The sequence below is a fragment of the Peromyscus eremicus genome, chromosome 1 (assembly GCF_949786415.1).
Source record: "Peromyscus eremicus chromosome 1, PerEre_H2_v1, whole genome shotgun sequence".
NCBI lineage: Eukaryota > Metazoa > Chordata > Mammalia > Rodentia > Cricetidae > Peromyscus > Peromyscus eremicus.
The window spans coordinates 63,020,354-63,306,551 of record NC_081416.1 but is presented as its reverse complement, the minus strand read 5'-3'; the positions used below and the strand labels follow the sequence as shown (position 1 = coordinate 63,306,551).

The 286,198-nt window shown below is 48.4% G+C and overlaps 2 protein-coding genes and 1 long non-coding RNA gene across 5 annotated transcripts; 1 reads left to right on the top strand and 2 right to left on the bottom strand.

Moving 5' to 3' along the window:
• Positions 1-81,328: 81,328 nt before the first annotated feature.
• On the top strand, positions 81,329-276,165 carry Inpp5a (inositol polyphosphate-5-phosphatase A). 3 transcript variants are annotated; one of them, XM_059264992.1, is made up of 16 exons: positions 81,329-81,462; positions 140,140-140,181; positions 170,599-170,699; positions 177,148-177,235; positions 206,434-206,497; positions 213,525-213,628; positions 221,263-221,315; positions 222,702-222,821; positions 237,896-237,980; positions 256,123-256,218; positions 256,310-256,384; positions 264,165-264,238; positions 271,264-271,375; positions 273,827-273,895; positions 274,691-274,778; positions 274,862-276,165. In XM_059264992.1, exons 1-15 carry the CDS (start codon positions 81,388-81,390, stop codon positions 274,769-274,771), a joined length of 1,239 nt encoding a protein of 412 aa, XP_059120975.1. In that variant the 5' UTR covers positions 81,329-81,387; the 3' UTR covers positions 274,772-274,778; positions 274,862-276,165. The 3 variants fall into 3 exon arrangements, with proteins under 3 accessions (XP_059120975.1, XP_059120978.1, XP_059120984.1); XM_059264995.1 differs by lacking the exon at positions 81,329-81,462 and adding an exon at positions 132,646-132,659; XM_059265001.1 differs by lacking the exons at positions 81,329-81,462; positions 140,140-140,181 and adding an exon at positions 150,058-150,204.
• On the bottom strand, positions 140,260-149,923 carry LOC131912697 (uncharacterized). The gene is made up of 4 exons (XR_009379688.1): positions 149,613-149,923; positions 144,285-144,686; positions 142,515-142,743; positions 140,260-140,356 (listed from the first exon to the last, which is right to left on the bottom strand). It is a non-coding gene; the product is annotated as an uncharacterized LOC131912697 (long non-coding RNA).
• A 1,823-nt stretch (positions 276,166-277,988) lies between the features above and the next one.
• On the bottom strand, positions 277,989-279,155 carry Nkx6-2 (NK6 homeobox 2). Its single transcript, XM_059250229.1, has 3 exons — positions 278,750-279,155; positions 278,497-278,669; positions 277,989-278,307 (listed from the first exon to the last, which is right to left on the bottom strand). The coding sequence occupies exons 1-3, from the start codon at positions 279,153-279,155 to the stop codon at positions 278,053-278,055; spliced, it is 834 nt and encodes a 277-aa protein (XP_059106212.1). The 3' UTR covers positions 277,989-278,052.
• Positions 279,156-286,198: the final 7,043 nt, after the last annotated feature.

The window sequence follows — 286,198 nt, the reverse complement described above, 5'->3', positions numbered from 1 at the left end:
TAAGCCTGGAGCAACCAATTAGAGGAACTTCTAATTTGTGAATGAACCCAGACCATTAGGTGAATGTCAATGCTGGAGGGGATGGAAAGGGAAACTGAGCCCCACAGTGTAGTCAGTTAGCTCCTAGGAATGGTTAAGCTGACCCTGGCTCCTCCCCTTCTGCCTCGTTGTCTCAGAAAACCGACTGCCACATCAAGGGGCCTGGGACTCAGGAGGTTACCCTCACCTCCACAGCAGAACAGTTGGGATGTGTGTCCCCACTTCAGCCCCTGGGCACAGGCCTCTTGGAGACAGTGCAACTGCTGAGGTCACTGTCTTAGGACAGCACTCACTGCTGGCCCTAGTGGTGGGAAAGGAAGTGGCTAGGCCTGGCCTGAACGAGCCCATCTGGTTTTCTTCTCTGGCCAGGAGTCTAAAGGAGCCTGGGCCTGCCACAACCCAGAAGCTTCCAAGATGCTCTGCAGGCCAAGGCAGGCCCCTCCCACTCCCCAGGCAGGACCTGAAGTCACACCAACAGTCAGCCACTTGCTGGCTGAGGCTCTGAGCCACATTGACCTCTCAGGACCTCCTTGCTTTTCCTGTGAGATATGACAGGGACTGGCCATGGGGATCTTAAGCACAGAGAATCTGTACCCATGCAGCACAGGGGGCCACTGGCCCAGGACTCTAAGTTGCCTCCTTCCTGGCACCAGTCCCAGGGCCTCTATACAGGCCTGGCCTGCAAAAGCTGTGTGTAGAAACCTGGGAGCCTCAGTCCCCAGCCCCTTGCCAGACATGGCCCAGAACAGACCAGAGCCTCCCCTTCTTCCTTCCTTCCTTCCTCCCTTCCTCCTTCCCTCCCTCCTTCCCTTTCCTTCCTTCCTTCCTTCCTTCCTTCCTTCCTTCCTTCCTTCCTTCCTTCCTTCCTCCCTTCCTCCTTCCCTCCCTCCTTCCCTTTCTTTCTTTCTTTCCTTCCTTCCTTCCTCCCTTCCTCCTTCCCTCCCTCCTTCCCTTTCTTTCCTTCCTTCCTTCCTTCCTTCCTTCCTTCCTTCCTTCCTTCCTTCCTTCCTTCCTTCCTTCCTTCCTCCAGGCCCTCCCACCTCCCATTCCCTGCCTCTGTCTATGATGTGTGTGTGCATGCTCTTTTTGAGACAGCATCTCACCATGTAGCCCTAGCTGTCCTGAAACTCCCTATATAGACCAGGCTACCTTCAAACTCACAAAGATTTACCTATCTTTGCTTCTCTAGTGCTGGAATTAAAAGCATGTACCCAGTCCTCTTCCTGTGTTTTCGAGTCAGGTCTCTTTATGTAGTTCAGACTGGCCTAGGACTTGCTACATAACCCAGACTGGCCTGGAACTTAGGATCTTCCTGGCCCTGCCAATCAAGTGCAAGGATTATAGACATCAGACAGCATACTCTTAGCCCCAGAGCCTCTCTGTCTGCTCCTAAGGCTACCCCAGTCTCCATTCCTACCAGCCCCAAAGCCTTGTGGGTAATGAGGCTAAGTTCAGAAGAACTCAAGGGTGCTGGCAGTTGTCAGAAGGGATCTTAAGACTGGGTGTGGTGGCGCACACCTTAAATCCCAGCACCCAGGAGGCAGAGGTAGGTGGATCTCTGGGAGTTTGGCACCAGTCTAGTCTATAATAAGAGACTGTTTCAAAACAAACAAGCAAGCAAACAAGCAGACAGACAGACGGAACTGGAAAGACCCTGCAGGTACCCAGGTGCCACGGCAGACATCAAATGAAACCGCCTAATGGCAGCATCCTGCCCTGCCCTTTGTTCCAGGCACTGTCCCCAGACCACCATGCGGTAAGCACCCCTCCCATTCTTACATCACCCCTTCACTCTCCATCTGCAAGGCTCATTAATGGCCTCATGTCCAGGACACTCTCTTGGGAGGCTCATTGCCAATGAAAGCCCTGTGCCTTTGAAGTCTCCGGACTCATGCCAGCACTGTCCACCCCTAGACTCACAGCCCCTGCATGGCCTCTAAGCTCTGCTCAGTAGCAGCAAAAACACCACAGCCTCTATCAGCTGCACTGCCAGCCAAGAACCCCCGCAGATCCCTCCCGGTCCCCAGCTCTCAGCATCCTTGTTTGTGTGCTCAGAGTAGGAGAAAGGCCTAGTGGGACTCTCTGTAGGAGACCCTGAAGATCATAGGCCCTAGTTACAGGATGCTGCTATCCAGAGGAGGAGGAGGAGGAGGAGGAGACAGGAGATCAAATGGGCTGTGTCAGTGACGTCAGAGAGGCCTGGCTAACTCAGGGTGTCTCTGCCATCCACGGCCTCAGAAAGGTGTATCAGGCAGAGTTGTAAATAAACCAGGACTGCCCCTGCTGAAGCCTCCCAGTGTGCAGGTGTGAGGGTCAACCCCTTCTGGGAATCCTTTTCTGTGACCCTGAAAAAGCCTGTATGAGCTCAGGAGCACTATCCTCATTTCATCCTCACTGGAGAAGCCAAGGCACAAGGACCATGCAGGAAACATGTGAGGCTGCACCCAGGCAGGGGTTAGGCCTGGCTGTGCAGGCATCTTTGGAGAGGGGACCTAAGACTTAGGGTCATGGGATCATGCCTACCAATCCCCTACCCCAGGAGACCCAGTCCAAGAAAGGGTAGGTCAGGTAGCAGGTTCTCAGGAGGACCACAGTGGGTGAGTCCAGGTGCATCGCAGGGACCGAAGCTAGATTCAAGCTTTCCTCTCCTTCAGCCAACATCACTCCTGCTCACTCATTAGGCTGCCGAGGCCTCAGCCAGGCCATCATAGACATGATGCTCATGCCACACCCCAGCTACCAGTTCTCTACCCAGTTCTCTGCTCACCATTCCTTGCCTGGCCTCAAAGTCTCTCTTGACTCCACACAAGGATCTAAGACCTCTGAGGCCTCTCACCGGAGGATTGGAGGCCCCCTCCTCCCACATGCAATTAGAAATGAAAACAGTGCTAAGACATAAAATACGAGAAGGAAGGTCAAAGTTCTGATCTCTCCCACAGTGTCAACTTGGGTGACTTTTCTGCAATAACAAATACCGAATCTGTACTAAAACAGTACCTCCTGGCCAAGCAACTTCTAAGGGACCCTCCAACTGACTCCTAACTGGCTGAGACCACTGTGCCCATCACCAGGGTGGGAACCTGGGCCCCTTCAATAGCTCTCTTAAAAATGCCACCCAGAGGCTCAGCCCTGGCACTAGAATTAGTCCTATCTAGTCACATCTCTCTATTCTGACTCCTTCCAGGTCAGGGGCTGACCACAGACAATAGAGGTAGCCCTAGAAAGACTGACTCTGCAGGACCCAAGACCAAGGGTGGGAGAGTCCCATCCCAAAGGCACGGCTTAGGCTAGTCACTACCTTGTGCCAGCTGGTGGTCTTTGTCAGGGGAGTACTCACTAGACTGAAGGCTCTTTTCCCCACCGGAAGAGAATGTGTGCACAGGGAGAGAACACACTTGACTCCACAATAGAGCCATGGCCTTGGGATAAAGGCCGTGCATCCCATCCTGACACTGGCCAGTCCTGCCCAGGCTCCACTGTGTGTCCCATGCAGCTGGACAAGCTCCCTGGTTCTCTGAGCACACCCAGACAGGCATGACCAGGGCTTTGTGCAATTCTTGGTCTCATATGATCAGATCTTCCAGTGTACACTGAAGCCAGAGAGCAGTTTCCCTGTGAGATCCAGCTGCTGTCGGACATTGGTATGCTAGGCAGAAAGACTGCTTTTCTCTCCAGCCACCTTCAAGGCACCCAAGGCCACCCCCAGGCTGTCAGAGGCATGTATCAACCCCTGAGCTTAGAGCTTCTTTCAAGTGGAGACAAAGCAAGGCTGCAGTCTGAAGGACCCCAGGGGACAACCTGATAGACCCAGCCCTCAACTATCTGTCTCAGAACCGGGCTTGAGCAGAAAAGTGAGGCTGCTGGCCTGCTGTCCCTCTAGCTTAGGCTAGAGGTGAGAAAGGGGTAGCCCTGGCAGAGGCTCAGTGCTGGGCTGGCTGCTCATCTCACACTGAGTGTCCCCCCCAAAGCCGATCTCTGCCCGACGCACGTCTGCTACCTGAGGGCTTAGATAAACCGCTGAAAGTGGAGAAAGACCCTGGGGGCCAGCCCCTCCCACAGCCCAGCCCAGCCCTCCCCGCAGGCCATCATGCCCCAGATACACTTCTGGAAATACACTCACAATTAAATGGAAGGGCCGAGAGCGCTGCCCGCAGAGGAGAGCAATGCAATTACACAACATCTCATTACTGTGCTCCCAGCGGCCCAGGAGGACACTTGCCCGCCAAGGCTGGACAGGAGCGGTCCAGATTGCCTGTGGCTTCCAGGCCCAAGAGTTTCCTGGCTGGAAGCAAGGGAAGAACAGGGCCCCACTGGCCTCTCCCCAGGAAGATGACCTGAAGCAGCCTGCATACCCTCAAGTCTTTAAATAAGGGATACTCTCCCAGGCTGGCCATGAATTAATGCATAGGGTGTGGGGACCCTGGGAACGAAGCCCTCTTCCATTTCCTGGATTCATTCAGAAGAACCTATCTGACAACATAGAGAGACAACATGCTGAGAGAACTTCCAAAGCAAGGAGGGTGACTCCTGTAGGAGGTACCTAGGTTTCAGTGGGGTGCAGAGGCCGAGAGGAGGGGTTGAAGCACAAGGTGACCCTGGGGTGCAGGGCTTGGTATGGATGATGCAGACAGCTGGGTAGTTCAGCAACGGTGTTACTAACCAGATGCCTGGCATCCTTTTGCTCTACCTGGATAGGAATTGTGGGTAGGTGAGGAGAATCTCTTTCCAGGAAGCCTGGCCTCTTGTGTGCCTGAGAGGTTGCGGGTGAACTGGCAGACCCAGAGCATTCAAGCTCTAATCCCTGAGAGCCACAGGCCTATCGCTCTAGGCTTCAGCAAGCCACAGGCTCATGACTCAAGGCACTCAGGCCAGAGGTTTATTGCTTCGGCCTCTAAGTACCAGTGGCTCCATCACTTGGCAGTGGTGGCATTCCTTGGTTTCCAGCAGTAGTTGACAACAGCAAGCAGCAGCTGGAGGTACCTTCTAATGTTACAGCTTTCATACACACGTCAGGTGCTGGGATCCTGTGTTACAGCCTTCATACACACGTCAGGAGTTGGGATCCTGTGTTACAGCCTTCATACACATGTCAGGTGCTGGGATCCTGTATTACAGCCTTCATACACACGTCAGGTGCTGGGATCCTGTGTTACAGCCTTCATACACACGTCAGGTGCTGGGATCCTGTGTTACAGCCTTCATACACACGTCAGGAGCTGGGATCCCGTGCTCTTCAGTGGTAAGTGTTACGGCTTTCAGGCAGAAAGAGTTGGACTCCTCAGCCCTTGACAGAAGCCAGTGTTGTTCCTCTCAGGCCTGGGGTATTAAGGAACTGTTACAGCTCTTAGGGCCTAGAGTGTGGAGACTGTAGTGAAGCTGTTCCCTTTATCTCTGTCTTGGAGATTAGCAACTGTGATGACCCACAGGAAACCCTCAGGAGAGGGTTAGCTCTCCTCGTGAAAGGGGTGGAAGGGTGAAGAGACTTACAAGCCTCACCGTACTCACAAAGCTCATGGGAATGACATCATCTCCACTGCGGAGGCTCCTCCATCCTGACTGCTGTGAAATAAAAGGAAAATAATTGATTAGGGGCATTTCTAGGGGTGCAGCTGACTAGTTGCCTGCTAATAGCCATGGCATTTCTCAGTGATACAGCTGCTTGTGAGTTGCCTGTGCTCCTGTAAGTTACCCTAATACAATTATTAGTTCACCAAGTGGGACTTGGACACACTCTTTTCTTTGGTCTATTGGTGACCCAGATAAAGTCCTGTCACAGAGATCCTGGAGTCCACTGTGACCAGGGCCCACAGTTTCTCATCTTTTCACAGCCTTTGTTGCCTCCATCACTTCTGCCCCGGCTGCTCTCTGGAATTCTTCAGATGCCCGTTTGTTGCCACTGCCACCATTGGCACCCCTGGAGCAGTGGCAACTGCTGCCTTCACCTCTGCTGACACCTTCCTTTCTTCGTGGTACCAGCCCAGCCCACTCTGTTAATGATGGAAATCAAAAGTAGGCAAGAAAAGACAAGTGGAGAGCAGTTTTGTTTTGGGGGGAGGGGCGGGAGGACTTATTATTACAAAATCAGGGTGCAGCACAAGAGGGTGTCCTTAAGCTAGCTCACAAAGTGAGACAAACAGCTTGCTTATATAACCAGAAAAGGGGTGCGTCAAGTGTGTCTACTCCAGTTACAGCAAATGCAAGCAAAGGATAATGATTATACCAGTCATGGCACAGTCCCTCACGCAAATAAACAGCACTTATACCAATTACCGTAGTCCCCCATGCAAATGAAGAGCTGCATTTACACCAATCATGCCATAGTCCCTCATTCAAATAAGAAACCATGCCTACATCAATCACATCAGTCTCTTATGCAAATGAAGGGCACAATTCCTCATGCAGAATGAGAAATTGCTCTTAAATCAATCATAGCTGTCAGTCCATTATGGCAATGAAGAACTGTGCTTACATTAGTCACAAGCCTCTGCTGGGTCACCAGGGCAAGTACTTGTCTTAGGGTTTCTATTGCTGTGATGAAACACAATGACCAAAAGCAACTCAGGGAGGGAAGGGTTTATTTTGCTTGCACATCTACATCACAGTCAATCATTAAACGAAGTTGGGGCAGGAACTCAAGGCAGGAACCTGGAGGCAGGAACTGAAGCAGAGGCCATGGAGGAACTGTACTTACTGGCTTGTACTTCATGGCTTGCTTGGTTGCTTTCTTACACCATCTAGGACCACCTGCCCAAGGGTAGCACTGCCCCAGTAAGCTGGACCCATACACATCAATGATTAATCAAGAAAATGCACTAAAGACTTGCCTACAGGCAAATTTTATGGCAGTATTTTCTCAATTGAGATTCCCTCTTTCCAAATGAATCTAGATTCTGTCCAGTTGACATAAAACTAACCAACACAATTGACTTTTAGTCATCTTGACATGCAAACACATCACTATTAAACCATAACCTTTCCTTTTTCATTTGTCCCCAAGATGTCATGTTAATATTAATACCACAATATAAAACATTATGACTTCTGAAAGTCTTGGTCTTTAAAAATTCAAATACTTGCTGGGTGTGGTGGTGCATGCCTTAAATTCTAGTACTCTGGAGGCTGAGGCAGGTTTGAGGCCAGACTGATCAACAGCCAAGCCTACAGAGTGAGATACTGTCTTAAAAATAAAACAAGGCAAAAATAAATCTGAGTTCCAGATAACCTGGTCAGTTCTACCTCTTTGACTCTGGCATCTTCAGCATACATAATTTGTTTCACAGGCTCAAGCTGGTTCTACTTCACAGCTGCTACTGTCTTTGGTGGTCATCCCATGGTATTGGTGTCTCTGAAATGCTGGAGTCTCCATCGCAACTGGGCTGCACCTTCACCAGTAGACTCTCCTGGGTTCTCTTTAGGAATCCTGGTCCTGCAAATGTCCTCTGTACCCAACATGATTCAAAGCTTCATCTTTTATCTATGACCCTTTCAATTCTGGGGCTTCTATTGTAACTGATGCTGCACCTTTACCAATGGCCTCTCCTGACCTCTCATTATGTCAAGCCTCAACTTCTCGCCACAATCCCTTTATACCTTCAAAAATTCTACCTGAGAAGCTCTTACATATTACCAAGTTCAGCTGCTAGCATACAGTATAGTCTCAGGCCCTTCTGGACCACAGTTTCTTTGTGCTAATCCTGAGGAAATACTCTAAAAGATTCTCAGTGATACTACTGTCATCATCATCATTGTCTTCTTGTTCTTCTTCTTGTTCTCCTCCTCTTCCTCTCCTCCTCCTCCTCCTCCTCCTCCTCCTTCTTTTTTGAGACAGGGTTTCTCTGTGTAACAGCCCTGGCTCTCTTGGAACTCTCTTTGTAGAGCAGGCTGGCCTCAAACTCACAGAGATCTGGCTGCCCTACCTCCTGAGTGTTGGGATTAAAGACATGTGCCACCACTCCTGATTGCCACTGTGTTCTTAATCACCACTAACTTCTTAGCTCCAGCTAACCAGCATCAATTATTCCATCAAAGCAAATATTTCACCTTAGTGATTCTGGTCTCTTGTTAATCACAGTCCCAGTTGAGCAGATCCACAGATTATCAACTTGAAATGTCACTCACATGGCCCCAGTAAAGTCTTTATTTCCCTCTGAAATGTCACACACCAGACCTCTACTATCCACATTGCTCTCAATATGCTTATCTTCCAAGCTCCCACAGAACAGCCCACTGGTCTCTGAGAACTCAATGGTTTGTACAGTCTGATGTTCAGATGTCACCACAATCCTCCCCAAAATACATGGTCAGGTCTGACACATCAATATCCCACTCCTGGTACCAATTTTTGCCTTAGGGTTTCTACTGCTGTGAAGTGACACCATGACATGGCAACTGTTATAAAGGAAAGCATTTAATTGGGTTTGCTTACATTCAGAGGTTTAGTCCCTTATTGTCAGGGCAGGAAGCATGGCAGCACATAGGCAGACATGGTGCTGGAGAGGTAGCTGAGAGTTCTACAACCAGATCAGCCAGCAGCAGGAAGAGAGAGTAAGCCATTGAGCCTGGTTTGAGCTTCTGAAACCTGAAAGCGCACTCCCAGTGACATACTTCCTCTAATAAAGCCACATGTACTCCAACAAGGCCACAGGTCCTAATCCTTTCAAATAGTGTCACTCCCTATGAGCCTATGGGGGTCATTTTTATTCAAACTGTCACAGGAAAGAAGGGTTTATTTTTCTTACACTTCCAGATCATAGTCCATCATCAAAGGAAGTCAGGGCAGGAATTCAAGGCAGGAACTGATGTAGAGGCCATGGAGGAATGATGCTTACTGGCTTGATCAGCCTGCTTTTTTTTTTTTTTTAAATACCATCCAGGACTATCTTCCTAGGGGTGGCACACACATGTCAATGATTAATGAAGAAAACACACCAAAGACTAGCCTACAGGCAAACTCTATAGAGGTATATTCTCAACTGGGAGTTCCTCTTCCCAAAAGAATCTAGCTTGTGTCAAGTTGACACAAAATTAACCAACTTGGTATGGGTGGAAGAGGCTAAAGAATCATCTAGAGTTTGCTGAGGCTTGTGGTGGCCAAAAAGTCCAGTGCAAAGTGCTGGAAACAGCTGGAGCTGCACCTTCAGGCATTGACATTATGGTTTGGCAGCAAGCAGCTACAGTTACTGAGTAGCTTCCTCCTTGCATCTGTGGGGGGTTCAAAGCATCTGGTGCCAGCATGTGGGCAGTCTAGCTGGCTGCTTGACTGATAGTCCTTTGCTCAAGTCAGCAAGGGCACCAAGAACTAGTTAGACCCCCATCCCTTGACTTATAAAGCTTATTTAAGGAAAAGATAAACATCAGCAGGGGTGCTTACCACAAAGACCATACATTAACAGTAACAGTGATTTAACATTATTCAATACTGCCATAATGATGTTTAACTCTTGCTCCAGAACACCCAGGGAGAAATGGGTCCTTTAAGTCTGTCTTGAAGGGACTAGTGTTCACATTTTATCCCACATACAAGTGTGGCTATGATCCTTTGTGCAACCTATCCCTTTGTGTGCCTAAAACAAAAGGAGGAAAGGAAGAGGGAGAAGGAGATAGATGAGGGGAAGGGAGCTCTGGAGGGCACCTAGGGCTGCAGGTACTTCCTTGGCTGGAAGAGGCAACGGCTTTGGCAGCATTGGGTAGAGGAGGCCTCTCTGAGCCTGCTGACCTCATACCAGTCCCTCGTCCTCTGAGATTCTTCCTGCCTCACAGATAGGGTTGGTAGCATGGTTAGGCAGGTGGGGCTATCTCCGAACTACAAGTATCTCAGAAAGTTCTGTAGATTTGGCACATGTCCTGTGCTGTGGAATAATCCTCTTGTACACTGTAAAGATTTGTCACTCAAATTGGTTTAATAAAACACTGATTGGCCAGTAGCCAGGCAGGAAGTACAGGCAGGACAACCAAACTAAGGATGATGGGAAGGAGAAGGACAGAGTCAGGAGTTGCCAGCCAGATGCAGAAGGAGCAGGAGATGAACCATGCCATGCTAAAAAGGTACCACCACGTGGCAGAGCATAAATAAGGAATATGAGTTAACTTATAAAGTAAGAGTTAGTTAGTAACAAGCCTGAGCTATTGGCTGAGCCTTTACAATTTGTATAAGCTCTGTGTGTTTATTTGGGAATAGGCAGTTGGGACAGGAAACATCTGATTATAGTCCTGGGCCACTGACATTCTTGTTTATGGCCCTTTGGCCAGAAGTTGTCAATCTAGGCCCTATTAGCCACGTGAGGCCAGGTCAGCTCTTATATCAAACCTGGACTAGCAGGCCCAGGGGTCTAGAGGGTTCCCTTAGCCTGCTCACATCAGGCTGATCTCTGACCTCTTTGTTTGCTAGACATTTGCTCAGATGAGCACACACTTCAAAGTTTTCCCATAAAATAATGTTTCCTGACTTACTTAATGATAAACTGACTTATTGATATTATAAAAAAATGTGTAAAATAGAAGAAAACATAAAAACACTCCAAAAAAATTAAGAGCTGTCAAGGACTATAGCAATATAATAGCTATGACCTTCTGGCCTGCCTTTGACCTTGTAGCCTTCCTTGAGTATATTTGCTATTCAGGTCTCCTTCTGGCTAGCTCATGTTTGCCTCATGCTATGGTGGTGATAGGAAAAGGCAGAGTCCCCCCAAACCACCCTGATACTCCTGCCCCAGGAAGGAAGCTGGCAAAACTGTAACAGGCAAGACCAGACACCAGCACAGCCTCCCTCTGTGATAGTTCAGGCTTTCAGAGAAAGTCAGGCCCGTGTCCAGCCAAGCTGTTTCCCGCCTGGCCATCGAGGAGAACATTGGAATGAAGTGAGATTGCACAAAGAGTTGGTAAGCGGGCAACCTGAGGTGACTACTGAAGCAGAAAGCCAAGCTAGCACTAAAGCCCCAAGGCAGAAAGAGCTATTAACTAACTACTAGGGCAGAGAGCTGTGAGTGAGGCCACAGTAGTGGAGAGGGGATCCTTGTAAGGCTGAAAGGCTCAGTCACGATGAGCAGAGGGCTCTGTATGTAGGATGTGAGTCTCGCCAGGCAGCCTGACTGCAAACATCATCTATCTGTGATCTGACTTTCTTCAGGTCCCTGCGCTCTGGAGCGAGTTTGTCACCAAGGGAAATTGGTTGTTGGTTAGAAAACTATGTGAATGAGCCTTTGGGAAAGTCTAGGCACAGTCTAAACAGGAGAGTCCAAGAGGCCTCAGTAAAGGGGGCATCCGGCAGGGCCAGTGAATCGCTCAGGAGGGCTTGAGACTAGGGAGGGGAGCAACTGTGACCAGCTATATCTGGTTTCACCTTAGTGGCTCTGTGACCAGAGAGTGACATTTCATTTATTTCTGTTGCTTCTTCCTGCTCTTTCTCCATTCCTCTGGGACATTTGTCTTCTTATTGGTGTCAGAGTTTTGCATCTGTTGCAAATATTCCCTCCTCTTTGTCACTTGGCTGTTAATCTACTGAAAGAATTTTTGAACGTCCCTCTATGTGAAAATCACAACCGCTTAAATTTATCTATACTTTTCTCTGATGATTCTTCTTTAGGCTTATGCTTAGAAGTTTGTATCAGGCTGAGTGTAGTGGGATAATCCCAGCACTTGGGAGTCTGAATCGGGAAGATTGTGAGTTCAAGGCCAACATGGGCTACATAATGAGACTGTGCCTCAAAAAACAAGGGTTGGGGATGTAGCTTAGTGGTAGAGTGCTTGCAGAGTTTATGTATGTGAACATTTTCCCCTTGTAACATCATTTTTTTTCTTTTCTTTTTCTTTAATCCAGCTGGTATTGATTTATATGAATACTTGGAAAAGATATAACTTTGTTTTCTCTAAATAATGAACTATCCCATAATTATCTAAATCATCCCAGAGATAGCCCCTGCACATAACTTGTGCAGCAGAGTTCTGGTGGAAGGCACTTTGCATTGCAGATAATAAAAGCTGAGCCTATAGAAGGCAGGAGGACAGAGCTGATCCCCAGGCTGGGGGAGAATGAGGAGTAGCCCTGGGGCCTAGGCTGAGGAAGCCAGGAGAGCTCTGGGAGTATAGAACAGTGTGAACTGTTCAGGGGACTCCTATGTGGGCTGAAGTCCATACTGAACAGCCAGCACATCCAAAGTGGCCTGGAGGGGACACAGCAGTGTCAGAAGGCTGCCTGCCCCCCTCCTTTCCCAGTTCCCTCTGTTAGCAAACCAACTCTGCATGCAGCCCACACAAGGGCCTGTTGGCCACCACAGGGTAGGACTGGGATTTCACCCAGCACCCTGCTAATCTATAATTTAAATGGATTTAAAACTTAGGAGTTGTAAAATCTTTATAATTCTGAAGTGAAAAAATCAATTAAGTCAGAATTCTTTATCTTGCTGAGCTAAGCAAGCAACATGAAAGACAGACCCAGCAGCACCAAGCAGGACAGATAGAGCCAAGGAGAAACAAGTTTGCTCTCAGGGAAGGAGCCAGAGGATCAACACTTGACCAAACCAGGCAAAGAAGCACACAGAAGTTCCACTCAAAACAAGGCACAGTGGACATGATAGGCCGCTGCTTCCAGAAATAGTCAGATAAGGTGCAAAACGATACCCAAGGTACCTGGGAGCTATGCAAGCAACAAAGGTTGCAGACAGGCAGACCCCTTGCAGACAAACTACCTGTCCCAGATGTTACCGATGTTACCACACCATCATCTCCACTACCACCCAGCCACCCACTTACCCATAACCCACCCTCCAATACTGGCTGAGCACTGGTTTGGCCTGACAAGGCTCCTCTTCTAGAAAGAGAAACCACTAGAACTTCCAGTGCTTGCTCCAGCTGAATAGCTAGCCTGGGAGCCCAAGGCTCCAGCACAGCCCTGGCTTTCCTGGTCTTGAACTCACAGACATCATCCTGCTTCTGCCTCCCAAGTGCTGAGATTAAAGGTGTGCTGTAGCTAGAGTTTTCCTGCCTGGCCCACAGTCGGGACAAATCTTTGTCACCCGCCAGTCCCACAGCCGCTCAGACCCAACCAAGTAAACACAGAGACTTATATTGCTTACAGACTGTATGGCCGTGGCAGGCTTCTTGTTAACTGTTCTTATAGCTTAAATTAATCCATTTCCATAAATCTATACCTTGCCACGTGGCTCGTGGCTTACCGGCATCTTCACATGCTGCTTGTCCTGGTGGCGGCTGGCAGTGACTCCTTCTGCCTTCCTGTTCTTTCTTTTCTCCTCTCTGTTAGTCCTGCCTATACTTCCTGCCTAGTCACTGGCCAATCAGTGTTTTATTTATTGACCAATCAGAGCAACACATTTGCCATACAGAACATCCCACAGCAGTATGCGCCACCACACCCCACATATTTAATTATTTTATTATTGTGTGTATTCCTGTGTACATGTGTGAGTGTGTGCACACATGTGCCCTAGCAGGCTTGTTGGGGTCAGAGAATAACTCTTTGGAGATGGTTTTCTCTTCCCCTTTATGTGGGAACTAGAACCCAGGACACCAAGCTTGCTTGCCAAGCGCCTTTTGCAGGCCTTACTACCAGGGAGGTTGGGGGCTGGTAAGAGATCCCAGGGCAAAGTGACATCTCCAACACCCTGTCTGTCAGGGAGGAAGCTCCTTGGGTGCCACAAATCTCTCCCTCTGCCAAGAGCATCACAGATAACAAAATAAGAGAGGGAAGTTGGAGAGTACTGTGGTGGAGATGGACCTTGCACAGCCCTTACTCTCTCTCAGAAGGCCATGCATTGAGCAGACAGACAAGCTGCAGACATGGTCATCTGCCTCCACAAGGCTCTGTCTTGACTGCTCGCATGTGATAGGCCCTGACCCCACCTTCTCATGAGAGCAAGAGACCCTCCCAAGTGAAAGATAATGCCACCTGGTCCTCACTATTTCCTCCATACACAATGTAAAACACAATCAATAATCACCAGACATGGTAGAGGCAATTATGAAGGAATAATTATGACTAATTGTTAAGAGAAAAGAGACAGTCGGGTGATGGTGGCTCATCCCAGCACCTGGGAGGCAAAGGTAGGGTAGCTCTCTGAGTTCGAGGCCAGCCTGGTCAACAGAGCGAGTTTCAGGACAGTCAGGGCTGTTACACAGAGAAACCCTGTCTCAAAAAACAAACAAACAAAAAACAACACAAAGTCCTTTAAAAAAGAAAAGAGACAATAGAAGGAGGACCACCACGAATCCAGTCCTCCTGGATCAGCCTCCTGAATGCCTGGATTACAGGTGTGCACCACCACTCACGACGCGTTTTCCTTTGAGATGTGCAAGTGTTATGGTGTTGGAAGTGACTCCACTTGTTTGTAAGAACTGCTTTTTTATAGTGAATTATTTTCAGTAACCAATTGTTTAAGCCATTCTATGCTTTATTTATTTCAAGATCCACTATAAGTATTTTAAATTTCAAGATGTGTCCGTCCTTTCTCTGATGTCTTTTCTCTGGTGTCACTTCTCAGCAGCCAGCATTGGAGAACGGGAATAGACTTCTCAAGCCCACGTCCATACAGATGTGCCTTCCTCCAGATTCCTCGGGTCTCTCTAATCTTTCCTGTCACGCTCTTCATGCTTACATGACTTGTAGACAGCTTCTCTGCTTTAAAAAAATACTTACTTTATGAAGACATCTTATTTATCCTTTGTGCTCTTGAGTCCATGTTTTCTTGGTTTTTAAATGAAAGTACAAAGCAGGCATTTAAAAAACATTTCTTTGCTAGAAAATATTTCTAATATTGTTGTTATAGCCTCTGTCTTGCATGATAGAGAATCTTTCCATCAGGTCCACGTGAGTTTATTTTGGGCACATACATGTGTATGGGTTGCACACACACACACACACACACACATACATGCACATATGTGTGAACAAGTGTGAATAAGTGTGTGTAGGATGAGTGTGAGAATACATTGTGTGCCTGTGTGTGCTGGTATATGCAAATATGTCCCCCCCACATGTTCACGTTGCTATATAGGAATGTGTTGTGTGCATGCTTGTGTGTCTCCAGATTGTTCACCCTGGAGGCAGGAGGCCTGACCCACTCAATAGGGGTAGATGCCTATCAGTGTTTCTTGATCTTTTATATCCTTTGCTTTCACTCTTAATCTGAATAGGCTCAGCCCCTGGCCATGCCAACATCTGTCAGCCTTTCTCATGCAGATGGTGCTGGCCTTTGTCCCCCTTAAAACTGGGAAAGGGAAATCTCTCTTCCAGGAGCAGTGGAGAGCCAGGCTCTGAGAGGAGCCCCTTGCTTGCTAACATGCGGCATCCATCACAGATCCAGGCACCTGGGTTCAAAGCATCCCATTTCCCATGCTATATCTCCTCCAGCTAGACCATGTCCTGGATTCCCAGGTCCCAGAATGGGCACAGACCAGGTGGAGCGCCCAAGTCTATGAGTCCAAGCTGTGACACCATTGCACTCACCCTGGCTGCCTGCTATCCCTATAGTCTGGCCCTTCGAGGATGCTCTTTAGATTTCGGTGAGCTCCTGCTAGTGATCAATAAGCTATTTACCACCGCAGACAGAGGAGCTGTGTGTCTGACAGCCTGTGGCATTTTGCTGGGTAAGAATTAATCAGCAGCAACCTTTGCGGCTGTCAGTGTCTCTGCTCATGATATGTTCCCAAATCTAGGGCTTAACCTAACGCTAGTCAGGGTGGCTGCTTAGGTTCTTAGCTGGAGAGGCCTTGGGCTGAGACTGCCATCACCCTCTCTTGTCACCCAAAGATAATGTCTGTCCCATCCTAATTGCATAGAACAGACAGACGGCCAGAGTAGAAGCATTAGGACTCATAGGGCAAGTGGTTGCCAGCAGCCTGGTGAGGGGCTGGCAATACTCCCAGCCCCTCACTACCATGTATTCATTCCCTTGGCGGATGAGTACCTCTGTTCCTATCCAGTCGTACCATTGTCTGAGGCACTGAGGGATGAAGATGTGGGTACACTAGGAGATGGTACAGGGTCCTCCTTGATGTTCCTCAGGTTGATAGCCAGCCCTCCCCAGTGCTTCTGTTCTCGTCATCTTTCTCCACTTGACTCCTTGAGCTGCATCCAGTGTCTCCTCACGTCTTACCTCTAATGGAAGGTCCACCTCTAGCCACCCTTAAAACAACCCTCCTCCTGAAGACATAGCCCCAAGACTCAACTCAACCTTTTAAAGAATCAGCTCTGACATCAGGCAGCCCCAGGCTTCCCTTCCTGTCATCTCTTATCTCTGACCTTCAATCCGCCTGGAGCCCGCCCCTTCTGCCTCAGCCTGGAGTATTGGCTCCCACAATCTTCAGAACGCCCTCCTTCAGTGGGTCTGGCCCCGACATGACTTACTTGCTCCCCCTAGTGGCTGAGGGCTCCAGGAGGCAGAACAAGTGTCACACAGAAGTCCTGACTTACTGTAGATTCATGAAGCTTCAAGGAGCTGCAAGGTGCTCGTCTGGGCCCCTACAGTTTGGGGCCCTCCTGCTCCCATTGGCCTGTGTCCACAGAGATGGCCTGGAGTGAGTGTACCTGAGTTCTCTTCTATCCGGTACTCAGAAGTTTCTCCTCATTCCTGCCTGCTCCGCTTCAGTGGGACTAGCTGCCCACTGAAGTTTGTCTATTTGTGTGTGTGCACATAGGAGAGCAAGCAAGAGTGGGTGAGTGAGGGAGAGGGGACAGAGCGGGGAGAGAGGGAGGGAGAGTGTGGGCACATAGCATGGGGAGGCTAGAGGACAACTGACAACTTGGTCTGCTATTACAGGCACTGTCCACTTTTTTTCTGATACAGGATCTCTCACTGGACTGTAGCTAACCAGCTAGGCTAGTCTGGCTGGCCAGCATGCCCCAAGGATCTGCTCATCTCTGCTTCCCCAGCCCTGGAATTACAAGTGCATGACACCAAGACTACCTTTTTATTTCTTTCTTTTCTTTTCTTTTTTTCCCTTTTTCTTATATGATGTCTTAGTTACTTTCCTGTACCTGTAATGAAATACCATGGCCAAGGCAATATGTAGAAGAGTTTGTTTTGGCTTACAGTTCCAGAGGGTTAGAGTCCATCACAGCAGGGCAGAGGCACTAGGCAGGCATGGCTGAAACTTTACATCTTGAGCCATAAGCACAAAGCAGAGAGACAGAGGGGGGGGGGGGGAGAGAGAGAGAGAGAGAGAGAGAGAGAGAGAGAGAGAGAGAGAGAGAGAGAGAGAACTGGAAATGGAGAAGCCTTTTTACTCTCAAAGCCAGCTCCTCAATGACACACTTCCTCCAGCAATGCTGCTCCTCTTAACCCTCCCAAAACAGTACCACAAACTGGAGACCAGGCATTCAAATGCCATAGACTATGGGGGACATGTCATTCAAAGCACCATATGTGAGTTCTGCAATTGAACTCAAGCTTGAAAAGCATGAACTTTACTGACTGAGCTCTCCTCAGCCCATCTTTTATTGATTAACAATGCGCTGAAGGAACAGGAACATACAAACCCTCCCTTCCTAAGAACCTCCTACTTACAGCATGGTTGAGAGTCACACCTGGAAGGGTCCTGGCCAGAAGTTCAGCCACAACAAAGACCAGACGCCAGTTCTTTTAACCAACACAGAAGCCGCAGTCTTCCCACATGTTGGCTTGTTGTTAATGAAGCACATTCTTTCCCCATCACTCTGCCTCTTGATTCAGTGATCCCATCAGATAGCAGTACATGGACTATTGTGCAGTTACAGGGAGATTTCCCCTTGCTCTGTCCTGATCTCAAGTCCCCCGAGGCACCGGGAGAAAGACCATGAGCCTTGAAGTTAGGATCGCCCACTTTACAGAGGCCTCCAGCCAGAGGCCGCCCAAAGACAGCTGGGAGTTCTGTGGGTTGCAGGACAGGCCCATCCAGCTCTCCACACCCAGAGCACTTTGGAGTGTATAGGCAAGGATCTGGGCTGTGGAGGCTGCCAAGGGTCCAAGGCTGCATTGAAGGCACACCCTTCACTAACTGAAAGGCATCCTGGGAGGAGGTCACCAAAGACCAGCCTGATTATTGCTGCCCAAACCACTAGTGCCTACAACACTGGAGCACAGCACACACCAAAGCCCTGGCTACATTTAGGGCTAATTTGTGCAGTTCCTGGTGTGCCTCCCTCTGCCAAAGCGGCAAGTGAGCCTGGAGATGCTTTGCTTCTTGCTTCCTTAGCAAGCAGCAGGTGGGCCCTTCTTGACAGCTCACTTGGCTTCCAAAGTGGGGATAAGGCTGTGAGGGGGTCCCCAGGCCATAGCCATGGAGCTAGGGATCCAAGTACTCTACACACTGAAACTGGGCAGTGAAGGGAGGGATAAAGATAAGGGAACCAGAAAGTGGGTCATGGCCCTGTCTCTCACAGCACCCCTCAGGACACCAGGGTCCCAAAGATAAAACGGGAGAGACTTCTGTCCTCCAGGCCAGGTTGTGGGTGTGCAGAGACGGGGTATCCACCAGCTGCCCACCCTAGAGGTGCAGCCTACCTGCCCTCATTGCATGGGAGTATTAAGGAAACCACCTCAGTAGCCATTTGTTGGTTCTTATTCTGGGTTTTCCCTCCATGATCTTGGGGTCTGACTGCAGCACGTCACAGAGGCAGAGGGCATACCTCCAGGGTCCCAATGCCTCCCTTGCCCAGCTTCCCAGGCCTCTTAACTCCATCCCCTGCCATGTGTATGCAGCCCTGAGGAGCAGGAAAAGGCATGGAGAGGTGTCCCCCATAGTACCCTCTGCCTTACAGGCCCTCGGCCATCAAAGCTGTCCCTTGGACCTTATAGCTTGGCAAGAGTTTCTCAAGGAGAAGCCAGGGGCCAGGAAAGACCTGTAAACCTCGGGAGGTGGACACAGATGTTCTGTTCTCCTGACATACCTCAACTACAGCCAGTCGTCCACTAAACCCAGTTGTTAGGGTTTGAATAGAAAATGTCTCCTTCATCCTTATGTGTTAAATACTAGGTCAAGCCGGTGGTTCTGTTTTGGGACACGATGGAAGCTTTAGAAGGTGGGGCCTCATTGAAGGAGTTAGATCACTGAGATTGTGTCCCTGAGGCCTATATATTGCCCAGCCCATTCCCATTCCCAGTGTTGTAATGACCTGCCCAAGCTCATGGGAGCAGATAACCATGGGCTGAACCCTCCAAATCTGTGAGCCAAAATAATTGCATTGCTTATGTCAGATATTTTGGCCACAGCAGTGAGAAAGGCTAACACATCCACTAAACTCCTGTTGAAGGACCTAGTATCACACAAGCCTATGCCAGAGCAGGCCCAACTTTATGGGGAGATCTGAGGGTAGCAGTGAGGCCTGAAACATCCAGAAGATGACCAGATAAGAGTCCTCTCAGCTGGAAGTACCAGACTATCTGCTTCTGTGAACCCCACTGGCTTGGAGTCCTGCAGGCTTGGCCCTGAGCACTCAGTCAGGACAAGCCTGAGTAGGTTGCCCTCTGTGCTATCTGAGCCAAAGCCTGACTTTGTTTCTTTCCCAGTCACAAAATCTCCAGCAAGCCTCACTGAACCTCAGGCCAACATCCTGTGAAGCTGCATATCAGGGACCCCAGCCTATACAGCAGACACAGCCCAGGGGCATGAGGATAACATTGACTAAATCAGAGCTCTGGAGGCCGGAAGGCTCAGACCAAGGTGTCACAAGGCCCTAGTCCTTCTGAAGGCTGCAGGGAAGATTTCCTGGACTCTCGAAGCACACAAATGGCCACGCCAAGGTGGCAGCATCTGGTAAACTCATGGGACCCAGGTCAGGATCCCAGCCCAAGGGTAGGCCGAGAGAGCCATGAATCCCATCCAAGTGAATCGGAGGAGAGCTTTGGTGTGGATATGAATAAAGATGAGAACTCTGCCCCACCCACACACCCACGCGAGACAAACTTGAATGGCATGGCCTCTTTGAGATGGAAGATAAGCTCCCATGGGAGAAATGTGCTGAGTAGAAACCAGCTGTGCTGTGCGGCATGGAGTTGAAACTGGTCTCATGGTAGCATCCTCCTTTGCCTCCTCATCCCACAGGCTGGTGGCCCCTTACATCCAGCTGAAATAGAGCCTTCAGCCAGTGGATGGAACTTTCATTTGCCATAAGACACAGAACTCAGGTCACAGGGGGACACAGAATGTCCTTACACGGGGCCTGCCCCAGCACTGTTCAACACATGGTGATAATGTATAAGATGACCTGACTAGGGCCATGAGCTGCAGGACACTGGCCCCTAACAAGAGGGTAAGGCAATGAGCCTGGTGCCCAGTAGGACACACACACACACACACACACACACACACACACACACACACACACACACACACTGTGGTTGCTCCTGGGTGATACCAGAGTCCCTTAAATGTCTGCCATTTCCAGACCTGTGTCCAAATGGTATACTGTCCCCAGCTGTCAGTGTTCAGGGAAGGGCAGTCTGTTTGAAGAAACAAAGGATCTGAACCAGGTAATTCCTCCCAAATCCACAATACCACTTCCCAGGAGTCTTGGTTCTCATCTCTATTTACAGACACGCAACACATATAAATGAAGAAGCCCTTTTGTTCTATCTATGTCATAAATGACATTCTACTGGGATTATTCTATAACTCCCTTCAAAGAAAAACGCTTGATGTTTTCCACATTTTTTTTTTATAGTTCTGCTGTATGCATTTAGAATGCCGCAAACAAATGGAAAATGGCCGGAAGTCCCCAGAGCAGGGTTGTTTCTACCTGTGTAATGTCGCTCACCGTGGTGTAGTGGACATCCTTAAGCCTGCTTCTCTGGTACTCACCCCTTTCAGTTTGTGTATATGACAGGTCCAGGCTGGGAAAATAAAACTCTAGAGCCAGCAGACACAAGCTTCTTTGAACCTTGGGTAAGGAAGGAGCCAGGCCTCTGTGCTAGAGGAAAAAGTGTGATATGAAGGTGGAGGAGAGAGAACCGCTCATCCCTACAAACAAGTGCCAACTAACAAATACAGAAGACTGCAGGAGTGGAAAGATGGACACCTTACAGGAAACACAGCCACTAATGATGGCAGCATAGCCATCTGTGGGCCCTAAAGCCACTCTGGGGAGCATGCAGCCCCAGACCTAAAGCTCATCTGCAGGAACACACACTACAAAGGGGATACGCACATGGCCACGCAGAAATCCCATGGTGACTCGGTAGTTACCAACACTTCCCCAGTAGACAACTGTGATGTATTGCATGCTTTTCCCTTTGTCCACAGCCCCAGGCTGCAGTCCTGGTTTGGGGCTCCCCAAGAGTAAATCTGTCATAGCCCAGTGACCAGAATGACTGACATCAGTCAGAGCATTGGATTAGTCCCCAGCAGAGGCCCTCAGGGCTGCTACATGTGATGGCTCTCTGCTGAGCCTCCACACCAAAAATGGGTGCTGCTGTTCCTCAGGTGGGGTCCCAGATCCAAGGGAAGACTAAGTCAATTGGAAGGTCAGTGTCCCATAGCTAACTCATGTGTACAAGGAAAGTGCTATTGTCCCAAAGTCACAATTGAGAGCTAGATTATTGCACACCAAAACAGACCTCTATGGTCCTCCATTAGTCCAAATAGAGACACATCCCTTACAATAGACCTCCAATCAGGAGAGACAAACTAGCAGATGTAACACGAATCTTAAAAAGTCTTATTAATAAAAACAAACCTGGAGGGAGCCAGGTACTGGGGTCAATGCTGGAAGATCAGAGAAGCAGAACAAGCCACAGCTATCTCACCTCGCCGATTCCTCAGCTGATCCTGTTTCCTTAGACTGGAAGCCTCTCAGTCCTCATCCAGAATGGGTCTCAGCTGAACTGCTGCTCAAAAGCCTAAAAGCTTAACCAGGCTCTAGTTCCTGGTCCTCACGCCTTATATACCTTTCTGCTTTCAGCCATCACTTCCTAGGATTAAAGGCTCACTTCCTGGGATTAAAGGCGTGAGTCACCATGCTTGGCTGTTTCCAGTGTGGCTTTAAACTCTCAGAGATCTCTGCCTCTGGAATGCTAGTATTAAAGGCATGTGTGCCACTATTTTCTGGCCTCTATATCTAGTGACTGTTCTGTTCTCTGACCCCAGATAAGTTTATTAGGGTGCACAATACTTTGGGGAACACAATACCACCACAGGCAGATGCAGATTGAGAGGTAGAGAGAACCCAGGGCTGAATGAAACCGGGAAACCACTATGGAGATGGTACTGGGCCACTGAGCATTTTGACATGGAACATACACCAAGCACTGGGGAGTGCAAGTGGAAAACTCCATCAGTTATGTGGTGTTCTGTGGCTGTTTCCGCAGACTGGACATGGTCACTGTCATTGTCCTAATTACTTTTCTATTGCTGTGATAAGCCACCCCAACCAAGACAAGTTAGAATCCTTGAGCATCACTATGGAGAGCATGGCAGCAGGTAGGCAGGCATGGCACTGGAGCAGTATCCCAGAGCTTACATCTTGATCCACAAGCAGGAGGAAGAAAGAGGGCACCCTGGGAATGGCCTGAGTCTTTTGAAACTTCAAAGCCCACCCAGTGACACATCTCTTCCAATAAGACCACACCTCCTAATCCTTCCCAGTTTCATCAATTGAGGACCAGGAATTCAAACATATGAGCTTATGGGGCTTTCTCATTCAAATCACCAGAGCCATCTTGAATCAGAAGAGCTGTGGTCCCTCACACTGGGCCCTTAAATGATTGAGCCCATAACATTCCTTATGAAAGGAGAATCTGGTGGATTTGAGTGACTTATATTGGCATGCTGGTCAGTTTGATGGGGTGCTAAGGCAGTCAAAGGGGAATGAGAAAAGGGGGAGCTGGCACAGGGGCCTCTCCAGCAAGATTTGTGCTGAGCCAGAGTTTCTAGTGAAAAAGTTGACAGAGGCCCAGATGCTGTGCTTGTGGGTGCTGGAGGACTTTAAAGCAGTGGTTCTCAACCTTCCTAATGCTGTGACCCATTAATACATGTCTTCATGTTGTGGGGAACCCCTCAAACATAAAATTATTTTTGTTGCTATTTCATAACTGTAATTTTGCTATTGTTATGAATCCTAATGTAAATATCTGTGTTTTCTGAACCTCTTTGGCAATACCTGTGAAGGGCTCGTGACCCACATGTTGAGAATCACCACTTTAAAGCCTGATGACAATTCACTGAAGAGGTAGAAGAGATGCCAGTGATCCCCAAGGTGCTTGCTACTATGAAAGAAAACCCCCAGGTGGCCAAGATTGCCCACAGGTGAGGAGCATACAGGGCAATAGGAGGTCCCACACTGAGTTGTGGATTTTTGGGTCCTCTACTGTATGAGTAAGTTTTCTCTTGCTGTGATAAAATACCATGATGAAAAGCACCTCATAAAAGAAAGGGTTTATTTCGGCTTATGGTTCCAGAGGGAGAAACCATAATGGCAGGAAAGGCATTGCATGGTGGCATGAGTAGAGATCATATTTCAACCATACACGGAGAGCAGCAAGGGAGACCAGGAAGCAGGCTGAGGCTAATTTATGGCAACCCCAGAAGCTCCAGGAACAATAGGCAACAGTAGACAGACTTATAGAATGCACGTAAGAAAGCTGTCCCTGTGCCCCTCCTGCTGGAGCAGGACTGACATTCTAATAAAGTAACTATTGGGTTAGAGTGTCAAAAAAAAAAAAAAGAAAGAAAAGAAAAGAAAAAAGAAAGACAAATCTTGTCACAGGGGTGGGCAGTTACCTCCTGAGGGCATACTGTGTTCATTCCTCCCTTGCCAAAGATTATAGTGAGGGTGGATGGACGGACTGCTGGGACTCACCCTACAAACCGTGGTTAGAGTTTCACTGAGGGTGTGAACTGTGAAGAAGTCATGTTCAGCTGGGTGAAATGGGAGCTTATTGAGTTGCCCAGTCTCTGTAGGGTAGTAAATACCAAACAGTTTAGTCAGCCTGGCTGATATGACAAAGTTACAGAAACCTTCTAAGAATTAGAAAAGATATCAAATAATTGCCCAGGCTAAAGCTCTTACTACAGTTGGATGTGGCTGGAAAAATAAAAAATAAAATCAAACAACCCACAAATGAGTCAGTGAGAATGACTTGATTCTTGAGAGCTAATTAAGGACGTCCCTCCATCTATGACAACTGTGTCCAACATTGTTCTTTTGAGGAAACAACTGATATGTTGTGAGATCTTTCCCTACTGTGCTGTGCCTCACCAATGCTTCCTTTAATATTCCCGTAGCGCTGAGTCCCAGGACCAATTCCCACTCACTCGACATAGGCAACAGTTCACCTTAGAGTCTTGCCTCACAGTCCTGCTATTTGTCACAGGATGGTGGCTTAGAACCTTGCTTTGTCATCCTGCACATCTTCTATTAAAAGCCTTCATTACAGAAATGATGTAATGCTAACTTTTGAGTGTCTTACGGAGTCAGGAAGCCCTGGAGGAAGGACAGGACACATCTGAGAGAAGGAGAATGGAAATCAGTGTGGACAAAGTGCAAGGGTTGAGTCCAGCTGCAGAGTTCGGGGGAGTTTTATGTTTGGGTAAGACACGTATGCTACTGAGAAGGTTAGTGAATAGCCTGTACATGTGAATGCGAAACAGCTGCAGATGTCTGGGGGCAGGGATCTTGGAGTGTTGCATCTTGGAGTGTTGGGTTTCACACCCCGCCTTGCTCAAGTTGTTTGCCGTTTGTGTAACTTGATCAAAAGGGGCTGGCTCCTTGTGGGATTGGGACAGAAAATCTTAGGAGGCTTTTGAGCAAGTCAGATCCCTGTAGGACAGCCTAACAAGCTATGTGCTTCAATGCATCCATCCCTTTGTACTAGAAGTCATGAGGAACCTGGAAGGTTATGGGGGCTGTGGAAGAAGCAGCCTAAGCAGGTGGTTCTAATAGGGCTTTAGTCTCCGCCATGGAGAGGGAGAGAAGCTCAGCATATAGAACCAGAAGAGCAATTGCTAACAGTATGTAAGACAATCGCATCCATTATCCCACTTTAGTAACAGTAAAAGTGTTGATTTAAATATGGATGCCCCACCCCCATGCTCATATGTCTGACTACTTAGTCATCAAAAGGGGCACTATTTGAGAAGGATTAGAAGGTGTGGCCTTGTTGGAAGAAATATGTCATTAGGGGTGGACTTTGAGGTTTCAAAAGCCCACACCAGGCCCAGGCCCAGGCCCAGGCCCAGTCTCTCTCTCTGTCTCTCTGTCTCTCTCTCTCTCTCCTGCCTACAGATCAGGATGTAACTCTCAGCTACTTCTCCAGCACCTGCCTACTTGCTGCCACACTGCCACCATGATGATAATGGACTAAGCCTCTGAAGCTATAAGCAAGCCCCCAGTTAAACATTTTCTTTCATAAGAATTGCCTTGGTCACGGTGCTTCTTTACAGCAATAGAAGAGTGACTGTGATGTTCAGCAATACAAATCAGCACAGACATCATGAGGTCAAGAAAGAGGGGGTGGGGATACCCAGTGGACTGAAGTAAGAGCAGCATGAATGAAAACTGACCCACGATAATCTTTACTGACAATTAGGCTATATGTAGAGGCCTGGCTTTATGGATTGCCCAATGGAAAAAGGAGATCTGGCAGATGCTGGGTTAGCCACTGTGGGGATAACAGATGTGGAAGGGGGCATATAACAGAGTCCACTGGGGATCAGTTCCTGATACTTTTTATGTGACAACCAATAGCTCATTGAGTCCTCTCAGATGATTGGTGGGTGAATACTATAATGGAGTAAGTGTATAAATATACCTGTTTTATGTGGGATTAACAAATAGGCTGCATAGGAATACCTATGCGTGTCACTGAGGGATTCAAATATGCCCTCACCTGTATGGACACTGCCACGGGCCTCTTGTAAGCATTTACATACAAGCAAACAGCAGGTAAGGCCACCATCAAGGCCCTCACCCAACTCAGTGTTATGTGTGGACACACCAGAGATGGACAGTCACAGGGGCACTCATTTCACCAACACAAATTTGCAGAACTGGGTGGAGGACCACTAAATCAAACTTCATTTCCACCTACCTTATAACCTTAAAATGACTGCATTAGTTGGAAGGAAGGATGAATTGCTAAAATAGCATTTTAAGAGTTTGAATGCTACCTACATTGGTGGGGAAAAAAAGACCTCAGAAGTTATTAAGTTAACTAGATGAAATTCCCAGTGTTGGAGATGGGCCTCCTTTCTATGAGTTCTTGGCGGGGGCATGGAGGGGGGCTCACACATAATATAGGCCTATTGCCACTTATGTTGGTTGCATGCCAGAACTGAACATATAAGTGCCTACTGCCCAAAGTATCATATATTTTGGTTGTAGGACATGTAGAAAGCAGGCTGACTTAGTTGGAATCTCTTTCTCTACCGGCTTGTACTGATAGTACCAGAGGGTACTATGTGCTGTGCTACTGGGAGAGAGTTGTCACAGGTGGTTTTTATCACTTATAGATTCTGCACATTGTTACCCACATGCCAGTCAAGATATGCCCATTGGTGCAAGAGTGGCATGGCTGATAAGAGTGCAACCAACTAGTTTCTGTTAGATTGAATGCCCACTCCACAGCGGAAAGGAATGCTTGTTACTATAAGCCTGGGAGTGGGAGGCTGTGACTACGGAGGTCCTAGGCTCTAATGTGGGAGCTATTTCTTTCATTTTATTAAATGGATGCAATGCACCCATCAAATCACCTTAAAAAGGTTTCTTTTAAAGGTTAATTTATTTCTATGTATATGGATGTTTTGCCTGCACGCATGTCTGTGTATGCCTGGTACCTGTGCGTGCTTGGTACTGCAGAGGGAAGAAAAGGGCATTGGATCACCTGGAACTGGAATTACAGATGGTTGTGAGCCACTGTGTGGGTCCTAGGAACTGAACCCAGGTCCTCTGGAAGAACAGTCGGTGCTCTTAACCGCTGAGCCATCTCTCCAGCCCCAGCAGTTCCACTTCTTAATGCCACCTTTCCATTTTAATTGCTTTTCCTGTAATAGAATACCCTAACAAAAGCAACTTGAGGGAGAAAGAGGTTTATAGTTTGGTTTGTTTGTCTCACAGTTTGAGGGTATAGTCCACCATGATGGGAAAGTCCTGGCTGTAGGAGCTCAAAGCAACTGATCATACTGCACCCTGTCAGGAAACAGAAGGGTAAACATTTGTGCTCAGCCCACTTTCTCATATTTATTTATTGAAACACAGTCTCACTGTGTAGCTCTTGGCGGCCTGGAGCTCTCCATGTAGAGCAAGCTGGCCTTAAATTCACAGCAATCCACCTGCCTCTGTCTCCCAAGGGCTGGGGTTAAAAGTGTGTGCCACCATGCCTGGTACTTTCTCCTTTTTTATACAGTCCAGCACAGGAGGACTGCCTTGAGACTGGACTTAGAAAATACTTAGGGGCTCACATATATCACCAGAAGGGATGGCTGTTATTATCCTTGATTAATGGGCTGTTCCTTCCTTCTGGGTGGTAAGGATTTCATTAGGGAGGTGGGCTGGGATAGGTATGATGTGCTATAGGTAAATGCACAGTGAGAGGAGTGTGTCCTCAGGTAGAGGCTTGGTAGGAGTGGTAAACAGTCACACAAGTACACTCAAAAGGTTTGAACAATCCTTGATGGAGAGGGAATCCTATGCTGGCTGGACCTTGGAGCTGTTACTGACTTTCAAAGCTTGTTGCTTTTCAGAGGCTGTGACAGCCTGGATGACCTTCAGAAGCCCTTTCTGAGAACAGAGAGATGGGCCTCTAAACATCACAGACCCACCACAGCCAAAGGCAATTGAGAGCCAGATTTCAGGGCACCACATACCTTGTTGCTGAGGTTCCTTAGATGCCCTCTTTCTTAGGGTTTCCACAGGAGCCTTTCTTCCTCAGCCCTGTGTTTCGGGGGCCTCCTCCGGGATGATTTTTAATATCTTTGCCAAATTAAATATGAGCCACCTAATTACAATGGGGACACCCTGCCCTTGGATGAACAAACTCGAGCTATAGAAAAAAATGTTGCATCAGCATCGCATTCTCCCTGAACTTTGAAAAGGAGGGAACGAGAAGCCGCGTCTGCTTCTGCTCAGGATGGATCCATCAGCCCCAGTGACTACTGTGACAGAGCTCAAGGTGCTGCCTCAAGTTCCTTACAGAAAACAGAGTGCCAAGCCCACCAAGAATGCAGCCAACAGCCCTCCATGACTGTGGCCTCTCCTGTCGCTCTGTAAAGTGAGCCAGGGAAGCAAGCCTGAGGCTGGCATGCAGCTCATTGGTGGCTAAGGCCATGGTCAGCATGAGAAGGACCTGAACACACTGTTTCTAGAACTGCATCTGGACCAGACCCCCTTTAGAAGGGGGTGCTACAGAGTCCATAGGCCCTGAGTGGTCCAGGCAGTGGCTAGAGGGGCTGGATCCTCACCCTAGGAAACCCCCTCATAGCTGGCAAAAACTCTGGGAGTCCCAGGGACCCAGGGACCCAGGGACCCTGCTTTTGAAGACTCTGAGTACTCCAGAGTCCAAGAGAGGAAGTGACTGAGAACATCAGAAAGAATCTTCCATGAGTGAGTATGATGCAGGCTATGTTTCTAGATGGAAATCTGGACCCCTCAGACTTGTTACTGATTGATGCCTCTTTCTTCTAACAGTTGAGGGTTAACAGAGGTCCTTGCCACAGACTCGGTGTGGCCTCTGTCTTGTGAGAGTCCTAAGAATCTGTCATCCCTACTCTATAGCATGTCTGGGAACCACAAGTTTTGTGGGAAGAGGGGTGAGAAGGAGAGATGAACACTCAGAGGTGATGGCTTCCTGGGGGTAACACTGGGTGAGAATTACAAGGGGGTTTGTTAGAGGTGAGGCTGACCCAGAATCTCAACAGCATGGAAAGAGGGGGCGTGCCCCAGATCAGTAGTCTCTGGGCACCCCCATCAGAGCAGTCACCCTCCAGCCTTGAAGGCAGCCTGAACCTGGTAGGGTCTAAACCCTTCTCTCAACTGTGTTGGGACTTGTCTGGGAAAAGTCTTCCTTCAGTGTTACCTTTTAAAAACAACTCTGTTGAGATAGCATTCACATCCCATGCAGCCCACCCACCCATGGTGTGGAGTCTGGTGGTTTGAAGAAATTCACCAATACCAACACCACCACAGCCATTTGTAGAACATTTAACATCACCCCCAAGAACAGCTCTGGGCAGCAACGAATCTACTTTGTGTCTCATGTTCCCAGGTCTGGAAGTTTCATAGGGATGGCATCCATAGTCTGTGCCAGTTCCTCCCCCATGTGGAGTTTTCTTTGGACACAGTAAGCACTAACTGTGCCCGACTGGTTTGCTTTCAGCGAGCCCTTGAGTTCTAGTAACTGTTAGGCATATTTGGGATAGGAATGTAACTCAATATCCAAAGCCCTGCGTCCCGTCTACAGTAACCCAAACACATAGCTTGAATGACAGTATTGCTCAGAGGTCAGTGACATGGGACATCCTAATACCTGGGCTTCCCTGCTTCAGGTGAGGGAGGAACCACCACTATGGGTAGAGATAAGCACTTCACCCATTTCTCTTGACTTCTTGGACACTTGCCACTCCCTCTGACAGTGGGGACATCATGTTCCCTTAGAAGAGTCATTGGTACTGCAGTTCTCCTCCCGAGCCACCCAGCATCTCCATTGGCTCCTCTCCATCCTAAGCCTGCTTCTCTAGGAGGGGCAGTAAACTGACAACTACCCCACATAGTGTTGGAGAGATTCAATGCAATTGGGGCATTTTGGCAGTCACAAGGGGTATAGTCCACACAGGCAAGAAGAAAAGATATATTTGAAGGAAGTTGAGTTGAGGGGAGAGATGTATAAACATCTGTGTGTATGTGTGTCTATGTGTGTGCATGCACATTACATACATGCATGGAGGCCAGAGGTGAACATTCTCCTCATTAATTCTTGATATAGGGTTCCTCACTGAACCCGAGCTCACAAATTGGGTAGACTAGCTGGCCAATGGGCACTGGAGCTCCACCTGTCTCTGTGTTCCCACCCTTACCCTAGTGCTGGGGTTACAGAAGTGTGTTGCTCAGCCCAACTTTTATGCACGTGCTGGGGATCCAGAGTCAGGTCCCCATCCTTGTGCAGCCAAGTCTTTACTGGCTGAGTCATCTCCCAAGACCAAGATGTTTAAGCATTGTAAATGTCCGAGATGCAAAGCATTCTTCTTTTTGCCGTGATAAAACACTCAACCAAAAGCAACCCAAGAGAATTTGCTCACAGCCAAGGAAGTACAGCAGAAACCATGGAGGATGCTACTTGCTAGCTGACTTACAGGCTCACACTTAGCTAGATTTCTTATATAACCTAGAGCTGCCTGCCCAGAGAAGGATGCCATGCCCACAATGGGATGGGCTCAGGAAAGGAGGACCCTGACCTAGTCCACTGTGAACACAAGCCAGCCCAGGATGATTAGACTCAACATAGTCTAGATCCAGGCTCCATGTGGCAGGCTGGGAGAAGAAACTGGGTCACAGTCAGCATGACTCCTTTTGGACTACAGGCTCTGAGAGCATCTTCATGATATAACCACAGGCTTTCATGTTAATGGCAGGAAGCCCCATCTGCCTTGACACTGCTTCAAAGAACCATTCCCTCTCCCTCTGTGAGATCAGCAAATGTGTCCCCAGGGGCCTCTGAGTCTGGAAATCAGGAGGCTGAGAACTGAAAGAACCACAAGACCAAGAGCCCAGCAGGAAGGCCAGGAGAGAACTTGACCCCAGGATGAAGTATGTAATATCCTTTGCCACTCTGCATGCTGTGCTTCAGGAGCCAGGGAAGGTGCATGCTGCATGCTGCCTTGGCCTGCTACTAGTCCCCACAGCCTCATCACCCAGTACTCATGTTTCCCATCACATTCCTCCATGGGCCATTTGCCCCCAAAGCATGAAGACCATAAGGCATTCCACACTCACTCTGCACTGGGCCCAGGCAGCAGATTCTGATAGATAGTCTGGTTCTGCACACTGACAGCCATCTCAGGCAGTCCTATCAATCAGCCTCCCATCAGTAGGGAAGGGATGTTCAGGGAATCTTCCAGAATGCAGATAGTGGGAGCCCAGCAGCTTTCAAGTGGTTTGGGGTCCATTTAAATGACACTGGGATCCCACATAATGACAAGTTTGGGTGAGTATATGGCAGGCATGGGAGTTGGGGGAAATCAACCATCCTCCTAGAGCCAACCATGCAGCTGCAGTTGGTGCATGGGATGGGGGGGGGCTCAAATATCATAGTCCTCTCCCTCTCCATTCTTCTGTGTCTTGATATAGCTGGAGTTTTCTCCAGTCCCACCCGGGCCCACAGCCACTCAGACCCAAGTAAACACACAGAGACTTATATTACTTATAAACTGTTTGGCTGTGGCAGGCTCTGTGCTATCCAGTTCTTATTTCTTAAATTAACCCATTTCTATCAATCTATAAGTTGCCACATGGCTTGTGGCTTACCAGTATTTTCACATCATGCTTCCTCTGTCTCTGGCTGGTGACTCCTGACTCAACCTTCCTCTTCTCAGAATTACCTCCTCTCTGCTTGTCCCATTTATACTATACTTCCTGCCTGGCTACTGGCCAAATCAATGTTTTGTTTATCAACCAAATCAGAGCAACACATTCACAGCATACAGAGAGATCGATATCCACAGCATATTGAGGCTCAGGACTTGGGACTATTTGCCCTGTCTCAAGCTTGGTGTGTGTATGTGTGTGTGTGTGTGTGTGTGTGTGTGTGTGTGTGTGTGTGTGCTGGGGAATCCACACATCACAGGGCACATGAATGTCCCATCCCTCTTCATTCTTCTGTGTCCTGAGGCTCAGGCATTGGGCAGTCATAGAATGGGGGGATCAGTCAGACTTCCAGAGAGGTGGAAGATGAGTTATAGAGAGCTCTCCTACTGTCAAAGTGACCCCAGGGTGCTTTCTCTCTGGCATGAACCACATGTTTGTAGTTGTTCCACTGGTGACAAAAGCAGCTTGTCAAGCACACTAAGAGTAACCGTGTTGAAAATGAAGCTTGGTTCCTAGAAAAATTGTCGTGTCCAGCATCTTTAGTCAGGGCTACTCTTCCCCACATTGGCTAAGTGCAGGTAGTTCAGTGTTCTGCCCAGAATACCAGAGGAAATGGGTAAGGACAGGATGTAGCCTCAAAGCAGGGCTAGTGGTCCAGGCTTCATCCAGGCACTCTGTCTTGGACACACTTGGCTTCTAGGGCTGTGGATTTAAATTCTTGCAAGTCCATATGAGAGAACAAACCAGTACCATAGGAGCTCCCAGTCAGGTGTGCCCCTACCATCAGGCAGGGTGTGTCCTGGGAGCTAGGCTGGCATGTTTGTGGCAGCCTTCTCATAGGAGGTCAAGAGTGGGAGGCAGCATCTCTGCCCACCTGGCTGGTAGCCTTGAGCTCACTCCATAGGTTCGCAGATCTGTCTCAAACCCCTATTGGTATCACTGAGTTTACTCACCTAAGCTCTACAGCAAGTTCTGAGGTTGCACTTGAGCCAGGCATGATGCTCCACATTTTTAATCCCAGCATTTAGGAGGCAGAGGCAGGTAGATTCCTGTTAGCTTGAGGCCAGCTTGGTTTCTATAGCAAGTTCCAGGGCAGCTAGGGCTATATAGTGAGATCCTGTCTCGGATTTTTTTTTTTTTTTTAAAAAGGAGGTTGTACTTGACTTAGGTCTGGCTGCCTCTCCTGAAAGCAGAGCATTTCCCTTAAATGAAATGACCTCTGGCCCCAGCTGGAAGTGGTCATCTCATCTCGAAAATTCATTTGGATGCGCCAGCTCTTTTCTGCAAAATGCTTCTCAGAATTTATATAAAGGATTTAAAAATAGCTGCTAGGAGCCACAGTGAGCGCTGACCCAATTATCGATCAAGAGAGGGAAGCAGGTGCCCACTGGGCATGCTTGCCTCTGCCCAGGCCTCCCTTGTGGCTAGCTCAGAGTCTGTGCACTGCTGGACCTTCAGGAGAAGGTGTTAACTTCTCAGCATGCTTCCAGAACAAAATGTGTTTCTGACTCCTGAGTTTTCTGTGCCTCAAGGGTCTTTCAGCCAGCACTATTTATCACCTGGCTCTCGTTTCAGGGACTGGGGAAGCTTTTGGTTTGAGAATGTTCATCATGTACCTGCTGACCCCTTCCTCATTGTATAACTACCCCCAAGTGCTTTCAGGATTTTCAAGTTCTAGGACAGTTGTTAGCGACTGGTTCCTAGTTCCTAGTTCTGAACAACCACATGGCACAGCACAGGTTCTAGCTAATGTCCTGGCTCTAAAAGAATCTTGTCCTCCAGTTTAATAAGACCCTGGGCTTAGGCTGGGCGGCTGGTGGTGCACACCTTTAATCCCAGCACTAGGAGGCAGAGGCAGGCGGATCTCTGAGTTTGAGGCCAGCCTGGTCTACAGAGTGAGTTCCAGAACAGCCAGGACTGTTACGTAGAGAAACTCTGTAAAACAAAACAAAACAAACAAACAATACTCTAAGATTAGATCTGCTGGGACTAAGAAATGGCACTGAGCCTCACACCCCAATCCTGCTCCTGCAAGGGTCACTCAGCAAATAAGGAGGGCTATTATACTGTGGAGAGATGTTGAGAACAGGATAGGTATGTCCCTGCTCTCAGGGGACTCAGGAACCAGGGGGTAATTACACAAGCATGAAGATGGCTTAAAAGCAGGGTTCAGTGCCAATTAGGAAAAGATAATGCTGGATGGACTTGTAGCAGGACATCATAATCTGGAGGCAAAGGGTCAGCTGGCATTTCTGGGGAAGTGACATTTGAGGAGTGACCTTAACATAGCCTTCTTCTTCTCTCTTCACCTTCAAACACCTAGGCCATTTTCTACCACTCTCCCCATTCTTAGGCAGGCAAGCCTTGGCTTCTAATCCATACCCCAGGAATAGGCTTGTCCAGTGCCTCCCTCTGAGGTCAAATCCTTTCATATTCAAGCTGCCTTGGAGGAGGTGTGTTCCTGGGGTGAGCTTTAAGGTTTTACAAACCCACACCATTCATTCACAGTTAGCTTTCTCCTGTGTCTCAAGATGCAAGCTCTCAGCTACTGCCTCAGCACCATGCCTGTCTGTCTGCTGCCATGCTTCCTGCCATGATGGTCATGGACTCTCACTCTCTGAAACTGTAAGCTCCCAATAAACTCTTTCTTCTGTAAGTTGCTTTAGTCATAATATCTTATCACAGCAATAAAAAAAAAATTAAGACACACACCTGCTTCCTCAGTGTGTTTCTCTGGTGTATATTTCTCATATGTTCTGAATCTCTTTGAATGTAGGCCTTACATGTAATATACAGACAGGGTTGTTTTGTAATCAATTCCCAAGATCACTTTATCTTCACTTGTTTTTTAACAAGGGAAAAAAAGTGTAATCTGTAAATGCTATTCCTAGATGCTTTGGCCTCTGGCTGGAAGGGCAGTTGAACATAGAACCCTAGAAGAGGGCTCTGCCCAATGGACAGCCATCACCAGGTAGTCTGTCCTTCCTTCTACTTAGTTATTTTCAGCTTATTTATTTATTTGTATTTTGAGACAGGGTCTCACTATGTAGCCTTGGCTGATCTAGAGCTTGCTATGTAGATCAGGCTGTCCTTGAACTCACAGAGCTCTATCTGCCTCTGCCTCCCAGTACTGGGATTAAAGGTATGCCATCACACCTGGTTTATTTCCACCTTTCCTGCCATGAGGTGGCATTACTTTTGAAGCAGAAGTCTTGTTATTTCAAAACTTGGTAGCACACAAAAGGAAGTCCCTCTAAGGCAGGAGGGTGTATGTGTCCCATCTGGCTGCCTCTACAAACAGTGTCTGGGACCTGTATACAGAGCTGGGTTTAGGCTGGGAATAAGTCCTTTTCAGAAGGAAGGTCCAGAATCTCAAGGCAGGGCAGCTCTGGGAGCCCACAGAGAGGTACCTGGATGTGCTAGGTGGGGACCCTGAGGCCCAATGTCTAAGGGTGCCTCCCTCCAATAGGAACTAACTCTGGACACAACCTGACAACCCTGCACATCTGATGTGAAAGCTCACAGTGATGCCAACAGCATTTCAAGGAGTAAACAGAGATTACTAACTGCAGATCCCTGCCGAGGCACCTGCTCATAGTGACTCGGTCATTGCCTTCCAGGCCAGGCTAGAAAGGCAGGGCCAGCTGGCCTGCACTAGGGGCCTTTGATGAGCTGGCTAGATCTACCATGGGCCAGGTATGCAGGGATGGCGTTCGGGGCACAGCTTGCCTGGATCTCTCAGGAATCTCAGGTGTGCAGACAGTCCTTACCCTCCCGGAGCTCCTGGAACTTCCCAGAATACTAGCAGGTGCCAGCACACCTGAGGGTAGAGGAAGAAAGTCACTAGCAGGTGCCAGCACACCTGAGGGTAGAGGAAGAAAGTCACTAGCAGGTGCCAGCACACCTGAGGGTAGAGGAAGAAAGTCACTAGCAGGTGCCAGCACACCTGAGGGTAGGGGAAATGGGGTCATTAGCAGCTGCCAGCACACCTGAAGGTAGGAGAAGGGGGGGTCAGTAGTCCTAGCCACCCTGTGTTCCTGGTTACATTGGGTTACCTCATACTAGAGTCCCTGCTGTGGCTAGGGTCCTGTGTAAAAGGCTGGGACTTACGAACATCCCAAGATGAGTCTCCAGTGTGTCCTGAGGTGGCAGGAGGAAAGGTAGGGACTCAGGGCTGCCAGCAGCTTGCCCTCTTTCCACACTCCTATGGGACCCCAGCCAGAAGCGACAGCAACAGGACCCAAAGCTCCGGTCAGCAGTTCCATGAGCCCCCATGGGTTCTGGCAGAATGTTGGTGTGGGACAGGAGCTCACTGACAGAGCCACTTCTAAAAGTCGAGATCAAGAGAACCGTATATGAAGTGCAGCATTGTCTCTGCCTCACCAAGGAGGGAGCTATGTAAACAACTTGGCATTCTGCACTGGAGATAGGGGCTTCCATGGCCCATTTCCTCCTCACAGACTCCTGGATACAGACACCAGTGTGCTTGTCCCTCTTGGAGACGGCGATTGCTAGACACCTTCAGCAGAGTTATGCTCAGCTGTCACGCCTGTAGTCTTTGAGGCTAGACAATGCCATTGTGCATGGAAACCCCTTCAGCACCCACTGTGCCACCCTTGCCTGCCTTCTGGGAAACCTTGTAAGATGGGCCATGGCATACCAGAGGTAAGATGGTTCATACAAACAGATGCTTGCCACCTAACTTACCACTTAGCTCCCGGTCCCTCCTGTAGCCCCAGAGGTGTATCCTGGGCTTTGTTTCTTCCAGGGTAAGTGGCCCTCTGGGTGACTGGCCACAGCTTCCACTCCACAGAGGCCTGACTGCATTGGAACACCACCAGGACCCCACGGAAGCCGGGAGGGGACAATCCCTAGATGAGGGTGAGTGAACTGACTCCCGCTGGCTTTCTGTCCCTTTCGCTCAGGAAGGACCTCATTCAGGATCTTCACTCAAGATTGCAAGGATACCTCAGGGGCCTCCTCCAAGTACCCAGGTGGGCCTTTCTGGGGACAGACGTCTCTGTCAGCAGTGTGGGTGTCTGCGGAAGCCCGTGGGTAGGGTGAGGGATGCACTGTCCAGAACAGCATGTCTTTTCCTTCGGAAGGGAGTACGTCTCGGCCAGAACTGGGTCTGTGTTACCTGCCAGGCAGGCTGGGAACAGCGGGCCCACCAGTTCACTCAGCTGTAACCTCAGCAGCCAGGACTCTAGGCTTCAGATCCCATTCTGTCTGGTAAAATTGGAGCTCTCCTTACGCTAAATGGGCTCCTTGATCTGATTCCATGATCATCATGAAATCAGCTCTATCCAGAGCCCACTCTGAGGTCCTGGAAATTAATTTAGCTATTTCTTGAGCAAGCTCAGCCTTCCCACACTGACAGCCCAGCTTTCAAATGCACTGGCTGCTGCTCCCGGGAGCAAGGGAGGGAGGCCAAGATGTCACCTGTGGCATGCCGGAGAACACAGGACCCAGTCAATGCCAGTGAGGCCATTGGCTCTCTATTGATGGGCGCATCACTAGGCCCAGCAAGGCAGACTCTACCTCACTCAGAGGAGGGGTGCAGAAGTAGCCTCCCTAGCCAGGGTCTCCTATGGGGGAATGTGCGGTAACAGAGGGGTCCCAGAGTTTGGACACAGGAAGGGCAGACAGTTCCCAGCCTTTGCCTCTTCCTTCTTTCATAATCCCCCACTTTGGACATGAACATTATCACATTGAAAACTATCCACTGTGGACCAAGTGTGTTAATAATAAACATGGAACTAGAGTGGACTGTCCTTTCTGGTCCTGCCTTCACTCAGTTTCTTTTAAATGTTGTGGCCTCAGGGTAGTTTGGGGGAGTTTTTTCACTTTTCTCTCAGGAAGTGTCTGTTTCAAACTGGAATATTCTGTTCCTTGCAAACTTGGTATAACACATCTCTGCAACCTGTGTGAGACAAATAACACCTCCTACAGGTTCCTAGCTGGAAGGGACCCTGTGACAAAAGACAGCTGAACCAGAGAAAAGTGCACGGAAGCTTAGTGATATGTGTGTGTGTGTGTGTCGTGAGCACACAGACACACTAGGAAATACACAGCTTTCAGGATGGGCCTTGTATTGCAGCTTGTGTAGCTTCCTCAGTAAAGATCTGCGAGCCTGGGAGAGGTGACAAGGCAAGGAACCCTCAGGGTCTCTAGAGTGGGTGTTGTCAGGCAAGGCAAGTGCCTAGCAACGGATGAAAATGGATGTTCTCTCAGCCATGTTAAAGCCAGTCGGCATGGACCCCTCCAGGTCTCCCTGGAGGCTTCAGGGAATATGTTGTTAGCATTCACCTCCCGGGGAAAAAGGTGGTGGCAGGTTCCTTTGATCTGTAAACCTGGGCCTTGCTTTTTGGTGAGCAGAGGGAGGCAAAGCCCTTGCGCCTGATGCTTCTCGACCTTGGCACTTAGCGTGTTCTACAATTGTCAGCTGGGTTTTCTTATGAGGAGACAATAATGGCTAAAGAACCCTCGGGTCAACCCTCTCCTCTTGAATCAATATTTAAGTCATTATTTTCTAGGAAGTGATTTGCTTTACATACTTGAACATCTTGTTCATTTTGAAGGAGACTTCAAATTGATTGGTTCGTGGTCTTTTTATCCTTTAAAACTGCTATACACGTCAGCTGATTTCCTCATTTTCGTCCTAACAGCCACGGGCTTCCCTCTCATGAGTGCTGTGGACGACACTTCAGTCAACTCTCTTTCCTGGGTCTTCTGGATTGGGCCTTATTTGATGACTAATTTTAGCTCATGCCTTTATCTTTTTTTCTCCCAGGGACATTGCCCTTAGCCTCCTCTTCTTCCTCTCAGTGAGATTGGATATTTAGCTCATTGATTTTCATTCTTTCCTTCTCTTAAGGCTACAATTTCCAGGTACCATTACTTTAGTCTATGTAATGATAACAGAATACCTCAGGCTGGGTAATTTATAAAGGTAAAAAATATTCCTCAGTCTTAAGCCTGGAAAGTTCAGAAGAATGGTGCTGGCATCTGGCAAGAGCCTCCAGATGTATCCTGATGTGGTGGAGGGGCAAGATACACAGAGAGGATTGGACCCATCCTCCTATCAGGACCCCACTCCAGGGAAACAAACCTGGTCCCTCATTAATTACTCTTGAAAGCAGGGCCCTCATTCTTGGTCATTGGGGTTTACTGTTATTATTACTTTTTAAGATTTATTCATTTTATTTTTATATATGAGTGTTTTGCCTGCATATATGTATGTGCACTACACGCATGCCTGTTGTCCAAAGAAATCAGAAGAGGATATCAGATCCCCTGGAACTGGAGTTACAGATGCCTGTGAGCCACCATGTGTGTGCTGAAAACCAAAGTCAGCTCCTCTGCAAGAACAAATACTCTTAACCACCGAACCACGGCTCCAGTTCCCTCGATCACCGTTAAACTCACCTCTCAACACTTCAGACTGTAATGGCAATTGAATTTCAGCTCATTTGATGTGTCTTGTTGTTAGTTAGTTTGTTTGTTTGCTTATTGGTTGAGACAAGATCTCACTATGTGTCCCACGATGGTTTCAAATTCATGGTAATCCTCCTGCTTCACCCTCTTGAGTGCTAGGATTTCAAGTGTAAGCCACAACACCCAGTTTACCAGTTTTAAGGATTTCTAATGTTTATTTTGCATCATTCCTTAATTTGTGTGCCATTTAGAACTGTCTGTTTTATTTTTCCAAATAAATGATGATTTGTAAAGGTTATTTTCATGACAATTATCTGTAAAATCTTGTTTTTACTTCAAACTAATTGCATTATGGCTGAAAACAGTTTGTATGCTACTGAGTCATTGAAATAGACTAACTGACTGTGTTGAAATAAATAGTCACTTAAAAATTACATGTATTTATTTACTGTGTGTTTGTGTGCATACACAAGCTTGCCAACAATACTCATGTGGTCAGAGGACAGCTTGGGGAAGTTGATTTTCTCCCTCTACCGCATGGATTCCAGGGATCAAATTCAGGTTGTCAGACTTGGTGCCTTTACCAGCTGAGCTATCTCACGGCCCCCGCTTTTGTGTTTGAGAGCAGGAAGGTGCTTCACAGAGCCACAGACACCAATACTTAGAAGGAACATCCATTCTCACTTCTTGTTGTAGCCACAAATTCCTACCTAAAACCTCTACCACTCATCACAGCTTGGATAATACCAACTCTGTGCCCCTTACAAGTCCAGTAGGAAATGTGGCTTTGACTTTGGGGAGATCCAGATGCATCTGCAAGTCTTTCCCAAGCTCTCAGTTTTCCTCATGTCTCAAATGGGGGCTCGTCCTTCTGTGCATGAGGTCTCTTTGTTCTTTAGAGGAGGTGCTTGGCTTCACACCTGCACTTGATAAGGGCAGTTGCTTAAGAGTCAATGCCCTGAAGCTTTTGCTAGTGGTCCTTTCTAAGAGCCTCCCAGATGCATGAGGTGGGCATGGCTTCCCTTTCTCAGGCTGATGATTGGTGGGTACATATACTGGTCCTTATTTGCTAGTGGGGTAAGGTGGTGTAAGCTGCAGGACTGCTTCATGTTTAGCTACAGGGTGACTTCCTTCTGAGCACAAGAAGGGCACCCACCCTTTCTTTCTGGCCTTTGGCCTCCACCTTAACTGGCAGTGAGGGCTGGGTTCTGATTGTCTGAATGGGTAACTCAGTTATATGGTTTTGTCTTTAGCCATGGCCAGCAGAGGGACAAGGGAAGAAACAGGCCATATTAAGTCCTAGGGTCAGACAGGCCCAGACTCCAAGGAAGGGACAAACATTATCATCTTCAACTTCTGGGAGAGGGATGGGGCCATGAGCAGGCCCATTCCAGGGCTGTGTTGGGATACTGTGAAGCTAGAGACATGCCCAGGACTGCTCTAAGAGGGTTGGGAACACTCAACGCTATTCTCTGCAGATGGGCTGATGGGAGGGCTATGGCAAAGAGCCCTGGTCCTAAGTGGGACAAAGCAGCAGATCTCTCAGTGCCTACCTTCCAATCTCAAATGAAACTGCATTATCTCAGCCCAGAGGCTCCTACTCCATAGGCCAAAGTTCTGGTTTCACCACACACTGAGTCACCCGCTTCCCTCTGTATGTCCATGAGCAATGCACCCACACACATCTGTCTACACACTGGTGACACTTCAGAATGAACCTTCAGAGAGCAAAGCACCTCCCACATGGTATGTCACTTTTTCTTGGGAATCTATTTCTATTCACTCCAGATAAAAGAGCAACAGAAGCCCAGACAAATGACACCATCACAGTCCATTTGGTGAATTCATGAGTTAGCTGGGGGTTATCTGCAGTGTAAAGGGTTACTTACAGAAGCAGAAATCGGTAAGTACTTATATATCCTTGGGGAGGTCTGGTGAGTCTTTCCCTCCTTTCACAGGGGAATATTACCGAATTCACTCTTGTGAGTGTCTTGTGTGAGTGGCCATCGTTGTTCTGATTCAAGATGGCAGTGATCATATTCAACCCAGAGAAAACAGCTGTGCAACACTCTACCCCTTCAACCAGCTCTTAAATTCTATCTCCTCTTTCACAATGTTCCCTGAGCCTTGGAGGGGATGATACAAAGGTATGACTCTTTTCTCCTATTTAGAACTGAGCATTGGGCTGCCACGACATGGCAATAATCATTTATTCTCAGTTGTTTCACTAAGAGTCTCCTCAGTAACCACTGCCCACTACAAAAAAAAAAAAAAAAAAAAAAGAAAGAAAAAAAAAAAGAAAAGAAACATCCCTGACCAAAGCTAACAGCAACAGTAATCGATAGGTATAAACTGAAATATGTAGAAGACAAATTGATAGGTACATCTTATCATTTAATAAAACAACAGTAGGGGCTTCTTCACGAAGCCTGTACGACATGCCCAGCTCTAGGCTTTTGTCCTCGTTTGCAGCACCGAACATGAGTTTCCTGCTGTGGAGTCTGCCTTACATCCAACTGGAAAGCATTTGGTTACATTTATAGTAATCATGCTGCTGGTGCACCAGCAGGCACTTCTTGTCTAGCATCCTGAGAACATAACTGGGGATTTAAGGGGAGAAGGGGGTCTCCATAACCAGGAAGGACCACTGATACCAGTTCTTCCCCAGCAGCCTGCATAGCACCCTCCAGCACCATGTGCAGTAGCAAGTACAGAGGCTGCCTCAAGATCAGCTACAGCCCAATGTCTACATGTCCTACAACCCAAGCTTGCATCATCCTCAGGCATATGGATTCACCATCCAGTTCTGTCATGTAACCAACATCAGTGGCAATAGCCTATATTATATGAAGAGTCTCAGGGACCTCCATGGCTAACAAGTCATAAGAGGTGGATTACCTCTAGTGCCAGGATTTTTCACTCGGTAACCTGTAGCTTCTGAGAGGATCTTTTCCCACTAATGCCAAGTGCCTTCACTAAAACTCTGGAATAGCTATTTCAGCAGCTCATTCTTCCTTTCAATTAACCCAGATCCTACAAAGTTTTCAGATAGCTTAAGAGCCCCTGGAGTTGGTTGTACCAAGCCCAGTTCTGTATATCAGTGTTTGTGACGTATGTGCCCCCACCACAGTCAATTCTCCAAGAACACCCGTATGTAACACTGACTTGGCTGAGGCCCCTAATGGTAGCCTTCCATGTTGCTTGCTTGCATGGGAATGCTTACAAGAAGCCTTTGCCAGTATCCACACGGATGAGGACTTATTCGCATCCATTATTGACAGGCACAAGTGTCATGGAGTCTACCTGGCAATCACAGCAGGACAGGTAGATTTATGTGCTTGCCCAATCATAGCATCCATCTGTCATGTCAAGCCTCACATGTTTGAATAGCATTCAAAATATCACAATATCCCACGGGAATGGGACAGTTGAAGCTATTTCCAGCCTGTCTTGGCTCCCCTATGGCTGACCCAGCACTTGCCAGTTCTTCTTTCTCATGGGACTGTCCATAAAATCAAGCCTCTAATTAGAGTTCAACTGCCAGTCCAGTTGCTGCCACCATACTGCTCTGACTCATCTCCGCGTTCACTTGTATTGCTGCAGTCACCCATTTCTATCTGGTTAAGGGACCTGCGTCACCAGGAAGTGCAGGGGAGAGCCCTTCCTAGTGTTTGCTTTGTTTCAGTCGGTTGTAGAATTTCATTGATTTCCTCATCAGGTGTCCACAGGTCGTACTCACCCGTGAAACTTGCCCAGATCACATAGCTGTGCCCGGCTCTTGCACCGTGTATGGACTCGCTTCTCTCTTCATTCCTTCAAGTACATTTGTACATCTTCCAGATGTCTTTCTGAAGCTGTGAGATACCCAGAAATTAGCATTATAGCCTCTAGTCAGTAAAGAGGGCTTTTTGTTTGTTTGTTTGTTAAATAGAAGTTGGGTACGATAACAAAAAAAAGTCTTGGGCTATCATCCCATGACAAATAATGGGACTGGGACAGGAACCTTGGAGGACTCTAAAGTGAATCATTGCCTGTGGCAGGTGAGTGGGAATTGGTCATGGAACTCAGCAGCTAACAGAATACTAAAGAAAGCACTACTAAGGTCCAAGGCAGAAGGGAAAGACCTCACTACATATCAATTGTTTCATTAAAATAAAAAAGCAATGTCTACTTTATTTAGCTCTCATGAATCCGGCCGTTCTCTGTGACCCATTTGTGTTTTTGTTACCAGCCACACCCATCTGCAGAAAGGGCTTTTAGCCTGGGAAAATAATCTCCACCTTTCTAATTCCTAGAAGGTCTCTGTAATTTGTCATATCCGCCAGGCTGACTAAACTATTCGGTGTTTACTACCCCATAGGGACTGGGCAACTCAATAAGCTTCCATTTCACCCAACCAAACAGGACTTCTTCACGGTTCACACCCTCAGCTGAAACTCCAGCCATAGTTTGCAGGGTGAGTCCCAGCAAACACCTACCCCAGTATAATTTCTTGCAGAGGAGAAATGTACACAGTATACTCTTGGGTTGCCCAAGAGTTGCCCACCTCTGTGACACAGGAGAAAGATAAAGCTTGTCCCAAGGGTGGGCAATTATCTCCCCATGCTAATTCACAGATGGTTCTGCTGTGTTCCTGTTTTTGTGGCAAATGCTGTGTGACTATTCCTGGGTGATATATTTCTATTCTACTCAGAAAGAAAGAGAAATCATGGACAGAAGAAATGATTCTACCCAAATCCAGTGTGTGAACTAATAAGCGTATTGGAGTTACTTAGGAGCATGCTGACAAACGAACAGTCCCCTTCTCCCAAAAGTTAACTGTCTAAATATCCTTGAGGATGCACAGGGGCCTTATGGGCCTAGTGAGCCCTCCCATTCTCCCTGAGGGAATGCTAACATGCTCAATCTTGTGAAGGTCTTATGCAAGTGATTATAGCTCCTTTCTATTCAAAATGGCAATGATCATTTCCACACAGGAGGAAAGAGCCACAACAGAACTGCAGGAAGGTGGGTTAGGGCTACTGTGAGGTGGATCCAGTGATGCCTGGATGCAGGGCTGAGGCCTAAGTCCTAGCTGGGCTTTCACTGTCTTGTGCTTTCAGCTAGTTAATGGAGCTTCAGTTTCCTGACTGTGGAATGGAAACACAGTGAGGTACCAACATTCAAGCCCCTGGGAAAGTGTGCTGTGAACTCTGGGGTGCCAGAAGATCCTGGGACCCAGCTCCAGCTCTGAGCAGAGGCAGGCTTGCCAGCATGACAGCTGAGCTGGCCTCAGTAGGACACAGATGCATTTCTAGGGTGTCATGCAGTCATTTGACAGTGCCCACGGCTTAGGCCTCCTGACCATTGGGTTCTTAGCTGCTAGTCTCCCAGCTCAAAGACTGGGAACTAGTTACAGTAGGTACAGGAACTCATGCCCACAACACAAGCAGCTCTATCCACATCCAGCCCAGCTGTTGTCCAAGAGGAGGATGATTGGGGTCCAGTCATCAGCCCTGGCCAAAGCTTTGGTTTTTATCAGCACAGTTCTGGGTCTGCTTCAAGTAAGCTAGGAGGACTTCATCCATGGGAAGATTGGCAATATCCCAGGTCAACAAGCATGCATAGCCAGGCCCCATGGCTGCCCCCCTGAGGGGGAAATGGACATCTGAAGGGACAGTGTCACAGTCTGGATGCAGTGACAGAAAAAGTCATTTTCATAGATGTGCCTCCTATAAGATAAACACATTCTCAAAAGTAGGAAAAGCTTGCTTGTTCCCCTGAGACATAAGATGAGGTACTCGCAGACCACTTGTGTGGAGCACCTCCTAGTGAAAGGTAGGTGCATTTTGGAGACAAAAGAAAATTTGGTGGCTACTTCTTCTAGGGGCCAAGGGATTAGGCTAAGCGGTCGTGGTTCCCCCCAGGAGGAACAGAGCTGGACATTGGGGTGAGTGAGCCCCTGGGTCGGCACGCACAGCTGCGTCTGGGTCTTCAGGATAAGTGGAATCTTCTATCAGCAAATGGTCCATCTACATGGAGCCAATTCTTCCTGGACCCACTAAGAATCTCCTGTCTCTACCTGCTCCACCTCTAAGCACGCACACTGCAGGACAGACTCTCTCTCATCCCTTCTCTGCAGCCCCTGCCCCCAAACCAGCCACTCTCTAGCTCCAGATCCCACCAGCTCGGGGAAACCCACATTCTAAAGAGGCCGAAGTAAACGAGTGAGCCCAAGAGTGAAGGAGTTCATGCCATTGAATGCTGCTTTGGAGGCAACACAATTGGGTAACTCCAGGGAGTGCGAAGGCTATGGGTCAGTCAGAGAAGGCCTCACCAAGGGCTACTGGATGACAAGGAGGCCACACAGTCTAGGCTATGGTAGAGGTGAAGGTCCCGAGACTAGATCAAGCTTCAGATTCTGGGTACAGAAAAGAGGGCTGGGTGTCATTGCAGGAGGAGAGAGGGAGGCACGTGGCCTGGGTGGTTGGTAGGATCTGAAAGACAGCTGTAGCCTACACCAGGGACGTCAGCATGTGAGTGAGACCCTGCGGCCTCTAGAGCTATCAGTGACAAACACCAGCCCTACTGTGTCCATAGGTCCTGTCAGTTGGGGCTTGCTGCCTTTTGATTGCTCATTGGTCATTCACTGGAAGGGTTGGGAGAGGCTGAGGGTAGGGCTTCCATTCAGGACTAAAGATAAAGCCACAGTCAGGAATGAAGAGCATTGTATTAGGAAGGGATCCCAGCTGTTTTTTTGTTCTTCTTTTTCACAATTTTATTTTTAGGTTATTTTACTTAATGTGAGTGTCTTGCTCATGTATATGTCTGTATTAGAGTTCTTTGTTTGTTTGTTTTTGTTTTGTTTGTTTGTTTTTTTCCGAGACAGGGTTTCTCTGTGTAGCTTTGTGCCTTTCCTGGACCTCACTCTGTAGCCCAGCTGTATTAGGGTTCTTCAGAGTAAAAGAACTTCTAGAATGGATCTCTGTAAATATAAAAAGGGGATTTATTAGAATGGCTTAGAGGTTGTGGTCCACCTAGTCCAACAATGGCTGGCTATGAGCGAAAAGTCAAGGAGTCTAGTAGTTGCTCAGTCCACGAGGCTAGATGGCTGTCTGAGCTGGTCTTCAGGACACTCTGGAACCCCAACGAAGTAGGCTCTAATGCTAGTGAAGGAATGGACTTGCTGGTGAGAGCGAGAGCAAGTAGGCTAAGAGTGAAAGCTTAATTCTTCCAGGTACTCATGAAGGTGTCTAGCAGAAGGTGTGGTCCGGATTAGAGGTGGTTTTCCCAGATCAAATGATCTGGATTAAAGGTCTGTCTTCCCAACTCAAGATCCCAAAAAGGCATACATATCTCTTCCTAACTCAAATGATCTGTATTAAAGGCATGTCTTTTCCAAGCTCATAAGATCTGGATTAAAGGCATACCTTCCTACCTCAAAGATCCAGATTAGAAGGGGATCTTCCTACTTCATATTAAGCAAATATCCTTTACAAGTGTGCCCATCATTTTTTGGGTTTTACTTAATTCCAGATGTAGTCAAGTTGACAACCAAGAATAGCCATCACAGTGTCTGTGTACCAAGTGCACACTTGTGCCCGAGAAGGCATCAGGTCCTCTGGAAGTGGGGTTATGGACAGTTGTGGGCCACCATCTGCGTGCTGGGAATTGAACCTGGGTCCTCTGAAAGAAGAGCAAGCGTTCCTCACTGCTGAGGAACTCATTGCTCCAGGCCCGCAGCTGGCTTCTTGTTGCACCAGGAGCAGAGGTGGCCACGAAGAGAGCTTCTGTTCCACAAGAGGGAGGCTAGGTGTGCTAAGTGCCCAGTGCTAGAGACTCTGGCAGGCAAAGAGGGCATGGAAAATGCTCCCGGGATGAATAAGACCGAGGCTGGGCTTTCCCACACAGGACTGTCCATTCTCAGGGAAGCCTCCTTCTTGGCAGGGCACCTCCACACCCTCCCCTCTGCTCTCGTCAGGCCCGGTGCCCTAACACCTGTTCCTGGACCTTGCACCCAGCCATTCAGGCACACCCTCTCCTGTGGACTGTGACTGTAGCAATTCTGACTCACTGTCCCTGCCCCCGTCCCTGCTTCCTGCCCAGCTCTTCTTTCTCCCAGAGCTCCACCTCAGGTCCTCCCTGTCCTTGACGGTGGTGTCCTTCCCTCTGACTTGAACAGTCCAGTGTCAGCTATTTGGTTTCTCCTGCCAGCTACTCCAGGATCCCCATCCCTAGTGCCAGGTCAGAAGCAGGATCCCATTATTGTCCTGGTCTCCAGCTTGGCTTGGAGGAATGGTTTGTAGCTGCAGTGGTGACAGTAGGCATGAGCAGACTGGTGACATCCTCACTTCTGCACCTGAAGCTAGGCCAGCCCCATGATGTCCAGCACATAGACTGAGCACCGCTTCCCAACCCCCTCCCCCCAGTCCAACAGTGGCTCAATGTCTGCTGGTCCTGAGAAAACTTTAAGTCTGGCCAAAATAACCAGGAGGCTGCCTGCTGTGGGATGTTCTGTATGTCAAATGTGTTGCTCTGATTGGTTAGTAAATAAAACACTGATTGGCCAGTAGCCAGGCAGGAAGGATAGGCGGGACAAGCAGAGAAGAGAATTCTGGGAAGTGGAAGGCTGAGTCAGAGAGACACTGCCAGCCGCCACCATGACAAACCACATGTGAAGATGCCGGTAAGCCACGAGCCATGTGGCAAGGTATAGATTAATACAAATGGATTAATTTAAGCTGTAAGAACAGTTAGCAAGAATCCTGCCACGGTCATACAGTTTGTAACCAATATAAGTCTCTGTGTTTACTTGGTTGGGTCTGAGTGGCTGTGGGACTGGCGGGTGTCAGAGATTTGTCCTGACTGTGGGCCAGGCAAGAAAACTCTAGCTACAGCTGCCATCTTGTAGAACCCTATACTGGCTAGTTTTATGTCAACTTGACACAAGCCAGAATCACCGGAAAGGAGGAAACCTCAATTGGGAAGTTTCCTCCATAAGATTAGGCTGTAGTGCATTTTCTTAATTAGTGATTGATGTGGGAGAGCCCAGCCCATTGTGGGTGGTTCTGTCTCTGGGCTGGTGGTCCTGGGTTCTATAAAAAAGCAGACTGAGCAAGCCATGAGGAACAAGCCAGTAAGCAGCACCCCTCCATGGCCTCTGCATCAGCTCCTGCCTCCAGATTCCTGCCCTGTTTGAGTTCCTACCCTGACTTCCTTCAGTGATGGACTACAATGTGGAAATGTAAGCCAAATACACACTTTCCTCCCCAACTTGCTTTTGGTCATTGTGGTGGTCTGAAAGAAAATGGCCCCTAAAGGGAGTGGCATTTTTAGGAGGTGTGGCCTTACTGGAGTAGGTGTGGTCTTGTCAGAGGAAATGTGTCACTGTGGAGGTGGGCTTTGGCATCTCATATATGCTCAAGCCATGGCCAGTGTCTCAGTTCACTTCCTGTTGTCTGTAGCATGTGAAACTCTCAGCTCCTTCTCCATCACCATGTCTGTCTGCACATCACCATGTCCCGCCGTGATGATAATGGACTAAACTTCTGAACTCCAAGTCACCATCTCAATTAAATGTTTTCCTTTATAACAGTTTCTGTGGTCATGGTGTCTCTCCACAGCAATAGAAACCCTACCTAAGACAGTCATGGTGTTTCATCACAGCAATAGAAACCATAACAAAGACAGACCCCTTCACAGTCCTTCTCCCAGTGACCACTCAGACCATGGAAGCAGAGAGGAAGATGCAGGGTAGGAGGAAGCTGCTGGCTCCATTGCCCTGTTTGCTCTATCTATGTTTGGTAAGAGAAATCACTTGTGACTGAGAAATTCTCCAGAGCAAACAGGGGCTTCCAGCTTAGAGATGCCAAAGGAACCTGCCTGTAGCTGCTAAGATTCCCTCAGGAGGTCATGCAGGTCTTGCAGGAAGCAGGGAGTTTCAGCTGGACTTGGTCTTCAAAGGAAAGGGATGATGGTGCTCACTGAGCCCAGGCCAGGCCCAATACCACCAGCTCTCCACTAGCCTTCCCACATCCCGAGTCATCAGCCCCTTCCACTTTCATATTCAGCTGGTCCCACCTCTGAACTTTTGATGACAATCCCAGTAAGATTTTGCTATAATCCATGACAGACTGTGAACAAAGACAAAGATACTGCAAACAAACAAAAACAAAACAGAAATAAACACCTCTCCCCCAAACCTAAAGTAAGCAAAGAAACTATGGACCATGACATCTCGTATACACAGAAAATGCTTAGCTAAGTATAAATAAATTAGACTCAGGTTTAAAGAAGAGTGATATTACTTCACAAGGAAGTAGAATTTATCTTGGGAATACAGGGTGGTCCTTGTTTAAAAATCAATGTGGTGGCTGGAGAGACAGCTCAGTCAGTAAAGAGCTTGTGGTACAAGAGAGAGACCCGAGTTTGGTTTCCTAGAATCCATTTTAAAAACGATGTGTGTGGCAGCATGCATTTGCAATCTTTGTACTGGGGAAGTGGAGATGGGCAGGTCCCTGGGACTCACTGGCCAGCCAAGCCAGCCAAATCAGTGAGTTCCAGGACAATGAGAGAGTCTGCCTTAAATTTAAAAAAAAAAAAAAAAAAAAAAGAGGATAGTGCCTGAGGATTACAATTGAGGTTGTCTTTTGGCTTACACACACACACACACACACACACACACACACACACACACACACACCCCTGCAGACACATTTGTACCTGCACTCACATGAACATGTGCAACACACACCCATATACTCCCCAACCCCAATGTGATCTACCATATCAACAAACTAGAGATACCCATGGTCATCTTGACAAAATGCAACATCCATGCATAAAACCCTCAGCAAAAGAAACCTCCTTCACGGAATAGAAGGCCTGGGCAAAGCTTCATAGCTCACATCCTTCTCAGCCACCAGTCCGAATGCTTTCTCTAACGTTGGGAACGAGGCAGGAAAAGTCACTCTTCCAACTCCCACTCAGCTTCACTACAGAAGTCCTGGAGCAACAAGGAAAGGAAAAGAAGCTGACCTAAGAGAGGAAGCTGAAGTGCTGTGGGATGATCCTTCTGTACGCTATGAGTATGTATTTCTCTCATTGGTTGATAATAAAGTTGTTTTGGCCTATGGCAAGACAGGATAAGGTTAGGCAGAAGAATCAAACTCTCAGAGGAAGAGAGGCCAGGTTGACATAGACACCATGAGCTGTCCAAGAAACAGGATGCTGGAGGACCCGTAAGCCACAGACCATGTGGCAATAAATATATTAAAAGGAATGGGTTAATTTAAATGTAAGAGCTAGTTAATAATAAGCCTGAGCCACTTGGCCAAATATTTATAATTAATATAAGCCTCTGTGTGGTAATTTGGGAAGCAGCTGCTGGGTATTTGGGAGCAGGCAGAACAGAAACTCTGCTTCCTTTTATACTGAGGCCTGGCAGTGGTGGTACTTACCTTTAATCCTAGCACTCAGGAGGCAGAGGCAGGATGATCTCTGTAAGTTTGAGGCCAGCCTGGTCTACAGAGTGAGTTCCAGGACAGCCCAGGCTACACAGAGAAACCATATCTCAAAAACCAAAAAAACCCCACACACACTCAAAAAGAGGAAGGCCAGACCAAACAGAGTTACTGGTGAAGAAGACAGTCATGTGGAAAAATCACAATTTGCAGGAAATCTGAAGGTAGGCTGGGGTGAGGCTCCGTGGTAGAGTGTGTACCTAGCACGCTTGAGAGATACAGTTCTAGCCTTAGCATTGCAAATCCCAAGGATCAAATGAGTGATTTTCAAAAACTTCATGCCTTTGTACAATGTATTTTGACCCTATTCACCCACCATTATCTCCCTCCAACTCCCTGTAGTACCTCCCATCCTGTCTCTTTCCCAACTTCATTTCCCAGTCAACATTCTGACATTGATAGGGGAGGGTTCCCCTGTCCTAAGTCCCACCCCTGGCAGAAGAACTAAGGACAGTGGGTGGTTGCTGAGGGAGGGAGAGCCACTCTCCTTTAGACATGAGGCTGCTAATAAATTGCCCAAGCTTCCCGTTGCCCCATGTCCATGAACATATGGGTAGTACTAGTTGAATTCAGGGTTATCAGTAACACCAAAAAAGGTGCATTTTGTAAGGCCACAGGATTCATGAACATCACCTGCATCTATGCACTCTTCCCTCCCGGTCTTCAAGCTTTGCATCAGTAGATTCAACCAACTGCACATGGACTATAGATTCAAATGTGTGTCTGCACCAAACACACAGACCTTGCTACAAACCCCATGTGTAGGACTGGTGGGATGTCTCAGGGAATGAAAGTACTTGCTGCGTAAGCCGGATGTCCTGAGTTTGACCCGTGGAATTCACAGTGGAAGGAGAGAACAGACTCTTCTGGTCTCCAAATGCATGCTGTGGTGCACATGCCTGCACACACACACACACACACACACACACACACACACACACACACAATGAAACCTGCACCCTCCATTTTTTTTTTTTTTTTTTTGTTGTTGTTGGTTTGTTTTTGAGACAAGGTCTTGCTAAGTAACCCTAGCTGGTGTGGAACTTTCTATGTAGACCAGGCTGGCTCAAAAGTCACAGAAAACCACTGCCTCGGCCTCTTATACCGGGATCAAAGCTGTGTGCCACTCTACCTACCCTACCTAGTAAAGCTCTCTGAAAAGACTACTGTGTGTAGAATAGCATTTCATCAAACCCCTCCTTGGCGGTTATTGAGACGGGCTCTTTACTTCTTTGTAAACTGCTTGGAATTCAGCTGTCTCTGCACCCCTGAGCTTCTGACATCCCAGGCCACCACGGTTTTCCCTTCTTGAATTCGATTGACTAATAGTCCATCTTCGCACGCAAATAGTCCATAATTTTCTCTTTTGAATCAGTTTTGACCTGGCCAAGGTTATTCTACCTCATAAAAACACAATTAGGCAATATCTCGTCTTCTTCTTATCAGAAAAGTTTATATTGCCCGATAATTGCTGTAACTCTGTGAAAGGTTTACCCAACAGGCCCCAAGTCAGTGATAATTCCTGAACATCTCCAAACGTCTACAGTGGTTCGTCTGCTTAGTTTTTTCCACATAATTCTTAGAGCTTTTTAAAAAAATTAAGTGTGTGTGTGTGTGTGTGTGTGTGTGTGTGTGTATGTATTTTGTGTGTGTGTGAGAGAGAGAGAGACAGAGAGACAGAGAGACAGAGACAGAGACAGAGAGACAGACTGAGGACAGAACCCCGGGCCTAGCGAACTTGTACACCTAGGCAAGGGCTCTGCCACCGACCTAGCTATATGCCCTGCCCTCTCTTCTCCACCTTTTATATTGTGGCAGTTCTCACTAAATTACCCAGGCTGGCTTTAACTCGCTTTGTAGCCTAAGCAAGCCTTGAACTTCTTGTCTTCTTGCCTTGTAACTATTTTGTTGATTTCTGTTTTTACAGAATTATTTGTGATTTCGTGTTTTAGTTGCCTTTGTGTTGTGGTTTTCTTTCATAAGGACCGGCAGTTGGGAGCTGGAGAGATGGCTCAGTGGTTAATGCCAAGTACTCATCCAGAGGACCTGGTTTCCATTCCCAGTGCCCTCACGGAGGCTCACAAACTGTAACTCCAGTTCCAGAGGCTCCAACACACTTTTCTGACCTCCTCAGGAGCCGGGCATGCATGTGATACACATACATACATGCAGACAAAACACTTAACACACAATAAAAAAATTTTAGCTGAGTGGTGGTGGCACATGCCTTTGATCTCGGGATTTGGGAAGCAGAGGTAGGCTGATCTCTGAGTTCAAGGCCATCCTGATCTACAAAGTGAGTTCCAGGACAGCCAGGGCTACTTACAGAGAAACCCTGTCTTGAAAAAACAAAACAAAATCTTTAAAATAAAGACCAGTAGTTGGATATATGTCCAATTTTGACTGTTTTACCATTTTCACTTTTAAAGTAGTCAGTTCTTTCCTTGTGATGTTTGGTACTGTGTTTTTTTAGCTATTGTATTTGAATCCTTCACAAATTATCAGTTGCTTCTAGGAACAGTTCTTCATATATCCCAGAATACTATCAAGTAGTATTTTAATTTTCATTATGTCTCAAACACCTATGGTTCTTAAAATTTTCTATTTCTTTATTTATGTATTCATTCAGTGATGTGTGTGTGTGTGTGTGTGTGTGTGTGTGTGTGTGAGAGAGAGAGAGAGAGAGAGAGAGAGAGAGAGAGAGAGAGAGAGAGAGAGAGAGAGAGATGGAGTTACAGGCTGTGTGCCTGATGTAGGTACTGGGAACCAAACTCTGGTTCTCTGGAAGAGCAGAAGTTCTCTTAACCACTAAGCCATCTCTCCAGCGCCCCCCCCCTCCGCGCCCCCCCCCCCCGCCCCCCCTCCCCGCCAATGTGGCTTCTGAGGATTTATTTTCAGTTCTTGTGTGGTTGGTGAATATCTATGTGAGCCATAGGAACAATTCTGAGGAGAGGATTCAGTTGCCACTGGCCTCCCTGTCCCTGATGTGAGTGGCACTGTCCCAGGTTGTCACTGAGAGGAGGGGCTGCATGTCTCTGTAGCCCTGGCACCAGTGAAGTATTTAAGGATGGCTGGCAGACTGTTTTTCACTCCTAACATATTTCATTGTAGAAAAAAGGGTCTCAACAAATCACATTTCTTTGGAGGGCATTGTAGAGGTCTCATAGACATTTTAAAATAAACTTTCGCTACATCTTTACAAAATAAATTCATATTTATTTTCTTTATTCTTTATATGACATGTAGCATTTTGTAAAACAACTTGGTCAACCTTGTTACTTGAAAATTTTATCTCCTCATTTATCAAAAGTGGGCAGAACTAATTTTATTTATTTATTTATTTCCCACAGTGAATTGCTGATTTTTGTTTCAATTTGCAGAATTGCAGCATTTGTTTCTCTCACACTTTACTCCCCAAGTTTCTCCCCATCTCACCTTGCCTGATTCCCTTTTGTGTTCCCTGTGTAGATTTCAGCATAGATTTCTAGATTGTCTATAGGGACATGTGCATTTGAAGAATCGTTCCTCTAATAGCCAGCAGAGAGGAGGCATTTTCTGTCTCTTGTGAAGGATGCTTTATGAGCCCCATGATGATGAGGGTTGTGGGACATGTGGCCTGTGTGATGTGTGTGCACATGTATACCCCTTTGTCGTATATATATGTAGTATACATATATATTTGTATGGACCTGTGTTTGCACCTATGTGTACTATGTGTGCATGTACATGGGAAGTTTGTATACATGTATGTAGATGTGTGCTATGTGTATGCTTTGTGTACATGTGTGTACCTTGTGTGCAAGTGCATACCTATGTGTGGTGTGCATATATGCAGTATGTGTATGTGTATGTATGCCTATGAGAAGTAGGGAATTACTCTTAGCCCCAACTATACAGGTTTGAGTAGGTATTGTCAGATGGCTTCCTCCTCTGGGGTCATTTTGGAACCCACTTGGGGGGATCTCAGAATGAGGGCTCTATGGCTGCCCTCAGGAAGCCCATTCCTGGGCACCTGGTGATATCCAGCACAGCTCCTCTGTCCTCTGAATGCTTTTGTTATAGCCCTCACTCGCGTGAGACCAGGTCAGCCTGTGTGAATCTCCTTGTGGTTACTCACTCTTGGACTGCAGTGCCCTCCTGGGGGCACCTAGGCCCAGCATCACATTGTGTTGCTTCTCACCTGCTGGATCTGATGAAATATGGATGTTGGGGGACTCATCCCAGCTGCTCCCAAAACAGCCTCCAGCCCCTGGCCTGCCAGGAGCAGAGTCTCCAGGCACATTCGCCACAGATGTCTGTCAGTATCCTTGTTGGTCCAAATTCCTGCCAGATTTCAGCAAAAGATGGCAAACCCCGGTTTTAACAGGCGTGACCAGATTTGCATTATTTTGTCTTTGGGGGCACCTGAGTGGGAAGTTTAAAGGGGAAGCCTGCGGCAGGAACGGCTAGCAAGGCGTTTCAAGTGGAAGTCGTTTGCTAAGTGATTTTGAAGTTAATGAGAAACAGCATGCCACCTTCATTCTCTAAAGTGACTTTTTATAACTCTTTCTATTTTCCTTGCTTCATTAAAGCCAGACTTAGGAGACAGCAAACAAGCACAGGATTAACAGGGTGAAACTGGCTTGGGGAACGATTTTCTCCCCTACGTATAAAAGCGCCCTAACTCCGAAGCCCAGAGACAGAGGGTGGATGCTGCATGACTCCAGGGTGGACAGCAGCAAGCTGGCTTTTCGTAACCTCCTCTTCCAAGGGTATAAGCACAGTGAAGACCCAGTCACAGACACTTCACAGGAAAGGCAGAAAGGCAGGAAGTGGCTGGGAGTGCCAGTCCCCTGCAGAGCTGAGGAGGCCAGCCAGTCTCCACCTTAGCCCGTGTCCCTCTCCAGCATTGCCAGGGAGGCCCAGAGCCAGGGCTTCTAAGAACTTGTAAGGACTGGGGACTTGGAAGGCTTCGGGCAGGCCTGCCTATCACCACTCCAGCTCCTGGACAGCTGCATCTCTGCCCATTGCAATGCCTTCCCATTCTGTAGAAGGGTCCCCAATGCCAGCTCCTGTTGGGGTGGTATTCCTACTCAACCCTGAGCCTGACCCTGAGGGGGTGAGTGTAAACACGAAAACTGTGTTTGTGGACACACAGGCATACATGTGTAGTAGACACCACATCTACAGATGTATGCCGAATGTCAGCAAATACATGAACTCGCCCTACCCGCAACTTCCTTCTAATTCTGCTTCCTACCCTTCCCCATCTTGGAGACCCTTTCCAGGACTGGACAGATTGGGGTTTCTATGCAGCCAAGGTTCAGGGATCCTGGCTAGGGCAGGAACAAGCACTGTTCCAGACTCACCCTGTGACCCGCTTCAGAAGCTGTTTTTCTGGGCAGCTGTAACTAACTGAGCTGTTGGGGTGAGGCCAGCTCAGTGACATGCTGCCTGGTACCTTTGGGTGCTCAGCAATAGGGCAGGATGCAGAAACCAGTAGGCCAGGGCTGCAGCAGGGGGGCAGGAAATGGGGGGTGCTGCTAGGATGGAGTGCTGCTCTCTAGGTGGAGTGGGCTTTAGGGTGCCCAGAGATGCCCAGTGGGGACATGCCCACCCCCCTCGAGCCTCAGGCAAGATGGCTCCCTGGGAGGTGAAGGTCAGGCCACATTCCTTGCTGAAGCTGGAATTCTGACATCAGATTTTCCATGCTCGCCTGTGGGGGAGGAGCAGGCTTGGAGCCAGAAGTGCAGGAGTGGCAGATGGGGGAAGGGCAGAGCAGCTGAGGCTGTCTCAGCCTTCGTAGGCCCAATGTCCAAGGAGGGGAAGGCTTTATGGCCCACCCACCACCTCCAGGGTCCTTGCTGCCTAGTTCCTTTCCCTGAAGCATCCCTGGCAGCAGCAACTTTCCCATCCCAGCCGGACCTTGCTGAGTCACAAGGGGGCTGGATTAGAGAATGCTAAAAATAGCTGGCGGCTAGCTGGGCCAGCATTAGAAGTTATAATTAGGAGTGGGTAGAGCCATCCTCCTGGGCTGGTCTTACCGTTCAGAGCTGCTGGAGAACCAGGGGTTTGGCCAGGGGCCGTGGGTCTCCAGTATCCCACCTTGGTTATTCTGGATGGCGGCTCAAGTGGGATTTATACCCTGGTTCCTTGGCCTGACCTCCGTCCAGAAGCCCCATGGTAACTGTGGCGGTGGGGCTGCTCTTGACTCTGGTCAGAAGAAACTTTCAGATCTCCTTTGGCTCTGGCCCCAGGAATTCACCAATATCTGTAGGGTCTTTTTCTAGACACAAGGAACCACACAGTTCTAGGGTTCTTTCACTTGGCAGGAGGAAGCAGTGCAAAGCGGAGTACCGGATCCTTGTTCAAAAATGACTAAGAATGTGAAGGCAATCCTGGAACCTGAAGGAAGTGCTCATGCCCAGGTCACAGGCCAGGAAGCCAGCCTACATCCTTCTCCTGAGGTCATCTGGCCTGCAGGGAGGCAGGGGTCATCTGGTAAAGCCAGGGAACACCTGAACCTATAACCTGTTTCCTTGGGAAAACAGCCACGGGCAACCTAACTTCAGAGGAAGGATCTCCCCAGACTCAGCCCCTAGAAGCCTTACACTGGACAGGGACTTGAACCCTCAGCCAATTCTTAAGTTAGTTTCTGAGGCCCTGGGCAGTATGCTGGCCCCAGACTGACTGACCAGAGGCTACTTTCCTATCTCAAAACAGTGGCACTTTTGTAGCCAAGGGCTAGGGAACCAGATAAGCCCAAACTTCGCAGCTGAGGCTTCACAGCCCCTAGCTCCACCCAATCACGAGCACCCTACGACTCAGACCTCTGCAGGCAAGCCTGGCCCCCAACACAGGCACAGTGTAGGGGTGAGCAGTTCATTCTGAAAACAACTTTCTGGCTAGAAAAAAAAAGATATTGTTCTCTGTAAACAATACAAACCGTTAAAAAAAAAAGTAGGAAATATCCTCTACCAGAACCCCCTAAAGCATGCGGATGTGGAGGCCCTGTCTGTATGCCATTATAAGAGGGATATGGCAGGGATGGTCGGTGTCTCCAATCCAATAGGAACATTTCCTGTGCCATTCTGTTTGAATAAATCTATAGTTGGGCCAATGGGCTTTGTTCATATCTGTCAGTAGACATTTTTGTGGGTCTGCATTTTTGTTTCTGTTTTCCTTTTTTCGGTGTTAGTGTTTAAAGCCAGGGCCTTGCCCATGGTAGGCAAACATTCTTCCACTGAGTTCCATTGGCAGCCTAGTTCCATCTCTATCTGCTTTCTAATTTTTCTCAGATAAACCTCCCAAGAAGACATGGGTCAGGGAACAGTCTCTGTTAATTTGACTTGATTTTTTTCAAGACAGGGATTCTCTGTGTAGCCCTGGCTATCCTGGAATGAGATTTGTAGACCAGGCTGGTCTTGAACTCAGGAATCCACTTGTCTCTGTTTCTGGACCTCTAGGATTAAAGACGTGGGCCACTTCACCCAGCCTCCTGTTAGACTTTGAACTGTTGGGGGTCGGGGGTCTGGTATTTTACTTCTCTTCACTGATAGGTGATGGACCGAGGAACCATTGACACTGACCAACCCCCTGTTCCTGCACCAGCTCTAGTTAAGATCTTTGCTGTAAAATGAAAGGAGTTTTTGTTTTTTTCTTTCCCCAGGGTTGTGGCATGCACCTGGGGGATAAGTGCAATCCATTGACACAGGGCAAGTGGCCAGCTGCCTGGAGGGTAGGTCCTTCTCACTCTGGATAATCATCTCACCTCTAGCCTCTACACTCTGTGGTTCAGACATAGCCTCCAGGACTGCCCACTAGAGAAGATCATGATGAAAGGGTGTTATCACCAAGCATCCTCCCTCTACTTTGGGCAGAGGTCAGGCAGGGTGTCTAGCCTTCATGTGAGCCTGCAGTCTTCAAATACTCTTCAGGATCTGGGAAGTAGTCCTTCCCTGAGGGCTACTTTCAGATCGTCTTGGCTGCTAAAGATCTGTCACAGAACAGTGTGGAGAAACCCTGGAGCACAGAGCTGGGACCATGAGGACATTCTGGGAAGGGATGGCTGCAGATCGAAGAACCCCATGCCCCTAAAATCGTAGTATGATCACTACCACAGTAGAACATGTATTCAGGCCACCTGAGTTTGTGTTTCTGAGCCATGGTCACTCAAACTCTTATCCACTTTGAAACAAGTGCTGTAGTTTGCATCCACACTGTCCTGCTTGGCCTCAGCACCCTGGTTCCTCAGGAAGCCCCAAGGGAAACAGGAACTCCGCCCGGCTGGAGATATGTCCCCAGAATTCCACTGGGTGGGTAGGTGAGCTGAGGGATTGCAGTGCCCTAGCAAATACTAACAAGGATATCCCCTAAGAAGAGTTTCCAGGAAATTTCTGCTGATGATAAACGCTATCCAGAGAGACTCCAGCTTGAGGGGTACAGAAGATAAGATCATCTGTGATCACCCCTGGGAAGTGCAGCCCTATACACACAGCAACAATGCTGAGAGTCTGGGAGTCTCTGGGTATCTCTGTGTTTAAGGAGGCACCTTTTCTGAGCTATCTTCCGAATGCCCACAGCAGGGGCCCCTCCCCCACCTGGTTTTCAGAGGAATGAGGCAGACACAGGGTCACATGGTTTCTCGGCAGATACCCGTTAGAACGCTCTAGTTGCCCTTCCTAAATTTTGCCACATCTGAAAAAGTAGAAACCAGATCTACATTTGTCCATGTCCTCATAAACAGTCACTGTGGGCCAAAGGGCACTGCAAGCTGTCCCCTTTGCTATCTGCCTTGGGTATGTCAGGCTCCACAGAATCTTCGTGTCATAGGTAAACTCAGTATTCCCATCATGCAGCTGAACACTCGAGGGTTGACTGGGAAGCTTTCCTGTTAAGTGGAGCCCACCTGGAAGAAAAGAGGACCTGCTGGGTGACAGCCTAGAGGGGGAACAGCTGCAAGCTACCTGGTGACTGACAGGCTAACCCCTGATGACAGGGTGAGCTTGCAAGCACACCTTTGGCCAGAATCTGAGCTGCTCATAAATCCTTCATCCCTGAGAACAAGTCCACCAAGGGCCCAGCTGCCAGTATGTAGTTTATCACTGAAAGTAGCGGGTTTGTTTACCAAAGGGAAACTGAGGCAGTTATGGGACACAAAGCCATTGAGAAGTGACTGCTAAGTGTCTCTCACCAGGACAAGTTGAGTTTTCCTGGGGCAGATGACACCTGTAACAAGACCTGACACATTCAGGCCCCTTAGGGGTACTATGGATGGAGACAACGAGCTGGCCGAGAGAGCTACAGAGAGTCAAGAGCTAGCAAAATGGACAGACCAGAAACACCGGAGGGCGGGGGAAGCTGTGTAACTCCTCATGTAGATTGTGTAGGGCAATCTTCGGAATGAGTGGCTGCAGGGAAGGAAGAAACGCTGTGGACCCCAACCCAGAGTATGTTGCCCCTCCATTTCCCCTCTCCCCCACAGCATGTGCTTGCAGAAGACATCTGGTAGATTCACATCTGCATGGATCCCTGGAAACCATGAGGTGGGACACCTCAGAAGCAACCACCTCTCTGGCCATGAGCAAAGCTAATTCTATGACGTAATGTCCACAGGGTCCCCTCCAAATTTTATTGTGGACACTATTAATCTGTGCCTAGTCTATGTGTCCAGTAGCAACGGGGCCAAGTTAAAAACTATGCAGATAAAGAGGTAGGGACATAGAGAATGATGGAGGTTGACTCCCAGGCTGAGAAGAACATTTCTGAGTCCATTCAAGTGGACAGTATGCCCTGGGGACTGGTGACCCTCCCAGCTTTTGGGGGTACAAGCTCAAAAGCAGGCTCAAGTTGGGGCAGCTGCAGACCTGAGTGGTGGGCTGTGCAGGTACCGTGTGTGGCTGGGTCCTGTAAACCCTCTCCTGCCAGAGCCCGGGTGAGCTTGCTACACAGCCCCCCTCCCGGCTTCCGTACTAGATCTCTGGAAACAGGCAGCCAGGCAACGGCTCCTCCCAGGCCTGGGATCCGGCCAGTGCTAACTGAAAGGAGCGTGCATGCACTCCACAGCCTCTTGGCCTAGGGCTCTGACTTACAGCAGTCCCTGTCACCAGGATGACACTCTGACGTCCACCTCATCCTTGAGTGTAGTGTCCAGTGTGGGGTGGGGGAACTTGGTGGCTGATGGCTTGGGCAGGGGACCCTAGGGTGGGAGACAGTCTGGCCGGAAGAGGGCAGTTTCATAATCTTAAAGTCTGCCTCTTCAGTTTAGTCAGTGGTCCCCAAGTAGGCCCCAGATAGGAGGCAAAGAAATGCTGGCAAGACTCTGTCCTGGGCTAGAGGTAGTGAAGGAAAACCGGCAGGAAGGAGCCACGCAGGAGCAGCTGGGCCAGCTCTGAGCCCCAGCATGCAGCCGGGGCCAGGGTGAGCCCCTGCCAGACACGCCCACCATGGCCTTTGCTGCCTCCCTGACCGATGAATTACGGAAACTTGGCACTGATGTTGGCCAGGATCCTTGTTCTAAAGCTGGGCCTTGCCCTGTGCCAGGTGGAGCTGGTTGAGGCCTGGAGACCCGGCTCTGGCCAAGCGCTGATCCAGCTGCGGGGCCTGCTGGCCAAGCTCTTTGTCCCATCGCTCCAGGAAATGGAAATGTGCCTGCAGCTTTTCATTTTACAGCTGCTTTTACTTTATAAGTCTCTGCTTAAAATAGCTCTGAGTGGGGCCTCTGGTTTACCTTTCCCGAGGTTAAAAGCAGTCGGCTCTGTGGCTCTGCACTGTCAGGAGCCTGAGGGAAAGGCGGAGAGGGGGAAAGGTTGGCCGGAAAGTGTTTCTTCTTTTTATATAACTCTGAGCTGTGATGCTTATATTTTGAAAGTTAAGTAAATACTGTATTCATTCTTGAAACTTATTTTCTTCTATGCAGTCTAAAAGGGTCGTACATGAGTTAAGTGTGACAAAAAGATGCCCTGACATCACCTCACAGAACGCTACAGGGGCTGGGTCCAGGAACTGAACGAGGATCTTCCATCCAAGCCTCTGTCTTATAGAGGAATCTCAAGGAATGATGTGACTGATGGGTACATCATCTTACAGATGGGGAAACTGAGGCTGGGAGATTCAGTGGTTGAACTAAAGTCATGCCACTATTGAGGGTGAATACCGAGGAACAATGCCTGAAGGTCCTGCCCAAGCCAGCCTGGCCGGAAGAGTCCATTGTGGAGATGGTAGAAGCCCTTGCTTGTTTAGAAGCTACTGCCAACCTCTCAGATATCTCGGATATCAGAGGAGAATGACAGACTCTTCCACAGACCAGCAGAGCCTCCTTGTCCTAAAGTCATAGAATGTCATAAAGTCCTGAAGTCTCATCCTTGAGATGAGCCTCCCACCAGTCTCCCGCCTGAGCTGTCTCCTGGCCACATCCTGGGAGCTCTGGCTTCCTGTTCACAGAATTCAGTGGATAAGACAGAACCTAGGGGTAGGAGGAGCTCATGAGTGCCATGGTGCTCCACACCCAGCTGCACCCTGACCTAGGCAGGCCTAGGAGAGAAAGCGTCACCTCCATAGGTGCAAGGCACGGGTGGGATGTTTCCATCACTGAGCACTAGCCCATAACAAGTGGTTGGTGGGCATCAAGGTGCTTCAGCAGACAACCTGGAGGTTGACACTCAGGGCCTGAGTCAGATCGCACTCTGATCAGAACTCCACGACCACAAGAGCTGCAGGGCTAAATCTGCAGCTGCTGTACAGATTTAGCCTCCATACAGAGCTCACGAGACTTACCCCTTTTAGTCCTTGGGTGATTTTCTGCAGTTCCCAGGCTCATTGAGGGGCTCTAAAGTTCTTATCCAAGATTTCCTTTGACAGTCGAGAGAAGGAAGCATGCCAAGCCAGCCCTTAGCTATACGGTCAGTTGTATAACACTGCTTAGGGATGACGGAGTTTGTGACAGGAGTCAGGCCTAGATAGGTGGCTCATAAGCTCCACAGTGGAGGCAGGAGATAGAGGAGTTTGGTGTAGCCCAGGTCGGAATCAGAGTGCTGCTCAGCTCTAGACCAAGAGGCAGTGGAGAATGCATGCCCCTTTTAGTAAGCACTGGCCGGATCCAAGACCTGGGTGGAGCTGCTGCCTGGCTGCCTGATCCCAGAGATCCAGCCACCAAAGCTGGGGGAGGGACTGTGCTACAAGCTCACCTAGCAGGGGAGGGTCTCTAGGACCCAGCCACACATGGTACCTGTGCAGTCCACCGCTCCAGCCTGCAGCTGCCCCAACTTGAGCCTGCTCCTGAGTTCTCTTTCCTTGTCCTGCAGCTCCTACATCACAACACTGACCACACCAAGGATCTTCCAAGCCATGCCCAGAGCCATGTCTCTCTGAACTCAGTTACATGGCCAGCTGTGTTAGGTGCTGCCAACCCCACAGTGCCTGCTCCAAGTATTTGTACTACCTCTGTTTCTGCCTCATTCTGTCTCTCTCCGTCCCCACCACGATCTCTCCACCCACCATCACCCCTCCTTTGTCCCAGGGGCTGTAACTGTACCCTTCCTAGCTCACCTGACTGCAGCATTTGGGCAGCCTGGGCCCCACTGAGCCTGGATCTACTAGAAAGGAAACAGAAGTCTCAGACACCACTTCCCATAACCCAGCATGTGTAGATGGCTGCTGGCCACACACAGCAGGCTTATAACTCCTGGTGGTATGATCTGGCAGTCGCATAGCCTGTAAGATTGTTATCAAGGTCCCCTGAGGAACAGGATAGGAGCATAGTCAGTGTGTTCCAGGGAAGGGCAGAGTAGTGTAAACCTGTATCGCAGTGCCGGGGACCCAGGACCCGGGAGAAGAAGCCTGCGCTCGGTCAGGGAGACTCATGAGCTCCAGCCCAGCAGGGGCTGGTTGGGGGCCTGCCAGATAAGTCCTGTGGCCCAAGCCATCAAACCACTGCCGTCAGCACAAGTCCTGAACCTCACACCCCCATGCTAACATTTTGGCCACACCTGACTCTGTTTGCCTTCCACCTAGAAGGGTCTGTAGAGAAATGCATATGAGCCAGCTCTTGGAGCTTCCCATTAGCTGTCTTATGAAGGGCTAATGTGATTTTTTTCTTGAGAGAAAGGCCTTCGAGGCTGGGGACACACTTAACGAGAGAATCCCTCACTTCGGGTGGCCACCCCTGAGTGGAAGGGAGTGCCCCTTCCAGCCACAGTGCCACTGATCACCACTCCAAAACAGAGTAGCCCAGGTGACTCAGGCCTGATTCACTGCTTATCTTGTACAGGTATGAAATGGAGAGCAGTAGGTGGGAGGGTGTCTCCTCCCTGCCCTCTCTTGGCAAGCTGCTCCTCAAGTTGGGATGGGGAGGCGTTGTTCCCACAATGCTGGCCTCTCCTCTCTGTTCCATCTGCCCTGCCTTGTAGCCTCTGCTGAGGCGTCTTGTGGCTGAACCTAGGTTGACTTACCTGCTAACTTCTCGAAGGATTCAACACAGAGGAGAGCCATGGAGAAAGGAACTGTGTAATTCTTCCCCATCCTCCCTGGGCTGGGCTGCCCTGGCCACAAACCCTTGGGTAGGTATCCCTCTTCCATATGCAGTTATCTCAGGCTCTGGTAGGGGTAGCCCCCTTTTCTATCCCTGCAGAAGTTGGCTCTTACACCCAGTCTTCACTTGCCCCCCAGGTTGAACAACTGCCTCCACTTGGGTGAGAGTCCCTTTAGTAAATACCCTGGCCCATCAGCTGGCTGACATACTCACTATACCCATGGCTTGTCCCTGACTCAAATTCTGTTCTTATGAAAGTTTTTTCCTGGTCTTAGGAATATTTTACATCAGACTCAATCAGCAGCAGCAGCAGCAGCATCCTTTGCTTCTGGCCTTGAAAAATGACATTCCTCCTCAGTTGACAGCTGCTGTCTCCTAACGTCAGACCCATTGCCTGTCCTTCACAAAGACGCTTCAAGGTCATATCATCACTCTGATGTATGGTCTGTCCCTAAACAGCTTTCGCAAGTGGAAGGTCACTGGGAACCCATTCCACTGAGAGTGTTGCCCTGGGGGCTGGTGCTTTGTGGATTTGGAGAAGATGCATACTAGTACCTGGACTGACAGCAAATCTCAGTCTGGGTGCTGATTATCAGGTTATGCTATCCACTCTGAGGTTTCTGGGCTGGGCCCAATCAGACAAGTCCAGGAAACCATGTGGGACAAGGCAGCTTTGGAGAAGAGACACGCAGCTTTCTATTTCTCTATATCTGAGACTCCTTACATTTCTTATTTTTCTTTACTTCTCTTTTATTTTATTTTATTTTTTTTTTTATTTTTCAAGGCAGGGTTTCGCTGTGTAGTCCTGGCTGTTCTTGGAACTTGCTCTGTGGACCAGGCTGGCCTTGAACTCACAGAGATCCACCTGCCTCTGCCTCCCCAGTGCTGGGATTAGTTATTTTTCTTGTTGCTATGGCAAAATACTTGCAAAATAAACTTAAAGAAGAAAGGGTTTGTTTCGGCTTACATTCTGAGGGCACAGTCCATCGTGGTGGGAAAGGCATGGAGGGCATCAGGAGCTTGAGGAAAATGGTCACGTTGCACCTGCTGTCAGGAAGCAGAGAGAGATGAATGCTAATGCTCACCTTGCTCTCTCCAGACCCCAGACCATAAGTTTGTGCCACCTATAGTCAGGGCTGGATTTCCCATCTTGTTTAGCATAATCTAGAAACTCCTTCATAGATACTCCCAGATGTTTGTTTCCATGGTGATTCTATATCCTGTCAAGTTGAAATCAGTTTTAAGCATCACATTCCTGTCTGTCTTCTCTCTGATTGTTGAGTGATCTCCCCCCCCCCCCCCCCCAACAGTGTAGCCTCTTCATCTTTCTTTAGACAGTGCCCTCCTGGTTGTGGGAAGTAGGTTGCATCATCTATGGCAGACTATCCTTCCCATATCAAGGTAGCCCCTGGATCATGTACAGCCTGGAGACTAACTCACCCAGGGTGAAGCCAGCAAAGGAAGGGAGAAGATGCCCAGGAGAGAGAGAGAGAGAGAGAGAGAGAGAGAGAGAGAGAGAGAGAGAGAGAGAGAGAGTGAGCGAGAGCCCATCAGAGAAATATCTTGAGTCTGGAAGGGTTTAAGAAGCTTGAGTGTGCTGAGCAAAGAGTGACTAGACCTCCCAGAAGTGATAGGAGGCCATGCCTATCCCCAGCCCCCCAGGGTCAGCAGAACTGAAGCTTGTGTGTATTTGCAATGCCCAAGGAAGCCATCCTACCTGCCCAGGACGATTCAGGCTCCAAAGCTTTGGAGACCTGGAAATAAGCACTTGAATCATTCTCTGCGCTCCATAGCTCAGGTAAGGAACTGGCCCTGGAGAGGTCTGCTGGAGGAGCCTAGCTAGCACCATGGCTCTTTTTCTAAACCCTGTGTGTGTTTAGAAGCATAGCAAGCTGCGTGTTCCTGCAGGCTCAGGATCTGAGCTCTGATCAGGCTCTGGGCTGCCCACATTCAATGATGCCTCTTCTGATCTGCCCACTTTTGTCCTGAACCGTCTGCGTGTGGTTTCTTTCCGCTGTCCTTGCCAAGGTGCTGCTGGCCCGAGGTGTTCAAATGGAGAGGAGCCCTGGGGCTTGTTATGAGGCCAGGAGCAGAAGCTCGCATGTCTGGGGCAAATGGAGAATCACAAGGCCTGGGAGACCTCTGAGGAGCTCCCCTTTTGTGAAGGGCAAATGTGCAGTAAGAGGTCAGCAGAATGGCTCTTGAGTTTCTCCTGAAATTTCAGGGTCTCAGGTCTGTGCTGTTTTCTGGGCTTTGACTAGAAAAGGGTCTCTGCCGTTTCTAAGGAGCCTTGGGTTCCCCATGACTCTTGTAATTAACACAGCTAGTCTGGTTCCACTACTTGCTGCTATACTCACTTGAGTATTGAAAGGTGAAGGCACCAGCTGCTTGTGGGCAGCCGAGCCATCTGTAGTTCTGCTCTTGGGCAGGAGGACACTGGATGATGGGGAGACGGCAAAGGAAGAGGTACGGTGCAGCCAGGATAGTGAGACCTACTCTCGGTGAGACCAGTACCACGGGCCAAACCAGATAGGGTTTCTGTTTACTTATTTACTGTTGTTGTGGTTTTGTTTTGTTTTTCAAGACAGGGTTTTTCTGTGTAGCCCTAGCTATCCCGGAACTTACTTTGTAGACCAGGCTGGCCTTGAAATCAGAGATTTGCCTGCCTCTGCCTCCCAAACACTGCAACTAAAGTCATGTGCCACCATGCCCCTTGAGATTTTTATTTTTTAAGAAATATTTCATCTTAAAAATTATGATCATATGAGTTGCAAAGCAAATATTTTTCTTGAATCATATTTCAAAAAATAAACAATTTTAATTAAATTTATTTGTGGTTTGGAAAAAAATCTGTCATGTATTTTCCATTCTCAGGCATATTGTCATTTAGCTTTAAATAGCATTACAGTTTTCATTCAAACTTGCTGATATGATTGTCCACCTAAAACATTCAAGAAGATGTCTAGCCGGGCGGCGGTAGCGCACGCCTTTAATCCCAGCACTCGGGAGGCAGAGGCAGGCGGATCTCTGTGAGTTCGAGGCCAGCCTGGGCTACAGAGTGAGTTCCAGGACAGGCTCCAAAGCTACACAGAGAAAGTCTGTCTCGAAAAACAAACAAACAAAAAAATTCTAATAAATAATAAAGGAGAGAAAATCAGAAGTGACAGTCTTCAAGTGTTAAATATTCTTCTACTTACAAACTTCAGCCAATTTGAACATGTGGTAAAAGACAATCCAGCGTCAGTAAAAAAAAAAAAAAAAACAACACAAAATGCCCAGGAATAAATATAAGATATATGACGTTCAAAAGAATAGAAATGGGCAAAGATGACGCCAGTAGACATGGTACCATGGATGGAGGAAAGCTCACGAGGTCTCATCCCTGCACTGTGAACTACGGGCAGCCGAGGGATGCTGACGATAGGAGAAATAGTCTTCCCTAGGGAAGAGCACACCAGTTGGTTATCCAACACCAAATGGTCAGCTCTGAACTATTTACATCTAAGTCACATTGTACAGGCAGAGTAGGTTGTATTTATGTACTTAGAAATATCTATCTCTAGCTACACATACATGTACGTATACGTAAGAATGTAAAAAAGAAGTCATAAATTTGAAAGAGAGAAAAGAAAGGTACATGGCACAGTTTGGAGGGAGGAAAAGGAAGGGAGAAATAATGTAATTGTATTATAATCTCAAAAAAATAAAAGAGAGAGAGAGGGGAAAAAAGAATATACATGGTGGTGCATGCCTTTAATCCCAGGCAGAGGCAGGCTGATCTCTGTGAGTTTGAGGCCAGCCTGGTCTACATGAGAGTTCCAGGACAGCCAAGACTACGTAGAGAGATAACCTATGTCAAAGAAAATAACACAAACAGGCCATGTGGTACTCTATTAATATGCATAACTTTTATGCTTTATTTATCAGTTAAAATAATTGCCCTGAAAGAGATATAAGCACTTTTATATAATGGAAAGGCATGCTCTGTATTAGATTTAATTTTATAATTTAAAGACTAGAGAAAAGTTCTCTACCAAGGAAAGAAATGATTTGTATCATAGAACACTTCTGGGGTTTGGTTCTTCTTTTTTTAAGATTAAATTATTTTATTTTATGTGTATGAATGTTTTACCTGCATATATGTTGGCTGGTGTCCTCAGAAGAGGGCTTTGGATTCCCTGGGAATGGAGTTACCGATGGTTCTGAGTCATCACTGTGGGTGCTGAGAATTGAACCCATGTCCTTGACAAGCCCTTTCTCCAGCCCCACCATTGTTCTTGAGCTAGTGATTCTCTGTATAGACCTTGCTGGCCTCAAACTTTCCAAACTCCTTCTACCTTTACTTCCCGAGGTCTGTGATGACAGATACACACTAGAATACTCTTGATTTTATTGATTTCTGCTTAATTAACAAGATAGAAAAAACAAACACAAATAATAATAAAATATGTTATTTTTATCAAATTTGTAAATACTCTAGCTATTAGACCTGAACTAATGGTGAGTTAAAGCAGTTACTGTAAGTCAGGGAGGAAGTGTCTGCAACGGTCTTGATTGTAACTTTTACAAGATGTTCCCATTTTCAGGAGCAAACCTGTTTTCATAAGTTAAGGTAGCCCTGTCTAGAAGTCAGTAAGCATAGTGGTTGGAATGGAGATTTGGATTCGTTCCCATTGTGAATTCCCAGGACCACACTGGGGTTGTGCTCAACCATGAACAGATGGGCACAAATTCAAAGGATTCAGAAATGGAAGTGATCAACTACTTTTTCTTTTGGTTTTTATTTTTCTTTCCTTTTTTTTTTTCAAGACAAGGTTTCTCTGTGTAGCCCTGGTTGTCCTGGAACTTGCTTTGTTGACCAGACTGTCCTCAAACTCAGAGACCCACCTGCCTCTGCCTCCTGAGTGCTGGGATTACATTTCCCATAAACCATGGTATGGTGATAGTAGCCTGTACACAGAGTGAGTATTTCTGGACGTATCTGTTACATGTGGGGGCTTTGGAGGTTCTCTCTGCTACCCCGAATCCTGACACAGCTCTTCTCCTTTGACACAGAACTGTGGGTGTGTGTGACTGAGGAGGCCACACTTCCTCTTCCTCCCACTTGCAGCTCAAATTCCTAGAAGAGGACCCAGAGAAGCATCGGAGTGGCAGGACAGCTTTTCCTCCATGCCACTTTGTTGCCAGAACTACTCTCCACAGAAAGAAAGAATGACCCACTCCCTCCTGGCTCCTCTCTGGACTGTCACAGACAGTCAAGAGCATTTATTTATTCTCCTGAGGGATAGAAGACATCCTATGGCCAAAGTAAGCAACTTACCAAGAGCTGCCGAAGCAAAAGTAAACCATCTGACAAGAAAAAGTCCCGGTAAAGGTTTTTTTATTTTTTTGTTTTCTTTCTTTCTTTTTTTGACAGGTTTTTTTTTTTTTTTTTTTTTTTTTTTTTTTTTTTTTTTTTTTTGGTATAACAACCCTGGCTGTTCTGGAACTCTCTTTAAAGACCAGATGGCCTCAAACTCACAGAGATCTGCCTGCCTCTGCCTCTGCTGGGTTTAAAGACATGCACCACCACCAACTGGCCTAAATCTAGATTTTTTTTTTTTAATGTGTAGTCTAGGCTGACCTCGAACTCGTGATCCTCCAGCCTCCACCTCCTTCATGAAATCTTACCAATGTGGGACACCACAAGAAAGTTATTTTAATACAGAGAGGTGTGTAATGTGTATATACAGTGAGATTTATTTTTGAATGGACCATGACTCAAATAATAAAACAGTGTAAATGAATAGTATCTTCTCACCAGAACGGTTCAGCTCAGTGGGATCTGTTTACTGGTTCATACAGCTTCCCGTGTGTATGCCAGGGACCATACTTAGCACTCCACATCTACCAACCAATGAAACTGGCTCCACCCAGACACACAATTTAGAGGATCTGAGAAACAAAGTTTCCACTACGGTGTAGCAAAGGCCTGCTCTTGCTCAGTTTGTTTGTTTGGTTTTGAGACAAAGTCTCACTATGCAGCCTTGGACTACCAAGTGTGACCTGGAACTCACTCTGTAGGCCTTGAACTCACAAGAGAGACATCTGCTCCTGCCTCCTAAGTGCTGGGATTAAAGACATGTGCCACCACACCCAGATTTTCAGCTTTTTAAAACTTGTTATTTTTAGTTCTTTCCTTTTATATCGGCTTGAGTATATTTTTTAAGTGTTCTGTAGACTCAACAATGGACAATAGAAACGGATCTTTACAGAGATGATTTATTGAAATACAAAGTTGCAGAATGGAAATTATGGCTGATCAGAGAATCCTTGAGGATGGCTTGTCAACGCTAGCCTTGCCAATTATTATATTAAGAATGTGGGTATCTTCAAAACCATTCTTACTTTAACTCTAAAGAAAGCAGCTTTGGCATCATTACAGAGCATTTCCAATGCAGAGGCAAATGCTCTTTGTATGTTTTTCCTGACTTCGGTTTAGTTATTTTTGGGGTGGAGGAATTTCAGTTGTTTAGGGACCTATGTGCCTTTTTTGGCCACAGAGGTGTATCCCCTCATTGGAGATTTATCCCTCTACAGGGGTCCTGTTTCTGCCAGGTCTGCTGCAAACGAGCCTTGATGCCCCTGAGTGTGTGTGTTTCTGTCTGATTCCTTGGATAGGACAATGCTTTCTGCCTGCTAATTTTATGTAGATAATTTGGCCCTGTCTGCAGTGTTTAAGACAAAGGAGAGGAACTGTTTTCCTTACCCAGAAGAGCAGTCATTGAACTCACACCATCTACTGAGAGCATCCTGAGATGGTCAGGAAGGATCAAAATTACTGTCTTACAGCACTGAGAGGGTGCTCTGGGTCTGGGTGGCTGGGGAGGCCCAGGTTGCAAGGCATGTCTGAACAGGTTGCTTTCCTCCTGTCGGAATCTCTTATCAGCATCAGTGACTTTTATGGAGCTGGTTAAGTGCAGAGAAGAAGGGCTGGGAATGGAGCTAGCCAGTAGAGTACTTAGGTTAGGGTGGAGACAGACATCAATCCTGTGGAAGTGGGCCCCTGAGGGCAGAAGAGAAACCTAGCAGAACTGAGGGTCTGGTTGTTGGTGAGGGCTCTGCCTGTGCTGCAATCTCTCCGGTGACTAAGGATTTGTGAAAGGTCAGTAAATGTATAGTGATCTTACAGCCCAACCCCCAACTAGTGATTTACTTCCAGGGAAGAGTCTGTCTCCTTTCGCAATGCTGGGAGCAAAGTATAGCCTGTGATTGACAGCCAACCCTCAGGGCCAGACTTTTTGGAGAGCCTCTTCTGGACTTGTACACTCAAGTGCCTGCCTGTATCCTCATCCCAGGTGATGCCAGATGTGAGCTGTTGAGGGCCAGATAGTCTTCAAGCATCTCTTACCCAGACACTACAGGTTTGGGGTAGAAATGAGCATCAGTCGCTTGCCATTCTGTTTCCTGATGCCTCACTTGTGGAGTGTTTTTTTTTTTTTTTTTTTTTTTTTTTTTTTTTAAGAATGAAATGTGCCCAGGAAGCTGCTGTTCTCTAAGGTATTGCTGCAACAGAAGGGTCACAGCACCTTTTCTGAAATTCTCAGGCCCAGATGCCATTCAGAATTCAGATTTTTCTCCCCAAGGACAGTAGTCCACACAGCTCATACATTGACCATGATATAGTACAAAGGGCATCAGAATACCTGGGTGTTTTATTGCATCAGAAATGAAACCTTAGTACACACAAGACTATTTTTCTTCTTTCTTTCTTTTTTTAAAGATTTATTTATTCATTATGTATACAGTGGTCTGCCTGCATGTATATCTGCAGGTCAGAAGAAGGCATCAGATCTCATTATAAATGGTTGTGAGCCACCATGTGGGTGCTGGGAATTGAACTCAGGCCCTCTGGAAGAACAGCCAGTGCTCTTAACCTCTGAGCCATCTCTCCAGCCCAAGACTATTTTTCTTTACTTCCACTTAGGCCAACAAATTAATTTACAACTTCCTATGTATAAAGGATTATAGTTTATATTAATGCTCATAAAAATTGTCAGTATCCATATACATCATTGTGAATTCACTTCCTAAAAGTTCCATAGTGTTAGCTTGGTGTGGTGCCCTTTGGTACACTGTATGGTACAGTCCAGATTTATTCTGTTCCTCGGGGAGCCAACTGATCCCAGAGGCATTTGCTGAAGAGACTTTCTTTCCCCATGGAATTGCCACCTTGGGCTTCCCATCCTATGTCCCTCAAAAGGACTTTGACTGAAGTTTTATGACAAGTTCTGAAACCAGGTAGTGTGAGTATCCAAACTTTGTTGTTTTTTTCAAAGCTCTCTTGGCTGCTCTAGATCATTTGCCTGTGTCTACATGTTTTAGTGTCAACTTCTATAAAGGAGAAAAAAGGCGGGCGGGAGTGGAGAGAGGAGGAAAATGTAGAGGAGGAAGAAAAGGATAGAGGAGGAAGAAGAAAAGAAGGAAATAGAAGTTGGGATTACATTGAATCTACAGATCAATAGAGGAAAATTCAAGTTTTGCTGCCCCTGAGTCTTCCATCCATAAACATGACACATTCCTCTGCTTAGTGTTAGATTGAAGAGGCTGCTTTGTAGAGGGAAATTAGCCACCTCTTATATCCTATTTATTACCTTCCATAAGCTGGTAAATTCCTAGAGTATGCACTACATGTGTGCCTGGTGGCCGCTGAGGCAGAAGGTTTCTGATACCTTGGAACTGGAGTTACAGAAAATTGTGAACTACCATGTGGATGCTGAGAATCCAACTTAGATCCTCTGTAACAGTAGTAAGCGTCCTTGACTGCTGAGCCAGGTCCTAAAAGGATCCTAAAAGCTGAAAATGCTTCACATTTGTTACAACATTCATTTTCTGTTTTTTTTTTTTTAATTTCCTTTTTTTCTTGTTTGATTCAGGGATATGTAGTCCAGTATGATCTAGAATTCCTGACCTCCTTGCCTCCATATTCTAAGTTATAGAATTATAGACCTGAGTTACCATGTCTAGCTTATCACATTATTTTTCTAACTATGTGGTGGTAGAGACAATCTAACAGCAATTGGTTGTAACCAGTTAAGTGAATTACCATGTGGGTATTAGGTGTCCTTTATTTATACAGCCATCAGAAACATCTAGAAAGAGTTTTCAGTTTATCAGAAAGCACTTACAGTACAACATTGGGCTTAAATAAGGAACCCAAAACTGTGTGCCTGGTATGATCAGAGAGCGTCCTGTAAGACGAAGTAAAAAGAAGAAATACTATCAGAGTAATATGTCACAAGTAGATGCTCCCCTTGTGGGGCTCTGTGCAGGGCTGTAGTTTTTTGATGTTCTTCCATCAGCGTTTGGCTGTTCTGTGTGTGCACAGAGGCATGTATGTATGTTCCTGTATGTGTGTGCATGTATGCATGCACATATATGTGTAAGTACATGTGTGCAGCACAGATTAGCCTCAGGTGCCATTCTTCAGGAGCTAATCACCTTTTAAAAATGTATTTATTTTATGTCTATTGGTGTTTGGTCTGCTCCCATGTCTTTGCATGGCATGTGAGCCTGGTGCCCACAAAGTCCAGAAGACAGTGCTGGATCTCTTGAGACTAGAGTGACAGAGGGTTGTGAGTCACCATGTGAGTGCTGGGAATCAAACCAGGGTCCTTTGGAAGGGAAGCCAGTGCTCTTAACCACACCTTAGGGTTTTGTTTTGTTTTGTTTTTGAGACAGGATCTCTTATTAGGAACTGGAACTGGCCAGTTAGGCTGGGCTGCATGGTCATCAAGCCCCAGGAATCCCTCTGTCCTAATCTCTCTAGCAATAAGATTACAAACATGTACCCCCATGCCTGGCTTATATGTGGGGGCTGGGGATCAAACCCAGGTATTAACTCTTGCAGGGCAAGTATATTATCAACCGAGTCATCTCCCCAGCCCCCACCATACGATTCTTAGAGGGAAAAGTTCAGGAAGGCACCATACATACAGCTATCTGACATACAGTACACGTGTTTCTTGCCTACCTCCACTGGGAATCTCAGCTTTTTAAAGATCTGGACTTTAGTCTTCACCATTATAAGAATGCACAACAGCATGTTACCTTTCCTAGGGAAATACTTTGTATTCACACCAGGTAGAGAAGCCACGGAGAGACCAAAGAAACAAATAACCCCATCCAAGTCCAGCTTGGTGAATCAGTGAGTTCAATGGAGTAACTTACACAAACATGAATGACTTGGAGAGTTGCATTGCTGCAAAGACCACCCCATTATGTGTGATGGTCCACAAAAGCTATATGATTTTGCTGCACAATTTGCTCCATTGGTGTTGACTGCTAACATAATCTCAGTGAGACCTCATAAATTTTGTAAATTTTATAAACCCATGAGTCTTTTAAACTTCTTGCTAGTTTCAAAAGCCTCATGAGCCTGGTGAGTCCCCGCCCAGCCCTGAGAGAATGTTACCATCAGGAGGAAACAGCTATACAACAGTACCTAATAAATATTTGTTGAATGAATAGTGAAGTGAGAGCATGTTTGCAGGTTAAGGCTGCATGGTGCTGCTCAGAGCAGCTGACCTGGAGTCCTGCCTGAGCCCTGCCCTGGCCTGTGCTCCTTAGTCTGGAAGTCTCGTTTAAAAAAAAAAAAAGACTTTTTAAAAATTATTTTAATTATGTGTATGTGTGTGTAAATATATGCACATGAATGCAAGTGCCACAGAAGTCATATTCCCCCAGAGCTGGGCTTATAGACAGTTGTAAACCACCTAACGGGGTGCTGGGAATCAAACTCAGGTCCTCAGGAAGACAGTATGTTCTCTTGACCGCTGAGCCATCTCTCCAGCCCTCATTTTCTCATGTACAGAGGGAACAGAAACAGCTCTTAAAGACAGCGCTGAGGAGCAGCAGTATGCATTGTGACGCACTCTCATGCAACTGGACCTGAAGGTGGTGGTAACTGTTACCGGGCACATCAGTGAGGAGAGGACCCCTGAGACTCTGGGACACCCTCCTTTCCTGCAGGGCTTTCAGGTGATGACACATGTTCCATCAGCAAATTCCAGGCTCAACTGGGCATGCTGATCTATACCTGTCATTTTAGAATTTTGAGGCAGATGGATCACCATGAATTCAAGGCCAGCCTTGGCCACAAAGTGAGACCTTGTCTCAAAACAAACATGTCCAACTAGATAATTCAAAGTGGGTGAAGATTCATGTTGCCAAGTGTGACAATCTGAGTTTGATGCTCAGGATCTGCATACTGGAAGGAAAGAACTGACTCTTACAGGTCACATAGGTTGTACACACACACACACACACACACACACACACACACACACACACTATATATATATATATATATATATATATATATATGTATATATAATTACAGATAAGTTGCAAATAATAAATAAATAAATAAATAATATATATCCCAGCTTAAAGGACTCTCAAGCCCCCCTTCCCCTAACAAAAGAAGACAGGACCCTGGATTCTTCTCACTCTGAACCTAGTTAGGCTCTCTGTTTACAGAAAATTATCCAGTAAGTCACTAACCACAGTGTTTTGAGATACAGTGGTGCTGAGGAGATATTCAATCACACTGTGAACCTGGAGTTGGCATTTGTGTTAATTAAACGAAATTAACCTTGGGTCAGGAGGCTGAGTTAGTAACTAGTTGACAGAAAGTAATCATAGAGCATCAGAGGGCATCTGGAAGAGACAGACACACAGGAAGAATTAGGGAGGGTTTGGAGTGGTGTGGCTTTTTTTTTTTTTTTTTTTTTTTTTTTTTTTTTACCAAGTGGAAGGATGCTCTTTCTTTGGGAGATACCAGCAAGGAAAGAAGGTCAGTTAGTTGCAACTCAGACTCTCTGAGCTAGCAGGTTTTCACCCCAGTTTTTGAATCTCAAGTCTTATTTGTAAATAGAATGGTAGAGATTTAGTTAAAGCTACCTTTAGCAGCAGGGCCAGAGCCAGTGCCTGCAGGAACAGAATCCTCCCAGGCTGCCGCCTGAATGGCTGGGCTGCTGCTAGAGAAGCAGGCTAGTAACTGTGGAGTTGCAATTTGCTGGCTGAAATAGCAGTAGACTAAGGCACAGCCACTGTACTGGAGTTAGAAGAACCCGGTGGTGGGATATTGAAGCCTGGCTATGGAAAGAGTGAAGTGTGCTTAGCAATGTGAGGTGCCACACTACATATGCTAAGAGTGGCTTCTGAAGGGGACAGAGAATACTCACAAGGAATATGGGTTGTAAACTTTCAACTTTTTGCTAGCTCTGAATCTGTAAATACATCAAATACATCGGTACTTCCTTAGACTAAGTAACAATGTGGCTAATGCGCTGCTCTTTCTAGAAAGGTTACAACATACAGTTTAGCAAATGGCTTGGGCCTAATTTCCTTTCTGGGGCCCCAAACCCTCTGGCCAAAGAGGGGTGGATGTCACCACAGCAGGCGGGGATTCACGCTGTCTCTGCCACCACCTCAGTCTTCTGCCCTTCACTGTCCTGGTGGGCTCAGGTCTCTCCCAAGCAGGGGAGCAGGGCTTTACAGCCCTTCTCATTTTGTCTTGGTCCTGGTTACGTGGAGACCCTGGACCACATCCAAGAGGTGATGGAAGCTTAGGGGAAGGAGCCTCTTTCCTGCTTTTAGAAATGTGTGGCTTTGAACTTGGGTGAGGTGAGCACCGTTTCTTTCTGAAGATTGGATGCTTCTGGATGCAGCTTTGTGGTGGGCCTGACATCTCACTGATTCATACTATAAATATTTGTTGAGAACTTTTTATATAACCAGCTCCATAACACCGTGATAGTGTAAAGGGACAAGTGGATGGGAGGTCCTATGGAGGAAGGGGCCGGTGTGGGGCCTGAGAGAAGAGGAGGCCAGCCAGGCTAATGAGACATGTGGTTGCCATGGTCCTGAGGCCAGAGCTAGGGTGTTACTGAGGGGATGTTTAAGATGTTTTAGATATAAATTGGACAAGTAAAGGGGCATATAGGTTTGTGAAAACTCTCTCTGAGTCTGTGGAACCCAAGAGGTCAGTCAGGAAGAAGTATGCCCCCAGAAAGTACACAACCAGGACCCCAGGACTTGGGTGGGGCACAGAGAGAATCTAGCAAAGGAGAAGAGAGGGAAGGATAAGAGAGATGCGATCCATAGCGTGGGTGCTGGCAGGTGTGTCCTGAACGTTAGAGCAAGCATTCAGGAGTGACAGAGGCGTCAGCCATGTTGAGAAGCTGGCTGAGATCTAGTCTGGAACCTGGCCACTGAATTAGGAGGGCAGCAGGAATCCAGTGTCAGACCTTGATAGTATGTGGGCATGAGGAGCTAACCTGAAGCTCTGGAAGATATGGCTCCTTGGCATGCTAGGCAGACTCCAGGACGCCTTGAGGACAGTGTTGCAGTTGAGGCAGAAAGAAGCAGGGACAGTCCGGGCAGTGGTGGCTCATGCCTTTAATCCCAGCACTCGGGAGGCAGAGGCAGGCAGATCTCTGTGAGTTTGAGGACAGCTTGGTTTACAGAGCGAGTTCCAGGTAGGCCCCAAAACTACACAGAGAAACCCTGTCTCAAAAAACAACAACAACAAACAAACAAACAAACAAACAAACAAACAAAAGAAGCAGGGACAAAGCAAGGTGCAGGGGAAAAGCAGAGTCACAGGCCTGCTGTGAGCTGATGGCACCAGCCAGGAGGTAGGGGTGGGGAGTGTCCTGGGTGTGAGACTGGTGCCTCATCTCCCTGAAGGGCAGAGGAGTCACAGAGTAGCTACCAGACCCACAGGCTGCTGCTGTAGCAGCATGATCAGACTGCAAATTATTTCCACAGTGAAGAGTGAGAAGAGCCGCTGGGCTGGCTGGGGGTCCAGAGAGAGGGGGCGGGGTTTTTGGTGACAGTCTTTTGTGATGATAACTAAAGGTGGGCAGCCTGGGGTCTGGCGCTCAGTGGATGAGGCCCTGAGTATGAGGGTGCCTTGGATCGGGGAGTACAGACATGTTCTTTAGTTGTTTTTATAGTTGAGTATTCTCTACTTTGGGGGCAGACTCAGAGCAAGGGCATAGACACATGATCGGTCTTGGGGGTCAGCCAGAAAGTGTAGGGAACAGAGAGAGGCAAGGGAGGAGGGTGCATGAGAATGACAACACCCTGGAGAAGCTGAGGGAGCTGGAAGCCAAGGCAAGTGCATGTCTGTCTGTGTGGGTGTCATGTGGGCATGTATGTGCTGATAAAGGATGGGAACAGCATTGGGTTCGAAGTTTTTTTTTTTTTGTGTGTGTGTGTCTTATGAAAGAAAATCTGAAGGGCAGAGTTGAGGGTGAGCAGCTTGGACTTGGAGGTAGTGTGGTTATTGATGATATGAGGAATGAGGCTATGATAGGGTGGGGTGTCCATGTGGGACTAGGACTACCCACTAGGGTACTGGAGGAGTCCAGAAGGGTCTCACGATAAGAAGTACAAGAGAGGGCTAAGACTGTGGGTGAGCCATGCTTGAAGGGATACGGGAAGGACAGAATCTGATGTATATGAAGAAAGGAGGTTAAAACAACACCCACCTTGGCCAGGGAGTGACAAGGGAGAAGATGGCCTGAGGGGAGGCAAGGAAGCGATGCCACCACGTTCAGAACACTTACAGGGAACAACATGCCCTATATTTCGTTTCTATTAAGGGTATGTTTACCAGGTGTAGTGGTGCGCTCTTATTCAGCCCTTGGGAGGTGGAGAAAAGAGGATTAGGAGTTCAGGGTCAGGCCCAGCTGTGTGAGACCTTGCTCCCCGCCCCCCCCCCCCCAAATAAAGACAAACCAAACCAACCAACCCAACAAACAAACAAAAAAGATAATGTTTGCCATATGTTTGCTTTGTTAAAAAATAAAAATAAAGACTGTATTATCCAGCTTGCCTGGGATGGCAAAATGACACCGGCCGGGTGGATTTGACAGCAGAAGTTTCCGTCCTACAGCTCCAGAGGCTGGAGTTTCCAGCTCAGGGTGCTCCTGGTGTTAGGCAGAGGTCCTCTTGTTGTGTTCACATGACCTGCTGACTGGGTTGGACATCGGCTGAGGGATGGGTGTTTGAGGAATAAAAAGGGTTGTCAGGTAGATTAGGGAGGGAGAGGGGGAAGGAAGCAAAGTGCACTACTGCCCGAGTCTGACTACTGCAGAGCGCACTGTAGGACTAGCAGCACATCAGTGACTGGGCAAAGTGTAGACAAACACCCAGAATGAATATGGCCGCTAACTAGTCTTTGAGTCTTTATAACAGCATTTCTACGTCACTGGCCATGCAGATTTGTCTGGTCCCATCATACATCTGGCATCATGACATCCCCAAACCCATGAGGACAGAGGAGTGAATAAACTTTATTTTGGGTAAATGTCAATTCCTTCTTGGAATTTCTCTCCCCACTTCACCTCTTCAATACTCTCTTCTTCCAAAGCTTGTCAGTAAGACAGGATATCCAAAATCATGGCTTCTTGAGAAGCTTGCACACATTCACTTGCACATATACTTCCTCTCTGTAATACTTTCTCCTAATTCTTTACTTTGTCTCATCTCTGAAATCTTTCTCGGATGGTGCCAAGAGTTGGAAAACACTTGGTTGAGACCATGTGGCTACTGGGCACTGTGCTGCAAGTACCAGATACTCATTTCAAAGCCTTGCTGTGGGAAGCTCATTAACATTGCTAAACGCTAGTTACACATTGGATGGTGTTTATATCTATTGGGTTAAGCAAATGTGCTGCTAAAATTAATTTTGTCTATTAGTTGTTACCTTTGAAAAGTACATCTACAGCCGGCAAGATGGCTCAGTGGGTAAGAGCACTTGCCACGAAACTAAATAAAAATGTAAAGAATGAACCCACTAGGAGAACTCCCTTTGCAGAAGGGTTCTGGCATGTCTGTAGCACTGTTTCTTTAAGGTGGATGCCTCCCCTAAGGCTAAGATGCAGCAGTCCCACTGGACAGGGCTTTCTGGTGGCCTAGACTAGCTAGGACAGCTCAGCTCACTATTTGTTCTGTCCCAGGATCAACTGACTCTGCCTCAGAGAAATTTCTTGATTCCTTCTACATCTAGGATTGACTCTACTCTTCCAACCAGCACACCTCCCATCCACCCCAGCTCTCTATGGTGGTTAAAATTCCTGACTGGCTACAACCTCAACTCTGGGAGGTCCCTGGGTGTGGCATACGAACTGCAGCTGGCTGTCCAGCAGTCCGAGCACCTACCCTGAATTTTCTTTTCTCCTCCCTTCTTCCCTCCCTCCCCCCAGCTTTCTTTTTTTGATATGGTCTCAAGCTATAGCCCAGGCTGGCCTTGAACTCACAGCAATCCTGCCACAGCCTCTTAGTGCTGGTATTACAGGAGTACACCAATACACTTGTTTCTCAAAAAGATTTTTAGTTTTTCTGTTTCTGGATGCAAACAGCTTTCTGTCTTGTAAGCAAAGTCCTACATAAGGAACTGGGTGGACGTGTTAGGAAATTGCAAAATCCCATACACTTAATCTGCAGACCCACTCTTTGCAGACCCAGAGCCCGGGCTGAAGGAGGCTCCTCCCCAATTCTCCAAGACCTTGCTCCCTCCCACGATCCGCCAACGTCCGATTCACCGGGGTGGCCTGAGTCGCGTTTTCCATCCGGGCAAGGACCGAGGTTTCCGGAGCTCCAAAGCTCCCAACTAGAGCGTGTAGAAGAGCGCGGGCTACAGGTTCCCGAGCTTGCGGCTCCTTTAAGAGGTGCCTTGGTAGCAGGGTCGTGACGTCATGGGAGTGGAGGCTGGAATATGCGCGTAACAGCGGCAGGGCGGGGCAAAGCCTGGGGAGGACCCAGGGACCTGACTGACAGGAATGCCCCATAGGCCTCGCCTCTCCGCTCTCTGGTGTTGGCTCCGCCCCACCCTAGGCCTAGCTCCTGCAGGCAGACCCCGCCCCTGCACAGGCCACGCCCTCTCAGTCTGGCTCTGGCTCGAGGCCCCGCCCTTCCAGCGGACCCACAGTCGGAGAGCGGAGGCCCCAAGTCTTTAGGCTGCCCGCAGGCCCCGCCCCATCCACAGGCCCCGCCCTCGGCGCGACCACCAGCCCCGCCTCCTACGGTCCCACCCTCTGTGGGGCGGGACTTGCCCCAGCCGGAGTCGGCGGCGGCGGCTGCGGGAACTTTCCCGGCGGGTCTAATGGCTGCGCGCGGGCCGCTGTGAGGCGCGGCGGCGAGCGGGCGCGGGGCCGCGGAGCAGCGAAGAGCCAGCGACCGCGAGGCTGGAGCCCCGGCCAGGCCCGGTCCGACCCGCGGAGCCCGCGATGCGCCCCGGTGCTGTCCCCCGGCGCAGCTGACGCCCCGCGGCCCCGCGAGACCCCAGCCCGCCCGGCCCCGCAGGAAGCGGCCGCCGCCACCCAGTCCAGCGCCCGCTCCGCCCGGGCACCATGGCGGGCAAGGCGGCCGCCCCCGGCACCGCGGTCCTGCTGGTCACGGCCAACGTGGGCTCGCTCTTCGACGACGTAAGTGCCGCGCCGTCGGCTAGGGAGGGGCGGCTGCGGGCCAGGAGTCTCCCAGCCCCGGACCCTGACATCCCCATTTCCAGCTGGAGACCCTAAATTCCGGCCCCTACAGCGCCTTCTACAGCCGCGGACTCCGGGCCAGTTGTCTTCTGGACGTGTGACTCTGATGCCCCCTACCCACAGCTGGGGACACCGATCAGGGATCCTCCAGGCCCCAGACCCTGACCCCATAGTGGTGGACCCTAGGCCAGGAAACTTTCAGCACACGCCCCAGACCTTGACACCGCTTTTCTGATTCCCGAGGCCCAACTCGAAGACCCAGCTTTTGAACCCCTGTCTTAACCCAGACTACAGGAACCCAGCCTAAGTCTGGATCTTTGAATCCTGATGCTGGTACCTTGCTGTGATCTCGAGACAGCAAATCTCTATCCCCTTTCTGCTCCCGAACTCCAGAGCCACAAGTACTGACCTGGAATTTTGACCCAGAATCCTGGTACTTGGATGCCCTGGCCTCTAAACCTAACCACATACTGACCCCAGGTCTCCTGATTCAATCTTGACCCCCCAGGCTCTGACTCTGATTTCCAAAGTCTGAATTCTGACTCCAGAAACCCAGCTTTTGGTTCCTTCTCCTCTCAACCCAGACCACAGTGACCCTGAACTCTGAGTCCCTATCCTAAAACCTTAGATCCTACACCTATCCATGGCCTCTGAGCGTGAACCCTGGCCTCTAATTCTGCTCCCTAGCCCTATCCGTGGAGCCTTCCTCACGAAGTCACAATAGACCTTAAGCTCCATCATCTGAGTTCTGGTCCCTAGATCCCATCCCTAGGTCCTGTCTCCTGGGGGTGGGGGGAGTCCTGAGATGGGAAGCACCCCTGTTTTGCCGTGTTACTTGTAATCGCACTAGCTCTCAAATGAGGCAGTTCTAGTCAAGCCACGGTGGACTTTCTATTCCTTGTTTACGAAATGAAAAGGTGCTGAAAAGCTCTTCAAGGCCAAAAATGATGCCAAAGGCCTTTATCTTCTAGGACTACGCCTCCAGTCCTCAGTCCCACCCTGGAACCCTGGGTTTTCTCCTCTGGGAGGCAGAAGGGAGCTGAGGCCTGGGGCACTGGGAGCTCCCTGGAGCAGGCTGAGGCTGACCTAGTTCAGCATTGCAGCCACGGTGCCACCCTGCTGTTGGTACTTAAACTGCCAACCCAAATAAAGCAGAATGCGGCTCCAAGTGGCATGCTTGTTTAAGAAGAAAGGGTAATGTCACAGATGGAACTATGAAGCCACATACTCCCCTTTCTCTCTCTCCCTCCCCTTGCCTAGGTGAACAGTTGGGACAATGCCAGGCCTTGGATACAGGCCTGATGTAGATTTCAGGGGAGGGTCTTATTTCGTTCCTGGCAGCAAGCATGGGAGAGGAGTTTCGTTGAGCTGAGTTCTCAGACAGCATAGACTTGGTTTTTATTAGTAAAAGGCAGGCGTTACTGCTGTATTTTGTGATTTTACTTATAAACATGTGAGTGTTCTAGTTCGCTGCAGGAGAGGCACTGTTTACCCTCTCAAGTTATAGACAACTTGATGTAGTTTCACGTGTGATCATTTTCTACAAGGGCCTGTATGGGTGTGTGCCCATATATTTAGCATTCTATTCTAGGCCTTCCAGTAACATGTCACTGTAGCGTGGTTTTGTTCAGATGATTCAGATCCGTTAGCTGTGGCTTCAAAGCCTCAGAAATGTCAGGAAAATTAGGCATGGTGGGGCACTTTCATCTCCAAGGGAAAATAATTTTGCTATGAAAACATTCTTTCTAGTAATTTTTGATTCTGAGTTCTAGAATTTTTATTGTGTTTCAATCATATACATACATACATACTTCTCTCTGATGATATTAAAGAGGGTTCTTTTTGGAACAGGAGCTCATCTTGTAGTCCTGGCTGGCCTGCAACTCACCGTGTAGACCAGGCAGACAGAGACCCACCTGCCTCTGCTGGAATTAAAGATGGTACATCACCATGCCTGGCTCAACTCACTTTCGTTTAGCAACATGTTCTCTGAATTTTTATTTTTTCCTTAAGGCTCTCTGGAGTTTTGTACTGCATTTGCAGCTAGAAGACTGTATTTGTCTTGGTGAATTGTACTTAAGTTAATTCCGAACCAGTCTCCAGGGGCAGTGATACCCTCAATGGAATGACCAAGAAGGGCACACGCATATTCTGGGGCCTGCTTCCTTGGTGGGGGTTTGGGTGCTGTGGGAAAGAAGCTGGGGAGAGAAAATGGCGAATTCTCAAGTGAGGTCGATGTTAATTCATTGGTTCTACTAGACTCAGAAAATGCTTGTGATTGAGTGTGCCCCTTGGCGCCTCTGATGACAGACATGCCTCTCCAACAGTCTGCAGGACTATAAAGGAGTTTGCACTGTGGGAAACAAGCTCTGCCCTGCCCAGCCCAGCGCTTTAGCTGCCGCTTAAGGGAGTCGGTTCCCAGGAGGAAAGTGTCCGAGTTGGAACAGCCTGGCTGGCTCCGAAGGCGCTTTTTCCTTTTATGCTCTAGCAGTAGGTAGTTTGTTTCTGCATTTGTCGTTTTGAAAATCTTCCCTTTGATGCCCCTGTCCTCTTCCTAATCCAGAGGTGACCCTTCCTAAACCAACATGTAATTTTTTTTTTTTTAAATTGGGGTTTGAACCCGGGACTTCCCTGCTTAGCTATAGGCCCCAGCCCATGTATGTAAATTTTAATCATAGCTTTGTCGTCAGTACCCTGGGATCTCCAGAACATCTTGTTCAGCCTGCTCTTGTCTCACCAGCAATCCTGGCTGGCATCCTTGCCTGGCAGGGTGGCCCACTACAGTTACTGAGCTGTACTGCTAAGGGCCCACAGGTTGCTTCTAGCCATTTGACCTTATAGTGTTGTCCAAATGCCTCACTGTAGGCAGACTTTTGTTTCACGTTCTTAAAAACTATGTAAGCCCATTAATGTGTGTGTGTGTGTGTGTGTGTGTGTGTGTGTGTGTGTGTGTGTGTTGTACTATCAATAGTCATTGTGTTAGATGTCAAAACTGAAAATGTTAAGTAGAGAACACTCAGCGGACACTCCATTTGCTGGCAGAGGGATTGGTCACTTTATACCCAGCCCCAGGGCAGGGAAGCTCCACGGGCCCTTGGGTTGGAGTGAGACAATTGACGCTATTACACGGTGTTAGGAAAAAGCAATCTTGGCTAGGTCACTCTTTGTGAGTAGAGTCTTCAGCCCATTCTCTGAGGACCTCTGTCCCAGCTGGTGACCCTTCAGAAGTAGTTTTCCAGGTAGCCAGGGCACCTGTGACTTTCTGTCTCACTAATAGTGACTGCCACATTGCCTCTCACGGATTCCTAGTTTGACTTGGTGTCACTGGGAGAGAGGGAATGGGTGATCCGGGCCATGTCGATGGTTGTTCTGCTGACCTGGCTGGTGTTTTGACCAACATGTTTCTAGGTCTAGTCTCCTCACTCATTGACTAGTAGTGAATGGAAAAGGTAAATGCTTGAAGGCTTGCTTCAGAGTTCTCCTCACGCTTTCACGGTCAGGCTTTGTTGGCCCTTGGCCCTGCTATATATTCAGAATCAGATGTCATTTGGAGCTGGTTTCCTGCTTTGCTTAGTTTGCTCCCAAGTGGCCCTTTCCAGGCAGACATGGTCTTGCAAAACTGGCAGTACGTGTTAGTGGGGAGCAAGGGTCCCTAGTCAGCAGGTGTTCTTGAGCCTTGGGATGGAGAGAGGTGAGTCAGACTGCTGTGGGCAGAGAGACTCAGGCAGACAGCCTCTCCCTCCTGCCTCTTGGGTTTGTCTTCGTTGCCAGGTTTTCCCCATCCATGTGGAAGGGGCTGTAGTTCTGGCTTCCACAGATCTGCTCTGTCCTCCATAGCAGCCTTCAGGAGGGCAGTCGCCCCCTCACTCCTCTCCCCAGGTTCTGCCCCTTACTACTGCACTCACTGACTCTTGGAGTCAGTACTAGGGTCCTGTCCTTGCAGTCAGCTCAAGAACATTCAAGTCCCCTCAAAGGGAAGCCCTGTGCATTGGCTGTCACCCTCCATTGCTGCTGCCCACTAACTGTATGTTTGCCCTCTCTGTGAATTTGGCTGTTCTGGAGGTTCCTGGTTTCCGGAAGTGGATCTGTGGAGCATGTAGATTTTTTTTTTTTTAACTTAGTGAGAAGTCATTAGAATTCTTCCTGTCATAGCATATATCACTGCTTCATTCCTTTCTGTGGATGGACAATTGTCCATGTGTGCTTGTGTTGGTCCAGTGATCAGTTAGTGGGCATTTGGACTGTTTTTGCATCTTGGTTGTGAAAACTGTTGTGAACTCTGGTGTATATGTTCTTGCGCATGACTGTTTTCAGCTCGCAGGGTGTGTGGGCCTTGCAGAGGACTTGCTGAGTCCTGAAGAAACTGTGTCCTGCCACTGGACACAGGCTGTCTATACATGGCTGTCCCATTTCTCTCTCTCTCTCTCTCTCTCTCTCTGTATATATATGTATATAACTATTCTAGGTTTGTGTTTTGCCTGCTTGTATGTCTGTGTAGCACATATGTGCCTCGTGTCCACAGAGGTCAGAAGAGGGCTTTGGATTCCCTGGGAGTGGAGTTACAGACAGTTCCCTGCCTCCCTCCATTTCACATCCCCCCTAGTGGTTCTTGGAGAAACCGCATCCTCCCCAGTACCTAACCTATTGCTCTTTTTTTTTCCCCCCTAAGACTTGGCTTCTTGGAAATGCTGCTGCATTTGCTTCTCCTTTCCTACTTCTCAGGGTGGTATACCCAGGTCAAGCCACACCTTCCCTGCCATGCTCATTTTCTGGTCCTCACCTAGATTCCATTTCTCTTTGCGATGCCCAAAGCTGCAGGAGAGAGAGGCTGAAGCTGAGGCTAAGGCCAGGATGGACTTGTGCAGCACAGAGGGCCCAACCAGGCCCACTGAAGTCAGCCTCCACAGAAGACCAGCAATCTCTCTTTAAAAAGTTATTTTTAGCCTGGCGATGGTGGTCCACGCCTTTAATCCCAGCACTGGGGAGGCAGAGGCAGGTGGATCTCAGTTCAAGGTCAATCTGGTCTACAGAGCTGTCAAGAGTAACAGAGAAACCCTGTCAAAAAAGCAAACAACAAAAACCCATAGTTCTTAAGTGTGTGTATGTGTACACATGAGTATAGTGCCTATGGAGGCCAGAAGAGGGTGCCTGTCTCCTGGAACTGGTGCTAGGAACTGAACTTGGGTCCTCTGTGAGAGCAGTGCATGCTTTTATTATGCAGTGAACCATTCCTGCCAGCACTCTTCCCCCCCCCCCCCCCTTCGGTTTTTTGAGACAGGGTTTCTCTGTGTAGCTTTGCGCCTTTCCTGAAACTCACTTGGTAGTCCAGGCTGGCCTCGAACTCACAGAGATCCGCCTGGCTCTGCCTCCTGAGTGCTGGGATTAAAGGCGTGCGCCACCACCGCCCGGCTAACCAGCACTCTTTTGAAGTAGGGCTGGCTCACTTGTCTCTTTATTCATTGGCAGAACACGTGGCTGCCAGTGGCCTGGCCTTTCCTGTAGGGAAAGGCTATTTTCAATGTTTAGAATTTTGAGATATATCTGGTGGTCATCTGTTTCCATGTTGTGAATGCTCTCTCACCACCACCCCCCCCCCCCCCCTTTCCCAGTGTGAAGGAACTGGGACTTGGTGTCTCTCCACTGATCCTGGTTGGTCTCAGGATAGGTAGGTAGCTAAGGAGTCTCAGTGTTCTTCCTTTTTGACACTGCTGTTTGTGAGCAGAGATTTCAGCAGGCAGTCTGAATTCTAGTCAAGTTTCCTGAATATGTAAGGCAGGATCACTGGGTGGTGGTGCACACCTGTAATCCCAGCATTCAGGAGGCAGAGGCAGGTGGATCTCTGAGTCCAAGGACAGCCTGGTCTACAGAGTGAGTTCCAAAATAGCAAGGGCTACACAGAGAAACCTTGTGTCGACCCCCACTCCCTGGAAAAAAAAGTAAGACAGGACAGCTCTTATCTCCCAGGATGGTAGGGCTCTTGTCTCCCAGGGTGGTAGGATCAAGTGAGACAGTATTGCAACATTTATGCTACTGTTACTGGCGCTTCTGACCACTGTATGAAACCATTTCTGATTTGTAAACACAGGTGATTTTCCACAGACATCATTTCCTGGCTGCTTTCAATGTTTAGAGTTTTGAGATACAATGTTTAGAATTTAGAGATACACCTGGTGGTCGTCCGCTTCCATGCTATGCTTCCTGCCAACCCCAACTTTGTCCCAGCATAAAGGAACTGGAATCATGTGTTTCTCTGTTACTGCCATTCTCCTTGTGGCCTACTTTCATTGCTCCAGAGGTGCTGAGGGGCCTGGGTGCATGGGGGTGGCTTGAAATAGTAAATATTTTTTCATCTTTGAGGTAAGCACTTTGAGTAGAGCTGTTGGACGGCCCAGTGACATTTGGGGGCATTTGTGTGCACACAGTCCACATAGACACTGGAGCAGTCTCGTCACGAGGGGCACTCCTCCCGGTAGCAGAGAGGGGCCTGGAATCTGATGGGTGTTTTCATGGACTGGGTGGTCTGACTGGGAAGTCACAGAAACCCATCCCAGACCTGCCTCTGCAAAGGGCCTCAGGAGTCCCTGTCCCCAGCAGTGAGACTCCAGCTGAGAGGCTTTGACTAGCAAAGAGGAGCCAACTTCCCTAAGCTACAGCTGGGGGAGTATGGGCTCTCTCTGGAAACGGCCTCAGCTCTGAGGTGTTTGCCTTCTGTCCCCTGCTGTTAAGGACAGCCATGCTCACACTGGGTGTCCTGTCCTGATGTGAGCTCACTGAATGACCAGTGTGCCTGAGTCAGAGAAGGCAGACTCCCCCCCCCCCCGCCCCCCCCGCCCCCCCAGTGCGGCGGTTGAGTCCTTTTCAGTTGTTAGGAATGCTTGGGAATCTCTCACACTGACACTCTCCAAAGGCCTGGAGAGGTGCCTACGCTGGCCAGGCTCTTGGTACTGCTAGGTAATCAGGTAAGGTCAAAGGTTTGCCTTGCAAGCATCACCTTTGGAGTTGCAGGGAGGGAATTCACAAGGTCTGGTGGCCATTCTGCACTCTCCTCTTTCCTGGAGAGTAGATTAGGTTTTGGCCTCCAGGCATGGTGAAACCTAGAAAGGTCCAGAACTAATTCTCAGGGAAGACAGTGCTGAACTGTTTCATCCAGAGGACTAAGGACGCTGGTGTAAACCTCCTGACAAGATAAAGTGGTCAGAAAGCTTTCTGGGCTTTCCTTAATGATGAATGAGAATGGAGCACCCACAATGTAGGACCAATGTGAGGCCATTGCCTGTCTTCATGCTAGGATAGTTTTGATCCAGATATGGAAATCTTACTCTGATTTAATAATACTGTAGTATTGGCAGATTGGGAGCAGTGTGCACCAGATTAATACAGCATCCCTGTGGGTTCTGTGGGAGGCTGGCTTCTCACCATTGGTCCTTAGCCCACAGTTTCTCACAACTGCTCTGTTTTGTGAGCATGTCTTTGGACTTTATCTTCGAGACACTTGAGTCACTGTTGTGCCTCAGCTTGGCATTAGTGATGAGTATACCCCTGGTGCCTTTGTAGCTCCTCCAACATTTAAGCTGTGAAAGGTTGTTTTGAGAGGTGGCATGCCACCGGAGGAGTGATTGTTGGATACCCCTATGCCGTAGGGAGGAGGTGTGCCAGCTGGTCCTCTATAGGATGGTTGGGCAGTTACCTTGTATAGATCAACCCTTATAATGCAAAGGGTCCTAGGCCCTGGCAGGGGCTCTGGGTGGGCTGGGCTTAATATTTGATGTAAGGGGATTCCTGGCCGGAGATAGGCCCTGAGTGTGATACCAGGACACTAGTGCTTTGCAAGTCCAGAACACACTGCCTCTGGGTTTGCTTTCTCTTTTGCAAATGGAATGCCTTCAACTCGTTTCCAGGAGTGTCTCCATGGGCTAGTTACTGCAGAGTCCCGACATACTGGTTGACCATTGTAACCTTGAGCTGTTTGTCTTCTTGATTTATCTCTGATGAGGGTATGGTGCCTTTCCTTGGAGTTTGCTGAGGCTCTGGGTTATTCTCCCTGCCCTTTGTCCTGGGGTATGTGTGTAGAACAGAGCTGCCTTTTCATGTTGGAACGGTTGGACCAGCTCCTGCCTTCTGGTCTGGCCCTACTCCGTCTCTAAACTGGCTACACCCCAGAGCACAGGCTTCATGATGAATCTGACTCTTACCATCTGCATCCCAAACTCCAAGTCTATTACCTCACGTGTTTGGACCTTCCAACTGATGTGCTAGCCCTTTCAAGTTGATCCTGGGCCTTTCTCTCCTCTTGGAGGCTCAGATAGCCCACATTCCGAGTCAGCATGGACCCTGGAGTCTGCTACTTCTCTTTAAAAATATATGTATATTTATTTCCATGTACATGTGTTTGTGTATGTGTGTGTAGGTGCCTATGGAGAGCAGAAGAAGGCATTGGATTTCCTGGAGCTAGAGTTTCAGGTGGTTGTGAGCTGCCCAACATGGGTGCTGGGAGCCAAGCTAGGGTCTTCTAGAAGAGCAATGTGTTCTTAACTGCTGAGCCATCTCTTCAGTGCCCCATCCCCCCACTCACCCAACATGTGACCCTGGTTCATTTTCTGCTCCTGCCTGTTGATGCTTTAGTAAGCCAGAATCACCTGGAAATATGGTTAAGGACATCGAAGCACAGAGGAGGCCACATGTTTTTGTCAGTGTTACTGGGTGAGCACAAGGTTCTTGAGGCCTTGCCTCTGCCCTCCTAGTTCGATGTGGGGAACTTGCTATGGGTCCCTAGGGACAGCAGCCTCATCTTCAGTATGTCTCTGGGTGCTGAGCTGCTGCCAGATGGCTGGCCAACCACTCACTGAGCCTGAACGCATGTGGCTAACGGTTATAGCCTCTTGTATGACCTGGCACTGGTCCCAGAGGAACCTCATCCCCTGCAGCTTTGCTGTCTGGCTGCCTTGGCCTGCTGGAACACTTGGGACTCCCCAGAAACCTTGCTTCTACAATGGTGCAGTCTCCCTTGCTCATGCTCTTGTTCCCTCTCCTCCCTCACAGTGCTGGTTGCTCAAGTACATTTCTACATCTGTGGCCTCCGAACCACTGTTTTTTTCCCAGGGACACCTCCAGATCCCTGCAGGGGCAGTGGCTGTCACTGATCCTTCCAGGACCAGCTTGTGTCCTGGCTTTGGGCAGTACGTATAGAGTTCTCCTTGCCTGCCTCCCTCTTCTCCAACCTGAAGTGATTCTAGGCTTTGCTTTGTCATGTCGTTTTTCCCTGTTGATGGTTTTCAACATATACATTACATCCAGATGTCTGGCCTTCGACAGCAGCACTGTGTATGGTTTGGGGTTCTCCAGGAGTGGAGACCTGGCGAGTTTCCTTGGAGTTGCTGATACCCATGTCTGGATGAAGGTGGAGGCTGGGAGGTGTTTAAGTCAGCTGATACCAAAGGCAATGTGTTGCCCTGGCACAGTGACGTCAGCATTGGCTCTGTTTGCACCTCGTGTGCTATGGGGATAAGTATGGTCAGATCCACTCTTGTGGTTAGTGGAGAAGTCTGATTCTTAGACTGTAGCTCCCCTCCTCTTTTTCCTTTAAATAGTTTTATTGAGGAATAATGTGCGTACCATTCAATTTACCTAGCGGGCTGTACAGGTCGATAACTTTTGGAAAATGCCTGCATTTATGCAGTTTTGCAACACTTCCCGCCCGGCCCTCTGCAGTGCTCAGCCCCAGCTCCTGGCCCCACCCACCTCAGCTCTGCTATCCTGTTAGATTCTGTCTTTCCTGAAGTTTTCACATCCTGGAATCATATGATGTTCAGTCTGATGTCTGGTTTCTCTCACTGAGCACAGTGTGATGGTTTTGAGGTTCCTCAGGTGTGCGTGTCCGCAGTTGGTCTGGCTCATGACTGAATTGTATTACACTGTATGGGCACATGGTTCATTTGCCCCCAGTAGGCAGGCCTTTGGGGTATAGTGAATGAGTAAACATTGTTTCCATGGACATAAGTGCTTGTCTTCCTGGGGCTTACAGTTCTGTATGGGAGTGGGTGCCCGCTTCCCTGGGACTGATTGAACAGTCTGTGTGTGTGTGTGTGTGTGTGTGTGTGTGTGTGTGTGTGTGTATGTTTCTGGCTGTGCATAGTTTCATACCCTTCTGGCAATGTGTAGGGCTCAGCCCTTTGCTGTGCAAGCATCTGGTGCAAGCCTTCCTGATGATGAGTAGGCATGGAGTGCCCTATGCATTTCTAGCCTCTTTTAAATAGTAGGCATCCTACAAGTTGGTTCCTTTGCCTTATTGTAATGGCTTTTGGCAATGACTGTGGTGGGCAACTCCATGGCTGCTATCTTCCTGCTCACCTCTCTAGGAGGGGTAGAGGGACACCTCCCAACCCCCGCACTGGAGGCCCCATTTACTTGGACAGACAGGCAGGTGTGATAATGCTCCTTCGTTGAGTATAGTTAATTCAGGTGAAACAGGAGTAGGCATCCTCCCAGGAGAACTCAGTAGAAGATCCTCTTTTGTTGCTTACAGGTGCAGGGAACATGCCACTGTTGAGTGGGAAAGGGGTCCTGCAGTTCAACCCATGCCTGTCAATCTCTGGGGGGCGAGGTGGGGCTTTTCCAGGACCCTCACTGACTCTTGACCTGGTATTCTTGCCCTTTCTCAATTACCGTCTCCCTGGGGTCTGGATTTGTGTTTGTACATCGGTATGCAGGTCTGGGAGGCACTTTGTGGCTGTAGCTCTGTGGACCTATCACCCAGGCTCTAGGTAGGATTGTGGTCATGCTGTGTAGATAATTAGTGGCATGCTGGGCAGGGGCATTGCTGCCAAGCAGGGTGTTTCTATGGACTTGGCCGTAGCATTCTTTGAGGTTAGGTGGGGAACGTCTGTCTATGATGGGATGGTCTGGTATTCTTGGTAGCAGGTGGCTCTCTTGGTATAGACCTATCAACATGGGCAACCACTGTAGGAGAGTAGGGGGTGTTAATTGCAGCTGGGAGGCATCTGGCTGCCTCAGTGGTGGGAGAACAAGAGGAAGGGTGAATTTGCTCTCATTTCTCTATTTAAGAGGGTCCTTGACCTTGTCTAAGGCTGTGGGGTGATGGGCTGTCAGGCTTGCTGGCTGTGCGGTGATGGGCTGTCAGGCTTGCTGGCTGTGGGGTGATGAACTGTCAGGCTTGCTGACCTGCAGTGGTTGTTGCCTCTCTGGAAGTTGGCCATTGGGATGGCTTGGGTGTGTGGCCCTGGGTCCATCTGGGCTTCAGGCTCTGTTATATGAGGCCCTATCTGAGGTCCTGAGAAGAGGCCAGGGAGGCCTACTTCAGCCCTGAGCAGCCTCCCTCATCTCCCTTTTGGGATTTTGGTGATTGCTGACTGCATGATGTGTTAGGATGAGAAGTCAGAGTAGGGACATCTTTGGGCTGCTGGCTCTGACCACCCGAGTGACACACATCTAGGTGCTGAGAGTCAGCCTTGCAGCTTCCATCTGTGGATTCTTCTCCTGGAAGAAGAGGTTGCTGCTCTCATTGGTCAGTGAGCCCCTGAGGTGTTTTGGGGTTGTATACTGGTTGGTTCTAGGCTACAGAGTTTTGTTGGGGGCTTCAATGGACACTTGGTTTGTCTAGTTCAGGAAGTGTCAAGTGTTCCTAGCATCTCGGAGGTGAGGTCCAGCCATGCTGTGTATGATCTAGGGTCATTTGGAATCACTCTCCTAGCTCTTGTTCGGTTGGGATGGCATCTGCCCGAGGAGCAGGCAGATTTCTGGGGACATGTTTTGCTGCTTCCCTCCTTCATCACAGTTTGCGTTTTTTAGATCTGTCATAACTTCCTGTTTTGCTGTAACGACCTGGGGCCCTCACTGTTGCAGTCAGGTGGTGTACTCTGTGACTGTCCAGGTGTGAGGAAAGGACCGGCTCATGTGTGGGAAACAAGAGTGAGCCATGGAAACTGACCAGTAAGGTAAACACAACAGCACCCTGTGACGGACCTGAGGCTGTCTGAGAGACCCTCACTGTGTCAGGTGGGCTCTCACTTCCCCCAACCTGCCTCACTTGGTGCAGAAGCTTTGGGGTCTCTCCAGACCGGCTTGCTGTTACCTTTGCAGAGCTCCAGTTTGACTTGGCTCTGCTGTGTCTTAGAGGAAAGACAGGGCCTGGGGAGAGCATGCTGGGAAGTGAGGAGAGGCCTCCAGCAGGAGGGTCTTGGTCCACTGGATATGGTCCAAGGTACTTTGCCCATCAGGCCTGTCACCCTCATGGCTTTGGGGGTTCAGCCTCTCCTGCAAAGACACTGGTGACGCACGTTTCCCACAGCCTGGAACCCTACTCTGCCAGCCTTGGAACATAATTCTGAAGGAGAAGGTCTTCACGGAGCCAGTCTCGAATGGCCTAGAGCACAGAGATGCTCTGCTGTGGAGAGCACAAAGCCCCTGGTGCAGGTGGCAGGAGCTGAGTCCTAAAGGATCAGAGCCAGCTGGAGAGGCAAGGAAGGAGTGACTGTTAGGGTTCTGTGACACAAGAGCAGCGTCAGGAAATGGGGAGTTATGCGGCTGATAGGGCTGACAGTAGTAGGAACAAGCACCATGGGGTAAGAGGTGCTGTATGCTAATGGTTCTCAGGCTCCTGCTTCTTTACAGTGAACAAGGTCATTGGCTGGGGTTTGTGTCTAGTGGGAGAGTGTGGCGAATTGTGGGGTGCCATGTCCGCTCCATTGTTATTGTTGTCCCTTCGAGTGGGGGCTTGAGTCTGGTGGAGCCCCTGAGCTGACTGTAATTGTTTCTTAATCTACACGTAAGCAGCTGCTCCCATGGAAGAAGAGAGGTTGCATTGGGGGTGGGGTTAAGGGGGTCTAAAAGCTTCAAGTGACTTGGGACTTCTGACTGTGGATAACAGACTCAAAGACACTGATACATGGTCTTTGCATTTTATTTTTTGAATACAACTCTCCTTGGGGAGAGGTCAGCTATACCTTAGTGTCAATAGGAAACCAACACCTGTGCTTTGATGACCTCAATGACCATATTCTCCAGTAGTGGTGTGTAAGATAGATGCATAACACTGACCTCCCTGTTCACACTCTGGAGGGGCTAAATGCTGTGAGCTGCGTGGCCTACATAGATGTGCAGTGGAGGGATGTCAGTCTTTCAGTGGTGTTTGCATTAGGGGCTTGTCTTAACTGATGAGACCCCAGCTTACAGCATCTTTGTAGGAGAGTGCTCAGCACTCACCTGCTGGAGTCAGCTTACCTCCCGTGGCTGGGTGCTGCTCATGGAGCAAGTCCAGTTGTTATAGGTGCAGATCTGAGTCTACAGTTACTTGCCAGAATGTCCCTGGGTACCTGTTGAAAGATCCAGGTACTTGTATCTGAGGGCAATGAATTGAATTGGATCAGGGACACGTGGTTAGGAAAAGAAATAAACAGTTTATTAAGAAGGAAAGCCCTCCTGAGAGTGGGAGTGGGCTAGTGAGCTAAGGGTAATGATCCCAAAGCACCAGGCTACAAGCAGCACCACCCTTTATAGGACATTTACATAGTAAAGCCCACCTCTTCTTCTTTAGCTCAGGCTTTTCTTGCAACAGCTCTGTTTGTTATATGAACCCCAGGAAAGGAAGGGCTTCCAGTCTTTTGCTAAAAATTGACCTGAACATGCTCTGATTGTTGTATGAAGTCCAGGTTGGGAAGGACTTCCAGGCTTTCTCTGTCAGCTGACTGCTTTTCTGTTAATCTTTTTTTTTAGATTTATTAGCTGGCACATACCTTTAATTCCAGCACTTGGGAGACAGAGGCATTTGGATCTTTGTGAGTTCAAGGCCAGCTTGACCTACATAGTGAGTTCTAGGTCAGCCAGAGCTACCTAGCAAGACCCTGTCCCCCAAAACAAAACAAAAAGCATGTACAAGGGATTTATTTTTTACTTATGTGTACGTGTGTCTGATTGTTTATATGTGAACCACATGGATGCAGGTCCCCTTGGAGGCCAAAAGAGGGCATCAGAACCCCTGGAACTGGAGTTAAAAGCAGTTGTGAGCTGCCATGTGCGTTCTGGGAACCAAACTCAGATCCTTTGCAAGAGCAGCAAATGCTCTTAACTGCTGAACCATCTCCCTGACTCCTTATGTTAATCCCACCCCTCATAGGTTTCTCTGTTTAGCCCTGGCTGTCCTGAAACTCATTCTGTAGACCAGGCTGGCCTTGAACTCCGAGATTCGCCTGCCTCTGCCTCTCAAGTGCTGGGATTAAAGGCGTGTGCACAGCTCCCTTATGTTAATCTTAGTGTAGCTTTCTTTCAGCCTCTATTCTCCCGCCACGCAGTTCCACTAAGATTGCAAAGGATTCCAGAAGATCTGGGTTTGGATGAGGCCTGCCTGGCATTTGGCCATGGTTCTCTGCTAGTTGCAGAGTTCCTGCCCAGAATGTGCTTTTTCACTCCGAGTGCTGTCCAAGTGTGATGGAACCTCTGGAAGGCTGCTCATAGCTGTCTTGTGCTTTAAAGAGTGCCAGTCTCTGTCCTCTGACAAACTGGGAAGCTGACACAATGTTACTGTTATTGTAGAAAGGGTTCAGAGTCTCACCATGCATTCATTTCTTACTTTATACATAAAACAACTTGCTTCCAGGCATGATGTTCAAGCAGGGTAGGTAGGAGAATGTGGAGGTACCTGGAAAGGAAGGGGCACTCTGTCTCTGGGCTGCCTTCCCATAGGCACATATGTGACTAGGTTGCCAGGAGCCATTTAAGAGTCCGTGCCTTCCTGAGACTGACCCGGGAATGTTTGGGCACATGCACCAAGCAAACACGAACACACTGACATGAGGCTCTTGTGGTGGCTGCTTGTGCTGGGGCTGATCATAGCTAATCCTTCATGATCCCTTCTCATCCCTGGTGGCCTGGATGACACCTGCTCTGGTATTTCTGCCTCTTGAACAGTGTCCCCATCTGGGCTTTCTGGAGGGTGTTTGGACTGCTTGGTACTTTGCTGCCAGGTCTCTGGATTAGAAGACCCAGGACATGGTGGCAGTGGTATTGACTCTAGTGAGGGGTGTTACACAGGGAACCTGGTTGTCTTTTCTCCAGAGCTGAAGCAAGCTCTCCAGATGGGAGGAGAATGCATATGTAACATTAATGGGGTGTGCTGAGTCCCTGTGCATTGCCACAGGACTTTGTTTCCCCCTTCAGAGTGTGGGGCTCTGATAGTCAGAGGGACCTTTGGAGTGGAGGCTACCTTGTGATAGTGACTTGCTAGGCACTTGCTGGCTGCTGCCTCCCTTGCAACTTCCAGTTTCCCAGAGTCCCCAGGGTCTACGGAGATGGGCCTTCTGGAAGTTGTAGTCACGTCTGCATCTGTGCCCAGTGTGCCTAGCCCAGACTGAGTTGAGTAGATCTACTGTCCTTCCCAGACTTGCTCAGTGTTGCCTCCTCCAAGGTTCTCTCTGAACCCTGGGCCTTGTCATTCACCTCAGCTGGCCAAGAGCTGTGGGCCCTTAGCTCACTCAGCTTGTAACTTGCATCTTGTGGCCCTTGCCTTTGAGCGGCATGACCAGACTGGAGAAGCCTCCATGGAAAGGTTTCATCGTTCCATGGCTGCTGGCAGTTTGTGCAGCAGTGGGTTCTGCTTTTGTGCACACGGTGTGGGTGTGGCCTAAACCAGCTGCTTCCTTAGGACCAGCATTTTTCTTACCTCAGCCCCACTGACTGAGCACATGGGTAAGTGAGGCCCCACCTTTTGAATATTTATTTCGTGTGTGTGTGTGTGTGTGTGTGTGTGTGTGTGTGTGTGTGTATGTGTGTGTGTGTGTGTGTGTGTGTGTGTGTGTGTGTGATATGTGTCCATATCTGTAGAACATTCCTCCTTTTCATTTGGAAGAGTCTGTACTGGTTTCTTTTATTATTATTTATAAATTACAAAGTTCATATAACATAAAAATCCTGTTCTAAAATATACAGCTCAGCGTTTCCATGCATTCACCAGCTTGTGCAACCACTAGCACTCTCTAATTCCAGGGTACTTTAGCATCCTGAAAAGAAACCCAATGCTTATTTGTAGTCACCCCCATCCATTGCCCTGAAACCCTGGCAACCGTGAATCTACTTTTTGTCTCTGGGTCACTGGTTCTGGATGTTTCCTATGAATGGGATTCAGCAGTCTGTCCTGTCGGATGCTTTGACTCAGCACAGTATTTTCTGGGATGGCCCATGGGGTGGCTTTGGTGATACTTCATTCGCTTTCATGACCCAGTGCTATTCCTTTGTGTAGACACACATCACGTTTTGTGGGTATTGATGGACAGTTGGCTGTTACAGATAGGGCTGCTGTGAGTATCCACGTACCAGCTTTTGTTTGAACACAGGTTTCTGTTTTCTTGGGTGTAAACCCAGCTGTGGAGGTGCTGGCCAAGTGAGCTTAGCTTTTGAGGAACTGCTGGGTGCTTTCCACGGCCAGACCGTTTCACGTTCCACTAGCAGTGAGTGACGGGTCCAATGTTTCCACATCCCTAAACAGCACTTGTTATTGCTCGTCTTTGACAATAACTGTCCTGCTAGGGATAAAGTGACATCTTCTTGTGGTTTGATGTGCATTTCCCCAATGTTGAGTTTCTTCATGAGCTGATTGGGTATTTATATGTCTACTTTGAAGATTCAAATCCACAGCACGTTTTAACTTTTTAAAAGAATTATTGAGTTATTAGAATTCTTTATATATTTTGGGTGCTAGCTTACCAACTTTGTGATTCACAGTTTGTTTTCCCATTTGGTGTATTGTATTCATTTCTTGAGTGTTATTTGAGGCATTGATGGTATTAGTTTTGATGGACTATGCCTTGCTTTTTCTTTGATTACTTGTATCTAGTCTGAGGTTACAAAGACATCTGTTTCCTTTAAGACCTATAGTCATATAAGGAAGGGGGTCTTGCTTCTTTTCTATGTGGCTATCTAGTCATTCCAGAAGCACTTATTAAAAAGATTCTTATTCCCCACTGAACCATCTTATCACTCGTCTTGAAAATTTAATGGCTGTGAAGATACAAATTTATTTCTGGACTCATTTATATTTCATTGGTTGACATGTCTATCCTTTTGCCAGCAACACACTCTCCTGATTACTGCAGCTTTGTAGTAAGTCAGTTTGAACTTGGACAGAGGTTTTCATGAGTCTGTAGTTTCTTCAGAGGAGTATTACCATTGCAGTGGTGTGCTTCCAATCAGGTTGAGTTCATCTTAATTTCTTTTTTTTTTTTTTTTTTTCGAGACAGGGTTTCTCTGTGTAGCTTTGCGCCTCTCCTGGAACTCACTTGGTAGCCCAGGCTGGCCTCGAACTCACAGAGATCCGCCTGGCTCTGCCTCCCAAGTGCTGGGATTAAAGGCGTGCGCCAACACCGCCCGGCCATCTTAATTTCTTATCTTATTGGTTTTTTAAAGTTAACATACAAAATAAAATCTCTCTCTCTCTCTCACCATGGTACCTTGCTTATTCACTCTCCTACTATCTTTCCCATCTCCTTAATTAATTTCACTGATGTTTTAAAAACTATTTTACAAGTCTTGAACTTAGGTTAAGTTTATTCTCCTCGTTGCATTTGTGTGTGATCTATTGAGAGTTTTATTTCTTTCTGAGTCAGCTTTACTGTTTGTATCTTGCTAGGAATTCTTATGGCACCTGGCTGCTTAGCTACTGCTCCATGATTGGCACCTGGCTGCTCCAGCTCACTGCTCCATGATTGGCACCTGGCTGCTCCAGCTCACTGCTCCATGATTGGCACCTGGCTGCTCAGCTCACTGCTCCATGATTGGCACCTGGCTGCTCAGCTCACTGCTCCATGATTGGCGCCTGGCTGCTCAGCTCACTGCTCCATGATTGGCACCTGGCTGCTTAGCTCACTGCTCAATGATTGGCACCTGGCTGCTTAGCTACTGCTCCATGATTGGCACTTGGATGCTTAGCTACTGCTCCATGATTGGCACCTGGCTGCTTAGCTCACTGCTCCGTGATTGACACCCGTTCCTTTCCTTTTACTTCCGTGAGGCTGGATCATCTTGTCCTTCATTCCTGACTTTAGGTTTTTCCTCACCAATCTAATTCAGCTTTGCCAATTTTGCTGATCTTTTGGCCTTCTAGGTTCTCTCTGTCTTCTGGTTGGTGTTGGATGCATTCGGAGTTGAATCACCTGGAAGCCTTTCTTGAGTATTCCTATTTCACCCCTCTGCCTACACCTCCTCACTTCTTGTAGTTGGTAGACACTAAGCTGATGACCTGAAAACAGCTGAGCTGACTGTCTCCTGTGCAGACAGATGGGGTCCACCCTCTTCTGAGTGTCCGGGATCATGGCTCTAAGTTTGAGGCTTTGCTCCTGTTTGCGTAAGCTGGGCGGGAGGGGGGGGTGCGGGGACGGGGATGGACAGACCTCATAAGGGGGCACTCTTGTTGACTTAATATGTTGATGAAATATACCAAGAGTGGGTCAGCTTCCAACAGAAAGATGAATGCCCTGGGTATCTTTTGAGTCAGCCATCCTGTAGCACTGTGCCTGCAGCTCCAAGCATGTGAGAGGACACAGCACCCCTGCAACTGGAGACCATGTACCTGCATGTTACCATGTTCTAGTGAGTTCTCCTCTGGCCTAACAAGGTTTCTGTTGTGATAGGCATCATGACCAAAAGCAACTTGGGGAAGAAAGGCTTTATTTCACCTTACAGCTCACATCCATACTGAAGGACAAACCAAGGCAGGAACTCAAGGAGGAGGAACTGAAGCAGAGACCCTGGAAGGATGCTGCTTACTGGTGTGCTTCCATGGCTTGCTCAGCTTTCTTTCCAGACAACCCAGACCTATCTGCCTAGGTGTGGTCCACCCACAGTAGGCTGAGTCCTCCTACATCAATCACTAATCAAGAAAGGCTTGCATAAAGACCAATCTGATGGAGGCGTTTTTTTTTGTTTTTGTTTTTTTTTTTTCAGTTGAGGTTCCCTCTCCCCAGATGACCTTAGCTTGTGTTCACTTGACAAACTAACCTGCACACTCTCACTGTTGACCACTGCAGCTGACACTAGGAAGAAATCGGCACTTCAGGGCTCTTGAAGAAATGCCTCTGAACACTTTGCACTCAGTAGCCCTCGGCAGTGAGCACCCAGGGGTGTATGTTTTGTGTGTACTCCCTGTGGGCTTGGAGAAGTCAGTGTCCAGGCCAACTTGCCTTACTTGCATTATGACTCATCTACTTGTCTTATTCCTGAAGATGACCTTGCTGGAGGTCCTGGTCCTTAGGGAACACGGACACTTACTGGCCTGGGGCTGCTTACCAAAAGCCTTATTGGGACCAGAGGCAGCTGTTAGCCTGGCTTCCTTCTCCACTTACGTGTGTTTGCTCACTGCTGCACTGACCTGTGCTGTCTCTGCCCCTTGCAGGAACAGAAACTGCTTCTTGCAGTGAGATGCATGCGTCTTCTTGTGCATGATTAATTGCTTTCTTTGAGAGATTGATTTGAACTGAGTCAATGCACATCATCCTATAGAAACCGATCCAGTGCTGCCTCTAACTCGGTTCTTTCCTATTACTGCTTCATATTGATGCAGTCCTGCTGGTGTCTCCTCTCTGGCTGCAATAACAGTTGCTAAGAGACCCTGAAGGTCAAGCCCTAAGCTCCCAAGGTATGGAGTACCTTTTGGGGTGATGTAAGACAGCCTTCTCATTGAGCCCCAAGATGTGACAGCAGTCACAGGGGCCTTGCTTTTTGTTGGCTTCAACCTTGGTCAGTGTGGCTTGAGCCCTTCTAGATTGTTAGACTGCTTTCACATCTGTCACCTAGAAGAATGTGTAGAAAATACATCTGGCTCTTGTGTCTTCTTTTAGGTTGTAGGCATGGTTATTGATGTCACAAGGGCTTCTTGCTCTCTGCAGATGTGAGTCTGTCTTGTACAGGTTGACCTCCAGCTGCTGGCTCTGTCTTTAGGTGTGAGCTGCAGGTGCTGCTCCACCTCCTACTGAGAACAACCAGGCTTTTTCAGGCCCTGGGGTGTATTTGAAAGGATTACATATTACAGAATCCCTTAGCTACCTGTCAGCCTAGGGTAGCTTAAGCAGAAGAGGAAGTTTAGAAACAAGCCACTGGATAGCTCCTAGGAAGAGCCCAAGAGCTAGGCTTGTTGCACCAGCACCCCATGCCTCTAGTGAAGCAGTCAATGTTCATCTTTTACTGTTCATGTGGGCTGAAAGCTCCTGTCCTTCCTTGTGTCCACTGGCCTTTCTGAGAAGTGCCAGGTGCATGTGTATGCTACCATGTCCAGAGTTTGGCTGTGTGGGTGGGCTGGAGGCTAGAACCTCTGGTTTATGGTCAACTTGCTCATGTTGTGGACAGCACCCTGGCACCTCCTCCAAGGAGGATGGCTTATGCCTTGAAGCCAGGAGCACAGTGCTGGGAGCAGGAGACAGTGGCTGCTCCCTTCCAGGGCCAACTCCTAGTTTCTGTTTTTCTGCTTCGTTCCACATACTGCTATGATGTGTGTGTGTGTGTGTGTGTGTGTGTGTGTGTGCGCGTGTGCGCGCCCCCTTGCCAATACCCTGGCTCCAAGCCCTGTCTTTGTGCTGTTTTTCCAGGCAGCCACTAAGCCTCTTCTTGAGCTCATCACCAGCAGAGGTTGACCTATATCCCAAGGAAGCTTCTGCTGTTGGGTGGGGATCCTTAGTTCATCCTAGAACTGGCCAGGGAGGATGGCTGACCTGGTGGATGCAGTGCCCATCCCCACTTTCACAGGGAGGACAAAGGGCAAGGCCCCAAGGGAAAAGGTACTATCGTCATGGCTTGCCACGGCATCTCAGCCTTTTCCTTTGTGCTGTGCCTGAAGGCATCCCTGGGCAGGTATCCTGATGATACTCTATGAGGATAGACATCCATGTAAAGATTTTACAGTCTGGATGAGCTTCACAGTGATTCTAAAGGGAGCTCTGTCTAGTATTTTAAGGTTGAGAGCTTTGTTGGACCAGATGTGAAATGTGATGCCAGGAATGTGAGCATGTAAAAGTCTTATGTTTGTGGGTGTGGTCAGCTCTCACATCCATGGTAAGCTCTTGGGCTCATGGTTAGCTCTCACATCCGTGATCCACTCTCCACTTTATGGTCAGCTCTCAGGTCTGTGGTCAGCTCTCAGGTCTGTGGTCAGCCCTCAGATCTATGGCTAGCTTTTATGTCTGTGGTCAGGTCTCAGGTCAGCCCTTAAATCTATAGTCAGCTCTCAGGTTTATGGTCAGCTCTTAGATCTGTGGCCAACTCTCAAGTCTATGGTTAGCTCTCGAGTACATGATCAACTTGCATGGCCTCCATCAGCTCTTTGGTCCATGGGCAACTTGCAAATCAGGGCTTAGCTTTCAGGTGTATGGCCTGGCTGTTAGGTATGTGGCAGCCAGGCAGGCAGGACTCCAGGATGTGCTGCACCTGGGAATGCAAAGCTCAGGGCCATCTGTTCCTTAGAACACAAAGCTACCAGGCCACTTGGTTGACAAAATGAAATGTTGCTGCTCCTGCTTCTCACATCTGTTCTGAAGTTGGGGCAGAAACACAATGCTTTTGACTGGCAGGCAGAGCAGAATGTGAGGTGCTCCTTTGATGTGGGGCTTCCCCTAGGATACTGCATCTGGTAGTTAGTGGAGTTTCCAGTGAGATATGCAGACCTGGCTCTCTGCATGTCCAGCATGCATGCTTCAACAACTGCAGAGAGTACTTTGGGGTATTGTGCTGACTAGTTCAGCTCCCTGCCTAGAGGTGCTGTGGATGTGCCATGGTGTGAGCTGAGGACTAGATAAACTGGAACTGGTTCTCAGGTGTGCCCTGAGCAGTTCCAAGTCCCCAACCAAAGTGCCTGCAGGGTTGGCTGGCTGTAGAGGAAAAGCTGAGGCTGTCTGGATGGCAGGCCGCCGCTGCTGCTCAGGAGACTGCATGGAGCTCAGGGAAGGCTCAGGGTTACATTTCCTCCTCTCTCTGTGTTGCTCTCTCTGTAACCCTGGCCCCATCCTTTGGCCTGTCTATTACCCTACTTGAGTATACTCAAGCCCTGAGGGCAGGGCAGTATCCAGGCTTGCTTTGCTCTGTGTAGACCATGGCAGGGGAGCAAGACTTTTCTCTCCAAAGCCTCCCCCTCCTCCCTCTGATTACTCCTTCCTTTCTTGGATCCTGCTGCCTGCTGCCCTTGTGCCTTTTCTGTTCCTTGGCAGCTACACTCATTCTAAAGGCTTGCCAGTATTTTTTTTTTCTTCTTCACCTTTCCAAAAATCTGCTTCACTATGATTCTCCCTGAGAAGCAGTGTGCATCTGGGTGACAGGGACCCCAGCCTTGAGCCCTCACACCTACTCAGCCCTGCAGCCCCAGGCTCTGCTTCCTTTTCCTCCTAATGAGTCACATAGAGTTCTCAGATCATTGCCTGCCTCAGCCATCTTCCTCTTGTTCTTTACTTTCCAGCCTGCACTGTGTTCCTTTGTGACTTTAGATTCTATTCATGTCCATCTGAAGACCTTTCCCCACATCCCTCAGGATGTCAAACCCTCCCTCCTTCCTCCATGAGAGTCTCAGTGGGTTAACATTGGGCTTTTAGTTCAGCCATTCCTCTCTCCTAGCTGGAGACACCATTGTGGTCTGTGAATTTATCCCTGTCATGTAGATCCAGGTCCCCAGTACAGGTCCCAGTCTGTACAGGCCCAGACTTTCCTCCAGCTCTTATCTGGGTGAGGAGGGGCCCAGTGTTCACCATTGCAGCCTGGGTGTGAGGGAGGTCCTCGGGGCCATCAGCCGTGGATGGCCATCTGAGGCCAGAGCCTTTGGGGTCCCTTGGGTTGGAGCATGTGTCTGTGCCTGTCAGGTTGTTGGCCAGTTGATGCCATTTCCTTCCTTGAGCTTCATCTCTTCTTTTGGACATCACTGAGCTTAGTCCCATGTTTCCAGCCTCTTCTGCTCTCTTTGTAGCTCTTACCACTGTGGCTTGGTGGTGGCATCTGTCTTTCTGCTGATCTGTCTGCCCATAACATCAGCTTACTGTGGTCACAGCTGGCTGCGCTATTCATCATACACACTAGTACTAACAGCTCTTAGCCCGGGGCTGTGTTTTGGGAGGACCTGAGGGCACTAGTCTTACGTGCAGTGGGGAAAGTTCGGATGTTGACCTGTGACCCCTGCTGCATCTTGTTCTCTGTCCTAGAAGACACCTGAGTAAATCACAGAGAGAGGCTGTGGCTTTTCCTCAAGCTTACGCACGACAGACAGGATGCCACACAGTTCCATGGATCTAACTTGGGTTTCTGTGTGCGTGGCAGAAGGAGGAGGGTAGAGAGGACAGATGATTGACTTGTCCGTACCCTGGTCCTTCCCCCTTTCTTCCTTCTCCTCCTCCTTACTCTTATCTTGCTGTCTTCTTCCTCTTCCTTCTCATCCTGCCCTTCAGCATACTTGTCTTCCTCCTTGCTCTTACTCCCCCTTCTGCCTCTTCCCTCTCCTTCCTTTCCTCCTCTTCACGTTACTTCCTTCCCTCCCCCTAGTTCCTCCTGCTCGGCCTTGCCTTTTCTTCTATGCCTATGGCCTCCATACCCTGGGCTGTAGGCTATGATTCCTCTAGGTTCCTGCCATGAGGCATGGGTGCATGTAACCTCTGACCCTTTCCTCTTGATAGTCTGTGTTGACCATATGACCTGCTTCCTCTATCCAAACCCTTTGTTAGGTTCTGGTTATGTGGTGAAAGTAGATTGACAATGATGATAAGAGTGTGAATTTGGGGTCTGGCCAGACTGGAGACGGATGCCTTGTTAAGAGCCAGAACAGTGAGACTAACCCAGCCAGCAGCCACAAGGGTACCTGCGTAGTGCTCGTACCCTCTCTTTTCACCACAGCTTGGGCTTTGGTGGTGTTCCTGGTCTGGGGCAATCTGTGAGGGGAGCTTTGTGGGGTGAGGGGCTCTGCCTTCTTCCGTAATGATGGGAGGTTCTAGCTGCACATGCGTAAACCAGGGAACTAAACACCAGCCCATTTCCTTTTGGGAATTTTGTTCTGTGTGGTGGTAAGTGGATATGAACATGTGCAGGGTGGAAAAAGTAACAATATATCCTTGTATTTGCAAAGGTCGTAATTGCTGCTGCTAAACTGCCAAGTAACTCTCAAGTCAAAAGGAGCTCTTTTCTCAGGTGAGCTGGGGTGGATGAAGTATGAACTGATGTCCTCTAGGAAAACTGAAACCAGAGAGGAAAGGAAGGAAGGGAAATGGCCTTGTGGTTGGACCCCTGGCTTTCACTGAGACTGTTGGCCAGATGTTCCTTGAGGGACTGGTTAGTAACAAGCACTCATCTCTTTTTCCTGGGTTTACTTGCCCCAGTTTTACCCACTTGTCACCCAGGTGTGTCTCCATGTCCACTCTGCACTGATGGTTTCCCATGGTAGTCAAGGTCAGCCTTGGTTTATTATCACTGGGCCAGGAGGCTGGGTGGAGGCTAGTTTGTGAACTCCCAGAGATACTTCTGCTGTGTCAGCACAGGGCTGGGCCAGGAGACCCCTTGCCCGTGAGGAGGCTGGTGCGGTTCTCTGGGGGCCGCTTGGCTGCCTCCTGGCAACACTGCCCTTGTCTCCTCTTCACTGCTCCAGGACTTCCATTTGTTGCCCTGTCTGCGTGTTTGGGGAATGAGGGGAGAGGCTCCTGTGCGGGACTATTGGCGATCTTTAGTGGGAGGCCATGGCTGTTGTTGGGTGGCAGGCCATCAGGGAAGATGGTGATTTGTATAGGATCATTTACTGATCTGGTGTCTTGAAGAGTTGATGCTTGCTTCCTCTCTGGGTTCAGGATTGTGCATCTTGGTTGTTTTTGAGTTTTCCTCTGCCATGTGCTGTGGTCTGCACATGTGGGCATGTGACTTGAGGCTTGCATGGTGGCCAGTGACATTCTCAGAGCTTTCTTGGCATATCCCCCTCCCTGCTGCATGTGGCCTGGTTCTGAGCTTGCCACTGTCAGTCATGAGTCTCAGCTGGGAAACAGCTCATGGAATCCAACATTGGTTCCAAGTTTCCTTGTGGTTTGGAAGTGTACATCCAGAGTAATGTTAAGTGGCCAAACACTTGACTAAATCCAAATGGAGAGCCAAGGATAGGAGAGAAAGGAGACCTCAGTGTGACTCTGGTGTACACCAGGCTCTGCCAGAGGCCACTGCTCCCAGGCCTGTCTGGAGCTCTGGAAGTGGGTGTGTTATGCCACTTTGTGTGTCAAGGTGACTGTTAGTGTTCACTGAGTATGTGCTGTGGGAGTCATCCTTGGTTCTGAGCAGTGCTTAGGACATGGGACCCCTTGCTGGCCACCTGGCTGTGCCCTATAGGAGAGCACTCACACTGGCAAGCCACATTTATAGCGTCTTTCACAACTGTGCCAAGTCTAGTGTGTGAAAAGCCACTGCACATTTCATGGATTTGAGTAGTACATATCTCATTTTTTAAAATTCAAAACCTAAAATGCTCAAGGTGTAGACCACAGACAAGGCGAAGAACCTCTCCTGCCACTGCCCAAGCCTTGTCATGGCTCTCAGAGACACATTCTCTGATGCAGATGGTGTAGAGGTGATTTGGAGTTTGCAAGTTATCCTGAATACAATCTATCCAGAAAACTCAGGACTCAGGTGTTTAGTCTGGGGACCTATCTAGGCCAACATGGCAGGAGATTGGACAACAGCCTCCCAAGCGGTACTCTGATGCCATTGGATATCCTGTTGGCTCTGGCGGAAGTAGGGGTGTTCAGGGCAGTGGGGCTGCAAGTACTTTAGTCCATGGGTTTGAGAGACTTACAAGTTTGAAGGGCCTCAAGTTCCTGCTGGGGTTGTTTTCTGTTTGCTCGTCACCCTGTATCTGGCTAATGCAAAATGGTGTTACTATTGCTTGTTACTGGTCTTGTGTGCTGGTTTCAGCTTCTCTTTGTAGCTTTTTCTAAGACCTAGGACAAAATGCAGAGAAGTGTTGGCTGAGCAGAGCGGCACAGCTTTCAGTCTCTGGGTGGCATGTGTTGCCCTTCTGTTTGCGGGCAGCCTCAGAGGGTTTTCTCCACTCTGCTGCTGGCTGAAACCTTGGGACCTGGCACTCTTCAGAATAGAGACTAAAGTACTGGCATGGAACTCATTATATAGCCTAGGCTGGCCTTGACCTCTCTCTCTTTCTGCCTCAGCCTCCTCAGTGCTGGGATTACAGGCATGTGCCCACCACACCTGGCTGAAAGTACCTCGCTGAAGACTTCTCGGCTGAGTTTATTTCATGTGTGCTTCTTCCACATGCTGAAATTTTATTGCAGTGTGTACATGTCCTGTGAGCTTCTAGTGGGCAGCTCTCCCTGTATTCATATATGCCTCTCACTGGGGCTGGGGTGGAATGAATGAGGGTCTTGGGGACAATATTTCCATCCTTCCTGAAAGGCATCAGTGGACAGGAGACTGGCTGGTCACAGCTGGCTGCCTGGAAGCTTTGCATCTGGATGGTGGCTGGGGCTGTGCAGCACCTCTGCACATGCTGTCTAGGTGGCTTCGTAGTGGCTCAGGTATCAGATGCCCTGGCAAACAGGTGGTGCTGACTCTGCAGTGTGACAGCAAAGCATTCCTGGCACGTGCACCTGCTAAGAGTCTGTTTCCTGGAATATCAATAGCACATTAGGCAGCGTTAAAGTTAATTTTCAGGCCAAAATGGTAGTGACTAAAATCATGGCAGAGTTAGGATCCCAGGCTTGTCGTCCTGTGTTGGGGATTTTGTGTACCATATGAAAGCATGTACTCTTTCTCAGAGGCCTGGGACCTGTACGTTCCTGAAGAATAGCCCCAAGAACAGGCCTGTGCATGTAGGTGATGTGTGTTTTCTGTTTCAGTGGGTTGGTCCTTTTTCCTAATACAAGTTGTTGTATTTAGAAAGAGCTGGCTGGCTTTTGCCATCTTGTTCAGGGAGTTAGGTGCCATGGACATTAGCCAGTCCCCATGAGCCAAAAAGTGGGTTGCAGAGGAGGACAGGCGTGGTGCTGGTAGAGCCCACCCAGCACCCCCAGTCTGGTTAGAAACCATCAGACTAGTAACCAAACCCATCTAGCTACATTCCCAGTCATTTGGAAACCAGTGAAGGGGAGAAACCCAGTGGTACCCACCTCCCCCAGCCACTGGGGCTGTGGAGAATGTTTACTCTCCCAGGCTCTTCCTGCAGAAATCTGTTTATTTGAAGTTCTGTGTGTGATGTTTATGTTAGTGAGGGCGAGTCAAGCATGGACTTGGACAGGGCGTTCAGGGATGCTTTGGGTGAGCTCCCTGACAGGCCTTGCTGCTAATGTCACCCTTCCTGTGCTGGTGCCATCCCAGTGGCCAGGGGGCCTGTGGAGTGTCCACAAGGGCTGCCTACACTGGCCTGTTCTTTCTGGTGTAATTTCTGCCTCTCATTTTCTGTCTAAGTGTCTGATGTCATTGACATTGTGGCTCATGTTGCACTTTAGAGCCTGTGGCTCCTGTCCATGCCTGGGCCACAGCAGTGTTTGAGGAAGTGGTTTCACTACACATTTCTCTGCCCACAGATGCCACCAGCCCGCAACAGCTTTTTGCACTACTGCTGTGGATCTCCTTGTAGCCCAAATTTGTCCTTCTCTGCTTAGTGTATGAGCGTGGACTTGGAAGGCCAGGTCCCGGGCCCCAGCCTTGAACTGACATAGGCATGGCTCCCTGTAGGCATGGTTGGGTGGGCTTTTCCAGGCTTCCCACCAGAAGTCAAGAGAACCTCTCGGGACAAGAACTCCTTGTCTGCTTCTCCCCAGATCACAGCACAGCGTGTCTGGTGCGATACAGTTTTGTTTGTAGGGAGAAGGGGTTTAGAAGAAGCTCCACCAGGTGTTGGGCAGCACCGCATGCTGCTTTTCCTTCCAGGTGTGCAGATGCAAACTCTAGAGGGTTCTTCAGTTGGTCCTGGGATGAGGGGGGGCAACCTTGGTCCTGGATGTTGAAAGAAGGAGAAAAAGTCACAGCGACCCCTCAGGCTGCGGCATTTTGGAGGTTTCATGGCTGGAGGTCTTCCACCAACTGCAGCCCTTGCTCCTTGAGTCTCTGGGCACAAGATTTAGTGTCACCTTTCCCTCGGCCAGCTAGCTGAGCTGGGAATCTCCCTAGTGTTTATAGACATGGCTGGTGTCACCAGCACACACAGTTGGGCATGTGCGTTCCCAAATCAGCACCTTCTCCTCACTCACCGAAACCAAAAGATGCCCTGGGTACCCATGTACCTGCCTTGGCCTGGGAGGCTCTAGGCTGTGTCCTGAGACTAGATATGGGGCAAGGAGCTGGCTGTGGCTTGGCTGCCACACCCTTACCTTGGAACTGTAGTTTCAGAATGACTTACACAGACCTCTGCTTTGCTCCATGGGTGTCACTTGGTTCCTCCTGCTTCCTCCAAAGTCTGGTCACCTGATCTTTCGACTTGCACCCACACCTAGAGGAATTCCTGTCCAGAGCACCTTGGGATCTTGGAGAGAAGATGTCATGTTAAGTTCCCAGGAACTTGGAGTGGAGTAGACCTTAGGTAGCTGGCTGTGGAAGGGCTTTTGACAGGGGCCCAATGGAAAAGAGAACAGGGGAGGTAGAAAGTACAGGGACACTCCCTGCCAGGGCCACTACACTCAGAGCAAAGCTCAGAAGGCAAAGCCAGAGGGACAGACCATGCTGGAGGCCACCCTGGCCTTGGTCCTTTCCAGGCCCTTACTTTGACATGTCGTCTTCAGTGTTTCCTGTCAAGCTTGCTTGCAGGGTTCTAGTGGACTCTCGAGGCTGTGTTGCTGAGGTGGGATGTCAAGGAGGTGGTTTGGGCCTGAGTCTCATGAATCCCTTCATGTTTGTGATTATTGCTTATCACATAGCTATGACTTGTCTGTCACTGAGCTGAAGAACAAGATGTGACCATGATAGACACACGGGCTTCTGTTCTGTCAGGTCTAGTTTTAGCAGGGTAAGAGTGAGCCAGGAGAAGGGTCTGATCCTTCTAGGGGCAGATGGGAATTGGAATCTTTAGGATGTGCCCTTTGCTCTGAGAAAAACAGAGCAGAAGATGCCTGGAGGAAAGGGCCTATGGTAGGAAAGAATGGGTAGTTAGAATCAGGATATGATGCAGGTTTCCCTCAGCTGGGCAGACAGGTACACAGCCTTCTCTATCTTCTGTGGGGACAATTGGGCATTGCTATTGGTACTCCTTCAGTGGTGATATTTACTAGTAAGTGAGCTTGGTAAATTTTTTTTTTTTTTTTTTTTGGTTTTTCAAGACAGGGTTTCTCTGTGTAGCTTTGCGCCTTTCCTGGAACTCACTTGGTAGCCCAGGCTGGCCTCGAACTCACAGAGATCTGCCTGGCTCTGCCTCCTGAGTGCTGGGATTAAAGGCGTGCGCCACCACCACCGCCCGGCGAGCTTGGTAAATTTTTAATTAAACACTTTTTATTTATCTATTTATTTATTTATTACACTATTGGGCCTCCAACTCAAGGCTTTTGCATGATGAGCAAGTGCTTTCCTGCTGAGCTGTACTTTGGTCCTTGCTCTCACTCTTCAGCCCTCAGAATATTATGGTTTGCCATGGGGGAGAATGGGGAGCCAGGAGGAACCAGATTCAAGGAGCAGGTAGAAGTATGAGCACTGTCTTTAGTTTCTCAGATTCCAGCATGTTTGAGGAGAGTGGTCACTTACATTCAGTATGAACCCCAGCTTAGGAGGCATCCTCTTGCAGTGAGCCATTCAAGCAGGGAGTTTGAGTGGGGCCTGTGAGTGGGTGTAGCTGACTCAGGATGCCTGGGTTAACTTGCTTCATTGTGATTTTTTTTTTTTCCTATGGGGACCAGGGAGTAGGGGTTAATATTGGTGGCTTTCTTAGGTTTGTTTTGTTTTCAGGACAGGATTTTTCTGTGTAGCTTTGGCTGTCTTAGAACTACCTCTGTAGACCAAGCTGGCCTCACACTCATAGATATCCACCTGCCTCTGCCTCCCAAGTGCTGGGATTAAAGGCATGCACCACCACTGCCTGACCTTTCTTAGTATTTGCTCTAATGTTTTCCGTGTGGACCCATTATTCAAAAGGGTTCCAACAGTGTGTACACATTGGTGGAACTGGTGGGCTGAAGCTTGACATAGATATCTGTTTGCAGTCCCTGAGGATTGTGAAATACCTTCCCAGGGCAGTGCTGTCATCTCTCTGGCTTCTTTCTGGAGACTGTCAGCTTTTGTCTAAAGGTCAAAGGGACCCCTTTTGGGTGACTAAGAAAGCCACACTGTTTTGTAGGGAGAAGCTGGGGCCAAATTGGGAGAGGCAAGCTGGTGGTGAGTGGTTCTGGACAGCTTTTGGGAACAGATTGTGACCCAGGCTTTGAGAGGACAGATATGGATGTGAGGGTGGACAGTTGTCCCTGGAGGGGCCATAGTAGAAGCGGAGAGGGAAGCAGGAGGGGACAGTGACTCATCTGGGCCCATGGTCATGTAGTGTGTGTGGGGTGGCAAGTTCTCGGATTGCTGAGAAGAAGGCAGGAGTAATGGCTTAGCTGTAAAGTCGAGTCCCACAGCAGGGGCTCCTCATAGCCCTGGAGCATACAAGACAGATGAAGGACCCAGCACTGCAGATCTCTGCTTGGGTTGCCACTGGCTGATTCCCATTGTGTTCCCACCTGGACTCACCGCATATGTAAGAGAGTTCTCTGCTGGCTCCTCTTCCTTTTAGGACAGCTGGCCATATGCTCTAAGGACCTCTTGGACCTTAGTTAGCTTCCTCTTGGCCCTGTCCCCTCATGTAGGGGGCGAAAGCCTCAGCATGAATTTTAGAAGGTGTGATCGCTTTAGTCCATAACAAAGGACTTGTATGAAGAGGTGCTGCGGTTTTAAGTAGAAGCTACTAAAAGGGTAGAATTGCCTCTGGCGGAGTCTAAGATGATAGGAACATACAGAGCAGACTGGCTTGGATTTCCCAGTCTCTTAAACACCCAGGGGTGCTCCCGGGCAGGAGGTAGGACCACAAAGTGGTGTAGGGATGGCACAGTCTTGCAGGGGAGTTTTGGTTGCAGGTGGATCTCTGGGCACAGAGGAGGCATAGATAACTCCTTTTCCTGGTATCTATCTGGCTTTGGTTCATAGCCTTTCTATGGGCTCCCATAGTGTGGCTTTATTTTGTGGACGACAGTGGCCTGGTTCTTCTGGAGAAGACCTGGCTTCTCCCCAGTAGCAGGCATCTGCCCCCCCTGCCATATGGACAGGAGGATAGGTTTCTTTTAGGGGCTCCAGAAGAGATGGGTGAGTGCTGATTCCGTTAAGGGGGTGGGGGTGGGGCTTGTATCTATACTGGGTTATACAGGCTGCAGTCCTGGCCCTGAGTGCCCAGTGGCCTTGGAAATGTGGATGCCTGTGCAGCATTCCTCAGGACAGAGTGGAAAACTGTCCTCACTTCAAAACAGGATGTCTGTGAATAGCTCAAATCGGAGAGTAAAGGATGTTGGAAGCGTTTCTGAGCTTCCAGAGGAGCCAAGCTGGAGAAACTTTACTTCTTTCTTTGTGAGTTCTGAGTTCTCCTGCTGGCTGGCAGGTTCCAGGGTAGTTTCTAGGTTGTATATGTGTCATTGGAAGGATATTTTCATTCTGGGTTCATGTGGGATTATTGATAGTTAAGACCTTATAAGTACCTTCTTGGGGATATGTGTAGGCACGTGTGCATTCCCACCTACACATGTGCTCGCACTGACAGAAGCAAGATAGCAATGGTGGGAGGTCAGTGGGCTGGAGACCTCTGCTGGCCAGACAACAGGAGGCACTGGGTCCTGGGCTTGGTTCACAGATGCTATAACTCTGTCCGCGTGAGTAGGTTTTGGTCTGGCAGCTCTGCTTGGCTCTGGGACTGGTCTCCTTGTAATGTGAGACTGGGATAGCTTCAGTGAAGGAGGGTTGTGCTGTTGGCTGTCCAGAAACCTGTGAAGTCGAGTGTGTCTCTTGATGATCCTGAGAGACACAGCAGTCTGGTAACATTCATTGCTCAATGGTGAAGCAGGCTTGAAGTTGAACTCTTTAAATGGGCTAGCTCTCTAGATGGAAAAAAATCAAATAATTAAATTTTGTCACCATCCATAGTGGAGAAGCCCCTTGGCAGAGATGTTTCTCTCTAGGCACTTTTCATGGAATCTTGTGGAAGGCTAGGGGCTGGGGGTGGGGCAGCCAATGAAACCTCTGTCCTCCATTGCTCCTGACTCATGTACAGCAGGTCCCATTAGGCAGGTGGCCTGTGCCCTGTGATCCACAAGCACCGGTGAAGCCATGTCCTTCATGTTCCTCCAGCTCCTTAGCCTGGGCTCCAGCTGCATTGTACATCAACCATAGTTCAGGAGCTCTGGCTGAGGGAGATGGATAGGGAGGCCATGTTCCTGGTGCTTGAATGTAGGTGCCATGTCTCTGATTTGATGACTTTGGATGTGTTTACATAAGCTAGTCACAGGCTTTGGGGTAGGTGGTTGTGGGGGAGGTGGCCCTATCTCGGTGGGAAAGATGCTGTGGCCCTACGCGTGGGTCAGAAGTGCAGCCAATACATTGCCACACTTCTCTTGTCTCAGTCCATAGCTGGGGACAGTTGCAGGTTTGAATAGACATGTACTATATGGGCCAAGATTGCTCTCCCTTGGGTGCCCATGTCTCAGCTTGCTTTCATGACTTTGATGCAGGCTCTGTGCTGTGTGTTTGCCTATCATGTATTTCTGGGTAGAACAGTTGTCCCCTCTGTACCCCTGCTGTTCCCAGCTGGGTCCTGGTGGCCAGCTAGCCAGGATCTTACCTAAATTTGGATGCAATGTAGGTTATTAGTCCAGCCATGGTGCTGTGATCAGAATCCTGACCTTGCCCCAGCGTTCTCAACTGAGCCTCGAATTCACTGGCTGTGTGATCTGGAGCTATGTGGAACTACTCTAGAAAAGAGCCATGTTCGGCTCCCCATTAGGAATACTGCACATAGCTGACTGTCACTATGGGGTAGAAGGGTACTCAGAGGCCCTGGTTCCCTCTTTTACTTGAGGGCACACTCGGCTTTTCCAGTTACTTGTGTGTGCATAATTGGCTACAAGAACAAATCCAGGGAAAGAGACAGGACAGTGGGTATTTAGCACCAAGCCAGGCCCAGCCTCCCTGTTACCTCCTTCAGAGTCAGGCAGGCTTCTCTTGCTTTACCTGTCCCTCTTTCTGGACCTGTGTTGATTTCTGAGCATCTGGCTCTATGTAGAAGCTGAGCTGGGAAATTAGTTGGACTCTAGCTATAGTTGGGTTGAGTGAGTGTATGAAGGGTGGGCTCTTAGATGCCATTTGGTCTTGAGTAAAGAGGAGGCTGGCCTCCTGTGGGAAGAGGCTGGTCCCTTAGCCCAATAGAAGGTGTACCTGGAGGATATGTGTTACTTGGACAGCATTACAGTGTGGGAGCGTACTCCAAGCATCCTGACTTACCAGGGGAAGAATAGGAGGCAGGGCTGCAGTGTGCTGGAGACCTGAGGGTAGTTGAAAGTTTTCCTGTGTCCCGCCTGGTCCTGCAGCTGTTCAGACCCAAGTAAACACACAGAGGCTTAAATTAATTACAAACTGGATGGCCTATGGCTCAAGCTTCTTGCTAGCTAGCTCTTATAACTTAACCCATTTCTTTTAATCTATAAGTTGCCATGTGGCCATGGCATTACTGGTCTGCTGGCATCTTGCTGTTCCTTGGGCAGTGGCTGGCCTCTCCCCCACTCCACCCTTCTCTCTGTTTCTGTACTTAGATTTCCCACCTGGCTGTAAGCTTTCTTATCATAGGCCGAAACAGCTTTATTTACTAACCAATGGGAACAGCATATATTCACAGTATACAGAAAGACATCCCACAGCACCTGAGGGTTGAATTTCATTCTTAGAGGTGTGGTCTGTGTCTTGTCTTACCATGCATCAAGGGACATAGGCCCCCCAGTTGCCCTGCCCCTCCTTTTTAGGGTGGGGCTCACATAGCATAGAGATACCACTGCAGCTTCTCACTAGCAACAAGCAGTGTGGGAAAGAGAAGAAGGGAGATTTAGCAAGTGCTTATTTAACAGTGATAGCCTCTCCCTCTGTCTCTGTCTCTGTCTCTGTCTCTCTCTGTCTCTCTCTGTCTCTCTCTCTCTGTCTCTGTCTCTCTCTCTCTCTCTCTCTCTCACACACACACACACACACACACACACACACACACACACACACACACCAGGGATTCTCTGTGTAGTTTTGGTATTCTCTCTGTAGACCAGGCTGTCCTGGAATTCACAGAGATCTGCCTGCCTCTGCCTCCCGAGTGCTGGAATTAAAGGTGTGCACTACCACCGGCAATGTGTCTCTCATTCTGTTCTTAGAAAGCCTTGCTATGAAGCCTGATCTGGCCTCAAGTTCATGATCTACCTGCCTCAGCCTCTTGAGTGATGGCCTGAGGACTTTATTTTTAGACTTATTTTGAACCTGACTTCTTACTCATTACACTCCCTGTCATATAAAACATCTTTGCTTCCAGAAGCCATGTCCCAGGCAGCCTTGCTCTTAGAAGCTTTACCGAGCTGGCTAGCTAGATGAGCAGAAATGGTGAGCTCTGGGTTTAGCAAGGGACCCTGCATTAATAAGTAAGATGGAGAGTAATTGAGGAAGCCACCCAATGTCAATCTTAGGCCTGCACACATATACACATGCACCTGCACATATGTGAACACACAAATACATGTGAGTGAACACCACACACACAGAAAAAAGGAGGGGGGAGGGACTAGAAGTTTTGTGACTTACGTCTCCCCATGGTATTTTTTGCATATACTGTGGATAATGGTGGAGGTCGCTTTGCCCACATGTGCATACAGCTTGGTACTGACCACCTCTGTTGACCTTGATTTGCTTTCCATTAGATTGCAGCAGCATCTGTTTTTTTGGGGGTGTTTTTGAGACAAGGTTTCTCTGTAGCTCTGGCTGTCCTGGATCTCACTTTGTAGACCAAGCTGGCCTCAAACTCAGAGATCCATTTGTCTCTGTCTCCTGAGTGCTGGGATTAAAGGTGTGCACCACGAACGCCCGGCCTGCCAGGAGCACCTTCATTGAAAATCAGGGTGTAGGTGTATGTCTGTTTCTGGACTCGATTCTACACCACTGCTCTGTTGGGTCTTATTCCAGGACTCGATGTGGATACAGTGACTTTATAGTTAGTCCTGAGGTCAGTGAAGCCCCTCACTGTTCTTCCTTTAAGATTGCTTTACAAATCGCTGGCATGTTTTGTTTAATGTATGTTTTACAGTACTTTGCCAATTTCTGTCAGAGCCTGCTAGGATTGTGACTTGTGCTGCCCTGAATCTGTGGATCAGCAGGAGACACCATGGAGCTGTCTTCTGATTGACACGAGTGGTAGGTGGCTTTTGTTTGTTGAGGCAGCTTCGATTCCCTCACAGTGGTCTGTAGTCCGTGGTCTTGCATGTCTTTTGTGCTGACCTGTCCTATGGAATGCACGCTGTCAGCTGCTGTGGGCAGTTGTGTTCATTAGTGTGTGGAAAGGAAAAGGAGTTTTAGGACATTACTCTTGTGTCCCTGACCTTGTGCAGTCACAACTGTTGTGTTGCTCTTCCAGTTTCTTATGGGAGCAGTGTCTACACACGAAGAACCTGCATGTCTTCCCCCAGTCCTCGCTGTGACCTCAGGACCCCGGATACACATGAAGTGCTTCTGTGTTTAGTAGCTCATCAGTAAGGATACAGCATCTCTGTGGGGTTGTTGATGTCCCTTATCAAACAGAGGGTATTTCCTCCTGTTTCCCACATCACTGAAAGTTTTTACTATGGAGTGTTGAATGTTGCCACATGCTTTTCTGTGTCCATCCAAAGGAGCCTGTAGCTTTCCTCCATGCTCACTCAAGGTGGATCACAGTGATCTTGAATGTTGGAGACTCAGTTTTCCCAGGCTAAGCACTCCTTGGTTACACTGCTCCCTTCCCTGTAGTTTAGGACCCCTTGGCTGGGACCTCTGCCTGTGGCTTTCTTCTCTGCCTGACTCTGCAGCCATGTTGTCTAGCTCAGGTGTCTCTCATAGTGCCTCGCAAAACACGCTGGGCTTTTCTCTCCTCTCAACTTGGAAAGAGCTGTATGAGACTGATGGTATTTCTTCTTCCGGTGTTTATGGTATTCAGCAGTGAAGCCATCTGTGCCATTTTTTGTGGCAAATTTTTTTTTTCCTTTGACACTATTCTGAGATTTTTTTTTAAGATGAGCATTTTCTATTTTATTACATGCTAAGTTTTATGTGTTAAAAATTAATTTTTTGTGTGTGCACATGGCATGCACATGTGTGTATGTATGTATGTATGTATGAGAGAGAGAGAGAGAGAGAGAGAGAGAGAGAGAGAGAGAGAGAGAGAGAAAGAGTGAGTGTGTGTGTTCAGGTATGTGTACACAAATGTAGTACCTGTGAGGCCAGAAGAATTTGTCAGATTCCCCTGGGAGCTAGAGTTAGAGGCAGTTAGGAGTGGGTGCTGGGAACTGAACTCAGATCCTCCAGAAGAGGGGTGTATGCTCTTAAATGCTGAGCCATCCTATGGTGATATTTTGTGTATGCTCTAACAAATAAAGCTTGCCTGAAGATCAGAGGGCAAAGTCAACCACTAGTTAGCCATAGACACCAGGCAGTGGTGGCCCACACCTTTAATCCTAGCACTTGGGATCTCATACCTTTGCTCCCAGTATTTGGGAGACACAGACGCCTTTAATCCCAGCACTAGGGAGGTTGAGACAGGAAGTGATATGGCTGGGTGGAGAAAGGAATATAAGGCAGGAGGAGAAAGCTCAGCCCCTTTCAGGCTGAGGAGTTGGTGAGGTGAGAGATGGCTGTGGCTTGTTCCTTTGTCTCTCTGATCTTTCAGCATTTACTCTGATATCTGGCTCTGGGTTTGTTTTTATCAAGACCAATAGGATTCGTGCTACACCATCCCATTTTTCCATTCCCTTAAATTTACATTTCAAGGAGAAAAAAAACCAAATGATTAGTAAATTGCTTTAGAAGAAAAAATAAGCTTTAATTAAAAATCCATATTTTAGAGGACTAATTTGTACATTTCTTCTTAATTGTTTGATTAGTGGTATAGTATTCGTGTGTTGTCTCCTCTGTCACGTGTGTTGTGATGGCCCCTGTAGTCCTGAGCTGGCCATTTGTTTCCTTCTCTGTGTTGTGTCTCTGTGGCACCAGCTTTTTTACCCAGGAACCAGCTTTTGGCATCGCTCACTGCTTTCTTGTCTGTTTCCTTTATGGGTATGGAATGAGGGCCTTTGTCTGTCTGGGTTCCTGGCCTGCAGCTGCTTGCCATGTGAAGGATCTGAAGGAAGTCCATGTTGCCTTCTGAGTATGACTGATAGAGGTCCCATTTGAACTGTTTCTAGTATGAAAACTTGGATCATATTTAATTAAAAAATACATTTATTTTCTGGGCATAGTTGGGCTGGGTTGCATTAAATTGAGTTGTTGGCCAAGGGGGTCCTCTGAAAACTGACAGTGGGGCTCCATTGCTGAGGACAACATCTACACAATGCATTGAACATGGAGAAGTCAAGTTGGTACCTACATGGAACTTTTACCCCTATGTTCTAGTTGCTTTGGTGTGGGAAGGTACTCTGCAGGCTACTGAAAGAGAAACATGGACAACAACCTAGCCACAAAACCTTTGACCTATAGTCTATTCTGCTTGCAAGATATGCTAGGGCAATGGTGGCACAGAACTTCTGAAAGTAGCCAACCAATGTCTGATTTGACTTAAGGCCCACTCCATGAGAAGGAACCCATACCTCACACTGCTTGAGTAACCAAAAACCAGAGACTAGATAGCCCAAAGACCTAGGATAAATAAAACCAAACACAACTGGTCTAAAAACCAAATCAATAAAATTATTTGTAACGATATTCTGCTACACTCATAGATCAGTGCTTTATCCAGTCATCATCTGTAAGACGAATTGCTTAACAGTCTTATTAATAAAAAACCCAGAGCCAGACATTGGGGTAAAAACTGAGAGATCAGGGAAGCAGAAAAAAGCCAGTCATGTTCTTACCACTAAAAATCCTCAGCCTCCAGAGAGCTACTTCCTGTATACTCACACCTATATATCCTTTCTGTCCCTGCCATCTCACTTCCTCTCTCTGCCCATCTACATCTCTTCCTCTTTCTGCCCAGCTCTGTCACTCTGGTCTGTCTGTACAGACCTCCAGACCTCTATGGTTAACTAGTATTGGAATTTAAAGGCATGTGCCACCACGTCTGGCTCTGTTCCCAGTGTGGCCTGAACTCGCAGAGATCCACATGGATCTCTGCCTCCTGAATGCTAGGATTAAAGGTGTGTACTAACATTGTCTGACTTCTATGTTTAATATAGTGGCTGGCTTTTTCCTCTGATCTCCAAGTAAGCTTTATTGGGGTGCACAAATAAAATATCACCACAGTCATCATAGAGCCTTCCTCCGACAGCAGTTGGGAACAGATGCAGAGACCCATGGTCAGACATTATGCATAGAGAGAGTCTAAATTGGAGATCTACATCAAGAGATAGATCCCTTCCCTCAGAAATCAGGGAATCCTTCAAAAGAAGATGCAGTAAGATTGTAAGAGCCAGAGGGGATGGATGACACAGGAGAACAAGCCCCTCTGAATCAACTAAGCAAGGCACATACGAGCTCACAGATTGAAGCAGTAAGCACAGGGCCTTCATGGGTTTTCATCAGGTCTTCTGCTTATATATTATAGCTATTAACTTTGCATTTTTACAGAACTCCTGACTGTGAGAATGAGCAGGTCTCTTGACTCTATTGTCTGCTCTTGGGACTCTTTTCCTTCTGTTGGGTTGCTGTGTCCAACTTCAATATGAAAGTTTTTGGTTCACCTTATTATATTTTATTTTGTCATGACTGGTTGTTATCTTTTAGAAGCCTATTCTTCTCTAATGAGAGACAGAAATGGAGTGGATGGGGGGGCGTGGAACTGGGAGGAGTAGAGGGAGGGGAAACATCTTAAGATGTATGAGAAAAGAATCTATTTTCAATAGAAAAAAAGTTACTGTATTATACAAAAGCAAAACAAAACAAAAAAATCCGTATTTATTTGCGAGGCATAGTGGCACATGTCTTTAATCCCAGCACCTGGGAGGCAGAGACAGGCAAATCTCTGAAGAATTTGAGGCCAATCTGGTCTACATAGTGAGTTCCAGGCCAGCTAGGACCTGTCTCTTTTTTTTTTTTTTTTTTTTTTTAAAAACACAGTTTAACATGCTTTCAGATCATGTATATGGGGTGAACTAGAAACATAGGTAAATTCTGTGCTTAGATTTCGATCCTGTCCCAAGCTAGCTCATTATGTGTATGGAAGTGTCCCCTTACTCCAGTTCAGAATCAGAAACACTCTGGGCCAAGCCTTTTTGGATAAAGAGGCATTCAGCCCCGTGGCTGGGTTTTATCCCTCAGAATGAGCTTCAGCTTTTCCTAATTCTCCACAGACATTGTTCTGAGCTCATGAGGTAGAAACACCTGCTAGCTGAGGTGCCCAGTGGTCAGTGTGACCACTGGCTGAGGTGGTCACACTGCTACTCTAGGTCTTGCTTTTGAGTCACAGAGGAGCAGGCCCACATGCAAGGCTTGGAATGACTGCTGGGATTTTCCAGACACATTTTAGGGTAGAGACCAACCCCACCTGGGCAGGCGTGTGCAGAGGCCAGTCCTCCTTCAGAAGAGTCAGGGTCCCTGGCCTTTCCTAGTCTCTGTGTCTGACCGCAGCTGGCCTGTCACTAGCAGAACAAAGCATTGACCTCCGTAAAGAAGATCGGCTCGTGCCGGGCGGTGGTGGTGCACGCCTTTAATCCCAGCACTCGGGAGGCAGAGGCAGGCGGATCTCTGTGAGTTCGAGGCCAGCCTGGGCTACCAAGTGAGTTCCAGGAAAGGCGCAAAGCTACACAGAGAAACCCTGTCTCGAAAAACCAAAAAAAAAAAACAAAACAAAACAAAAACCCAACCCCCCCCCACCAAAAAAAAAAAGAAGATCGGCTTGCACCTGGCTTCCCATCTGGCAAGGAAGGCTCCCAGGGTTGCTGGCCGGGCTGTCTTCCCAGGCACACGGTGTGGGAATGGCCCCGTTGGGTTGAAGGCTGCCATGGCCGTGGAAGGATGTAGGAAGGCCCATGCATTTCTGCTAGGTGGTTTCCTGATGTGTGGACACAGGTGTATCACAGAGCTTCATGAGAGCTCCAGGAAAATGGTATCACCATTACCACAGTTATGACTTTCTTCTTGTATGCCCTCTTGATGATTTTCCAAAATTTTTGAAGTCAGCACAGTTCATGTTAGAAAGCAGCCTATTTTATGTTGGACCTAGAAGTGTCTGTACTCATGGTATGGCAGAGAATGCACGCGGTGGAGAAGTGGCTGGACACCTCTCCACTAGCCCACTCTGTACACTTTCTACATTCTGATTTTCAAATGTGGGTTTGTAAATGATGAGCTGGCAACTTGGTTTTCTGGCTAATTTCTCACCATCTTTTGACTGTAGACTGCCATGACTTAACTGGCCCCTGCCCCTTGAGGTTCCCTTTTTCCCATCCTCACTCCATGCTTGTTTACAAGCAAGAGGACCAGGAGCATATTGTTCACCACAGAGCCACATCGTGTGCTATGGCTTGTTTGCTATGATTTGTTTTCAATATTTTTTAAGAGATGAACATATTTAGAAAATACAGAGGACATAAACGCCGCCTCCTCTGCGCCTGCTGCACTGTGTGGAGCTGGCAGGAGCTGAAGACAGAGGTGGCATGTGTGAGGGAAGCTCTTGTCTGAAGGGCATTGGGCCTGTGACTGCCTGGGGGTATGCTGCTATCAGAGGAGCAGTTGAAATTTCCATGTTGCTATGTCAACCTGCTGTACTGGCTTCCTTTTCTTTTCTTTTTTCTTTTCTTTTCTTTCCTTTTCTTTTTTCCCTTTTTTTCTTTCTCCTCTTCCTCCTCTTCTTCATCTTCTTCCTCTTCCTCCTTCCTTTTCTGTCAAGTTGACACCAGCTAGGGTCATCTGGGAAAAGGGAACCTCAGTTGTGAAAATGCCTCCATTGTATTGGCCTGTAAGCAAAGTCTGTGGGGCATTTTTTTCATTAATGATTGATGTCAGAGGGACCAGTCCATGATGGGCAGTGCCACACCTCGGCAGGTGGGCCTGGGGTGTATAAGAAAGCAGGCTGAACAAACCATGGAGAGCAAGCCAGTAAGGGGTATTCTTCCATGGCCTCTGCATCAGTTCCTGCCTCCAGCTTCCTGCCTTGAGTTCCTGCTCTGACTTGCCTTCTTGATGGACTGTGAGCTGTAAGAGGAAATAAGCCCTTTCCTCCACAGGTTGTTTTTAGTCTTGGTGTCTGCCACAGCAGTAGAAAGCAAAGTAGGCTGCCTACCTGTGTTCCAGTCTTTTACTTTATTTGGTTTAAAATTTACCTGTCTTCTTTTGTGTCTGGTGCTCAGACTCTAGCTAGACAGGGATGGTAAGAAGTGGGACTGTTGAGCCTTTGGTCTCAGCCCAGCCAGTGGCCTGGACTATGCCTAAAAAAAAATGGATCGCTTCATTTATTTTTAAAATTTTATTCGTGTGTGTGTGTGTGTGTGTGTGTGTGTGTGTGTGTGTGACATGTAGGTGTGATGCTTTCAGAGGCCAGGAGAGGGTGCCAGATACCCTAGGACTAGAGTTACAGGCAGTTGTGAGCTGCCAGCCATGGGTGCTAGGATGGAACTTGGGTTCTCTTGGAGAGCAGGAAACACCTTTAACTGATGAGCCATCTTGCAACCCCGGTTTACTTAATTTTTGTATGCTACTATTTCAAAGTTTGACTTTTTCATAGAATTTGACCTTCTCTAATGAAAAACAATCACTTAAAATTCTGGTCCAGGGCACTTTTTTCTTTTTTAGGATAAAGCCTTTATTTGGTTTAAAATTTACCCAGCCTTTCTTCCCGGTGGAGTAAGGTTCTCAGCCTGTGTGTCCTCTGGAGAAGCTCAGCACACTTCACAGCCAGCCAGCCTGCTTTAATCTTTGGTTTAATGAAGGATGAGAGATTTCCTAATTGTCTTTCAGAGGGAGGTGTCTGCTCCTTGCTGTCTCTCCAGTCCTGCTGTCAGGGCTCCCTGCGAAGAACCATTGTCATCAAGGAAGCTGGGTCCAGGAGGGCTCCTGGGCCTAGCACTCTCTCTGGTGGCTCCTTTTCCTGGCGTCTCCCCAGTCAGCAGGAGCTTCTCCCCCAATCCATGGGGACACAGCTTGCTCTTGTCATTGGAGTAGGGAGGCCCAATCAGCACTTCCTTTTATAAAACTATTTTTAGCCTCAGTGTTTTCGTGACTGCGTAGACAAGATTGCGTTCCTCATGAGAGGAAATGGTTTTCCGCAGGGATAAGGGTGTCATGGGGCAGGATTTCCTGAAGAATCCAGCAGCTCCACCCTGGGTCCTTGTGCTGCCGTGGGGCGCACTCTGGTCCTTGGGAAGCCCCAGTGCGTGGCTTCTACAGGGGTTGGGAGCCCATGACATTAGTTTATGGCTTGTGTGCGGAAGATCTGAAGAAGTGTTTGAGGAAAGATGAATTCATGTTGAAGATGGCTGTTCTCAGTTGTTGTTGATTGGGCTATGGGATGTGGTCTCACCACAGCGGGCCGTATGAACGCCCAGTATACTGGGTGCAAGGGCTTCTGTAGTTTGTGTCCAGTCTGCCGAAAGCTTGGGTTCCAGACCTTGGAAACTGATGACCCCTTTGCTGTGGGAGAGGTGGTGTTCCCCTGTAGAGGTAGAGAGGGCTATCTGAAAGACAAGACACTTCATATGCTGAGTAACCACAGGGGTGGCTGTTTGTTCCTCCCTGGGTGTGGTGGTCCTTGAGGTGAAGGCGTCATGGAAGTGTAGAAAGTGTACCAGATGGTGGGATCTGAGAGTAAGACTATAGCCCCCAGTCCTGAGAGTCCCAGGAGAAAATGAGGCCCCTAGGGGTGTGTTGATGCCATCTGTTTTGAACGTTGTGCTGGAACGGGTCCCTCAGCTGGACCCATGTGCCCAGCCACCTTTTCTGAGAGTCCTCCCTCTATTAAAGGCTTTGCCAACCCTGACCCTTGCTGGGGCTGCACAGGGGGTGAAACTGGGGCACCTTCCTCAGGCCTCTTAGAGTCCCACCACCTCATATTTCTGCAAATCTGGAGAAAGTCACACCGCCCTGGGCTGTGTTTGCTTCCTCAGGAGTTACTGCATTGGTGGAACTGCACATTCGATCAGTCAGGTGTGAACTGTATCCCTTGCCCTCTGGGTCTTGGCAGTAAGGGTGAATGTGAGAGGTGGCTTGTTTGCTCCACACTCACTGTGTTGACCTACAGCCTTGGGAGTAGCCAATGAAGCCTGGCTCAGGGGCTTTAAAGGGGGCCCTCTAAAGGTGGATGCCTGGAGCTCTCACACTGGGGAGACACAGAACGGGGCTCAGGTGCTGATATGAGCTGGCAGATGTAGATGTCAGCACTGTCTCATGGGTGCTCAGAAGACTCAGTGTTCTAGATTCTAGAATGCGTGTACCTGGTTTTGTTATTTAGTATTTTCAAGAAAGGAAAGGGTCTAAACAGTTATAAGCTCACAAGGTAGCTGCCAAGATGGCCGAGTCAGAGGGTGCGCTTGTTGGTTGATGTTCTGTACCACTAGAAGGGGTCCATTTATGGGAAGGGGCTCATTTTTTCTCGTGGTCTGACACCAGGCTACAGAAGGCAGCACTGTGACCTTCATCTCAGATGGGATCCAGGCTAATGGCCGGCACTTTTCCCAGTACCTTGTGCGGAGAACTTGGATGTAGATTTAAGCTTGTTTGCTGGACAGTTCTTATGACTTTTCTCTGCCCTCCGTTGTGCGTAAATAGAGCCTTGTCTGCCTCTAAAGGTGCAGGATGGTGAGTGCTTGCCTGCAGGAACAGGGCTCTGTGGGGTTGATGGGCATGTGTACTACATCCTCAGTGAGGAGGCTTCCGGTAGGCAGTATGTGGAGCATGGGTGATGATGACACCTGTTTACCTCTGGGGGATCATGGGTAGGAAGTATTCCTAGGCCTAGAGAGAAGTAAATAGATGGAGAGGCTACTGGGGGAGAGTTGAGGCTCTATTGAGCATAGCTGCTGTCCAGTGATGCCTGCCAGGGAGCAAGGTGGGAGGTACTCTGTATCCTGTCTCAGCCGGTAAAAAGGCCATCTGCACATGCCACCTCTCAGGGTGCAGAGGGGACTCCATTGGCAAGTGAGCTACATACAGACATGCAGTCATGAGATACCAGAGCCTGGCACTGCGGTGGTTCTTATCCCCACGCGGCCATCCATGTTGTTTCTGTAGTCCTTTCCAGTTGCTAGCCCCCAACCACTGTGTGTTCTTCCTCCCAGAGAGTAGTCTGGGTCCTTTGGGGTCCACGGAGTATGTATATTCTTCAGTCATTAGCTTTATTTCCTCCCTCCCGCCCTCCCTTCTTTAAATAGGGTCTTATGTAGTTCAGGCTGGACTGGAACTTGCTGTGTAGCTGAGCATGATCTTGAACTCCTGATCCTTCTGTGTACACCTCCTGAGTCCTGGAATTGTAGGCATGAGTTACTATGCTTGATTTTATGTGGTGCTGGAATTGAATCCAGGGCTTTACGCATGCTAGGCAGGCACTCTACCAATGACCTCTCAGCCTCATTTTGACCCTAGTGTTTGGCTGAGGAGGGGCTGACTTTAAAATACAGACAATCATATATGGCATGCACTATTTATACATATATTTCACAATATTTAAGGTTGCTGCTATAAAGCACAATGTAATAAACAGACTCAAAAGCTGGAATATAGAACTACCTCATACCTGAAGGAGTGTAGGAAGGGAGACAAATCCTAGTGTTACTGAGTGAGAAGACAGAAGAACCGTAAGTTAAGGAAATGTCAAGAGTCGTTTGAAGACGTGGACAGCAAGTATTTGGCGAGATGGAGAGAAGGCAGATGGTCAGTCTGATAGTAGTTGCCCTTTAACAGCTGTGCAGGGCAACATTAGGTAAAGTTTTAAATGAAATCCTGACCGTAGACATTATGCCAAAACAAACCTGGTTGGGACAGGTATTTGAAATATTCCTTGTGTTCTGCTCTACACACTTACGTATTTATGACAGTTTTCTGTGCTAGGTGACAAGTAATAATTTACTGTCGTGTGTTTCTATGGGTGGGAGTCAGGCTTCACCCGACTGGCTCCTGTGCCTTATTCTCTTAAGGCAGTCAGCTTGTAGGTGGGGCTTGTTCTCCCCAGAGCGGGGCCTGTGCTTCTGTTCCAGGGTGGCTTTGCTGCTGATGCCCTTTCTCTTGGCTGAGGGATCTTGACAGGTGCCTGCTGTGGTGCTTGCCTCCAGGGTCTCTCCTTCAGACTCAGAAATGGCCATATGGTGAGACCAAGTCTGCCTGGGACTTCCCCTATCCATCAACCTGAGAGCCGTCCAGGTGGTGCCTACTTGTATCTGTGGAGCCCCTTTGCGGGGAGGGGTGGGGTTCTTCCCTTGTTCACAAGTCCTGTCGTGGTTGTAGGTGAGGTGATCCTGGAATGAACACCATCATGAGAGGTTGAGCAGCGCTGACATCCTGCCTGCACAGGAAGTGCCTGCAGTCTGGTTCTCACAGCCTTATCACAGATGGTTGTTGGCCTTTATGATTACTTTTTAAAGTATATTTTATGTGTAGGGATGTTTGGCCTGTATGCATATCTGTACGCTGCATGCATGCAGTGCCCACAGAGGCCAGAAGAGGGTGTTAGATCCCTGGGACTGGAGGTAACAGATGGTTTTGAGCCACCATGTGGATACTGGGAATTGAATCTAGGTACTCTGGAAGAGCAGTCAGTGTTCTTAAGCGCTGAGCTATCTCTCCAGCCCTGTTGGCTATTATTGAAGAACTTTACACTCATTTTTTTAAATTAATTTTTTTCATACAATATATTTTGATCATGTTTCCCTTTTCCCAATTCCTCCAAGGTTCTCCCTAACCACTGAACTTCATGTTTGTGTTTTCTCTCTCTCCACAAAACAAAAACAAACAAACAAACAAATACCAATAAGAAAAAAATGCCAAATGAAACAAAAAGTCCATAAAAAACAAAACCAACCAAATAACCATAGAGTCGGTGTGTGTTGGCCATCCCCCTATCCCCCCACCCCTGGCACAGGACACTCATTTTTCAAAATTCCATTCCTTTAATCCTTCTCCTTTGCTCGCTGGGTGGGTCTTGTCTGAGAAGGCTTTTTCATTCTTTCATGTTTGAAGGGCGATTTTTCAGTACACAGGATCCTAGATAATTTTTTATATTTTGTGAAAAATACCTCACCACTTAAAGTGGTTTACTCCTTTACTTGCATGGTTGTGCTGAGAAGTTGACTGTAATTCTTGTCTCTGTTCCTCCACAGTTAAGATGACTTTTTTTTTCTTGCCTCCTTCAAGACTTGCCCTGGTATCAGTGTCCTGAAGTTTGAAGAGACACACTCGGGTCTGGATGTTTTCATATTTATTCTGTATGGTGTTTGTGAGATGATCGCATCTGTGGCTTATCCTGCTTGTCATGCATTTCAGAAATTTCTCAGTCATTACTGCTTCATACGTTTGCTATCCTTTCCTCCTGGTACTCTTGGTGTATTATGTACTCACGGCCTTTGAAATGGCGCATTTCCAGATAGCCTGTTCTCTTTCTCTCCCTCTCTCCACCAGAGCTCAGTCTTAGGTGTTATTCATCAGGAGCCAGGTATCTTTTATTTTTACCTAACAAAATGATTCAAAATTTTATGCGTATTAGTGTTTTGTCGGCATGTATGTCCGTGCACCATGTCTGTGCCTGGTGTCCAGGGAGATCAGGAGAGGGCATCGGATCCTCGAGAATCGAGTTGCAGTTGGGAGCTGCCATGTGAGTGCTGGAAACTGAACCAGGTCCTTTGGAAGAGCAGCCAGTGCTCTTTACTGCTGAGCCCTCTCTCCAGCCCCTTATTTTTATTTTTCTGCTAGAGAGTCTCTCACTGTCTTGGGCTCCAGGATTATGGTAAACCGTCTGACGTGTGAGCCCTCGAGATCTGCTGCCTCAGTGTCCCCAGCGCCAGGATTATCAGCTCGCCACATTAAGCTGTTACTCAGGTTCTGGGGCTTGAACTCGGGGCCTCACGTTTGCATGGCAAGCATTTTACCAAGTCAGCTCACCCCTGGCCCCCGACCGCCAGCCCTGTTCTGTTTAGTTTAAGATCTCTTTTCTGTCTGTGCTTCAGGCTAGGACATTGCTGTTGACATTTCTCTGTGCTTACTGATGGTCCCCTCTGTGGCTGCGTCCCCAGTGGGTCTGGCAGAGGCCATCATTTTTTTCACTGCCGTGTCTGCATTTATGGTTCCATCACTTTGTCATAAGAGCAGTCTGTCCTCACTGGCCATCCACTCTCCCTTTAGAGTCCTTAGTGTGCATGTCTCCACTGTTTCAGACATGTGTCATAGCTGAGGTTGGTTCTAATGTGGGTTTTATGTCTTTGGGCTTTTCTTGCCTTTCACATACCTTGTGAGTTTTACTGGAATGCAGACATTGTGTGTGAGGTGGAGGAGTTGAGGTTGATTGGTGTCTGCAGCTGGCTGTCTCTGATATTTGTTGGAGCCACGGCCGAGGGTTCGAATCTCTCCAGTATCTTTGTCTCTTTTTCATCAGATGCCTTTGGTTTCTCCGAGTCTTCAGAGAGGCTGTGTTGGTAGTACCCCGTATTGCCCTGTCTTGCTCTGTTGGAGCCATGGTGGTGCAGCTGTCATGTGGGGGGTGGTCTGTAGTCTGTGGTTAACTCCCAGCCCTGGTGGCCCTATGCCTAGACTGTCCTCCGCATCTTGCCTGCTCTTCCCAGGTGAGGTGGAAGGCTTTGTGAGGGCGGAGCCCTTGCAGGTGGGCTAGGTGTCTATTAGAGTCCTGACCACTTGGGCATAAGCTTTGGCTCTGGGGGTGCTCAGGGTGCATTTCACCACATTGCTTGTATCTCTCAGGGCCTGCAAGGATCTTTCCCTCAGGACTTTCCCTTCTCTTTACTGAGAACCAGGAAGGTTAGCAGAGGTGAAGCCCACAGCATCTGGAATGCCCAGTTGAGCTTTAAATATGAAGTGTCTCCCACAAGCTTGTGTGCTAACGCCTATTTCTAGCTCGTGGTACTATTTGGGGGAGGTTCTGGAAACTTCTGGTGATAGCATCTAGCTAGAGGAAGTAGGTGACTGGGGCAGGTCTTTGGGGGTATCCTGTCCCTGGCCCCTTTCTGTCTCCTTCTCTCTGTCCTGTGCTCTGAGGTGAGCTTCAACTCTTGCTGCCATGATGTCCTGCCCAAGTACATGGGGCCACGCAACTGGAAGCTGAGTGCTGTGTGACCACGAGCCAAAACAAACAGCTCCCTTTAAGTTGCTTGTTAGATATTTGGTCACAGAATGGAAAAGTAACCAACACACCCCAAACGTGGTGGTGTGGACTTCCCTTTTCTCACACGAGTCTGCACCCAGACTCCAGTGGCTTGTGCAGATGACTATCTGCACCCTTCCAAACCATGGTTCCTAGGGCTGTTCAGGCTAGCTGCTCCTGGCTGTGCCTCCCTCGTGTGTGTGCTTGTCCCCAGTCTCTGTGCTGACTCCCCAGCCACCGAGCCTTCTCCCGGGCCATCGGTACTCACTGAGGACAGGGCCAAGGGCCTTGAGCTCTGTCTGTGTAGAGCTGTGGTTGGAGTGAACTGTGGAGATTGTTGCTTGATTGTCTTTGAGAGTGTGAGCAGTTATGTTTCCCCTGTAGGAAACTGTGTGTGTGCTCTTGATTTTCTACTGAGTGAGGCGTGTGAAGCTGTAACTACTGCTCGGTGTGCTGGGGATGTGTGATAGCTGTAAATGCAGTTGGTTTGAATGGCCCTTGTTTGTGTGTGCTTTGCTTGTCATGTTTCTATGTCAGTGTCATGTTCATTGAATCATAGGAACTCAGAGTTTCCTCTTTCTGTAATCTAGAGCTCTCCTTTCTAAGAACATAGCCACAAGCCCCCTATTTATTTTATTTTATTTTATTTATTTTAAACAATAAAAATTGCATAAAATACTCAGCCACACTAGCACATGACCAATACAGAGCTGGTCACTACAAATGTAGAACATTTCTATCCTCATAGGAAGACAGAGCCTGTGCTGACTCACAGTGGGAGAGACTCCTGACCTCGGCATACTCTGCAGTACCCTGGAGCAGTCACCTGACCCAGGTGGCTTTTGAGTTGATGTGTGCCTCTGTCCTTGTGGGCATGTGTCTCATGCACGTGGTGTGTATGGGTTTGTGCATAGTCTCTCTCTCTCTCCCTCTGTGTGTGATATGTATGTTTGAGCTGATGATCTTTTTCTGGCTTATTCAGAGCAGCTTTTTATATAGCCAGAAAATTGGCCTACCAGCTTTCACAGAAGCTGTAAATATTTTCCCTCTCCGCCTCTTGTCTTTTATTGCTCCTTTCAGCCACTAGTAGTTATTCACAGTGTTGGCTAAAGCGTTCTGAATGCTTCGCTTGTTTTCTTTCTGAGACCTTGAAAAAGAGTTAAAAATATGAAAGCAGTGCATGGCAATTATAAGAATAAAGGAGAAGAAGAAGTAACCACTGCTGAAAGGACAACTGTTCCAAAATGTGGTGTTTTCTCCTTTCCTATTTAGAATGCCATGGACAGGATCCAAGGGCTGGGGTGGGGGAGCGGCTGGCTGACTGGGCCTTGCTGCTGGGGACTTGTCTGAAGACATGGTATATTTTGCCCACCCTCCCTCTCTTCTTCTCTCCTTCCCTTTCTCTGGTTGTGTGGTCCAGGCTGGCCTCAAACTTGTAGCTCTCTTACCTCTACCTCCCAAGTACTGGGGTTATGTGGGCTCTTTAAGATAGAAGCCGCCATGTTGATGGGTGTTATCATAAACCATTATTTTATGTTCTCTGGGGTATAAGAGGTAGAAATGTTTGCAGTTCCGCTGGGTCCTTCCTTTCTTCTCCTGCTCCTCCCAGCCTTGGGAGGCCGTTCATGTGTGCTGAGGGAGGTCCCACAAGGCTTCAGGGTGTCTGCTCCACTCCACAGGCGATGGTAATGTTTTGTGCCTATACTTCCTTATCTGTGCTTACTATAGCCCTCAAATTTGGTGGGAGAAGATTAGAGGCAAATATTAGGATGTCAAATGATAATTTCTTCTGTGACCTTCAGGAGATCATGTTTTCCCACATATCTGTAGGAACATGAGAGAAATATTAGTAGGGTTGTGGGGCTATCTTTATATACAGAGGTTTTTTTTAATTTTTAAAAATAATTTGTGTGTGAGCGCATGTGTGCGTGTATGAGTGTGTGATGTATGCACATGCTATGGTACAGGTATGAGGGTTAGAGGACAGCTCTGTGGATTTGCTTCTCTCTGCCTATATGTGGGTTCTAGGGATTGGACTCAGGTCACCAGCCTTGTGTGACAAGTGTCTTTACTCAGAGAACCAACTTCCTGGTCCTTTATGTAGGATTTTATTTTATGTTGTATTTTTGCTTTTCTGAGACAAGGTCTCACTCCTGGCTGGCTTAGAATTTGCTATTCACACCAGGCTGGCCTTGAATTCCAGAAATCTACCTGCCTCTGCCTCCCTGAGCACTGGGGTTAAAGGAGTGTGCCACCGTGCCCAGCCCCTGTATGCAGGATTTAAGACTGTGTTCAGGTCTCTAACTGTGGGATTGTGGTTGTCTCCTCATATCTTGTGTTTTCTTTCCAGCCTGTCTGGCTTTTGCTGTGTGTTGTAAGGTTGCTGGAGGTGGGCTTTTCTGCTCTAGCAGGATTTCCCCTTTCCTCTCCTTATCTCCCCTGTCTGAGATAAGATCTTGCTATGTAGCAATAGCTATCTGGGGACTCTCAGTCCTTCTGCCTCAGCCTCCTGAGTGCTGGGATACAAACATACTACTGTCTATCTTGGACCCAGAATTCTCTTCACCTTAATTGGGTTGAATTTATGGGGCCTCTTGTTATTGCTGGCTCTGAACCTTCTCCCCCTGGTTTTTATAAAATGAGAATAAACTGTAGTAAGGCTGTAAACAGCTCAGCCAACCTGGACCTAAATGTGCGTGGAGTAAGTTACCACTCTCCCTTGCCCACCAAGTGGCTTTGTTAAACTTCACAGGACAGTGTCAGTCAGGGCTTATTCCTAGGCCCTCTGGTCTGTCCTGTCAATCTGTGGTCTTCCTTTGTGCCAGTCCGTGCCAGCCTGTTTTCTGTAGGACTAAAGGCGGGTGACACTAAGTTGTGAGGACCTCCAGCTTCCTGCTGCTGCTGCTTCCTTCTCCCTCTCCCGCTTTCTCTTCCTTCTCTTCCTTCCTTCCTCCTCCTGCCTCCTTCCTTTCCTCCTGCCCCTTCCCCACTCCTCTTCTTTCTCCTCTTCCCTTTTCCCCTTCTCCTCCTCCACCTCCTTTCTCAGACTCCCTAGAACCAGGATTATAGGTGTATGCTACCGTGCCTGACACAATTTGTTCTTCTTCTTATTTTTTTTTTTTTAAGATTATCTTGGATATTTGGGGTTCCTTGAGAGTTCCGTGTGGATGGTAGGAGTTTTGTTTCTGTGAAAAACGTTATGGGGACTTTGCTGCCTGCTGCCCTGGCTGTGGATTGCTTTGGACTCACAGCTTCTCCACTGCTCTCCCAGCCCATGCAGTTATTACTTGGGTTGTTGTTTTGCACTGGGGAGTAGACAATATTTTGATTCCTTGTTTAATTCCTGCTTGTTCCTTATGATGTTATCCTAAGTGAGATGGGTTTTTAGCTTGGATTGCTTATTATGAGTATAAGAAACACTGTGTGTGTGTGTTGATTCTTTATCTTGCTGTTTTGCTAAATGTATTAGTTCTAAGAATTGTCTCTGTTTGTGTATAATATTGATCGTGTATTTCCAAGATCGTGTCGTCTTTGAGAAGAGGTAATTTCTCTTCCCCTTTTCAGTGTGATACCTTTCTTTCTTTTCTTGCTCGGTTTTTCTCACTGGGACACAGATTGCCATGTTGCACAGAAGGGTGTGGGCATCTTTGCCTTGTTCCTGGCCTTAGCAGAAAAAGTCTTTCTGTAGTTGGTGTGCTTTGCTGTGGATCTTTTGGGTATTGTTAAAGTTATGGATAGTTTCTCAGGATCCTTCTTTGCTTTTTTTTTTTATTAAAATTTTCTTAGATTTTATTTACTTTTATGTGTGTGAGTGTCTTTCCTGACATATATGTCTGTGCACCACATGTGTGCAGTGCCTGTGGAGGACAGAAGAGGGCATCAGATCTCCTGGGACTAGAGTCAAAATTTTTAGCTATCAAGTGGTGCTGGGAATTGAACCTTGGTCTTCTAGAAAAGTAGTCAGTGCTCTTAACTGCTGAGCCATCTCTCTAGATAAACCATTATTGGTGCAAGAGGGTTACCTCTACAGTGCTCCTAACAGCCAGCCAGGAATGGAGTTTTGAGCTGTGTGTTCATATTAGGCCATATTTGTGAATGCCCTGCCCTGCCTTATGGGGTGACTGCTTGACGCCAGCTAGCCTCCCCCAACTTTCTCATTTGCTTGCTGTCACTAGTCTTTTCACTGGCTTTCACCCTGTGCCCCTCTGTGGCTAACCACAGTCACACTGTGCTTTTGCCACATCTTAGGGCTCTCTATGCTGATGTGCTCGAGGTTGTCTGCTGTCGTCTCTGTTCCAGTGTTGCGGGGTCACTGCCCTCTCTCTGGCCTGGTTGGTTTTCCTTCCCTCCAGGATGTTTTGACGTGGTATTTGTTCTGCACTTTCCTGCCTCGTGCATTTATCCTGGTGTCTTCACCCCTGTCCTTGGCTGTTACGTTAAGGACCTTTTCCAGTAGTGCCTTCTCCCTATTCCTTGACTATACTCTCCAAGGTGAGGTGAGAAGTTGCCCCCACTATTATCCTATTGTTTCAGGTACAGCCATTTCTCTACCTAGCTCAGATTGGCTGTCTCTGTCTCAGAACTTGATGATGGTTGACGTTACTGTCATACTGAGTCTTACAGCTCATGTGGGGCTAGGAAGAAATGTGTAGGGGTTAGGAGATGACAGCTTCTGAGGGGAGGCAGGGCAGGACTATGATGTAGCTTGCTTGCTTGGGATGGAAAAATACAGGCTTAGGATTGATTGATTGACTGTTGGTTGGGGAGCCTCGGAAACCCAGGGATGGCATGCTGGGGGAGGCGGTGGCTTGTGATCATGCATGGTAGCAGTGTTGAGCTTCTAAGACTCTGAGGACAAAATGTAGAGACCCTGATGTCAGAGAAGCAGGGTCTGCACTGTGTGATGTGAGCCAAGGGTCAGGAGCTCAGGCCTGGTGGTTCTGAAGATCTGGAGGTTGTTGTCTTTTACTGAGGGGTGAGGGGGACTGTGTTCTGGAGGGCTGACATTGTTCTGGAGGCTGGCTATGTCTTCTGGAGACTACTCTGGCTGCAGCAGGAACAAAGACTGAGAGGAGAGGAGCAGACAGGAGACACTTTGGAGGAAGAAATGTAGCAGTTTGGGGCTGAGCAGTGTAGTCAGCATGGTGCTCCGCTTGCTTCAGTGGTAAAAGCAGAGGACACAGGGATGGGCTGCATGTGGGCAGATCCATGATGAGCTGAGGAATGGGGACATCACCACAGTGATGGTCACCCTGAGGGGAAAGGTTGTGGGAGTGTGATGGTCTGAGAGAGGCAAGTACATGGCAGTATATGATAGAACAAATATTTGAGTAGGTGAGACAGTGTGTGGGCACAGATGAACACAGAGTTTGTGAAAGTGAGCATGGGCATGTGTGAGTGTGGAACTTGTGAGAGTGAACATGTGTGAGTGTGAATGTGGGTGTTGGTGAGTGTGGAACTTGTGAGAGTGAGCATGTGTGAGAATGAGTGTAGGCATGGACTGGTAGGTGTGGAGCTTGTGAGAGTGAGCATGTATGAGTGCAGGCATGGACTGGTAAGTGTGAATCATGTGTGAGTGAGCATGGGCATGGCTGAGTGTGGAGCCTGTGAGAGTGAACATTTGTGAGTGTGGACATGGACAGGTGAGTGTGGAGCTTGTGAGAGTGGGCATGGGTGAGTGTGGAGCCTGTGAGAGTGAGCATGTATGAGTGCAGGCATGGACTGGTAAGTGTGAAGCATGTGAGAGTGAGCATGTATGAGTGCAGGCATGGACTGGTAAGTGTGAAGCATGTGAGAGTGAGCATGTATGAGTGTAGGCATGGACTGGTAAGTGTGGAGCTTGTGAGAGTGAGCATGTATGAGTGCAGGCATGGACTGGTAAGTGTGAAGCATGTGAGAGTGAGCATGGGCATGGCTGAGTGTGGAGCCTGTGAGAGTGAACATGGGCATGAGTGAGTGTGGAGCCTATAAGAGTGAGCATGTGTGAGTGTGGACATGGACAGGTGAGTGTGGAGCTGGTGAGAGTGAGTGTGGGTATGGGTAAATGTGGGCAAAGGTTAGTGTGGAGCCTGAGAGTGAACTTGAGTATGTGTGCTTGAGTATGGATACAGGTGAGTGTGGGCACAAACGAGTGTAGAGCTGGGCAGAGTGAGCATGTGTGATTGAGCATGCATGACACTGTGAGTATGGAACCTGTGAGAGTGTGTGAATGAGTGTAGGAAGGAGTGAGGGTCTGTGAGATCAGAGCAGTAAGAAGGCAGTTCATGAGGACCCAGAGGAGCCTGGTCAGGGTGAGGGAGCATGTCCATAGGACCTGGTGGGCATTTCCTATGACTCATTGTAGTGCTGACCTTGTCCTTTTCAAGTTATCCTCTTCCTGCTTTCCATGGAATTTTCAGTCATGTATTTAGATGGCGGTCTAATTCTTCCACAGCTGAAGTGACCTCTTACAAATAGTAAACACAGAGGTTACTTTTGTCTAAAGCACTTTCTTGGTGCTGTCTGGGTCATAGTTCTTGTGCCTCCACAGTGAACATAGGAAAGGGTCAGATTAATGTTCTAAACAAGACCGTGATCCAAAAACTGGATTGGAGAGGCTTGCAAAGTACTTCCTGAAGTGTGAACATGCTCTCACAGCCATGTCCGTGTAGCCTTGAGCATGATTCCTGGCAGGGCCACTTTGGAGGGGTTTGCCAGGTTCCGTACAGGATGAAACTGGATCTCTGGCAGTATCACCCTGGTTCTGATCCATTTCCAAATAAGGCAGATGCTGTACTGACACAGCGGCTGAGATGGATGTGGGGTCCAGGTCTCGCATAGCTGGACTTCCTGGTGTGAGCCAGAACCAGGGAGCATGTGGTCGGTGTGGGCCTGTGGGTATGTCCTGGTGAGAGCCAAGTTGTGCCGGGAATTGCTTGCCTCACCTCCCCTTCTTTCTGGGTGGTTTTGTGCTCGTATGAGGAGATGAACAGAGGTGATGTTTGAGTGGGCAGAGCACTTGTTGGGATCGCTGGCTTCTCTGGACAGTGAGGCACTAAGATGCGGACATCAGGGGGAAAGGTGCAGGCTGTGGAGGTGCTCAGCTGGTTCCCACGGAGGCTGAAAGTGTGTTTTCATCCACATAGGAGGGACAGAGCGAGGGGTCTCAGGCTTAAAGGTGTGCCGTGTTAGTGTCTAGCCATGCCTAGTCCATGTCTAGCCAGCTGAGTGGTCATGACACACAGGTGCACATATATCACCATGCTGAAGTCCCTGGCAGCACAGGACTGTGCCAGGACCTGGTATCATTACACCCTGTGTTCCTAGGCAGGTGTCCCTCAGTACGGTTGTTATGTGCAAAGCTCATGTGTGCAAGTGACAAGAGAGGCCAGTACTGGATGCTCTAGGCTGGGGAAGGTACCCTCCAGCCAGTTCCTCATTTAGCCTCTTCTGTAGAGGTACTGCAGAAATGGCAGCATGCCCAGGTGCTATTGAAGTGAGAACTGAGTCTAGAACCTAGGCTTCCCTTGTCCTTGCTCAGTTCAGACCATTCCTGCTGGCCTGTCCTGAAGTATGACTTTTCCTCTTGTCTCCATTAAGGATCCCATGCTCTGGTTCTGAAACCTAATGACACATGTGTCCATTTGTGTGAGCGGTGGGAGTACTGGATAGATGGGACTGTGTGGGTTGGGGCCCCTATGACAAGTAGCTCGGAGAGGATTGTGTTGGGTTGCCAGTGTCCCCTGCTGAGAGACTTGCTGTAAGCACTGTGGAAGCCTGAGTTTAGCAGGGCAAGGCACACATGTTTTGCTCTGCACCACAGAGCCCCTTTGCAGAGCTTACCTGGGTGGGGGCTCTTGGACCAGGTAGCAGAGGCTGGGAGATCATAGTTGGGCTTTGCCTGTGATCAGACTGGGAACTTGGTTAGTGGACTTTACATCTGTTTCATGACGTAAGTCCCACTTCTAGTACTGAAGAGCACTTGGAGTGTTGACAGGGAGCCCCCTGGATGAGAATAAGGAGAAAGTATGGCAGGTGGGACCTTTAGCTGTGTTAGAGCTCCGTGTGCTGGAACCGGTGTCTACTTAGGAAAGAAACAGCAGTCCTGGAAGACTGGCTGTCTTGCAGGCCATGCAATGGGCTCTTTCACTGAGAGCTTCTGGGGGCTCCACTGCCCTTGCTTTCTCTCCTGCTCATAACCCTCACCCTGCTCAGAGGCCTGGGCACGACTGTATCTTCCATGACTCAGCTTCTACCTGGGCCCGAGGAGCAGTGAGGCCCGCGGGCCAGACCTGCCGAGATCGTCCTCTGTGTGTGTGTGTGTCCCATTTCCTGTACCCTTTCACGGTGGGCATTCAGCTGTGTCTGTCTTTTGGCCGCTGTCAACCTAAGTTTCCACGTGGAAAGCATTTTTACTTGTCTGGAGAATACGCCGGGACTTGCTGGTTAAATGGTGGTCCAGATTTAGCATTTCAAGGACCAGCCTAAACTGCCCCCTCCAGCAGTAGCGGGTTTCTGTTTGCTACCCTTTTCGCTGACACTGTTTTAGCATCCTAACCATTGTATCATCTGCCTGACTGCTTGGTTATTTATTTTGGATTTTTTTTTTTTTTTTTAAAGACTGGCTCTACCTATGTAGTCCCGACAGTCCTAGAACTCAGATTATAGACCAGGCTACCGTCAGACTTGCAGTGACCCTCCTGCCTGTTTTCTAACACTAGGATTACAGTGTGCTCCACCGTACTAGGACCTTCTGTGGTTTTGGATTGGCATTTCCTCAGAGGCAGGTGTTGCTGACCCTCTGCCTGTGCTTGGCCTCTCTGCATGTCCTTGCCACACTCTGGCTTGTCTTTGTAGTGCCCTATTGCCGCTTTCAGTGGGGACAAGGCAGGGAGGCAGTGTCTCCTGTGTGTGTGAAACCCGCCTGGGAGTCCCGCTAAGGCATCCGTTTGAGAGTCGGTTGATGTCCGATTTCCTCTGTGCTCCTTGTGTGGTCTGTGATACTCTTTTTTCCTTGCCAACTTTCCCCATCATTAATTTTCCTGCAGTTCTCTCTCCATGATTTTCAGGACACTCAGTGGACAAAACTCTGGGAGTGGTTCAAGCCTAGCCGTGGCTAGGCAGCCTGGGCTCTGCTCCTCTGAGCCTTGCTTGTGGGTGTGTGTTCAGGTTCTGCCTATCTGGGATAAACTGGGCAGTGACTTCAGTTTCAGTGGCAGAGGCAGGCCTTGTGAAAAACCAACCAACCAACAGACAGACAGACAGACCAACATATAACATTATGTCTATAACATTTGCAGTTTTTAAGTGTGTACTGCAGAGGGCAGAGTACATTGGCATTGTTGAATGGCTTTGACATGCCCAGGGCAGCACTAGCCTGCTCATGGGATACTGACTCTCCTCCCCCATGCCACCTTCTGATCAAGGCCTACCCAGGGCATCTCATGCTTGCTCACACCAGGCCCTGGCTGAGTCCCACACTTGGGCTTGGTTGGCCTACACTGCCCTGGGCCTGACTGGCATGGAGCCTAAGGGGGCACTGTCAAGGTTTGGGGGGGCCTTTAACTGTGACCACAGCTCCTTCCTGCTTCCCTGAGCAGGGCTTGTCATGGCTGATACTTGGCTCTTCTGGTCCTGCTTCTTGTTTGGGAGCACTGTACATACATGGCATGGGGTTTCCATCTGTCCGCTGTTTCTTGAAAGTTCTGAGCATTGGGATTGACTCCCCAAACCCCTCCCGACATCACCCTCCCCTTGCCCCAACTCCCAGAAGAGCCCCATGGCGTCAGATGGTGTGTGCTCATGTGGCACTGCAAAGTGGCTCTGGCTCAAGCAGGGACGCTGCTGCTCAGCTTTGCTGTCTTTTGGAAGCAGATATATGATGCTGCTCCTGTCACCTTCCCTACAGCCCCAGCTGGGGACAGAACAAGGATGTGGGTCAGTGGGACATAGGTGCCCTGTGCCTCACTCTGGCTAAATGTCAATTTTGCGTCACAGGGGCAGCCCACAGGGCCCAGCTTGTGTGTGGATGGTCTCCCTCTGAGGAGTACAGACCCCATGTGGATAGAGGCCCCCCATACACACCCCTAGCTCCTCACTGTGAGGCTTGCCCTCAGGTTTCCTCACTGGAGCCTCTGCTCCCTGTTTGGGGTAGTGGCTGTGCTCTAATTTTCCCTTTTCCTCTTCATTTACAGCCAGAAAACCTGCAGAAGAACTGGCTTCGGGAATTTTACCAGGTAAGGGCCTCTGAGGAAGCACTTTCCGAGTAGCCATTTGGGTGGTGAGTATCTTCATTGTGGTGTTTTGATGCCCAGGTCCACGTGGAGCGCAGGAATGGCTGTCACTAGGTCAGTCCTAGGAAGCAGTTGTTATCATCTCCCAGTGATTGACACTTGGCTCTTTGGTTCCCACCTGGAAGGGAGGGAAACAGAGAACACAGAGGGCCTTGGTGGGGGTGGTTCTTTGAGGTTGGGTGTCTGTACCATGACGAATAGCACTTTTCAGGAGGGTTCCCCTAGCTGCAGCATGAACATGGACAGGCCCATACAGATGACGTGACCACATGGGGCCTGCCACAGGTCTGGGTGGGAAGCAATGGGGGTGTCATTTTGAATAGGTAGGCAGCAGTCTCCAAGTGCATCCCAGTAGGAGGACGACTTAATGCAGCAAGCAGCCACCTGGTTCTGCAGTTGGCTCTGGGTGGATGACAGACCTCTGAGCAGATGATATGTAGACCTGGAGGATGGGAAGGGCGGAGCAGCCAAGAAGGGTAAACCAAGGTAACTGGGTAAGTAGCCACGGCCCAGAGGACAACAAGGCACGCTGTATTTGTACACAAAAGTTCCCACAGAGTTTTCACAGGGTTAGGCCAGGACTCTGGTGCTTAATTCTCTCAGCTTTGTTTATTTGTTGGGTGGAAGTGGACAAGGGTGGAACCCAAGCCATGCAGGAGACAAAGAGACCGGGAATTATAGATATCCCAGGGCCCATGGCGCACACCTGTCTGTAGCTCTGCAGCTTGCTGGAGGTGCAGGCTGGGTAGAGACAGGGTTGGGGGAGTCACAGTTCGTACTGGTCATCCTGGGGACAGTGATGTAGGTCTTTTGGGCCTAGTCTTTTCATCCCACACAATACTTGGAAGCTCTCTGTCCTACTGGCCACCACATATGTCTGCTAGGCATTTGGATGTGGGCTCATTCAATCCAAATTTAGCATTCTGAGCCTCCCATCATCCAGGTTTTACACTTGGTTCTCATTAGGGATGTAAGACAGATTTTTGGTGTGTATTTAAGGCCAAGGAAGGAAAGGCCCTGAGTATGCTTGGGTTGGGACAGATAAGGGGTTGGTAATCACAGAAGGGCCTAAGAGTGTGGAGCAGGGCAGGGCCCTACCTTTTAAGGACCTAGGTCATAAGGAGATGGGCTTTGCCATAGGAGGGCCTGATTTAGAGAGGGGCTGGTCAGGACCCTGTTGGGGAAGGGTCTGAGGTCGTGAGGGGCAGGGTCGGGTCCTGCATAGGAGGCCAAAGGTAGCAAAGGTGGGGCAGAGACCTGTTGTGGAAGGTTCTGAGGTGGTATGTGAATATGGAGACCTGTCAGAAGATCTCAGTTAGTGAGCAGATCAGAGCCATGTCAGAGGTGGTCATAGGTGGTGAGGGGCCAGTTGGGTTCAGGGTCTGGGAGCCATGAACCTTGTCTCTGGAGTACCAGGTCTGGGTCTTGTGGAGCTGGTGTGCGTGGCCTTGAGATTGTTTTATGAGCTCATATGATTGTGTGGATACCCACAAGGTGGTAGGCATGTATTCCTCCTGTTCTCACAGTCCCTGTATGATATGGCACATGTTCTTAGGTTAAACCAGGGAGCTCATGGACCTTGGTGTGGGCAATAGCCACCATAGAGATGGCATCACTCTGTTGGTTGTAAACCAGTTCTAAGAGTGATTGGTGCAGGGAGAATCATATCTAGGATTACCCTGAGGTACAAGGGAGCAGAGTTCCCAGCATGCCATGGTGTCAGCATGGATCAGTTGATAGAGGGATATAGTTTGGGGTGAGAGAGAGGCATGAGGAACAGCATGGATACAGGATCCTTCTGGAACTCTGGTCCCAGATTTGATAGGACTCTGTCTAGCTGGTATTAAATGTGGTGCAGAAGGATCCTGCTTGATCATGTCTCTCCTGCAGAAGGGTCTTGGTCTTGCTATCTGGGAACAGGGATTGGCTTGTGGAAAATAGCTGTCTATGCCAGTCCCCAGGTGTTTAGTTGGGTGGGAGATGCAGCCTTACACTGAGCCCCCAGCTGGCTCCCCTGGCCCTCTGAGTCTCTGTTCCTGGTTCCTTGGTGACAGATGGAGGCATGACATGGTGAAATGATAGACTCCTGTCAGGTGAGGCCAGGACATTCCTGTGAGAGCAACAAGAGCAAGTGGGAGCTAGGTCTGGGTATTTGAGGATAACTCTGGTCAGTGATGTTCCAAGATGCTCATCACAGAAATCCAGAACTGTGAATCTGGAGCTAGGCCTAAGAGTACAGAGATGGTGCATGTGAGTTTGGTTCTGGGGGTACTCACCAGAGAAAGCCAGTACAGGAGCTGTGTGACTCGAGCTAGGTCTGGCTTGCGCTGTGTCTATCTGATTAATTTCATCTGGGTCCTTGCCTTCTCAGGCAGGCTCTCAGTGCTGATCTGAGGGGTCTTGCTGGTGTCACGTACTTGTCCTCACTCTCCACTGACTGTTTGGCCAGGCCCTGGTTCCTCACCCTCATTGGAGGGAAGCATGAATGAGCTTGCAGCTTGTGCTCTGAATGTATGGTGAGGACAAAGGGTTCACGTTGTGAAAATTGGGGAGAATGAGAAATAAGGCCTCTCCTACATATTTTAGCATGCCATTGCAATTATAGTGCCAAATATACATACCACAGTAAATTTCAGAGCCATTGCCTCAGCCCCCTCATTTATTAGTTTGTTTGTTCATTCATCATTCATTCATGTTAACTTCATTCATCTGGGAGGCACCAGCATGAACAGGACAGACATTGCTCTCTTGAACATCTGTGCATCGTGGGTGGGATGGGGAACCTTTTCCTTGGTGTAGTCATGGACAGCCTCCAAGGGAGATTAGGAGGAGCCCTTGCTGACTTTGTGCTGATTTTGTTTCTTCCAGCCTTAATGGTGGGCTAAGTAGAAAATTAGCTTCAGTTTTGTTGATACTGACAAAGGTAATATACTTTAGTGTTTGAGCTCTCAGAACAGGGGCTTCTTGCCTTGTGTGTTGGTGTGCCCAAGCATTTGCCTGCCTGGCATGTAGTGTGTGTGTGTGTGTGTGTGTGTGTGTGTGAAGGGGAGGGGCAGTTGAATATCATTCTGAAGAAATTGAACAAAGAAAAAATTAAAAATATCTTCTCTGCTACATTCTACATCCAACTTGATATACACACACATTAATATATATGTGTCTGTCTATATGGGGCTGCAGGGGAATACATTATATCTTCCATAAGTGGTTCACATATATATACCCTTTCTATAAGTTAATTCTCAGAACTGTTTGAGTAGCTTAGCGGTATTTCCTTATATGGTACTCTTTGAGTTTTTGAAGTTATTTTTCTATTACCAGAACTTCTAGGTTGTTTGAATTTGGTAGCACTATAAGGATGATTTAAAAACAGAACAGGATATAATGTTATTTGTACAAATATAAAACAAGAGGGTTGCCTTAGTTACTTTTCTATTGCTGTGATAAAATACCACAACCAAGGCAACTTATAAAAGAAAGCATTTCATTTGGGACTTACAGTTTCAAAGGGTTTAGAGCCCATGATGGTGGAGCAAAGCTGTGATAGGAATAGCTGAGAGCTCACATCTTGATCCATGGGTAGGATTGCACGTGAATGCATGCACACACACACACACACACACACACACACACACACACACACAATGATGCAAGTCTTTTGAACCCTCAAAGCCTGCTTCCAGTGACACACTTCCTCCAACAAGAACACAATTATTCATAGTTCCACCAACTTGGGCCTAAGTATCCAAAGATATGAGCCTATTAGGGTGGTGGGGAGCATCCTTATTCAAGCCACCACCCAGGTATTGAAGATTTTTAAATTGATATGAGAGCTAGTTTGTATTTATTAATAAGAACCAGAAAGATGTAAAATGTTTCAATGAAGAAGCCGGTGCTCAGAGATCCTCCCCTCGGCAGTTCTGAAGTGATATATGTGAGGTGGCCAGTGTCTACAGCAGGGTAGTCATCATGAGCATCCTTCACAGCAGGCCTCTCCGTGATCATGGGGCACGTGCATTGCTGTGTCTTTAAGTGTTCAGACTTACCAGACAGTTCACAGATAGCAAAGGTGAGATAGCAAGAGGTGAGCTAAACAGGTGCCAAGCTCCGTCCTCAAAGTCTTCCACGGCCTTTCCTTACAGGGCTTTAAAAACTGGGTGATGGATCATATCTGTGTCCAGCGAACATGAAAGAACAGTTGCCAGTTTATCCTCCTGCCTTAAGAAAACCAGAACCAGGCAAAGCGCAGGCACCCATGTTTCAAGCACTAGACAGCACGCACCCTTGGACAGTGGTCCCCGTGGGAGGGAGCAGCTGAGGGAAGCACTCTGCTCACTCAGCTTGTAGCAGAGAGAATTTCCATAGCAGCATCCAGCAGCCTCTTAAGGAGAGTTTAACAGCCAGTCACAAACTACTCGGCAGATGAAGAAGCCACAGGAGAGCATGGCCTGCAAGAGGAAAACCAACTGTTAGTGTGGGTCCGGTTGCTGTTTTTGTCAACTCTAAAGATCCTGCTTGTAGTTTTTCTCAATGTCTATTGCCCACTTCTTCTTTTCACCAATTTTTGCCCTTTCTTTTCCTTACCCTGGGTTCATTCTGTTCTTTTATATTTAGCTTCCGAAGATGGAAGACAAAATGATAAAAAAAAAATCAGAATACAGCATGGAATATGACACTCAAGATCCTAGAGGAAGTAAAAGATAGTCTGGGGACCAGCACTGGCACTTTATGCCAACAGATTTGAAATTTTATATGAAGTGAGCCAATTCTTGGAGAACCATAGTGTCAGTGTTTACTCTAGAGGCAGTAAATGAGTGTGGCCCTATAGTAAATGAGCTTGGTCCCGTACTCATTAGATTAAAATTTTGCTCATATATTTCCCCTAAACCCTCCAGGTCCAGATGGCTTCACTGGTGAGTTCTGTCCAACATTTCAGCAAGAAGCAATAACAGTTTTACAGGAACTTTCCAAGAAAATTGAGTCACAGTTGATGCTTCCTAACTCAGCCTGTGACATGAACACTAATTATCCTGGCACCCAAAGTAGACAGACATTACATGATAAGAAAAACACATATCAGTATCCACCCTGGAAACAAGTACAACGCTCCTTAAAGGGTCAGTAGATCAAAATGTTTGTTGTCACAATGCCTTCTAGAACTGTTGCCCTCCGACATTAGCCAGAGAAGCTGTCCTCTGCAGTGGTCAGCAGTCAATGCAGAGAGCTGAGATTAATGCTCAGCCTGAGTGAGACGTCATTTCAGTTCTCACCCCCAATGGTCAGGGACCATCACTGAAGAGGGGCAGGAAGAATGTAAGAGCTGGAAAATGGGGAGGGATGCTATGAAACACTATCTTAAGGGCATGCCATGCCGTGGCACCCATGGACTCACTGCAGCTGTGATTAATTGCATGGGCTCACTTGATACTCCAACAGTCCAACTAATTGGACTAAGTGGATTATTAACCTAAAAGAGGAGAGGACATGAAACAGGGAGGGGGACTTTTGGGGATACCTGGAGGGAGTGGAAGGGGGAACTGGGGGGGGGAGCATATGGTCAAGGTGCATTGCTTACATGTATGAAATTGTCATATATATTAAGTAGAAGGTATTCTGTTTTAAAAGATTGAGCAAATCAAAGCTATAAACATGAAAATACACATTCATCGTGATGATAGTTTTTCCTCAATTTCTATGCGGGATGGGCTCTGGTGCATCCCACAGATATGAAATGGCTCAATATTTTGTAGAATTTGTGTACATCTTTCCACAGGGTTTACTATCTAACACAATGCAGGTACTGTATAGTTATCACTTATGTTGTTTAGGGAATAACAAGACAAATGTCTGTGTATGTTCAGTACAGAGGCAGCTTTCCTCCAGATATTTTCAGTCTGTGGTTGGCCAAATCCATGTGTATAAAACTACAGATGTAGTTAATGTATAATGACTTAGGAATTCAAGGCCAGCTTAATATTCAGATATCAATGACTATAAATTACTATGTTGATTGAAGGAAAAAAACCATATTTGTCTCAACAGATGTAGAAAAATCATTTGAAAAAATCTTGTAATATGTTTGATTAAAAATCGAAAGCAACTGAGAAAACAGCCAGGTGCGGTGATGCACATCTTTAATCCCAGCACTCAGGAGATGGAGGCCAGTGGGTCTCTGAGTTTGAGTCTAGCCTGATCTACATAGTGAGTTCAGGCCAGCCAAAGGCTACATAGTGAGACCCTGTCTCAAACAAATGAACAAATAAATAGACTAGTGTAGAAAACAACTTCCTCTGAACTGTGGAAGCCTGTGTAGTTCCCTCAGTTCACTTGTATCTAATGGTGACAAGCATAATGCCTTTTTTTTTTTTTTTTTTTTTTTGAGGTAGATTTCTCTGTGTAGCCCTAGCTGTCCCAGAACTCTCTGTAGACCAGGCTATCTATCCTTGAACTCACAGACATCCGACTGCCTCTGCCCACAAAGTGCTGGGATTAAAGGTGTGCACCACCACTGCCCAGCTTGCATAGTGACTGGAGGAGTAGGTAGTGTTGCCTGTCTTCTCATTGTGGTGTTGAAGGGCCATGTCACTGCAGTGCAGCAAGAAATGGAACAAAAGAGAAGTAATAAAACCCTCCATTGGCAGAAGACATTGCCGACTGCCTAGGAAATCATGACGGCCCACAAAGACTTTGGCTGCTGTACTGCTAACTGGATATATTTAGTTTTCAACATATAAGGCCAGCGTGAAAGCATGTTTTTTATTAGCTACAGACAACTATAAACTTAGCATTAAGAAAAGCATTAGCAGTAAAGTGAAATAACTGGGCAAACTCTAATGTAATGTCAATATGTATACTGAAAAGCTTCGAGACACCAATGCAGGAGCAAAGAATATGAAGAAGTTGAGAGATGCCACATTTGTTGATTAGGAGATGTGAATTATGTCAGTGTTAATTTTCCGTCATCTGATATACTACTAATCTAATATAGTTGTGATAAAAATCTCAGCAGAAGACAGGTGTGTGGTACATGCTGGTAATTCCTGTACTTGGGTGGCTGAGTCAGGAGGATCATGAGTTTGAGAACAGCCTAGGCTGTATAATGAGACCCTGTCTCAAAAAAATTCTCAACAGAAGTTTTTGATGCAAGTATAAAATATGATTCTAAAAATATATGGGCAAAGAAAGGAACTAGAAGAGCCAAACAGTTTGAAGCCAAACAGGATTTGAGGGCTCACGTTCTGGTTTCAGGAAGTGTCATAGAGCTGCAGGAGTCAGGACATGCATTGGCAGTTGTGTGGAGGCAGAGGAGTGTGCCAGCAGAGATGGATATGGCCACGTGAGCAGCAACAGTATAGAGTTCAGGTTCAAGAGCGGTAGCCTGGCTAGTATGCACTGGGACAGCTGCTCAGCCAGGTGCAAATGCACCTGTGAAGTCCACACTTTGTACTGTGACTCAGTGTGAGTCACAGAGCTAAATGTCAGTCCACACTTTCTGCTGTGTACAGAAACTGACTCAACGTAGGTCCTAGAGCAAATGTAAGACTTAAGCCCATGAAACTTCTAAAAGGAAGTTGGTGGGTTTTTTTTTTTTTTTTTTTTTTTGTCATCCTGGGTTAGGCAAAGGTTTCTTATGTCCAACACTAAAAGCATAATTCAAGGTCAAGAAAGAAAATCAATAAGTTAGACTTCATCATAATTAGGAACAGTTCTTCATGAAAACAGTATTAAAAGAATGGAAAGAAATTGCAGGTGGGAAGGTGCAGTTTAGGAGGCAATAGTCTCAGAAGCTCATGTATTGAGGTGTGCTTGCCAGCTGATCGAAGCCATTGAATCCCAAGGGCTAATATATGGATCTACTGGCATTCATTCTTTGATTCACAGTACAGTTTCACTATTAGGAAGTAGGGCTTGCTGCTGTCTGTTTACCTAGCTGACACAAGGGCATATTTATGCTGAGACTTGATGCAAATATGTACAGTTGCTTTGTTTGTAATCCTGCCTTTGAGAGAAGCTAGGCTCAGAACATGCCACAGGACTCCATCATGTGGCTCGGAGGAGACAGGACTATGGAGCAGAAATGCTGCCTTGCTGGGCTGCCTGGGTTCTATGAGGAGTTGATGGAGTGTCTGAGTTCCAAATGGATGTCTAGAGTGACATCAGATGTTTATTTGTGTACTCCATACTTCCTCTGGTAGCTCCTCTGTCCCTCTGGTGTCCTTCCCATTGCCACCATGTCACAGTGCCCAGATGCAGGCTGCCTTTTTATATTGTGCTGTCCTCACTCCTTTTGAAATTCTTTGCAGATGATCAGGGCTTCCTGAATTGGTAGCCTGTTTGCAGCTCTCCTTTTCTTCCCGACCCCATTTCCAGCAGCTGGAGTGACCTGGGGCCTCTTGGTCAGGTTTTCCTGTTCAGCTTCACACACCTTTGACGGCAGGCTCTGCAGCCTTGCCGTGCCTGATAAAGCCCTTCATCCTTACTTAGCCTTCAGACTGTGTAGCTAGGCAGGCTTTTTAGCCTCCCCAGTAGCTGAGATTGTAGGCTTGTACCACTAGGCCCAGCTTCACCAGAGTCTTTGAAAGATACCATATAACACAACCTCATTCCACAAAGGTAGCAATCATCCTCAAATTCTTGGTCAGAGCCTGGCCTAGAATAGGAGGTAATACATTTTCACAATGTAGCATAGCCAGAAGTGAGGAAGCCATTGTCCTGTGGTCTTCTGTGAAGTACAAGAGAGGCCTATTGGACAGGGGCATGGGAGGGGAGAGAGAGGGGAAGCCGACCCAGGGTTCCACGTGCAGGCTTTGGAGCAGCATGAGCCTAAGTATATACTAGTTGTGATAAAGTCAGGCTCCTTTGCTCTCAGATTGTCTCTTTGGCTGAGGTTCAAGAAGTGCCTTGGCGAGAGCCACAAGACATGGTTCAACAGACATGAAGCGGATTTGATCACTGGCTTGAAGCAGGGGTCCTGGAGTTGGTGAAGGCAGTCTAGGAGCCCCTTGGGACTTTCTACTGCCAGTGTGACTTTTTGAGGACTGAGGAGGCCTGCTGTATATAGACCCTGTTGGGCCCTAGCTCTTTAACTTGAAGTGACCGCCATTGGTATGGTTTTGCCCATCCATGCCTAGTGTCTTTAGATCCAGGGTGTGGACATCCTGCCTGCTTCCCAGGGGGCAGCCTGAGGTTCTGCCAATCTGAGTGGCTTATTCTAGAATGCCTATTGCTGGGGTCTTAATCTTCCTTCTTTTACCTCTTAAGACTTAGAGGCATCACATGTCACGTTATAGGTACTACTTCATTCTTCTGTAATGGTACATGTGACATATGATTAGCCCATTGGTGGTATCTGGGTTCCCTCAGACCAGACCTACCTGAGCATTTGTGTGTCATTCTCCATGGGCACATGGGCCCACTCCTCTCAGTCCACTTCAGGAATGCGTGCTGAAGGCTGCAAGAATGTAGCCAGGTGAGGGTGCAGGAGAATCCACAGGTGGTGATGTGGCTGGTCATTCTTGCTCTATGACTCTGGGAAGGGCACTGTGGTAGCATCTACCCGAGAGAGCAGCACATAGATAGGCACAGCTGAAGAGAAGCAGCTGAGTCTGCCAGGCTCACCAACAGCTCCATTCTGAGGGAGCTTTTGTTGGTCTGTGTTTTAGATCCCTGACATGGTCACACTTGCTGTAAGATTCAGGCATTCAGTCTTCACTGTGATCCTGTGCCCCTCAAGTCCAACCCTCCATTGTGATGGTGCTGGTGGTGGGACCTAGGTGGTGATGAGGTTTAGCCGAGGTCTTGAGAATGGGACCAAGATGGGATTAGTGCCCATGTCAACAAGAAACAGCAGGGATTGTCTGCTTCTCACACAGGAAAACACGGCACAGGCAGTGTTTTGAGCTGAGGCAGAGACCTCACTAACCCCCAGTGGGCTGGCATCTTGACCTTGTGCTTCTGTCCTCAACTGTGAGTGTGTTTAGCTTGGCCCTCATGCAACATTTTGTCCAGCTAACTATGCTGACCAAGGCAGAGTGGTGAGGGGACTGCCTGTGCTTCCAGAAGGCTTTTGGGGGAACCAAGACTGGGAGCTAATGCTGGCTTTACACCTGTCCTGAGAGGGCCGACCTTGGGTGCTTTGTGAGGGGAAGTGGGGTCAGCATAATTGAGGACTTGGGTGTCATGCCTCCAAAGGATGCTGCTGTCCTCTGTTGGCTGACTTGCTAAACAGTGTACCCTTTATAGAAGTAGTGGCCTTTTATGCCTCTGTTTGCTCTGTCCCTCTCTGCCAGAAAGACCCTGGTCCTCCTCTTTACATAACTGTAGAAAGGATGGATGGATGAACGAAGGAATAAATTACTGAGGCTGGAAGAGAAGCATCTTCCAGCATGAAGAATGGTGAAAGCAGACAGTTTGGGGCTGGGACCAGGAACAGCCTGGAATATAGGGAGATGGGGCAGAAGCTTGCAGAGGAGGCCTCAGGAACAGAACCTTGGAGAGCTTGGCCCTTCCTATGGGGGCAGACCCAATCCCCGATGGTTTACAGTGGAGATGCTGGGGTCAGATCTGCCACAACTGTGAGTTGGGATGGAAAGCATGTTCAAGGGAGCTGTAGCATGGGAGGTTCCCTGGGCAGGTGTGACCCTTCCAAGCATGGAGAGGAGTTGGAGGTGATGGATGGGTCTGTCTGATTTGAAGATATTATTGCTAGAGATTTAATTCCGTTGCCATTGTTGACAAGTATGTTTATGACATATGGTTCTGATTGGCAGTCCTTTTTTATTTGAGATTGGGTCTTGCTTTGTTGCATAGGTTGATCTTGAACTTGTGAACTCAAGCAGTTTTCCCATCTCAACCTCCTGAGTGGCAGGGACTGTAGGTGCCACCATCTTGCTTGACTCTTACCAGCAATCATAAATATGCTCTTTGTGAAGGGAGCCCAAGTATGGATGAATACTTTTCTAGAAATTTATCTCTAGCAGAAAACCCTGAAAGCAGGAGTGCCGACCATGTCTTCCATGAAGGGAGTGATCCTTCATGCCAAGGCCGTGTTTCCTGCCTTAAGTGGCCTGCTGGCACAGGCCCTTTCATGCCCACCCGGAATAGGCTTCAGAGCATGGCTGCAAAGCCCAGTGCAGGCCCAGGAGTCTGACAGGAAGGGTTCCATTCTCACTACACATAGCCCATCTTTGCTATGTGACTCTGAGCAAGCTTTGTAACCTATCTGTGACTCCTGTCCTGAAGTAATGGCACCAACCCCATTAGGGTGAGGTTTAATGAAGTTATTGCAAAGTAAGTGCCAGTGAGTTCTCCTGGCTCAGGTGCTGTGATGACACAGACAAGGCACTTCCTGCACCACCTGTCACCTGTCCTCAGTTTGCTCTGGGGACTCTGGGTGACATGGAGTGAATGTAGCTGTGTGCTGTGTGGAGCAGACTGCCCTGGGCTCCTGGTAGTTGAAGGGTTCACAGAGGAAAGGGCCTGGCTGAGCAGGCCTAGCACGTTCCCTCTGGGCTCTGACAGTGTCAGTGTTATTAAAGGACAGGCCGAGCACACACTGGAAAGACAGCTTCACTCAGAGTTGGCAGTTCTGAACACATCAGCCCTCAGCTGACAGGAGGGCCTGTCTTCTGCCCCACTAGAAATACCATCTGGGAATTAACACACTTTCAAGTTTTCCAGGACCACAATTAACACAATGGAAAGAAACAAATGGAATGGATTGTGTTTTGTTGTTGTTTTTGAGCCAGAGTCTTACTATGTAACTGGCCTGGAACTCGATATGTAGACCAGGCTGGCTTGAACTCATAGAGGTCTGCCTGACTGTGCCTCCTGAGTGCATGGAATTTATTTAATAATATGTTGTATTTAACCCTGTAATTCTAAGCTATTACTGCTTCAGCATGTGATCAGTGTAGTTAGTAATAAAATACTTCATGAGCTTTTGTGCTGCCTTGGGAATCAAGTGTGCTTTATGCTTAAGGCATATCTGTGCAGTACAACCAGTCACCAGGGAAGGTGGCTGGCTGCTGAATGTCTCGATGTACTCTTAACTTCCTTTCCCTGCTTTTCACCTGAGAGTTGTATTGATGAGCTTGTTGCCACAGCAACATAAGGCACATCAGGGCTGGGTGTGGTCACTATCTGTCCTAGTTAGGGTTTCTATTGCTATGATGAAAAACCATGACCAAAGCAAGTTGAGGAGGAAAGGGTTTATTTGGCTTACACGTCCACATTGTAGTCCAGCACTGAAGGAAGTCAGGGCAGGAACTTAAACAGGGCAGGGACCTGGAGGCAGGAGCTGATGCCGAGGCCATGGAGGGGTGCTGCTTAGTGGCTTGCTCCTTGTGACTTGTTCAGCATGCTTTCTTATAGAACCCAGGACCACCTGCCGAAGGATGGCATCACCCATAATGGGCTGGGCACTCGCCCACCAATCACAAATTTAAAAAGTGTCCTACAAGTTTGCCTACAGCCCAGTCTTATGAAGGCATTTTCTTAATTGAGGCTTCCTCCTCTCAGATGATTTTAGCTTGTGTCAAGTTGACATAAAACTAGCCAGCACACTATCTTTTGGAAGGAATGTGGTGGGTTTACATCAAGGTCATCCTGTTTGCTCATGTCCTCTTTTAGGGCACACTCTTTAGCAGATCTCCAGAAACATGGATTTTCAGATGTGCAGGGACACCTAACTGATCTGGATCAGAGGCCTAGCAGCTCAGCCCCAGGCTAACACAGGTCTGCCATCAGGGTGGTGACTATTCAACTGTATAACCATTAGTGTGTGAAGATACTTGTCTGGGAGAAGAACTTCAGGTGAAATGTTGTAAAAATGATTGGGCAACAGTGGTGTCAGCTTCATATGCATTGGAAAGTTTGGTGTTGTGACAGGTCGCATAGTCTCTTATGTCTTTGTTCTTCCTTTTGTTTCCCATCTCCTAAGTCAGTAATGGTGTCCCTAGGCTGTGACACACTGGGTGCCCTGGGCTGCAGTGCTCTGGGTGTCTGAGGGTTGTAATGTGCTATATCCCTCTGGGCTGTGATGCTCTGGGTACTCCCCCCAGGGTTTTGATGTTGTTGTGCTCAGCCCTTCCTTCCAGTTTCCTCAGAAGTTTGGTGATTGACATACTCTTCACACCCACTTTTATAGATAAGAAAATTGAGGCTTCAATAGGCTATGAGATGTTCCTGCAGCCACAAGGCTGATCCATTGTCAGGATAAGAGCCCTGTCACTGCTGTCCCAAAGCCATGCTTGCCAACAGCCAGAACTGGAAAAAGAGGCAAGCAGGACCTTGTGGAGAGAAGTGTGCAGGACTGAGGATCTGCTGTGCTGTGGAAGGGCTGGTGGACATTCTCAGAGTTGGGACAGGGGTGTGGGAAGCAGGTCCTGAAGAGGATCCTTGTGACTTCCTAAAGTGGGGTGGAAAAAAGGGGGATGGGAGACTCAGCAAGACTGTTAGCCTTCCTCTGCACCATAGGCTGGATGTAATTTGATGTGTCAGAGGATAATGGGTGGGGTGGGGCACTTAGAGAAAAAGAAAGGTGATTGAGCCATGAAGACTGTGCTAGACAGTTTTATGTCAACTTGACACAGGCTAGAAGTCATCTGAAAGGAGGGAACCTCGATTGAGAAAATGCCTCCATGAGATCCAGCTGCAAGGCCTTTCTTAATCAGTGACTGATGGGGGAGGGCCCAGCCCATTGTGGGTGGTGTCATCTCTGGACTGGTGGTCCTGGGTGGTCCTGAGTTCTATAACAAAACATGCTGAGCAAGCTGTAGGGAGCAAGCCAGTAAGCAGCACCCCTCCATGGCCTCTGCATCAGCTCCTGCCTCCAGGTTCCTGCCCTGTTTGAATTCCTGTCCTGACTTCCTTCAAGGATGTGGCAGTGTTGTAGAAGTGTAAGCCAAATAAGCCCTTTTGTCCCAATTTGCTTTCTGATCATGATGTTTCATCACAGCAACAGAAAGCCTAAGACGAAGAAAGACCTGGGACAGAGTGTCTTGCGAGGTCCCGGCAGCCTAGCCAGGCACTCTCTGTGCAGTCCTTTAGAGAGCTCTCCTGTGCCAGCTGTCCTGGTGACTCAGATGAGCCTGGAAGAGTACAGTTTGGTTCTGAGGACCCAAGTCTAAAAGGCATTGATGGGGTTAAGGTGGAAATGGAGGAAGATGGGAGAAGCTGGGACTACTGATATGGAGACCAGACTATAATTAGGGCTCAAGGAGCTGCCAAGGGCTTAGAGGCTCTGTACTTCACATATGGGGACCCCCTCTCTACTGTGTGCCTTTAACACCAGTGATCTAGAAGTGGCCAGAGTGAAGAGGAACCTTATGTGATTCTGTGCGGTAGACAGCTTCCTGAGAGAGGTGTTGAGCAGCGTCTCTGGCTGATCTCGTCAGTCCATGATTTCCTGCTGGAAAGCCAGGAAGACACATGGAGGCCTCGCAGTGCTGTGTGAGCTTCAGTTTGATTTGCCCTGACCTTGGTTGGAGGCGCACACTCCTTATATGAAAATGGACCAGTCCATATAGCTTAGAATTCCTTAAGCATAGGGTCTAAGGACAGGACTTAGTGTCACAGCTGACTCGGTTGTCACTCTTCACAGGCTACAGGCTTCTCTCAGGTCCCCAGAGGAACTGCTAGTAGTTTCTGCCCTTGAAGACAGAACACAGCAAGAGCCCCGGCCTTATTAAGAAACCTTGGGCTGTATTCCAAAGCCGACCATGCTGCCTGCCCACGAGGTCAAGGAAATTCACAGTGTCCTATGTAGAGCAGTGAGACCCCTCCATCCCAGCTGAGCCTCTGTGCTAGGCATAGACTTGATTGAGAGAGGCCATTTGATGGGGCCAACCAGGAGCTGCATCTAGTGGATCCCACACTATAAAGCCAGAGACCCAAGTGCAGGGTACCTCTGTTGCCCAGCCCACAGGGATGTAGGAGAGCCCACACCTGAGCCCAAAGGCAGTGGGATGTTTAGAGCCTGGCCTTGGTAGCAGGGCTGGTGAACTCTTTTGTCCCTCTGTGCTTATCCTGGCGGTGAGGCTCCTGTGGTATGGCCTGCAGGATGTAATTCCTTTTTAGGTCACCAACACTCTTCTTTGGAGGAAACCTACCTAACAAGGCCTGGTTGTTGCTATTTTTAACTCTGCTCTTGGCAGTGTACAGGGTTGGTGACCACAGGCTCACAGTGCAAGCTTCCTGGGAGCTGAGTATGGCCCTGTATTCGGGCATCTGCACAACATCACAAACAGAGAAGGGACTTATTGTTGGAAGGCTGTGCACCAACCTGCATGGGTGAATTTAATTCCCTGTGCAGTTTCTGCTCAAAATGTCTGGTTCGCTCTTTTCCAAAATACTTTAATATACTTAATATTAAATATTATTTAATATATTTTTGAGCTTTCCTTGAAGAATGTAGTTCACGGAAATGGCACTAGAGCCCCTGTACCAATTGTGTTATCTCTAAGTCAGAAGCAGCTCCTTTTGTCCGGGAGAAGACCTGTCATTTCCATTGTCAGGCAAGGGCAGTGTTGAATGGAACTCTACATCTTACACAGCCACACCCTGTGGAGGGCTGGAGCTTGGTTTGCAGTATGCTTCCTGTTAGTGGTGTCGTAATGTGGCATCCTATACCAGCTGACTTAACATTTTTTATTAATAAAATTTATTCTATGTAATTTTCACATCATGTATCTTGATCCCATTCATTCCCTGTCCCTTCGCATCTGCCCCCCCCCAATAAAACAAAATTCAAGAGAAAAAAAATGAAGAAAACAAAATGAGAAAAATTAACATAAAAAGTGGAGAGGGAAGGAATTAAAAATCTTGTCATGGAAGCTATAATGTGGCTCAAGAAGTTACACTGTATACTCCTTGGTCCATACATCTCTACTTGCAAGTGCTCATTGCAAAGAGTCTTTGGTCTGGTCTGAGGCCCCTGGTCTCTTCTACATGTTCAATGCTGAATGCCCACAGGAATTCTTCCTGGACATCCTGCTGGTGCCCTGTGTTGTAGTGATCCTGCAGCTTTGGGTCTGTGGGTCAGGTCCCTTCATGTGCTCCAGCAGATCATAGATGATGTGGATGTTGGGGCAGGCCAAGTCATAACCCTGGGTCTAGGCATGGGCAGCTATAGGGTTGGTCCACCAGATGGGAAATGGGGACAGCTGTTTCATGCTCACAATTTCAGAGATAGCTCACCTACACCTCCACTAACAGGGTTGGATCTGTTGTGCTGCCCTGGTGGAGTACAGGGCCTGCTTTTCCAAGTGTTGCAGCTGATGGGGATCAGGGATAGCTCTCCCACTCTTGTGACCACAGGGCCAACTCTCCCAGGGGCTAGCTCTCCCACCTGCCCCAGGCATTGGTAGGCAGTGGGGAGGGCTTCTTTTCCCCACCCATGCTGCCATAAGACAGATGAGAAATGGGGGCAGCTCTCCCATGCACACAACTTCAGGGCTGGCTCACCCACCCGTGCACTAACAGGGTTGGCTCTATTGTGCTGCCCTGGCAAGGTGCGGGATCTGCTCTTCTGAGTGTTGCAACCAGCTGACTTTACACTCTATCCTATAGACATCCTGCTGTCAGGCAACCCCTGAGGTCTACTGGTTTCTCCAAGAAAACTGACCATGCTGCTCTCAAGCTATGTTGCCTGCCCAGGCTCTTTAAGGGCACAAAGCTCCTTCCAGAAGCCAGTTAAGGGCAGCCCAGGAGCCAGCTGGTTGTCTTGTAGCTGCTGTGAGGACTTTGCATAAGGTCTCCACCCTCCCTGGTCCTGAGTGGGGGCAGCTCTGTGCCCAACATGGTGACATCTCCCTAGCCCCTGATGCATCCTTTGTCATGAATGCTAATGTCAAAGCAATACCACTTGTCCTCCTGTGCTGGGTACTTGGTGTAGTTATACTTTTTTGTTGGGACTGCCAGCCTGCAAATAATGACACAGAGACTTATTGTTACTTATGAAAGTTTGGCCTTTAGCTTAGGCTTGTCCCCAACCAGCTCTTACAACTCAAATTAACCTTCTATTAATCTACATTATGTAACGTGGCTCGGTTACCACTGCTCTGTACCATGCATCTAACTTCTTCAGAGTCTTATTGGCATCTGGCTGGGGACTCCACCTTTCTTCTTCCTTGCATTCTCTCTCTGTCCCTAGAAGTCCCACCTATACCTCCTGTCTAGCTATTGGCCGTTCAGCTTTTTATTACACCAATCACAGTAATACATCTTCACATAGTGTATGGATATTCCACAACATTTTCCTCTTTTTGTCTAAATAAAAAGGAAAAGGTTTAACACAGTAAAACTTTATATAATAACAATTATCAGGTATTGTCTAATTAAAAAGGAACGGTTTTAACTCTATCATAGTAAAACTATATACAATAAGGACAATTTTAAGGTAATAATTACATTCACAATGTCCAGTCCATATGTGTTTGGCAAATCCAGAGAAAGAACTGTATTATCTATCTTATCTTAGTAAGTCCAAAGTTTTATACCTAAACCACTTTCTATCATAACCTGTATTACCATTCTAAAAATATCTCTTTAAACTTTAAAACATCTTCTTACATAAACCACTTAAACCACTTTTATGTCTCTCAGCCTTTACAAACTTTACATCTCTTTTGTAAATTTCCTTTCTGAATTTGGTAACAAGAAAAACTGTAACTATAACTATCCAGTCTTCAACCCCATCAAAGACCTGAGAAGGATATAGTATTACCTGAGTAAACAGGAAGTGCAGAGCAAGCAACTTCTCAAACTATAGAAATGACAGAAACAACTGGCTGTCTGGACAATCACTCAAGGTTCTTCTGCAACATTGGGCATCCATCTTCAGCCTACAGGCCTAGAATATCTGAAAGATTTTTTTTGTGAAGCAGAAATTTCAAAGGACTGTCTTACCTTGTCTTGGCAAAGTTTGGCAGTCTCCTTCTTTTGTGCCATGCTTGTCCAATTTAGACATCATACTGCAGCATTTGAGGCAAGGGCAGTTTCTTGCCCAGTGGCTAACTTTGCCATAATGAAAGCAAACTCCATATGGAGGTTCTTTGATGACCACCATCCTTTTTTGAAGTATATTGGTGCTGCCAGAAGCAGATGTTTCTCACTATCATGAAAAGCCTTGTGTTTTTAAAATATCTTAAATACCATATTCTGTAGGTCTCTGAAGTATTTCAAGACCATCTGTCTATCTAAAATATATCTCTTTGACCTTGAAAACATACCTAACATAGTCACAAATTTGATTGTTAGATGACTAACTACTAACCTGTATTTTTTAATTATCATAAATAGTAGTTTCAAGGATTTGAATAACTTTTAATGACTAGAAATTTACATTATATTGTTAACTGAGCTGCATAGGCACAATACCTTAAACAAGAGTAGAAACATATGTGCAGTATAACAAAAATAACCTTAAATTTGTATCAGTATACAAAAATCCATACCAATGTAAAATATTTAAGACTAGTAGTTGCTTTTTTAGTTTAAAAGTAGATTCAATAATCTATGCTTTTATCTTTTCATTCCTGTATTCCTTTTTCTTTTCAGAATGAGGTCCTTGAATCTAATCTTCTTTGCTTAGTTTCCTCCCTGACTATGACCAATAACAACTTGCAGCCAACACCCCTAAACAATGATAAACATCCATAATCCATTGAACGACCAAAAACCATCCACCCCACCTCTTGGGAATGTGGGTGTTGTGTTTCTCTAGACTGCTTCCTGTTGTCTTGGGGGTGATGGTATCTTTAGGGGACCCTGAGAAAATTGGGATAATGACCAAGTCCTGGGAAGGCTAGCTGTATTATTTTTTGTTTAGTCTCTGTGTGATGGGAAAGTGTAGAGCTTATCTGAAGTCTTGGCTAGAGTAGTCTGTGAGGTTGGACCATTTCAGGTAGCAACTTTGACATTGTTCTGGATGCAGAATTTTGAGGAAACTGTAACAGAGGCATTCTGAGAGGCTGGATCATCTGAGCTACTTGTCTTTATTGGTGTCTGGTCCTTTTTTTTCTGAAAACTCACAAATTTTTAAAGGCAACATATATATCTGCATTAACACAAGTATAGGATGTGTGGTGTGTACAAGTCAGCTAAAGATGATTTTTTTTGTTCTATGTTTAAATAGGTAAAAGGCATCTGTCTAAGCCGGGCGGTGGTGGCGCACACCTTTAATCCCAGCACTCGGGAGGCAGAGCCAGGTGGATCTCTGTGAGTTCGAGGCCAGCCTGGGCTACCAAGTGAGTTCCAGGAAAGGCGCAAAGCTACACGGAGAAACCCTGTCTCGAAAAACAAAAACAAAACAAAACAAAAAGGCATCTGTCTACTTTATAAGTCCATTTGGACTGAGCAGCCGACACTGGGTACAAACTCCTGCTTCAGGCAGACACAACAAATTCCCAGAGCTGGGGAGGATAAATGCAGCTCCAGGACCAGTACCCACTGGCATGAGGCATGAGGCTAGTCTCTCATGGAACCGAGGTGGGTGGAGGCAGCCACCAGCACCACTCCATGGAAGTAGCCAAGCAGTTTAAGATTTGTCTTCCATGGTCAGAAAATGCTGCATATCCAAACTGTGATATAATCAGTCATGAGGGCTCTGTAACCAACAAGATTTATCATGTCTCATCCAGTCTCAGAGCTGTTCCCACGTTGAGGGATCAGCATATATGTCACCTGTCCTGTATAGTCTTTCTTGGCTTTTCCCCTCATGTCTGTAACCAAGATCCCCAGGAAAATGGCTACAGACAGTCATAAAAAAATAGTTTAAAAATAATAGTCTTTAAAGAGAAAGTAAAGTAATATAAAGAAATAAGCCACATAAGGATGAAAAATATTGTTACACAAGGAGTTTGGATCTTTTATGGGTGCTTTGTTAATTTTGAATTTTTTAAATGCTAATGAAAGAGAACTGCTCAAGCGCTCAGCTGCACAGCAGGCCTCTTAAAAGAGCTGCACCTTTGTATACCGAGCCTACCTGAGAGACCGCTTTCTCTGGCCCTGTATGGATATGCAAGCCCCACATTAAGCGCCAAATATAGTAGTACTTGTTCATCTGGCCCGCCAACTCTCAACTTGGTACATACATTCTCATCAGTCCCTTATAATTGCCTAAGGAGGACAAATACACTACAGACCCTCAACTGAGGCCCGGGGCCTCTGAGACAGATGGCAAAGCAAGAATCAGTTCTGTGTAGTTCCTGGACAGGGCTTGCTCTTCCTCTGCTGACCCTACTCCTTGCTAAATGGGCAGCTACAGCTGGTTGGCTTGCTCACTGGAGCCTACGGAAGTGCTCAGGAGCTTGTGGACTAGACATTCAATATTGCTATTATTAAGAATCAAATTATCAGATTGGAGATATGGCTCAGAGGTTAAGAGCACCGACTGTTCTTCCAGAGGTCCTGAGTTCAATTCCCAGCATCCACATAGTGACTCATAACCATCTGTAATGAGATCTGGCGCCCTCTTCTGTCTGTATACATAATAAATAAATAAATCTTAAAAAAAAATATGCCTGGTGGTGGTGGCACACGCCTTTAATCCCAGCACTGGGGAGGCAGAGGCAGGTGGATCCCTGTGAGTTCAAGGCCAGCCTGGTCTCTAAAGCGAGTTCCAGGAAAGGTACAAAGCTACACAGAGAAACCCTGTCTCGAAAAACCAGAAAAAGAATCAAATGATCTGACCCTATAATGAAGTAAGTGACAGTAAACCCGAAGGTAGAGATCACTCGGAGCTCATCTCTTCTAATGACTTGGCTGTGCTGTCTTTGCCTGTGGCCCTAGTTGACCTTCCTGTGCTGTGAGTCTGGAATTGCTGCATGGCAGTGAATTACTGGTGTTTCCACCCCCAGGGTGTTGGTGTGTATTAGTGTGCTCGAGGCATTGGCCCTGGGGACGTGGGTAGGTGCTGAGCACAACCCTTTTCCAGCCTGCCATTGCCTGCGTAGTGAGCTGAGCAAGCACTCTCCTTTGACCACTGAGGAGACTTATGTCCCCTCGGGCAGTAATTCCCGGGATGTTTTAGAAACTAGTGGAAGATTGTGAGCCTGCTTTGTCACATGGCATCGCAGCTGAAGTGTTACTTGCTCAGCTGTCTCAGAACCCCCGGCGCTGGCCCTCTTCCCGTCTTCCCACAGAGACTGGCAGTATCCTATTCCTGTGCCCCTGGGACCTTCTGCTTCCTCAGCATAGTGTTTACATGTGCCTTACAAATTACTGCATGGCTTCACTCCCTTGTAAAAGAAATAGTTATTTTTTATAATGTCATCCAAAAATGTCCAACAGCATGTCACTAAAAATTACTATCTTCTGATAAGCCCCTTTGAGTTCTTTGTTGTGTCCAGTGGCTGGCTCAGTTTTGAATGTGCTCTCATTGGAGTGTGCAGTCAGGCCCTTTTGCCAGCCTTTTAGACAGCTGGGTATAGTATGGATTCACACAGTCTGAGCATAGCTCTTCACTGTCGTGGGAGCTGGGTGCAGGTTCCGTGCTGAGCGCCACAACAGGACAGTTGTAAGGAACCTGCCTTCTCATCAGCGAGCTAGAGGAGGACAGAGACCCCGAAGGAGGTCAGAATTTTCCACCATCCAGGCGTGCTCACTGTAACACTTGACAGTGGTTTTTCATTCCATTCCAGTGCTCCAGCAGGGACTATGGTCACTGGCCCAAGGGGATGTAAACTTTTGGTCTCTCTGGCTTCGTTCCTACCCAGTTAAACTGCAAGTGTTTTCAGCACATTTGCCTGGTCAGTTTCAAGCCTGTGGATATAAAGAGTAGTGGCATGATCTCCAGGCCAATCCCATACCCCCATCTGAGCTTGGCAGATTTTTAAAAACATTTATTTATTTATGTGCAGGAGTGTTTTGCCTACATGCATGTATGTGTACCTCATGCATGCCTGATGCCCTCAGAGGTTGTAAGAATGTATTGGGTCCCCTGGAACTGAAGATATGAGCCAGCATGTAGGTACTGGGAACCAAACTCAGGTCTTCTGGAAGAGTTGCCACTGCTCAAAACCACCGAGCCATCTCTCCAGCCCAGCAGATTTGTGATTTTCAAACCAGCTCCTCCACTTCCATTATCTTCAAGCAAAACTGGACCCTGGAACAAATTATCCACAAATGTTCTTAGGATTATCTGCAAAGGAACAAGAAAGAAGTCTCCTGCCCTTTGTCACTGTGCTTGAAGGACAGCATCTAGTCCTAGTGAACATCTGCCAGGACTCAGATGCTCAGGGTCACTGTTAGACCTGACTGCTCTCCTGGGAGAAATTGAATTTTTGTGATTTTTTTTTTTATATTCTTAACATATGGCTCACTTCGTATAATTGGGATATTTAGTGAGGGGATTCTGATATGGGTCCATACCATGAAACCCTCAGCATGACCAGGATGTGATTATGCATTGCATGTGGAAGGCCTGGGGCCTTTGCCATCCCTTCTCTTCCCCTGCTGCCACTGGGCAGCTACCTTGCTTTATGACGAGTCAGCATTTCTAGTTTCATTCATTCATTCATTCATTCATTCATTTGTATAAACCGACCCTAATAACGTATGTTCTTTTCCTTATGACTCTTGATCCTGTGGTGAGAGGACAGTTTCTGTGACTTCCATCCTTTAGGATTCACTGAGACTTGATTTATGGGCAGCAGAGGCTTCTTTTGGAGAATACACCCTGACAAGAACTCGCATCCTGCAGGCACTGAGCATGTGGTTCTGTGTTGTCATAGATAGGTTTTGACTCAAAAATTATCTGTCCTGTGTCCTGATTGTGTTTGTATGAATGAGAATATGGTGAATGTTCACCTGTGTACACATGCGTATGTGACCGTGAGTCTGAACGTGTATATATGTTGTCACTGTCATTTTTGTCCAATGTGCTTTGGGTCATTGTCCCTCCCTCCAGGTTGTTTTTCTGTCTTCCTCTCTGATGGCTCTGAAGTATTCATCCTCTGAGGCCTTTCTGTCATCATTACTACCCCCACCCCCATCCCCATACCCCAGCGTGCTCACTGCAAAGTGGGTCTTTCTCTGCATAACTGCTTCAAGCCTGTACCTTCGTAATGTGGGGCCCTGGCTGGCAGCACACCTGAGGCCTCTCTGCTCGCCCTGTATTTCCTACCTTTTACTTGCTTTCCAGGCTGGGCACTGCAGCAGGACATATGTCTGACTCCAGGGCCATCTGGTACATTGCCACAGGCCCTGTGAGACTGGTGACTGTCTCAGTGGGTTTGGTTCTGGGAAGGATCTCAGACTGTTTCCTTTTACACAGCCACATCACACAGAGCAGGTACGGCCTTACCCTTGTGAGCACTGATGCCGCTGGGTTGGGGCTTCTCTATGCTTGCTTGCTGTATGTACACATGGCTTTTTGTTGTTTCCCTTTCCTGCTTTGCTTTGGGTTTTGCATTCTGATCTCGTTTCTGTTTTAGGTGTTTGCCCTGTTATCAACATTTTGGGTGGTTGCTCTAGTTTTGTGATACACAGTCAGGTGTCACTTAACAGTAGGGACTCATTCTGAGAAGCATGAGATACTTTTGCCAAGCAAGCATCCAGAGCATACTCCAGCCATTCAGCGTAGTCCCTGGATGTAGTAAAGTAAGGAGATATGGTGATTAGAGATGGAGGAGGCTGTTGCTGCACAGTAGGCAGACTATTTTAGGGAAGCCTTTTTTAGTAAGGAGGAACTGAACACTGTATCTCTGAAGATACAGCATACTAAATATGTACACCAGGAACAGTCACTATGGCCGGCTGTTCTATAGTGCTTGTACAACACTGGCTGAGTAGGATTGGCTGTGTGCTGGCATCACCACAGATGGAAACACATCATGACATCATGGGGCGGTAGGATTTCCAGCTTCATTACAGTCTTGGAGAGCACTGTCATACACATGGCTTGTCATTGGTGGAAACATCATTTTGAGTGCATGAGGGCAGAGGTAAAAATGCCCCACTGTCTTTGAGATCTGATCTATTGTACCTGTGTGCTGTGTGGAAATCTTGAGGTTGTAAAGAGTTACATGTGGCATAGAATTGCATCTGTGCATGCTGAAGAACATAACAGGCACTATCATTGCTTCAAACCTGAGGTCTGCACCCCTACTAGCCAAATTTGATTTTGGACACGAGGCCCAGCATGTGACTGGTCTTGTGTTTTCCCTGAAAAACTCAGTTTATACACCGATAGGAGTGGCTAGCTGAGCCCAGATAGTCCCTACCCTGATGGCTTAGAGATGCTACATTTTCTCATGAGAACCTGCCTTGATAGTACTCCCAGTCTGCATTTCTCATTGAGATGTCTCTGAAGGTATTTCTGTGCTTACCTTCCTTGGACATTGCTTTTACAGAGTCCAGCCTTAGCCTGGGTCTTTGCCATTATTGTTTGTAGGTTTTCTGCCCTGGAGGCCTGTGACTCTTGGAGTTAATGCTTCAGAGTTTCTGTTTTCGGTGCTCCAGGAGCCTGTTCCTGGGCAAATTCAAGTCTTGTTCCTTGATGGTGGTGATCAGTGCTGCTCTGGCTTTTCTGCTTCAGTTCTGCATTATTCCTCCCTTGCCCCCGACTCCATCATCCTGTTTTCTTCCCGCCAGGAACTTCTTATGGACATGTTGCTGACGTTACTAGTTGTGGAATTTATCTTTTACTTGTTCTTTTCTGGTGCCCTTTGTGGATTTGTTATCTATGCCGTTAACTTTGTCCCTTCCTTGAGGTTCCTGCAGTCCTCATCTCCCAGTCTGTGGCTCTTGGTTTCTGACTGGAGTAGCTCTGGCTCTGTGGGCGCAGTGATGTGGCTTACTCTACTGTGTGGTTGTGCTGCAGAGAATTCTCTATAGTCGGGACCTTTTAACCTCCCGGTTGTAGGGTTTTTTAACCTCCAGGTTGTAGGGTTTTCAGCAGGATGCCAGGGACTCCTAGAACTTATCCATGCTTCTGCTGCAGGCGATGGTGGTAGTTGGTGAGATTCCTGGTGTGCTGGCGCCCTCTTCTGTCAGTTGTTGAGTCCAGGTACCCTCATTGGTTGCTTATTTTCCTGATTGTTAGTTACTTCTTGTCTTGTCAAATGCTACTTTTTGGGCTTTTCCTTTCTTCATGCTTTCCTACCCAGTTACCTGGGGTGGCTTCTTACTTTCTTTTCTTTGTGCTTACCTACTTCAAATTGCAGATCCCTGAGATTTTCCTTGAGCCCACACACTAATGTCCCAGAATCTGCCCTGGAGTCCTTGGGACATCTTCCATTTCCTGACCTAACTTTCGCTGATCTGGGAGCCCTGACCCAGGGTGGGGTGGTAGCCATTTTATTGTCTTCAGCCACACTGAGGCTGTGGTGTAGGTTATTCTGCTTATGTATAAAGACATGTATCATAGTTTGTATGTTGTGTGTGTGCACATGCATGTGTAGCTTGTGTTCAATATATGTAGATATATGTATATATGAAATTTGGCAGGACAGATTTTGGGGATTAGATTCAGCCATCCTGGAAGCTACGTATCTAAAGCAGTAAGAAACCATCTTTGTGGTTGCCCAGGCTTTTTCTTCACTCCAAGGACTCCAAAAGCCTCTTGGAAACACGTGTCCCCAGTGCTGCTCGGGGTAGAGCAGGTCTGTGGTTGGTATTTTTTTGAATTTTCATCTTCTATGAGATTGTATTTATTTTGCCTTTGTTCCTGATGAATGCGGCCTGTGTTCTTGTTGGAATATGAATCTGTCCCCTGCAGGACACCTGGGGACCCAGAATATCTCCACTGAGTCCGTGTTCCCTTGCTTGTCTCTAGATGGATGGAGGACTTTCTCAGTCTTTGGTTTTCATAGATTTGGTGATGTTTTCTCTGGCTTAGCTTGCCAGAAATCCATCAACTTTCTAGAGTTTGTGAATCTCAGAAAACTAGGAACACTTGAACTGTGGTTATTTAAAATGACTTTTTTTCTGCTCTGATCTCCACCTCTTCCTTTGTATTCCGTTTACAGTCCTATGCCACATAATGTTTCAGTCATCCATGTTTTCACCCAAGAGGGACTCAATCACCACATGGTGGGTAATTATGCAGCTAAAAAATTCCTCCAACCTAAGAAAAGTATAGCTGAAGAAGCAAGAGAAGAGGACCTACAGAAGAGAGAGCAGGGCCCTGAGGACATGCATCACGGGGGTTGAGCAGACGTGGATTTCAGCTTACTTCATAGAGCTTGAAAATACCAGAGCACCTGGAAGCATGTTTTCTATTATTGTTATTGTTATTATTATTCGTTTTTTGAGGCAGGGTTTCTCTGCATCCTGGAACTCACTGTGTAGACCAGGCTGGACTTGAACTCCCAGAGATCCACCTGCCTCTGCCTCTTGGGTGCTGGGATTAAAGGTGTGCACCACCACCACCCAGCCTGGAAGGTCTTTCTTAACATGGAAAGTTCTGGGTGTGATGTTGGCCTGCAGATGAATCTATTATGAATGTAACCATACTGCCAAGTCTCTTGAAATATGGTTCATGAGGAGAACAGGTACACCAGCAGCAAAGCATCTTGATGTACATCTGTGAGGAGATGGGCACACCAGCAAAACACCTGGACATAAGTCCATGGGGAGAATGGGCACACCAGAAGAGCACCTGGACATAAGTCCATGGGGAGAATGGGCACACCAGAAGAGCACCTGGACATAAGTCCATGGGGAGAATGGGCACACCAGAAGAGCACCTGGACATAAGTCCATGGGGAGAATGGGCACACCAGAAGAGCACCTGGACGTAAGTCCATGAGGAGAATGGGCACACCAGAAGAGCACCTGGATGTAAGTCCATGAGGAGAATGGGCACACCAGAAGAGCACCTGGACATAAGTCCATGGGGAGAATGGGCACACCAGAAGAGCACCTGGACGTAAGTCCATGAGGAGAATGGGCACACCAGAAGAGCACCTGGACATAAGTCCATGGGGAGAATGGGCACACCAGAAGAGCACCTGGACGTAAGTCCATAAGAGGCGACACACAGGCAAAACACCTAGATGTTAGTCTATGAGAACAGACACACAGGCAAAACACCCGGATGTAAATCCATGAGGAGAACGGGTGCACCAGCAAGATACCTGGATGTTAGTCTATAATAATGGACACACAGGCAGAACACCTGGATATAAGTCCACAAGGAGAATGGGCACACCAGAAGAGCACCTGGATGTAGTTCTGAATGATATTCCTGTTTGAGTGCTAGTTCCTAGGTGTGTGTTCTCATGAGAGAAGCATGCACTGTAGCAGAGTGGCCCAAGCTAGGGCCAGTGTGTGGAACCTACAAGGAATGTCTACCCAGCACATGCCTCTGGTGCTGCTGCTGTGGCCAGGTGAGGCCATCCTGGCTTGGCCCTCTAAGGTGACACTCCTCAACTATACCCTAGTGACACAGGCTGTTGGGATCTCGGGAGACAACAGTGCCTCTTGCTTCCCTGGCCGTGGTGGATGTGTTGTAATTGTCCTGGTGAACTCCATATCTCCAAGTATAATGCAGATGGGACCCAAGTCAAATTGTCCAGGTATGAAAGGAACAAAGGAGCCCTGCCGGGTGGCAGTGACCTACGGATTTTCCTCATGCCAGCTCATGGCTTCTTCCCATCACCTGTGGGGCAAAGCCACATTCTTAATTACTAGAAGTAGCTTATTCAGGGCAGGAACTGGCCCCAAGGTACACAGTGGTAGCTATGGGGTGATCTCCAGACCACCAGTCCAGTATGAGAACAAATCTCAGTGCTGAAGACTAGAATCCAGGGCAAGATGAAGTCGTTGGTGTGCAGGGCCTTAGGCAAAGCTCTTGGGTGCTGTCCTTGGGCACACTTCACCACTTATCAGGTTCATGTTCTTGAAGTTGCAAAGCACCCTGGTTTTCAGGGAAAGCCAAAGCCTATGCCACACACACCACAGCTGACAGAGGTGGTGCTTGGGAACTTACAATGAGATTAGGAAGATGCTTCCTGCCCAGCCTGGGTCAGGTGAGAATTTGTCAGTGCTGGCCCTCATCTAACAGTTCCTGTGAGGGTCTACTCATCACTCCCTCTGTTCCTTTAAAAGTCTTCGCTGATATTATACAAGAAACATGCAAACATACTTTATTTTTTAAAAATTTAGTGTAGCTGAAAAAACCTAAAGCACCCCTTGACCCCTGCCAGCCGGCCAGCTATCCTTCTAGAGTTGTTCTTGTGATCTGTGTGGGGCTTCGGCTTCTATGTCCTGTGCCCCTAAGCCAGATGTTCAGGACCCCGAGATTTTCAGAGTTGTTTGGGGTTTGCTTTGATGAGCTCTTGATCCCCTTTCTGAAGCAGTCACAGTGGGGCTAAGGTCCTCCCTGGTGAATCTGGTGGGCTCTTTACTATGTCTGTGCTTTCAGATCCACACGGTGATCTTCTGCCCTAAGTGTCTGTGGGACACGGGCTGTGCTCTCTGGCCCTGGTGCTGGCTGTAGCTTTGCTTGATGCTCAGGTGGGCTCATTACTGCTCTGGTCCTGTGGCTGTGCTGACTCCTGCTGTGTGTGGTTAGCATCTCCCATTTGCTAGCATTCAGTTTGTAGCTGTCTATCAGACACTGCTCTGTTTTTGAGGGTTTCTCTGTGTTGTCTTAGTCCCTGCCTGTCCTGGAACTCACTTTGTAGTCCAGGCTGGCTTTGAACTCACAGAGATCTGCCTGCCTCCTCCTACTAAGTGCTGGGATTAAAGACAGAAACTGCTCTTTTTAACCAGGGACCTTCAGTGGAGCAGACTGATCGGCTGGGTAAGTGTGGCCCTTCAGAGTACCCACCCATCTATTGTGCTCCTTCTTCTCCTGGTCCCTTTCCCCTGAGTCTAAGTCTTGCTGTGGGTCCCATTGTTTTGTCATGTGGAAGATAGCACTAGCCCTCTTCCAGGTGATATCTACTTAAAGTTATCTTACGGCCATAGCATGATCTGATCTACCTTCCTGTCTGTCTTGGTGAGGTTATCTTTTCTTCTGGAGTGTCTGACAGAGTCTAAACTCCTTCTGAGCAGTGCCCATGGTGTCTGGGGAAGGATTTTTATGTCTGGTGTCATGCCATGCTTGACTATTAGGCTGGTATTTTTCTTGCTAGTCTGTAGCTCCTTCCTTCACAGCCCACGGGGTAGGGGTGGGGGTCCTCATGTAGCTATTGATCTTAGATCCTTCTCTTGTGAAGATATATAGGATCATAGTTGAACCTTGAGTTACAGTCATTCAAATATTGACCTTTGTGCTACTAATGGCTATTTGCCTAATCAACAATAAAAACTCATTTAGAAAGGGAAAATGTTACTTGGAAGTTCGATGAAGACAGAGTTGAAGACTTGCAGAGAGTTGTTATGTAACTGTTCATAAAGTAAAAGTTGTGACTTTGGGGGAACTTCCTCCTGATTGGGCCTGGGGCACTTCAAAGGAAGATGCAGAGAAGCTAGCAGGTGCCTGCACAAAGGGACACGGTGTCCAGGCCTTTGAACAGGAGGTTATTAAAGTGGTTCCCATCAGCTGTCATGAACTGAGTTGAAGACTGCTAGCATTGGTGTTACTTCATTTTTAATAGGAAGCAGGGGCATCACCATGGATACCAGCATCCATGTCTGAGCGTTACGTTACTCCTCCACTTTCACTCTACCCTTTCTCAGTTTAATAGAGCTAAGTAGTAACATTCTGAGGAGTTCTAGGAAGCTGGACTCAGCTGAAGTCCTGAGTCTATGAAAATCATTATATCAGTTCACCCTTCACCCCCATTTCTTGTGCTACACTATGTGTCAGGAATGCAGTGACAAAATTGCAGGATGACAAAGAGCTCCAGGTGGGCACTATGCCCCTGCACCACAGCCTTCACCTCTCTGAGGAAAGCATGCATTGTAGATAGCCCACCGTTGGGACAGGTGGCTTCTAGAGGCTGCAGGGATGGGAGAGATCAGCCTGTGGCTGTTACCTTTGAGAGGAAAGTCTTTTGTCCACTGGTGGCCACTGCCCACGTGGCGTGGTCATCATCATGTGCTGATGTTAATCCTGGGCCCTGGGGAAGTTCCCCAGTATAATGACTATGTAGCTGAGATCCACTCACTCCCTTCTGGTGCTGTCCTGGAGCACCTGCCACCAGGCTGAGCAGCAGCAGCTGGCCTTGCCGCCTCACAGCTTCTGCAACTGCAGGGCTGCTTATGATGCTCGTATGGAAGCAATGTGAAGCTGTACCTGGAGTGCAGGGAAATGCAGAAGCTGTAGGGCCATGGGTGGGGTGCTCATTACCCCCAAATAGCTTCTAAACCTTTGGCTCTAGGTACACTGGCTATGGAGGCAGCATTTGAGATGTGCCACTTTACCTTGCCGTGGTTTTGTGCTCTAACTCTATGCTTTCTCCCCAGGTCCTGCACGCACACAAGCCTCACTTCATGGCCTTGCACTGCCAAGAATTCGGAGGGAAAAACTATGAGGCCTCCATGTCTCATGTGGACAAGTTTGTCAAGTAAGTCTCAGTGGAGCCTGTGGACTGTGGGATGGGTCTTTGGATGGGATGTGGTCTTGAATGCCACTCTTTGAAACTCATCTGTGGGTCATGTTGAGGCAGTTTCAACTTTCCCCAGAGAGGTGTGGCTCAGAGGTCCGGCAGCTGCTTGCCTCCAAAGAGTAAGCACCTGTGCTAGGCTAGGGGGGCAGGTCTTGGGGACCCATTAGAGCACCTACGGTGGATGGATGCTAGCCAGCCTGCTGCAGTGGATGATGGATGATGGGCAGGACTGGGTTCTACAGCAGCTTCTGTGCTTTGAATGCCTGGGAGGTAACATTATGTCATCTAGGAAGGAGGCACTGTATGTGTAGAGCCAGTACAAATTGTGCTCTGTGGCTCCTTAGAGGACAGAACCATCTGGGCTCAGCCCAGGAACAAGGGAAATGGGGTCTCTTGAGGTGGCTATGTGAATGGAGACAGAGTGGAACAGCGAGCAGGTACTCAACCCTGGGCTCCAGGTCTGGAATTGGGGCCCTTCCTCTTCTGTGGCTTTTGGACCCAGCTCCGAAGCCCCTGTTTGCCCTCAGACACCATTGTACCCATTCTGCTTTTGTTTTTTTTCTTTTTTCTTTTTTCTTTTCTTTTTTTCTTTTTTTTTTTTTTTGGTCTTCTAGAAGCATCCTAACAGTGACCAGAAAGGTGACTAGGGATGAAGAGGAACAGTTAAAATTTACGGAATCCTGGATATAGTTTTCAGTGGAGAAATGGAGTGAAGTTCTGAAAGGATTGTAGAACCACATCAGGGTTGCATTGAGGTCATTTGTTGTTCCTGGTGTATGGCTGTGAAATAAGTCATCTAGGCCACAGCTTTGACCATGGGGAATATTGCAGAAGAAATGTCCATGTGGTGTTCCTGGGACCTGCCCTCTATTGGAACAGCTTGGCATGAACACAGCTGGGTCCTCAGTTTATGATTTTCCCTCAGTTCCTGGTATGCACTGAAGGTGCTACCTACCCTGTGAGTCTCTGGTGTTCATTCCATCCCTGGCCCTGCTGCTGCCTCAGAGAGAGAGAGAGAGAGAGAGAGAGAGAGACAGAGACAGAGAGACAGAGACAGAGACACACTTTGTGTGTCTGTATAAGTAAGGGGCTGTGCATATGCCACAGAGCTCATGTAGAGGTCAGAAGATAACTTTTTGAAGTCAGTTTTTTCAACTTTTATGTGAGTTCCTGTAGATTGAAGTTTCTTGGTCCCACCAGGTCCCAGGTGTTTTTTGTTTGTTTGTTTGTTTGTTTTTTATAAAATAATCACTCAGAGGCTTAATATTAATTACAAACTGTTTGGTCTGTGGCTCAGGCTAGCTAGCTATTACATCTTAAATTAACCCATTTCTATTAATCTATGTATTACCACGTGTCTCGTGACTTTACCTATGTTCTATTACATCTTTTTCCCCCTGGCGTCTCACAGCATCTCTCCAACTCCGCCTTCTCCCCGTATCTTGTGTTTCTTGCCTGGCTATATCCTGTGTTGCCATAGGCCAAAACAGCTTCTTTATTAACCAATAGTAGCAACACATATTCACAGCATACAGAAAGACCATACCACAGCACTTCCCTTTTTCTGTCTAATCAAAAAGGGAGGTTTTAACTTTAACAAAATAAAATTACATATAACAAAACAGTTATCAAGCAAGAATTACAGTTATAATATCTAGTCTATTAGTATTTGAAAAAATTAAAATACTCTGTCCTATACTCTGGTGAGTCTAAAGTTTCATATCTAATTTATCTTTTATCATGACTAAGGAAAACTATAGTTATAACAATTTAGTCTTCAACTCCATCAAAGACCCCAGAAGGATCTAATATTATCTGAGTAAACAGGAAGTGCGTTGCCAGAAACTTCCATAATTCTGGAAATGACAGAGACATCTGGCTGTCTGGACAATCATCCAAAGTTCTTTTGTAATGTTAGGGCATCCATCTTCAGCCTATGGGTCTAGAGTATCTGGCAGACTTTTCAGAGAAGCAAGAAATTTGAAAGACTGTTCTGCCTATTTTGGCAAAATTCATCAGTCACTTTTCTCTGTGTCCTGCAGAATGTCTGGCAGTTTCTTCTGTGAAGCAGGAACCTGAAGGACCATCCCACCTTGCTTTGGCAAAGTTCAGTGGTCATCTTGTGGGTTCTGTATGTCCAGTTTATACAACATACTGTCAAGCAGTCCAGGCGGGAACAGTTTCTTGTTCAAATGGCTAGCCTTTTCCATATTGTAAGCAAACTCCATAATGAGTTTCTTCGATGCCCATCATCCTCTTTGAAGTAATTGATGCTGCCAGGAGCAGTTGTGTCTCATTGTCTAGAAAAGTCCAAGTTCTTAAAACATTTTAAATGCCATATTCTGTAGGTTTTTGAAGTGTTTGAAGATTATCTAATTGAAATGTATCTTTGTATACCTAAAAAAATTTAACTAACATGACTGTAAGTTTGATTATCATAGATGGCTAATTATTAATGTGTATTTCTTAATTATACATTACAATTTTAAATGAGTTGCATAAACATAATACCTTAAACAAGAGTAGAAATATACATACCATGTAACAAAATTGACCTTAAATTTGTGTCAATAAACCAAAATCCATATCAATATAAATATTTTGAGATAAACAGTTGTTTTTTTGGATCAAAGTTGATTCAATAATCTATCTTTTTTTAATCATTTCTGTATTATATCCTTTTTTTTTTTTTAGAAAGAAATTGCATTTATAATCAACCTCCTTTAAATAAAAACCAACATTTTTAACAAACATTTATAAACAGTATTTGGGAAATTTGGGTGTAGCTTTTCATACTACTTCCTGCTGATTGTGGGTGCTGGTAATCTTATGGGGATCCTGAGGAAATTTAGAATTATGGTCAAGTCTTGACTATAGTAGTCTGTGAGGCTGATCATCTCAGCCAATTGCCTTGAAGCTGTTCTGGATGTTGGATCATCTGGGCAATAGATCCCATTGGAGACCTCTCAGGGGTTCTTCCTTGATGGAACTATAATAACCTGGAAGGAATCCACAGCTTCTCAACTTCTGTGGAAACAAAAGCAGAACCTTTTTTTCCAAAGCATCATATCCTTAGACCCAGATTTTGAAGTCAAGATACCTTTAAAATATATATATTGGTTTAACTTAGCAGCCCCCACAATCAAATGTCTCTCTATAGTTAAAAAAAAAAAAATCTCAAAGACAGCACAATTATATACAGTATCCAGACTCTCTGTGTATTTTCCATTTTTACGTGGCTTTTTTAAAAAAAATTCTATTTCTTTTTTAAGGACTTTCTATATCCTTTTTCTTTTTTTCTCCCAAGCCTATGTATAATTTTAAACACAGTGTAACCTGTTTAGAGGTTATTTTCCATCTGAATCTATTTTATTATGTATCTTTAATTCTTTTCTGACCCAGAGAGTTTTTAAACTGCTAAGCTGCATGGCTAGAACTGAAGTGGTGCCCTGGCTGCTGGCTCTGCTCTGTTTGGCTTTTCAACATGGCGGAGGTATGTTCACTGCCAATTCTGGGAGCCATGCTCACCATCTCAATTCTGGGAAGCTGTGGGTCTATGCCTCCATCAAGCAGCTTGTAGCAAGCACATTGCCCACAAACCCCATTTAAGTGCTCGGTAGCAGGACCTCTGGAAAGAGCTGTCAGTGCTGCCAGCATGGGTCTAGAATCCCTTTATAAGCTTTTGTCAGGTTTTATGCGGAAATCTGGCCCCATGTTGGGTGCCCAGATGTAGCTCGAAGTTTCTTGGTCCCACCAGGTCCCACCTGGGCAGCAGACATTTTTATAAAAGAATTACTCAGAGGGTTAATATTAATTACAAACTGTTTGCTCTATGGCTCAGGCTAACTTGCTATTACAGCTTAAATTAACTCATTTCTATTAATCTCTGTATCACTCCATGTCTTGTGGGTTTACCTGTGTTCTATTACATCTTGTGTTACCCCCACCCCTAGCAGCTTGCAGCATCTCCCCGACTCCACCTTTCTTCTTCCTGTATCTCTCTTGGATTTCCTGCCTGGCTATATCTGTGTTGCCATAGGCCAAAACGGCTTCTTTATTAACCAATAGTAGCAACACATATTCACAGTATACAGAAAGACCATCCCACAGCAAGTTTCAGGAATCAAATTCAGGTTTCTAGGATTGTACAACAGGTGCCGTTACCCACTTACTGGCCCTTGTTGCCACTTTTTCTTGCCCCTTTACTTCTGTTTGCATCTGGCCTAAGCTTGACAAGAAAAGAGGAAGTGTTTCCTCAGTGCTCCAATGCTCCTGCTGGTGACAGCTGGGAACCTCAAGGTCTCTGTGTAGAAAGATCCTGTAACCAACTTGTTCCCACCAGAGAGTTTCTTCCAAGCAACATGTGCTACATTCCCACCAGTCAAGGTCTTGGAGCTTGATCAGGTTTCAAAAACCCTGCACCTTTCTCCCAAATGGTCTATAACTTCAAGGCAGTTTTAATGAAAGTGTTAAAAGCATTTTCCCTGACACTCTATAAGCAAATACTGATCACATGGAGAAGCATAGTACCGAAAACAGCTGAAATGATCTTGAGGAAAACGAAGGCAGCGTTCTGTTGGCCAGGGCACCAGCTCTGGCTGCAGCAGAGACATGCTGTGCAAAATGTGTGGCCAGACTGCACCACTCCCTGCTTCCTTGGTGCATGGCCTGCTGCAGGCTAAGAAGGGCCGAGTCTTGTGTCAGGAAGATGCTGTGTCACAACGTCCCTTGTCCCTCGTGGTTACCTTGCCTCAGAATGAATTCCAGTTGTAGATACCACAGGGTGTCTTTGTAGCTTTGAGGAAGGGAGGGTTTCTTTCGGAATGTGCAGCTTAGAAAGGTAAGACTTACATATTTGCCATGTTAAAGAGAGCCATATTGTTACAGATATTCAGAACAAAAGAAGATCTAAGTCACCTTATGGAAAACATCTGCAGCACGCGTCACTGACAGAAACCAGTGTTTATGCCAAGAACCGCACATTGATAAGGAAAAGAAAAGCTTGTGGGCTAGAGCAGCAGAGCATCTGAAGGGAGAGGTGCAGTGGGTGCTGAGCCCTGGGCACCCGCAGGCCAGTGGCCTTCGAGAGGGAGGTTTCGCCACTACCGTCCCTTCAGTGTGCTGTGTGTGGCAGTGGCGCATGCCTTGCTGCTCTGGCTTTGAAGAGAAGGCTGAGGGCTGTCGGGTACCTCCCTGTGCATTTCCTGCACAGTGCCATTTGCTCTGGGCTGGATTCAGCTTTTACCTGGACCGTATTTCTTAGCCATAGAGCTTTTTGTACTGTTTATTTCAGTACTAGTCAGCTGCTGCCGATTCTCTCAGCCTTTGTTTGTCTGAATGAGGTTGTTGTTCTCATTTTTGAAAGCTGCGTTTATTAGGAATGAATGGGAGCTTGTCAGTTCCCTCACTACTTCAAGGAGGCTGTGTCATTGTCTCCTGTGTTTCATTGTTTCTGACCAGAGCCCAGCCCTTGTGTCCATCTTCATCTTCTTGTATATAATGTGCTTTCCCCGCGGGAGGCTCGCTTTCCTCTACATGTAGCTGCTTTGTAGCAGCTCAGTTTGCTGTGCTCTGCTTTAATATTGTTTATTTCGACCAAGTTTGGAGAACATTAGTGCCCCGTGTCTGCAGGTGCTGCTCTTCACATCCCCCCTTAGATTCAGTGTTGCCCAGAGAGGCTCCGCACTTCCCCACTGCTGTACAGGGGAGCCCACTCTCAGTCCATCCTGTGAAACCCCGATTCTCGTTGGTCAGCACCAGAAGCTCCTTTCTTCTGTATGTTTCTATTTTCCTTTAGGGCTCTGATCATATTTATATTCACCATTTTAAGATTCTTTCAGTTAATCCTGTTACATTTGCCTTTCTGGGTCTGGATCTGTTGATAGCTTATTTCAGAAAAAATTTCAGCACCAATTTTGCTCCTTCCCACGTCAGGTAAATTTTTAATCACATTTCTGTGTATGTGGGGCGGAGCACAAGTGTACCAATGGCATGTGTGTGGAGGTCAGACAGGAACTTGCAGGAGTGGCTTCTCTTCTTCCACCTTGTTTGTCTTGGGGATTGAACTCAAAGGAAATGCTAGTTGCTGTCACTGTCCTTCATCAGTGTCTTCATCCCGGGGAGGCCTTGGGGCGTAGGCATCTCATGGGCCTGAGTGGAGACCGAGCCCGCTATGTGGGCTGCTCTCCGAGTGCCGAGGACACGTTGAACTTTGGTTTCACCTTGGCTGTCACTGATCCTCCTCTCTCCCCTCCGCCCTCCCTCCCTCCTGCTTTGCCCCATTAGTGGCTGTGTGGGTCTCTGGGTATGTGAAAAAGTTTTAACCAGGGCCTTGTGACTGGGAGCACATCTGTGGGAAGGCGTGGCGTTTGGGCTTTGCTTACTGTGCTCACTCTTTCTCTCCCAGGGAACTACTATCAAGTGACGCAATGAAAGAATACAACAGGGCGCGTGTCTACCTGGATGAAAACTACAAGTCACAGGAGCACTTCACGGTGAGTCATCTCTAAGTTGTGGCGTGGGTCCCAGGCCAAGGGAACCTGAGTCTTGGCTGTTCCTGAAGAGTGCTGAGTTGCCTTGCATGCTCGGTCACGGCATAGTGTGACTGTCCTAGTGAAAAGCTTCTCACATTCTAGTGGCTGTGGGGTGGTCTGAGTCCACCGAAGACTGTCAGTGCTGCTGGCTGAGCTTAAGATTGCACCCTCAATTGCTGGTGCAGACAAAGCGTGAGCAGGAGCTGGGATGCAGATGGCCAGTGGAGGGAGGCTGGCCTTGGAATGTATGACATTAGAGAGAAGTCTAGGGTCTTGAGGCTGGCTTAGATGAGAGACTGGACTGGAACGTAGGCTGCTCTGGTGAGCCCTCTCTACCAATGCCCCTGTTCCTGGGCTTGCCTATCACTTTGTAAGCCATGAGCAGGCCCCCAGAGTTAGGCCTGCTTCAGAACAGGTGTACCTTAGCATCACTTTAATAAGAACTGTCCCTCTTCTACAAGGGTCCTGCATCTGGGACCCAGGGTGGGATAGCTACTTTAGGAGGTAGGAGGTAGGCAGTGGGAGGGGCCCAGAACTCTTGGGAGATGTTTGAAAGCTTTAATAACTGTTGGTTTGGAGGACAGTGTCTCAAACTGGGGGGTGCCCAGGCCTTCAGGGGTTAACTTTCCGTTCTTTCTGCTCCAGTGCCTTTTACTTCATCCTCTATTACTTTGTCACATTCATAGGTGCTGCCTCTCTTCTCCACGAGGGGAGATCTGGCAGGGATCCTTGTCTGTCAGCCCATCTTCTGCCTTGGGCTGGCCTGAGCAGCTGCTCGCCTTCTGTTGGAGCTGTATGGAGAGTTGTAACAAGGGCGTGTGTCATGGTGGGCAGAGCAGCGATACGACCCCTGCCCTGCATGGTGGTGACTTTGGGGTTGTCCTTGGGGTAGAGAACCCCTGTCATGGGTTCAGTCTCTGAGTTTGAGGCATCCGGTGCCAGGTTTGTTCTAGCCTCTCAAAGACGTTTTCTCTACATCTATCTTCCATCCACATTCAGGGGTGCCTTTGCCTCTAGCTCTGTTGTGCTCAGAATACAGTCCTCCCATTTCCCCTTCCTCTTCCCTTTGCCCTTTCTGCTGCTGGCTGCTTCTCCCAAGCTCTCTACTCCCTCCCTTCTTGTGAACAGCCTCTCCCCTTAGACTTCCGGGAGTCTCCCGGCTTCTTGTCTTTTCAAGTCAGGCCTACACAGTTTAAAAAGGTACAACCTATTGGTGAGGATGGACAAGAGTCTAGACACAACAGAAGGAGAGGGGATAAACTGAAGAAAGCAATGGGAACTGCTAGAAATGAAATGGAGCAAACAGCCCATAAAGCGTCACTCTGAGATGATGTCACGTGGCCTGACATCATGTCCCTGGGGCCTTCCAGAGGGCAGAGGAAACAGAGATGCTTGGAGAAATAATGGCTAAGGGTTTCCACAGTTCCACAAAACTTACAAGCTCATAGATCTGATTGTGGCAATGGGATTTCTAGCCAAGCCTCCAGACAGAATCTCTGTAAAGTACATCATCGTCAGACTGTGGAGCACCAGTGCTGAAAAGGCTCATCACTGTCTCTCCTCATCTTTCTGCCATCAAGGCCTTACTCCTCTGCAGGCATCATCTGTCGGAAGGGCCTTTTCTCCACAACCCCCTTTAAATATATAGACACAATGATCTAAAAGCACAGGGAAAGGGAGGATAAATCTCACATGTGCAAACAGGGCTGGTTTGGCACCGTGAGAGCCTTCATAGCTGGACTGACGAGGGCAGGAGGCCACTGCTTGAGGATAGAGCATGGTTTGTGATAAATCTACGTTGCTCTCCATTGCTTGTCAAGTGGTGACTATGCCTTGGCATTCCTGTCCTGGTACCCAGTCTCTGTCAGCCGCAGTGTGGTATGAAGTGCCTCCCTGTCGGACTGAGTGGTGACGATCAAGGGCTCTCCATGTCTGTCTGGAGTCACTGTATGTAGCAGAGAGTAGAGGTCACTTATTCACTTATCCCAGATTGTAACTGCAGTGGCCCTGAGTCTTTGAGCAGCATCCACTTCATATGCCTCCACTGCAGTCCCTTGGTGTGTCATGTCTTTAGTGGGAGCCTTAGGCTGTCCTCATAGGAAGGACCTACACCCCTGAGGTCCTGAACAGAATTGGCAGCATCTGGCTGCTAGGTAGCCATCCTCCTGCCCAGCCTGGTACCCTGTAGCTTCAGACAGAGAAATTTAATCTTTGTAAGATTGATGGTATCAGCTGAGTGTTTTTAGCTGAGTCTGGTTCAAATAATAGGCCATTAATTGAAAAAGGAAATTGAGATGAATTTATCTTATACATAAATGCTGTCATGAGCATTAATAGGGATCAGAAAATAGTGGCCTGTTTCCAGCAAGCTGCTGAACTGAATGAACTGCACCTGCTATATGAGCCTGCCGTGGGGGTGGTGTTGGGGTGGGGGTGGGAGCTCCCAGGGATGGGGTGGCCTGCTGGGGTAAAATCTGCTGCTTCTGTTGCTGGGCATGCCCTAGGGGCTTAGAGTAGGAGACTTGCAAATGGCCCTTGCTGCCAGGAGGTGGCACCAGTGCAGCACTTTAGCCACAGTGCTCCCTACAGGGCTTGTTCCTAAGAGCATTTTTATACGTAAATGGGTACATTAGTGTGCTTACTGTGGCTAGCATATGTGTCTGTTGATGTCAGATGGACGTCTGCTGTCTATGTTATATAGAGACCACGAAAATGGCCCCTCATTTCTGGGCCCCTGGCTTTGTCACTGGCTAGCTCCTTGCTAGTTTTACATGGAAAGTTGTCTGTGAGAAGTCTGGGTCTTCAGAGGTTCTGCCAGAATGGTGTGTTGGATTGTTACCACTGGAAGACTTTGCTCCCCATCCTGTTTCTTGTGTTTGAATGTTTCCACTTGGACAGAGGGGGTTGGCCTTGGGCCAACACAGTGATTACTTGTGAATCACATGAGAGGCAGGAATGAGCATTCTATGTCTGGGAACACTGAGAGTGCCTGACTCTACTTCCTGGGAGAGCCTGCCTTGGTTGGCTTAGCTTAGTTTTGTTTGCTGTTTCCTCCTGGGATTGACCATAAAGATGCCCAGTCACATGTTTAGAGTCATTGAATGAGCTGGTCTCCTAGCAGAGCACTGGAGAGCACTGGAGGGCTGGGAGTGTGGAGTAATTGTGAATACATCCACAACCCCTCTGGGTGGAATGGGAGAAGGCAGTGGTATCTTGGAGAGAGAGTGGCAGTTGTGAGCAGAAGAGAGAATTGGAGGTGTGTTTAATAGCAGGGACTCAAGAGGGTCCCTGGCTGGGTTGCAAGGAGCATGGCTGCAAGGAGGTGAACTCAGGGAGGCGTGAGGGAAACAGGAAATGGAGGCCCAGAAGCCAAAGTGCACTGAGAAAGAGTTCCCCAAGGTGGGTTTTCAGGGAGGTAGAGGCTACGTCTCTCTCCACACTGCCCTTCCAGGCCAGACCCGAGAAGAATGAGCTATGACATCCAGGTGGGAGGGCCCTGGGGTCTGTGCAGGGTGTGGAAGCTGGCACTACTGAGTCTGTAGCAAGGGTGGCTCTGAGGCCTGTGCCATCCAGAGAATGGTAGGTACATTTCCTGTTTGGTCATGTGTTGGTGTCCTGGTCATGCTTTCGTGTTAACCCCAAAGAACAAGGTGCCACCAGTTTAAACATCAGTGAGGTAAGTGAAACATACAGCTCTTCTGTTGAAGTGGGTTGTGTGTGACTCTGTAGCTGCCTGTAGCAGGAACTAAAGGAGCAAACGATGTGCTCCCCAAGTGGGAGGATCCTTCTGGGCATCCAGGCCACCACACTGTTCTGTCTTTCCTGCTCTGGGGCCCAGGGGTCCCCTTTAGCTAGTCCTGATCAGCCCTTTTTACATTTCTCCTCGGTACTACCTGGGGTAGGAGTCGGGGGTAGTAACATAGAACGCATATTCCTGCAGACCAAATCATTGCTGTTGGGCCCTAGAATGTCAGATGTCCACGGCATGCTCCTGAAGGACATCTGCAAAGAGACGCACTGAAAGAAAAATCTTGTCATCCAGCCATCCTCTGTAGGCTGGGGCCATCATTGTCACACTCCTGGCCCTTCTGTCATCTTAGCTGCCTGTGACACTTACTGTTACCTGGCCTTTGAGCTGGCTTGCCTGTCTACTTCTTCTCAGACACTTACACCCTGTCCTCTTCCTGAGGGACTTCTGCCTTGTAGAGTAGGTGTTCTACTGGTGGGCACACCTTAGCCAGGGCCACTCCTCACTGCCAGAGACTGGCTCAGTGAGGACAGGGCTTTGCCTTTAGAGGAGGGCCTCTACCACTTGGTGTAAAAGTGCAACATGTGTTGGTATGAATAGCCCCTGTGCGACATTTATGTTGATAGAACAGTCATGGAAATCTGTATTAACCGTTTGGCATGTAACATGAAGCTCTGACTTCATAAGAAAAGTGATTTGAACACAATGAAGAACAAACCTGACCTTTACAAAGTTGGACTCCACAGTAGAGTTGAGATTTTTCTTGGATGTGCCAGGTAGGAGCCCTGGGTTGCTTATTCACAGGGTGGCTCTCTTGGGCCTGCCAGGTGAGGTGGGCCCAAGAAGGAGGGCCCCCAGCTGGAAACTGAGCTCTGTGCTATATGGATGGAAGATAGAAACATGATCCTGAACTGGTGTGGATGATACCCAGGGTGCAGAGGATCCAGGAGAGAGTGAGGGAGAGGGAGGAGGGAAGAGAGAGAAAGAGAAAGAGCTCTCACCTGGTACTTGAACTACCTTCCTGAGTTTATGCCTCTCACCACCAGTGTTAGAAATGGACTTTGAAAGCCACTCCCAGGGCATTCAGCGTCTGGCACAGTTGAGTTTCACAGTAATCCAGCCATGCAGATTGGACACTGAGGAAGTACCTGGGTGAAGTTTTCCAAGTCTGTGCTAGCGTCTATTGATCAGGCACTCTAACAGCATGGAAATCATGTGTCTGATTTAGCTAGCCACTCAGAGGAGCATAGAAAACACATCGCTTACCTCCCGACAAGCTGGCGCATCAATAAGAGTACGTGAGGTAACAGCTTCCTTGTACTACTCTAGCTTCAAAATGGCAAAGTGAGGAAGAGATTGAAAATTTATTTTCATATAATTCCACTGCTGTCTTGTTTTGCTGCTGAAGGAAAGCATTGCAGCATGGGATGTTCATCAATGCTTTGCTGGTTGTTCATCTGGCCTGGGAAGCCAGAGGCTATGCTCACTGTGGTGGACTTCAGACATGGCCTGGGGATAGCAACGTTTATCACCTCCCATCCCAGGTGACCTGATATCTGAAGTTTTGGTGCCTGAGTAGGGAATCTAAAGCCCAGGTCCAGGGCTATGGTCCTTGCCTGGCTTCAGAGCCAGCCTGAGTGGCCTCTTGAAGCTGCAGCTGATTCAGTAGCATTGCTGCTGGGAACTGGAAAGGCAGTAGGTCTCTTGGTTTTACTTCTGTCTGCACCCAGGAGAGGGCAGTGGCTGGAACCTTGAGAGCTGGTGAGATCTGGCCAAAGCTCTTGTTTCTGGACTAAAGATGCTACAGAGCCAGGGTGCAGGAGGGAATACTCCCTTTCCATGTGGGTTTTTTTGACCAGCTAGGGGAGGAGGAGCCACACCTTACTAATAACTTAATGTGGGAGCAGAAAGACTTGGTTGGTGTGGGTGACACAGCTCCTGAGAGGTCTGAGAAGGCTTAGCTAGCTGTCATAGGTCCCCAGGAATGGCACAGTGCCAGTGGGGCAGTTGATAAGAGATGGCACCTGTAGGTTTCTTAGTTCCATGTCCTGCCTGGACCTGGGATTGCCCACACCCTGCCTCAGGCCAGGGGAGGAGGCTGTATAGCTGGACATAGAACATTCTTGGAGGTTGCACATGCTTCTTGAGGTGCAGGTGCCTGGAGAAAATATTGCATGCTATGCTGCTGGTGGCAGGCACAGGTGTGGTAGCTGGGATGGGTAAACCAGTGGTGTTTAGGGAGCTTAAGAGGGTTCTGGCCTCATTTGTTCCCCTAGGAATCTTATTCATGAGCAGTCTATGTGGGCTGTGGAGTGATGGGGTTGAAGGGGGTCCTGGGCAGGCCAGAGACTGAAGATCCCAATGACCTGTCTGATTCAGGGACAGTAGCAGGCCAAGGGTGGCTCCAGTGGGCAAAGCCTACCTCAGGTTCAGGGACCACAGCTCTGTCAGTGCAAAAGCCCTGCTGTCTGTTTACTCAAGGCTCTTACCTGGCAGAAGGCCTCGGGCCTTGCAGTCAGGATTGCCTAGACATCTGGATGCTGCTCACATGTGGGCTGGTAGTTCCTTTTCTGCCCTCATACAAGGTCAGGGTCTCCTTCTTTACTTTCTCCTGTGTGGCTTCCAGCACTATTGGGAATAGGTGTTTCTTGGAGGTCCAAGAAACAAGCTAGAGCACTTGGACATATGACACATGACTCTGCTTTTGCCTGGGTGTCCTGGGTTTTCCTGGGCTTTGGAACTTACTTGCAGAGTGTGGGGTGGGGTGTGATAGTGATGGTTAAGGGGGCCATGAGATGCTGAAGGCTGATAAGGAGGAGCTGTCACAGCGTGATGTACTCCCTGAGTGAGCTCAGAAGGCTCCTGCCCTGTGTGGCCTGACTGCCCCAGCAGAGGCCCTGGTGCTGGTGTTCAGGGTGTGACTGAGGGGTGGAGGTTACCCCTTCCTGGAAGACCCCTTCCCACCACAGTATGAGGGGTCTCTCCCTGCTCTAAGATGTTAGGGGAAATTTGTGAGAAATTAATGGAGTTTGCTGGTGTTCTTTGATCTGAGGAAGAGGAAGGAAAGGCAAATGTGTTTATGATGAGGGACTAATCTTTGCCAGCAGCAGCCCCCTCTGCACTGGGCCCTGCCCTCCTCCTCCTCACCTGAAGCCTGATGAAGTGAGGAGCAAGATTGGTTTTCTGAGGGCATCGGGCGCCCTGTGCTCAGTTAAATCATGGCTGTCTGCACCCCTGGCGGGTGATGACCTGCCCTCCTGCCTCGGCACCACGGCCCTTCGGGATGTGATGATGTGCAGCCGCAGCAGCCGGGCTGCAGTGAAGGTGAAACTGTCGTATCGATCTTTTTAGCACTAAAATATGAGCCACTTTACGCCGCTCCCCGCTGCTGTGATGTGAAAAATAATAACTCGGATCCAAATTAAAAATATTGATCCCTGGAAGGTGTTGAAAGTAAATAAACACCTTCCGAAGTTTTCGGGTCAGCCGAGGAATGGTGCTCAGCAATAAATGTGTCGGCACGTCAGAGTCAGGGTTCTTGATCTGTTTTTCCTCTGAATTGATTTTTCATTATTTACTTCCTAAAAGTGTTGGAATTTGGTCCTCTACCGTTAAATCCCAGTGTTTGGGCAAATGATTTCTTTGGGGCTTATGAGGTGCTCCTGACCCACTCCCTCATTGATTGATTGATTTTTGACTCAATGAGCTTGCAGTCTACGCTTTATTTAGGACTTCCATCATAATTTTTTATACATTTAGGCTTGACTTTTTTATTTCCCTGTAACAGATGAGCTGACATTGGGCTATCAAACTGGGGGAAACAATTGCCACGAGGTTAATTTTGTTGCGGGCTCCATGCATTGTGTGGAGATGTGAGCTTTTCCCTCGTATAGCCCAGGCCCTGGAGGGAGTCTGCCTGGCCCAGGACATACAATTAGAACACCTAGGAGGGTGGTGCCTGTAGGGACCCCAGGATTTGTAACTGGCTGACACTGGTTCTCATGAGCTCGAGGACAAGCTGAGACTTGTCTCTTAGGAAGTTCCCTTTTCAGAAGGCAGCTGAAAGCTACTACTAGCTGTGTCTCTACCTGGCCTGGCAGGAAGACCAGGGGGCAGGTGCTAGGTACCACACAGGGGAACATGGTTGGCCCATCCTCACTGGGTTTTCCTGGGTGGAAACATGACCATGTCACTCATCCTATTGTCTTTAGGGGTGAGGGATCCTACTCACCACCATCCAAATCGGGATGCTGAGTCTGTCAAAGCTGTGTAGGTTGGATGTTGGAGAGCTGTCTGCAGAGAAGAAGGGGTAACCTTGATCTCCAGCAGCTTCAGTAAAGGCCCAGTATCTTTCTGCTCTGCCAGCAGCTTCTCATGCTCCTTGTTCTTGGTGCCAGGCAGGCTCAGCTGTGTGCCTATGGGCATTGGACAGATCCTGATGCATCCCTGTTGGCATTAGGCAGACTAAGATGTTCCCCTTGGACATTGAGAAGACCCATATGTGCTCATTGGGCATCAAATAGATCCAGATGTGCCCATATGAGTGTCTACCAGATCTAGATATGCCCCTGTGGGCATCTGGTAGACACAGATGTGCCCAGTAAGCATGGGGCAGACCCAGATATACCCCTCTGGGAATCAGGTAGATGCAGATGTGCCCCTGTGGGTGTCCACTGGATCCAGAAATGTCCCTGTTAGTACCAGGGACGCTCCAAGGTGCCTCTGCAAATGTTGAGAACCCTCAGATATGCCTCTGCAGGTGCTGAGGACCCCAGATGTACCCCTGCAGGTGTCAAACAGACCTAGGTATTGTTCTATGCATGTCAGGAGATCCAGATGTGCCTTTTGAATGTTGGACAGGACAACATGTGCCCCTGTGGACATTGGAAGACTCAGCTGTGGGCCTGTTCATAGGGCTCTTTGTCATCCATGAGAAGCAGTTGCTTATGTTCCCATATTCTGTCTGCTTTCTGATGGAGGAGATTGGGGCGGAGAGCTATAGTAACATGGTACTCATACCAGAGCTTTCATCTGCTTATCCACAAGTGTCTGCCAGAGCTCATGTGTCCCATGACTAGCCCACCTCTCCATTGTCACTCATATTTGGACCTAAGGTAGTTAGGCATAAGAGGCTGGGATATCTACTGATGGATTTTGGACAGGGAGGGAGCACCACAGGCATTCTGAGAAGGCTCAGTGCTGGAAGGAGGGATGGGGCCCCCAGCTTGGGACTAGGTATCCTTGATTGGGTCTGTGACCTCTCACAAGGGTGGAGTAGCCCCGGGCAACCGTGTTGCCTGCTTACCATGGATGAGTGGTTTTCAAAAAAGAACACTTCAACCTGCTTTCAAGCAAGCATTGATTGGAGAGGAGGTGACAATAGCTGGCTGGTGTGAAGGATGTTGGTATGTAACCCCCAAACCTCCTCTCTTCAACATACATCATTCTGGCATTACCTCCCCTAGGTGTGGTACTGTGGAAATGCCACCAATCCACCAATACCAGGTTTGGGATAGGAGATGACCAGAGCTCAAGTCATCTTTACATATATGGTTGGCTCCCCTGGGATGATGTGGTGACTGCTAGGCCGCACTCACCTCCCAAATTCCAGATACCCATGACTAGATGGGAATGATGCATCTTCTTATGGGACTGTCTTTTGCCAGGCAGTGGTGCCCAGCTCACCTCTGGCAGTGATTGGACAAGAGTCTCAGAGGGAGACACACATGCCCTATGCCACAGGGAGGCTTACCAAGTAACCACACAGAGGAGTTCTGGGACACTGCCAGCCATCTCTTTGTGGGACAGAGAAGACAGGGACATTGATTTTCTTCTCAGGACCGAAGTCTACCAAGCTTAGCCAAGAGCTTGGGCCTGCTTCCCTATCCTGAGGGTGACATACAGCCTGCTTATTGGCCCTGGAAAACCAGGCTGTGCTCCTGTGTGTTGGGCCTGCTGCTGGCCTGAGACACAGACACAAGGATGGCTACCCTGCCCCCTGCCCTCAGGACCTATGTTGTAGGCTGATGAATACAGAGGGTGTAGTTGAGATGTTGGCTGAGGCTTTAAGAATACGTTAGGATGAGGACGTGCTGAAGAAGCATCTTATGAAATCAGGGTAGAGTGTTGTTCACTCAGCTCACCTAACTAGCGAACCCTGCACAATGGGTTTTCTGTGCCACGCAGTTCAGTCAGGGCTGTGTGGACCACAGAAGAAGGACCAAAGTCTCCACTGAGAGTGAAGCCCCAACACTTGAAGGCAGCTGCATCTATTGGTCCTACTGGCCAGTCACTCCAGCAGAGCTAGCTGGATTCTGATAGTGTCATTTTGTGTGTTTTGCTGGGTACAGTAGCCGACGTCCCAGGTTAACATCAATATGCAGGTATGGGTGACCCAGGCCACATCAAAAGATGCCAGGCAGGTAGTGCTCGCACTGTGGCAGTTGCCAAGGAGCCCTTAGTGGCCAGCACTGCCTGATCTGGGTCCTCACAGCTGCTGAGCACTAGGCTGTCCTGAGCAGAAGTGGATCCAAGAGAAGTTTAGGAACTCTCCCAGAGCACAGCACAGTGGAAGCTTATGCTTTCAGTTGGAATAATACATATAATGCTCTGACTTGAAGGAACAGACAGGCACTTAAACCAGCACACATGAGGACATATAGGAAGCACCCGGCATGATGGTGTAGATAGAGCATGCCTTGGGGACCTGGCGCCCAGGGAGCAGATGTTGCATTGAGCAGCACAGGGAGGGTCTCCCATCACTGACTGGTACAATACTGGTAGAATATCTGAGCATGATTGGCAGGGAGAGAGGAAGCCAGAGTTATGCCATGCTTAGAGCATCAAAGAAAGAATTAGGGTGTGACGAGGTGGTCAGTGGGGACTGCTGCAGGATTTGGGGGAGGAGGGGAGGCAGTCATCTAGGGGCAGGTTGGTTGTTTCTAATTTAAAGGTCTATTTGATTTAGCCTTAAATTCATATTGAAGTAAATTCACAAAGTAGACTAGAAAAAGTGATCCAACCCAGTTTGTTTTCATTTTTCTTGACTTCAGTCTTCTGCCTTTCGAAAAAGAGATGCAAGGTCAGACCTTGGTGGGTGGAGACCAATGGGGAACTCCTGTATCCTAGTGGGATGTGGAAACCAGATGGAGTGTGGCCAATCCTATAAATGAAGCTGTGTTTTAGTTTCTTTCCCACATGCCCTCTGCTCCTCTGTCCACCTCACACTGTGCCCCAGGGACACACTTTCACCTTTTGTGCTGGGTTTGAGGAATCAACCCAGAGACAAACAAGAACTGTTTGAGGTGTAGGATCAACTTCGTGAATTAACTGCACTGGAATAATGAGACAGGTTTCCTGCAGTGAGCCACCAGGGTGCAGTGCTCTCACGAGCGGCCAGAACTGGGTTTGTTAACATGCAAGTACTTTGTTAGATCTTTGACATCTTGTCCCACGTCCAGTGGCTTGCAAGCTATCAATTTATAAATGATTCTATGGGAAACTGAAATTTAAATAACACCAAAATAGGAACTGTTCAGTACTGTATTAGGTCAGTGCCATGTAAGACCCATATGATGAGAGCCTTAGCATGCTGCTTGCACAAATCAGTGAGATCTGAGTATATGGAGCTGTACCAGGCTCGGGGGAGGCTCAGTAGTATTGATGTATCTATTCTACCCAGGTTGACATGATACTTCAATGCCGTTCTAATCAATATTGGAGTAGATTTTTTTTGTAGAAATCAAAAATCTGGATTTAGGTTTTTTATGGAAGTGTAAAGGACCTACAGTGGCCCAGTGACACTGAAACTGGACAGAGTCAGAGGTCTCATTTTGCCTGATCAAGACTTGCTACAAATCTACAAATCTACAGCATTATCAGAAAACCAGAACAACAGGCCAAGGGCTAGAGAGGGGGCCTGGAAGTCATTTGAGTTAGGCTGCCCTCAAGGCTCTAAGGCTGGGATTTCAAGGGCATACTACCTTTGAGTTTTGACAAAGGTGTCCAGGCTGTTCAGCCATGAGGGTGTGTGATCTGCTTAAGGGATGAGTGACCCTTATGACCACTTGCCATGAGTCAACCCCAGCTTTCACCAGAAACTGGAGATTAACCTCCATGTGGTTACAAGTCTGGGGGAGAAGTGATGACAGAACTTGGCAGGCAGCATCAAATGAAACATTGGTGTTTTTGCAGAGTAGAGGCAGTTCACAGCCCACGAGACAACATTACAATCTTACCTGACCAAGAATTTTCCCTTGAAGTTCTTCATGTAAATAACTTACCAATCAATAAAAGTAGGACAGAGGGCCTGGTTTTTGACATGGGGGAGATCTGAACAGACTTATCAGTAAGATGCAGAAATGGCAGGTGAGAGTGAGAGGTGCTCACCTTCTGGCCACCAAGGCAGTGTCCTTGTCTCTGAGTGTCCCTTCAACCAGCAGCCCAGCTTCCAGTACTAAGCACTGTCCCTGCTGTGTGCTGATAGTGTCTACTTTACAAGTGAGGAAACCCCTCATATCTGGACTCTGGACTGCTTCTGGGGCTAGGCTCCAATTTTACGTAAACCCATCTGTCACAGAAGGTGTAAAGCATAAAGCCTCAGGCTTCACACGTGTACCTGTGCCTGGTACTAGAAGGTCTGCTATGGGAGCACACATGGGATAAGAACCAAGGAGAAGCCTCATCTGAGGGCAGCAAGGAGCATGGGCCCTGCTGACCCTTTAGCCACAGCCATGGGGTGCCACCCATCTGCCCTGGCTAATTGTGACATCTGGTCTCATGACTCTGACTGCCCCCCCCCCCCCCAAGGTTTCCTCCACTTCCAAAACTGTGGACATTGTGTCTGTAGTAAAAGCAGATTCTGTGGTCAGTGTGCCCAAAGTCTTCAGGGGCCTGTGTCTGCAATCATGGCTTCTACTCCTGCCCTTCCCTTCTGCTCCCATAGGGCATTTGCTGGTGGTGGCTGTGTCAGTCAGCTGTGAGTTCGGGACCCTGGTTTCTGTGGGCAGGAGAGCAGTGTGGAGTGGGAAACCCCGTGGCTGCTGGCTGCATGTATGGGGAGGGGTGATAAAGGCTTGACACTCCCGGCCTGCTGATCCAGGCCAGTCTGACTACTTCCCACCTAGGCCCTCAGTTACTATATGTCTACCTTTGTCCTACGCTCTCTGGTGAGAAATCCCTAACAGGCCTTTGGTGAAGCTGAGCCAGGTGCCTGGTGGCGGCAGATCCATCAGGCTGCAGACAGGCATGATCGAGGACCGTGTCACATGAGCCTAGGAAACAAATACACTGCAGGAAATGTATTGGTGAACAAACTGAAAGATTGTAAAGCTCTTAAGGACTTTGATGCTTGTTAGCATTTTTTGACAGAAAATCACTGAAGCAGTGGACATAAAAAAAAATAGTGCTGGTGCTCACAGTGTAGCTGCTCATTCTATTTATTTGGCCTCAAGTGACGTTTCTCTGCGGAGTCCCTGTGAGCCTTGCCCTGCTTCCCTAGACTATTTTTCCTGGGAGTTCCAGCAAGTCCCGGCCTCTGCCTCATGCGTGCCTGGTCTCCTTGAGGGGTCTTTACGCTGTGGATGGAGGCCAAGCCATCTCATGTAGTAGTGTATCCCCTTAGCCCTGACAAGCTTGACCTCAGATGCAGGAGCATCCTGGGTCCTTGTCCTCTGGAACCCAGTTTGCAGGGCCTGTAGCACTCTGGTGGGGGCTACCCTAGGGACTTTTCTCCTCTGACCTCAGTGGTTTTCATGTAGATGATAGCTGGGTCTCCTGCAGTGGGCCCAGGGTCAAGGTCTCTGCATGTGTGCCAGGTATATGTGGCTTCAGTGGCTAGAGCTCTGCACTCTTACCAAGTCCTCCACCATTTCCTTGTCTGTAGCTCAGTGCCCAGAACAAAGGTTTGAATGGTCTGCAGAAAAGGACTGTGGGAACTTCAACATCTGGCCTGGCACCAGTCTGCATAATTTGCTTTTCTAAAACCAGCCCCAGCCGGAGAGGGAGATGTTCTTGTCTGTGAACCAGGTGGCCACTTTTAAGATGCAGCAGTGGGGGACAGCTGATTGATTGGTGTGTACTCTAACCGTGTTTACAGAGTTGTACCCTGCTGACCCTTTAACCATGAGATGGTGGCCAGGGTCAGTTTTGCTGAGCAGTCTCTGGTTTCTGGTTAACCTCCATTGCCAAGGTATGTACACAGTTGGGTGTGGGTCAGTGTGATATCTGTAGGGTATGGTGGTCAGGAGTGGCCTCTCACTGTGCCTCCTCTGGGTGATTAGGGTTGTGGTCTTTGGTCTTTATACTTAGTTCTCATCTGTTTTGGATTCATGTCCTTTCCACCGGCTGCTTGCCGTTTTACGGTTTTAAACACAGCTCTGTTTACATGAAGAGAGTGACCCAGGAGAACATAGTTCATGGCTTCTACGCCTGGGTTCTTACTCTCCAGTTGACACTGCTGAAGGACTTCCTCATCTTGTCTGTGGTGGAGCTTCACAGTTTACTTGTAGGAGGAGCTGCACTGTCAGGTTGTCCCCTCCTTTTCCAGAACTGTGGTAAATGGGTGGCTGGGCTGGTGTACCAGCCTTGCCAGCCAAGAGTGAACTATAGCCTATCCGGCATGGGCCCCCATTTTTAAACCTCATATGTCCAGGCCCCACCTCTGCAGATGTCCCTTGTTCTTACAAAGGCCAAAGACAAGTGCCTAGCTACCATCACCAGAAAGCATCATCCTGAATGTCTCAGGGTCACTGCAGTGCACCACACAGCCACTGGGACATGGGGAGCCACAGCCTTCCCAAAGCAAAGCCAGCTGCCTCTCCTTCTTGTCTGCTGCATTGTGTAAGAAGATCCTAGTTTTCTTCCTTTTTTAAAAAAATATATATTCTTGTGTCTGTCTGTCATATGAAGGTGACTGTGTACATGTGGAAGTTAAGACAACTCTCAGGAGCTGGTTCTCTCCTGCCACCATGTGGGATCCAGGGATCAAACTCAGGTCATCAGTCCTAGCACACATACTTCTGCCCACTGAGCCATCTAGTTAGCCCAGTTTCTCATTTTGTATAGGGCAAAGTGGTGGTGAAACTTGAAGGAATTTTCTGTAACTTTTTCTGATGGTTAGGAATTAAGGATGTCCTAACTGTGTCATTCCTGTAGAGCATTTTCCTAAACCAAACATCTTGAGCTCTAGATTCCACTCAGCTGTCTCCACAGCATGAGAACTTCTCACCAATGCTAACTTCCTCTCTAGGTCCTCGTCTGTAAACTCTGGAAAGGTCTTATACTCAGCAGAAAAGGTAACCCATCTGAACACATTCTGCATTTCACTCATCTTAAAACATTTCTACCAATGGTTGTTGGAGGAGGACATAAGCATGTGGAACCAGAGATTTTGTATGTGAGAACAAGAAAATGATGTAGTCCTTCAGTTCTGCGGGGGCATATGAACACTAACTGTACACGTCTCTTGCAGAATGTTTGAAATTTAGATAGTTTCAGTATGCATTCTTCCCTGGCAGGGGCGCTCTCCCCATCCAACTCCTGTAGCAGATTAAGGCCTGCAATTATCTGAGTAGATCTGAAAGATTGGCTATCATTGTGCAAACATCTCTCAAACGGAAATTGTTACACTTTGCTCTTCATCTTGAAATGAATGTTTGGTTGTCAATTTTTATTGCTGATGTAATGAATAAAGCCCAGTGACGGCCACTGTCCCTGAGGCAGCCCCAGCCCATGGGCAGAAAAGTGCTGGTGTGGAGCGCTATGGGCATCCCACTCCCACTGTGCACTTGGCCCCTGGAATCAAAGCAGAGTGGTGATTTTTCCCCTTTAATTTTCTTTGTATTATTGTCCCCATTGTCCAGAAAGAAGATGCCTGGCTGCTGGTTCCTGAGCTGGAGCTGGGCATCAGGATTGGACAGGCAGTTCTGGTCCATGGCTGGCGAGTTTTATGTATCTCTTTATGAGTCCAGCAATGCAATGATAACACGGAGCTTGTCTCATAAATGCTGCTGTATAGCTTAGGACAGCAAGCGCTTGCATGTGACCCAGATTATCTAAGCCACAGTCCCTTTGGGTTGGAGCAAGTCTCTTTAATAAATGTTGGCTGTCCTTCCAACCGTCATAATTATTTAAAGGGTTTTCAAAAGAGAGGGGACAAATCAAATCAGGCCATTGCTGCCGCATCCCATTGTGGAGGTAAGTGTATTTGTAAAACGTGGGTCTTGTTAGAGTCTCCTCCCAGTTTTCATCTATTATCACAATAATTGAGTTTGTAGCTGGAATTAAATTCATCAAATTGTGTTATCCTCTTTAGAAATTGGATAGGCACCCTGGCAGGGCGAGGCAGAAGTTAATCCGCTTTGCTAAAGCCTCCAGTGGCACCATGCAGCAGGGTGAGGAGGCTCAAGCGTCTTCCTGTCACCTCAGACACGGTGTGATTTCTCCTCGATCCCCAGTGCAAATAATGACATTTGAATCGAGCATTAACAGGCTTAATTACTTTAAAATTGTCATTTTAATTTACACTGATATAGTATTGATCATACAAGCAGAGATTAAGCTGTTCAGCGGAGCGGATGATGGGGAATTAAACATTAAAGGGTCCTCGAGGGGCTGTGCACACTGCCTGGCGTGCGCCGGAAGAGGGATGATAGTTCTTCGTAATGAACTGGCAGCATGCGAGGACATGAATCTTGGGCTTCTGGAAAAGGGGAAATAATGGGGTTTGGGACGCATTTGCAGGTTATTCATTCGCTGCCATGCGCCAGTTCTCCAGTGATTCATCCACCTTGCCGGCGTTTATTTATCCAGCAGATTCCGGAGCTCTGACCTTTTGCTAAGTACACTGAGCATAAGTTAGAGTGGAGATTTTTCAGGTGCAACTTTTTATCAGTGTTTGTTATTTTTTCTTATTTCCAATTGGCATCCAACAGAGTGATTCCAGGTTTTGGATGTTCTCATGTCTGCAGGTCCTTGCAGATGGTCCAGTGGTGAGAGTAAGGTATTTGAGGAAAGGTGTGGGGGAAGGTGTCTCATGCACTACTGTAGACATTTCAGGGGTAGTCCAGACTTTAGTCTCACATCCCTGTGTATGGATGGATGTCATGAGATGTCATACTTGTGCCCTTTGCTCCACTTCCCAGTTTTTAAGTTTTCTGGCACAGACTTGTTGCTGTAACTATTTAGACACTAGGAAGAGAGTTGAGAAGGAAGAAGGTACTTCTGTCTCAGAAGCAGATGTATCTGACAGATTCCTTTTGGCTAAAATGAGAACCCATCAAATCTTTTAACCTCAGAAAGGTCTGCTTTTCTTAGGTTACGTCATAAAAACTTAAGTGATTGATTTTTATGCTCACCAGGGAGTGATGAAATTCTTGGTCACTATCCATAATGGCTTTATTTTAAACTGTGGGCTGGAGATTTAAAGTATAATCAGGGAACTGAAAGAGTGCTGATGCTTCACCTCAAGGTGGACACTAGTGTGCATGGGACCTTAGAAGGGCCTTTTTTTTTTTTTTGGTTTTTCGAGACAGGGTTTCTTTGTGTAGTCCTGATTGTCTTGGAACTTGCTCTGTAGACCAGGTTGGCCTTGAACTCACAGAGATCTGCTTGCCTCTGCTTCCCAAGCCCTGGGATTAAAGACATGTGTCACTACCACCCAAAGGGCTCATGTTTGCAAGTGTTTCCTGGATGCTAGTAGGGCTCACTACTGTGAGCATGCTCAAGCTCAAGGTCTCATTGTTGCACATGGACAAGGGGTGCTAGGAGGCCTCCTTGTTCCTGGAGGTGTCTTTTCAGAAGTTAAGGACTTGTTGCACAGCTTAGTGGTTGCGGCCTTTTTGATGACACTTGTCCTTTGTTGATGCCTATAGCCTTTCCTGAGCACCTCTGTGATCCCATAGGACTCCTAGCAGCCACTGTGCACTGAGTACAGCCCACCTGCTGGGTGTTGTTTTCAACCCTTAGCCATTGTCACCAAGGGCAAAGCTGGGATGCTGAGCATAGAGTAATGTGTGGCACTGGGTAGCAGATTTCAAGCAAGTGGTCCACTGATGGTGCCACTGTCCTAGGCCCAACTGTGGCCTCTTTGAACTGGAACATGGGGAAATACACGTTCTCCTCCAGTGTAGAGCTTTGGGATTATTAGAAGTAACAGGAAGGGTGAGGGAGTTCCAAGTCCCATTTTATAAGCCAGAAGTAACAAGTCTCAGAGGCCCTGGGGGATTGGCAGCTACATGTGAATGGGTTAGCCTTTTTTCAATTTCTCTTCTCCTTCAGTTGATGGATTTTGACCAGTGTCCCACATTGTAGAATACTGTATACCATTAATGAGAGCAGACTGGTCAGGCTTCATAGGCATGGAGCCATGTAGAGAGAGCTCCCTCCACTCCTGCTACATAACTGCTTTCATGCAGGGGCAAGTTTGGTTCAGATTAGGTGGATGTGGTTAGGATCCCAGAGCTTAGTTTCTAGAAAAGCTGGTTCTCCCATGTTCTCTCTCCGTTCTCTTCTTGGTGTCTGCACACTAACTGTGTGTTAGACTATGGAGACCCTGTGTAAGGCATCAGGGGCAACTGTGTGCTTCCTTCCTGCCTGAACTCCGTCCACTCCACCTTGGGCAGCTTCCTTTCTCCTAAAGGCTCACTACCATTCTGCTCTTTATGTGGTGGTTCCATCTTGATACCTCTAGCTTACTTCTCCCTCACCTGAGGTGCCTTTCCCTCTGGCTCTGTCTATACTGGCTACTGCAGGGACTCCATTGGCAGCCCTGCAGTCTCTCCCGATTCTGTGGCCCTGCATGCCCCGTGCCACCCCTTAGCCCTTCCTCCTCTTCAACCTCTACTTCTTCCCCTGGCCGCAGCTCTCTTCCAGAAAATCCCTTTGTCTCTGGCCCCACTGAAACCTAGATGCCCAACCATTTGACATCAGTTTTCCATTGTAGCCTGGGTCCTCGTGTCATTAGAATCCCACATGTCACCTGCCATCCTTCCCCTTCCCCTAGCTCATCTTCACTTACCTACAAGACTAGTAACCAGTAAGAAAGGACACAGTTGACCTCCAATCTGGAGGTCAAGTGGCCGTCAAGGGGGTATTTGCCCCTGACTCAGCTGCAGCCGGTGCCATCCTTAGTGGCCTTCCAGGAGTCCCTGCAGTGGTGGATCCCTGGGATTGCTGGCATGCCCTTCTTCCATGACCTGTACGTCCCTGCTTCTGTCCTGATATTCTGGCACCATTTCCTTCTTTAAATGAGAATGGCAGACACGTGTGAGGTCAGGACAGTGGTGCTGAGTCTGGAAAGTGCAAACATCAGGTCCGCTTGATGGGTGTCACTTTTCCTTGGTCTTTGTCAGTAAGGTCTAATTTATAACAAGGCCATTAGTGGGAGATAGCTTGTTTTGGACATCTTTCCCGTAAGAGTTCTTCGTGATTTGCCTCAGAAAAGAGGTGAAGGTCTCCTTGCAGATGGTTAAAGCCCCAAGCCCTGCTGCCTGCAATACCAGGTCAGGGACAGAGTGTGCTGAAGCCCCTTTTCTTCTCGGGGGTAGCCTTGGTTCTTGCTTTCTAGTTGAGGCAGAGGTCATGTTTTGGGCCGGTGGGGGGCGGGGAGAGGCACATTCAGGTGGGGAATTGGAAGCATTGAGATTGTTTCTCTGCTGCGGAGCTGGCCTTCTAGGCTAGCAGCCTTCCATGCTGGGCCTTTGTATTCTGGCATCATCCAAGGACTTACTTTTGTGTGCTGAGGGAATAGATTCAGAAGAAGTGACACCCTGATAGGAGCATCGGTCCCTGTTGGCTCCTGACACCAGTCCATAGTGCTTGGTAACCATGGGGATCTGAGGAATCTGGTGGTGTTCTCACCATCCATGTGTTGTAGAAAGGAAACAGGCAGAGGTTTTCAGTAGCTTGATGACAGTCCTGAGCCCCAAAGAGGCAGGCACAGGATGACACAGGGATTCCTCACTCTGGACTTATGTTGTATGATCAGAAACAGGATAGGGTGGAATGATTCCAGCTAGTGAAACTGTCGGCTAGGAGGTGACATGTTGTCACGTATTCAGAAGACTGCATCAGAGCTTGAGGACAGACTCTTGCACACTGAGACCAGCCAGCAGCCTCCTCTAGGTGCAGGAATCAGGAGGAGAGCCCTGTGTCCTGATTGTGTTCACGAGACAGGCTCCTGACCTTTTCTGCTTCTGTGACCATTATCACTTTCCTGGGTGGGGAGAGGTGGGCTCACTGGGTGTGAGCAACTCCAGAATTTAAAAGTAGAACAAGTTTTACTCATACTTTGCATTTAATGGAAACTGCAGTGATGAAAATATTGTCAGTGAAGTACAAATAGGACAGAAGGAAATACCATCTGGAGCGTGCCACATTCTGGGCGCACACATTGTGGAGTACACATGGCCCAGAGTTGGCTGATGGAAGGGGAGCCTGGGAAACAAGCAGAGAGAGGATGCAAAGACAGAGATAATATTTTTTAAAGTATTTATTTATTTTTGTTTTACCTATATGTGTTTTGCTTGCATGTGTGTATGTGTACCACATGTGTGTCTGGTGCCTGAAGAACCAGAAGAAGTTGTTGGATCTTCTGGAACTGGAGACAGTTGTGAAGTGCCATGTGGATGCTGGGAAATAAGCCTCTGTCCTCTGCAAGAATAGTGGGTGCTCTTAACCACTAGGACATTTCTTTAGCACCAGAAATTGTTTTGGACAGGATGATAAGTCACAAATTTCCAGAGTTATGGAAGATCTCTGTACAGAACTGGGAATCCCAGTGAGTTCCTGTCAGAATTGGAAAAGAAAGCCCTACCAGATAGATGATAATCCACCTGAAAGCAGAGTAGAAGAAAGAGAGTATTAACCATTAACTGACAGCTCATGTTCCAGCACAACTGGTAGAGGAGGGGCGTGGTTCTTGGTGTGGCAGAGGGAGCCTTCTTACTAGTTCTATCTAGTAAGATCATCTAAGGATGAAGGAGATGCTGGGATGTTAGTTGTATTGGCTAGTTTATGTCACCTTGACACTAGCTCAAGTCATTTGGGAAGAGTGAATCTCAATTGAGAAAATGCTCTTACCAGAATGGCCTGTGGGCAAGCTTATGGTACTTTAATTAGTGACTGATGTTGGAAGGCCCATCCCTGGGCCACCCCTGGGCTGGTGGTCTTGAGTGCTATAAGAAAGCAGGCTGAGCAAGCCATGGGGAGCAAGCAGAGTAAGCAACACCCTTCCATGGCCTTTGCATTAGCTCCTGCCTCCAGGTTCCTGCCCTGCTTGAGTTTCTGTCCTGACTTCCTTCAGTGATGGACTATGATGTGGAAGCCTAAGTGAAATAAACCCCTTCCTCCCCAAGTTGCTCATGGTCATGGTGTTTCATCACAGCAGAAGAAACCCTAATGAAGACCATGGTGCAGGCCTGTAACCAGGTCAGCCTGGGCTGCATAGCAAGATTCTGCCCCCCCCCCAATAAGGAGGAGGAGGTAGTAAAGGTGAGAAACACATTCTTATTCACATGAAATCAGAAAAGATTCATGACCAGCAGACCCACAAAAGATGATAAATGTTGAAGGGTGCTCTTTAGACAGCGGCCCAAGTGAAGAAGGAAGGAAGGGAGGAAGAGGGATGAGATGGGAAATATGGGGCTACGTAAGTGGATGTCAGGTATATAAGACAGATCATCCGTGAGAGAGAAGGTCCATCACGAAGGACAGGAGCAAGTGGCATTCTCACTTCAAGGCCTTGCAGCCTGAAAGGAGTGACAGTTAAGGAATGTCAGACCTGAAGTGTGGCCGTCAGGACCAGAGCTCACTCACATAACACCCTTGGAAGAATCGCACCACAGCAGCATTTCCTTGGGCTTAGTACTAAGTTAAATGATTTGGAACAGAAGTAGATGGCAGTTTTCCAATATAATTGAAATTCAAAAATCAATTAAAGCCTTCCTGCAGTGTTTTCTGTGTCCTGCACTTCGCTAATGGCGGGAGGTATTTTGTAAACAACCCTTGCTTGCTGCTGGCCTCCTTTAAAGTGCATTGTGCTTTAATTATCCTATATCCATAATGCACATAACTGGGATTGTAATTGAAAAGCTAATGATTTCCAGAAGCCAAAAGAGAAGGCAGGGCTGTTGCAGTGATGTGAACTCATCACATAATTCAATGGCCATGAAAATCTATTGATTGACTTCTGAAGCTATTCAGATATGGAAAAAGTATAATTTAATAAATTTAGTAATTAAAACTAGATGTTATTTTAAGTTGAATTTTATATTATTATCAAAACTCAGTTTGAAAAATCTATGTTATCAAAAAACATCTAGGTTGCATAGGCTCTAAGTCTGAGAGGAAGGTACCTCAGGGGTGCCAGTGAAGTCTAGATGCCTGTATGGGAAGCCCTGTCCTTACATAGCTCTGTCTTCATTAACTAAGCAGGAAGCCTCAGGGTTGGCATCCTCTCGCGTCATGGCAGAGGCATGTAATAGATACAGCATGCTGTATGAATTTTGCAAGGCTGCACTCTCCATATCCACACACCTCCTGCCACAGTGAAACAGATAGCAGGACTTGCTTTTCCCACTTGTGGTCATCAGCCACCCAGAAAATAGATGGAATTGGGCAGAGCAGGTGACTGCGGGCCTCCAAAGGCCTCCTGCTGGCCTGTGCAGATGATGTCTCAGTTCTGCTGTAGTGCCTTGTTTATCCTTAGTGCTTACGTAGTCTTCAGTAAGCTAGAAATGGCCCGTCCTGGGGATCACTGTCCATGCAAAGCTGTAGGACAGAGTGGAGGACCTCTTCCTGCCCTCCCTTTACGATGAATTTTTCTGACTTCTGGCCAGAAGTTGTCCAGCCCCTCTGACATCTCAAAGAGTTAAGACAGTTAAGCCATGCATGATCAAAATAATTCAGATTAACTGTGGATTTGGCTGCCCATGTCACTACTGGCTTCCATACTGTGCAGTCTGGGCTTAGGCTTTATCTCCGTTGCTCTTGGCGTGGCAGTCACATTGTCCACCTGTGGGCATCCTCCTGGCTCCCCCATAGGTTGCTTCCTATCCTTGGCTCTTCTGTGGCCACTCCTTGTCCCCACTGATCACTTCTTGTTACTATTGGCTGCTTTGTGCCCCCGCCCCCCACTTCTTATCCCTTACCTACTTCTTGTTCTTCTATCTAGTCATTTTCCTTTTTTGCCTGACACCCCCTGGGTCTGGACCTTCATCCCTGCTCTCTTCTCTACCCTTAGTTCCTGTTGGCGAGTTCATCATTTCATCACACGACTGTCCACATGCTCATACTCAGTGGCTACCCAGGCTGGTGGTTTGGCCACTGTGCTAGGTAGTTTTATGTCAACTTGATGTAAGGAGGGAACCTCAGTTGAGAAAATGCCTCCATAAGTTCTGGCTGTAAGGCATTTTCTTAATTAATGATTGATGGGGGAGGGCCTAGCTCATTATGGGTAGTGCCATCTCTGGACTGTTGGTTCTGGGTGATCCTGGGTTCTATAAGAAAGCAGACTGAGCAAGCCATGGGCATCAAGCCCGTGAGCAGCACTCCTCCATGGCTTCTGCATCAACTCCTACCTTCCTGTCCTGACTTCCTTTGTTGATGAACAGTGATGTGGAAGCAAAAGCCAAATCAACCCTTTCCTCTCCAAGTTGCTTTGGTCATGGCATTTCGTAACAGCAGTAGTAACCCTAACTAAGTCAGCCATGTTGACCATTTCTCCCAGTTTCAGGTGAGGTAGTTATGGCTACCAAGCTTTCTAGCTTGTTCTCAGTCTCCTATTCATCTACCTTTCTTAAATAGCCTAGGACCACCTAGGTCCTAGGGGTGTCACTGCCCCCAGTAGGTGTGGCACTCCTGCATCAACAATCAGTCAAGAAAATGCCCCCACAGACATGCTTACAGGCCAGTCTGATTGAGACAATTCTTCAATTACGGTTCCCTCTTCCTGGTTAACTCCGCTTGTGTCTGTTGACTATAGAAGCCAACCAGCACCCCCACACATCCAGCCCATGTGTCTCATCCAAGTAGGAACCTAGTCTTACCCCTTCACTGTCCACACCTTCTGGATATGTACCTCTCCCACGGCCCATCTTCAAGACCGTCTTGTTCTGATTTGGCTGCTCCACACTATGGTAATGTGAAATGTTAACAGGCCTACTAATCTGGTGGAATTTATTGTAGTTCAACACGAGATATTAAGTGGCTGTTGTGTGTAGTGTTTACCCTCACTGTCAGGATGACTTGTGCTTTGCCCTGGCAGACAAGGCCCTGCCCTTCCCAGGCTGCCTAATTGGAGATGCAACAACCAGGATCTGTGACAGGGTTCAGCACCCCATGTACGACATGCCAGCTCCCATGGTGCACGCTTTATAAAATGCTCCTTAATTCAGGGACAGAATATCATTAACTTTGTAAGTGGATGAATACAGTGGACAACCAATTTAATTAACTTCTAATGTCGGCTGTTGGATGGGAGATGGAATGAAATTATGTGTGCATCTCTCGGGCCAACAGCCAGCCTGGATGGGGCTTGGTGCCGAGGGTCAGGAGGTGAGGAGGGAGCAGCTTTGTGCCGTCTCTCCTATCCAGCCCTGGGAGCTGAAATGCATCAGCTCTCAGTTTGTACTGGCTACAAAGGAGGACACTCTGTGACAGCGACATGCTAAATGTAGCCTTTCCCACGTGCATGTCTCCCACTCAGTAATGCTAGGGAGACAGGCGGTAATGCTGCCTCATCCAATTAGATTGGCTGCCTGTGAGTTTATTATAAAGGGAAGAATCAATAAAGCTCTGCATTGATTGAAACAAAAGCTTTGTTTCATTTATTATTGTTTATAATCTAATGAATGTTAAAATAACTTTGCTTTGATTTATTGCTCAATCTGTTAAATTGTTTTAAAGCCAGTCCTCTCAGGGCTTACCTTTGGGGTATGATCAGAAGAGTATTTTCTGTGAACACACAGTTTCTCAGAAGCTGTGCTTGAGGTCATTTCTGAGACTTGAGCAGACAGTTGAGTGTACCAGGTCAGAGCTGCCCAGCCAGCTGGACCCTAGGGGCACCATGCTGCTGGAATTCCTCCAGGAACTAATCTCTGCTGGGGGACTCTTATCACATTCCTGCCCTCAATGAGCTTCCCCCTGTAAGAAGGCAAGTCTGAGGCAGCTGGGATATGCAGCATTTTGAGGGAATAATGGGGTGCTGGGTTGGGTTTATGCCGCTCGGAAGAGATAGTGTTTCCGTGGAGACTTGGAATAGCAGAGGGTTCCTGTGAGAATCACCTGGAAGAGGAGAAAGAAGCCATGTCGTGACCCCAGAGACAGAGATCTTGGCCAGCCCATGCTTCATGGCCAGCAGTGCTGGAGCCCTGTGAGTGGCAGGCGTGCCGACTTGTGTGAGAGTGTAGGGCAGAACGTGGATACCTGTAGAAGGCTGGTGGACTTCTGAGTGGAGAGGAAACTGAGGGGCGATAGCAGTGGCACAAGGAGTACCCATTTGGAGCTGCTGGCTTAGCGTTGGCAAAAGAGAGGATGGAATTTAGAGATAGACAGTGGGTCTGTGGTCTGCCAAGTCTGCAGATGAAGTGGAGATGGGTTTGCAGAGGAGACATGTGGTGATGGGAAAACGCTGGGGAATCAGGGAAGTCCATACTTTTCAGGGGAGCAAGAGGAGAGGAGGGTTAGTATACATACTAAATTGGGAGATTCAACTTCTAAGAGATCTAAGAAGGATTGTGAAAGCACCAGAGGACCTTCTAGAAAGGGCCAGTGCAATACATGTGACCTTATCAACCAAAGATGGGGTGGAGGCCACCCTAGAAGTAGGAGGAGAAAGACAGAAAGGCTTTGTTGGGCGCCCTATCCAGATTCATTGTGTTGTCACTGAGGGTGGGGTGTGGGGTGGCGAGGAGGCTCCAGAGAAGGGAGTGTGATACCCTGGAACTCAGGAATAAAAGTGTGGACCTATCATCTCATCACTCAGGAGGCTGATGCAGAAGGCAAGCCTGGACCATCTGAAAAGACACTGTCTTCAAAAAGAAGAGAGGAGGGAAGGAGGGCAGGGTGGGTGTCCTGTGTTGCTGAGGGAAATGCCTGTCTGATTTGCAACATGAACACCATTGAAGAGTTGGAATAGAGGAATATTGTGGTGGTGAGAGCAGAAACAAGATTGGAAGCAAATGTTTTTTTAACAAAAATTTGAAACACAGTGTTAGCAAGTAGAATTCCACAGGATATGAAAACATGATGAGATCAAGTTGGGTCTCTGCCCCAGAATGCAAGACGGGCATATTCACACAGGTGCTTCCCGTGCGGAAGTGGTAATGTCTCAGCCTCTGATGTCCTAAGTTTGTTCTCAAGAAAGTAGAGCTGTCAGAGCTTGATCCTGAGAGAGTGTGTGTCCTTGAAGGCAGCACAGTGGGGGCGAGGCTACCTCCTTCCCTTGGGTGGGGGTATCTGCCAGGTATAGAAGAGGTGTATGTGAGGAGGAGGGGAGGGGGTGTGAATGGTTCAGCCTACTCATGGTTTATTAGTCTGTCAATTCTATTTGGAACAGTTAAGCTCTCTGTTTGGTTGCAGGCCTGAAGATTAGTTATTGTTATAGTTTATAGAGCTTTTTACTGCTCATAGATTGATTTCATTTTATAAAGAAAGAAAAAATAAAACAACCAAACCCTGGAGTTGGAGACACTTTATCCATAAAAACAATATGGTAGACTCTTATGTGAGGTATTGCGTGTCCAGTTCTGTATTGCCTTTAATGAACATAGTTGGCCTATGAAAAGGCCCCTGGTCTCTCTGCTATAGCCTCTTGGCCCTGTACTCAGCTGTCTCAGCAGTGGTCACAGCACTGGCACCTGAGGGACCTACCCACAGGCATTCTGGGAACTTTCAGTGTCGAGCTCACAGTGCTGTGGAAGCTGCCCAACATTTTCATAGGACGTCTGGCCAAATATAAAGTGGGCTGTCGCCCACCTTTGGGCCTGCCTCATGTAGGAGATGCTTGGGTGACCCCCTCATTCATAGAATCTGAGAGGCAAACGGCACTGTTGTGTGTCTCTGTTGATGAGTCAGTTTGGCTTAAGTTTGGGACTAAGCCATTTCCTGGAAGAGTGAGCTCCACACAGGAGCCTGGGTTAATGGTGTGCTCTTTGCTGCCAACTTCCCAGCAGAAATGACAGATTACCTAAGCCAGTTTGTTTGTCACATTTGTTTGAGAGTACACAGTGATAGAGGTGTTTCTGTGTGGGCTTCTGCTCTAGACCAGGAAACTCCCAGGCTTGTATGTGGCTGGAGCAGGAGTATACCAAGCACATTGCTTCTTGACTCTGCATCAGACTTGTCAATAGTAATTGACCTCCGTTGTTCTGATTCTCCTGTATGTACAAGCTGGGCCTACCACTGTTCCTTTCAACCAATGGAGATATGTGGGTGGCTGCACTCTCCCTGAGGCTGGAGTGTGTCTGGACGGTTACACTCCCCCTAAGGTTGAAGTATGTCTGACAACGCCATTAATGCTTCATTTCTAGCCAGTGTGGCTGCTAGGGCCTGGCAAGTAGGTCCACCTGTCCAGGCTAGCTCTCCTCTGCTCACTCCCTGTCCCATACTAACAGAGCTGGGAGTCTGAACCCAGTGTCCAAAGTGGTCTTCATAACACTATCTCGTTCCTCTTCACCTGAGGCAGGAAGAGAGGCATCCTACACAGAGCTGTGTGTCTTGTGGCTCTGGAGCAAGTGTTAGGTTCATGCTGGGCCCAGCCCTGCAATTTTTTCTTCTGGCCCATAGAGGAGGCTCAGTCCCTGCATCTATCTGAAGCATGGTCTCTCCTATTGATGCAGCCTTAAGAAGGCAAACTGAAGGCTGGCTGCTTCCAAGTTCTGCTATACAGGTGCCTCACTTATGCACATGTGACCAGAGGAAAATGTGACCATGGGTCTGGCCGGACTATCCACAGAGCAGAGGAATCTTCCTGCTACAGTGCAAATGCGGACAGGACGTGAGACAGCAGAGCCCTGGGATCTTCCAGAAGCAAGGATAGATGTGATCCACAGAACACCTTGTGAATGGGTGTCAGGCAGGATGTGTGTGGGTAGACCGGAGGAGGAATGAGGAAAAAAACACAGAATTCCAGGGGATACTAGATTCTGGGGCTAAAAGCATGGAGGTGAGCTGTGTGGGAAACTAGAGGGCTGGGGGATGATCAAGAGATAGCTGGGGATTGATAAGGACATAAGATGGCAAAAAGAAGAAAGGGGTTGGATAAATAAAGCCCTTCCCCACCCCACTGTGGAGTGGCCAACATGGTCTAGGGAAGCAGGTAGAATTCCACATAAGCGTATACCAGATGAGGTCCAGCTTCATGAGGATGTCACATGTGCAAACCCATAGACCAGGCACCTTGAATGCAAGGTTTGAGTGGAGTTTCCTGCATTGACAGCCAGAGTTTTATAGAGTGTGATAGCCGGGGAAAATTAAAACCAAGCAGTATTACACAGAAATTTGAGTCTTTTGAAAGGCCAAAAATGCCATCTTTGTTGCCAGCAGACATGGCCTTGGTCTCCTGCTTTGCTGTCCTTGGGGTCTGATGGCAAGTATAGAGCAGGCTATTCTTATGTGAGCGCTGAAGAAGAAGGACCAAACCCATCCTTGTGTGGCCATTGAGCTGGGTGACCAGACCTATTCCTTTGTAGACCGTGAACTAGGGGATAAAACCTTAGACTTCGTGGGCATTCTGGCCGGGGGAAGTGGACTGTTTCTATGTGGATGCTGAGTTGGGGGTCAGACCAACTTCATGTGGACATTGAACTGGGCACCAAACCCTTACATGAACACTGAGTTAGGGGACTAGACGTGTTTCCATGTAGACACTGAGCTGGGGGACCGAGCTTTACTGTGTGAGCAGTCTAGTGGGGGTCCCAGACTATTCCTGTGTGGACATTTGAGGTGGGAACTGACTAACTTCTATACTTCGGTCCTTAATTATTGAAGTCATTTGTTTTCCAACTCCCATTTTTCATAGTAGTAAATCCCATCTGTGCCTGTGTTGTGGTCATGGATAGATGGTGGTGGGTGTGGGATCCAATGAGTGAAGCCTGGGGAGATGAGCCTGGATCTCCTGAGGATCCAACTCCTGAAAACGTGTGAGGCCTGGAGTGTGCAGCTTGGGACGGCAACACGGCAGCTGTTTGCTTGTTGGCTGAACGGTGCTGCTCCAAGCTGACTAATTTACCACTGCGCTGTGCTGGCAGGTGGGAGGTGCTGGCCAGCCCATGGCCACCTCTGCCTCCGCTGCTGGGACTGAGTGACGGTTTGTGTCCTCTGCTGTCCTTGCAGAAGCATTTTTTATGCTTCCCGAACCTCACATAGTGGAGAACCAGTACTGCCCTGACCATCTTTCTCTTTGCTCCTACAGGCACTAGGAAGCTTTTATTTTCTTCACGAATCCTTAAAAAACATCTACCAGTTTGACTTTAAAGGTAAGACTCCATGCCGGCTTCCATGATCTGTTTCTGCAGCCCATCCCTTGGTCGGTCCTCTCCAGGTCTCTCTGGCTTTGTTGTCATGAGAAGGCCTGCATGGTCTGCGTTTGATGTCACTTGCACATCTTGTAAACCTGGCACCTTGCCGGTCCTGAGGGGAGATGCCACTGACCTGCTCTGCCTGTCCTGAGTCACGTGTCAAAGCTCTGCCCATCTCAGTGGGCTCTAGCTTTCTTCCCCTCCCCTCCCCTCCCCTCCCTTCCCTCTCTCCTCCCCCCTCCCTTCCTTTGTTTGTTGTTTGTTTATTTGTTTTGAGACAAGGTTTCTCAGTTTAACAGCCCTCACTATCCTGGAACTCATTTTTATAGACCAAGCTCTGCCTCCTGAGTACTGGGATTAAAGGAGTGTGCCACCATGCCCTGCTAGCTCTAGCTTTCATATAGGAACTCAAAGGAGATAGTAGTTTCCTACCCATGTTCCTTTGAAATATAAGAAAATGAAATGGAATCGGGGAGGGTTGCATATTTCAGAAACAGAAGAGGATGTATTTGTGGCTGTGAAAACTGCTGGCTGTCATTTAGTGGCTGGTGCTGGCCCTGCACTGTTTGCCTGGGTGTCACTGCTAAGATGGCCTTTGTGTAGTTCACTAATCTAGCCTCTCTGGGGGCACCTGTTGCCACAGTGAGAGGGATTTCTTCAGGGCCCCAACTGACTATTCCGTGCTCTTGCTTCTGTTGTATGTAAACCTTGAACTCCATGCTGGTCTGGGGCCAGATCATGTCACCTGGAAAAGTCACTGAGTTCATGACAATCGTGAAAGTAACTGTTGTATAAGATGTTCTTCTCACACATTTCAATGTTTGGTTCCAGCTGGTGACTCTGGTTTGGGTTGGTAGTTGTGGCGTCTTAGGCTGTGGGGCCTTACTAGAGGGTACTAGGTCACTGGGATCTGACATTGAGATTTAGCCCAATTCTCCTTCCTGATCTCCAGATGTGAACAAGTTCTTGCCACCAGAGCATCAAGCCACCTCTGCCAGGACCCCTGCTAAGACTTCCTGCCATGATGGATTGTACTCTCAAACCCTGGGCCCAAATCATCCTCTTTTAAGTTACCTTTTGTCAGGCATTTGTAACCAGTGACGTGACCACTTTCATCCGCTGGTTCAGGTTCACTGCTGGTATGCACTCAGAGAAAGGTTCCCCTAGGAGGTGGAGGAACTGTCTTCTCTGCATCACTCTAGCAGCCTGTCCAGCCTGTGGTGAGCAGGATTCTGGCCAGCAGAGTGATTGTCACTGTGCCTCGGCAGCTTCTTCTCAGTACAGCACTTGTCTTTTTCTTACCAAGCATTTGGCCAGGATGAGGTGGCCAGAGCTGCTTTTCCAGGACTCCATAAACATCGGGTACCAGTGCATGTCCCCAGCAATGATATCCAGATATGGACTATTTTCTGCCATGCTAGGGGTAAGACACAGAATAGCTTCTTAAACATGAACATCTGAGTGGTGGGGCACACCTTTAATCCCAATTCTTGGGAGGCAGGGGCAGGCAGACCTCTGAGTTTGAGGCCAGCCTGGTCGACAGAGTAAGTTCCTGGACAGCCAGGGCTACACTGAGAAAGCATGTCTTGAACACTCCCTCCCCCACTCAAAAAAAGAACATCGAAGTCAAGAGGTTCTGAATCCATAGAACAGTTTTCTTAAGAAACCATTTGCATATACATTTTACTACTAAATGAAGTCAGTCATAGTGTGCCTTGCTAATACACAGTTCAGTCTGCAAAGCCTCCTGTTGCCAGTAGGAACTGAGGCAGTGCCATTGTAGGCATGTGTTTAGCATGCGTCTTTCTGGGATGGGAGTTGATTCGGCAAACATAGTGGCCTGACCTGGTGGTTGCTGCTGGCACAGATAGAGCCTGCCGGCTCGGTTCATCTCAGGCTGGGGTGGGCACACAGTACTCACTCTCCTGGCTTGATGAATTACAGCAAGAAATCTAGAATTTGTGAAAAATCTTGAATAGGCTTAAGAATTAGTAGTCCAATTTGAAAAGTAATTACATTGTTAGAAATTTAAGGAGTCTGTGAAAGTATACCAGAGAAAGATAGAGGGGACTTCTACTTTCTAGTCCAATATACATTATTTGGAAGACATGGTTCCCATTCTCACAGATGCAGACAGAACAGCTTTTTTTGTATCCAATAGGAAATAAGGTCATAGGGCAAATTCATCCCCCCACAGACAGGTGGGTGCAGGGGCATGGTTGCCCGGAGCTGGCATGTCTCTGGGACTGCAGCTAGTGGGTACATGCAACAGGATCCAACTGGGTCCAGGAGGCTGGTGTGGATAAGCTTGAGGAGGAAGGTTCCCAGGATCCATGTGTTTGAGTTTTTCTTCCAGATGTCCCACAGAGGTCTCACAGTCAAGGGCAGGTATTCCCTTCTGCTTCACAGGGCCTGCTTTCAAGGAGACCTATTCCCTAGCCAACCAGACTCTCATCAGAACCCATCTGGCCAAGAAGTTGAGATACTCAACCCAGCTTCTAGCGTTCTTGTCTTGTGGGATGCAGGGCTGCCAATCAGTGGGAAGATCACAGCCTGGGGCAGACTTGGTGGAAGACGGGTGCTGCTCTGAGCCTGTGAGAAGACGTCTGACTGGACATCCTCAGGCAGCAGAGACGAGCACCAGGATGGGGAGAAGGAAGGTTGAGTGCCTGACACTATATGGCCAGGGCCGTGGCCCCAGCCCAGCACATCTGTCTGCTTCTTTGACCCAGTGGCTCATGCTCTGTCCTTAGCAACATGCTAGACTTAAAAATCAGGTTAAGGAGATGAACCAAGTCTCTGGCACAGACTCAAATATGACAGAGATCTGGAACGATTGTACTGGAATTTAGAGTAAGTGTGGTTAATATGCCTAGGACTGAGGTGCAAGAAAGTAGAAAACAAAACTCACAATAAACAGAAAAAAAGAAATAAAAATTGGAGGCAAAATTAATGGAACTGAATACAGGAAATCAGAGAAAATTGGTCCTTAGAAGAGATCTATTAAATTGATAAACTGTTAGCCCCATGAACCAAGAACAAAGAAGAAGGAAGATGCAAAATATTGATAACAGAAATGAGTAAGGACCACCACTGATAGCAGGGTAATAACAATATTATAACAAGTCTCTGCCTGTAAGTTTAATAATATGATGGAGCAATTGCAGGAACATAAAGTCTGAATACTTGTGCAAGGGCTTTGAAGTTGAAAATACCCACAGCTATGAATGAAGCTAAGTCAGTGGTAAACCTTCTGAAAAGCAAGTGCCAGGTCTGGTGGGTTCACTGGTGAATCTACTGAGAAAACCACAGCATTCTCTCCCAAGTTCCCAGGTATAAGCTAAGAAGCACCTCATGACTTGTCCTGCAAGGCCAGCCCTGCTTGAATCCCCAGACCAGATGGAGACATTGGAAACAGGGAGGTCGACAGACTGCCTCATGAAAATAAAATGCAAGAGCTCTCAGGAAGATGTTAGCAAGGTGTAAGAAGGATTATACACTATGAACAGTTGGGGTTTACTCTAGACATGCAATTGACATCACATTCCAAAATCAGCCAAAAAAATTGCTCACACCATCTGTTAAAGAAAGAAAACCTTGTGACTGGGTCAGTAGATAGAGAAAAAGCATATGGCAGAATCCAGCAAATACTCTCAGCAAACTAGGAATAGAGATGACCATCCTCCATTAGACAAGGAAATCAGCTACAACACCATCACCCCCAACAGCATGCATCAGAGTTAATGAGAAACTAGAAAAATGAGCAGATGAAAGATGCTGGTCTGGTGGCTGTACATTGCTGGATCGCAACTGTAACTGTCTAGAAATAGAAGAACTCTAGAAATATAAAGAGTGTGGCTAGGTGGAGTGAAGTGATGTGCCTGGGCACAGAAGACATTTTGGACAGAAAAACTGGTGCGTATGGTACATGACATTTGTGTGCATTTGTCAAAACCCATAGCATTGCAGCATGAAAAGTACACTGAACTGTGCTGTACTGAGAAGCACACAGCCTGAAGTACACTGAACTCCAGTGGGTAGCACGGTCTATGCAGACAGTGTGGGATAGGTTTATGTGCAGTCTCTGCTGCCTCTGAAAATTATATATTTAAGATATGACCTTCCATCCCAGTTTCTTCCTTATCCTCAGTGAACAAGATGGTCTGGATTCCTCCTAAGCCCAATGGCTTCCCTCAGTCCCCGCCATTCCTCCACCTACATTCACATGTAGACCTGCTTCCCCTCAGCCATGTAGCATAGCCCTTTCTGTATCCATGAGGTGTTCCTCCTTGGTGTATGTCTTCAGCTGAGAGACGCAGGCTCCTAGGAGAGGTGTTGCAGTTCAGCCAGAGTTGCTGAGGAGCCCAGAGTGAGCCGAGCTTTAGAGTGGTGTCTTCTCTCACTGGTGTGTGGCAGTCTCTGACTATATAGCTGACTATTCTGACTGCCCAACTGATCACAGGAATACACATGTGACTGGGTGTTTGAAAGCATTGTGTGTGTCTGTTCTTGCATCTTGCCTGTCTGAGTGGGCCCCTGCCATTGCTTTTTCATCTCAAGAGCCCAGGGCCCACCGAGGGGATGGATGTGATGGCAAGAGGTGAGTATCGAACACTTTAGCTTTGTGGGTCTGGTGGAGGGGCATTAGGCAGCCCACAGATAAGCCTGTTGGGAAAGTTACCTGCCTGGGTACCCAGGAGTGTCTGTTCCGACCTTCAGCCTTTGGTGGAAGCTTCCACTCCTCAGGCTTCCCAGTGGCCTTCCACCAGACACTTGGCCACCCTAGTATGTCTGGGTACTACTGTATGTGCCAAATACCCTCCTGTGGGATTGATGGGCATCTGCAGCAAATGTTCCCGGGGCCAAGTGCACATCTGTCCCAGCACAGGGCTCACTGGGACCTGTCTGACCTGCCTACCCACCCCAGGTGCTGGCTCCATGTTCTGCTGAGGCCTTGTTCTCTCTGAGTGAGGAAGACACGGACTTCCAGTTGCCCTTCCGCAGTCAAGGGGGTGGTGTTGGCTTCAAAGCTAAGCACACTCAGGTTCTCCAGTATCTGCTTGAATCTGAGGAATATGATCAGAGGCCCATGGTGCATTTAGCTCATGGCTGACCCAGTCCCTGGACAGGCTCCTGTGGGCTTTCAGGTCCCTGTTGCATTCATTATGAGCCATCAGTACAACCCAAACCAGATCATAGACCTGAATGGGGACCCCTGACGCTAGCTGGTTCCTTAGAATCAAAACTTTGTTTTTTACCTGGGTTCAGCCTCTATCCCTTTATGTCCCTGGGGCTACATCCCTCAGCCAGCTCCTGCTGTCCTACTCTTACCCCTAGTATGGAAAGCACTCCAGACTGTGGAAGTCCTGCTGCTCCTAGAATGTGAAGACATCCCTAAAATCCAGGCAGCCGCTGCTCCAAAGCTAGTCTCCAAGAACCTGCTTGACAACCCAAAAGCTTGTTTTTTTGTTTTTTTCCGGAGCTGAGGATCGAACCCAGGGCCTTGCGCTTGGTAGGCAAGCACTCTACCACTGAGCTAAATCCCCAACCCAAGCTTCTGTTTTTGGCTTGGGGATCTTGGGGTGCTGGGACTGGTAGCCAGGGTACAAGACTGTCTGGGCTACATTCTGGCCTTGGGGACCAAATGTTGCCTGAACCTTATGGCACCTTGCTGAGGCCAGCAGTTCTATTGTCCTGCCTGCGAGGGCCGTGAGAAACACATTCTCATGCTTGGTGCGTGAATCTTTTTTTTTTTTTTTTTTTTGGTTTTTCGAGACAGGGTTTCTCTGTGTAGCTTTGCGCCTTTCCTGGAACTCACTTGGTAGCCCAGGCTGGCCTCGAACTCACAGAGATCCGCCTGCCTCTGCCTCCCGAGTGCTGGGATTAAAGGCGTGCGCCACCACCGCCCGGCTTGGTGCGTTAATCTTAACAGGTCTTATTAATAAAATCAAACCTGAGGCCAGGTATTGGGGTGAACGCTGGAAGATCAGAGAAACAGAACAAGCCACAGCTTCCTCACCTCGCCAATTCTTCAGCTGATCTTGTTTCCTCAGACTGGAAGCCTTTGAGTCCTTATCCAAATGGATCTCAGCTGAACTGCTTCTCCAAAGCCTGAAAGCTTAACCAGCCAAGTGCTTCTAGTATCTGGTCTTCACACCTTATATACCTTTCTGCTTCCTGCCATCACTTCCTGGGATTAAAGGTGTGAGTCACCATGCCTGGCTGTTTCCAGTGTGGCCTTGAACTCACAGAGATCCAGAGGGATTTCTGCCTCTGGAATGCTAGGATTAAAGGTGTGTGTGTGCCACCATTTTCTGGCCTCTATATCTAGTGGCTGTTCTGTTCTCTGACCCCAGATAAGTTTATTAGGGTGTACAATATTTTGGGGAGCACAATATCACCACACATGCTTATCATGTATCACTGAATGTGGGACACTTGTCTGTAAAAAGAACCTCTCCCAGACCTGCCTGTGGAGGGACTCAGACCAGGGCCTGTCACAGTGCTGTCAGTCCAGGACGGGTAGGGTGGCAGCTAGCAAGGCAGGTCTGAAGAGTGCCTGCCCTGTGTCCCTGTCTACATCTCATGTAAAAATTGTTCCCTGGAATATGAGTAATGTCGTTTGTGTGTGAAGAGGAAATCGATGTTATTAAATAAATTCCTGTGAAGGTCTGAGTGAATGGTAATTCCACAGCCCTCTTAACTATATTCACGGCTTTCAAAGAGGGTGCCAATTAGCCCCTGTAAATCTGCAGGCTGGGAGCTCTTAGAGGATAATGAAGTAGAGTGTCAGGTTCCAGGTCATGGAACAAGAATTTATGAGCCACAGGCGCCTCTGGAGCAGCAATTGGCCCCTTGCCTGCTTGGAGACATCCCTCTGACCCAGGTGCTGCTGTGATAGGGCATGGCATCCCCCAGTAGCATGTGGCTAGTTGGTAGGCTGTGGTGGTGGTGTTAATTCATGTATTCCTCCTATCTTTTCCAGCTAAGAAGTATAAAAAAGTCACTGGCAAGGAGATCTATTCGGACACCTTGGAGAGCACGCCCATGCTGGAGAAGGAGAAGTTCCCACAGGATTACTTTCCTGAGGTGTGTGAGGACTGGTGCCTCCTCATCAGCACCCTGATTATCAGAATGAGTGAGTCAGAGGTGATGTAGGTGTGAACTGTCCTCGCTGTCGGCGGTCACAGCCCTGTCACACTACAGGACTGTTGTCCCTGGAGTTTGGAGGTGATCTGAGCTGCCCTGGATACAGGCACAGAGAACCTAAGAGCTCAGGTTTTGTTGTTACTAAACTTAAAGCGTCATATGTAGGCAGGAGAACCATTCTCCAAAGACAGGGAAATGGCTTCATTCTCTTGGGCTGACACTGGCTGGAGCCACTGTGTGCTGTGTCTTATATGCCATGCTGTGCAGGAACTGTGCACATGGTACACCTTCACCTTCCTGGGGGGTTGCTGGAGTGAGAGCTAAGTCCCCGAGGAGGCCTCTGGGTTGCCTCAGCCAGTGAAGACATAACGGCTAAAAGAATTGGTGGGTTAGTGATACATGCTAGCAGTTGCACCTGCTTGATAGAGTTTAGAAGTCGAAGAGCCAGAAGCTGCTTTCTGCCTCTCTACTCAGATGTGAGTAGCTTCCCTCAGGCTCCATTTTGACACCTTGCCCTGAGTCATCTGTTAAGGTACGGTAGATGTTGGATGCCCTGGTTGGAAGGTTTTTAGGTGCCAAGGTGGGAAGAACTGAGAATTGGCCCCATGACTGCTGGCTGTTCATCCATGCCCCACCTTTGCCATGGTGTTTGGGGCACTCTAACCAGCTCCAAGGACTGCCCTGTGGTTCTCTCTCTTAGATGGCTGTACCGTGTGGTAGTACTTTTACTCAGAGCTGGTTTTCAGCAAGGCCACAACTTTATTAACTTGCATTGTAATTGTGCCTTGCATGAAAGGATCATGGCCACCTCTTGTCACCTTGTGGCTTGGCTCCCCCATTCATTGTCCCCAGGCCAGGGATGTTCCCAGTCTCTTGTCCTCTGCTGGCTCAGGTCTACCCTGGCTCAGATTCTTGGCCCTTCTGCTTCAGGCATCCTGAGGGTGGAGTAGGGTGGCAGGGAAGGTTGTAGCCTTCTGTGGTCCATATGTAATGACACCTGAACCTGAATGTTGCTGATTTCCATGGAAGGACCCCATGGATGTTGTTCCCATGAAAAAGCCATTAGCCAACATGCCAACTTTAGTCTGTTACTCCTGAGTTTGGGTTTCTGCCTGCCCAGGACTCATCCCAGTTACCACAGAGGTCTCTGGGATCTCACTCACCATTTAATCTCTCATTCAAAATGGCCAGGGCTTGAGGGGCCCAGGTAGAAATGATGGGTGCTGGGGCAGTTCTGGGTGAGCCTGGCAGAAGCCAGGGCTGGCTGAGGTAGTACAGCACAAGCTCTGGCTTTAAGATGTTTCCTTGCAGGGCAGGTGGCGTGCACTGAAAGGTGGTGTCGAGCATAGGCACAGGCTGTGGTGTGTGTACCAGTTCCCTGGGGAGGCAGTGTCTGAGATAGCCTCCCACCAAGCATCTCCTTTTTTCCCTTTAAATACTTTTTTAAACTATCTCACACACTGAGAAGTGTGGCAAGTAGACAGACATGTGAGCCCCACCCAATTAGAGTGAAGCTATGACTGTATACACTCCCTGTGTCTTGTTGTGAGTGTATTGAGGCCCTCACCCTGTACTCCCCAGTAGGCTCTCCTGAGGACAGTGTCTGCCCTCTCGCTAAAAGCCCCAAATATGCCTGGTCTCTGATGTGCCCTGCACTGTGCTCTGTGTTTTAATTCTTGGGTATGGTTGCACCGTGCATCTCCCATACCTCTATACATATCAGCAGACGTGATGTTCCCCACAAGAACCTAGTGTGTAACATCCTTCCACAACCATGTACAGCCTCCCTGTTGCCTTACTCTCACATCACTCCTTGAATTCCAGAACTGGAATCCCATCACAGCTTCGTCTACTGCACTAGAGGCTCGAGATGTACGCCACAGCCAAGGGTATCCTGAGTGGGCAGGAATAGGGGAAAGGCTGAGGCTGTGGACATCAAATGGAAGACTCTTGCAGAGATGTGTCCCTGGTCCCAGCAGCCCTCAGCCCTTGCTTGTAGAATTCTTCCAAGGGCCTCCTTGTTCCTACCTGTAGCCTCAGGGCTTCTCTGGCTAATAGTTCTCTTGCTTTACTGAACCTGGAGGCCTCAGGAGTTGAGGTCTATGAAATCTGGGTGGTCTTGCCTATGACCTACCACCCATATAGGGAGGATACCCTTTACTTCTGAGGCCAGTTCTCTGTCCCCTTATGCAAAGTGGAACATGCATCAGGACAGAGTATGGGAGGCTGACTTCCCCCCATAGGAAAGTGACCACAGCCTGGGTCCATCCCTTCCTGTACTTAGCAGTCCTGGTCAGGGGCCTCATTCACGTTTTCTGCAGGCAGAGAAAAGGATACATCTCTGTTGTTTTGTTGAGACAAGATCTCATCGTGTAGTCCTGTCTGGCTTCACAGAGATCTGACGGTCTCTGCCTCCAGAGTGCTGGGATTAAAGGCATGCAGCCCATCCCTAGGATATGTCTTTGAAGAATGAACTCTCATCATGGGAAGGCCACAGGATGTCTTTAGGTGGACTCCTATCTTCGCTTAGAACAAGCTGCTATCCATGATTGGCAGCTGGTTCACAGACCCCTGTGGTGGCTGGCTCCTGGGCCTGCAAGGAACATAAGTGCTCAACTGGGGAGTGTCTTGGGGTTCTGTGTATCAACTTTATGTCATGACTATGCCAGTGCACTCTCACATTTCCCTTCACCATAGTAATAAACAGAAACAAAATCTCATTTTAAAGCCACAAACCCCAACACTTTCTGTCAGTTCTGTGGTGCTTCTTAATGCCTAGAACATCACAGAGCATGCTGTGTTCCACAGGTTAGGACCTGGGGCTCCAATGCAGAGATCACCAGCAATAGCTCTGTCTAGACCCTCGGGATCCGCTCCCAGACTTGCCCCTTCGTGACTCTGCCAGGCCGTCATTGCACCCAGCACATTTAGGGGAGAGAATTAGTTGAAGACTGATCTCTCTTTCTTTTATTGCCATCACTTAAGGATAATCTAAATGTAATTACTGTGATGGAGGCATAATGCAATTCCAAATAATGACGGCCCTCTGCTTCTAAAACCAACAAAACTTTCTCTGCTGATTTATGGGTGCTTCTGGCTCAGTATGAATTCCAAATGACGCCTCTGGGAGCAACACTCCAGATAACGCGAGGCCATTTTTAAAAAGCAGATTTGTGTAGTCGATCGGACCGAGTCATTTTTTTCCTCTTGGCCGTGGTGAGAAATTGGTTGTTACCATAGATCACAGGCCCTGCTGCATGTGCCCATGAAAGATGAATTAATTCCACTAATGCTCCAAGCAGGCCTTCCTCAGTGGGGCCGCTTGGTGATAACCTCCCGCAGCCCCTCTTTTCTCCGCTGCGATTTATGCTCTCTCAGTAGATGAAGCTGCCTGGATTTGCAATCCATCTGCCGGCTCAAGGAACCCTATTAACAGGGGACCGAGCAGAGGCCGCACGAGGTGAGCACTGTGTTGCCCTCCTGGGCCTGTGTGCATTCCCTTTCTGTGGCCATAGTCCCTCTAAGAGAGGAGATGCCACCACCCCAGAGATCCGAGAACCTTGCCATCCCCATTGGCTCAGAGGAGTTCATTAGTGAAGGTTTCAGAAGGTGGCCTCCTGGAAGTGACCCATCGAAGTCGAGCCCCACCTACCCTCTGCACACTGCTCCCATCTGCAATGGCCAGGTGACAGCACTGTAGCTGGGAGCTTCTAGGCCTTCCAAGACCTTTACTATGGCCTGAGTTCCTGCCTCCATGCCTATCTGTCTGGGCCTTCCCCACCCTCCACACCAAACACAGCCAGTCATAAGTACATAGGTAGGTGTGTGTGTGTGTGTGTGTGTGTGTGTGTGTGTGTGTGTGTGTGTGTGTTTGTGTTTACATGTGCATGGGTCAGTTCCTTTGCGTGTATTTGTGTGTGCTGTACATAGAGGGTGTCAGGGAGTCCTCACTAAGGAGTCTCCTTTTCAAAAAGGCACCTGATGATCTGCTGATGGGGGTGTTGGATGTGCTCCTGTGGGCTAGTCCCATGTAGCAACTACCCATATGCTTATACTTGACCATAAAAAGGAAATGAGTCATCAGAAAGAAAGATAGAACCTTGGTCCAGGAGAAAGGAAGTAGACCCCAGTCCTGTTCCCTTCTTCTGGTTGCTGGCAGACTGAGGAAGTTTGGGCCCCATGTCTTCCTGGTTGAAGGAAGAGCTTTGCTGTGATGGCCTCCTTTCAGGCCACTGAAGGGAGTGTGGGATGCTGGAGGACCATCTTTTGAAGTAGCTAAGTAGAGCCCACTGGCCCTTGCAAGGACAGAGATGCATCTCAGCTCAGATCCAGGACATAGACAAGCCCAAGGCCATATACAGAGTGCCCTGGGTGGTGGCTACATCTTTCCATTCTGTAACAATGTTGGCAATGAAGGCTGAGTGGCCATAGCTGTTGTGATGAGTGTGCCTCAGAGGCAAGATGTAAATATTTCTGTAAATATTTTACCAAACTGTTGGGTTATACAAATATTAACTGTATATTTCTTGAGATTCACCTGCAACTCCTGTCTCACGTCTAGTTAGAATCCTAGTTGCAGTTTTTACCAACATGTTATAGAAAAAAGTGCACTTTTTATTGTGTATTCAATTAGTAGTTGATGTTAAAGTCATGCTCTATTATGGAAATTTAATCTCTACAACAATGTGTGTGTGTGTGTGTGTGTGTGTGTGTGTGTGTGTGTGTGTATTCAAGATACACAAATGTACAAATGCATCTTAATTTACACAAAATTTCAAAACTAAGGGGAAAATGGTTTCTGGTCCTAAAATTCACAAGTGCCTTCCATTTGCAGTGGCAATGAAGCTGTTGCCCACTATAGAATTCTAGGCCAAGTGCAGGTGTTCAGTTTGGGGTCAGAGCTTGGGAGTGTGGTGGTATTTTACTTGTACTGAAATGTAATTTTAATTGTATGTTAATAAATAAAGTTGCCTGGGGGTCAGAGTTATAGAGCCATAGCAAGTGCGTGGCGGTGGTGGCGCACGCCTTTAAGGACCTGGAGGGTGGTACATACAGGCAATGACAAGGCAGTCACATGTTTAGTTTACAACCAATGAGAAGGCAGAACATCTAGACTATTTAAAGACATACACACAGGAAGTAGGTCTCTTTTTCGGAGAGCTCTCTTGGCTGAAGCAGGATAGCTGAAGCAGGAAGGGTAAGGCTCTTAGTTCTGACCTCTTGGCTTTCTTCTCTGAATCGGCTCTGTGTTTCTTATTTAATAAGACGGTTGGTTACATCTACATGGGAGTGTGACTGCAGGTGGGCTGGGCTTGCTGCTTCTCGGGAAGAACCCTAGGAGGGGGGGGGGGTGACCCCAGAAGGGCTGATCCTCCCTGTGGCACACACTGGCCTGTGCAGTGTACAGCTCTACATGCTGTGAGCCTGTGTGTATTGGACCTTAAGACAAGTGTAGGCCTGGTCTTCTAGAGCCATTCTTGGATGAAGAGGGACCCATGCTGTGCTGCATTCATGAATTCCCAAGGTGCTGGGACTGTGGTGAGTGCAGGACCACACAGAGTGATGCTTGGGCTTGGGAGAGGTGGCCAGGTACCTTTGTACCACAAGGACATCCGGTGTAGACTGTGTTAGTTATGATGGTAACTGTATTAGCCAGGGTATCTATCTATCTATCTATCTATCTATCTATCTATCTATCTATCTATCTATCTATCTATGGGATTTATTAGAATGATTGTGATCCAGAGTGTCATGGAGTTAAACTGAGCTATTTCTGTTATGTAAAGGAGAAAGATGCTGAACACAAAACTATCCTACCATACATCTCTGGATCCTTTTTGTTTTCTTTTAGATTTATTTTATGTGTATGAATGTTTTATCTGCATGTATGTATGTGCACCGTGAATGTGCCTGGTGCCCAGGGAAGTCAGAAGGGAATGCTGAACCCCCAGGAACTGGAGTTAGAAATGGTTGTGAGCCACCACGTGTGTGCTGGGAACCAAACTTGGGTCCTCTACAAGAGCAACAAGTACTCTTAACCACTGAGCCATCTCTCCAGCCCCCTTTGCATCCCTCTTAAGGCAGAGTATGTTTTGTTAGAAATTAACCAAATTCCACCAGGCAGCGGTGGCGCAGGGAGGCAGAGCCAGGCGGATCTCTGTGAGTTCAAGGCCAGCCTGGTCTACAGAGCGAGATCCAGGACTACACAGAGAAACCCTGTCTCAAAAAAAAAAAAAAAAAAAAAAAAAAAAGAAATTAACCAAATTCCCTTGTGATCACTTCTATCCCTGCCCGCCTGGGCACCATGGAGGAGATGCCCTCTTCCTTGGTCCTCTGTCAACCACAAAGGAACCAAGCCTCTCAAGATTCATCTGTTCTCATCTGTCCCTGAGACAGAATACCAGGCACTAGAAGATCCCCACCCTGTAGGCCACTCTCCTTAGGGAGCCGAGACACTTGTTCCTGCTTCCCATTTGTGACCTAGGGATGCAGGAGGAGCTCTTCTTTGCCCACAGGACCTCTGCTTCCAACACTGAGCCGCCATGAGGTGGCTTTCTGTAGGGTGTGTGAATTAAAGTTCAGTTCTTTCATTCATCTACATTGAGTGCTGGAAAGGCCATTGTCCCACAGGCAGGTCTGATGTCAGCAGACTGCTTCCTGTGCCTGACCTCCTGTGTGCAGTGAGCAGTCTCGGTTAGCAGTACTGCAGCAACACTGGGACTGGAAGCTGGGGAGGCTGGCTCGGGGTGTGTGCAGTCCATCTGAAGCTGTAGTCCAGAGCAAGTCCAGCTTCTTCCCTGTTCTTTTCCTCTCCCTCCCCTTCCCTTCCCATGACTTTCTCTGCTTTTTCATTATTTTAGAACCCAAGCAGGGGCTTCCCAGACTCTAAAGAGTGGTTGTTTGTTTGGAGGGAGAGAACAGAGTGTAGAAGTGACCACCCCTTTCTTTAGTCCAGCCTTCAGTTAGCAGCTCTAGCCTGAGGACTAGGTAGTTGGTCAATGACAGAAAGTTCTTTCTCACAGTTTTGGATTCCCAGTAAGTGCAGGATCCAGGAGCTAGCAGAGCATCTGGTGAGGGCTTCATCCTTTTCCAAGGTAGGACCTGGCTACCTTCCCTCTACAAGCCCAAATACATGTTCCCATGTGGCAGAAAGCAGGCAAGCGGTGAAAAGGCCCAGACTCCCTTCATCAAACCTCTTTGCAAGAAGGCCCAGCCCTGGTGACAGAATCACCTTTCAGAGACCCCTGCCTCTCAGACCTATCATATTGGAGGTCAGCTGTCAACACCAGGGTTTAGGGGACATTTAGACCACAGCACCCACTCTGCCTAGTAGTTGCCCCACCTGTGGATGAACATTGCATGCTATATAACTGCTGGGAATAGCACTTACAGCTAGTAGGATCGTGAGTTTAAGGCCAGCCTGGATTGTATGGCAAGGCATTGTCTCCAAAACAAACAAACAAACAAACAAACAAGCAAAGGAAAGACCACCTCTTAGCTGTGCCATGACTGCAGACGAACCCCGTGGCTTCCCATTTCTCTGTGTTGCTGACGGTGTAACCTTTGCTTTTCAGTGCAAATGGTCAAGAAAAGGCTTCATCAGGACGCGGTGGTGCATTGCTGACTGGTATGTTCCATGGCGTCTGAATTGACTGTCTCCATTCCATAATTTTGATTTTTGCCCTTCTTTTGTACGTGTCAAAACATGTTGTCAAAGACTCTGCTCCCTTAGAACAGAGATCCTGCTGCTCAAACTGCCCCATAACTCCTCTTTTGGTTGATGGGTGATATCCCATGGCACAGTGTTGTTTCCTGTTCCATGTAAATTCGAGGTTCAGGTAGTCAGTCCAAATGAAAGCCAAAAGACATCGCGTCCATCCTCAAGTGTGACCTGTGTGTGTCAGAGCACACTGCACAGTTGAACTGGTGGGAAGGCCTTCCATTAGGTCCCAGGCCACAAAGTTAAGCTCTGCAAAGACAGCCTGAGGTTATTGGGCACAGACAAATGAGGTCTTAGCTCTACTCACTTGTCCTAGCCTATTTGTCCTTTGGATAAGCATTCTCCATAGTAATGCTTGCCTTGTCCACCTGAGAACCACAGAAACGTGGCTCAGTTTTCAGTTCCTGAAACAAGAGTTGACTAAGCCCTGGTCTCTCTAGTTCAGCTAAGGTACTGACCCAGGCCCATGGAGTTGGTCAGGACAATGTCCAGAATGGACATGGGGGAAAGAAACAGAGGGTTCCTAAGATAGAGCTAATGACCCAATCCAGGAGGTGGTTGGCCACCCATGCTACTCTTTGTCCTTGTTCTCAGGGACCAACTTCTCCCTATACAGTATGGGAGGATCCCTTAGGCACAGAGCTAGTGGCTGAGTTATTGGGCTTTCCTTCACATTGCTGATGAAGAGAAATGGTGAGGTCCAGTTCCAGTGCCCTATAGAAGATGCAACATGGTAGTATGTGCCTTTGGGATGGTATGAAGCCATTATCTGGTAAGGCAGATGGTCCGTGCTAACTGGAGATGCCTAGGGACGTCACAGGTCATGGGAAAGGTTGATGCAGACCTCACTCTGGCCTCATCAAGTCCATATACACGAGGCCTCTCAGGCTGCATGCTCAGAGGCAATGGAAGGACAGTTTTTCTGCTTGTTTCCATGCCCCTGTCTTACAGAGTCCCCAACAGTGGTTCATCCCTGCAGTGAGATGTATCCTCCTCCTTGAAGCTGGGCCTACAGCTTACAGGCAGTTCTATAATACTATCTTTTCTTTAAAGGAAAATAGCTCTAGTTTACTTGGCCAGAGTAATGATTTATTGGAGATATAACAGAAGGTCTCGTGCCTTCTGGCCATGGGGAGGCGATGCTGTGGTTCACTTTGTAGTGACTAAGGATGGGTGCCCAGGGCTTTAATCCTGAGCTGAGGAAGAGGGTGGGAGCCAGAGAGGCATAGCTCTGTTCAGGGTAACCTGGAATTCTAGCTCTTGGTATAAGGTCCCTTTTTTTGTTCATTACAGTGCCTTCGACTTGGTGAACATCCATCTTTTTCATGATGCATCCAACTTAGTGGCCTGGGAGACAAGCCCCTCAGTGTACTCGGGTGTCAGGCACAAGGCTCTGGGCTATGTGCTCGACAGGTAGGTGCTGTATCCTAGCCACTTCTGAGCATGGCTGAGGCTGCTCTAAGGCCACTTCATGGTTTCTGTTTTCCTGTTTGAGAGTGGCCCTCCAGAATGTCAACCCATAAGGAATGTAAAATCTCCAGCTCCATCCACTGGCTGAGCAGACCCTGAGCAAATGAACAAATGGTTGCATATGACTTCCCTTTCCTTCTGTGTTCTGTGGGAAAATGAAGAAAGCTGTGCCTTGAAGAGGAGGGCAAATGCAAACTACAGTGTGGTGTCTCAGAATTGCCATGGCTGTGTTTAGGTATGGATTCAAGAATGGATACCTCTGGTGCTCTGCCTGGGTCAACTCAAGGAAGCTCTGCTGCCCAGCCATACCGTTGCCTTTGTCCCTTTCCTGTCCATCTGTGCTTCCTGGGCATAGGATCATCCCTGAGGAAGGGCTGGTGGCCTTAGTGGTCGTCAGAGCTAGGGACTACTCACCTTCTGCTGGGGCTCCCACCTGCCCTGGCTATAGGCTCCTCTGTCTGTGATATCCTGTGTGATCTTGGATGGGTTAGGACTAATGGGCTGTCATTCAGAGAAGATGGTAGCCCTGATAGGATGAATCTGGACCTGAGTAACAGCATCCATTTGACTTATAGATAGGCATTTCTGAAGCCCAGTCTGGGAGACACATCTGGATCTAGACTCTGCTCCTTTCTTATGGTCCTCAAGTTGATCCTCTTCCATGTGATGAGGAAGGATCAACTCTTGTTGGCTAAAGCCACTTCCCATAGACCAGGGCAGGTGGTCTTGGTTCTTCCTGAGCCTCACACTGTTTCCTGGAGGCCTTGCTCTGGAAAAGCAAGTCCACCTAGGCCTTACCCCAGAGCAAGGCAACACATTGAGTTCAGAGTAGAGGGAGTGGAGTGTGTGGGGTCTTGTCTGGCTTGGCTTTAGTCTCCTTTTCTCAGCCCATCCTGACCTCCACTCAGATCTTAGCCTCCCGCTAGCCCATGTCTGGCCTCTCCTTATGCTCTTCCATCCCCTGCACCTTCACAGAGCATTCCTGTCTGGTCTCCTGAAGTGGCCATCTGTGAATACAGGTGTTTTGCTAAGCAGAGGATTTTGCAATCTCCAAGTCACCACTTGTCCTGTGGACAGTCATATTGATTGTTGCTGCATCCCTGAGAGAGGACACACTAGCTGGGATGTGCCAAGCACTGACTCAGGCAGGAAGAAAAGATTGGCAGGATGCAGGACATTTCCTGAGCCTGTACGGGCTTCTTGGAAGATTTGTGCACCTGAAGGAAAAGCAGGCCACCCAGGGTTCCCATAGAACCACCTCTAGTCACATGTAGCATGTTGTTCCTGCACCATCAAATTCTTGAGGGCAGAGCTAGCAGACTCCTATGATGGGAGATCCTAGGGAGTATGCAAATTTCTGCCCCAGCATGACCAGGGGTGATGGCCTAGTGGTGTGTGTTGAGGGTCCCTAGCATCAGATAAGGTCTCAAAGAACAGCTGCTGAGGAGGTCCTTATATAAACCTTAAGCACAAGGCCTATCTCCTCCTTGTGCCTTGTGAGAATTTGTTTGTGTGTGTGTGTGTAATGTCTATGTGAGTGTGAGCACGTTTATGCATGTGAATGCACACATGTGTTTGTGGGGCTTGTACTGGGCAAATTTGTACATGCATGTCTGTGCCATAGATCAGTGTGCCCATAAAGTAAGAGGCAAAGCTGGGTCCTCTGGACCACAGTGTCGCTGTAGGGTAGGGCTGGGGTCACTGAGTATCCTACCATCTCTCTCTTCAATGGCACATTAGTAGCTTATTCTGTGAGTTCTTTATTGTCTTCACATGCTTCTGAAGCAGTGCTTGATACAAGGAGTCAGGAGATAGAGTCTCACTCCTGTGCCATCACTAGACAATCACAAGGCTAGTGACCTCTGGAGACCATGCCATCATGTAAGAGAGGTCAGCCTATGGTCCTTCCACTGGGTCCTTTCCTCTATTGACCTCTCACAGCCTCTAGGGTAAGAGAGGCTCTAGTGCTACTGGTGTCATCCGAGTCCCTGCAGAAGAACCCCAGATAAGGGAAATCGACCTGAGGTTTCTCCTGTTGTTGCTCCAGTCTAAGGGCTTGTCTTTAAAATCTGTATGCAGCCACACCCTTTCATCTGGGACTGAAGCCCGAGCAGGTACTGTACCATGCTTGAAGCCTGAACTCAGCACCCGCTATGGGAACAGCTCAGGCAGTTGGAGATAGGTTCAAGGGCTTTGCCCCAACAAAACATCCCATTTCTGTCCATTTCTATCTTCCCCACATAACCTTTGAGCCCAGAGGCCCTCATCCTTTGGTGTCCTCAACTCAACTCCCCTGCACTTCACCAGCCCTATTCTTAAGTACCCTCAGGTATGGGCCCTGCCCAGCCATGCTTGTGTGGAGGTACCATGATAATGTCACTCACTAGTTAGTTCCTGGAGTGGAACAGTAGCTGGTACTGCCCCCATCAAGACCAGATCCTGAGGACAGCACTGAACTGATAGTGTCTCACCTCAGGATCATGTCTAAATTTCAAGGAGATTGCTAGAGTCTCCGGTGGGTGACCCTGGAACCTCCTTCCTGGCAGGTTCCTCTGTGGTGGTGATGTCTCCATGGGGCTGCCTTCCTGGGCTAGTGAATCAGCAGCCAGCAGCAAGAACCTTGTCTGTGTGGTTCTTCCTGCTGTTTGCTCCATGGCCATTTTTCTGGGACCTCCCAGGGAGCTGGGAGCTGAGAGAGACCAAATGTCCATCAGTCCTGGTGACCATGGTCAGCTTGTCAATGTGGTAAGGCATTAGAATGTGTCATTGCCCTACACCACCATCCCTCCAGAAAAGCAGCCTTGGGGTCTGGGGGCCACTTTTCTGCGTCTTTGCATTCCAATGAATGGCTTCTGTGGCGAGCTCAGCCAACCGCAGATCCGGACCTCCGCAGTGTAGGGCTGGGCTGCTGGGCACAAAGGGGCACTCTGCAGGAGTGGTGAATAATGGCCCGCCCTTTCATCGGGAGGCTAACCTTTTGGCAGCCACCAGCAGACTGCATTCTACTGTGCTGATTGGGGAGGACAATGCTGTACTGGCCTTTGAATGGACACCGCCACCAACAGCGCTGTATTCACAGCCGCAGCACTGGGAACCGTGCGAGCATTGTCTGCAGGCCCCACTGAGCTGCAGGAGACAGTGAGGAGGCTGGGATAGGGAGGCTGGCTTCTTTGGTTTAATCTCCCTGTCCAGCCTGCATGTAGGTCCCTGTCTTCGTCTGAGAAGTGGGGGCATCCGACCCAGGGATAGCCAGTATCACACCCCTGTCTGCGAAAGGGGAAGAAAGATGGTGTGAAAACCAAGAGGCTCCAGTATGCCATCATTTTCCTCCAAATCAAAGATTATTCTAAAATAAGTTATAAAGAAACAAGTTCAAGAGCCAAGGCTGACTCAGTTCTCAGGAGCCTCAGCTGTGAGTGCCATGCCTGCCTGCACTAGAACCATTGCATGCAAAGACGCTTGTGTCCCTGAGACACCAGTGAGGGACTGGCCTCTCACTCCAGCATAAGCAGCTACAATTGCCTTCCTTCACAGTCTTTCTTTTTCTTTGCAGATTTGTTTGGGGTTTTGTCTTCCTTCCTTCCTTCCTTCCTCCCTTCCTTCCTTCCTTCCTTCCATCTCCCTTCTTTTCCTTCCTTCTTTTTTGTTTTTTGATGAAGGAACTTACTCTGTAGCCCAGACTAGCCTAGAACTCACAATTCTCCTGCCTCAGTTGCCTGAATACTGGTATTGCTTTTATGAGCCATCATGCCTGGCCAGCCAAGACTTCTTGTGTAAGATAATATGTCTATGTTTGTGTGACTTGTGAGCTTTTAGCCTTAAATATCTACTTATGAAAAAAATTGAAATATTTTAGATTTATTTTATTATTCTATGTGTATGAGTGCTTTGTCTGCATGAATTTATGTATATCCCACATAGGCCTGGTATTGGATCTCCTGGGACTGTGAGCTGCCATATGGATTCTGGGAATCAAACCCGGGTGCAACAAGTATTCTTAACCACTGAGCCTGCTCTATAGCCCAAAGTTTTGTGTGTGTGTGTGTGTGTGTGTGTGTGTGTGTGTGTGTGTGTATATGGTGTGGTGGGGGTGGGGGTGTATATGTATGTATGTATGTGTATGTTTGTATGTATATGTGGAGTTTTGTTTTGTTCTGAGACAGCATCTTACAATGTAGCCCTAGCTGCCTGGAACTTGCTTTGTAGACCAGGCTGGCCTTGAACATACAGAGATCTGCCTACCTCTGCCATCTTAGTACTTGGATTAAAGGCATGTACTACCACACCCTGTTATGAAAGATTTTAAAAGAAAACCCATAGGTGCTGAAGAGCAGACTCTGAGAAGTTTAAGCAGGTTCAGAGGCCCAGGAAGTTGAAGGCATCTGTGTTAGGGCCTGGGGATGCTGGGATGTCAAAGGCCTCCACCCTCTGTGGCTCCAGGGGGTGCCTGCACTGGTCACTGCTGTGATACTCTTCTTGACACAAGGTTAGCCCTTTGGAGGATCTAGGGTGACTAAACCAGGACCCTGAGGCAGCAACTGTGAGCATGCCCTGAAACCTTCCTGAGTGCTCAGCCCATGAAATGAGATTTTTTTTTTTTCTGCCAAGTGACAGGAGCCTTCAGTGTCCCCTTTGAAATGTGGCCTGGCTAGTTCAACAGAGACATTTTTACATTACAACTGTGAAACCCTGGCATAAAGCACCCCTCTGTCCCCCCATTATTTTCTCACAAACACAGTCCATTGTCACAGTGCTGAAGTTAATTTGATCAACATTGGGACATTTAACTTTTATGTCCAGTGAAAAGAGTTGTTTCATGCTCATTTTGAGCATTCAAAGGAAATGATTGCCAGAAAAATAATGTTCCTTGGGACAATCCGGAGCAATTAGTTTCCCAGGGAGAGGCTATGTGACGCCGGCTGCCACACAGCCCCTCTTTGTCGCTTTATGGATGGTCATCCGTCAGCTGTCAGGCTGCTCAAAGACCCCTCCAATCTAAATGTTTCTCTTTAGGCCGTTCCCAGAACTCGCCTTGCTGTTCAGTGAGCAGAAGAAAAGCACTGCGTCTCTAGGCAAAGGCGAGCTCCCTGCTAAGGATCTAGGTCATTCCGGAATGCTCTGGTGGGGCTGGCACAGAGCTGTTTCTTGCACCTCATTTGCTGCCCACTGCCCTGGAGAAAAAGTGCAGGTGTCTCTGTGGGCTGTGCCTACAGCCCAAGTTTTGGAAGCCTCAGGATACCTACTGCCTGGAGCTCACCCTGCACAGCACAGAATTCCCATAGCAAGCCGAAGGGCCTGGAGCCCACAGATTTGCTATGTGTGTCATCACCCTGAAACCCCAAGGCCTGTGCCAGCATTGCCATGGATTCCATTGAAAGCATGGCAGCCAGGACATGTCAAGTCCAGTTACAGTTGAGCAAGATGATTCGGTAAGGGCCAGTGTCTCAGATGATTGATGAAATTTGCAGTATGTTCTTTATTTTACTAAAAATGGATCTAGGTGTCCAAATGCATGTAGAAGGCTATGATGAGGAAAATTACACACCTCTACTCAGTGGTTGACATGTGTAACCTTTCTTCTCTTTTCTGAAGAAATAAAACAGTAAGGTGCTGCTGGTACCCTGTGTCTGTGTCTTGAGCCTCTGTGGCTGCACAGTACCACCTGGATTCAGTGTCTGGGTTTCTTTGCATGCTTCTATGCTTTTGTCTCATAAGTTATGCATCTCTTTCTTTTCCATGCCTCAGGTTTAGATCGTCACATGTGTAAAGTTCTGTGTGTGTGTGTGTTCTGTGCATGTGAATATCCACAGCAATGCTTGGAGAGTGCTGTGAATGACTTCCTGCTGCTCATCCTCCATCTGCAGGATGTTTGTGCTCTGGTGGCTTCATATCAACTGCTCCTTGATGGATCCCCACCATACTCTTGTGGAGACCCCCTTTAGAGGGTCTCAGTATTTTACCAAACATGCCTCCCCCACCTATCCACTTCTAACTAGTCTTGGGGAGGCAGCACAATTTTTATTTCCCTGGAGCTGGTGAAACTGAGCATTGCTTTGAGTGCTTATGGGCATCTGAGGCTTAAGGCCTGCTCCATTTCTAGAGATCTCAGCTGTGGTTTTTCCTGCTAGATTCCTAAGAAATAAAGCATTCATAGGAGGCTAAGGTTCTTCCATGTAGCCCGGTGGGGTTTTATAATCAGTGGAGTTGTCTCAATGTGAGGAGAGGAAGTAGTACATTCAATATCTAGATCTTATGCTTAGAAAACAAATGGGAATGGTGGCTGATAGAGAGAGAAGACCAGCCATTTATCCAGAAGGTGTGGATTAGAGGCATGCAGCCCTCATGCTAGGGGTACACAGTGGGCAGAGTGGAACATGTATCATCAAGGAGCCTGACTTTTGCAAGATTGGGAAAGATCAATGTGGCTATGGCCCACAATGCCCCTAGCACATAGTGAATACCCAGCACATTGCCATTGGGAGAGGGAGCCAATCACTATCCAGAGGAAAAAACCCAATCTCTAAAAATTCCACCAATAATTTCAGTCTTTACTGGAGCACTGGGAAAGTAGGTGAAGTCCAAGTTACAAGGAGCCTTGGCCAGTAACTTACAGAGTCTAGATATGTCCCAAGTCTTCCATGCCTGTCCTGCTGTCCTTTTGTCCATAGTCGGTGCCCTAGGGACGGATACTGTCCCAGGGAGTGCTGGATGCTACAGCAGAAGGCTTCAGACAAGAGACTTGACTGAGATTCGTTTCTTGCAATTCTGGAGGCTGAAGTTCAAGCTAAGGGCAGCAAGCCAGGCTCTAAAACTGGCTTATGGACACTGTGTCCTTACATGGTAGAAAGCCAACAACTCTGGGGATTCTTCCTTTCGTGTCAGGTCCCCTCTGACCTTGTTACCCTCCATGACCTCTTTAAAGACCCCTTTTCCAATGCGGTGACCCTTGGTCATTCCCTAGAAGGAGCTCATGTACCAAGCTTGGACCATTAGCCTGCTAAAGCAGGGTCTGCTATTCAGGCAGGGAGCAGCAGTTCCCATAGGCCAGGGTGGGGCAGGTGCTCACTTACCAGAACCAGTTGGCTCAGGTCGTCAGTGTTCTGCTGCATGAAGCTGTCCTATATGGTGCTGGGGGCAGGAGCCTCAGAGTGCCCTGGGTTTAATGGCAGCTGCTGGAGGAATAGGATGGGGTGGTAAGGTTAGGAAAGGTGTCTGCGCGGCAAGGGCATTATGCTTGGGATCAGTGGAGTAGTTAGGAAAGAGGAATGTGGTCGTTACTAGGACTAGATCCTAAGAGCCACCTCAAGCCATGTCGGGTGTTCTGTGCTCCTACTACTTCTGGGTTTTTGCTGTTTGCCTCTGAAGTGTTAACTCTCTCATATCTCAGCCAGACCCTCTGAACTGAGGGTCCCCAGGGCTTCAGGCCTCATGGAGCTATATAGATCTTGTCCCCAACAGCACCTTCCTGGGGCTTGGGTGAGGAATGAGAACCTGGGAAGTTTCAAGCTAGTTGTGCATTTATTTTGTTGGCTGAATTTACTTTTGTGACTAGATAACTTATGATGAAGAGACACTTTTAGGAAATTAAATTATCCTCAAATATTTTGGGTAATTTAGCCATTTTATATTATCAGTATTTGAGCTACTTAATATTTGTTCAATAAACATGGTCTCTCCCATAGCTGAGGATAGAACCAACTTTAGTTGATCTCTAAGTTTATGTAGACTCCACAGTTAAGTAAAAATATAATGCCAAAAGATTTAACATCCCAACCACTGGTTGAAGAGTAAAAAGGGAAGCAAGCCAAGTTATCAGTGCGTTAGAAGCACTTCAGGGGGTGGCACTGACAAGTCACGACAAATCCACCTTTCAGACCTTTGCAGCTTCTTGGGGGCATCTCTAACGCCCTGTGGGATGTTGCATGGGTGCCCTCTGCAGCCTCAATGACCATGGGACCCTCAGTGGGTCCAAGGCACCCCAGGGTTCCTGTGGCACAGAAGTGACTGCAGCTGAAAGGGTGACTTTCCACTGTGACTTTCCTCCAGAAGTCCAGAGCCCATTGCATTATGGGAGGTAATGTCCTCAGATGGGGAACAGGCCCTGGCCAGATAGAAAAAAGCCACCCTTCCCCCAGTGGGGCTGTCACATCCTGGAATCACCTGTCAAACAAGAGACACCATTTCCAGGCCTAAAAAATTGATTTTTATGGCTCTTCTTGTAATTCTCTTTCTGAATAAGGCACATGATATTGATGTGGGCCTCCTTTTTAATCATAATAGCCACTGACAAGGTAATTAATTTTAAAACAACTCTTTTTTTCCTGGTCCAAATGGCACTATGTAGAAATTAAAAGTGAGTGCCGTGAGGGCCGCCGGCCTGGCACTCAGGCGATTGCCTCGGCCATGACAGCCCCTTTATCTTGCTGCTTCTGTGCGACCTTCAGAGATGGGCGTTGTTATTAATTGGCTTGGGCTATTATATCAAAAAGAGCAGGGCAGGAAAGCATGATAAAGTTTAGGTTTTTAATGATAGTCTTACAGGAATCAAGACATGCCAGTGAAATTGCCTTCCTGGGTCATCACAGGCCCAGCATGGGGCACAGCCAGGACCCATCAACACCTCTCTTGGGAGGAATGGCCCAAATGCAGCATTCTCTCACAAAGCACAGAGGCATCTAAAGTTAGTACACTCAGCCTCAATCTGAAATAATTTACCATAACATGGATTCTGCCATTTGATTAGCCAGGTAGGTGTATGCTACTGGTTGGCGGGTTCTAAGACCACGCCTTTATGTTGCTTTGTAGGCCTTTGTTTTCATCTCCTCAAAACTTAGTACAGTCCATTGTGTTTGATGCTCACACTAGTTGATGAGACAGAAAAAGACCTGGCTTCCACTGTTCCACACATGAGCCTGTAGATTCACTTGCCCACATAGACACACCTTAGCGTCTTGTGAATTCACTTCCTCCTGTGGTGCTCTTATGCTGAGCTCAACTTCGGCTTATTCCACATTCTCTGGCCTGTGGGTGCCATTAGACTCCCAAGATGCCTCAGCATAACCTCTGGGCAGCTGTGAACACCTGCTAAATGGTTTCTGACCACAGGAAAAGCCTAAGTGCCCTTCCCCAGCTCAGAGCTTGAGGTGGTTTGTGCACATCGTTCTAGAAGAGATAGAACCCTTGAAAGTGAAGATGTAGTCAAATGTATTTGGCTCAAGAAATCAGTACTGATGAATGCAAGTTAACTCTCCTGCATGCTTTGCTCATGAATCCTTCAAAGCCCTCCATCTGTAGAGGTAGATTCTTACTATGAAGCTGGATGTACATGTCTGCAACCTGTACACATAAACACACCAGTGATGTGTCTGTGATGTGTACAATAGCACATGCCTGAGTGGGACAAGGCTTCTGAAGTATGTATGTCATTCATGTGTGTGTAAGCCATTCATGACAATGAAAAGTTCAGATCATCTGTAATGTTCATTCCCATTAAGAGAAGTGGAAGTGGGGGATAGTGGGAGGGGGAACTGTGGTTGGTATGTAAAATGAAAAAAAAATAAATACATTTGGAAAAAAAAAAAGGATGTGTAAGTAGCTAGGCAGTGGTGGCCCACACCTTTAATCCCAGCACTCAGGAGGCAGAGGCAGGTGGATCTCTGAGTTTGAAGCTAGCTTGGTCTATAGAGTGAGTTCCAAGATAGCCAGGAATACAACACAGCGAAAACTCTGTCTCAAAAAGACAAAAACAAAAAAGTTAGAAAAGAGAGGTGGAGAAGTGTAAGCAAAGGAAGCATGGTGTGTGTCTGTAACTCCTGCACTTGGGAGGCAGAGACAGGTGTTCTAGGCCAAGCTATTCTTTATAACAAGACTCCCCAAACTAGAAAACAATCAGCAATAGAAAAATCACTAGTAAACTTCATTCACCCAGGAGTCTTTATTGTTATTGATGTTGGATTTCCTAAGGTACACGAGTATTCCGCAATGAGCATGTGGAGGACATGGAGTCAGTTCTGTCCTTTCACTTTTATGTGGGTCCCGAGTATCAAACTCAGGTCTCCAGGCTTGTACAGCAAGCACCCTCACCCCTGAGCCATCTCACCACCTCTGTTCTGTGCGTTCTCATGGGAGATATTTGGGCTTAAAGATCAGATAGTAAATGTTGAGACATACAAAGGGTTTCTGTCCAGGATGTGATAGCATTTGTTCTTTCAGCCATCCCTGCAGCTACACAAGCTAGAGGTTTGCTCCAGTTTGGTTTTCCTCTAAAATACAGAGTTGGGAAAAAGAGGAAAGACAAGAAGGAAGAGTAGAGGCAGGAGGAGGTGCATGTATATGGCTCAGTGCCATAGGCACAGCACTCTATTGGGAAGAGAGGCCCAGGCCCATCTTCAAAGAGCCCATCACTATGTCCAGGCCATGGGAGTCTCACAAATGTACTGGCCCCAAGCTGCCTGCTTCAAGTGTCTGACCCCATCCATCCCCCAAGAGGAGGGCAGGCTGGCCCTCCACAGTCAGGGAGGATAGTCTACGGCTCCAAAGAACGCAAGTGAGATGTTGGAAACCAGTTGAACTGTGGAGATAGAGCAGGCAACAACCTTTTGAGTGTAGGGGAGAATGAGGCAAGAAGGGCAAGGGGTGGGCAGCAGGCCTCTGGTTCCTACATATGGTCAGAATGGTTCTCCACTTTCTCTAGACTCCTAGTAGAACTTGGTACCCATTACACAGCACCTATGTGTCCCTGCTAGAAGCATTGGTGTCCTCACCAATTACATCCTTTCTCACACCCTAAGTCAGCATCGTGATATGAATTAGTGCTTTTGTTGTTGTTTTGTGTCTTCTTAAATATTTTTATTTATTTCATACATCTGTCCCCTATAGTCCCTTCCTCCAACCCCTACCATATCCCTTCCCCCCTTCGTCTTCATGTCCTTTACAAGATATAACTCCCTAAGTCCTGTTAGTACTGCCTGCATGCACGTGGGTGTGGGGTCATCCACTGGAGCATGGGCACCCTGTCGGAGGCCACACTTCTAAGAAAATTGACTCTCCCTTCCCACCAGCTATCAGCTGCCAGTGGCTCTTTAGCTAGGTGTGGTAGCGCCATCTCCATCTGCACTGAACTGTTGGATGGCTTAATCTTGTGCTGGTTTCCCAGCCGTTGTGAGTTCCTGAGTGTAACAGATGTGTCATGTCCAGAAGACGGCATTTTACAGCATTGTCCCCCATCCTCCAGATCTTAATTCTTTCCAGCTTCCCTTCTACACTGTTCCCAAGCTTTGATGGGCAGGGGTGGTGTTGGTGTTGATAAAGATGTTCCGTTTAAGGCTGAGTGAGCACTCAACGGTTACTTATCCTCAGCTCTTGGACTAGCCTTGAGTCTCTGTGTTAATCACTGCCCACTTCGGCAAGTCTCTGACCAAGGTTGAGAGCAGCAGTCTATGGGTATAAACATATCTAATTAGAAGGCAGTTTGATAACATGGACATTTAGCAAAACCACAGTAGAAGGTTCCCCTAGGGCTTAAGACCTCCACAGCCTTGGACTTTTCACCAGGTTTACAGCATCAGTCATGAATTTCCCCTGTAGAGCAGCCTCAGATCCCATCAGAAACTAGTTGTTCATGGGCTAGTTAGAAGGGGAAAAGTTGATTATTCCCAGAATAGTCATGCCACTATTACACCCGTGGGCATATCTTGCCTGTGTAATAATAGCATTTTGTATAGTAGCAATTCAGGGTCCAGCATTGGATAAGACCATACTGTCTTTTCTCCCCCAGCAACCTGCATATACCTTCAGGGCACTGTAAAACATGGTAGATTTTCCTGGTCATTTGCAGATTGATTTCTCTATGTCCTACAACAGTGGTTCTCAACCTTCCTAATGCTGCAACCCTTTAATACAGTTCCTCGTGTTGTGGTGACTCCCAGCCATACAGTTGTTTTTGTTGGTACTTCATAGCTGTAGTTTTGCTACTGTTATGAATTACAATGTAAATGTCTGTGGTTTCTGATGGTCTTAAGTGACCCATGTGAAAGGGTTATTCGACCTTCAAATGGTTCACAGCTCACAGGTTGAGAACCACTGTCCTGTAACCAAAGTGCAACACTCAGTCTTACCATGTAGTTAAGGTGGACGACCAAGAGCGTAGATAATAGTCTGTATTATTTGGGGGGCCTCTGGAGTCTCTCTGATGAGTAAGTTATAGAGCAGTATCCTATGCTTAGCACGGAGATTTTCATTTAATAGTTAATGTTTTCTTGGAGCACCGTTGTCCATCTGTTAGGGTACCACTATTTAAACTTCTTTTTAAGTTATTATTATATTTTTAAATTAGCTTACAAAGCAGTGGGTTTCTAGTTTGGGTTAGCCTACCCCTCCTCTACATCACTGCTCTCCATCCTGCATCAAACCTTTAACTCTTAGTATTCTCTCCCTCTCTTGGAATATCACTTGTGTTTGCTGTCTCTTCTCCTTGTTCTTCCTGCTGAGAGACAAACAGGGTCCTGTTTTGATGGGTCCCACTTCCCTCACTACTCCAGGCAGCCCTGGCACCCACTGGGTGAGCAGGAAGAAGAAGGGCAGAAGGGGCAAAGCTGAGCACAGCCTGTGGCCCAACCAGACTCAGACCTCGCTGCTGTGAAAGGGCTTCACTCCTCAGCCACCTTCCCTCACAGAAACCCTTTTAAAAGTAGATAAGCTGACAGCCATTTGCATTGCTGTTAAGATGCGACTTTCTCTGTAAATTAATATTTAAATTAAATGCAATTCCAACTAGATGTTTTGTGGAATTTGGCTGGAGGACACAGCAAATTTTACATAAGAGGAATATGAAAAAGCTAAAGGAATTTTTAAAAGAATGTCAATAAAACTTTGTTATTAAAAGTCATATGAATCAAAGGTGTATAGGAATAGATGTTTGTTTTTAAATCTATGGAAAAGAGTAGGTAGTCTCCCACTGTTTTCCTAGGCCGACCCGTGTGCTCTGTGATGTGAGGCAGCTTGCACAGGAAGTGGTAGACTATTTAATGACAGACCAGTCAGCCTTGTAGGAAAGTCAGAGCAGAAACTGTACTTTTCAGACCATCCCATACAGCACTGGGAAAGACACAGCACGGGGAGCCTGGTTCAAGCTGTGCAAGTGGAAAGGAGCAGCAGCAACAGGCCACAAGAGGGAAGCCCACAGCGATAGCCAAGCACAGGGCCCCACAGACATGAAAACGAAAGAGCGGAGTCCAGTTTCAGTAGAGAAGACTTCTTCCCAGCCTGGGCCAGTGGGCAGAGTTCTCCAGTCCCTCAGGATGCATGGCCCACAGAACTCTCCACATTCCTCTCCAGGGTAACTGATTTCCTCTTGGTGACTTCATTCTGTCAGCCCAGGGTTTGGACACCCTTTATACTTTCACTGAGTAAGCAGTGTAGCCCAAGCCATAACAATTCCACATAGGAGACAGTCCTTCCTAATGAGCAGGTGCTTCATTGGCTGCCTCTTCCAGGTTTCCTTTGCAACCTGAGTTCAGCTCTAGATACCTGACCCCACCCCAAGGCTACACTCTCTGGTGGTAGTCATTGATGCTGACAGCAGCACATCTGTAACAGGGGTAGCAATAGCCAGGCCACAGCAAGACACATTGGGCTTCCTGGTAGCCACTGACACTTGAATCAATGTGACTGAGAAAGTCTGTCTGATTTCTGCTCAATAATCAAGTTTCTCCCCTTCCCCTTCTTTCTCTTCCTCTTCTTCCTCCTCTTCTTTCTTCTCCCCACTCCTCCTCCTCTTCTCTTTCATGTGTGTTGTGTGTATCACATATTTATGTGGTGCATGGATGTGACTGTGAGCACACATGTTGAAGGCAGAGCAAGGTGTTGAGTGTCTTCCTCTGTCATTGTCTGCCTTACTGCCTGGAGACAGAGTTTCTCCTCAACTGGAAGTTGGTCATTTAGGCATGGCTGGCTGGCCAGGGAGCAAGCTCTCAGGGTGTATCTGTCTGTCTTTACCCGTTCCATCTCAACAAAATGCTGGATTATAAGCACACACAGCCGCATGGGGCTTTTTAAGTGGATGCTGGGGATTCAAACTCAGGTCTTCATGTTTGTGGAGCAAGCAAATGAGCCATCTCCACAGTCTATCCAGTTTACTTTATTTTAAACATGAGCCTGTCTCTTTTCTACCTTGGACCTTGTCACAGCAGGTAGCATAGATAAGGCTGGAGTGGCCAGTGAATTCTGGAATAACTACTGCTGTCCTCTGCCTCTGAACAGAAGGCACACTTTTGTTCTGCTGGTGTCTGGGTAGCGAAGCCGTGCTGTAAGTGACCCTCGCTTCACTTTCAAATTAGAAACAAGGATCACTTACCCTGCCTCAGGAGCAGGAGAGCTGCCCCACGTGGCAGTTGAGAAACTCGGCTCCTCTGTAAGGGAAGCTGCTGTGTGTCCGTCTGCCAAATGTTTGTGTGTTTATATCTCGATGGAAAAAATTCTTCATAAAGTGATTGTGATTGGTAGAGAATTTGTAGAGAAGTCCTTCAGCAAAGCAGCATGGGCTAGCCCTTGTATTATTACAGGTGTTCCCCATTGTGACTTGGAAGCATCTGGGTGGAATGTGATTGCAGAGTAAGAATGAGCTCATGCTGTAAAAGGAGGGTAACTGTGGGCAGCTGAGGCAGTGTCCTGCTGTGGGCACAGAGTCCCACATGCAGACATAAGCATACCTGTTTCCTGGGACAAGCTCTCCACTTCCTTTCTTCTGAATGCTCTTCTCACTCAAGTGTCTGTCTAGTCCTGCTTGCACTGCTGATTTCCACATCCTCCTGGACAGCCAATGAGGACAGTTAAGTGCTGTTTGTTGCAGTGTGCTTGATGGTAGCCTTTGCGCTAGATTTAGGAGTGCAAGAAACAATCACCATAATGTCTTTATAGCAGGAAGCATTTGGGGAGCATGGAGGAGCAGCTGGCCCAGGCCAGTTAGGCTGGCCAGCATTGCAGTATCAGGTGACCACTGTCTCCTTTTCTCTTCCCAGAATCATCGATCAGCGATTTGAGAAAGTTTCCTACTTTGTCTTTGGTGATTTCAACTTCCGCCTGGATTCCAAATCTGTTGTAGAGGTAGGTAAGCATGGGTTGCCTCCTCAGTCTGGGCATTGAGTTCCCTTGTGGCAGAACCAATTGTGGCAGAGAAATGCTATCTGTTTAGGCCACTTCCATGTCAGCATTTTCATAGTTTATGGATTTTTGTTTTTTAAGTAAATTTTTGCCAGGTGGGGAGAGAGGGGTCTGTGCAGCTGTTCAGCCAGTCAGCCATTACTGGCTTTAAGAATAGGCCTCCTGGCCGGGCAGTGGTGGTGCACGCCTTTAATCCCAGCACTTGGAAGGCAGAGGCAGGTGGATCTCTGAGTTCAAGGACAGCCTGGTCTACAACTCTGGTTTCAGGACAGCCAGGGCTAAACAGAGGAACCCTGTCTCGAAAAACCAATCAGAATAGGCGTCCCTGCATCCTGCAGGCTCAGTGTCCCTTATAGAAAAAAGCCTGGGGAACCCACTGTGTGTTGCTGCAGAGCTGGAGACCATTGAGCTCTGGGCTGTTTCCCCCTGGGATTTCCACTGCTTAATCCTCATCAAACACCAGGAAACTGGTTGTTCTTCTTGATTTAATCAATTGAGGCTCTCTTGGTTTGGGGAACTCTAAAGCTATGCTGACTACTATGGGAACTCTAGGCTGGGTGCCAGGGTCCTGGAATCCCTAGAGTGACTGCAGCTGGCAAACATTGGCGCCAAGACAAGTGATGTGACCACTGAGGTTGGAAGGAAACTATGTGGCTAGGGTGTGCTGCCAAGGGAAGCAAGTCCTATGATGTTGGCTTAAGGGCTAGATTTCTCTGTAGTGAGGTCCATGCCTGTCACCAGATGCGTGCTGGCATCCTGAGCCTGGGACAGGTAACTGAGTGTCTGGCTTCTTCCTGCCGTTCTCTCTGGTTCTAATATGATTAGGATGTACTACCTTCTCTGGTGACAGAAAACTGGAGATGCAAAAAGTGAGACACTTACCCCTTCCACCTTCCATACCACCCTGCCTGGGATCTTTCAAGCATGTGGCAACACTACGTAATCTGCATGCAGAGGCCAAGTAAGAACAGCATGAAGTCACGCAGTACTTCACATTACTATCTTTGCATTAGTAGTCTTAGTTCCAAATCTTGTCACACATTAATCTTCCATCCTCAGTAGAAAATTATTTTTTAAAGACAGAGCTGAGCGGGTTTTCTCCTTTTGGTTGATAGAAATGAGTGATGTGCCATTAAAATCCTTCTGTATTTAATTAAGCTGCAGGTACCTCATCAGGGCAGGCCCACAGGGTACATTTTGAACTTTGTAGTACAAGGGGTCTCTCTAGATGCCCAGTGGGTGCAGGGGTCTCCCCTGGATTTTCAGTGGGTAGTGGGAAGGGGGATCCTGGGTGTTCAATGGCTCCTGGTAGCAGTACATCATTTTTTCTTTTATTCTTCTCTCTTACATTATATCCTGACTGCATTTCTCCCCTCCTCCACTCTTCCCAGTCCCCTCTACCCCCAAAACCTCCGCTCTCCCCCTGATCCACTCCTCCTTTATTTCCCTTTAGAGAAAGAGCAGGTCTCTGAGGGATACCAACCAAACACAGGGCTATATCAAGCATAGCCAGTTACAATAAAACCAGGCACAAACCTTCATATCCAGGCTGGACAAGGCAACCCATTAGGAGGAAAAGGGTCCCAAGAGCAGGCAGAAGAGTCAGAGACATCCCTCACTCCCACTGTTAGAAGTCCCACAAGAACACCGAGCTACACAACCATAACAAATATGCAGAGGACCTAGCTCAGACCCATACAGGGTCCATGACTGTCACTTCAGTCTCCTTGAAGTAGCAGTGTATCTAAACCCAGCCATGAAGGAGGAAGGAATACCAAGGAGCAGATGCAGTTTCTAAAACTGTCAGATTAAAGACTCATTTCCCATACCTCCACTTTCTTGTTCCCAAGCTTCTGAGCTGAGTTGCCAGCTTGCTGCTGGAGGCCAGCAATTCTGCTGCACACAGTGGTTTCCCTGCCTCCCCAGAGGCTTCCACTTGGAGCAGAGTGGCCATTGTGAAAGTAAAGGACTCTTAGAAGGCCAAAGCTGGTCAACCTAGAGCTGTCTGTGGTTGGGAAAAGGTCAGAGAATCTTTTTTCACAGTAGACTTTTCTTTCTGTGTGGAATGCAGGCTATAAGAAAAAGCAGCCCATCTGGACAGACTCAGAATGGCTAATGAGCACTCTCTGAATCTGTCCTTCAGGATGTGTTTCTGTGGGAGGACAGTTTGGCTGTGTGGGTGAGTGGACACATGGATATTCCATACTCTAGGTCTGTATGCAGAGTCAGGAGGGAGCTCACCAGGGCCGTTAGCTTCATTGCCTGTCCTTTGTCTCCTTATGGCACCTGGGCAAGAGTTGGACAGCTTCAGTTATCATAAACCCAAGGAAGCTAGAAAGTGCCCAGGGGTTCATCAGCCTGACCTGTACCATATAGCTTCCTATTAGCTTCCAGCCAGAGCTGTGTTGGCTACTTGGCTGAGCTGGAGGCAGGGATACTGGGGAGGCCAAGTGATGGTGGAGCTGGAACAGGCATCAAAGAGTGGTGGGTGGGAGATGCCCTGTCTTCCAGCTACCGCTCCTTTGCTGTGGGTCAGACCATGATGGGGACTGGAGAATGGGACTGTGGGGACTTAGAGAAAGCACCAGGAGATCTCACCTAACTGCATAGTCCCCTTTCCTCAAGGTATGAATGGTTTGTGTCTCATGGTTGTTGGCTGCCTCTGTGAATAGTCAGGCAACTCATGGAAATCAGTGTTGCCTCCTGGTCTGTCAGAGAACTGTTGGCCTTTATGGTAATCTGCTAAGTGTTAGATGTGTCTGGAGCACTGGCCTAGCTGCACTGGCCTCATGGAGGGTGCATTGTCACCTGATGGCAGATTGATGCATCTGCAAAGCCACCCAGGTCTCCTGCAGTCCTCACTGTTTGGACAGAGGTTTTCCAAGAGGAGGGGTGGCTTCTGGGACAGGAGTTCTCTAAGTTTCTTAAGTGAAGTTCCTACTTCACTGGAACTCTCACTGAACCCAGCCTGCTGCTAACCCCTTTTAACTGGACATTGTCCCCATTCATGCCTGAGCAGATGGTGTTGACTAATGCAGCTACATTGCCTGTACTATCCCTTCCAGAGTACATGGCCTTGAGTATCAGGCAGCCAAGGATCCAGAGTTCAAGTTTCATTTTTCCCAGGTTTTACAGAGCCAAGTAGTTGGGCTACCCAGTGGCAGATCTGGATGAAGTTGTAGTACAAATTCAAGGACCTTTGTGCTTGAGAAAATGTCCCGTGGACTTGCTATCATGTTGCACTGGAATTCAGCTTCCTCGCCCGTGAATAAAATGTCTATATTCATCTTGGAAACACAGTTCTGAGATGTCCACAACACAGGGTCTCCAGCCAAGCCCCAACTTTCTTTACAGTGCTTCATCTGTGGCACTATCCCACTCCAGATGGGGCAGCACTGTGATCTGCTGTACAGACTCCCACAGAAGGGACAGGCAGTGTCTCCAGGCACAGGGAGAGGCCCCAAGAGTGTAGAGGAGGAGTCTCTCCAGCCATAAGCAAGGTACCTGCACTGTCAGGGCTCTTAAACACACCGTCTTTGTGCCACCTCCCTCCAGGTATAGACGACACATAGTAACAGGGCTGTATACACTATACTTCACCTTGGGCTCTGGGCCTTGCCTGAGGAGGGACCACTGCAGCCACTTGTCATCTGTTGTGGGTGCTTTCCTTAGGCACAGCTTGGCCTGCATTTCCATATGGGGCCTTCTGGCATTGATGTGCTGTGGTCATATCAGCTTTGCTGGGCTTCCATGAACAGCACCCTCTACAATTTTCTTCTCAAAGCCACTGGAATGAGACAGCATGATCTACATTGCTGTAACACCCCCAAGGAAGCCTCCTCCTCAGGGAGGCCCCCAGAACAGGGCATTGAGATCATTGGCACTGGGCACTTGCTGACCTGGCATGCTGCCCGCCTGATGACTGTGGCTCTTCCTAAAGTCACTAATTCTGGTGTGCGTCCCTTCTCACTTTGGAGGCCTGGAGCTCCTTGTCTCTGCTATCCACCTGACACGTGCAAAGGAGTGGGAGGAGAATCAGTAGTTTTTAAACTGGATTATTTGCTCAATAAATAAATGAATATATCTTAGATCTGTGCATTAATTCCTGGAAGGTTTTTGAGGCTCTTTAAGACCTGTGGATAGCTGCTATTCATTTAGCCAGTAAAGCTTACCTTTATATTCTGAATATACTTTATCATATAAGTAAAGCAACCAAATCAAAAATGTGGGAAACAATTTATTAGTGTAGGTTTTAAAAGCCCATTTAGTGAAGCAAAGGTTGTAGCTCTGAGATTAAAGAGCCTGTATTCTTGTGATTTTACCGTCACCAGCCCAGTGTGAAAATTCCATGTTCCCACTACCCCACTTGAGAAGCCTGTCCTACCACATCTCCCAGGCTCACTGTTCTGTCTTCTGTCTTGCTCTACCACATGTACTCCTCTGCTAAGAAAGAAGGCAAAGCCTCCACCCCACCTAGAACTGCCTGAGGACCCACAGGAACCATACAGCCGAGCCGGCCCATGCTTACTGGAGCACTGCCTATGATGGCTTCTGTGGGCCTTTGACTGGAACCCCAGTTCATAGACATGGCCGCTTGGAATGCCAAGCCCTTCCTCAGATGCCTCAGTGTACATACCTGCAGACAGCCATTACCCAAGTGCTCTTAGGGATTCTGTACCTTCATTTCTGGCAGGTCACATCCAAGTGACTTCCATATTTCTGAAAGGCAGAGTAAAAAATGAGAAGAGTGAGAAATCAGAAGAGCCACAGACAGACACAGTCATAAGTAGAAAGGTCTGCTGCTCAGAATATAGGATGCCCTGCAGGAAGGTGTGTGTCTTCTGGAAAATCAGCCCTGGGGCTGTGGGTGGGCTGGTGCCTGAGATACCCAATACATACAGGTATTTCATCTACAGGTGGCTTACCTCCTAAAATGAAAGTGGAGATGGATTGTCAGTGCCTGGCCCAGCCTAGGCTTTTTGCTTTGTTTTCTTAGGCCACTGGGTCCCCCACCCAGAACAGAGCCCCCTCAGTTCTCCTGCCGTCCTGGACAGGCGAGGAGATCCCAGTCTTGCAGGGAATAGGGCCCATTTGATAGCCCTGGCCCTTGGGGTCTCACGCCATCACACTGGCTGGCAAGATTCATCAGAGGTTAATTAAATCTATCTCCAAAACAATGAAAGGCCAATGAGCTAAGCCCAATCTCAGTAAATTAAATGCATTAAATGCAGCCATTGTTCATCCTGCAGGGAGGGCGGGCTCAGGCTCCGGGGTGCCTCCAGGAAGGGACCAGCCTCTAGGCTCTGGGGGCTCTTGGAGCACAGTAGAGACCTGCTTGTCACTTGCAGTGAGGGAGGAGTGTGGGGATGGGATGGGTGGCCTGTGAAAGAGGCTCTGTGTGTAGAGCTGTGAGGCATTGCTCCCAGGAAGAGCAGCTTCTTATGTTTCAAATGCAAATTAATGCAAACATGCTTGCAGAGCAGAACTGAAAAGATGATACTGTGATCAAATTTGGCACTGCTTAAGCCATAATTAAAACATACACAAATTAAACACGATTATCCTGCCGTGTAACAGGACCACGCGCCATTACTCTAATTAATAATGCAGTCTCCGGCACAGTCCTGCTGCTGGGATTGCTTGGAGGGTATGTTTTATGCCTTGCACAGTGGCAACTGGCAGCTGGGGTGTTCAGCTGGCCATGGTGACGCAGAGTGACAGCGGTGCCATCCGCGCCTGTCTCTGCATGGTCTGGGCTCACCACACCTGCTTTCCATCACCTCCCCTTCAGTAGTGGTGATAGATGCATTTTTGGAAGCTGGCTGTCTTTGAAAACCCTGTTGCCAGTTGCTGACAGCTACACGCTCAGATGCCAGCTGTACCTGTTTTAGAGCAGGGCCCAGTGAAGGCACCACGGTCTCAGCAGATGCCTTCCTCAGTAGAGGGACTCCTGGGACACAGTGCAGAGTAGCACTGAGGTGGTCTCAGTGTTGGCTATGCCAGCTATGATGAGCACTTGAGAGGATCCTCAGTGTCACAGCCACAATGTGATGAAGACCATTAAAACGGTAAGCCAGCTCAGCTCAGGCTGCCTGGTGTCCAGATACTACTAGTATCCAGGGGCTCCTGAAAGTCAGCCAGTGAGGTAATATTGCACCTGTTCATTACTTTTGATGACTCCACAGGACCCTTTCAGCCCCTTACACTAGCCAGTGAACTATTTTTGTGTGGGGTCCAGCTGAAGTGCTGGCTACCTGTGGTCATTGGGTCCTTGTTCGACCAAACCCTCTGCTGTGCCCCTGTGTGCACAGCCTACAAGTACTGTGAGCATGTTTCAGACCATAACAAGAGGGACTTGGGCCTAGGTGTCAACCAGCATGTCCCCAGGGGCTCAGTAAACAGGGGTAGCTGTGGCAGCCATGGCCACCCTGCTGTGTGCGTACAGCTATGTGAATTGAGTCCTGTTCCTCAGCATTTCAGTGATTGGTCTTGGCCTTACCCTGGTAAGCCTCAGCAGCCCTTTGTGATATGGAGCTTTGCCTGTATTATGGAGAGTGAAGAGTGAGCATTAAAACTTGGGCTTCATGTGACGTGGGCACTGCTATGTCAGAGTCCAGTAGAGTTCCCATGAGCCCCTCAGGGTCTGCTTTACCTGGCTAGCAGCCCTTAGAATTCTATCTTAAGTCAAGAGTGCAGGCAGATCTGCACTGCAGCGCTCACCAGTTCCTGTAACACTTTGCACACTCATGTTAGTCCCCTGCAGCTAGTTGTAGTAGCAGCCCTTCTTCCTTTCTAGCCAGGGCTCCCACAGGGTCAAGTGGACATTTCATTCCACCTTTGCCTGCAGGAGACTGGGCATTCAGGTGGCAGGAAGCATAGGTCCTGGGGCCTCAAATAGGGTGTACACAAAGTACCACCCAATTTGAGGGCTTTAGAAAAGTAATGGCAGTAGCATAATTAATTCCTAATTAAAATTATTGTATTTTTAATGACTTCAGAAGGAGACCTAGTTGGTCCGTTTCTGAATAGGGGTGGTCATATCAGCTGTATTGCAGTAAATTATAACAACAGTTTGGATTTTATGTTCAGAGTATTTACTTCTGCAAAGATCAATTTGTATACCTTAATTAGCCAGTGTTTTTCTATTCCAAGACCCTATTAGAGGAGCTAGATCTTTCGACTCACTGCTCAAGGATTTGTCTGGCTGCATACTTACAGCCTGTCCCAGCTCTAAGAGTCTGAGGGGACTCTGCTCTGCTTTCTCTCCATCCTTCCCTGCCTCATGATCCTAGGGGACATCCTGAAGGGGTCCTGCTGCAGATATACCTCCATCCACAATAGAGCATGATCCACAGGGGCAACACAGTCTTGTGAGACACTTCTGGGCCATGGATGTGGGTGCCTGCTACATGTGAGCCTCAGCTTGTGCCCATACTCCTATAAAAGTAGGTCCTGTCCTACCTTGGTGGGACAAACAAGTCACTCAAGCTCATTAGTGCCATGTCCATCTTTGTCCAGCTGCTGCAAGGCAAGCCGCCTCAGGAGAGGAAATAACAGAGTCCTTATGATACTCTGTTTCATTTCATATGAACAGTATGATACTCTGTTTCATTTCATATGAACAGTTGACAGTGTCCAGCAAGGGGAAGGACAGAAAATGGGCCTCTGTGACTGTTGATTGACAGTTCTCCAAACAGCATCCATGGCTGATGCACTTGTGGGACGTGAACTTTGCACAGCGGATGTGAACTTAGCCCTTATGCCCCACCCTGTGACTACAGTGCTAGCTGGCCAGCAGGTGTTTTCTCTGCCATCATTGGTAGCTTCTTCTGATCTCCAAGATGGTGAGGCTCTTCACCTGGACCTCATTTGTTTGGATAGTCAGAGGAGATGAACTGGGGTGATGGATGGGGCCTGCCTGAAGGAAGCTCCAGTGGCCAGACCTGCTTTGCTCTCAGGCCTCCTGTGTCACATGAAGCCCCATTCCAAAAAGCTGAAGAAATCATGTAAAATCCTGCCCTCAGTTTTGCTGAGTCAGTCTGAACTTCTGGCCTCACCGAGGGTGGACTGGTCAGCCGCCACAGTCCTGTAGCCACCAATCTACAACCTGTTCTAAGTGAGGCTGTACTGCTACGACTCCCTGCCCAGGGAAGCACATATGAGCTAGTTAGGCTAGCTCCAGGACACTCGGGTTTTGGATCAGTGAGGATGTTTTATGTGCTGTGCCTTACTGGGCACCTGAGAGGCCGCAGATGTGACGTAGTGGCTGTAATGCTGGTGTGTGTATCTGTAGTTCCTATAGCCTGGCCACAGACAACTTCCCTATGGGACAAGGCACCCACTGACCCCCATCTAGACTTCAAGAGAGATGACAGACTGGAAGGGCTGGCCATCCAGAAGCTGTATGTGTCTATGTGCATGCTCAAGGTATGCAAGGTTGGCAGGGTGAATTCAGTACTGTTTGTATGTACTATTAAGTCACAAGTTTTTATCAGACACAATTAGACCTGATGTGATATTATCCTTGCCAGCTCCATGATGGCTTTTTGCCTCTATAAGGATGGCAGTGGCTTCTCCACGTGGTTTCCTGTGGATCCAGGACCCTGGTTTCCACCACAAAGGGCATAGAACAGCAGTCAAGATGAGCATCTCTTATGTGTGTGCTGACTGGGGTGCAGTTAATGTCAGGGAATTTGTCTAGATACTATTTTCATATGTTGAATACTTCCATCTTAGAGCTGTCACTTGAGTGACTTGCCAATTGGCCTTATTGTCCACTCCATGATATGATTTGAAATAATGTTCATAGACACCAGTTATCAAGGAATGGTTAGACAATGCTTATTTGTGTTTTAAAATTTAAGTGGCTATCATAGGACAGTGACAGACTGTGAGGGCTCTCACATTTTAACCTTTAAATCCCTGGTGCCTGTTTCACAGTGACCTGCATTTAAACCTAAGGACTTCATCCACTGTTTTATTGGTGAGGCAAGTGTGTTCTGGATCCAAGATGTCTGGCTTGGGGGGTTACAGTGTCTAAGCACCCTGCATCAACAGCAGTAGTGGGGGCCTTTTTGTTAGCATCACCAGGAAATATTCCAAGGAAAACATTCTATTAATTCAACAGCATATTATGTAGTAGAACCCAAATTTATATTAATGTTCAGTATTCTAAGAGAACTATTTTTAACCTACATAATGATTATTCTCTGGGTCAGTTCTTCATTTTAGAGACATCAAAATGTGAGCTTAGTGGTAAGGATTGTCCTTTGATATGCTTCAAGGGACATCTGTGGGAACTGTCAGCATGGCTAGGAGCACTTGCTGGGAGTCCATCCCTCCTTCAGTAGAGCCTTGGGCTGCCTGGGAGCTGACTGCACTCGGCCCCTTTCTGCTCTCCTGTCATCTCTGCTGTGGGAAGGTTGCTAGAGGAGCTTTACTTCTATACATTTGCTTGACTGGAATTTAGCTAAAAGCCTTGGATGGGAAGAGGAAGACTGAACTAGGATGGTGTCTTCTGCACTGTCCGTGACCACCATTCCAGTCAGGAGCCTGTCCTAGGCTCACATGCTCTTGTCAAGGTGCCGGCTATACATACAAGATGGGCCTCCTTGGCCCAAGCAGTTTCTTGCCACATACCAGCTGCTATCTGTCTGGCTGCCTAGACCAGGGCAGGCTCATCCCATGGACTTCAGTTGTCCAAGCCAGAAGGGGTTTACTTGTTTAGGAGACTTCAAAGCCCATCATACCCAGAAGTGTCCTAGAGTGAAAGCAGAGCCTTCATTGTTAGTGGTCTGTGTCCTGCTGGCTGTGTCCTCTGACCTGGTGGGCCCCTGTGCAGAGGCTGTGTGGTCAGAGAGAGTCACAGTCACCTGCAGAGCAGCAGAGGCTAGGAAGGCAGGTGATCTCTGCACAGCTCAGGTTTCATGGAGAAGCTTGTCCTCATGTCAGTGAGCACCTGCACATGTCCACCCTTGTGTGTCCCACAGCCATGAGTGTCACTATTCGTTAGTGACACTGATGGATTTGCATGCTGATGAGATGGGATACAGCCACCATATCTGTAGCTGAGTATGGATGCTGCAGGGGACTCGTGAGTAATGGCATGTATGGACAGAGTCAGAGGAGCCTCACTGGGCACAAGCACTTCTGTGTCCCTGCTTCCTGCCCCACTCTGTGCCAGTACCATGGAAGAGCAGTTGGCCCAGGGACTTTCTTCAGAGTTCCTGCCCCATTCACAGCACAGTGGGAGGTAGCACAGCCATTCTAGCCTCACTCCCAGCCTTACCCCTCTTAGTCTGGAATGCTGCCCCTCAGTAGCTAAATGTGGTTCAGTTGTTGTCTCAAACCAGAGTTTCTATATAAAGTTTTCCTGTCTTGAGTGATCACTGTTGTTGGAAGTCTTGGAGAGTGTAGATCAAATGTCACTAAACTGTAAAGCTATGAAGCAAAATTCATCTTGGAAAGAGAACAGACTGTGGTGGGGGACACACAGCTCAGATGGATGCCCAGGACAGCCCATCACTAAAACTTGCAATGTTGGTCTGGCCCCGCAGGGGTCCAATACCATGCTGCTGGGACTGCCTTCCTTCCTCACTACTGAAGACGTTGTTTTAAGGCTCATTTCTTTTGAAAACATCAGCTTTCAGACATTCCTAGGAACATCTGTGTGTGGCTGAAATTTGGCCGGCCACAGCCACCCTCACTCCTTTGTCCCCAGGCCTTTGTTCCTGATTTCACGCTATCAGAGGGTCTGCATGTTTCCTTGCATGAAGTTGTCAGAGGAATAATGGCTCAGGAACAGGGTCATGTTTAGAGGATGGGCATGAAAACTTGATAAGATGTATCTCTAAGCCCACCCACCAGCTGTTGCCCAAAACAAGCAAAGGCAGGCCCACATGAGGAGCAAGCACCCCACACTCTACCTGGAGTGGATCCCTGCTGAGCTCCACTCCTTTCCCCCAGGAACCCCACTTCCTTCCTTCCCTTATCCTCCCACAGGCACATGCAAAGCTTGTGAGTGCCAGGTAGTCCATGGGCCTATGAGTCAAGCACCATTTTCAAGAGCAGGAGGCCACTTAACTACTTCCCGTGTGCAGACAGACCTCTACTGGTTACAGTACAGAACCAGTCATCCCACCGTCTGACACCTTTACCCACGGAGAAGCCTCTGGAACTTGGTGTGGCCATCCTAGAGCCTTGGATGAGGATTGCAGGGAGCTAGCCTGAGGCTGCCAACAGATGGATATCTCCACCACTGTGGGAACCAGAGCTGCCTGGTTTTTAGTGGCATAGACTGTGACTGAGTAGGGGACAAAGCAGAAGTGCCCAACAAGGTTTTACTTAGGGGAAGCTGTCAGTCTTGGTCACCTGGTGCCCAGCTGGCTAGACGGGGGTTCCACAGAGGTAGAGATGCAGCTTTCCTGCCTGTGCTCCAGGCTGTCTCAACACAAAGTGCCAGTGAGGTGAGGTCTTAAACCACAGACAGCTGGGGTGCTCCTCCAGGAGAGTACCCACACGAGTCTTGTGACTTAGAAGACCAGGGGATGTCACAGCTTCAAGGAGTCAGCTTGCTTTGCATTTTCGGTTTGAAGGTGGTTTTACCACTGAGGAGTTACTTGTTCTTTGTGTGGCCCTCGAGCCTAGGAACCAGCCGGGTCAGGTCTGACTGCTGTGTCTCCTCTGCCCTTGTCTTGGCAGCTTTGCTGGCTGGGCAGAGCCGCGAGGGAGCCCTAGAATCTCTGCTTCTGCTTGCTCATAGAGTACGCATTGGAGCGCCTGGTCTCCTGGCTTCTGCAAATGGAGTTACAGACATGGTTCCCTTCAGGTTCCACTTGGGGTGGGAGGGATGCCTAATCCTCTTGGGGGTAGTTTAACTTCTATCTTGCCCTGGAATGGCTCCCCTTGCTGCCTGTGATGTCTGTTAGGGGGTGGTACTGCTTTGTAATTAACTCTTGACCCCCCTACTCCCACCCCACAAGCCCCCTTGAAGGAAAGAAAAAAAAAAGTGAGGCCAGGAGGCTCTGGGTTTTTAAACAGCCTGGGACATCTGGCCTCTGGTTTTCATCTGCTGACTAAAGTCAGGATTAAACCTTGCCCCCACAGCTTTGTGCAGCTACTGGTGAGTGACAGGCTACCTTAGACAATGGAGGCGTCAACCCCTCCCAGAGCACAGTCCTGGGCTGGACAATGGAGTGTTTGGTGGCTGTGCAAGGTCCAGAGCTGTCCACCAGTCTGCCCATGTGCCCCCTGGGAAAAATTCTAAGCGATGCTGTGCTCTAGCCAGAGGCCAGGCAAGCAGGCCCAGTGAGGAGTTGATGCTCGCTGTGTTCCCTCCCAGATATCCAGAGGCTCTTGGAGAACTGCAGGTGCTGATGCTGGCCAGCCTGTGCTTAAGCCCTTGCTGAGGACTCGGGCCTCTGTCCCCTCAAAGAGTTGCTCACCTGCCCTGGCAGGATCACTCCTGGGATGCCTCCTCCCTCTGCAAAGATGCCAGGGGAACCCTGGATGTCACCAAGGGATAGGCACCCATCCTTGGGGCGTTGATCCATCTAGCTACCAGCAGATATCCTGGTCTGAGTAACAAACAAGTTTAATATAGCCATCGTGGAGTATGGTGACTCACGCCTTTAATCCCAGCGCTCAGGAGGCAGAGGCAGGTGGATCTCTGTGAGTTTGAGGCCAGCCTGGTCTACTGGAACCTCTGTGAGTTCCAGGACTATGTAGAGAGACCCTGTCTCAAAACAAATAAACAAACAAAAACTTTTAATGGTCAGCATGCACTGGGCCTTCACAGGTTCATATGGGTTCCAGCATTGAGGGAGAAATTGGACATGAGCTCCTGTCCTTAACCAAGAAGCTATTTCCAATAGACAATCACTTGCAAAGGAAAAATTAATTCTCTCCAGTGGAGTCTCACCGAGTATATAGACCACACTCAAGGGTAGGCCTCAATCCCAGCACTATGTATTTTTGTAGATTTCTTTTTGTCTTGTATTGCTTTGTTTGATTATTTATCTCACTGGTCTTTTGTTTGGATATTATGTTTTCCAATTTTATGTTTTCATGGGTGTTGCTTTTGCGTGTGTTTGTGTTTCTTGTTCCTTTTCATTGTTTTTTATTCTGATTTGTTTGCTTTTTAAATTTTCCTGTTTGTTTTCTAAAGAGAGAGAGAGAGAGAGAGAAGGCATGGAGTTGGATGGGTGTGGAGGTAGAAAGGATCTGAGAGGAAATGGGGGAAGAAACCATGATCAGAATATATTGTATGAATCTTCAATAAAAAAAAGTAGGCCGGGCGGTGGTGGCACATGCCTTTAATCCCAGCACTGAGGAGGCAGAGCCAGATGGATCTCTGTGAGTTCCAGGCCAGCCTGGTCTATGAAGTGAGTTCCAGGAAAGGTGCAAAACTACACAGAGAAACCCTGTCTCAAAAAAAAAAAAAAAAAAAAAAAAAAGTAATAAAGCACCACAAAAGAATCTGGGGTCAGACCATGTCACTGTACAGAAATGGATATTCCTGGCCTCACTGTTTCTGGAGGCCTCTTCTGGCCTGAATCCTGTTCCTGTGAGCCTAGTGCTCTCTCTCTCTCTCTCTCTCTCTCTCTCTCTCTCTCTCTCTCTCTCTCTAATTTTTAATTTTTAATTTTTTTTAATATCCTGACGTCAGTTTCCTGTCCTCCTAGCCCCTCCCCCCCAACCTTTCCTCTGCCCACCCCACCCCCTATCCAAAAGGCACTGCCCCATGCTCTACTGAGGAATGACTTTAATACAGGTGCATTTACTGTACCTCTGGGTGAATGAAATAGGCAATTTCGAGGCACGTTTGGATTTTCTCTGCCTCTGAGGAGTGAGAAGACCCCTGGGTCCCAGCTGCTGTGTACACCCTGTTTCTATTCTGGCCTCTCCTGAGCCACAGGGATGGGCCCCACATCTGTGCTCCACCCTATGGTTCTATCCATCACCTCTCAATTTAGTGCTGGTCCGTCTTCCTTCCATGCTATCTCTGCCGTGGCCACCCCCTTTCCATATTACTGCCCCCCCTTAGCTCAGTTCCACTGTCTCAGCCTAAAGACAGGGTTCTCCTGAGACCCTCATTGCTCGTAGCCACCACCAGCTCCCTCCGTCCCAAAGGCTCCTGCAGCCCCTCTCTGGACTCTAGGCTCCTGCCTAGCCCTGGCCTGCCTTTGTTCAGGCTGGGGTTTCCTTCCAAGGACCCCCATCTACTTTGCTCTAACCCCCTCTTATTTCTCCAAGAAGCCCATTAGTTACTTGCCTGACACCCGGCCAGTTTCAAGGGTGCTGGGACCACTTGGCTTCCTGAAAAACCCTATAGTCTGGTAAGTAGACCCATGCAGCATGTCCAGGTGATCGATGGACACAGAACTGCAGTGCCCACTCCAGCCCTGGCACCAGAGGCCAATAGAGAATGACCGTGAAAGCTTGACCTAGGAGTCCCTGTCTGCCTAGCCCAGGGCTATATGATCCTTTGGAAACCCAACCTGGTGGAGCCCACCATATGCCATGGCCAGGTACAGAGGGAAACTTGCCCAGTGAAGGCAATTCTGGACTCTTTCAGCTGTTGACAAGCATGCACAAGATGCTTTTTAAAGAATGTTGTTGGCTTTGGAGGCAGGTGTGCTGGATACTGCAGAGAGGCTGCAGTGTGGCTTGGTTTGTGTTTTGTAGCTGGGGAACTGCTAGAGGACAGCCTAGCCAGATGCACTCACACTGAGGTTAGAGCTGCCTTGCCTGGATTCCATTACTGATACAAAGGTTTTAATATCTCTTTATATATTTCTACAATGTGCTTCAACCACTATTATCAACAGTAGCTCCAAAACTTACAAGCGTGCTTAAAACGTCCCCAGATCACCAAAGCAGATTCAAAAATGTCCAGAGGCCATGTGAAGGTTGTCCTGGGACTAAGAAGCCATCTCCTCCCCTGCCCCTATAAGGAGATAGTATGGGAAGGACCTTGAGTGGGCTGGAATCTGGTTATTCTGAGGTTGGAGGCCAGCTGACTGTTACTGTCTAGCCCAGTTATACCTGTGTGTCAAAAAGTGCAGGTAAGGACCAATGAGATGGCTCAGTGGGTGGGGGTGCCTAGCCACTAAGGCTGATGATCTTGAGTTCCATACCAGGGACATAAGTGGTCGAAGAAGAGAACTGACAACTACAAATTGTTCTCTGGTCTCCACATGCATATGGTGACACACACGCACACACATGTCCACTCACATGTGCACACACACAAGTAAATGCCATTTTAAAGATTTTTTTTTTTTTGCAGGGGAGGCAGAGGCAAGCAGAGCTCTGTGAGTTCAAGGCCAGGCCTGGTCTACATAGCCAGAGCAACATAAATAGAGAGACTCTGTCTGTCTGTCTGGATAGATAGATAGATAGATAGATAGATAGATAGATAGATAGATAGAGATTTTTTAAAGAAAGCACAGGTAAATTTTGCTTTTGCAGACAGACTCTTTCACATTACATCTGAGAGGCTTGGTCTGCTGTCAGGGCCAACAGGCTATTTGCCTTTAATAGAGTTTTGATCTCTGTGAGTAGTGTTTGTGACAGCTGAGTGGAGGGAAGGTGAACAGATTTAGTTCCTGGGATGAGCTGGCCAATGCCTACCCTCACACAAGGGCATCTGATTACTGGGTAGCTTTGTGCAAATCTAATGAGCTGTAAAAATTGTGTGGTTTGATAGCACAAAAAACAGCTGTCTGCCACTGTCATCAGTGTCCTGGGCTTGGGGACGCCAGACTAGGCATCATGCTTTGGTAGCTGTCTAAGCAAGAAGAAACCAGGAAAGCAGGTGACCATCCTTGGCACATGGTGATCCTAGCATATTCCAGGAGACAAAACCCTTTGAGGGTTAAGCTTACCCTTCCAGTGCCCTGTGATGAAGCCATTGGTAGTAAAAATGGATCTTAGATGGCTTTTTAAAAATAGCATTTGGGGTATTTTTTCTCTTTTCAAAAGAGTTAAAATCCCTTCCTTAGGTTGAGCCGGAAAGGCTGGGCCTGGCAGCTTTCTGCATGAGTGGTCACGACTTCCCGGGTTTGAAAGGCCAAGAGAAGGCCGCTTTGCCTGCTCAGTCCTGATGGAGCCTTTACAACCTGTGAATGGAGAGGTTCCATGGGAAGGGATGTGGGAGAAAGGGGCGGGGTGGCTGGCTCTTACACAGCTCTGCGGGACCTTCAAGATGTCGATCTTTTGGGAGCTGCCAGCTTGGTGAGATAAAGCAGGGTTTTTAACAGCTGAGGGCAGATGCCTTCAAGGAGACACAACCATGAATTTCCTGAACCATCTTGCAGTGGTCACAATGGCCCTCTGCCTGCCTGCCCCCACCCAGAGCCTTTCCCCCATTCATAGAAATCAGCTTAAGCCACTTAAGCGCATTAGCATCAGGATGGGCCAAGACCTCCATGGGATGCAGGGGGCTGGGTGGCCTTGATGGCCCTGGTTGTTTGGGTACTTGTCCTAATCCTCCACAGTTCCAAGGCAGCCAGACTGATTTGTGACACAGAGTCCAAAAGCCACTTTGGGGCCTTGGCTGGGTTAGCTGATCTGTGCCCTGAATGTCAATGGCCTGGCCTGGAGTGTGTTTGGGGAGTGAAGGCCTGGGCTAGAATGCTGCACATAGGGCTGGCTCCACTCACCCTCGTCCCCATCCACCTTATAGGATGGGTACTGTGTTGGTCCAGCTGCCTAGGAGCACCTGGGATTGTTCCAATTGGGTATCTGACACCTTGGTGGGCCCCAGGCAGGAATGAGGGTGCAGAGCCCTGAACTTAAGCAATTCTGCGTCTTCACAGCACAGACCTCCAAGGGATCCTGCAATATTGAGACCTTAAAAGGTCAGATTCTTCCAGTAAACTGGTTTCCTTATAAGTAAAACTCATTCTCTTTGTTTAAAAATAAAAATACTTTGTTTACATATGGCTCAGTTGAGGACTGTCACTAGCACCAAGTAGTTCCTCCTATAATCCCAGTCCAGGTGATAGGCTCTTGCTTTCTCCTTGACTTGGCTGTTTATACACGTTTTGTGCAACTGTTCTGTTGGCCAAGAAAGTAGCCACTCCCTTCATCTTCGCCATCAAGGCAAGAGGCAGTTACTTAGAACCTCCATTTGTCTAAGAGGTGTTTTGCATTTGTCTCTAGGAATCTTGTGTTGCCTTATCACTTGTGTTGTAAGTGTCTTGTTTTCGCTCCAGCCCCCTGCAGTGTGTGTATTTGGGGCACAGGGGAGGGGGAAGGCTGTTGCTCCTAGTGGCTCCTGTGCCTGGGGGGGAGGGGGGCAGTCCCCAACTTCGTCCTGCCTTTGGGGGGTGGCCTCTTTGACCCCTTCCTGCATGTATTGAGGTTAATTCAAACAGGCATGAATTTAATTATCAACTAATGCTCTAGCTGGCTGCTTTTGGTCAAGGACCACCAAAGGACTGCACAGCCAAGCATGCAACAAGAAGGCTGTGGTTGCTTCATAGCCACCATTCCTTTGGTGGAACAGACAGCCTGAGCATTTGCTGATTTCATCAGGCTACTTGCCCCTCTTAGGTCCTTGTCACACCCGCGCTCAGTTCTCCTGACTCCTGACCAGAGCCCAGGACTTATCTCCTGAGATTCTGACCTTTTGACCATCTACCTCTGCACCTCCTGGGCTTAGTGTCCCATGCCATGGCCCTTCTACATCTTGACAGCCTTAGCTAGCCCTATAGGGCTCAGGGCAGCCAGCAACAGCAAGGAGCCAGTCCCTTGAAGGGCTCAACTTGCTGCCTGGCATGGGCACTGCTAACAAAACCTTGCCTCTTGTAGAAGCATGAGCATATTGCATTTGTGTTACACTATCAGCTACACACAGTCAGGTCCCTGTGTAGCCTGGTGGAGGGCCTTCTGAGGAATAGCCCACAAAGACTGTCAAGCTCATCTTGTGGAGTGGATGTGAAACCTTTGTGTCAAGGAACCCTAATCCCCTTCCATTCCCATTGGAGACATTGGGAAACCATTGATTATGGGCTTTGGGTGATACCAGCTGGGACAGTGGGTAGACAGACGGGGACTGAGCACCCTTGTCTTCTTGCAGACGCTCTGCACAAAGGCCACGATGCAGACAGTCCGGGCTGCTGATACCAATGAAGTTGTAAAGTTGATATTTCGGGAGTCAGACAATGACCGGAAGGTAAGTGGCTCATGACTAAGGGCAGCCACCAGCCACACCCAGCCTGAGGAGTGGGAGCTGTGCGGGCACTGAAGCATCTCTGACCCGGCAGGTCGTGCTCCAGTTGGAAAAGAAGCTCTTCGACTACTTCAACCAGGATGTCTTCCGGGACAACAACGGCACTGCGGTGAGTTCCGCTTTAAGGTGTACGTGTGGTCACCCTGGATCCTTCCCATGAGACACTCCTTGCCCTGGAGTACCATAAGCATATTTACATGTGTTTGGGCCACTCAGAGTTCGGCTTGGGCTCCAGGCTCACTTGGTGGGAGTGACTTATAGGGCTGGGGCAGGGTCAGGCTAGGCTAGGCTACCACGATTATCATCCTGTCAGTGGGCAGCACAGTGTTCCTATGACCTATAAGTGCAGCAATCTCCTGAGTGAGAGTGGTAAGGTCCTGCCTGCTACTATGGAAACCAGAAAGTCCATGGCCTTAGGTTATGTCCATAACCAGCTGCAGCCCCCATTGGGGGAAGCAGGTAGGAGATGAGTCTTCTTGTCCTCAGGAAGTTGCCCTCAGCATTGGTCCAAGAGTGTGAGCACGTGCAGGTGCTAGGTACAGATTCAAGTACTTCAAGTCAGGTACTGTTGCGTGTGTGCATAGATTTACTCTCTCTGACTTGCTGTGACCTAGCTGGATGCCTGTTTCCCCTCATAAGGTATAGAAGGATACATGTATAGTACATGAAGTAGAGCTGGGCACATCAAATTCTGATGAAGGGATGCAGTCCATCTGCATCTCTCAGACACATCAAAACCATCTGATGGTAGGCCTGCCTCCTATATCTGCAGACCCAGTACAGGAACTTTAGGAATCTTGGGAGCTGGCTGTTAAATGCAGTGGTCACAGTGTAGTTTAGGATTGCCCACAAAGTAGAGTTTATACCACAGAGGTTGTCAGGACACAAGCACAGCTCCCACCCCCAGCATAGCTCCACATTTACAAGAACACAGTGAACTCCATGCCCAGCCCTCCATGCTGTAACCTCTCTTACAGCTATTCATCTGGCCCAGAGTCCAGCAATTTCTGTGACTCCCAACTCCTCCTACTAGTCATGCCCAGCAGCTACTCCTCGAGAAGCCTGAATCCATCTCCACTGCTGTGGCAGGCCTACCCACCTGCCATAGGCCTGATTATTAACCTCACTCCTGCAGCATGCCCTGTTGACCTTGCAAGTAACACTAACTCCACTGCTGCTGTCCACAGGAGAGCTTCCTACAGTTTCTCCCACTGTGTCCTTCAGAGCGTCTGATGGATTCCTTCCCCTTTCCTTTTCTGCTTCAGTGCCCACTGGTCCCTTCCTGCATGCTCAGTCACTCAAAGACCATAGCTACTGGTGGTTCCTGCTAGAGGGGCTTCCCTAGGGCAATAATGGTTGTGTTAGCCTGCCAACCCTGTGCAGGAACAGGCTACTTTCCAGTTCACTTCAAAAGAGTAGAGCAAGTTGGGCATGGTGGCACGGGCCTTTAATCCCAGCACTCAGGAAGCAGAGTAGAACTGATGAGTTCAAGGCCAGCCAAAGCTACATAGTGAGATGCTATCTCAGAAGAAAAGGAAGGAAGGGAAGGAGGGAGGGAGGGAGGGAGGGAGGGAGGGAGGGAGGGAGGGAGGGAGGGAGGGAGGGAGGGAGGAGGGAAGGAAGGAAGGAAGGAAGGGACGGAAGGAAGGAAGGAAGGAAGGGACGGAAGGAAGGAAGGAAGGAAGGAGTAGAACAAGAACCCATATGAGCCTAGGCACCTAAGTGATGTACACTGGCCCCTGCTACATGGTTTCCAAGCTGAGAGAAGGCCAGGGAAAGGTGTTTGGGGGCCCCCATCAGAGCTTGCTCTTTTGATCCAGAGAATTAAGGTCACTTGGGGCTTTGCACAAGGCAAGAAGCAAGTGAGGTTGGATGCAAGGGCCACAAAGGACACAGAACATTTTGGAAGAAGCAGAGAGACAGATAAGGAGACTCCAGCAGCTAAGGAGAAAACAGTTGGACTTTGGGCAGCACTGGGAAAGAGAATGGAAAAATGTGTCCTAGAAACATCCAGGTGTATGCCACTGGGATCTAGGGCTCTGGAAGGCTGTCTCAGCATCTAACAGAGAATTTGCTGTGCCTTTGGAATGACCAGCCTTGTTCTCCGGGAGATAATCTGCATTCAGCACACACTCTCTGGCCTTTCTTTAAGGTGAAATTTGAGTGGTTATTCCTGTACTTCCATTACTGCAGGGCTGTAGGCAGGAGAGGTGGGAATTCAAGGGCATCCTCGGTTGCATAGAGTTTAAAGCCAGCCTGGGCTACATGAGACCTTACCTCAAAGAAACAAAAGAAGGGCTGGGGAGATTGTTCAGGGTAAAGTGCTTACATGCAAAACCGAGAAACTGAGTTTGGATCTTCAGTATTTTTGTTTTGTTTTGTTCTTTAAAGTCAGGTATGGTAATCTGTTATCTCAGCATTGAGAAGGCAGAAAGCGGAGGGGCTTTGGGACTTGCTGGCCAGCAAGTCTAGCTGAATCAGTGAGCTCCAGGTCCAGTGACAAATGCTGTCTCAAAATAAGCTGGAGAATGACTGAAGACGACCCTTCATATTGAGCCATGGCTTCCATGTATATGCACACAGATGTATACAAGCACCCCAGCACACACATACGTGAACACACACAAGAATATTTTTTAAAGAAGAGGAAAAGAATAAGTAGAAGGAAAAATTGCACTAGGCATGTACAGATGTGTAGACATGGTGCAAGTCTGAAATTGCAGACTTGGGAGGTTGAGACAGGAAAATTTGAGGCCATTGGGGACTACACAGTAAGAAAGGCCCTGTTGGTTTGTTTGATTTTTCCGTTTTGAGTTGCATTTATTTATGTATTTATTTTTATTTATTCTTCTCTCACAAATACATTCTGACTGAAGCCTCCCCTCCCTCCAGTCCTCCCAGTCACCACCGCACCTCCCCTCTCCCCCAGATCCACCACTCTCTGTTTACCTTCTGAAAAGAGCAGGCCTCCCAGGGATATCAACTGAACACAGCATAACAAGATGCAATAAGACTAGGCACAAACCCTCATCAAGGCTGGACAAGACAACCCAGTAGGAGGAAAAGGATTGAAAGGCTCTGTTGTTGTTGTTGTTGTTTTGAAAAAGTGTGGACATCCAGGAAATGGTTGGAGTTTGACTCTAATATAAAAGTTTTGAAGTAGGGGACACCTCCACATGGTAAGTTCTCGGGACTCCTGCCTATCTGCCAGAATCTCACCTAGGAAGTCTACAGGTTTGCCAGGTGCCTGGAGCTCAAGTGGTGCATGCTTCCACAGGCTGCTACTCAGAACCTGAGACATACTTGAAGAAATGTCCCAGCCATGCTGCTGATGCCCAGCCTCTGCCCAGGTCACACATTCAGAGGAATTGACCACCATCACTCAAGCCCAACTCTGGGCATTGAGTCCCTTCAGCATAATGAGCAGTGGAGATAATCTCATCCTCATGGCCTGGTTGAACACGCTGTGCCACAAGCACTACACACAAACTCCCGTCTGCAGGATGGATGTGCCCGAGCCGGACTCAGCCCCCAAAATCCATCGCATCCTTCATCAGCCACCGGTCTTGTACTCGTCTGACAGAAATTTAATTCAAGCTGGCTCCTGAAAATAATTATTGTATTTTAAGAGTAGTAATCATTGGCCGGGACATGATTGAATGTGTCCATGCGTATTGACTTTTTCTATGATTTATAGCTTTGTTTAGTCGATATTCCCATCGAAATTGTATAATTAATTATAAGTGTGGCTGTCAGGGCTGCAGGATGGAGTGCCCTGGTGAGGATTTGGAGAGATTAAATTTTCCTTGGCTGTCCCAGGGCAGGGCTTGGGAATTTTCTAGGTGCTTGGCCTGTTGGATAGAGATGTTTTCTGTGTGTTTAGCAACCGCCCGGGCTCCGGGTGCATTGATTTTCCAAGCCCTTTTTTCTTTATCAGCACGGTGTCCACGCAGCAACAGTGGAATTTGTGCAGCTGGGACGGCTCCTGACAGATGCATGAGGCCAGCAGCTGCTTTATCATTGTCCACACACATCGGTGCTGCTTTTCACTTTGTAATCAAGAAGAACGTTTAAGATACATTTGAAATTGGTTATCATGTTTGTGAAAAATCTCAAAGAGATACAAATTATCAATTCACCAGCAGTGTGGCGCAATTTCCAATCAGAAATGCCTCACAGTTGATGTTCTGTGGCGGCAGCAGCTTTAATCCCGGTCATCCTGTTGATGTGGCAGGCCTGGAGCTTCGGGCATTCTGCAAGCCAATCACACAGGATCAGGGTTTCACCGGCCTGTCAGAGCCAGCTGGTTGAGCAGGGAACCAGTGACTCCATCTATACCTATCCTCTGCACAGAAGAAGCAGAGTGAATGTGTGATCAGAGAGAGTGTACATTTGAGTTCCAGAACATGTCTATCGTTAGACAGCACCAGCTAGCAGGAGGACGGAGGGCAGGGTCCAAGTATGTTTCCTCCAGCATGAAGCTGGGGACCTGGGTTAGGGTATATGGGAGTAATGGGTGATATGTGAAGACTTGGGAGTTCTCCACCTGCCATCCCTGAGCCCCCTTACCTTCTAAGCAGTTTTTAAAATCCAAATTCCAAGTTCAATATTTTTTCCTTTAAACATTACAAAATTGAAGAAGGGTTCCTTTAAAATAGAGGCTATGGTGTGACAGTTTCTTCAGTACTTTAGGAAAGTGATACATTATATATATATATATCCACATTGATGACTTCAGGCAGGAGCCTAACAGGTAGACCCTGGCCATCCAGAAATGAGTGCTGACTCTGAAGAGGCCCCCAGGGAATCCTGGCACAGCTCTGCAGTGTCTTGAACGTGTTTAAAACTGGAGAATGTTGAGTGAGTGACAGTGAAGGCCACCCACACACCTGAGATCAGAGACACAGATACTCAATGTCCTCATACACAAAGGACACACTCATGTGCACAGCAAGAATTATAGTGTCTTCACCTTTGGGGGAGTGTCAGAACTGGCCATGACCAGTGGCCAGGTTGGCATTTAGTGGTCTGATGCAGAGGCAGAAGCAAAGATGAACACATAGAAGTAGTCTCCCATGTACTCCCTCAGCCCAGCCCAGAGCTTTGAAACAAAGCATATGTGTGTGTATATACATGTATATATATATGCATGAGTATATATATCCATGCATGTGTATGTATATAGTGCTGTGTATATACATATTTACAGTCATGTATATTGTGCACATATATATGTAAGTATGTGTGCACAGAATGCTTGTCAAAGAGCTTTAATGTTGATAGCGTGGCTTGAGTACTAGGGCCATGGCAGAGCTGAAGAATTGGGAAGCTAGACTGTATAACTAGCAGGTGGGCATGGACCCTTGGCTAGCCCTGTTCATCTATCCTCCTCATGTCCAGAGGGCTTCTGACCTGTGGCGGGAGCAGAGGAAGAGTCTACATGGTAGAGAAAGGTGTGGCCTAAAGATCCAAATGCTTCAGCTGCCCCTTCTGTGCTCACAAACTCCTGTGGACCTGGGCAGCCAAAGGAAGTGACTGCCCGCTCCTGATCAACAATTAACCTTACACAAAAACAGCACTTCATTATCCAAGGTTAAGTAAATCATGTTGGCCGAAATTCCATCTTTTCAGGGTCCCTGTCTGTGTTCCCAGCCTTTGTGTCCTTGCTGCTTCTAGAAATCTGACCAGAATCAGGGTGGAAAATAGAGCAGGTCAAGAGCCCACAAAGGCAAGAAGACTCTACCCTGGTGACTTCTGTAGCCCAGGCAGGTGTCATTCCAGGACTGTGGGCCTCAGACCACCAGGTGGCCACAGGGCAGTGGGTGTCCAGCCCACAGCTCCCTTGTGAGGACTCAAGAATTTGTCTACTATTTTCTATGAGTGGATTAGACTCTCCTGGAGGGTAGACCACATTCACAACTAGAAATTTTCTCAAACTTTGAACCAGCAAAGACAAGCTCACAACCCCAATCTGCAGGGCACGGGAGAATCACTCTACTTTTGATCAAGAGTCTGAAGACTACAGCCAGAGGCACAGAAGACCCATGAAAATGCCAGATGGTTGAGGACACAGAGAGCTTCTGAGATTGTAGTTGTTGAGAATAAATGGATGCATGCCCAGGCTGAGTAGACATAGCTGAAGAGAGAACTTAAAAACTGGAGACTAGATGGAGGAGTGGCCCAGAAGCAGCTCCAAAACTTAGAGGGTGTGGCAGAAGGTATGGGGCAGAGACAAGGTAGGTGGACAGAGGACCCCATCCAGCAGGAAAAGATCACCTGCCTGTTTTCATACCTGTCTACATCACAAATCCTCACAAGTGAATCCTGAGCTGGAAGAATGCAGAGTTCAGATCACAAGTGAAACAGCAGAGCATCAAATAGAAAAGAAGAAATCTTACAGTAGCCTGAAGAAGTTGCCATATAACTCATGGTTAGGCAGTAGACAGTCAAGAATCACAGCAGCCATAAGCAATGGAGTCAGTTAATTGAAGAGTAGAGTTGTAGTCACCTCTCAGGAACCTATTTAGGAGACCTCATAAGGTTGCATGTCCTCCTTAAAAGTCCACAGTAAACATGGAAAAAGGAAGGGATTTAAGAGGGTGGGATGCTAGGCTCCGCCTACTTTCCTGAAACTGCTGTTAGCAGGTGCTTCTGTGTTTTAGTCCAGTGCACCCGTTGCTTGTGGTACTTTCTATCTCTGAGCTGCCTCAGGCCTCTACCCAGACCTTTGAAGAGCACTGGCTCCTGACTCACACTGGTGGCACCTCTAAGCAAACATGTTTTTTCCTCTTTTGTTCATATGGTCAAGACCATAGTAGGGCCAGACAGAAGCCAATGTTGGAGCCATGCCAGACAGGGTCTGAGACCCCCTGGCTTAAGTCTGTGAATGTCCAGCATGCCACCACATGGCTCTGAGGTTATGATATTAAATAAAGAGGCTCTGTCTGGAGTGATGTCTTATCCTTTTCTCCTCTCTCATAAATAATATCACCTCAGAGGGGGGTTTCAACTGGCCTTAACTTGACCCTTGTCCAGTTCCAAGTCACTCTGGTTGGTAAGAGTGGCACTCAGCCTGGTGCTGATCTGATGAAGACAGCTCTGAGAGGGGCAAGCGGGCAGGAGACCCATGCCAGTGAGCAGGTAGCAGGCTGGCACACAAGTAATTACAGTGTACACATGCTGGTAATTGCACATTCAAGAATGATGGATGAGGTAGTAGGAAGAAGTGAAGACATGGTGTGGTTTTGAGGGGAGCCCCAGCACGATGCCATGGCTACACACAGCTGTGAGGTAGGACATGATTAATGGATAGTATCCCACAGGGTGTTTATGGTGACTGGACAGAGCCATGGCTGGTGTGGCGACCTCTCCTTCCATCAGGCACAATACTCTGGTGGAAGCCTCCTGAGGGAACCAGGCTGTCTGCCATCTCCTCTGCATACAGAAGTGAATGTTTCCTCCCTGGTGGCTGCTAGACTCTCACCAGTGTGCAGACTCAGCTGCAGTTTATGATGCACTGCGTTGATTTTGCTCACTCTGAGAGTTACTTTCAGCCCTGGACATTTTCCCTTACTTTGGAAAGGACATCCAGGCCCCATTTAGGGGATACATGCTTTCTGGGGCATCTTCATGTGTCTCATGTGAGCAGGACCAGGCAGTCTGAGCACTGTTCTTGCACTGCTGACAGCAGATGCAGCTGGATGCTAGAGCCAGGCTGGCACCCCTGAGTCTTGGTGGTGATAGATCTTGGTCTCTGAGTAGGGCAAGGTCACACTAGATGCTCAAGTCCTTCTTGTTTTTAAGAATTTACACACAACCCAGGTATGCATAGCCTGCCACCTTCCAGTGAGGAAACCAAGTGATTCTCTTTTCTCCTTTCTTTCCTTTAGCTCTTGGAATTTGACAAGGAGTTGTCTGTCTTTAAGGACAGACTGTATGAACTGGACATCTCATTCCCCCCCAGGTAAGGAGCCCTGTACCTGCTAAGAGCAGGTAACCTTCCCGACAACCTCCTCAGATGTGCCTGTGTGTTGGTGTCAGTATGTGCATTCATGTGCATGTATGCACACATGCATCTAAGTACATGAATGTGTGCACATGTGTCTATCTGTATTGCTCTGTGTACATAAGGACCTGTGTATATCACCATGGCATCTTGCATGTATGTCTGTCTGCATGTATGTACCTGTGTTGTGTGCATCTGTCTGTATGCATATACTTATCTGTGTGAATTACATCTCCTCCCATCATTTCCATGGCCTGAAGAAAGGAATTGGCTGTGAGTAATTAATGATTCTAATTTTTAAGACTCCTTTCCAATGTGAAAGAAGAATTATAGATTTGCAGGGACAGGTTTGTGGGCAGCACGCTGAGGCTCTCTGGAAGTCTTGAGACTCACCACCGTGTGGCTTCCCAGGCAGAGGGTTCTGAATCTATCTTCTGAAGCAGATAAGTACTCGGTGTTTCACTCCGGTGCTCCTGGGATCTTGATATCTGCAACATTAGCACTGGTTCCCTTGAGACATCCAGGGCCTCCGAGTGCTGTGGTATAAAGGAAGGTGAACGGGCTAACAGAAAGTAGTGTGTGGTATGTAGTGGACCACGGAGGATTACCCACCACCTGCTGCAGCTGTGCCTGCCCTCTTGGGCTTTGCATCTTCCTGGAAACACTGTACAGAAGGTGGATCCTGAGGACAAGGGACTGAGGCAGGCCCAAGCCTCCAGGAGCTGTGGTGTTCCTTCTCCCAACCCTTTGGCTGTGTCAGACCCCCAGTCTTGTGACCTAAAGTGGTGAGGAGACTTTCCAACAGACTGAATTATGCCAGCGACTTCATCATGCTGCTGGTGCTTGTTTTATGCCTGCGTGGTGGGAAATACTGGGGATCTTTTCCTCAGAATGAGGGTCCTGCATCCAATGTGTCTGACAGCCAGGCAGCTTTCCCCCTCTCTGCCAGTGCCCTCCATCTCTGCCAACTGGACATAATCAAACATGTGTGGTTCCTTCCTTTTCAGCTACCAGCCCATACCCCCTAACCTAGGAGACTAAGGTAAGGGGCCTGAATATAGTTTCAGGGATGGAGAAACAGGACCACAGGCCCTAGTAATTCCCAGACATCTGATTAGTGCCCAGACCAAGGTATTAGACACTTATATATTGGCTCATAGCAGCAGGGCTCAAGGAGATAACCTCATGAGACTCTGAGCAGAATACCTGAGGTTCTTCTTCCAGTGTTGCAGTCTTGGAAGTCACCTGGACACCAAAGGTACAGGACAGGACCCAACCAGGCCGAAAATCCAGAGGGCCTTGTAGTCTTAGCCCAAGTAGCTAAGAGAGAGCCCTGGACCCACATGGCAACCACGGGCCCTGCTTCCCTACCTGGCAGGAGCAGCTGGCATCTCTCACAGGGTTGAAGCCATCTTGACAGACTGGCATGTTCTAGTCAGTTGAATGTTATGTTGTCAAGAAGGGGCCCTACATGATGACCCCAGTGTCTGGAGCTACAAGCTTCCAGGAAGGTTCCTTGTGCCAAGCCCAGGCTGGTGGGGGGTAGGCACACCCGCTCCAGCCTGTTTACCAGGGGTCCATTCCCCTGAGTAGGAAGCAAAGACAGCAGTGGATTTTTAAGGCAGAATCTTTGGCACAAACAGGAAAGAATGTAAGAGCCATCTGTGTGTTCAGAGATGGGGAGAGGTGTATGCAGCACAGTGCCCAGGATTCCCACTCAGGAAAGGTTAATTAGCACAGCAGAGAGTACCAGAGAACCCCGAGAGGACCATATTCTCATTTTAGAACTAAGTTTGTTGTGTGACTCACCATAGGAGATGTTCAGAGGCAGCTGAGGAAAGTGCCCTTAAAATAGAGTAGAACCTCAGGTATTAGGGTAGAGCTGGCAAATCATATGAGCCCTCAAAAGCAGAGCTTCTTCGGTGAGAGAGTCGAGTCCAGAGTAGTGAAGAGAATTCACATGCTAGCCTGGAAGATGAAGATAGCCTCAAACTAATAGCCTTCCAGTGGAAGGCCAGTAATGAGATGGGAGCCATATGCCACCATCCCGATGGGCAGAGGACTTCTCGGCATGACACAATTGATGCTTCATCTTTGGGCTTTGAGACCCTGAGCTGGGTCCACCCAGGTACCCAACCCAGGGAGACTTAGGGGCAGTCTGTGCCCTGTGAACCGGAAGCCTGCTGGACTGTCAGGCAGCAGTGGAGAAGGTTGGTGGAGCATTGGGAGCCTTCCCCGTACTGTTTGCTGTGAGAGCATTTGTATCCCATGTCAGATCACAGAGGCTCCCACCCGCAGGCTCCATCTCCCTTCAGTGGTCACAGTTATCTCAGAAGCGCCCTGCCCTGTTCCTGAGGCCTATCTCCACAACTCAGGATATGCACACAGTGTTCTCCACCACCCATAGTAGTCTTTGCTTCATTGGTGTAGAAGCAGCACCATGGAAGGAAGCGTTGTTAGCTTGGTGCCGTTATGAGTGGTTTCTCCTTTTGGATCATGGAAGAATCCAGGGTTCCCTCACCCTGAGGCTCACACACCAAACTACCAGTAGCCCCAAAGCAGCAATAACCAAAATGCCATGAACTGTGGATGGACATTTGGAGTACAAACACCTTTGGGCGGTGAGAACAAATCCACAATCAAAGCGTGTCTGGGCCAGCCAACATGGGGTGAACCCTTTGAGATCCTATGTGCTCTTCACTGCCAGCCAGACCTACTGAGGAGCTGAGCCTGGCATCTCCCACCTTCAATGGAATCTGCTGATACATTTTAATCCTGTGTGCACTTTGCCTAACACAAAGCTTAACTTAGAAAAGGCAGTTTAAGTGCTATGCAGATCAGAATCTTTGCTCAGTGAACACTGAATGGGAAGAGCTCCACTCTCAGCACTGAACAAACTTGGCATAAGATCAGTATTTTGAAATGGCACGCATGTTTATAACGTGGATGTTTCAGCTCCAGTAAGTTCAGCATTGGAGGTACCATTGGTCACATTGGCCAAAAATCCAGAAATAGGGCTTATATCTGTGACTTGTAACCCAGTCAGGGAACAAAGAGGCTATGGGACCAGGCTATCACGGGGTCCTGGTTACACAAAGTCAATGCAATGTGGGGACAGTCAGTGAACCAGTAGACAGAAAAGCCTTGCATGCAAGCTGTGGTCACCTAAGATCTAGTATGAGCAAGCTGCCCCTGAAGCCATAGCAAAGGAAACCAGGGCAGGCTCCAGCCTCACACCTCCAGCCACCAGGACACTCCTGGGCACCTCACTGCTGGGATCTCCTACTTAACGTTTCAGAATTGGTCATGATTCTGGAGCTCTGTTCACTTTCTTTGGCTTTAGCCTCGAGTGCTCCTCCCTGTTCAGACATTTTAATAGCAACTGGTATCTTTGAAACCTGGTGTCTGTTCATTATGTCTCTAGACCTCAGAGCATGTAGATGTGTCCCTAGTGAAATTCCTTCTGTGACACACACGCTCCAGGGCTAAGTTGCCCTTGATGCCAGTACCTTTGATGTGCTGTATAACCAACATCAAAAGCAGAGCAGGGACCGAGAACAGGTGACCTTTCGCCAGGTGAAAGCAGAGAGGCTCCCTGCCTGGCACAATGGGTTTCAGCCCTTCCACCCTCCCCAGTCTGAGGACAGCCTCAGTACTACACCTCAGTACTACCCAGTGACCTTCTTATGCTTGTTTTCGTGTAGTCCAAGAAGGGCCAAGAGTTGAAGGCATGAGTTACACTGCTTTCCACCACCACCCTAGGCCTACACTGTAGAAGTCTCAAACACAACAGGCTTTGTGCTTCCCACAGTGGGTCATGGCGGCCATGGCAACACTATCCAAGCCTAGCCCGCCCAGGTCTTGAGCCTAGCCTTGTCACCCGAGCCAGGCTGGCTGCAAGCAAACAGCCAGCAAAGGGCCGCTGCCCACATCCTGACAGAGTTCGAGGGGCGAAGAGGAAGGGAGGCAGCGTGGAGGAAGCACAGGTGGGCAATTGTTAATTTTATCAGCACTGCAATTAATTATGACGATTATTCCCGGAGCTGTACGGAGCTGAGATAGGGTTGGTTTGCCCTGCCTCCCACCCCTTTTAGGTTTGCTTCCAGATAAGCTGCATGCACAGCCCTGCTTGCATTAATCATCCACATGCAGCCACATCCAGGCCCTGCACTCAGCTGAGCAGCCCCTGACCCCTGAATACAAGATGAAATGGCTCCGTACCCAATGTTGGCCTCTAGGCCTGTCTGGATCAGAACTTCCTGCTTTTGTATTTTGGATGTTGCAGAGCACCCTCAGGCTGTGGAGCTGAGGGCACTCCCCTCACCCTTCTCCAACCACAGTTTGCTCTGAGTTCCATAGGATCCAAGGGAACATGGGCCCCCCAAAACTTGTTAAGTATAGACAGTACTGAGAGATACAGAGAGCATCAGTCCCTGTCTCTCCCGCTGTTCTCTTCTATAACTCATGGAGCCTAGAATGTCTAATCACTGACCACCTGCAGATCCTATCCCTGGTGACAGAAGGGTTTTTCCTTGCCTCCTGCTTGTTCTGACTGTGTAGGTCTGCACAAGCTCTCATATTATTCACTGTGCCTGGGGGACGGAAATTTCACATTTACAGACTCACTGGCAAGTCACTTATAATACCCAAACCCAGAACTCTGTTTTCACTAGACTCTGGTCCTGGACTAGCAGTAGAACATCTAATAAGGTCTCCAGGACATAGGGTTTCCATGGATGGTGACCTGTGGTTAAGAACCGTGTCAGAGCCGGGTGGTGGTGGTGCACACCTTTAATCCCAGCACTTGGGAGGCAGAGGCAGGCGGATCTCTGTGAGTTCGAGGCCAGCCTGGTCTACAGAGCTAGATCCAGGAAAGGCGCAAAGCTACACAGAGAGACCCTGTCTCAAAAAACCAAAAAAAAAAAAAAAAAAAAAAAAAAGAACCATGTCAGAACTGTTAGCATGTAAGCAGACATGAGATGATGACTTCTAAGAGCATGCTAAGTACAAAGCATGATGATGGACACTTGTAATCCCAACACTTGGGAGATAGAGGCAGGAGGTCAAGATCGTCTTTGACTATGCAGTTTAAGGGCATCCTAGGATACAGGAGACCCTGCCTCAAAAACAAAACAAATCAAAAGAAAAAAGCTAAGAAGGCCAGTGAAATGACTGAGCAGGTAAGAGCACTTGCTGCCAAGCCTGGTGACCTGAATTCAATTCCCAGGACCTGCATGATGGAAAGAGAGAACCAACTCTCACAAGTTGTCCTCTGGCCTAAACACACACACACACACACACACACACACACACACACACTATTGCATATGTCCCATGTTAGTAAATATAATTTTAGTTTTTATTTTAAACTAATAGCATGCTTGGTTCAATCCTGTTTCCAAGTTGGCACCTCCCAGTGATGCCTTTTAAGTTGAGCATCACTGGGCTACTGTTAGACATTTAGCTGAACACTGAACCTCTCCTCTGAAGACAGTGCCAAGGCCAGACTATGGCAGTAGGCACAAACAAAGGTACTCTGCCTGCTGAGGTCTCACTCCTGAATCCACATAGCCCGTGTAGAAGAACCAGCTGGCCAGCACCTGCTGGACCACTGGGATGGCCAGTGAGTGAGTGTTCTGTTTCCATGGAGACTATTGCAGTGTGTGTGCAAGTTGGAGAGGGGCCTCAAGTCATGGTGCCCTGCATCTGGTTAAAGCAGTGAGCTTCCTGTTGCAATAGAGCCACAAGAGGAGGATTCAACCGCACAGCCCTGTGGCTTTATCAGTCCCATGCTGGCTGAGCCCTTGCTTTTCTCATTCCAGCCTCCACCATACTGGTTATACTCACTGTGAGGCTTTCTCCCTTTGAAAGAGACCACCGTGTTTGTTCACTATCATGGAAGCCAGGAAGACCATGTAGTTCATTTTGTAGTTCACAACACTGCTTGGGGTGGCCGTGTTAACATGTGTGCTCACAATGAGATGTTCCTCTGACTCAGCCTATGTCTTGGGTGGACTGAGGAGCACTTGAACAAGGTCATTGTCACCGTGATGTACAGAAATGGGATTGGCTATTGGCCTTTTGCTCTTCCCGAAAAAGAAAGTGTGGGAAATTTTACGTTCTTTAAAATGGTATAATGTGCAGGAATTACATAGATTTTGTTTTTAGCCTAATTTGAGATCAATTTAATCAGGTAAAGTGGTAATTCCTACAAAAGACAACGATCACAAACCATGGTTTCTATGAAGGATACATGCCTCATGGCAGCATCTTCCAGCTTTAGATGGTTGAATTCCAGGGAGATATTAGCTCCCCAGCTCTCTTAGGTCAGTGGAAGTGGGGCCAGGCCTGCTGGTAGCATAAGCCCCTTCCCACAATCACCAACTGGTAAGTGGCCTGACAGCCACAGTCACATTCTCTTCTCAGCTGAAGTCAACAGGAACATTTGAGCATAAGCCTGGTGCTCTGAAATTGACCTGAGAAAACATATTGCACTTTGAAAGAGAGTCTTAATGGTCTGAAAACCATGTAGAGTGTGGATATGCAAACACCTGGGCCAGCCAAATTCTGGGAAAGGCTCTTCTCCAGCCATTTCTACATGGAATTCATTCTGCAGTGCAGTCCAGCAAGTGTCCCCATGTGTGGGGGGGTTATTGTTTTACAACTATGGTGAATTGATAGGTCCCCTGGGTGGCAGGTACAGGAGGTAGGTAGCCTCTCCACAAGGCTCAGGCCATGAGTGCCAAGGCCTGTGTGAGTAAGGGGTATAATATAGGAAGCAGCCAGCCTGACCCACACAATCTATAGGTATATGCAGGGAGAACTAAGTTTGATGGGGACATTTGGGTTTCAAGTTTGGCTTTATATTGTAGAAACCTCACTGTGTGCATTCTTTCCTGGATAGCAGCACACCCTTCCCTTCAGAACTTGGAGGATTTCTGGGACCAGAGTGCAGTTGACGCTTTGTTCCTGTGTCTCCACAGCTACCCGTACAGTGAGGACTCCAGCCAGGGAGAGCAGTATATGAACACAAGATGCCCTGCATGGTGTGATCGAATCCTCATGTCCCTGTCTGCCAAGGAGCTGGTTCTTAAGGTAAGAGGGAGTACTCAGCCTGGGGACATTTCTGTAGCACATTCAGTCGATTGTAAGATGAGTGGGATGGAAGTGCTTAGCCACCTCTCAGCCAGCACTCAGGCCCCTGTAGGTGCCACTGTCATCTTAATAGAAGCACAAAGACCCTGCTCGGAGCAGGGACTAAACATAATTTATTGCATGGTATTTTGTGTTCTTGTGGGGGTTCATAGGTTATGTAAGGCAAAAACAGTTTGCAGCTGGGCTCAGCAGGATCAGGATGGAGGGGTAATGTGCTCAAGTCACAGACAGGTAGGGAGGGTTTTCAGATTTCCTATTATTTTCTGTTTCCATATTTTACATTTAAATTGCATGTTTTGAAAAGTACCAACATCTGAATTAGCTCGGCCCCATCCATGCAGATCTAACAGTGGAAAGGGTAGACTCATGCAGGGACAGCAGTTGGAGGCTGAGTGTATGCAGAGCCACAGTCAGACTGAGTGATGTGTGGGTCCTTGGTGAGGAGGCAGTGAGAGAAGTGCCTCCAGTGGGCTGGGGGGGGGGGTGCTCCACTGCTCCATCCCTCCTGCTGGAGTCCTGTGCGGGGGAGGGAGGAGCCCCTCATGGATTCCCACCTCCACTGTGCTGCTAGATTGCATTGTAGACCCTGTGAGCTGTCACTGGCTGTCCCTGTGCCAAACACCTACCCACATACTTGTGGTCCTCAGGAAACTCTCCCCCAGCTTGTGGGATATCCCTGTCGTCCTCTACCTGAAGCTCTGCTGGTCTTTGCTGTGTAGCCACTGTCCTCCAAATCCCAGACTTTTCTCCACTCCTGGGTGAACACACTGGGTGCAGCTGGTGTTCCTGCCCTGGCCATGGAGAGGAGTTTGCAGGCAGGCATGCTGGAACTGAGGAAGGGTGTTGGCCATAAGCCTCTTGGATCTGCAGCAGCCTTCTAGTCTCATGAGTGGGGCCTGTGCCGCAGTGTGCCCAATGACCCAGGGCCATCTCTGAGGAAAGGCCACTCGGCAGCCTGAAGCTACATTACCTGTGACCTGGGCCTACCTGGCTCCCCTGAGATAGAAGTACAAGAATTAGAACCACCCAGTTTGCCACGGGGGCAGCCTCTGCCTCTCCATGGGACTGAGCTGGACCGAAGAAACTGATGTCATCCACCGAGAAAACAGTTAAGATCATCAAAGTGCACCTTGTGGGAAGGTCCCTAAGATAAGTGCACTTTGATTAGTGATCAGAAAGCTGCCAGGATCCTGGGAGGTCATGCAGGGTGCTATGCAGAACTTCAGGAAGGCAGCAGTGGAACCTGTTTACATGCACTCACGTCTCTGGGTCTCCAGACCCAGGACTCATACTTCAAAGCCATGGGGGCAGACCAACTCTGCCCTTTATCTAACTGGGAATAAAGCTCTTAGGAGAGCTTCTGCCTGCAGGGGCTGGAGTCTCTAGGGCTCACAGTAAGCTACCTCCAGAGTGCCTCAGGCCGCCTCCCCGGTACCATCCATCATGCCATGCGCTGGTGCCCTCATCATGTTCTGTTCTGCTTCCTGAACCCTAAAACGCCAAGCGGCGTGGTGCCTGGGAGCCTCGGTGACGAATGCTCAGTGAGGTGTGCCTGCATCCTGTCTGAGCCCCTCTGTCATTTGTTTATCTGTCCAAAGATTATGCAGCTGAAAACCCACGATTTTATGCTGCCTTTGTAAATTACCATGCAGCATTTGATGGATGTTTCTCCACTTCTGAGGAGTCGGCCACATGCGCCTGAAAGATGGGCGAATGTTCATGCATGTGGTGCTGAAGGTTATGTTTTTATACTTTCTGGCAGGCAACCGTGCTGGAAAGTAAATCTGACCTTAAGCTTCCTACTGCATTAAAGATAAGTCAGTTTTAACTTTATCGTTGTAGATGCTTCAGCTGCGGGTATAAAACTACAGCCTGGTCAGAGTTGACTGACTGATTAGCATTGACAAAACCTCTGCCTTCAAACCCAAAGCCAAGGGTCTGCCAGGAAGTACAGGGAACAGTCAATTAATATGCATACGTGGCCTTGGACAGCGTGCTCTAGGTTAATAAAGCAGGCTTTCAGAAGCAAGTGTAAATAGGGAAAATGGGAAACAGATGAGCTACTCAGATAAGGACACACCCTTAGAAAGGAAGCTCTGAGTGGCACTAATTACAGGGCTAGGGGCTCTGTGCCGGCCAGTGGACCCGCAGAAGAGACCTAGGGGAGTCCCAACTGCTAGACTGACCTGCCACCCCTCTCTAGAGGCAGGATTCCTCTCTGGCAGAAGAGGCAGCCACATGCTGAGATGTAGCACAGCCCCCAAGGTCTTCCTGCAACAGCCCCTCCCTTCTCTAATCCCAAGGCTACCCCAAAGCCCCTACCTGTCCCCTCCTGGCAGGACTGCAGATTGTCTCAGCCTTCCTACACACCCCGTCTCTGTTTGCTTCCAGTCAGAGAGCGAGGAGAAAGTTGCCACCTACGACCACATCGGGCCTAATGTCTGCATGGGAGACCACAAGGTGATGTTGCAGTGTGTTGCTGGGGTCCAGGGGCTGAACCCCTGCCGGGGGTGGGGGGGCATCATATCGTCTCCTTTGGTCTGGCTTTACCAAGCAAACAAAGTTAATGTAATTAATTGAGTTTTAATAAAATACCAAAGGATGTGTGGATGAGTAAGCAGGAGAAGAAATGATCAGTCATAACAGAAGATAATCTCACTGTGTGTAAAAAACATCATGTCGCCAGCTGGTTATGATTGAAGGCTGCTTCTTGAGTCTACATTGGGACTATGTTCCTGGCCTTCCCATGCTGAGCTCACTCCTGTCAGAGTGTGGTAATGCATGTCTCACAGACCAGGTGTGTGTGCATTGACCCTCTGCACAGACTTCCCAAGTGTGGCTATCCCTGAACCCAGAGTGGCCCACCATCCCCAGTGACACTGAGGCCAGGTGACAAATCTCAGCCACATTAGACAAGTCCACATCCTCCGTATCCACGTGCTCTGAGGTAGGACACTGCATGACCTAGTCATGGGTGCATACATTCCTCTGCATTTAGAACATACTCCATAGTCCCTTACACTGATTCCAATCTGGAACCTATCCTCCTTATAAGCAGAAAGGGCTTGTGTGGGTCCTTTCATGGCCCAGCTCTCAGCTCCCAGGTCCAAGCTAACTGTCTCAATTCCTGCTTTGTACGCACGACTGCCTTCATCTCTGGACTCAGTTCCAGATACTCAGGAGACATGAGGGCCGAGTTCGGGGCGGTGGGCTGCAGCCTGTACATGCTGACTTCTCCCTTTTCTCCCACTGCAGCCGGTGTTCCTGGCCTTCCGAATCGCACCTGGGGCAGGTAAACCTCACGCCCATGTGCACAAGTGTTGTGTCGTGCAGTGACGTGGTGGTAAATATGGCTCCTCCTTGCTCTCCTTTCTGCAGCTTTCCTGGTGTGTTTGATCCTTTAACAAATTACTAATTCCACTGCAGGGAAGAGGTGCCAGCGCCATGAGAGGATCCTCGAGAGACCTCCCTGTAGCAGTGTATCGAACTCATCCTCCTAACAGCTGCATCGGAACCCGCCCAAGCATCACCTGCTAGACGGCCGGCCCCACACTTCGCTTCAGCCTCCGGACCTCCGGAAAGCCTCACATACCTCACTGTCGTGTCTGTCACGTGACATTGTAGACATATTGGGTTTAATCAAGCCACAGTCCTATTGCCAAAACTCTAACAGACAGCCGAGCGCCTGTATTTTAGACTTCACAGTTTTCCATTTTTAACGATTGTCTGTGGAGGAAGCTTCTCCATTTACAGCCCCAGGTGTCCAGCGTCCCTCTCTGCCAGGAGGAGTGTGCCGGGCACTAGCCCAGGCAGCAAGGCTGCCCTGTGTGCTCAAGCCCGAGGCCCCGAGGTCTGACTCTACTGCCATGTTACATGGCGTCTGAATCACACTGCAGCTGCTTTCCATTTTTATATATATAAATACATATAAATATATACTTTTTAAAAATAATTTATAAATCTTACCAAAACTTATGCTGAATATACTTTCCAGTATGAGTGCACGAGTGTCCTGAGCAGGCAGAACCGCAGTCTAGTTGAATGGTGAGTCCATCAGCAGTCAGCACAGGTTCCTGAGACAAGACCTAGCAAGTGCCCAGGGGAGAGGGGCCCCTGTGGCATGCCTGGACTAGCAGCTCGTCACTCTTCTGCCTTTTTCTGTGTAATATTAAGAACTGAATGTGAAGTTTATAGCTAGCCTGGGTGTACCTTTTAAGAATTTTGTAAACCGTTTTGTCTGTCTTTTGTTACCGTTTTATGGTGCCAAGTATCCTACATTAAAACCATAATCTCGTGGGAGAATTAGAAGTAGCCTCGTCCACTTCCCACAGATCGCTTCTAGCATGGGCTGTGTGTAAACGTGGCAGAGAAGCGATGGGTGATGCTGGGCACAACCTGTTGCCCTTACTCGCACCCAGCACTGAGTACCACGGAAGGCGCCTGCGGAGCCTGCTGAGGAAACACAGCGTGCTTTTATTGATTTACTTCTGAACACTACAGTTCCTGGACGGGGCGGAGGCGCGAGTTAATGTCGGTTTCCCTAGAAATCACCGAAGGCCAGCCTGTGTCCTTGATGCCAGGGTCGGGTCTGTGACTGCCATGGTCGCTGCTTGCCAATGTGCCATGTCCGCAGCGGTTGTCTGTGGGTTCCAGCTGTGGGTCCTTCCTCCAAAGGCCTCTGGAAGTGACTGCTCGGTTCCTAAGCAATAAAATTGATCATGGTGAAAACAGTTCCTGCTGCGCTCTCTTGCTTCACTCTCCCATGCCTTTGAAATGCTAAGTGCCCGGGAGTGGCCTCCTTTGTGCCCGGTTTGCTCTGCCCCATTCCGATTCTGGGAATTTCAATGTCCATTCTGCCACAGGGCACCAAGCTCTCAGAAAAATCTCCTCTTAGACTTTTTACTGTAGTATAAAAATGCTGGCCCCTCACTATTTTAAATGGAATTATACAAACGCTGTTCTTTTGCTTTGAACAAAACCTTCAACAAAATTTCTCTGCTCTGAACGTTGGCCGAGAAGCAACACAGAAACAACATACTGCCCCATTTAAGAAAGAAAAAAAAAATGCTGCTCCCTTTTAAAGAAATCCAGCCCATGGATCGAAAGAAGCGTTTGACTTTGGTTGATGGAGCCACATCACAAAAGGCAAAACAAAAGAAAAGCTTTTCATGGTTCTAATAAATATTTTTAAATGCCCTACAATAGAAATCTTATGATTAGCTTGTGTTGAAATCCCACACGTAACGTTCAGTACATTAAGGTGCAGCTGTAGAGTGTGGAGGAGACTGAAGCTGAAGATGGGTTTTTCCACTACAGGGACTTGTAGCCCTGAAAGGTCCTAGGGCGAAATGGGTGCAGGCTCTTCCTTGGCTGAGCATGAGCCACTGGTAGAAGTGACAGTGGTGGGCTGCTGGTGACCCTAGTTGAGGGCCCTCTGAGAAACCAGTGGTGGGTGTCAGAGCTGCTGACACAGGCTGAAGGCTGTGAGCTATGGGGCAGGATTCCCACACCATCTCTGCAGTCCTCCTTAAAATCATGCTTTCTCCCAAGTCTGTTAACACTGATAACCTGGGGCCCAGCAGGGTGCAGAGCCCCAAGCCTTATTACCTACAGCTGGAGTTTAGTAAGTAATTGTATTCAAAATACCTGGAATTCTGGCTAAACGGGATAATGATTATGAAATGATTGTGACAGAACGCAGTCCACGCTTGAGACAGTGCTGATTTGGCCCGAACCAGGACAACGGCACTAAATAACAGGGCACACTCACACACTTTGCCCCAGCTTGCAAAAAAAAGAAAGAAATTTAAAAAAAATAAAATAGCGCGAGGGTGCACACTGCTTGCAATGGGGACAAGCCTTGCTGGACTTTGGGGTCCCCTTCAAGTGTGGTTTAGTTAATGTCTGCCCCAACTTCATTCATTTGAGTCAAGGACACCCAGCACTGTACATCTCAGGTAGGGGTGCAGCGGATGCCACGTCTCTGGCCATGGGAAATGGAAATCATACCTGGGGTCTCTTCCACCGAGTTCCCTGCTGGTCCCGCTCCTTCAAGCACTACACTGCGGTGTCCTTCCCTTCCCAGGGCGGTGGAAACTGCCTTTGCTTGGCCTGGGCTCCAGACGCTCAAGTCTCACCACTTCCGTGCTCCTGTAAGCTGCCATCACCGTGCGTGCGCTCTGGGACCATCACCATGCGTGCGCTCTGGGACCATCACCATGCGCTCAGCCTCTGAACCCAACGCGCACACGGGCCCTGGGTCGTCATCAAGCACTGTCGCGCCCCCCTGCGCCAGGCCCTGGCGCCCACAGGGGGAACAGGCTAGGTGGGATCTGGAGGGTGCTGCTGCCTGCCCGCCCGCTGGCGCCAGCTCCATAAGGAAGAAACACGATGTGCAGCCTTGGGAGCCACGGCTCCGACGGGGACGTGTTAAATAATTTATTGATTATACAAAGTGAACGGCCCAAACCCCGCGCTCCACGCCTCACGCCGAGGCCGCGCCAATGTCCGCTTTATAACTTATTCTGTAAAAATATATATACACACTGCGGCTGGGCGGCTGGCGTCGGGGCATGCCGCGCGCCCCGGTTCCTGGGTTCTCTGGCCTGGCCTCGTCCTCACAAGGCGTCCCCCGCGCTGCCGCCGCACGGGCTAACCAGCGCCAAGTTCGAGGGTTTGTGCTTTTTGAGAAGCCGCGTGATCTTCTCGTCGTCGGAGTTGGGGTCCAGGGGCCGGTTGTACTCGTCATCGTCCTCCACGTCTGAGCCACCCACCTTCAGCTTCTCGGCATCCGAGTCCTGCTTCTTTTTAGCCGACGCCATCTCCGCCGCGTGCCGCTTGCGCCACTTGGTCCGCCGATTCTGGAACCACACCTGGGGGGTTGGGGAGGGACCATCAGGCGGGCACCGAGGCTCGCCACACCAGACCAGCACTCTGGACCCGCCTGGCATCAGCGCTTTCCGCGGTCGGGCCGCAGCCGAACGGCCGCTCTCCCGCCGTTCGCAGGACGCGGGCTCTGGGCCCGCGTCAATACTGCTGGACCCCGGCCCATTCGAGCTCACCTTCACCTGGCTCTCGGTCATTCCCAGAGAGTAGGCAAGCCGCGCGCGCTCTGGGCCTGCCAGGTATTTGGTCTGCTCGAAAGTCTTCTCCAGCGCGAAGATCTGCTGGCCCGAGAAAGTCGGCCGCGAGTGTTTCTTCTTGCCATCCTTGTCCAGGATCCCGCCGGCTTGGGCTGCGAAGAAGAGCCGGTGAGCGCAGTCCGCGGCCCGCGCCCAGCCCCGCTCCTCACCGCATCCCGCGCGGGTCACTTACCCGAGCCGGCCAGGCGCGGGTCCCTCCAGGGAGAGCCCTGCACCACTCCCGGCCAGAAGATGGGCGGGCGCCCAGGCAATTCCGCCAGCGGTTTGGGGTAGCCCCGTGCCACGGCTGCCGCGGGCCCGAAGTAGACACCTGCAGACGAGGCGAGCCCGTTGAGGCGGGGCAGGCCTCCCAGGAGGCCGCCACCCGCTGCGCCCACCGGCCGTCCCAGGATGTCGCTGATGCCGTGCGGAGTGCCTAGAGGCAACTGCGCGCCAAGGCTGCCTAGGGCGGGCGCCTTGAAGCCGGCCGGGCCCTGCAGCGCATAGGGGAACAGCGACGTCTTCATCTCAGCCATGTTGTGCAGCGCGGCCAGCGGCGCGCTGCTCAGCACAAACGCGCCCGGCCGGTTAGCGTCCATGGGCGCCGCCGCCGCCGACCCGGGCTCCCATCCGGGCCCCGCTGCCACCGCCCGCGCCCTCCGACTCGGGAAGTTTGAGCGCGGCACCGACGGGCGCCGGCTGCACTGGGACGCGTGGAACGCGTTCAGACGGACGCCGACGGCCCCCGCAGGAAAGCGGGAGGACCGATGGTTGCTGCACGGAATGGGCAGCGGTCAGAGAGAAGGCAGGGATACTAGGATCGGCGGTGGCGGCGGCTGCTCCGGGGCCGGTCGGAGCGGCGCCGCGCGGGACGGACGCACTGATAACCGCGGGGCCTGGGCGCGGCGCGCGCGCTGATTGGCTGTAGGCACTGGCGACCAGGCCATTGGCCAATGTCCTGCCCGTCTGCGCGCGCCCCCGCGGGCCATGCACTCCATGAAGGGCCCATTAGCGCGGCAGGTGCCTCCGGGGCTGTAAATTTGCCCCCTGATTTATCTCCCCAGAGATGAAATAAATCCCGTTGGATGGGAGTTTAGTTAGGCAAAGGTTTTAATGAGAAAATCAGGAAAAAATACGAGAACATATTTTATCGACCGAAAGAATGTAGATTTCAAGATCCACTCCACAGGCTCAGTATGCCCAGTTCAGGGAAGAGCCTGGGAAGGCTGGACGCCACGGGTCAGGGGGCTCCATCCTGGACCAGGGCCCAAGCCCCGTACTGTGGCTTTTTAGCCTCCCAGCTTGTGGTGGTGCCAGCTGGAGTGAACTTGTGGGTATCATTTTCTTGAACACAAAAGGGTGGAGTCTAGTGAGCAAATGGCTAGATTTGGCTCTCTCGGATCTACCAAAATCCCTCAACTGACAATTGGCTCCAGGCAATGTCGGGGCAAGGCCAGTGGCCCTGGTACTACGCACATGCCTATTAGAATAAGTTGCCCAGCCCCGCGGTTCTGAACTCGTTGAAGTTGGATGGGGTATTGGGAAGAGGCCCGGCCTTCTCGAGGTTTTCTGATTATTAGGCATTCTTCTGGGAGGTTACTTGAGCCAGACTTTGAGACCCAGGGCCAGGATTCGCCTGCCCGCGGCTTTCCAGCGAGCCTCAGAGGCTTAGGCAGCGAGGCCCAGGATGCAGCGGCCTCGGAATTCAAGGTCCAAGACGAAAAGATCCCCACATTCAGTGACTTAAGATGGGTGTGCACTTGCAGTCTAGAGGGCAGAGTACAGGCTATAGACTGACCTGTGGGGTCCACTTGGCCCTAATGCCTTTTCTAGTACAGGGGCCTCTCACTCCATAGAATTGCTGAAGGGTTAACTGAAATTGTAGTGGGCTAGAGCGGAGCAAGGCGGGCTGTGAGAAGGTTGTACTTTTCTTCTCTTGGGTGGTGCTTCCGGTTAACCTTGTAATACCTAGTGATTTTGATACAACCTGTGGAGACAGAACCGACTGTTTCCTGTCCCGGGGATCTAGGCAGAGGTCCTGTGCCTTTGTGGAGCAGTTTGTTAATAACGACTTTCCCTTTTTGCCCTGGTCTCCGGGGTTTTTGTGTCATGGAAGAAAGGGTACCGGGTGGCTCCATGTAGGGGCCTCAACGTCCGTTCTCACTGGTCTTCTTAGAAGTTCATTTTCGTTTTTTTACAGTGAGTGTCCGGGTCTTGACGCCACGGGTCTCCAACAGGTCAAGGCTTGGAACGCCATTTTATGGCGGGAACTGGAAATAAGTTCTGTGGTCGCCCCTGACTCGTGAAAGACCTGGAGCATGGGATCCTCACCCAAATTCCGGTGGCCCCTAGCGCCTGGAGGTTTCAGTGTACGGGCTTCCTAGGCTCATCTGCACTCTCAGGATCGGATTGGGCGCCGCCAGCGACCAGCGGGAGCTGAGTTCCCTCCAGTGCGGAGCACACCGCCCTCTGGACCCCTGGCTGCTGATGGTACCCAGCCTTTAGATCAGCGCTTTGCCTTGCTTTCGCTCCACTTTGATTACGATCGCGATGCGCTCCGAGGATCAGGCCATCGGAAGGACAGGACATGGCAGAGTGTGGACTTTCCTGGGCTCGCAGGAGACCACGATGGAGTCCAGAGACTCGAGCTCTTGCGAAGAGGGACCCAGAGCTGAGAGCAGCATGAAGGTGGGGCGGGAGAATGCCGGGCCAGTCTAGTGGGAGGTGCTGAAACCTCCTATCCTACTCTAAGCAGACCCTGGACATAGGAGCGGGCTAGGAATAGCACGGATCCTCGGCGGGGGGGGGGGGGGGGGGGGGGGGAGTGTTCGGGGAGGTGCACCGCGAGACAGGGCAGGTGTGCCCTGGCCTTTCGAATGCTCGCGGAGCCCCGGCTGTGAGGCCAGAGGAGTGCGGCAGTTCCCCTCTCGTACTCTGGATTTTCTCGTAGGCTTGTCCCAGCCTCGTTAAAGCTGGGAATCGAAAGATGCACCTGCCTGGATCTGTGTACGCCTCCCGGCCCACTCCACTGGGTCCGAAACCTGCGCTCTGTCTGGATACACATTGCATTGCTCTCCCTGGGATCACAGACTCCGGGTGCGGTGAGGCCAGTGTGCCGGATGAATAAAGCTGGAGTACGGGTTGAGGGCTGGAGTGAGTTGCATCGCTCTCAGCAGGCGCTCTGTCCTACCTAGCGCATCCTGGCGCGCGCGGGGGTGGGGGTGGTGTGAGGGGGGGGCACTTCTTACCCCTGAAAAGGCTGGGCACAAAATATTCCCCCAGCGCAGCCGGCCAGAATAGAGGGGCCAAACTGTCTCCTTCCCACAGAGTTCCCACCTGCAGGAGCTCCTCCTGTACCCCCAGGTTGTGCCCTCTGGGTTGGGCCAAAGGTGATTGCCCACCCCCCAGTCCCCACCCCTCGCGCACACTAACCGGTCAGAAGGCGCTGGAGCCTTCAGCCCGCCCACGGGGATGCGATCCCTGGGGGCTCCTTCCTTGTGGCTATGGAGAGGTTCGCCATCTCCCGGTCTTCAAGAAAATGTCTGATGAGGAATACTGTAGGCTCTTTCGGCGCAAACTTAGCTCGGGTCGGAAAACTGTTTGCCATTCAGCACTTAGGGCACTTAGTCTACTTATATCTGTTGTGTGCCTAGTGGCCCTGTCTTGGGTGAGTGCCCTGAAGGTAGCTAACTACAGCTTCCAGGTCCCCTCCCCACTGCAGGGAACTTAGTTAGGGAATGGAACTTAGGAAGTAGTGCGGGCGTGGAGAACAGGCAACCCACCTAGAGTGGAGGGTGTCTCCCAGAGGTTGCCTTGTCAGAGGGTTCGTGGAAGGGAACAGTTGTCACAGTGACTTGGCAAGCATGAAAGGCGCCCAGACAGTATGGATACTGCGCCTTAAGAAAGCCAATCGCGCCGGTGAGACCCCAGCCTGAAAGGGTTGACTAGAGCTGCTGGAGGCGGCCTCGGCTTGCTGTCCTGCCCTGGGCTCGCCCACTCTGAACTGGAGTCTTAGCCGCCCTTGTTCTGTGCACAGGTGTGAACACTTCCCAAAATGTCTGTGAGTGACTCAGCAAGCAGGGTTCTAGGCTTAGAACTGGGGTGCTTTCATCGGTGGGGGGGGGGGGGGCCGCGATCGCTGAGTCACTACAGCTGTCTAACTTCTGACAGCACTCACCCGGCTGGGGATAAAAGGGAAGAGGTGGAGTACAAACGCCCCGAAGGATTCCCTAAGCTGGAACCCGCCCTTCACTATTTCTAGGACTTTTGAAGAGGCCCACAAGGATGCTCTGGGGTTGCTTAAAGCCAGCAAAATGAGAAAATGGGTGTCCCTTTCTCCAGCGCCCTCTAGTGCCCTACCCCCACAGCGGTAGCAGAGGACTGAGGGTGTTGTAGACCCCAGGCCTGGCCAGGATCCTGTACAGGGAGAAGGGTATTGACCAGAGGGAGGGGGTACAGGTCCTGAGGCAGAGGCCTTTTCCTTTCATCGCCCACCTGCTCAACTGCTGCCATCTGCCTTGACTCCCTTTCCAGTGGAGGTCAGTGTGGACCAGGCTGGGCTCCATGCTGCCCACTCCAGGTCCCTTGTGAATAAAGGGCCCATGTTCTGTGTACTCTGGGACTGAAAAAAGGTGATTAAATAACCAAAACATATGCCAAAGCAGTGGGTGCCAAAGGGTTCCAGAAGCTAGGTGGTAGTCCATCCCTTTAATCTCAGTAGCCAGGAGGCAGAGATAGGTGCATCTTTGTGAGTTCAAGGCTAGCCAGGGCCAGAACTACAAAGATGACACTGTCTCTAAACAAAAACAGAACAGTATGTGGAGGCTTCATTTGAGACCTTCCTGCTCCCAACAGTTGGTAAGAAAGGAAGTGAGGAAGAGGATGCAGAACAGAGGAAGAGGATGGGGAACAGGGAGGAGCACTCCCTAGCAAAAGGCCCTAATACACAACTGGGCCAGGGAGGGGAGCTCTGAGGCAGGCTTCCGTTGGCGAACAGCACACAGGTGGCTCTGGGACTAAGAACAGCCTGAAGCTGAAGGTGGGCTAGAAAGAGGGTCGGGTCGGAGACAGGATGGAAGTCTGCCCTCGGCCTCTTGTCAGGAAACCACCCTAGCAGCAGAAAGGGCTGGAGGGGTCCAGGTGTCAGCAAATGGTGAGCCCCTGAGACTGGCCATAGAGGTCAGGGTCCCTTGTTCTTTCCCCAGCTCTGCTGAATCTGGCCAGGCATCTTCTGCCCTGTGAGCCCCACCCTGCGCTCCATCCCACTGCCTCACTCCAGTTCTCTCCTTCTTTACAAGCCCTTTGCTTTGATATATATAGCCGCTTCCAGAGAAATAGAAAGAACTGAAGATTTTGCCATCCAGTTTCTCTCATGATTAGGCTGGACTGACTCTACCTTCTCTGGAGGAAAACGCAGCCAGCAACATCCAGGAGCCTGTTCTGCAGCACCTGTGGCCTGTGGCTCATTCTTCCAGCCACACGAACTGTAAGAGGTGTTGGTCTCTATCACAAGCCTGTCTTCCTATGGCTCTCTGGTCAATCCAGGCTGTCAGGAGCAGCATCTCCAGAAGGAGGGGTGAGGAGGGAACCTTGGACTGGGAAGTCTTTTCCCATGTTTTCACTGAGGTTCTGAGAGAAGAAACTGCCCCCACTCTCCAAGGCAGGGTGTGTGAAGAGCCTCTGAGAGCTGGCATGCTGAGTACAGGGAGGGATATTCTCTGTCTCCCCTGCTTCCCAGAGATTCACAGATGTGTTCATAGATCCCTGCTTGCCCATACATGGGGTGACCTCAAAGAGGGCAACTGACTGTGCTGGGAGTTAGCTTTGCCCTGCCAGGCACTGGATGGGGGAAGAGGCTGCACTGACCTCAGGACTACCTCATTAAGATGCCTAGGATGCTAGAGTGGTCCAGGCCACGACCTGAACAATGACCAAGGGGGCAGATGGTTGGACAGTCACAGAGAGTAGGAAGGTGGATACATCTTTGGATACAGCTGTGGAGGAGGAAGGTCCACAGGGCCACAGATGAGAGTCAGGTACTTCTCCACAAATCACGGCGGTAGGAGGGACTGGATACTCCTGCTGAGGTGGCAGTTGGCTGCTCATGGGTGTGGTGTTTGATGAAGTGTTCTGTTCCAAACCAATCTGAGCCCTGACCTTATCTCCTGGGCCAGCCCCCTCTCCTCTGGCTTTGGGCAGCCAGTCCCTTCCACAGCTGTATCCAAGCCAGCCGGGCAGCAGGACTCCCCCACCCTCTCGGGTGTGCTGGAAACCAGAGTGGGAGGCAAGGTGGGGGCCAAGGAGCCGAACTGCCTAAGTCACAGGAGCGCCTGCCCTAGGAGCAAGGAGACTTGCTATGGGACTGTAGAGGCCAGGAGGTGACTAAGGCTTTCCAGGAGACAGCCACATGCCACCCAAGGTGCACTCTTCTCTGGGGGTCCAACAATCTTGTCTCCTTCAGGGAAGGACAAAGAGAAGAGGCCGTAAATCACAGTGCAGAGCTAATTCCCCAGGGCCTCTCAGGCACAGATGTGCCATCGCTTGTAATGAGCTCTCTCTTGGGGCCTCCAGGGGGTCTGACCACGTGCCACATGAGCTAATTGAGTGCTGAGCCTGGTAAAAGATTTGTGTTAAGGCTACTGCTCCAGCCATCACTGCTGTGATACAGGGATGGGATTGGACCACACCGGCTGGGGGAAATGGTAAAGTGTGTGTGTGTGTGTGTGTGTGTGTGTGTGTGTGTGTGTGTGTGTGTGTGTAATGGTAAAGTGTGTGTGTGTGTGTGTGTGATACCAGAGGAGCTCTTGGCATACTTCAGGCGGGACCAAGGCCCACTGTGAGTGGAGGTGTCTTTCTGATGGTGAGAGATTTAGTTGGTGTCAAAGTCAGTGCTTTCTGAGGCAGGCAACCTCTAAGTATCTTGGGAAAGCCTTTCCTGGACAATCTTGGGCAAAGCACTGGCCCAGGGCTTCCTGTAGCCCCAGCTGTCCATGTCTGTGATGGGGAGGACCAGCAGCAATTGCCCCTGAGGTATTCGATCTGAGTGTTCTAGCTTGTAGTCATTTTTTTCCCACAGTCCCCAGCATGGGAATGAGGACCTTGCTGGGTGCTTCCTTGTCATGGGAGAAGGACACTAAGCAAATTAGTAAGTTGGATGCTGACTGTCACGTACCTTAGAATTATACCACAAGGGATAGTGTTTTGTTACTGAAGACGCTGATGAGAGAGATGCTGTTTGTTCTGAAGACAAGTGTGGCACCATGACATTAAGAGTGGAAAATGACAAGAAAGCAAAGTAAGCAAGCAGAAACTCTGAGGTCATGAACTGCCACTGCCCTGCCCTGCCCTTTCTCAGGTGCTCCCATCAGTTGGTGGAGGAAACGGTAAAGATGGTGGATTCTCTATCCCGAGACACTGTGTGAACACCATAACGGTTCCTAGAGCAGACCACACCTTGTCCTCAAGGAAGACACCCCAGTTAATGAAAAGTGGACACACTTGTTCATATTCAGTGACCACCGTCACAGGGAGAGGTCCAAGCGTGAGCAGGAAGTGTCCACAAACATGCCAAGTGGGGGGTGGCAGAATTGCATGATGAGCCACTTCTGAAAATATGCTCAATGTTCCCTTAAATAGGTTTATG

Excerpts from the sequence above, each read along its gene's own strand:
- Inpp5a (XM_059264992.1), top strand. The coding sequence starts at position 81,388 with ATGGCGGGCAAGGCGGCCGCCCCCGGCACCGCGGTCCTGCTGGTCACG. Across the intron at positions 264,239-271,263 it reads GACATCTCATTCCCCCCCAG|CTACCCGTACAGTGAGGACT; the intron begins GTAAGGAGCCCT and ends GTGTCTCCACAG. Across the intron at positions 271,376-273,826 it reads CCAAGGAGCTGGTTCTTAAG|TCAGAGAGCGAGGAGAAAGT; the intron begins GTAAGAGGGAGT and ends GTTTGCTTCCAG.
- Nkx6-2 (XM_059250229.1), bottom strand. The coding sequence starts at position 279,155 with ATGGACGCTAACCGGCCGGGCGCGTTTGTGCTGAGCAGCGCGCCGCTG. Across the intron at positions 278,670-278,749 it reads CCCGCGCCTGGCCGGCTCGG|CCCAAGCCGGCGGGATCCTG; the intron begins GTAAGTGACCCG and ends TCTTCTTCGCAG. Across the intron at positions 278,308-278,496 it reads TGACCGAGAGCCAGGTGAAG|GTGTGGTTCCAGAATCGGCG; the intron begins GTGAGCTCGAAT and ends CCAACCCCCCAG.